Here is a 288,358-nt window from a genome sequence, read left to right on the forward strand (position 1 = left end):
AGACAGAGGATGCATTTCAGGAAAAAAATATATATATATATTGAAATGGCAGAGGCTGTGACTTCAACTTTATAATATATTTTAGAGTCTAACACATGGACTTTGCAAGAAGAAAATGAATAATTTTTTTTTTTCTGTTTCATTGTTTTAGTAACTCTAATGTTGATGTAAATCTTGCTGCTTGGTTTGTTTTAAAAGCAGGAAGAAATTGGCCCTTTAAAACCCATGTAGTAAAATAGGACTCATTCACCCAGAAGCAGTGATGAAGAATGAGTGCGATGGGAATAGCTATGAGGAAATGCAATGATAGTACATTTATCCATTTTAAAGGTAATTCAGATCTACTTGACACAATGAGGAGGGAACTGAAAATAAGTAGAGGCTTAGAAATTCCATCAGTAAGATAAATGATTTAAGCAAAGATCAATTAAGAAGCACATAGAGTGCTTACTGCTCAGAACAAGTGTCTAGGAATCGGCTAACAGAATGTTGTTGTTGTTGTCAGGTGCCGTCGAGTAGGTTCCGACTCACAGTGACCCTATGCACAACAGAACGAGACACTGCCCGGTCCTGAGCCATCCTTACAATTGTTGTTATGCTTGAGCTCATTGTTGCAGCCACTGTGTCAGTCCACCTCGTTGAGGGTCTTCCTCTTTTCCACTGACCCTGTACTCTGCCAAGCATGATGTCCTTCTCCAGGGACTGATCCCTCCTGACAACATGTCCAAAGTATGTAAGATGCAGTCTCGCCTTGCTTCTAAGGAGCATTCTGGTTGTCCTTCTTCTAAGACAGATTTGTTCGTCCTTTTGGCAGTCCATGGTATATTCAATATTCTTCACCAAGCTAATAGAATAAAGCTATGAAAATCACCAGGAAAAGCCAAAAAGTTAGCAAAGATTGCAAGCCAATGTTTAAGAAAGCTGAATAGTTATGCTGATGATGGAGTATCTAATTGAATTATGGAATTTTTTTTTAACATTTTTTCTCACTTTTTGTGTCTTTTAATATGGGTTAGAAGAGAGAGACATTCTCCTGGGAAAAGGATGAGTGGATCTTTGGACTGGCTGATGGAAAGGAGAGGCGTACATATGCAGTTTGAAGAAATAGTTTGAAATACTATTTAGAAATATAAAACACAGGGTGTAAAGTTCTACAAAACATTGTGGATAGTTGGGAAAGCGTAAACACATCCCTGCCATCAGTAAGGCAGGCATTGTTCGTTCATATGTCACCTGTGTGGGTACCTAATCACCTTGGAGGAATGTATACGGTGTGACAGCAAAGTGCTCTGGAAAAATTATAATGTCCTCAAACTCCAAACCACTTTTATTTTTTCCTTTATTAATTTCAGCAAGATTTGAATTACTTATACCCATTATTTCAGGGCACATTATAAGCATTGGTATGAGAAAGTCCGCTATCTTATTTTACGAAAGTATTTATTACCTTTTATCGCCATACCCCAATCCCATACCGACACAACACCCATTGTACAGTGCTTAACAAATGTTTTTATTTGTATGTGTTCTTCCAAAATGTGTATTCTTGTTCTGTGAATTTATACACTGTATCTTTATCAAGGAAACCCTGGTGGTGTAGTGGTTAAGTGCTACGGCTGCTAACCAAAGGGTTGGCAGTTCCAATCCACCAGGCACTCCTTGGAAACTCTATGAGGCAGTTCTACTCTGTCCTATAGGGTCGCCATGAGTCGGAATCAACTCATGGCACTGGGTTTGGTTTTTTTCTTTTTGGTTTACCATTATCAAGCCACAGAACATTTTATCACCCTAAAAAGTTAAATCATGCCGTTTGCAAGTTAACCTCTCCCCAAAATCAACTACTGTTGATTAAAATTAATTAAAATAGTTAGATAGTTGGTTTTGGTGACATTTTGTACTCCAATAGCAACACACGAGAGTTATACCACAGCCAACACTGGTATTATAGTTCTTTTAATTTTAGGTGTTCCAGGCAGTATGAAGTGGTATTTCATTGTCTCAACTTTAGAACATATGGAATGCATTTATAATAACTGTTTCAGTGTATTTGTTTGTTCGTTTTAGCATGTGCCCTGGTGGCACAGTGGTGAAGAGCTATGGCTGCTAACCGAAAGGCCCACCGTTCAAATCCGCAAGCCACTCCTTGGAAACCCTACGGGGCAGTTCTATTCTGTCCTACAGGGTCACTGTGAGTGAGAATCAACTGGACAGCAACAGGTTTGGTTTGGGGTTTGACACCAGTTCTAAGTCAACTGATTAATCTTATATGAATTTTGTTTTTCTGCTTTATTTATGTCTGATGATCTTCAAATGGATGCCAACGGTTGTTGGCTATTTTTGTATTCCTATAAATGTTCTTGAGCTATTTTCTGAAATGCAGTTTAAGTTACTTGAAACCCACTTAATCCTCTTGGGTATTGCTTTTATGATCTCTTACGTGGGTCTGGAGAAGTGTTGAGTCTAGGGTAAATTATTTCTCACCATTTTTTTTTTTTATTAGACAAGACTTTGCTGAGTACTCTGCTCAATGACCCATAAATTACGAGTTTCTCGGTCTAGCTGAGAGAACAGGCACTACTCCCCACCGTGTGTGAGCGGCAGGTGCTATTCCCTCCAGTTGTTTCAGAGGGCTCTTTTGCCCAGCCATAGGAGGTTCCATGCGTGCTGTCACACTTCCAGCAGACATCTGGGGTTCTCTCCTTGGGCAACTTTCCCTTTGAATAGTGTTTGAACTTGGTATTTTTTTTTCTTGCCTTAAAGTAACTAAAAAATAAATAATAATTAAAGAAAAAAAAAAAAAAAAAAAACCTGTTACCGTGGAGTAGATTCCAATTCATAGTGACCCTTAGAGTAGAACTGCCTCGTAGAGTTCCTAGGAATGACTGGTGAACTCGAACTGCTGATCTTTTGGTTAGCAGCCCAACATCTAACTGCTGCGTTACCCAGGCTCCAAGTACAAATTAAAGTGACTACAGGGTAGCAATGAACTATCTGTTTTATAATTTTAAAAGGCACTCTAGAAAACTCTCCCTACTCTGTCTGTTCATGATCCTTAGCCCTCTTCCTCTCTGTAACACTGCTTCTTCCCCAAAAGGGTGAGTCTCTATCTGCACTACTCTCTGTAGATCTAGGTTTGTCTTTTATGTTTTGTTGTTTTTTGCTTTTTTCACGTTAGTTTAAAAGAGCCAGTCACCTTCTTCCCTCTCACTTTCAGCACACAGAAAAGGTGGATTTCAAGGAAGGGAGGTGGTAAATAAGAACATGCTAATTCATCATTGCATCATGAATGAAAAGTCAGGAAAACTGATTTAAATGACAAGAAATATTCACACCTGCTACTCTAATATTACCATTGGATAAAATTCTTATTGCTCAAGGAGAATGAAGAACACAAAAGACATATGGTAAAAATGAGCCCAAGAGACAGAAAGGGCCACATAAAGCACAGACTCCATCAACCTGAGACCAGAAGAACTAGATGGTGCCCGGCTACTGCGATCACTGCCCTGACAGGGAACACAACAGAGCATCCATGATGGATAGGAGAACAGTGGGATACAGATCTCAGATTCTCACAAAAAGACCAGGCTTAATGGTCTGACTGAGACTAGAGCTTCCCTGGAGGTCATGGTCCCCAGACCCTTTGTTAGCCTAAGACTGGAATCATTCCCAAAGCCAACTGTCCAGACAGGGATTGGACTGACCTGTAAGATAGATAATGATACTGGTGAGGAGTGAGCTTCTTGGCTCACGTAGACACAAGACTAGTGGGCAACTCCTGTCTGGAGGCGAGATTAGAAGGAAGAGGGGAACAGGAGCTGGTGGACTGGACCTGGAGGATACAGGATGGAGAAGAGGAATGTGCTGTCTCCTTAGGAGGAGAACAGCTAGGAGTCCATGGCAAGGTGTGTGTAACTTTTTGTATCAGAGACTGACTTGATTCGTAAACTTTCACTTAAAGCACAATAAATAAGTAAATAATTTTTTTTTTTAATTCTTATTGCTTATGGAACAATATCCAAACCCAGCTACACATGTCAAATATTCCTTCCATTCTGATTTCTTTTAATTTGTTTTTCTAATTTTCTGTTTAACTAAAGTTCAATATCTAAAGACACCCTTATTTTTAAACAAATTATGCAGTATGCTCTAAGATGCTTTGATAATTTCAAGAATTACTGTTGTCATATTAAAAGGAAATGCTCTTTTAATGTGCTCAGAGGAAAAATTTTCTACAATGTAGGTTAACAAAGGTGCAGGAAATCTATCTTACATAGAAATGATGGCATTTGAAGTTCCTTTTATATTCATAGAAAGCTGAAATGTTATTTTCTTTATTTGAAGATCAATCCCTAATTGTAAGATTATTGCTGATTTGAATGTATATTAACTGGTGGAAAACACTATGAAATTTGGGAATCTTAAATAATATTTCTCCAAATATCTGTTTCAAATTCCTGTAAGAAGTGATTTTTATATACCTTCCTAGTTACAGTTGTTCCATGCAAAAATAGTGTCTACTTCAAAGTTCTTACAGCCACTTGGATTTATTTAGTGCCTTTTCTCTAAAGAACTCGAGTAGCTTTCCTCTTGCAGATTTACCTCAAAAAATGCCTTACTAATAATTGGGCACAATGCGATATATTCTACGGTGTTTTTCTTTTTATATACTATTTAGAGGTTTGAACTTTTCATCCTGCAAAAAAATCTGCCTGGCTGCCTCTTTGGTTATAAATCGGGTCCCTTCAGATGGTGTTGCTGCGACGAGGCCTTGAGGCTACTCATAGTCACATTACTTACCAAATTGCACTCCAGCGTCCTGACAGAACGAAACGCTGGAAAGTGCGCCATAATTTACCATCAAAAGATAACTCCAGCAATAAACCCTATTTAGTGGTAAGAGAGGAGAGAATACCAGGGCAAACTAAATAAACATCATCACAACACAGCACTTAAGAAGACATTTTTACCGCAAAGTATAAAAATGACTTTGCAGAAAGTTGATAGGAACTTATAGCCAAACTTTCTTCCAGGGGCATAAAACCATCTTGATGTCCTAAAAAGCTGTTGCAGCTCACATGAAAGTTGTTTTTTGAGGGAAAATGTAATTCTGTTCTAAGACGGATGTAAATATGTTGAATTCAAACACATTTTACAAAATAAGCAAGCCATAATCTATGTAATAAAATTGATTAATCTGCAGTGAATTAAATCATTCATTCATGTACTCACAGAACAATCGTATTAAAGTCCTTGTAGCACCATGATTTAGATGATTGAATGGGTAGGTTTAATAGAATAATATTCAAATGTAATTTAGGCATATGGGAGTAAAGATAAGAAAAATAAATATCCAACACAAATTCATCAGCTAAAACAAAGGATGAAGACAATTTTTTGTAGAATAATTCCCCTGATTAAAAGAAATATATATATATATATGCTGGGAAAAAAATTAAATACATTTCAATGTATCACTAAGCTTAAAAGATAGTGAAGAAATGGCAGAGGACTAAAATGAAATGAAAACAGGAACTGGAGACCAAAGCCAGTGTGTCAAATCCAGTTTTCACTCTGAAGATTCTTGCAAAATTTTGTGAGAATTTGAACCTCCCCTTGAGTTTGCATGGATGGAAAAAATAGAAGTCTAACATGTAATGGGGAGTCTAATATGATATATATGATAAATGTCACCCCAGAGGGCTGTGAAATGACATGGTGACACAAATGACTGAACCTTCAGCTGCTAACTGAGAGGCTGAAAGTTCGAATCCACCCAGAGGTGCAAAAAAGGTCTCGTGATCTACTTCTGAAAAACCAGTCATGGAGAACCCAGTGGAGAACAGTTCTACTCTGACACACACACGGGACACCGTTGAATCAGACTACCCCACAGCAACGGGTTTGGTGTTGCTTTTAAAGGGCTATACTTGCTGTGAAAGAAGGGGTGAGAAATAAGCCCATGCTGCAGAAGGAACAGCCAAAATACTTACCTATTATAACCTCGGAGCTGGGAAGAAACAAAGGAAAATCACCCATGAGAATTTATAACCACAAGGTGCACATCGCATGGAAGTTTTTCTAAATTTGTTCTAGCTGTGTGTTCAGGAATAAAACCTCAAGCAGCAAATGCAATTTAAGGTTTGCTTAGGTTCGTAGTACTCGCTGAGGATTGACAGAAGAAGTACAATCAACTCTGGAAAAGCGCAGCGTTAACGCAGGAGTCAAACTTTCCCATACACAGCGCTTCAAGAAAAATGAGCAGTTTATAGTGAAAATTCACGATAGAAATAAAACATCACACATGAGAACCAGAAAACAATACATGACAGAAGGCCACTGTCGTAGTCATCTAGTGCTGCTATAACAGAAATACCACAAGTACAGTAGGCTAAAAGTCCAAATTCAGGGTGTCAGCTCCAGGGAAAGGCTTTCACTCTCTGTTGGCTCTGGAGGAAGATTCCCTGTCCTCAAAATTACCCTGGTCAAACAGCTTCTCAGCCACAGGGACCCTGGGTCTAAAGGACGCGCTCTGCTCCCAGTGCTGCTTTCTTGGTGGTATGAGGTCCCCAACTCTTGGCTTGCTTCCCTTTCCTTTTATCTCCGTGCTGGCCCCATGCCAGGGAAACTCCCTTTACACTGGATCAGGGAGGTGGCCTGAGTGAGGGTGTTACAATCCCACCTTAATCCTCTCAACATAAAATTACAATCACAAAATGGAGCACAACCACACAATACTGGGAATCATGGCCTAACCAAGTTGACACATATTTTTGGAGGGACACAATTCAATCTGTGACATTCCAACCTTTGACCCCCCCAAAATCACATCCTTGTAACATGCAAAACATATTCACCCCATCATATCATAGCAAAAGTCTTAACTCCAAGTTTAAAATCCAAATATTCTTCTTTATCTGTGAAATCTAGAATATAAGTTATCTCCTTCCAAGGGCACAATGGCAGACCAGGCACAAGCTAGTCATTTCCATTACAAATGGGAGAAACTGGGAGGAAAAAAAGGCATAACAGGCACCAAGCAAGTCAGCAGAACACATTACATTAGCCCTCAAAGCTTTGAAAATAATCCCCTGTTCTCTGAGACAATTTACACAATAACCATGCCCTCCAGACTTTAGGTGTTGGCCACACTCTTCAGATTCTGAGTGGAGGCCCCTTAGCCCTGGGCTTCAACTCCGCCTTCCAGGACCACTGGGACAGCAACTCTGCTCCCTCAGCTTTAGATGCACAATTCTCCTCAACCATCTGAGTGGCAATTCCACCCTTAGAAACACCAGAGGCCACGACTCCACCCTTTGAAACCCCTGAGGTCATGGCCATACCTTTTGGAGACCGAGACAGTTCAGCTTCTTGTGTTCCTTGTCTCTTCAGCTTCTGTTTCCTGGTTTCTTAGCCTCTCGGCTCCTCTGGCCTCACACCTGCATCTGCTCTGCTGGGGCAAGTGTCCCAAAGCTCAGTAGCTCCACCAATAAGTGCCCAGAGGCACCCCCACTCTGCCAGGAAGACCTCCTGCACACAGGCACTCAGCTCTCTGGCTCCGTGGGTTGGCAAGCCTAGCTCCACCGATCAGTGCCTGGAGGCACCCAACTCCACCAGGAAGAGTGAAAATCCACAATAGAAATAAAATGCCACATGTGAGAACAAGAAAACAATACATGACAGAAGACCCCCTCAAAGAATGTATATATTAGAATTAGTGTACTATATTACATGTCTAAAGAAATGAAAGAAACTAGGAATAAGAGCTTATAAAAAACAACAAAACAGATTTGGGGAAGAACAATTGGATTTTTCTAAATAAAAAAGACTTGAAATTGAATACTTAAAACACTAATTAAACAATAAATTGTTGTTGTTAGGTGATGTCATGAGTCAGTTCAGACTCATAGCGACCCTATGTACAATAGAACGAAACACTGCCTGGATCTGTGCTACCCTCACAATCATTGCTGTGTTTGAGCGCATTCTTGGAGCCACTGTGTCAATACATCTCATTAAGGGTCTTCCTCTTTTTTGCTGACCCTCTACTTTACCAAGTATGATGTCCTTTTCCAGGTACTCGTCCGTCCTGATAACATGTCAAAAGTACTTGAGACGAAGTCTCGCTATCCTCACTTTGAAGGAGCATTCTACCTGTACTTCTTCCAAGACATATTTGTCCCTTCTTCTCCCAGTCCATGGTATATTCAGTATTCTTCACCAACACCATAATTCAAAGGCATCAATCCTTCAGTCTTCCTTATTCATTGCATGGTTTTTGCATGCATATAAGGCAATACAAAATACTGTGGCTTCGGTCAGGTGCACCTTAGTCCTCAAAGTGAAACCTTTGCTTTTGAACACTTAAAAGAAGTCTTTTACAGAAGATTTGCCCAATACAATATGTCCTTTGATTTCGTGGCCACTGCTTCTGTGGTCATTGATTGTGGATCCAAGTAAAATGAAATCCTTGACAACTTCAATGTTTTCTCCATTTATCATGATGTTGCTTATTGGTACAATTGTGGGGGTTTTTGTCTTAAAAAATTAGATGGAGTTTAATTATTGAACTGGAATATAGATTTAAAGAAACAATTTATGGTAATAGTTTAAAACTCCAATTAAAATTTAAGAAATGTAGAATTTATTGTCCAGTCATGATGGTGTTGGCTGGTTCTAGATACCCTCTCCTTCCACTATAGACGGCACAACTGTTACTTATGCTCTACCCCCTCCTCTGTATCTTGTAAGGGAAAGAACTCAACTGGGGTAGTGCTAGCTGTTAACGTGAGAGGGGGCATTTCTGCAGGCTCAGAAGTTTCAAAGAAATCTGAGAAACACAACTGAGGGAGGGAAAGAGATTAACATGATTCCTAGGACACAGTCCTAAGTTTTCCCAAGTACAGCCCTGACTCTGACATAAGGAGCCTGCCTCATTAGGGTATCCAAATATCTTGGAAGTTTAACTACTCTGACTGTTAAACCATGAGCCATGGGTTTGGTCTTCAGTTTTTCCTATTACTCTACTGAGTGAGAGGAGAGTTTCTTTGTAAGTTGCCAAGGTGTCCTTAAAATTCAATGCATAACCATCACCAAGGGATGCTAAAGATGTAAAAAGAAGACAGATGAGAATCAACCTTGATCCCTGAAATATAGACACATATAGATGTTGAAGGGAGAGGGCACTCTAAGGAAGGAGCTGCAAAGAGTCTGACAAAGAGTGAGGATTACAATAGAAGGCAATGGTCCAAAAGATGGTAGGATTCTGGAAGCCAAGTAGAAAATGGTTTTAAGGAAGAAGAAGTGATCAACTGCATGAAATACTATTGATGGCTCTGGTAATAGGTGAACTGAGGATTGATTTTTGAATTATCAATGTACAGGTCAGTGGCAAGCTTGACAACGGATCCATAGGCATGAAAACCTGCCTGGAGAGTGTTCAATGGAGAATGGCTGAAGAAAAAATCGAGACTGGATATTCAACACTTTCAATTCTGCTTGAAAAGAAGAAGAAAGACATGGAGCAGCAACTGCAAGAGAAGGTGGGTAAGAGGGTGAGTTGTTTGTCAGTTTTTAAGAGTGGAAAAATATCAGTACATTTGTGTGATCATAGGAATGACCCATTAGAGAGGGAAAGATGATTATTCAAGAGAAAGAGACAATTACAGAAAAGGCTTGTGTAGGAGAGAAGAGATGGAATCTAGTGTACAAGTGGAGTAGTTAGTCTTGGATAAAAAAGAACCTTCTCATCCATTTTAATAGAAGGGAAGGCAGAGTATGTGCACAGAGACGCGGGTATTTCGGTCAATTTTTTCTTGGAACGTGTGAACTTTTTTTTTCTTCTGGCTGTTTCCGTTTTCAAATTGAAATAAAACACATTCATCAGCTAAGGATGAGGACAATTGGGAGTTTGATGAGAAAATAGAAGAAGAGAAATAATGACCTCGAAGAGAAATCTGAGTTGGGAAATATAGTAGGATTGCTGAGCAGAAATTTGGACATATTTGAAAATTATGTTTATCAATTTAAGAGACTGATTGGTATGATTATGTTTTTCTCTAATCACTTGCAGCTGCTTAGGAGCTGGCATAGAGCATGTGCAGTTGGAGCTAAACCAGAAGGAGTTTTCAGCAAGTACAGTGAACTGAGAAACGGGCTAGGGAGTTGAGGATATATGGAAGGCAATAATTATGACAGGGCAAGAAAATAAACTGAATAATAAGTGAAATAAGAATTTGAGGTTTTTTTTTTTTTGTAGTGTGAAGTGAAGATTTGGTAGGGTTAATCTATGGGAGATATAGGTGGGGCCTTAAAAATGCTGGGGTTAAGATTGGTCAGATCGTGAGATCAAAACTAAGAGATGATTTCAGAGAATGGAAAGTCGACATTAATACAGAGTGAAGTCCCTGACTTACGACAAGGTTTCATTCCAACGACTCACTGTAAGTTGGTTCTGACATAGGGCAAATACTTCTTGATTTTATTGTTTTCGTTATTGTTGCCTTTTATTATCAATATCTTTATAAACCCGATCTTTGAACATCTGCAAGTTAACAACTGAGAATGATAACATCAACCAATTACACACTGCAACACTGTATGTAGTACATACTACTAACGATAAGATGTAAAAATAAATTAAAAAGACGGTGATAAGTGCAGTTCATTGTAACTCAAATACGTAAGTCAGGGGCTACTTGTATTTACTGCAGTCACTAGTAATGGAAATGGTCAGTAGTGTGCTGAAAAATGTTTAGCAATTGGGTCTCTGAAAAGAGATAAGTGTGTGCATATGTACATAAGTTTATTGTAAGTTTACTACTAATCACACAATGTATAATCTTTTTTATTATAAATTCCTAAGAGCTAATTAATTCACATAGCATGTTTTTGTTGACTTTCACCAAACTCTTGTATCTGCAGCCAAACTGTAGTGGCAATTGACAGACAAGAAAATATACTTCTGACATAAATGTTGGTTATTATTTTGTCTACATTGATGTGCAAAATGGAAACGAAATAACAAAGATGTGTGTTGGAACTTTGCTCATCAGTCAGTGATCTAAATAGCTTCTTTGCTGAATCAGACAAGTTTTCAAATACTGGAAGAATATTTTCCCTCTTTTTTTTTTTTTTGTGCTACTCACTCTATAACTGTTACAGACACAAAAAAACTTTTAATTTAAGCTGCATCCTTAACATTTGCTCTATCACTTAATTTATGTCTTTACAATCAGCAAAATAACAAACCAAACCTGGATTTGGGGCACTTGCCAGTTTCCATCATGTGAAATTTCAAGCTATCAGTGTGATGTCAGAGAGCTCAGGACTGGGGAGAAATGGGCAGTAGGACGTCTTTATCTAGTATTTCTACCGTGTAGGCGCAGTAGCTGTAAACCACCTCAAAAGCATAGATAATGGCAAAATGTAGAAAAATCATTAAGGCAATTCATTTTTTGTTACATTTGAATACCTACTACATTTGCATGGATATATTATTTGATTGTAAGTTTAATTAATTCAAATTTTTTAAATGGCTCTTCTAACAATCAGCTTGCAAAGTTTCTGAAAATTTAACAATTGACTTTTACAAGCTGGTCCTAGCAAACTCCAGCACACCAATGGCTTGACTAGGGTATGCCTTGGAGTGAGTGGATCCCTGAGGTATGGGTGAGGGTGCTAATTGGGAGGGACATGGCCAAGAAAATGATACTTGAGAAATTCTAACCAATAGTTTGGAAATACTTGAATCAAAGAAGAGCCAAGAGTTACACAGGCTCATAGCATGAGTTTCAAAAAAGCTGATGAGGGAGGCAATTAAGAAGCAAGGAGAAACACCAGTCCGGAAGTAGCAATGAGGGGCAAGGATAATACCCACCTCCTCATACTCAATTCATTCTCAATTGTGTTTAAGGTAAGAGAGAAAAAGACCCATCACCTTTAAGATTTCAGGGGAAATGGTCATCCCAGGGGACAACCAGTTTTCAATTAGAGCAAAAAAGTGTAAGGAACATTTGAAGAAAAGGCTTAAGATACAAGGAATTTGAGTAATTATTCACCATGAGTTCCCAAGAGCCCAAGGAAGGATTTGAGAGTTCAAGGTTATGTGGGAGATTTGATCATAACCACATAGGCATGAAGCTGTGGGTCCAGTGGGATACAGGGAGTGTCTGGAGCTTTTTATAGTATTTAATTTAAATAAGCATGGATGGCAGACTAAAATTAGTCCAAGTGGTCTCTCAGGTAGATGAAAATGATGAGTTCTAATTATAGTCTCTTTCTTCAGACTTGTGAGCCCATCAAACGGGCCAAGTAGTTTTATACCTCAGGGCCTTTGCACACGCTGCCCTGTCTGCTGAGAAGGATCTTACCGTATTCTTCACATTCACAGTCCCAGATAGATTGTTCTTCATCACTCATCTAGTGTAGCTTTCTTGCCATTATTCTCTGACTAAGCCTAATGTTTGATTTCTCCAAATTGATAGCCATAAGCTATAATTACTGCTTTTTATGTTTACCTGTTTTTTGTTTCTCCCAGCAGAAAATAAGCACCAGGATTTTAGAAAACTACACCTTTGATTTGTTACCTTACTGCCAGCATTTCACATATTCCATCCATGACACATAAGAGAGGTTCAAATATATTCGTGTGGTAAATTAATAAATGAAAAGTTGGCCAAGTTTTTGGCTTTTTGACTGGGTAAGTTAGCCATGACCAGTGTTACAGGGCAAGTATGCTATGAGAGGAACCCTGGTGGTGCAAGGGTTAACGCTGTGAGAAAAAGATAGCTATGCATGGGTCCATTAAGTTTTTTGTGCCGGTCTTCAACTCGACCTCAAAAGGGTAACATCTAGATTGGGAATAAGGATCTAGAATTCAAGAGACAAATCTAAAAGTAAATCCAGATATTGGGATCATCAGCCGGTTCAATAGATGAGGAAATAACAGAATATTCAGATAAAGAAAAAAAAAAAATACCTAAGAAAGAAGTGACTGATAATAGTCCAATGGAAGTACAAGAAGACTGAAAACTATCCATTGGATTTGATAACTTAGCAGTTGTTAGTGACTCTGAAAAGTGAGTAGTTTATTGACATTGTAGGAACAGGAGCCTGATTTTAGAGAGTTGTGCAATAAATGGAAGGTCAGAAAATAAAAAGGGTAAATAGAACTACTCTTTCAAGATGATTGATTTTGTGGTGAATAAGAAAATCAAGGTAGCAAGCAGAAAGGCACTCAAGGACGAAAAAGGTGTGTATTTTCTTTGTCGGTTTGTTTATAGGTGCAATAGATTTGTACGTGTTTGTCAGCTAAGGGAAAGAGTCACTGCAAAGGAAAACATTGAAAATATAAAGGAAATAGGAGACAATTGAAGGGTTATTTATGTACAACCTTCAGAATAGAGTCGAATGAATATTTATGAATATATGCATGTCTGTAAGACAGTGTATTCAATATTAGGTAGGAGGCAAAGACAGCTCATGTTTATTGGTTGTTCAGAGTAGAACTAACCCACAGGGTTTCCAAAGAGTGGCTGGTTGATTTGAACTGCCTACCTTTTGATTAGCAGCCATAACTCTTAACCACTGTGCCACCAGTGTTCCGACCTAATCATGCAACCCCTTTAAAAGAGATTCCAGGCCTTCTCTGCTAGGAAATATTCAGGAAGAGATTGAAAAGGTGAAAGAGTCTGCTGCTGGTTTTGAGGAATCAAACGGCCATGTTTTGAGAGGGTCTGTGAGAGGGACACAGAGCAAGGACCTGAGGACAAGCCTAGGAGCTGAGAGTTACCCCTACTTGACAGTCAGTGAAAGAATGAGGACCTCACTCATGTATCCATAAGGAAATGAATTCTGTCCACAATGTGAACGAGCTTGGAAGAAGATTCTTCTCCAGTCAAGCCCCCGGTTGAGAATGCAGCCCAGGCAACACCTCAATTTCAGCCTTTTAGACCCTGAGCCAGATTTCTCACCTACACAAACAGTGAGATAAAAATGGGTGCTATTTTAAGCTACTAAGTTTCTGGTAATTTGTTACACAGTAATTGAAAATTAATACAAGGAGTAACTGGTAAATAGTGGAAAACTATGAGCCGGAGCTGTTATAGAAGCCAAATGATTAAATTATACAAAAAAGAGAAGAATAATGGAGTGTGTCCAATGTTGCAGGTACATGCAGTACTATGAGACTTGAATATACTAAGGGGGAAAATTCTGGAATTTTAGTACAATCCAAGAAAAGGTTTGTGGAAGATGCATAAAGGTGACACTCTTGAGAGACAAAAGTCTCAATAGTTAACAAGGATAATGTTGTTGCTGTTAGCTGCCATCTGGCTGGCCCCCAACTCATGGTGACCCCATGCACAATGGCAAGAAGTGCTGCCCTGTCCTGCGCCATCCTCATGATCGGTTGAGGATCAGACCGTTATGATTCATAGGGTTTTCACTGGCTGATTTTTGGAAGTAGATTTCTAGGCCTTTCTTCCTAGTTCATCTTAGCTTGGAAGCTCCCCTGAAACCTGTTCAGCAACATAGCAACATGCAAGCCTCCATTAACGGATGTGGTGGTGGCCACACGTGACGTGCGTTGGCCAGGTATTGAACCCAGGTCTCCCCTATGGAAGGCAAGAACTCTACCACTGAACAATCAATGCCATTATCAAAGTCAGTGAATGAATAAAAGGAATGTCTTCCAAACTGAAGAGTATGGTATCTGTGTACGCATACATATTCTGTGAACATTTCTGACCAACTGTAAATTTGCTACTTTGGGCTGACTGCTTGTCTTCCAAAGGATTCTATGATCTTTGATTCCATCTACAATTATGAATAATTAAAAAGACACTCTTGCCCTAGCAGCATTTCCTAATGCAAAAAGAGAGGCATCTGATCCAGAAAGCTTCCACAAAAAAAAAAAAATTCAATATTGTTTTTAATGCTTTGTGTTTTATAAATTCTCCCTAGCACATGTGTCCCCTAACACTCCTTTAAATTCTTCTACCCTTATCGATTCTAATTATTCTATGTAGATTGGACAAATAACATGCCATATTCAATTAACAAAACATTTAGCAAGTTTCACCAAAAAAAAAAAAAAAAAAACTCCACAAGCATAAGGTGAAACAGACCCATCACAATGAGAAACAATAAACTGCATCTACGTAGCGGCGGAAATGTGTCATTCTGTAGGTACTTACTTGGCTGATGCTAATACAATGTTTCTGAAACAAGAATAATTGTCATGCTTGGAGAAAAATGCCGAGTAAAGATAATAATTGCTTTACGATTCCTTCGTCGCTTTCTTTTGTAGATTGGTAAAAGTGTAGAGATATTGACTTTACCCTCTAATAATCATCCCTTAGAGAGTATTACAGAATGTCATTGCAGCTACAGAAAAAAAGCCAGAACAGGTTTAATGCTCTCTACACCCATTTGTGTAGCGCTAGTGATGGGTGGGTTAGTGGTAACAATTTCTGATAATGTGCCTACATTTATAGAGCAGTCGTTTGAGTTTTTCAGCCTTGCTGCAATAGTTTTCTAGTTACGAGAAGGCCATGCCGATGAGTTTTGGAATGGATTTGCGTTAAAGTGAATCTACGCTGGAAGAGCACACGGCGTATCCACAGGAGTCTGGTGTTTAATCTAAAGGGGGAAGAAAATGGTCTCTCAGTGCTGAGAGCTGTTTCTCACATCAAATTGCGTTCCCGAGAAAATAATGAAAGTCATTTTGGGGAATCTATTCCTGTGAATCAGTAAGGCACATGGTTTATCTTCTAATCATAAAAGATGTAAACAATGCTCTGAGATGAGTTTCCAGGCCATGAAGAGAAGACACAGCAGTCAGGCGTTTATGCTAAAGACAATATGCCCATCCTCTCACGCTCTATCGTAAAGGAAGTCTGGGCTAATAGCACAATAAATAAGTTTCAGTAGAGGTTATATAACATAAACTCTTTTTCGTCTTTTTTTTTTTTTTTTTTGAGTGATTCTCATCTCGCCTTGGGAGAAGACAATACACTTTTTGTGTTGAGGGAAGGTGCTGGCATGTGTTAACTTGGAGTGAGTTGGGGGGAAATAGAAACCATTTATTTATTTTGCTTAAATCCTAAGACTAGTACATTTTAAGGTGATATAAGAATATTTTTTGGCTTTATATGCAGTAATGTAAATGACATTTAAAAGATTTAGAGAAAAAAAATTTTCGTTGCCATAAAAGAAACATTTATAGGCACTTGTATTAGTCAGAGTTCCACCAGAGAAATAGAAGAGCAGAATAGCTCTCTGTCTCTGTCTCTGTCTCTCTCATATATAGAGAGAGACCCAAACCTATTGCTGTCACGTTGATTCTGACTCATAGCAACCCTACAGGACAGAGTAGAACTGCCCCATAGGGTTTTCAAGGAGCTGCTGGTGGATTCAAACTGCCGATCTTTTGGTTAGCAGCCAAGCTCTTAACCACTGCACCACCAGGGCTCTGATGCGCTAATAAATACCTAAAATCAACAGTGCTAACCTTAATCAAAATAAATGTGTTTTTACTCTCACATCAAGCCCAAGAAAGTACCTAAAAGGGTGCAAACAATCTTTCTTTGTGGCGCTCTAGTCTACAAGAGATATTTTCCCCCAAAATTTTTTTTGAGTAGGTTTTAGTGATCAAAGATAGCTGCTCTATTTTCCACTGTCACATCCACATTCCAGAGAGCAAGAAAGAGAGAAAAAAGGAAGGAAAGGCTGTATTGCTTCCTTTTAAAGCACATTTCAAAAGTTCATAGTTCAATTCCATTCATATCTGATTGGTCATAATTTGGTCACATGACTATACCTAGCTCCAAAAAAAGCTAGGAAATACAGTCCTTAGCTGTGCCATCTCAAAAAACCTATAATTTTGAATTTTGCCCCTCCAAAAGAAATCTGGGAGCCCTAACTGCTGTATCTATAAATATGACCCTGTTTGTAAGTAGGGGTTTTCTCTTATTATGTTAATGAGGTGATACCACAGTAGGGTGGGTCCTAAACCTAGTCACTCAGAAGTGTCTTAAAAAGAACAGAACAGACACACACACAAGGGGAAGACAGATGGCAAGAAACTCGAAGAAATTCCTGGGGTTACCAACAAGGAAAGACCCTCCACTAGAGCCAGTACCCTGATTTGAACTTGTAGGCTCTAAAATGGTGAGACATTAAATCCTTGTTCTTTAAAGCCTACCACTTGTGGTATTTTTTGTTATAGCAGCACTAGCTAACTAAGACGAGAGGCAAATGGGTATTGAGAAAAAATAGCAGTTTGTATCACCTATACATGGTACATTCGTAATAAAAACTTTTAACGTCCCAAAACAAAAATGGGCAGATACAAGAAGAAAATTCTAAAACGAAGAAAGAACAGTCATCAAAAAAACATTTAAAAATTAAATCTACCTATTAATATAAGAAATGCAAATGGAAGCAGCATTCAAGAAATCAAACAATGTATTGCATTGGGCAAATCTTCTGCAAAAAAACTTCTTTCAAGTATTCAAAAGCAAAGATGTCACTTTGAGGACTAAGGTGCGACTGACCCAAGCCATGGTATTTTCAATCACCTCATATGCATGTGAAAGCTGGACAATGAATAAGGAAGACCAAAGAAGAATTGACGCCTTTGAATGATGGTGTTGGTGAAGAACATTGAATATACCATGGACTGCCAGAAGAATGAACAAGTCTGTCTTGGGGGAAGTACAACCAAAATGACTTTTTTGAAGCTAGGATGATGAGACTTCATCTCACATACTTTGGATATGTTATCAGGAGGGACCAGTCCCTAGAGAAGAGCATCATACTTGGTAAAGCAGAGGGTCAGTAAAAAAGAGAAAGACCCTCAACAAGATGGATTGACACAATGGCTGCAACAGCGGGCTCAAACATAACAATGATTGTGAGGATGGCACGGGACTGGGCAGTGTTTCATTCTGTTGTACACAAGATCACTATGGGTTGGAACCAACTCAATGACACCCAACAACAACAACAAGAAGAAACGCAAGTTGTGCAGTAACCATATACATCTATCAAATTATAAATATTCTAAAAAAAATTATAACTTCTACTATCATCGTGATTTCAGTAAACATCATGATTCACCATAAACAGTTGGTGTAAGTGTAAACTGGAATGAATCATAGAAAATCTCAAGGATTTTAAAATACACAGTCCTTTTTGTGAAGCAATTCCATTTCTGAAAACCTGTCTTAAGGCAACAATGACAAATGAGATCAAAGATTTTCATAAGCAAATGCTTAGTGCAATTGCATTTATAATCTTAAAAATATGAACATCTAAATGTCCAGCAAAGGAGAAATAATAATTATAAAAGAGCCACATACTGGAATAGTAATCAGCTGTTAAAAACCATGTTTATGCAAAGGAGAATGAAGAACACCAGGGACACAAGGTGATTACGAGCCCAAGAGACAGAACACCAGGGCCACATGAACCAGAGACTACATCGTCCCGAGACCAGAAGAACTAGATGGTGCCCAGTTACAACCGATGGCTGCCCTGACAGGGAACACTACAGAGAACCCCTGAGGGAGCAGGACAGCAGTGGGATGCAGACCCCAAATTCTCATAAAACCAGACTTGATGGTCTGACTGAGACTAGAAGGACCCCAGACCTTCTGCTGGACCAGGACAGGAACCATTCCCGAAGCCAACTCTTCAGACATGGATTGGATTGGACAATGTGTTGGAGAGGGATTCTGGTGAGGAGTGAGCTTCTTGGATCAGGTGGACACTTGAGACTATGTTGGCATCTCCTGCCTGGAGGGGAGATGAGAGGGTGGAGGGGGTTAGAAGCTGGTGAAATGGACACGAAAGAGAGAGTGGACGGAGAGAGCGGGCTGTCTCATTAGCGGGAGAGTAATTGGGGGTGTGTAGCAGGGCGTATGTGGGTTTTTGTGTGAGAGGCTGACTTGATTTGTAAACTTTCACTTAAAGCACAATAAAAACTATTAAAAAAAAACATGTTTATGTCTCTAGGCACACTGCTTAAAGAAAAATAAAACTCAGATATGTTTGGGTTTTTTTCACAGTAAAATTCAAACAGTGAGTGAATATTAAATTCTCTCTGAAAATACTCCAAAATGTTAACAGTATTTATTCCAGGGTAATATAATTATAGGTTCCTTCTAGGTGGCGAAAAACATCCTGGTGGTACAGTAGTTAAACCTTTGGCTGGTAACTGAAAGGTCTGCGGCTTGAACCCACCAGCCACTCCACGAGAGAAAGATGCAGCAATCTGCTCCCATAAAGATTACAACCTTGGAAATCCTATGGGGCAGTTCTACTCTGTCCCATAGAGTTGCTATGAGTCAGAATTGATTCGATGGCAATGGGTTTTTCTTTTTTTGGGGGGCGGGGGTAGTGTAAGCAGTTTACAATTAGCTGCTAGCCTAAAGATTAGTGGTTTGAACCCACCCAGTGGCACCATGGAACAAAGGCCTGGCAATCTGTTTCTGTAAAGATTAGAGCTAAGACAATCCTATGGAGCTCAGTTCTACCTTAATACTCATGGAGTCACCACAAGTCAGAACAAACTGAAAGATAATGGGTTTGGTTTAATTTAATTGATTTAATTATAAAGCAAACTGTACCTTTATAATTCATTTGCATATCCATGTTTTCTATAATATGCATGTTTTGCTTTAATAAATCAAAAAGTCAATGATTTCATATTCAAAATTACTTAGATTAAGATTACTATTTTCCTCAAAACGTTAAAATTTAGTATATGGTCAGGAAATAGTCTTCATTTTCTCAGTTCATAACAGAATTCCAGTAAATCATTTGTCTGTTCATCTTTTCTCTCTCTTCTCTTTTACTATCTTAGTTATCTAGTGCTACTATAACAGAAATACCACAAGGATGGCTTTCACAAACAGAAATTTATTCTCTCACAGTTCAAAACCAAAAAACCAAACCTGTTGCCATTGAGTGGACAGAGTAGAACTATAGGAGGCCCCTCCTTCTCTGTTTGCTGGTCTCCTTGGATTTTTTTCAGGTTTTTTTGGATCTCTTATAAGATAAAAAGTGATGCAGGCCACACCCTAGGGAAACTCCCCTTACATCAGATCAGGGTTGTGACCTGAATAAGGGTGTGGCATCCCACCCTAATGCTCTTTAACATAACTTAATCTTGCCTAATTAACGTAATGGACAGCTCACCCCCAAATGGGACCATAACCACAGGCATAGTGGCAAGGATTTGTAACATATCATAAAATGGAGAATGATCACATCACAAAATGGAGGGCAACCACACAATACTGGGAATCACGGTCTAGCCAAGTCGACACATATTTTGGGGGGGACACAATTTGATCCATGATACGGACCAACCTTTTTAATTCAATGTTGTTTTAAGTTATCTAGTGCTGCTATAACAGAAATACCACGAGAGGATGGTTTTAACAAACAGAAATTATTTTCTCTCAGTCTAGTAGGTTACAAGTCCAAATTCAGGCTGTGGGCTCCAGCGGAAGGCTTTCTTTTTCTGTCGGCTCTGGAGGAAAGTCCTTGTCCTCGATCTTCCCCTGGTTGAGGAGCTTCTCAGGCGCAGGGACCCAGTGTCCAAGGGACACACTCTGCTTCTGGTGCTGCTTTCCTGGTGGTATGAGGTCCCCAACTCTCTGCTTGCTTCCCTTTCCTTTCATCTCTTGAGAGATAAAAGGGGCTGCAGGCCACTCCCCAGGGAAACTCCCTTTACCTTGGGTCAGGGAGGTGACCTGAGTGAGAGTGGTATTACAATCCCACCCTAATCCTCGCAACATAAAATTACAATCACAAAATGGAGGACGACCAACCACACAATACTGGGAATCACGGCCTAGCCAAGTTGACACATATCTGGGGGGGACACATCTCAATCCGTGACAAACATCTTGATAAATATTTGAAAAAATGGGTTTCATGTTAAAGGAAATGCCCGTATTCCTCCTGAGCTCTCTTTGTTGGCTGCTATTTTTACTGATTCAGTCTAAAAGCCTGCCCACGTACATAGCGGCACACTCACCATCTTCTCTTTGAGCTCAGATCAGCAACGATTAACGTTGTACATTAATGTTGATTTTTCAGAATAAATGGAGTGATTAAATGTGTCAAGTCTAACTTCTAACAGGAAGACTTGACCAATGGAAATGGGGAACTCAAGGTCAGGAAGGGGAGAGTGTTGACATGTCATAGGGTTGGCAACCAATGTCACAAAACAATATGTGTATTAATTCTTTAATGAGAAACTAATTTGTTCTATAAAACTTCATTTAAAGCACAATAAAAAAATATGAAAAAATCTTTTACCATTTGAAATCACAGGGAAGGAAATTAAAGGAGAAAACATTAATGGATATGAAACATGTATTTTGTGTGACCACAGAATAGTAATGATTAATACTCTAAGCACTTAGCAGCTGTTAGCACGTCAACCCTCCGAGATACCAACCAAAAAAACCAAACCCAGTGCCGTCGAGTCGATTCCAATTCATAGCGACCCTGGTGGCGCAGGAAACCCTGGTGGCATAGTGGTTAAGTGCTACGGCTGCTGACCAAAGGGTGGGCAGTTTGAATCCGGCAGGCGCTCCTTGGAAACTCTATGCGGCAGTTCTACTCTGTCCTATAGGGTCGCTATGAGTCCCTCTGAGATAGGCACTATTATTAACTTCATTCAGTAGGTGAGTTATCTGAAGCACAGGGAATTCACACACTTACCCAAGGCTCCTCAGCAGTAGGGGTGGAGCTGGGACTCAGTCCTAGGCAACTCAGCTCCAGCGTCTGCAGCTTGACCGCTACACAAGACCACCCCACCACATCAAGAACAGTAATAGGGACACCCGTACGTTTTCAACCACTCAGCCTTCAGTAACAAAAGAAAGTTACATCCTCCTTTATGATAGCCAAAGAAAATAAATTGCCTACATGGTGATACCATCAGAGTCTAGTTTTTACTTCTAGCAGATCTGCTGTGGCACATTTGATAACTTCAAGAGAATCTAATAAAAAAATGATGGAGAGACTCTCAGACTCAGAATTGGTATAGTCGGTCAGTGGCAAGAACAACAATAAAACATCTTATCACCTTGAGTAGCAAGCACTACATAACATCAGGATGTGGTTTCGTGTGTGTGTGTGTGTGTGTGTGTGTTCAGAAGCTGTGTATCTGTCCTCTGAAGTTTCCTCTTCCATTCACCATCCAACTACACTTTCATACCCGTAAAGATGCCCTAGGCAAAGGGTGTCCTTTCCATTATCTGCTTGCTATTGTAGTAACGTTTTCCATGCATAGCCTAGTATTTTAGAACTTAAAGCAGAGTACAAAGCAGCCACTTTTATGATTCTCAAAAGTCAATATCAGATTCATTGGAGCAATAAAATAATTGTACTTCTAACTGATATTTGATAAGGAGAGATAAATGTTTCTTCAGACTAATAGGGAAACATATCAAAAATATCAGGTCATTGTAGAACAGTGGGTGTATGTGTGTATGTGTGCGTGCACACACCTGCTATTGGTTGTTCTAATGATTTGAGGAGTCCTGGTGGTACAACGGCTAAAGCACTGGGCTGCTAACTGGAAGGTCAGCAGTTCAAACCCACCAGCTGTTCCTTGGGAGAAAGATGTGGCAGTCTACTTCCATAAAGATTTACAGCCTTGAAAACTCTATGGGGCAGTTCTCTATCCTACAGGGTCACGATGAGTTGGAACGGACTCGATGGCGACGGGTTTTAGCGTGCTGTGTGGTGCTCTGACTGAATTCCGTTTTGAGTGACTCTGATCATTAATCCTATGAATATGCCTCTTGACTTACCTTTAATTGCAAGGAGCTAAAAATAAAGCTTCTCAAGTCTTTGGCATCTCAAGTCCATTTCTTCAAGTGCCGTGATATTAGGCTCTTAGAAGTCTTTTCATGCTCTTTATACTCTATCTAGGTTTTCACTGAGATCTATATATCTCACATCAGACAAAGTGAGAACTCTGAAGTGGTTAGAAAGATGACCAAAACCCAGTGCCCTCGAGTGGATTCCGACTCATAGCAACCCTAAAGGACAGATTAGAACTGCCCCATAGAGTTTCCAAGGAGCGCCTTGCAGATTTGAACTGCCAACCCTTTGGTTCACAGCCGTAGCATTTAACCACTAGACCACCAGGGTTTCCGTTAGAAAGATACCTTAGACCAAATCCCAGAGAGAGTTTTAATTCTCCCAGGATTATTTTACCACTAGGTCGCATTAGCCCAAAGTCTGTCAACTACTACTTTCACAGTGGCTAAAAAAAAAATTTGAGATTTCAAAAAAAAAAAAAAGACTCCAAATTATGGAAAAAAAAAACTAAAATGTTTAAATTATAAGGCGTCTTCAGACATAGCATTGTATCATGCCATGAGCTCCAGAAACTTGATTTAATTCTTAGTTATACATAAACTATATTTAATTTGTGATGTGGACATATCTTAACATATGAGATACAATGTACAGATGGCCTCCAAAAACTAAAAGAGCCTGGTTGCCTAAGTCCTACTTTCATTCATGGTAGCCTTGTCACGTTCTTCACTGTCATTCTCCAGATGTTAAAATTTATGAATTAATCAGTTAAAATTAATAGCATAAATCATCAAGGCCTTTTGATGAATTAACTAGCATTCGTTAAAAATTACCTTTTAAACCTGATTCCTCCCACCAGTTAAACAAAGGCCAAAAAAAACCTGATTCATAGGGACCCTATAGGACAGAGTAGAACTACCCCATGGGGTTGCCAAGGAGTGACTGGTAGATTCAAACTGCTGATATTTTGGTTAGCAGCTGAGCTCTTAACCACTGTGACACCAGGGCTTCAAACAAAAGCAATTAGAATTAAATGGTTATGAAAATTCTGCTATAAAACTAAAACATTTTTAATGGATGTTGTCTTAGTCATCTAGTGCTGCCATAACAGAAATACCACAAGTGGACGTCTTTAACAAAGAGAAATTTATTTCCTCACGGTAAAGTAGGCTTAAAGTCCAAATTCAGGGTGCCGGCTCCAGGGGAAGGCTCTCTCTCTGTCTCTCTGTCTGTCTCTCTCCCTTTCTTATCTCTTTCCTTTGAGAGCTAAAAGGTGGTACAGGCCACACTCCAGAGAAACTCCCTTTATGTTGGATTTGAGTAAGGGCGGTGTTACAATTCCACCCTAAACCTCTTAACACAAAATTACAATAACAAATTGGAGGACAACCACAAAATACTGGGAATCATGGCCTAACCAGGTTGATACACACGTTTTTTGGGGGAACATAGTTCAATCCATGACAGATGCTGAATCTTATGCTATGCTCACAGCCAAAAGAGAAACCTCTTTTTTATACCGACAATAGTCAATACTGTTGGATCCATGATTCTCAACCTGGTGTGCACGTCAAAATCATATATAGAACTTTTAAAACATACATAACAACCAGGCCTCACCCAAGACCTTTAAATCAGAATCTCTGGGGTAGGCCCAGGCATTTATTTATATTATTGAAAGAAAGAAAAAAAGCATTCGTAGGTGATTCTGCTGTGCTGCCTCTGTGGAAAAGAAATAGTCTAAAGTATTGAAATTGTCACGATTCACTGATGGCTTGTCATCAAAATGAACTTCAGTGTGGCTGTCTGTGTTGTTAAGTGTGCAATGTGTCAAAGTAGGTCATGTTTTAAAGTGCCATTTCTGGTTATGTTGTTGCCTTGTTTTAAATGGACTATTTTTCCTCTACCTTCAACTGAAAACAGTATTTTCTATGAGTACATGAAAAATATCAGTTTCCTGCAGAGGCTTCACCAGCACCTAACGGAGTGAAAAGTCACCGTTTTACTTCTCTAATGCTGACAAGGTATCTAAAGAGAGACCATCTATCTTTCCTGATAGTCCAGGACAGGAGACACAGATGCATTGCCTTCTCACTCTACTATCACAACCAAGCAAACAAAAAGCAAATTAACTTTGCTAATTTCTAAAGCAATACAGGGAACCCTGGTGGCGTAGTGGTTAAGGGCTATGGCTGCTAACCAAGAGGTCGGCAGTTCGAATCCGCCAGGCACTCCTTGGAAACTCTATTGGGCAGGGCAGTTCTACTCTGTCCTGTAGGGTCACTATGAGTCAGAATCGACTCAATGGCAGTGGGTTTGGTTTGCTTTTTTTTTTAAAAAAAGCAATGCAACTTCTATTGAGAAATCTTTGCTATCGTAGAATAAAAATGTTACCTGTTAAAATGTACACAGAGCACTTTGAACAGAATGGTTATACTCTTATATTGTAGAAAGGTTTATTTTTTTGTTAATCTCTACACAGTGTAAAAAAAGTGCTTATCAACATACAAACATAGACTTGCCCCAAATTCAAGAATCAGGAGTATCCTTCCTTCCCACTGATACCTCGGACCTTTCGAAGTTCATCTAATACAGTAAGTTTAAAAAATAAATAAATAAATAAATAAACCTATGTATTCCATGGACAATGAATAAGGAAGCTGGAAGAAGAGTTGACACCTCTGAGTTACGGTTTTGGCAAAGAATATTGACTATACCATGGACTGTCAAAAGAACGAACAAATCTGTCTTGGAAGAAATACAGCCAGAATGCTCCTTAGAAGCGAGAATGACAAGACTTTGTCTCCTGTACTTTGGACATGTTATCAGGAGGGGCCAGTCCCTGGCGAAGGACATCATGCTTGGTAAAGTAGAGGGTTAGCAAAAAAGAAGAAGACCCTCAACAAGATGGACTGACCCAGTGGCTGCAACAGTGGGCTCAAGCATAACGATGGTGCAGGACCCGGCAGTGTTTCGTTCTGTGTAAATAGGGTCGCGATGAGTCAGAACCAACTTGATGGCACCTAACAAAAACAACAATTAGATTCTTAAGGTTTCTATAACAATGTACTACAAACTGGGAGGTTCAAAAACAACAGAAATTTATTCCCTCATAGTGCAAGAGGCTACAAGTCCAAAATCAAGGTGTCAGCAGAGTCGGTTCATTCTGGAGATCAGCAGGGAGAATCTGTTCCATGCCTCTCTCCTAATTTCTGACGTAGACAGCAATCCTTGGCTTTCCTTGGCTTTTAGATATATCACCCCAATCTCTGGCCCCATCTTCATGTGGCATCCTCCCTGTTCGTGTCTGTGTCTTCACAAGGTCTTCTTCTAAGGATATTAGTCATTGGATTTAAGGTCTACCTTTTTTTTTTTTTTTTTTAATCCAGTATGTCTTCGTCTTAACTAATTACATCTTAGAAGACCCTATTTCCACATCTGGTCACATTCACAGGTACAGGATCTTTTGAGGGGACACAATTCAACCCACAACACTTTTCATGGATTGAATCGTGTCCCACAAAAATAAATGTATCAATTTGGTCAGGCCATGATTCCCAGTATTGTGTGATTGGTCACCATTTTGTCATCTCATGTGATTTTCCTATGTTTTGTAAATCCTACTTCTATGATGTTAATGAGGTGGGACAGGAGGAAGTCATGTTAATGAGGCAGAGCTCAATCTACAAGATTGGATTGTGTCTTGAGCCAATCTCTTGAGATATAAAAGAAAGAAGCAAACAGGGAGACAGGGTGACCTTATACCACCAAGAAAGCGGCACCAGGAGTAGAGAGCATCCTTTGGACCTGGGGTTCCTGCTAGGAGAAGCTCTTATCCAGGGGAAGATTGATGACAAGGAACTTCCCCCAGAGCCAACAGAGAAAGCCTTTATCTGGAGCTGACGCCTTGAATTTGAACTTCCAGCCTACTAGACTGTGAGATAATAAACTTCTGTTTTTTAAAGCCATTCACTTGTGATATTTCTGTTACAGCAGCACCAGACGACTAAGACAACACCTTTCATTAGTACAGTGTCCAAAAGACACTGGCTGACAGTTCACACTTGAGTGAAATAACTTCACGTTCTGCCTAATTTCCTGTCATGTAGACACTGTCCTTAGCATCACTCTACTATTTTTTAATTTATGTTTTATGTATTAATTAGAATAATTATGTCAAGCATATGTAGAATCACTGGATTGTATAGCCAGAAGTTCAGTTTCGCGTGGCATTAGAATGAAATGCACACTCCCTGTGGTATCCTTCAGGATCCAGCCGCTGCACACTTCCCTAGCCTCTCTCAGGTCACTCTTTCTCTTGCTCTCTGGGCTTCTTCTGCTCTTCACACAGAACCAGGCTCTTTCTCAGCCCACAATGTCGCCTAGTCAGCAGGCCTGGAGGGCTCTTCCCTGGTTTTTTTTTTTAATGGCTGCCTCTTCCTCAGGTCCCAGGTCTGAGCTCAATATCACCTCTCCTGAGAGAACCTGTCTAAAGTATCCCTCACTCTCAATCACATCACCATGTTAATTTATTATAGAACACCACAGTTTGAAAGTACCTTTTTTTTGGGGGGGGGGCTGTATTTTTTTCATGGTCTAGCCCCTGTTGCTATGAGTCAGAATCAACTCGACAGCACTGGGTTCTGGGTAGCCCCTTTCACCTACCCACACTTAGCGAAAACCACCAGAGTAGAGGTTTCCAAATTGGTCTGGTTCATAGCACCCTTAAACCAAAATAAATACTGAAGAGTATTTATAACTCCCTTGAACACAGATCTTTGTCTGTCTTGTTTGCTGCTGTTTCCTCAGGCCCCAAACAGTGCTTGGCACATAGTAGCCCATCATTATTTTAAGGAACATGACTTTGAAGGAAGACAGACCTCTTTTCTAGCCTGGGCTCAGCAACATCTGAACCAAGCGACCTTGAGCAAACTACTTTGCCTTGCTCAGCCTCAGCTTACTCTTCTGTAGGAGACTCTTCTTAGCATTCTTAAGAGGATTAAATATGACAATGAATATAATTTATCATTTTTTATGTGTAGCAGTCACACAATAATATTAACCATTTACTGAGGACTTATTGTCTAGTCCAAAAATAATCTTTAAATATATGAACACATCGATGCACTGAAGATGTGAATTATTTACTAATGGCACCAGAGCTAGGGATGAAAAATCTAAGATACCAGATTTCCTAAATTTAAAATATTTTCCATCACATCATTTTGTACTTTTGGAACTGTAAAAACACTGAAATTTTTCTTTCTAGTTCTCAACATTATGAACGTTAATGAATTTTGACCAGGGGAGTGACTTACCTTAAAATTGGAAAGCAAGGGGCAAATAGATATTGTCTATGCCTCCTTCGGAAACCCTGGTGGCATAGTGGTTAAATGCTACAGCTGCTAACCAAAAGGTCAGCAATTCAAATGTACCAGGCACTACCTGGAAACTCTATGGGGCAGTTCTACTCTGTCCTATAGGGTCGCTATGAGTCGGAACTGACTCGACGGCAATGGGTATGTATAATGGGTATGCCTCCTTATCTCCAGCTTCAGTCCTCCCTTCTACTGTAAATATTTATATGGAAACCTTGGTGGCATAGTGGTTAAGAGCTATGGCTGCTAACCAAAGGGTCGGCAGTTGGACTCTACCAGGCACTCCTTGGAAACCCTATGGAGTGGTTCTCCTCTGTCCTATAGTGTTGCTATGAGTCAGAATCGCCTTGACAGCAACAGGTTTGGTTTGATATGTGTACATATATCAAACCAAACCCACTGTCATCCAGTGAATCCCAGCTCATAGCAACCCCATAGGGTTTCCAAGTCTGTATATCTCTACAGAAGCTGACTGGCACATCTTTCTTCTGTAGGGCCCCTGGTGGTCCATATGTATATATATGGAGCCCTGGTGGCACAGCACAGTGGTTACGTGCTCAGCTGCTAATCCACAGGTTAGCAGTTTGAACCCACCAGCCGCTCCATGGGAGAGACACGTGGCAGTCTGCTTCCGTGAAGATTTCGAGCCTTGGAAACCCTGCAGGGCAGTTCTACTCTGTACTAGAGTCCTTATGAGTCTGAGTCAACTCGACAACAGTGAGTTTGGTTTTTGGTATATATATGTATGGTTTCCATCTATCCTTTCAACTTTATTTCTTTCTTTTAACGTAACATCCTCCTTTCTGAATGTTGTCTTCCAACACTGAATTTTCTTCAGCTGTTAAAGAAGCCTGAGGCATTACTGGCCACATGCTCAGTCAACTTTGATCGAGGCACCCAGAATTTGACAGGGGCTCATTTAACCAAAACTGTTTCACCTGAAAGGTTTTTAAATTTGGTAACTGCAAATAGGGTTTGCAAAGCTCTGCCAGCTTTACTTGTGCAAGTAAGCATGTATCTTTGCATAAGTGACCTAACTCCATTAGTGGAAATTAGAGTGTAATTTAACCAGGCAGCTCTACTGAATCAGGTTTAAATGTACTATACTTAACTCTGACAGTTTTAACTTGGCTATAGTCAATGCTGTCAGAAACAATATGACTTCATTACGTGTTATTAGTACAAGAAAGACCGTAGGTCAGTTTGTCAACTATGCTACTTACCAATCGACTCAGCATTTCTTAGATATTTTCAGTCTTCATTACTTAATTCTGAACAGTTATGTCTACCTACCAACTAATCTTGCCTGAAGAAATTTTATTTACAGTTTTTTTCAATAAGCATGAATTTTTTCTTAAAGTTTCCGTGTGTGTGTGTGTGTGTGTGTGTGTGTACTGTACCCATTGCCGTCGAGTCTGTTCCAACTCATAGGGACCCTATAGGACAGAGTAGACTTTCCCAGTTGGGTTTCTAAGGAGCAGCTGGTGGATTTGAACTGCCTACTTTCTGGTTAGCAGCCAAGCTCTTAACCACTGCACAATCAGTGCTCTGTGTGTGTGTGTATATATATACATATATATATATACCGCTGCCATCAAGTCAATTCTGACACATAGAGACCCTGCAGGACAGAGTAGAACCACCTCATAAGGTTTACAAGGCTGTAAATCTTTACGGAAACAGACTGGCACATCTTTCTGTGTTCCAACTACAGACCTTTCAGTTAGTAGCTGAGTGCTTAACCACTGTGCCACCAGGGCTCATATATATATATGTATATATATACATATATATATATATACCATCACATACTTCTACATGCAATGGGAATTGTTCTATAGGAATAATTAAAAAGATTTTTTTGCCACCAATTTTGTGTCATGAACTGAAACATACAATTGGAAATAACTGAACTTACTATGACAAAGTGATAAACTTTGTTATCTAATGCTATGAGTTATAAAGCTTTACTCAAAATACTCTGGCTCAACTCTAGAAACCTTTTAATCAGTTTTTTTGAGTAAACCTTCACTCATTTTTATTCTTCACATGAGTAGTTTGGGGCACTCAGAATTTTCCCATCGGATTCTAATTTCACCAAGGATGTGTTAACAGGGAGAAAAGTCTCCTCATACGTAATTAAAAACAAAAAAAACTCGTTGCTGTTGAGTTAATTCTGACTCAGCAACCCAATAGGACAGGGTAGAACTGCCCCATAGGGTTTCTAAGGAGCACCATGGTGGATTTGAACTGCCAACCTTTTGGTTAGGAGCCGGACTCTTAACCACTGCACCACCAGGGTTCCCAATTGCAATAGTGGGACACATGCATGCTCAATGAGACATTAGCTATGAATAAGCAAATCCTGCTGAGTCATTTGCAAAGAGAGATGTTGATATTCTTTATCCAAGCAGAGATTATTTCTTCTTCTTTCAAATAAACTAACAAAGAGCACGTGTGCAATTATATTAGTAAAAGACAGTTTAGTCAGATAAATATATATTTAAAAAATCAGAAATTCTCCAGGCAATATAGACTAATTGACTAATGTCATTATTAGTCTTATTAATATTAATCAGTCTGTTCTTGTTTTTAACCTATATCTAGTCATAAATGGGCTCTAAACAAATTATTAATTCTGTTTCTCCCCTTTCTGGCGTTTGGGGTAAACTCAAGTTTCCTCTTAAGAAGTTGCTAAAAGCAAAGACAACATGTCAACCACACGACATCTAAATTAGAGTAGGTATGTATCTCATTTAGAGCCCTGGTGGTGCAGTGGTTAAGAGCTCAGCTGCTAACCAAAAGGTCGGCAGTTCAAATCCACCAGCTGCTCCTTGGAAACCCTATGGGGCAGTTCTACTCTGACAGTGATCAATGTTCCAATGCACGGCCTACAAGCACAAGCTTTTTGAAGTAATGGCACGTGCTGGTCTTCTCCATAAATAATGCTGTAGGGGTGAGAAGAGGTGCGCAGTGGCGGGGCGGCAAGAGAAGGGGCAGAGGAACCTGTGTCCTGCACCTAACAATCAGACCGGCTCAGAGGTTAGTTCTTCTCAGAGCTCCAGTAGGCTGATGTGCCACCTAGTCTGAACTGACCAGTTGTTTTAATATACATGTTTGTCTTCTGGGATATATGAAATTGTACTAAGAAACCATGAATCTGGCTCCTCAAAAAGTTTACCATCTAGGGAAATTATAGGAAACAAGCAGTTACCAGGTACCCACAACAATAACAAAAGTTCAACAAAAGAAAATAAATTTGTTACATCAAGTATTTACATATTAGAAAATGACTTGTACAAATAGTAAACTCAGTCTAAATATACAAAAATTTAAAAATTTTAAGGGCATCCAACTGATGACATGTCAAAAAAAAATCAAATATGTTGCCATCGAGTCGATTCTGACTCATAGCGACCCTATAGGACAGCGTAGAACTGCCCCATAGGGTTTCCAAGGAGCAGCTGGTGGATTCTAACTGTTGACCTTTTGGTTAGCAGCTAAGCTCTTAACCACTGTGCCACCAGGGTTCCAATATACTATGCAGCTATTAAAAATAATATTCATGACATCTCTAGGCTGACTATGACTTGAGCAAAGAGGATCTAACCACTGTTTCCCTCAAACCCCTACTGAAATGATCAAAGACAAGAAAAATAGAGGAGAAATTCCAGCAAAACTGAACACAAAGAGAAGGTGGCATAAGGGAGTGTCCAAAAGACCTGGTAAATTCTTATAACACCTTGATTTTAGAGGATGAATGCTGGAAATACAGAAAGAACATGAAACAAACAAAAAATGTCTCAAAAACTTTTTTAACAACTGGGGTACTCAGAGGCATATGCAACCACAAGAAATAAAAAGAGGACCAATGGTGTAGTGGTACCAGGAAAGAAGCAGACAGCACTCACTGCACACACACGCCTAGATATATAAAACGCCTGATATGGAAAGCCGACCTCTGCCAAAGACACATCACAGTACACAGAAAACAAACTCAACTAAAGTCTGTCTGTTTGGAATGCACTTTCCCCCAGCCGCTGGATCACAGAGCTGATAACGCCATCTTTTATCAACAACTCCTGCAAAATACAAAAGAGAAGCTTTCTAATAACATCTTTGTGGACAGTGAGAGGATGTGAAGAGAAGCTTCTAAATATGCTTGTGATAAGTATCAGCCTGGACTAACATACACGCAAAATCCAACGTGGGGCTGGATATTTACTGTGCAAAGTAAAAGAAGGAAAAGAATACAGATCATTATTGATAAAAAAAAAAAAAAAAAGAGAGAGAGAGAGAAAACAGAAGTAAATGATGGCATACTCTTAAGTTTTCAATAAAATTCTGTGAAACAAAGTATTTAAAATGAGAGACAAAACACTAAATGATAAACTGGACTTAAATGGTGCTGAATAAAGCAAAGAAAAAAAAAGTAGAAAATTAGAAATGCCATAGATAGAAGAAGCACTATAGCAGTAGAAACACCTCAGATTTCATCTAAGATGTGGAATTAAAAAATTTACAAGAACCATTAGAATGCAGTGACAAGGGACAAAGATGCAAACTATAAGAGAAAATATAATTGGTATGGATGACAAAAAATGGTTATTCGGCATCACTAACAAAAAGACCTTGAGAAATGGAATAGAAAAAACAATCAAATAATGAAATATATGATAAAGTAATGTATTGCTGAGAAGAAGGCTACCACCTGCATAGCTAAAGGGAATTAAAACTTTTCAGAAACAAAATGAATGAATATAAAGACTTAACAGTCCTTGGTACAAAATAATTGTAGCATCAAATCCAAAAAAAGAATCATACAAACACATATATATAGAGAGAGAGAGAGCCCCATACTTCTTTACCTTATCATTTGTATGAACACCATAAAATAAAACCTATAGATTTGTGAGAGGTGAAAATGTTACAAGCTAGAAATTCATTAACAAAATGAGTGAACGTTCCAACTATGAAGGCAACAGGACATTCTTGGAGACTCTGATAAAGTACATGTGTGTTAAGACAGAAGGAAAGGAAGGAAGGAAGGAAGGGAGGAAGGGAGGGAGGGAGGAAAAATGAAACTACTTAGAGACGTAGGTAGCTAAATGAGGGACTGAAATAAATAACTTAGAAATTAAGAAATTGAGGTGGAGGAAAGTTGCATGGTAGTGAAATCTCCTCAATATACAGCTAAGCCTCAATTGTTGTTGTAAATGTCATTACCCATGAAAAGAATGCAATTTTAAAATTAGTTATTGAAAGGTTAAAAACACATGCTGTACCACCTGGATCAAAGGAGAATGAAGAACACCAAGGTCACACGACAACTAAGAGCCCAAGAGACAGAAAGGGCCACATGAACCAGAGACTTACATCATCCTGAGACCAGAAGAACTAGTTGGTGCCTGGCCACAACCGATGACTGCCCTGACAGGGAGCACAACAGAGAACCCCTGAGGGAGCAGGAGATCAGTGGGATGCAGACCCCAAATTCTCACAAAAAGACCAGACTTAATGGTCTGACTGAGACTAGAGGAATCCCGGCGGTCATGGTCCCCAAACCTTCTGTTGGCACAGGACGGGAACCATCCCTGAAGACAACTCATCAGACATGGAAGGGACTGGACAGTGGGTAGGAGAGAGATGCTGATGAAGAGTGAGCTACTTGTATCAGGTGGACACTTGAGACTGTGTTGGCATCTCCTATCTGGAGGGGGGATGGGAGGATAGAGAGAGTTGGAAGCTGGCAAAATTGTCACGAAAGGAGGGACTGGAAGGGCTGACTCATTAGGGGGAGAGCAAGTGGGAGTATGGAGTAAGGTGTATATAAACTTACATGTGACAGTCTGACTTGATTTGTAAACGTTCACTTGAAGCTCAATAAAAGTTAAAAAAAAAAAAACACATGCTGTAAATCTATTATTGAACAAACTGGGAGTATTTTTGTACTGTTTATAAATACCTCTCTCAAAGTTTAAGTATAAACACCAAACCAGATAACCAAATCCACTGCTGTTGAGTCAATTCTGACTCACAGCCACTGTACAGAACAGAGCAGAACTGCCCCATAGGGTTTCCAAGACTGGAATCTTTACGGAAGCAGGTCGCCACACCTTTCTCCCCCAAAAGCAGCTGGTGGGTTCCAACTCCCAACCTTTCGGTTGTTAGCAACCCAGCACTTTAACCACCTCACCACCTATAGGTATAAACACTTATAGGCTTCTAAGGGCCCCTTATAAGTATAAACACTCTAGTTAAAAATCCAAAACAACACATTAAGAGGCAAATCCTAAAAGGAAAAAAGCCACATAACCCATTTGTTTTAGAGATTTCTCAGATTCTACTGGTTAACTTGGAGTTAGAATTCCCAACTTGGGGTACAAGAGAAGGAGAACAGCGTATCAGCCTGTGTGTTGGGAATTTTCCACACAGCCTTTATATTATTTTCTCAGGGAAAGAGAGGCAACGGTCAAAATGACTATGTTCGGGTTACATATTGAGTATATCTTATTTTAAAATATGTAATGAGTTAGACATTATTGTCTACTGATCAGTAAGACCTGGCCAAAAGAATATTTGGTTTAAATAATGAAAAGCAGCCGAGCCGGTTAGATTCTCCACTCTCTATATGGCAAGTCTAAGGAAATGAACCAATGGAGACTCCGAACTCCTGATGAAACAGACTTGGTAAAAATAGGCCAGTCAAGAATTGGTCGGAGCTGCCAGGGGCCAAGGTAAAACAAACATGAGGAAGCAGGAGGTGGAGGGAGCTGTTAAAGTATCCATCTTCAGACACTGTCAAGAGAACCAACCTAACGATTTCCCTGTAAGAAATACCTGAGATCAAGAACCAGAATTACCAGGGCCCAAGAGAGATTCTCAGGATGGAATCCTTTGCCAGCCACACCCAGGATAAGGTCCAGACTGGAAGCAGTAGGGTCAGGGATGGGAAAGTGTGGGAATGGTAGCTAGTGGGACTAAAGGTGGCTTTCCCCCATTTTCTTCCAATGAGCATTTATGATGTTTATATTCCAGAAAAAAAAGTTACATTTTCTGAATGGTGTTTGTAGATAGTATGTAATATAGGCCGTGTTCATGATATAATATTAAGTGCCAGAGTAGGTTATAAAACTCTACAAATTCTTTTTTAGAGCTATGAAAAATAAAGTGAGTTTAGAAGGGTGAAAAAAATAACACAAAGATATGGATGGTAATATTACAATTGTTTGTTTTTCATCTACTGTCTAAATATTCCATAATATGGTTATATTTTTTAAATTTTTTAAAATTAATTGTGTCCAATCATTGTGCAATATATATACAAAACCCAAACCAAACCCACTGCCATCGAGTCGATTCCAACTCACAGCGACCATATAGGACAGAGAAGAACTGCCCCATAGAGTTTCCAGGGAGTGCCTGGTGGATTCAAACTGCCGACCTCTTGGTTAGCAGTGCTAGTACCTCACCACTACGCCACCAAGGTTTCCAAATATATATATATATACTATGAACTTTGTGATTTATGTATTATAATATTATCTTACTTTCTGGCCTTTAAACAGATCACAGAATACTCAATGAATCTTAATGCATATTTAAAAAAAAAAAGAATCCATTGCTGTCAAGTTGATTCTGACTTATAGCCGCCCTATAGGACAGAGTAGAACTGCCCCACAGAGTTTCCAAGGAGCACCTGGTGGATTTGAACTGCCGACCTTTTAGTTAGCAGCCGTAGCACTTAACCACTATGCCACCAGAGTTTCCTAATGCATATTAAAATGATTTTAAAATATTAAGATGCATTAAAAATAGTAAAATAAACTTGGAGACTTAAAATGGAAGCAATTTCCAAATGAGCTTTCTTTTGTACCTACCTGTTCTTAGAAAGTGTAGCAGCATCCCTTGATTAGGGACAGTAGTAGCTCTGGCCTTCCATGGAGGACAACTGGGTTTGATTCCTGGCCAATACGCCTCAGGCACAGCCACCATTACCCATCTGTCCATGGAGGTTTGTGTGTCTTTATGATGTTGAACAAGTTTCAGTGGGGCTTCTAGAATAAAATGGACTAGAATGAAAGGTCTGGTGATGTACTTCGGAAACATCAACCAATGAAAACTATGGGTCACAGTGGTCCAATCTGCAGCTGATATGGGGATGGCACAGGACTGGGCAGCAAGCATTTCCTTCAGCTGTGCTTGGGGTCACCATGAGTCAGCAAGTCAATTCCACAGCAGCTAATAGCAACAACAACCACTGACTACCTATGGACATCATCAGAATTTCAACATGTGACAAATATTCAAATGAACCAACTTTCACAGCTAATACAGTCACCCCCACTCTGACTGTATTGCACCTGAAGCCATCAAATAAACACAAGCCCTTGTGGATGTGGTTGGAGCCCTGGTAGCACCGTGGTTAAGAGCTCAGTCTGCTAGCCAAAAGGTCAGCAGTTCGAATCCACCTCTGCCGCTCCTTGGAAAATACTAAGGGGCAGTTCTACCCTGTCCTATAGGGTTGCTATAGGGTCACCGTGAGCTGGAATCAACACAACAGCGAGAGGTTTGGTGGTTTTCTTGGTGGATGTGGTAAAACCCACATAAGGGCTTTTGGGACAATTCAGCGTTCCTTGCAAGGAGGAAAATGCATAAGGCAACAAACCTTAACTCCAGTAATTATTGTTCTTCAGAGCATTTCAAGAGCCCATTGTCAGAGAAATTGAACTTGATCTGGCTTTTGATTTAGAATAAGTTCTTATCATAGAACTGTCACTTCCAGGCATTCCAACTGCAGGCACATGATGAGCGGTGGCCTGACAGAAGCTATAACCAGAGGTAAGGCAACTGGTGATAAAGTATAAGCTGCTGTAAGTTTGACATAAATCAATAGAGAATCCCAATTCTATCCAGTTAAGTCATTTATAACATGATTGTCCTACAGGAGATACAACCTGTATCAAAAGAAAGGCAAAGTCAGAATACGTTGCTGTAATTTCTATTTTCTTAACAGTGTTTCAGCAATCACTTTTGGTCCTTTTATTTGAAAATATATATATATATGATTCAAAACACCTTATCTTAACCTTACCCTGGGCACAAGGATAGAATCCCATGGCATTGTTGGTTAAGAGCTCACAGCTGCCAGAGATTTGCCCTTGTCTGCCAAGGGCTGCCTTTCCCTCCTTACCCTTTCTCCAGCCACAAAACCAAAACCAAACAAAACCCATTGCCGTCGAGTCGATTCCAGCTCACAGCGAGCCTATAGGACAGAGTAGAACTGCCCCATAAGGTTTCCCCAGCCACGACCCTAGTTAATTACTGGATAATTCAAGGGCACAAAGGGCTAACCTTCTTACCTGTGCATTGCAGTTAATACCTCAGACCTTCCCACTACCCAAGCTCCCACACCTCCTGCCCCCACGGATCACACCACAGCGAAGACATATGAAACCACATCCTTGCCAGATTTTCCCCTGACCCATCCTGCTTCACTCCTGTCCTCACACTTTTTCCTGAAGAGGACTGCCTTACCAAAGCATGGGCAATGGAATCTCTATTTTAGTCTCTGCCTCTAGGGAACCAGTCTATAAAGAGTAAGGATGAAGATAAACCTAATTTTAGACAAATTTAAATTTCAAAAGACTTAGGATGAACAAATCCTCTGATATTCCATCAGCATTGTGCTTGACCTTCTATAGACCACTTCTGATGAGAACTCTTCGCAGTGTATTTCATTTCCCCACTGCCTTTAAGACACGGCACAATGGACGTTGACTTCGCAGGCGTGTTTAATAATTCTTAAGTTCATCGGTAATTATGGCCTTGATGTTGGGGGTAATGCAATGTTACTAAGAGTCAACTTCGAACCTAATGAACCTCATTTCTGTATGCAACAACTCTTGTAGTGGAAGAAAGGATATGCTCTCTGCTCCCTAAGCCTTAATATCACCATCCTCCACAAAACAGAAATACAGAATGCTTTGTGGTATCCAAATGTTAGCACCAGTACACTGCCCTTCCTCACCTTCCTGTGGCCCCTGAACCATTTAACACGTGGGAGAAGTTGTTTCTAGTTGCTTTATTTAATTCCTGCTAAGGGGAATTTTAATTTCCATTTCAATCACTGAAAAAAAAAAAAGTTTTAGAGCAGGTACTCCATACAAGGCCCTGGGGATAGAACAGTGAACACAACAGACAAAATCCTTATGTTTATGATTCTTACATTGTAATTGTAAAACAGGGGAAACAAAAAGCAGAAAATAAATAAAAAGTATAAATTCCAGTAAAGGGGCAATTTCCAAAAATAATTTATTCTACTCCATCTCTAAACTTTAATATAACGTTTGAAAACAAACTATCTTTCCCTGCACTCATTGCATTCTAGGCCAAGGAGCTTCGTCAATCATTGAAGTGTTCTAATATACTATAGATTGACCAAATACTTTATTATGGCACCATTTCAATTCCATCTCAAAGAATGGAAAAGTGTATATATATAAAGTACTGTCTCCCTCCAGTAAAATAAGATGAATAATTTCATCATTTAACAATGGCATTATTTGAAATAGCAAATATTTGATAAAGGCCAGAAAATATTTCTCTATTAAGTACAGATTTAAATTGTGACAATTTAATCAATCTTTTTAGATAACTAGCTATGGTTCTGCATCAGTAACTAAAAGGTACAGATGAAGATGTCATTCCTCAGTCGCCATAAGGTCATGAAGTTTCTTTCAAAGTAGATGCTAGATTTACCCAAAAGTTTACATTTCCCAATTACTTGCATATTGACAGTGTATAGTGTACACTGCAGTATCCAACACAGCCTTTGATCAGTTTCCACAATATACATTAAGATTTTTCTTCCAATTAAGATCCCTGAAGCAATGGACATAGTCACTCTGAAGATGAGAACCAGATCAGAACAAGAAATCACATACAACTCTGGCTGCCAGAGACATTGTGAACCCTGCCAGATGGGGAAATGCTTGAGGAAGGTACTATATATCCCCAGCGTGTCGTTGTTATTAGTTATCATCGAGTCGTCTCCCACTCATGACAACCTTATGTAAAATGGAACATAAGGTCCTGCACCATCTTCATGGTCATCGGTATGCTAGAGTGCGTTGATGAGGCCATTGTGTCAATCCATCTCATTGAGGGTTTCCCTCGTTTTCACTGACATTGAACTTTATCAAACATGATGTCCTTTTCTAGTGATTGATCTTTCCTGATGACGTGTCCTAAGTAAGCAAGGTGAAGTCTTGCCATCCTCACTTCTAAGCAACATTCTTCTTGTATTTTGTCTAAGACTAATTTGTTCATTCTTCTGACAGTTCACAGTATATTCAGTATTCTCCACCAACACCACAATTCAAATGTACCAATTCTTCTTCAGACTTTCTTTTCCATTATCTAGATTTTGCATGCGTGTGAGGCGATTGAAAAGATCAAGGCTTGGATCAGGCACACAAGCATAAATCAAAAAAAAAAAGAAACTCTTTGCCATGGAGTTGACTCCAACTCATAGAGAACCTATGAGACAGAATGCAACTGTCCCATACGGTTTCCAAGGAGCAGCTGGTGGATTCAAACTGCTAACTCCTTAACCACAGTGCCGCCAGGGCTCCCAACACCAGCATTAAAAAAAAAAAAAAATCCCAAACCTGTTGCCTTCAAGTTGATTCCGACTCAGAGCGATCCTGTAGGACAGAGTAGAACTGCCCCATAGGGTTTCCAAGGAGCGGCTTGTGGATTCAAACTGCCAACATATTGGTTGGCAGCCAAGCTGTTCACCACTGTGCCACCAGGGTTCCCCCATAGAAGATACTAAAGAAAGGTCAGTGGAATTAATAAATACATAAACCCATATTGTGAAAGCTTGCATTTTTTTGCTCCTTATTTCTCCTGTTGACTCTGAAGACATATTTCACATGGCCTAGACTATCGTTTTCCCAGAGGTAAAGAAAATTACTTTAAAACAGAAGACATATTTGGAATCATTTTGTAACTCTGTTATATCATTAATGATTATTGAGGCAAACTCCAGATCAATAGGCTATATTCTTTGTAGCTATAAAAATAAATGCCGTGTGAAATAGCTGTCTAAATATAAAAGAATATCTCTAATATAACCATTTTCAGGGGTATTTTGATAATAATATTCTCTTTCACACATTTTTCCATAAAGACATAGACAAAGAAAATTTAGACTGTCTAAATCTAGCATCTTCTTTTAATAGGTGAACCCAAATTTGACTCTGAATCGAGTGGTCCCCAGGATTCTCTAGCTGGTTTCTTTTCTTAACTATTTAAGGAGCTCCTACAACAGTGGAGTAATGGTTAAGCATTCAGCTACTAACCAAAAGGTCAGCAGTTTCAAATCCACCAGCTGCTCCTTAGAAACCCTATGGAGCAGTTCTACCGCACCCTACAGGGTCACTGTGAGTCCGAATCAACTTGACAGCAACAAGTTTGGTTCGGTTTGGTTTGGTTTTTACAGTTTGCTTTTGAGTATTTTGCATGATATTACTCAAATTCTCTTTAACTAGTTTTCTCTGACCTTTCATACTTTCTAAATATTTCCAATATCTTTATGTGAACCAACTTTTAGTTTCAAATGTGTCTTTTTTCTTGCAGTACTTACTTTGACTTTACATATTAGCCATATTAAGTATTACTTTTGTTGGAAATTAAGTAATATATTAATATACACTTAACATACTTCTACTTAAAATTAACATAATTATTTTAACTATTATGAGAATATAAAATTTATTCTTATCAAATACAGGTGTCACAGAGCTAGAAAACAGAGTAATATAATAAAGCCAAGTTCAAGTGTCACAATGAGAGGTTGTACTTCAAAGTTAAAAAATGAATTCAAAGTCTTTCATTTATGCTCAGAAAAGCAATTGCAGAAGTGTAGAATGGAAATATTGAAACATAGTCACAATTTACTTGAAAGAAAAAATAATCTAGGGGATTTGACTACAAACTTAACGTAATCAATACTGCAATGAAACAGCTTGAAAAATAAACCCATTCTTAGGTGAGCTCAAAGAAGTCACATAAAATTACAGTGCTCCTGTAAGATAATGTTTCTAAAGGTCTGTTAGGACTGTTTCCCATCTATATACTACTTTAACCTTAAATGCTCGATCAACTTGACTCACTGAACTGTGTACTGGAAATATTGGAGCTACTTAAGAATGAAACAAAGCACCCCACTAAGGAAACCCAAAGAGTGAGAAATCAAGACTAAGAGAGCAAGAAGAAAATGTAGAATCAGTGAGGCAAAAACAAAGACCTCAACAAGAGGCAATCAAATGCTGTGCCATCAAAAACTGATGAAGCCTTCTCCATTATCCGATACACCATACGTCCACGGCAGCAACTGGATGACAACATCAAGTCAAGTAAGTCAAGTAAGGGTATGTAACCGTAATTCACAACTAACTAAACGTGTGTTTTCATTTTTCTTCTTTCATAGTAGCACAGCTCATTCTTAAAACGCCACTGACCATTAGAATGACATTCAATGGCTGAGTAACTAGAAAAATTAAATCTCCTTCCTTCAACGTAGCACAAGGCTCACTTCTGCTCTTAAAAAGGCCCAGCAGATGGTGGGAAGTCTAACTTGAGCAGTATGACAGACATGGACAAGTGTAGAAGAACCCCCCATCCAAAAAATAAACAAAACTCATTGCCATAGAGTGAATTGCAACTCATAGCAACAAAAAATAGGACAGAGTAAAACTGTCCCAATGGGTTTCCAAGGAGAGGCTGGTGGACAAACTGCGGACCTTTTGGCTCTTAACCACTGTGCTACCAGGGCCCACGTGACTTAATGCATTGCATGTCCATAAAGCCGCCATTTTCCTTCTTAGAAATTTCTTGTCCTGACATGGCCATCCTTCCTTTTCCCCCAAATCACGAAAGATAAACAAAAATCCACAGAGCTGTCTTAAGTACTCACATCATCCCCTATTAATATGAATACACTGTTAGATATATTTAATTTTTAGACACGTATATAAATTGAATCAGAGACACTGAGACTATAATTCATCCATCTAATGTTATCCTTGGATCAATCCAGACAATAATAAAAATGATTCGACTCCTCACAGAATTATTTAAAGAAATTTCCCTGTGACATTACGATCATAAAAGGAGAAAAATGCCGTAATGAGAAATAGTGCAAGGAAACTTACTGCTGGATATCATAAGGGTGTTATCGATGATATGCTCTGCTAAAACATAGTCTTTTTATGACTACCCATGAGAGACATTTCTTTACGATTTTAGTACCAGAAACAATTTTTAATTTTATTGGTGATTCTTTTGACTGCTCGTGTTTCTCCCTTTGTTCTAGATACAGGGAGGTCCAAGCCAGAGTTGTGATCAACTTCTTACAAACGGTGAAGACTTTCTGTTGTGCTTTTGTCCCCAATATTTTATTTGGCTTTATTTGTTACTTGTTCCCCTCTACCTCATGCATGTCTTAAAATCAACTCCTTCTCTGTTATTTTTTTTAGTTTACGAACAAAGTACAACATAAATAAATGAATATTTTGGGTTCCTAATTTTTTTTTTAACATACCCTTTATAATCCCGGTAGCACAGTGGTTGAGTGTTCAGCTGCTAGCCAAAAGGTCAGCAGTGTGAGTCTACCAGGTGCTCCCGGGAAACCCTATGGGGCAGTTCTACTCTGTCCTTTAGGGTCACTATAAGTCAGAATCGGTTCCGAGGCAACAGGTGTCTATCTACATTCGGTGAATATTAATGAGGTCATGGCTGTGTAGGATGTGTCCTGAACCATGGTGGGCACATACTGGGGGAGACAGATGCCGTATGGGGATCACCAAGAACCTGTGAACTCCCTGGGCTACCAGCAGGGAAGGAATCAGCAGGGCTGAGACTCTGATTTGGACTACCAGCCTCCGTAACTCTGAGAAAATAAATTTCTGTTCGTCAAAGTCATGCACTTGCAGTATGGGTGTTACAGCAGCATTAGGAAATTAAGACACGTTTACATAAACATAAGCATATTTAAATCAGCTACCAATAGATAAAAATGACTTTGATGCAAGCTAAGTTCGAAAGGAAAGCATACTCTATGCGTTCGAACTTTGTTTTGTTGTTGTTGTTTATTTGATCTATTTTTGTGTATTTGGCAGAGCGGAAAGGAGACTTAAGGAAGTGAAAATCTAATTAGACCTGAGAAGCAGAGGGTTCAAGAAAGCACACTCTTCACAGAAAATATTGTCATCTGTCACCTGTCTTACTCACCTAGCGCTGTTATAACAGAAACATCAAGTGGATGGCTTTAACAAAGAGAAATTTATTTCTTCACAGAAGTAGGCTACAAGTCCAAATTCAGGAAGTCAGAGCCAGGAGAAGGCTTTCTCTCTCTGTCGGCCTTCTCATCAATCCTCCCTTGGACTAGGAGCTTCTCCATGTAGGAACCCCAGGTCTAAAGGATGCGCTCTACTTCCAGCCCTGTTTTCTTGGTGGTATGAGGTTCCCGGTTCTCTGCTCATTTCTTTCTTTCATATCTCAAGAGATTGCCTCGAGACACCGTCCAATTTTATAGACTGAGTCCTGCCTCACTAACACAACTGCCACCCACCCTCCCTCATTAACATCATAGAGGCAGGATTTACAACATATGGGAAAATCACACAATACTGGGAAACGTAGCCCAGCCAAATCGATACATACATTTTTTGGGGGAAATAATTCAACCCATCACATCATCTTTGGTCTCGTCTCTTGTTTCATTAAACCTTCCCCCATTCCCGACTTCCCAATCCCAGGCCTTGTACATAGGCAACGGTTTTCATATATTTTATGTATATTGTTTGTTGTGTTCTTATCAAGTGTATGAGATTGGTTTCTTTGCATGCATTTTATTTTACATAAGTGGGGTTGTGTTCTTTATTTCTGGTTCTTCTTTCACTCAGCTTTTGATTTTCAAGAATCCACCCACATTTCCACATGCATCTCTACTCCACTCCTGCTAACTGCTGCATAATAGTTCAAGAGAGACACACTTTCCCATATCTTCCTCTTGTAACGGCACCCATTTTGCCTCTAGTTCTGTCATCAAACAACACTACAATGGACATCCTCACCCATGTCCCCTAATGGAGCTATATATAAAAACTCTATGGGGACATACACATAAACATTTTGAATTCTTTATGATTTCTAAATTAGATTATCTGCTTCCCCTTTTATTGCAACTATTTACCTTTCTTTGATGGAAATAGGAACGTTAAGATATTTTCCTAAGGGTTCCTATTCCCAAGACATAAGTTTTTAACATATAACTTATTCGTTCAAATCCACCAGGCGCTCCTTGGAAACTACACGGGGCAGTTCTACTCTATCCTATAGGGTCGCTATGAGTCGGAATCTACTCGACAGCAGTGGGTTTCGGTGGGTATTGTATCGTACTAACTTAACCATAACATCGCCTTACCGTGAATGGCAGTAAAGATGGGGGAACCTAACCTAGAGAAGACATTATTACATGCTTTAAACTGAGCCATAGTCTGCAGCCTTGAGGAGAACTTCATGGCCACCCAAATCCAGGCTGGTATCCTCATCCTTCTCATGTTTTTTTCCCCCCCCCAATATGCAGTGTACACCAAACAACAGCAGGATAGCATAGATCCGTTTGTGAGACTTTCTGAACACTCTTCTCGTATCAGAGTGTGATGATATATAATAAAAAAATAAAACCCTCTGAGATAAATGCTTATTCTCTGAAATGCCCCACGTTCTCACTTGAATCCACAGATACTTCACCTTCTGCATGAAATAAAAGCCGTAATATTATTTTTGAGTTGCTACCTGTTTTAAAGCCATGAATAAATGTAGTTGATGCAGTCAGAATCCCTATAGATTGAAATATGAATTGTGGATCCAAATCGAGAACATTTCATTTTCCATGTGCTGATGAAGGGGAACACCAGAATGTAAGACAGGGAATGATACAGGCGCATAAATCCATTCTGACGCACACTGTTCAGTATTAACACGTTCTTTTCCTATCTTTCGTATCTATTTTTTTCCATTCCATCTTTTGCCACTACTCCCTGCCATTCAGGTTTCCAACACTTTATGCCAGTTTTGCTACAGAGCCCCTTCTCTGTCCCTGTGGATTTCCAGGTTTCATCCTCTTGAATTCATTCTTTTCTTGACAATCTCCATGAACCACATTTTTCTCTGTAAACATCTATGCTTAAGTATTTTCTCCCTAGCTTTCAAAGTCCTCTAGGATCCAGCCCCAACAGACTTATTCACACTTACTTCCCATTAGCTCCTAACATGAAAAATCAACTTTAATCACAACATTTCCCTCAGTAACAACCACGTCCATGTCAACAACCATGAGAACAATGACAACCACCATACTATACCCTGGCTAGGGTTCCCCACTCCCATGAAATGTCCTCCACACCCTACCCCCACTGCATTTCTGCCATCCCAATCTGACCTTCAGGACCTAGCTTATCTCCATAGGAAATTCTTACACCCCTAAAGACCACAATCCTTTACTATGCACATAGGTCTATTAATGGTTTTTAGTTTTATTTCCTTTAGTGATATTCAATTTATGATAATTTTGTTGTTTGTTTTTGCTTTTATAAGACACAGAACCATGAAATACAAAGTGTAACATCTTTAAAGCCTTAAGTTTGTCTATTCTAGCAAAGGGCTAATGAATAGTTAGTGACAGTTTTGGGGTATAATAGAAATACATGTATGTTAAACTTGACCTCTACAGTCACTCATTCTGCCAGCTATACTGTTTTCATTTGTCTGCACATACTGATGCTGAGAACAAATTTTCCAGCTTAGACTTCTCAATGCACGAACATATAGATGACTCATGTCATCAGCATCACTGTTGTTGTTGTGTGCTGTCAAGGGGATTCTGACTCATAGCAACCCGGTGTGAAAAGAGTCTAGGAGCCCCGGTGACCCAGTGGTTAAGAGCTGTGGCTGCTAACCAAAAGGTCAGCTGTTCAAATCCACCAGCCCTTCCCTGAAAATCCTACTCGGGAAATTCTACTCTGTCTTCTAGTGTCGCTGTGAGTAGAAATCAACTCAGTGACATCAGGTTTGGTTTTTTTTGGTTTGGCCCCACAGGGTTTTCTTGGTTGTAATTGTTAGAGAAGCAGGTCACCAGGCCGTTCTCCCCTGGAGCCATTTGGTGGGTTCCAACTGCCAACCTTTTGATTCATAGCCAAGCACTTAACCAGTGTGCCATCAGGGCTCCTTCATCAGCGTCATAGAGTGGTACAGTGAGTTATCTGCCTGAATGTTAAGAAATTATTGCTCCTTTCAATAAGCTTACATCAAGAAAGAATGGTATGCTATAAGTATTCATTCATAATTTATTGAATAATTCCTTCTATGTAAGCATGCATGAGTAAAAAAAGAAAATAACAGAAAACATTACATGCCACAGGAATGCTGTATTTAGTGAATTTTTTAAAGATGTATGTTGATTCCCCTACAATATTGTATTTAACAAGAAAGCATACGCCCATAATTCAAGTCACATCTGTATTTTTCAACACTTAAGTATTGTATACTCTGTGCCTGGTGCTAAGAATGTAGAAATGATAACTTAACTTTCTTAGTAGACCCCTGATGTAGCTAAATGTCCTCATTTCATGAATGAAAACATTGAGGCACAAAGAGGCCAAGTAAATTCCTCAAAATCTCCTAACTAGTAAGTGGCTGAGCTAGGATTTGAACCCAGAGAGTATGGCTCCAAAGGCTATGCTTTTAGTCAATACACAAAGCTACAATTCTAGATGAGCTTTTATTTCCAAAATAAAATGTGCATTTGCTAAAATACAATTTCCAATGTTTAATACAACCTTTTCACAAAGTATAATAAATGCATGTTTTTGACTAGCCGTGCCATGGTTTTGTTTGTTTAAGTTTTGTGACTCAATAAGAAAGTTTTCTAGAAGTGAAAAGTGTTTCTGAGGGCTTATTTAACAGCATGGTCCTCAAGAAGAGTTCAAAAAATCTAATTTTCCTCAACTTGAAATGGTTAATACATCAAAGAGGTAAACCAATTTCAGCTTGCATGTTGCAACAAACACTACCAAAAACTCCTCTGAGTCTCGTTTGTGTTCCTCTCATTCCACTAGTATGTATATTGAGCATCTGAAAAAAAATTTTGCCCAAAAGACAGGTTTCATCTGATAGCACTAAAAAGAGATATCCTAAGATAAATGAGTGCTTACAAGGAAGGCTCAATACTTTTATCTCAAATACAGCAAAAAATAATTATTCAAACCCACCTCCATCAAAATGACACATTGATATGTTTGCTAATTAAACGTGTTTTTGGATTTGCACAGAATAGGTAAAATAGGCCAAGGTGGCCATTTTGCCTTGTCGTGCCATTGCCTTCCACACTCTTCACTGGCTTGTATAGCAAACACTGTTTGTTATACCCAACGGCCCTCCCTACCTCATCCCAAACTTCTGCATTAACAGGCTCCAATTTGGTTGAGGTGGCAACATGCTCAGGGAATGGAGCCAGTTCTGGGAAATGAATCATGACAGTCCCCAGCCACCACAACTCCATCCCCGACCTTTGTCAGAAAGTGGTGTATGAGTAGGCATGTAAGAGGGAGTCTGCTGGGACCTTCTGGGAAAGAATTTCTTCCCTGGGGAAAAAAAAAAAAAGAGAGAGATGCAGAGACCTAATACCACCAAGCTTTAAATCAGCCCTGGAACTACCTGACTCTGAACTTCTTTTTATGTGAAATTATAAAGCCCTAGTATTAAAGCCACATTTAGTATGATAGTCTATTATTTACAGCCAAAAGTATCCCAATTCCTATACCTTTGCTGACTTGCTCTCCAGTCTCCAAGGCTGTTGTCATAAGAACGTGCATGCGTGCTATTGTATGCTAACATCTACATTATCATAATGTTTCCTTATAAGTGTCTGATTGTCTTTGCTTTCTTTCACATGCAAATCACATTGATATAAATGAAATGCAATAGAAGATAAAATATATGTTGGAAGATTTTTTATGTCTAAATTGTGATGATGGCCACCATCATCAGTTATGATTGGTTAACATGTCCCTGATGGCAAGAAATCTAGCAAATGTTCTGCTTATGCTAATTCAAGTTACAGAAATATTCGGAAATAAGGCCATGTATTTTGTCAAGCACTTGCACAAATCCCTGAGAGCACACAAGTTTCTTTCTCTGAATTCTGAAGCATACTTACCACCTGCAGATACTGAGAAAACTGACAAACAGCTTCTGACAAATAGGCAACTATTCTACAGCAAAATGGCACTGGGAAATGTATACTGTGCCAGATAGCATTTTGTATTGAAGAAAATACACTAAATTTTCACATTGTAGGTCAAGTTTATATACTTCATGATATCCCATTTGGAGAAAAGCTTTCCTCTTCTCTTTCTGTTATAATACCCTTGTAACAACCTCAATCAGAAATCCAAGGGGAAACTCAACCATATACAGAGACAGTTTTAAATTAGAAAATTGTTCCCTGGCTAGACCTCTTACTCAGTTTGCTAGTACTATGTACTTCAATTTGAAGAGAAAACAATAGTCAAAGAAGACATGCAGGATCCTATAAAGGGTCCAAATTTTGGAAACAAGACATCAGGAGGGAAAATGCAAGGTCATTCAAACATGCAATAAATGTTGTTAAAATGCATATCAGCAAGGAAGCTACTCCTTATTAGAGTAGCAGGATAATAAAGTTTATAGAGATCAAATAAATGAAAGTACTGCCTAAAATCCACAAAGCATAATTTTATAAAGGAATATATAAAATAAGATTGGTACCTGAAGGAGAAAACCACTTTGCAACGGACACACTCACAGTGTTGGGGAGCAGTAACCAGGCAAGAGTCAGCCGGGAATCAGAACAGAACTTAACTGGATGGAACACGTCATTGGACTAAGTTTGTCTTGTGCATCTTTATTATACAACTTCAGAAACTAAAACCACATCAACAGAGACTTAATAAGAACCAAAACATTACAACTGAGCCCTTAGGCTTATATGACATTTATGTTACTGTCACAATAAAACCCTCAAGTAGATACAAAAGCTTTAAACGTTCATTAAAATCTGTCAACTGCCCTCTTCTTAAAGGGGGAGTCCATCCTTTTCTTGAACAGACGGCAAGCCTACCACAGTGTGTTCTTTATGACCAGACCATAAGCATGGGCTGATTAAATTGTTCTGAAACCAATTAAAGACTCAGAATTTACTTGAGTAAAATGTATCTACAATAGGAGAGTGAACATGAGCAAATACAGTCAATTTATTGCCCCATCTCCTAAGAAAAAATATGACATAGAACATAGGATAATAAAAGGAATAATTTACCTCAGTTTAGATGTTCCTTGAGGTCTTAATTAAAAAGTCAATGGAAACCATATGACATTCTGAAAAATGCAGAACTGTAGAGACAGTAATTGACAAGAGGTCAGGGGGAGGACAGAGAGATGACTAGGTAGAACACAGGGCATTTTTAGGTCAGTAGAACCTAAAAATCGTCTGATGCTGTAATGGTGGCTACATGGCATTATGTATTTGTTAAACCCTGTAGAACTGTAAAACACAAAGAGTGAACCCAAATGTAAACTATGGACTTTATCAATTTGCCAATATTGTATCAATAGTCTTATAGCTGATTTGTTACACTTGAATCAACATTGATACAATAATAATAATGTATCAATACTCACTGAACATTTGTAACAAATGTACCAGCAGAACGCAAGATGTTAATAGTGGGGAAACTGTCCTGGGGAGAAGGAGGTTTTGAAAGCTCTGTACCTTCTGGATAATTTTTCTGTAAATCTAAAAAACAAAATCTACAATAAAAAAGAGCAATTGGACAAAGAGGTTAGAATTTCTTTCTCTAATATATATTGGAATTCTTCCATGATAGAGTCAGCAATGTATAAAATAAAAAAAAAAATTAATTTAAAATCTTGATCCTATAATAGAAAAAAACAAGGATAAATCAGAATAGGTGATTGCTACAGCACAAATCTGAGTTCAAGTTATCTTGAATTACAGCCAAAATTGTGAAAATTTCCTATGTAGCCTACACTATACCACTAAAGTACATTATTTCATAACTCTTCATAATAACCTTTTAGAAAGGTACTATTATTATCCCATTTTACATATAAAGAAACTGTGCTTTCAAGAGGTTAAGCAACTTGCCAAAGATCACACAGCTGGTTTGGGAAAGAGACAGGCTTTGACTCCATGACTGTTCATCCTAGAAAACATGTTTGAAATTACCCACCCTATTTCCTTCCAAAAGACAGTAAATTTGTCTAAGCCCTCTTAGAGAAAATAAAATTAGAAGAAACTCTTGAAATCCAACTATTTCTAGAACAAATTATTTTCCTGTGTCGCATACAAACAGCTGAAATACGAACCACACATCATTCCTGTTTATTCATTAAGGCAAAATGACAAAATCTGTCTCATCCAAATTACTACCTATACTTAAAAGAAATAAAATTACCTTATAAATATTCTATAATTCACATTAGTTAAAAGGGTGGATTTAAAATATTCATATTTTTGATTTTTTATGAAGTACTATAAAATATAAATTTGAAATAATGCAAATGTTTTATTAAAATGTAAATGAGAATCTAATATAACTGAAATATATCACTCTAAGCATACGACTGCCATCATCAAAAGAGCATGTATTATTGATGGCTGTTATGGACTGAATTATGTCTCCCAAAAATGTGCATCAACTTGGCCCAGCCATGATTCCCAGTATTGTGTGGTTGTCCACCATTTCGTCATCTGATGTGATTTTCCTATGTGTTGTAAATCCTACCTCTATGATTAATGAGGCAGGATTAGAGGAAGTTATGTTAATGAGGCAGGAATCAATCTACAAGATTAGGTTTTATCTTGAGTCAATCTCTTTTGAGACATAAAAGAAAGAGGAGAGAGACCTCATACCACCAAGAAAGAAGCACCAGGAGTGGAGTGCATCCTTTGGACCCAAGGTTCCTGGACTGGGAAGCTCCTAGACCAGGCGAAGATTAATGGCAAGGACCTTCCCCAGAGCTGACAGAGAGAGAAAACCTTCTTCTAGAGCTGGCAACCTGAATTCAGACTTCTAGCCTCCTCGACTGTGGAGAATAAATTTCTCATTGTTAAAGCCATCCAATTGTGGTATTTCTGTTATAACAACACCAGATAACTAAGACAATGGCCTAAGTCTATACAAGTTGGACACCCCCAATTCTGGAAGACTACCAAATACAGCTACTAACCAGGAAAAATGCAAATACCTAGGAAAAGAGCCTCATGAAGTGACTTAGGGCTGGAAGAATGCCTGTGAAGCTGCATAATTCCATATGAAATTGAGCAGTTATAGGCATTTCAGAGGCATCAGACCTAAGATTCTTCTTACAATTGGAGACTAACTAAATCCATCTGGTCCAAGACACCCCTCCAAGGGTCATGTAAAATTCATTAAAATAAAAAAAAAGTTTGAGTGGTTGAATATTACAAAACTCCTCCACTCTGCTTTGCTTGACCTGTAAGATATGAAGGCATTGCCCAAAGTTACCATTTTTATATGCAGCCGTAAATGGCACATTCAATAGTTACTACTTCAACACTATTTTCTTCTAGTGAAGGGGGTGAGAACTACAAATTCACAAAATTTATGATATTTTGTTAAAATTTTCTCACTATAGTGCATCCAAGAAAATGTCCTACCATGAAAAAGCCAATTTCTGTGTTTATATTTTACTGCTGATTTCACTAATTGGTAGCTAAGATGCTTCAATTAAATTAAGGTTTTCACTACTTGATGGCCATGACAAAGGAATCTAAGCTTGGGCCCCACCTTGTCACAAATTTATCCCAGTGACGACAAACTAAACTTGGTAAATAAATCAATTCATTAAATTAAGTTAGGAATGCCATTATCAAATACAGTCATGTGGATGCCAAACGTCCACGATACATTCTGTGAAAAGGACATCAGCCGATTTGGACGCTGTGCAAGCGAGCCTCAATCACGAGCATATACAAATAGCATTCACTGGTTTTCCACCTTCCTGTTGTTTGATAACCTTTTGCTTCACTTCCAAATCGATACTCCTCCTTCGCCTTTTACTGTTGCTATCGCTAGCACTGGTTTTGCTGTGTTTGGGAGCTATGATGCAGTTCACAGTAATATTTTCCAGGGAAAATTGAACAGAAACGCTATAACACTCAAAACGCACAATACGTGAGATTGGATGCTGCTGCCTACCAGTCAAAGCATACTCTGTTATTCAGTAAACATTTTATTTGTAAGTAGGAAAAGTTCACATTAAAATAATGATGGAAAATACAGCATAATGCATACCTAAGCCAGTAACATAGGCATTTATTATGACTATCAAGACATACGTGTTGTAGATTATGTATGTACAGTATCATATTACACCCGGCAGTACAATCACTTTGCATACATGAGACACAAGATACACATGTTGCGCACATGAAAGTGTTGGGTCCTGTTACCCTCCATTCTCCGACTGGGATTTCTGAACTACGTTATAAACTTATGGGGCCACAGACGTATATACTATCAGACGTTGTCTGAATGGATGTTATGCAGCACATGACTGTACATCACAACTAGAAGAAAAATAATTTAAAACACAAAGAAGTTGCATTTTAAAAATAATGGTATCAATCTTAACAATATAATATTAAATGAGATACATAAGTCTCCAAATATTACATACAGCAGAATACCTCTTTAGAAATTTAAAAATAACATACACCTTTTAAGGAGTACATACAAATGCAATAAACTGTATAAAAAGGAAAGAAAGAAACTGTGCGCAGAGCAGTCAGTTGGGAAGAGGCAGGGGTGTGAAGTGGTTGTGAGGGATCATATATTTACTTTGAGTACTTTGTTCGTGGTGCTTATTACATTATTTTAAATAAAAATAAACACATAAAGAATAAAAGTTAGCCGTGCATAGACAATGAAGAAAGAGTTTTCTACAATAAGAATTACAGTTTTTCTAATTCTAAGCACCCGTGGCTCCATCCTCTCACTGCTTTCTTCAGTGGACTCTACATGCCTGCTCATTCTAGTATCTGGTCCTGGAATGTTTCCCTGTTGTATTCATTTCCTATTGCTGCTGTAAGAAACTACCACAAACCTACTGGTTTAGGATAACATAAATGTATTACTTACAGTTCTGGAGGTCAGAAGTCCAAAAGGGGTCTCACTGGGCTAAAATCAAGCTGTCAGCAGGGTTGCATTCCTTCTGAAGGCTCTAGGAAAGGGTCCTTTCCTTGCCTTCTGGAGCATCCAGAGGCTGCCCACGTTCCTTGGTGTCTGGCTCCACGTCACTCTGACCTCTCCATCCAGGCTCACAGCTCCTCTGACTTGCCTCCTTCCTCTTTCCTTGTAAGAATCTTTGTAACAATATTGGGCCACCAAGATAACCCAGGATAATCTCACATCTCAAGATCCTTCACTTAGTAATCTTCAAAGTCCCTTTTGGCGAGTAAGGTCACATTCACAGCTTCTGAGAATTAGGATGTGGATGTCTTTGAGGAGCTATTCTTCTACCTACTATACTTCTGGTTTAGTGTCTCTTCTTTACTGGTGAAGTCCAGCTTACCCTGTAAGGCTTACCATAAGGGTCACCATGTCTACAAAACTTCCACAAATGACTTGGCCTGAGAACTGTTTCCTCTTCTGTGGCACCAAAGCACTTTACATGTAACTCCCTTGTTGTATTTATCAACTACGTTCTATTTCCTATTGCTAACTTAGCAAAAATCATCTATTGACCATTTACTTAAGGAAATTAAGTTATCTAACGTAAGTAACTTCATGAGGCAATAAATGAGTTTGAGAGGGAAACTATAGCAAAACATGTGCCCTGCCCTCAAAGAATTTATAATCTAGAATTATTTGTCATCTTGTCTCACTTCCTCTCCTTGTTCATAAAGCAGTCAGCATCAATAGGTTTCACCTTTGTGCATTTCCTAGTACTTGCCACACAGACAATAAGTAGCAAATATTTATTGAATAAAATTAACACCCTGCTTTCAACTCTAACCAGGTGCTGTTGAGCCAGCTCTAACTGACGAAGAACCCGTTGTGTCAGAGTAGAACTGCACTACACAGGGTTTTCAGTGGGTGATTTTTCAGAAATAGTTCACCAGGCCTTTCTTCCAAGGTGCCTCTGGGTAGGTTAGAACCTCCAACCTTTCTGTCACCAACGTAGCATGTTAGCCATTTGCATATGAACCCAGGGACTCCCTTTCAACTCTACCCAAATTTAATTTATTTAATTTCAGGGCCCACTAATCTAATCATAGGCTACATTTTGTATCTTTCCTATGATCATATCTCAGATAATATTGCAATTCCTGCCCAGTCTCTCTTCTATCTTCTCAGTAAAATAGTTGTGAAGAAAAAACTCACACCAATGAAAAGCTAACCACCTATTTGCAAATACAGAAAAGTTTTATGCAGTGATAAGACTTGTTGTTGTCGTGTGCCGTTGAGTCGATTCTGACTCATAGTGACCCTATAGGACAGAGTAGAACCGTTTCATAGGGTTTCCTAGACTATAAACTTTACGGGAACAGATCACCCGGTTTTTCTCCCGTGGAATAGTTAGTCGGTTCAAATCATTGACCTTCCAGTTAGGAGCCGAACGCTTAACTGAAAGACTCCTGTCTCTAAGAAAAGGAACTGAAGTCATCCAGGAAACGTCACTGGGAACCATTTTTTCAGGTGGCCAGTGTCATGGCTGCATTTGTCAATCACTTTTACATGTATTGCCAGTAATTCAAAATGGCAAAGGCCTTTAGCACAGTGGATGTTGAGCCTCCTTCCTGGTAAAAAAGAGACCGCAACAAATAACACTGCAGTCATGCACTCTAAATTCATCGTTTTTCACTCATTATTATTTTTAAGACTATAACTTTGCAAAAAAAAAAAAAACCCAAACCCGTTGTGGTGGAGTCAATTGTGGCTCATAGCAACCCTACAGGACAAAGTCGAACTGCCCCATAGGGTTTCCAAGGAGCACCTGGTGGATTTGAATCGCCGACCTTTGAGTTGGCAGCAGAGCTCTTAACCACTGCTCTGCCAGGGCTCCATTGCATCAAATTATCCTGAAAGAAGTCACCTCTGATTATGTGAACATGAGATGTTCACCAAGGATAGATAAATGGCAAATCGACAAGCAAAACTTTCCTAGGGACTAACCTCATCCGTTAGTCCTGTAAGTCAAGGTGGAGAATTCTCACTACACAAGAGCGAAAAGAGCATCAGTGCCTGTATCATCACAATATCTATTTTCCATATGTTTCATATTAACTAACTCCAGTTTTGTGAGTACATGATGAGTTTGTACTAACTAACAATGTACGTTCTCAAACTCCCTTGCAGCTATGGGCAGCCACGTGACAGTTTTTTGCAATATAATGGAAGCAGAAATGTACTGAGTGGAGCTTTTACAACTATATTATCTTTGTAAATTTAAAAAAATGGATTCCTGCCTTTTCCCTCTTGTCCTCCTTCTCTTCAGGATACCCATGATTTAGACACCATTCCTGGAGGTGAGGCAGCCACTTAGCAGCCATAAAGGGTAAAAGTCACGCTAAGGTGGACTTTCGGAAGCTAGGAGAAGAATTTGGTCCTCAATGACTTCCTTGCCCAAGTGTGTCAGCTCTGGACTGCCTCGCCCTAGACTTCTGGTCGTATCAGAATTACAGCTTCTATTTGGGTAAGCCTCTGCTATGCTTTCTCTTGACTTAGGCAAAAGCAGTTCTAACTGACACAGCATCCCTGTTTATGGTTTGCTAGCCACAACCAGACTAGATTCACTTCCTGTTCAAAGAAAGAATAAAAAATTTTAAAGCTAGTAGGCAACATAAAAGAACATAGCTTTAAGAATGGATTTTTTTAAAGAACACTACAGGAAATAAGATTTTGGAAACATTACTCTGTGCAGAGCCACAAACCCCGGTGTCAATAGTTAATGTGCTCAGCTGCTAACCAAAAAGCTGGAGGTTTGAGTTCACCCAGAGGCACCTCAGAAGAAAGCCTGGTGATCTCCTTCAAAAAAATCAGCCATAAAAACCCTATGGAGCACAGTTTTACTCTGACACACACGGGATCACCAGGAGTTGGAATCGATGGCAACTGGTATGTGCCTCTGTTCGCAATAGAATTTAAGAAAGAATTGACCCGTGAAATAAGAGCTGAGGGATGAAGTGGTAAGACAACACACCAATATGGAAAGGAACTTGGTTAGGATACAAGTTGAAATAAAAAGAAAAATAAATTAAAAATAAAATGGTAAAACTAATGGCTTCATTAGATTGGAACCACTCAAGATTAGTTCCCCTGAAAAACAAAATCCACACTGCTGAAAATTGAATAGTAATACGTGGAACAAATTTGAACAGCTGCCTCTAATATATAAGAAATGAGCAGAGATGAAGATGACGGAAAAGAAAAAGTAGATGTGGATGAGAGAGAAATGATACGCAACGTTTTAACAAAAACTTCATAAGCCTGAGTTGTAACAGAACAATGTGTTCCTACATACACAAAAAAGGGGGGGGGGAGGGGGAGAGGCTTGAGTCCACAGGTGAGAAAAGTTCAGTGATTAACGGGCAACGTTAGTGAGAACCTAAACCTGAATCAATCCTGGTGAAATTCTTAGTTTTAAGGGTAAACAAAACAGCATAAGCTTAATTCTTAACTAGAGAGGAAAATTTGCCTACAAAGGATAATAAATAAATAAATAGACTGCGCCACAACAATAAGTACCAGGAAACTAGGGACCAATAGCCACGGAGTTTTAAGCGACAAAAATTGTGAACCAAGAAACCCACATTTAAAATGTTTCTTGTATGTAAAGATCAAAGGACAGCATTCTCAGATACACAATGGCTCAAATATCTATCAACTATGTCTTTGAATGTAAAAATTTTAAACATCCAGCTCTAACCATCCAAAGGATTAATCAAAAGTTAATAATTTAATTATGAAGTTACCAGAAAGTACATAACCCGAGAAAATAATCAAATATAGTCATAAAAATTTCAGTACACACAAGTTCATCATGGTATTGTTTATAACAGCTAAAAATTCGAAAACATCCAAATGACCAGATAGACATTACTAGTTAAATGGACTGTAGGACCATATGTGAGGGACTGTTGTTATCAAGTGCCACTGAGTCAGTTCCAACTCAAGGCAACCCTGTGTACAACAGAACAAAACACTGCATGAGGGACTAAGATGTAGCTTTTTAAAACTGTGTTTGAACAATAGTGAGAAACATAGGAGCCATCCCAGTACATGGATAAATGGAAAAAAACAAAACAAAACATAGTGACCATATATATATATATATGTTGATAGGTAAATGAAATATGTTAAAAATATACTTGCATAATTTTTTTATTTTAATAATGTCAGCATTGGGGTAAAAAAATACTGAATAAAATAACACAGAATATTTACTCCGGTTTAGGATGTAATGATTTTTATTTTCTTCTTTATGTTTTTTGTATTTTCTCTAATACATTAAAAAGGAATTGTATTTTTAAGCACTTCTACCTTTCTTCCTTTTGGGCGAATTTTTAGTAGTTTGGCTCTAGTGTCTTCTCTGTGGCTTTGAATCTTCTTTCTATATGTTTTCTGTAATGTCTGGAGTTAGATAAGAATTGAGAACATCAAATCACTAATTAGGTAAAATGACTATGTTTTGATCTGCTTAATTGAAATGGCCGATCTTCATAAATCAAATTAGCCATTTTGCTTATGCCAAGAAAATACTGGGAGATTTATGAGTTTGTAACTTTCTTTAAAACTATGAAATTCCAGAATCTGAACAGGTGTTTTCAACATGGAAACCTTGCCAGCGAAAGCCATAGATGTTTTGGAATTATTGTTTTGCCTCCAATCTTTCCTTTTATCAATTTTTCTTTTATCAATCTTTTGAATTCCAGTTTTTTTCAGTTGTGTTTTATATGAAAGTTTACAGCACAAATTAGTTTTTCATTCAAAGATTTTTTGCACAAATTGTTTTTCGTGACACTAGTTGCAATCCCTGCAATGTGTCAGCACTCTTCCCCCTTCCCTTTCCACCCTGGGTTCTCAGTGTCCATTCAGCCAGTTTTCCTGTCCCTTCCTGCCTTCTCATCTTTGCTTTTGGTCAGATGTTGCCCACTTGGCCTCATAGTATACTTGATTGAGCTAAGAAGCACATTTCTCACATGTGTTATTGTTTGTTTTGTGTTGTTGTTAGGTGTCATCTAGTCAGTTCCAACTCATAGCAACCCCATGCACAACAGGATGAAACACTGCCTGGTCCTGCCCCATTCCCACAATCCTTGTTATGCTTGAGCCCATTGTTGTAGCCACTGGGTCAATTCATCTCTTTGAGGGTCTTCCACTTTTTCACCGATCCTCTACTTTACCAAGCATGATGTCCCTCTCCAGGGACTGGCCCTTCCTGATAACATGTCCAAAGTATGTGAGACAAAGTCTCATCATTCTTGCTTCTAAGGAGCATTCTGGCTGTACTTCTTCCTAGACAGATTTGTTTGTTCTTTCAGCAGTCCACGGTGTGTATTCAATGTTCTTCGCCAACACCATAATTCAAAGGCAACCATTTTTTTTTTCTGTCTTTCTTATTCATTGTCCAGCTTTTGCATGTATATGAGGCTATTAAAAATACCATAGCTTGGGTCAGGTACACCTTAGTCCTTAGAGGGACATCTTTGCCTTATAACACTTGAAAGAGTTCTTTTGCAGCAGATTTGCCAAATGCAATTCATCATTTGATTTTTTGACTGCTGCTTCCACGGACTTTGATTGGGATCCAAGTAAAACGAAATTCTTTACAACTTCAATCTTCTCTCTGTATGTCATGGTTTTGATTATTTGTCCAGTTGTGAAGATTTTTGTTTTCTTTATGTTGAGACGTAATCCATACTGAAGGCTGTAGTCCTTGATCTTCATCAGTAAGTGCTTCAAGTCCTCTTCACTTTCAGCAAGCAAAGGTTATGTCATCTGCATATTGCAGGTTGTTAAGGTTTGCTTTATAGACCCGTCTAATCTTTGGCTGAAAGGTGGGCTGCAATAGTGGCTTCAGTTCTCAGTAGGTTGTCTGGGGACCACAGTCTTGGAGTTTCCTCCTGTCACCATCAGACCAGTAAGTCTGATCTTTTTTTGTGAATTCAAATTTTGTTCTACATTTTTTCTCTCACTCTGCCCAGGAACCTCTATTGCGATCCCTGCCAGAGCTGTCAGTGGTGGTAGCTGGGCACCATCTAGTTCTAGACTCAGGCTAGTGAAAGCTATGGGTCATGTGGTCCATTGGTCCTTTGGACTAATGTTTTCCTTGCTTTTTTTTGTTTTCTTCATTCTCCTTTGCTTCAAATGTGCTAGGACCAATAGATGTATCTTAGATGGCTGCTCACAAGCTTTTAGGACCCCAGACACTACTCACCAAAGCAGAATGAGAACATTTTCTTATAAACTATGTTATGCCAACTGACCTAGATGTCCATCAAGACCCTGGTCTACAGTCCTCAGCCCCAGTAACTCAGTCCCTCAACGCATTAGGATGGTCTAGGAAGCTTCTATAACTTTGCCTTGGTCAAATTGTGCTGACTTCCCCTGTATTGTGTATTGTCCTTCCCTTCATCAAAGTTAATACTTGTCTGCTATCTGGTTAGTGATTTCCTCTCCCTATCCCTCTGCTCCCTCGTAAACAACAAAGGCTGTTTTGTTTTGTTTTGTTTTGTTTCCTGTATGTAAGTCTTTCCTTGGATTTTTATAATAGTGGTCTCATACAATATTTCTCCTTTTGTGATTGACTTATTTCATTCAGTATAATGCCCTCCGGATCCAGCCATGTTGTGAGATAATGCTTTCCAGTTTTGCTGAATCTCACTTAGCTGATCTATGCCTTTTGTATGCCTAATATAGGTTGATTTTCAACAAATATGTAGTAAAAAGAATAGACATTTTTTCAGTAAGCATTGCACTTTTCTATAATAAGCAGTGCTTAGGTTTAACTGAGGGGAAATGTTATTTTATTTTCCTTTAGCTGTTTTCTAGAGTGATTAAGATTTTTATGGTAGAGCTCAGCACAGTAGTAGCCTTTGGCAATGAACTTGGGAGATGAGACTGTCAGTGCAAAGAAATATATGAACTTGTAAAAATGGATTTTTTATGTTATTACCAGGAGGTTCATATATGTGATCACAGTTCTTAACTTCCCCCAGAGACACAACTCACTGTGAGATCTCCAGCAGACCCAGATTTTACTGATTCTTGCTCATCTGCCATGAGAATCTTTTGACTAAACCCAAGACAAACCTTCCAGAGTTGACGATCTAATTCCCGCTCTGCCCCTGGCTTACCAACGATCTCTGATAAGGCATTTATTTATCTGATCTGTGCCTAAAGCCACCTACAAAGGGAGAATATTTTGATCCCAACTCTAGGGTTCTGTGATGGTTAACTAATAATTTATTTTGAAACAAAGAAGACATAGATATGCTTGGAGTTATCGGTATGTTTCAAATAAAGTCTTTAAAATCCTAGATATCCTCACTTTCTCATATCTAATTAGTCACTGTAAAATGAGGAGGAAATAATTTAAGGAGGAAGGGGATTTTCAATAAGCAAAATCAGCACAAGTTAATATTCTTGATCAACAAATCCCTAGCAAAAATTAACATAAAAATTTACTTCACCTCATCCGTGGGTGGGCTTTGTTCTCTTCTTTGAGCAGATGTAACAATCAATTTATTCTTATAAAATTAACCACTGCAGTATTTGGTTATTTTTCTGGTATCAACTTTTTTGCTGGAGTTGCTTGAACCCGAATGAAACAATGAATCCATTTCATGTGTGATTTCATTTCTACAACCTTACTCCAGTATTCTTCTATCCCAGTGTAGCCACTCCATCTTATAAAGAAGACATATACTACTGAGAATATATTTTCTCTCACATGGTTTTCCTTTAGCTTCTCATAAGCTGCCATGTGTTCTATTATTGAAATAAAATGTAGCAAATACCACAAACTGACCAAAAAAGTTGAACTACATAAACGCACAAATCCAAAAAGCTGTGTTTTTATTGACAGGCAACGTAATATGGGGAGCCACAGCCTCTTCCTCTGAAATTTGAGGGAATAAGGATACTTATCACATAGAATTGTTATGAAGATTAAAAGACCTAATCCTTTAAAATTATTACAATAGGGTCTGACACATAGTAAGTAATCAATAAATGTTATCAATTGATATTATCCTATTACAAGCCCACACATCATCCTAATTATATTAATATTCTGAATATCCAATAGGTGAAATCGCATACATTTGTATTTTAAAATAATTTAGAGAGCTGATGACATATTTCTAGAATGTTGTCTTGTCTTGGTCTTCTGTGCTTGACTCAATGAAATAGAAAGAGCTACTCAAAAATACTGAAAATCACTTACAAATCCAAATTCTAGACACCATTTCAACCCTGAACCTGTCTTGTCCCATTTCAACACTACCCAAGTGAAAACAAATTACACTCTTGTTTCAGACATTATCTAATATAATTTGTACCATCCCTGCCAAATATTTAATTGGATAATCTTGATTTAAATTGAAAACAGAAAACTTAAAAGTTATCTACAAAGCGGACCAATAATTTGATTATGTTCAGTGTTATTCTAATGCAGACACCATGATATAATGAAGATACAGTGACCTCAGATACATGGCTGTTTGGCCTGCTGGTAGTTTATAACTGAGTTTGCCTGCCAGAGAACCTGGCATATAATGAGCACTCAACGCATAGCTGCCGTTGTGTGCCATCGAGTCGATTCTGACTCACAGCAATCCTACAGGACATAATAGAACTACCACATAGGGCTTCCTAAGCTGAAATCTTTACTGGAGCAGATCACCAGGTCTTTTCTTCTGTGGTTTGAACTGCTGACCTTTCTGTTAGTTGCCGAGAATTTAACTGTTGCACCATTGGTGCCTATTATTATTTTTATACTCCTAATATTTAAACAAATACCATTAAGCTATCTCCTATTACTACCAAAGTCCTGAATATGCATTACAGATAAATGGGAGAGATGACTTCTAGACAGTTTCAAGGATGACTTTGTGGTAGAATTAAATTTGAGCACTAGATAAATTATTAAGTAGGAAGGATTCTACGTGTTATGTGATAACAATGTTGTTCTAGCAGATGACATAATACATGCCTGACATTCATACTAAGGTGAAGTATTCTATACATACCATGGTGAAGTAACCTATACAACAATTATTTCAGGACCAACCTTCCTTTACCACTCTTCATTTTTAAAATTAAGGAAAAAATATAAAAATAAGACATAAATTCATTTAAGACAAACTTTCAGACCCAAATTCTCAGCAGTGAGAAAAGAGACAAAAGAAAAAAAGAATAAGATAAAAAAATAGATCTTCTGTGAATCTCACTTGGGAAAGAAAGACAAAAATTTAGTCCACTAGAAAAATGTCAATGAAGAGAGAATGACTGAACAGGCAATAGACACTCGTATGTTCTGTCACACACCCTGTGTTTCCTTGTCTGTGCTTGACTCAAGGATACAGAAAGAGTTACTCAAAAATATAGAAAGATCACTTGCAAACCCAGCCCTCAATTCTGCCATCCCTAGATACCATATCCTTCAACCCTGTGTCTATCTTGTCCCACTCTAACAGTGTCCAAGTGAAAACAAATTACAATCCCACTACTTAATACAATTTGACCATTTCTACCAAGAATATCCCAGTTTAATTTCTACCAGTAATGTAACGGCTGGCAGTTCAAACTCACCCAGCCATTCTGTGGGAGAAAGGCCTGGCAATCTGCTCCTGTACCAAAAAAACCTACGGAGCAATTCTACTCTGTAGCACATGGCATTGACATGATTCAGAATTGACTTGACTCAGTGACGTCGGGATTTTTACCAGAATATTTACATGGATAATGTTTTTGAATAACTATTATTTAAAAAGTGTTGAAGAAGCATATAAATAAGAGAGCCATGAATGTGCTTTTATGAAAAATCTATAGAAGGAATACGCACTCTCAGAGTGAGCATCTTCAGGTCACTGATTGAATGGAGACCCAGGAGGAACCATGGGCCTATAATATAGTGCCAGGTGTGTTTCTGTGTCGGAAGATGCCATAGTTTCCTAGTGTTGTAACAGAAATACCACAAGTGGGTGGCTTTTAAGTAACAGAATTTTATTTTCTCACAGTTCTGGAGGCTAAAATTTCGATTCAAGGTTTCGGCCATGTCGACTCCTTCCTGGTAAGTAGTCCCAGGTGTGACTTGATTTCTTGGCTTGTAGACAGCCCTCCTATGGCATCTGTCTTCCCCACTTGTGTGCATGTCTTTGTGTCTAATCTGCTCTTGCTATAACTCAGAAGTAATTAGATTTAGAATCTATCCTGCTCAGGTTAGATCTAATTAACATAACAAAGAAAAGTCTAATTCCAAACAGGGCTACATTCACAGGTATGCTAAAAAAAAAAAAAACCAAACCCATTGCCTTGAAGTCAATTCTGACTCATAGTGATCCAATAGGACAGAGTAGAACCGCCCTGTAGGGTTTCCAACGAGCGGCTGTTGGATTCAAACTGCCACCATTTTGGTTAGCAACCATAGTGCACCATAGCTCTTAATCACTGTGCCACCAGGACTCCTTCACAGGTAGAGGAGTTGATTTCAACACACATTTTGGAGAGACACAGTGTAATCCAGAAGGGAAAGAGTTCCAAAGAAATATATAAAATCACTTTCACCCTTAAGTACCCTTCTATTTGGGAGAAACATAAGTTTAACAGAACAAGACAGTTGATGAGTTCTAAATCTCTGAATTTCTAAAATTCACGGCAGCCTCTTTCATCTCTGGATCTTCAGTGTATAGCAGTACTCAGTGCTTGGAAAGCAGCGAGTGGTGAGTATTTAATAAGCACTCGTTGAGCAAATGAGCAAAGAAAAGGAAGGGCACAGCTTAGAAAACCCAAGTATAGTTAGTAGAAGTGAGAGAGAAAAATGTTACCTTTCATCTTTTCATTTCATCAAGCCTTTATTGAATTCCTGTACTTTAGGACCAAAATCTCTGGGGATGCACAGATAGATACAAAATGAACACTACCTTCAACACTGCATGTTGTTGGTAGTGATTTTAAATGAAGTGAAAAAATGCAGGGCCAAGAAATATTTATTTTACAAAGAAAAAGGGAATAAAGGCAAAGTATAGCAGTCAAGATTGCCCACAGACCTGGGAGACACTCTCTGCCAGTTCTTCAAAAAATGTTATTCTGAGAGTAAGACTAACATGTCTCAGGTAAGATGTGCAAAGAGTCTAACAGAATTGAAATATATTTCAATATATATTCATAGATGTTCTATATACGGCAGCCCTTGTTAAATATGACTATAGTGAAATGAAACAAGGGGGTGCAACTATGCAAAAATGTACAGTTAAAATTAAAGATAAATATTACGTATAAAAAAGATGGAGAAACAAACTTTTTGTCTACATAAAAATTAGTATTTGTCATTTCAAGATGGCGGACTGTGTGTCTGTGCTTCTCTTCCTCCCTTTTGGGATCCTGTTTAAATAACAACAAAAGCTATCATCCAACAGCAACAAAGAGAAAAGCTGGGAGTCAGCAGTGACTGAAATATTTCAGCAAAGTTCTAGGAAAGGAGAGCCTGCAGTGTGGGGAGTGGAAGGAACGAGAGTGTGCTGTAAAGGCGGTGAATACGACCAGCCTGCTCGTCAGAAATCTCAGAAGCATCTGGACATGTAGACGGTTTTGAAGAGGATTGCAGTGAGAAATTGAGCACGAGGAGATGGGTTAAAGGTCTCTATGTGGAATTTTTAACTCACCCCCACTTACATCTATTGAACGAACACAGAGTGCCTAGCAGCCAGTCATTTATGCTCCAGAGAAAAAGAAAAGGTCTTCGCTAGTAATAACATAGTAATAGAGTAAATTATCTCCAGAGAACTAGGGCAGCTAATGTAAGTGTTGACACTCAGAGTAAAGTCCTCTACAGCTGGGCATTTGTGCTCTGGCGTGAAGACCAGCTCCTGGACTGTTCTTACTAGAACAAAGCCCGCCAACCCACTAGCCCTGCCCCTGTACCCAGAACTCGCAGCCAGCCTTTCTATTCACACATTCTTTGATATGGGCAGAATCGTGTCTCAGTGTTTCCAGTCCTACCAATATGTTAAAAGTCCCAAACCTATATCACAAGCCCAAATCCGTGTTTTGCATAATTTTGTGGATAATCAACAGTAATTTCAAACCTGAAAAGCAAAGAACTCCTGATCCACTCCTCCAATCTCTTCCCTGACCTATTCTATCTTAGTAAATGGCACTATCAGCCCTTCAGTTGCTCAAGCCAACTCTGTGAGTCTTTATTCATATCTTCTTGTCCTCAGTCCATAAACAACTTGTCATGTTTGACTACAAAAGCTGTTCCAAACCATTTCACTGAGATTGCTGGGCACAAACCAACTTCGACTTTCATCTGGATTTCCACGATAGTCCTTTAACTGCATCCTGCTCCCAACTTTTATTCTGATTTTCTATAAGGCATTCTCCATTGAGAAATCGGAGTGATCTTTTAAAAATGTAAATTGAAATTTGTATTTGTCATAATACCCCTCCTTAAATCCACCTAATAGACCCCTTTCTCATGCAATTAAATCCAAATCCTCATCAGTGCTGGAAGACCCAGGTAATATTTCCCTTGCAAGTTTAAGAACTACAGCTGCTAACCAAAAGGTCGACAGTTCAAATCCACCAGGCGTTCCTTTGAAACCCCATGGGGCAGTTGTACTCTGTGGTATAGGTTTGCTATGAGTTGGAATCAACTTGACGGCAACGGGTTTGGGTTTGGGTTTTAGTTTTCCTTACCTTTTCTCATGTCTCTCTCCTTCTTTCTTGTCTTTTGTCAACACATTGGCCTTGGGTTCGTTAGATATTTCCTAAGACTTCTCCAACCTCCGGACGTCTACAGGCATTTCCTCTCATAAAACACTCTTTCACCAGATCTTCACATACATAGCCAGCATTTTTCCTTTCAGTTCTTAGCTTCCTTAGGAAGGTCTTCCCTGATCACCCAGGCTGAACAGGCATGCTACGGCCACTCTCAAGTCTATTGCCAAGTTCTCATGGGTGTAATTTTTTCATATTAAAGCTACGTGAACTTATCATGTTTTTTTGTTTATGCATATAATTCTTCCAACTCAAGAATGAAAGCTCCATGGGGCATGTTTGTCTGTTTTGTTTACTGCTCTAACCTTAATGAGAAGAATGGTGCCTGGGACACAATGAGTGCTCAAAAAGCCCTTGCTGAATAATTGTTCAAAAAATGTCTAAAAATAAAAGGAAAAGCTCAATATAAGCCAAAGTAAAACTGACTCCAGAAAAAAATAATAATAGCTTTTAAAATGTAATTATTAATATCAGGGTAAATTGAGAATAAAATAGAACAATCAAAAAACAAAAGTCCATGGAAATTAGAAATGTGATTACCAAAATATTAACTTAATAGAAGAATCTGAAGATAAATTTAAGGAATCTCCCAAAAGTGGTATTACAAAAAAGTGATAGGTAATAAGAAAGATAAAGACACAGAAGATGACTCTAGAAAAAGGAGTTTCAGAAAGAGAAGCAGAGAAAATGTAGAGGAGGGGAAATAAATTTTTTTTTAACGTATGAGATTTTCCAAATGCTAAAGGGAGATGTATTAAAATTTAAAGAACTTAGTAAATGCCAGGAATATGATTTTTTTTCTAAGTCTTACACCACATACTGTAATTTAAGAACAGGGATAAAAACTATGTGTGCTAATCTTCCAGAAGGGGTTGGGTAGGAACAAGGAACTTATGTGCAAATAACAAATAAAAATGTACATGTAAATGACAAGTAACTCAATAGGAAATGGATAAAAGATATAATCAGGCAATTTATGGAAGATGAAATGTCAGTAAGCATTTGAAAAAGTTGCTGATTTTCAGGTATAGCCAGAGAAATGCAAATTAAGCCAACTATGAGATAGTGTTTATCACTCATATGATTGAAACATAAAATAAAATATTGATAGGGAAGGAGGAAATAGAAATTCACATGTAATTGATGCAAATATGGACATTTATGAGCTTTCTGAAATGTAATCCAGCAGTTTCTATCAATACCTGAATGTACATACATACCCTCTGTTCCAGTAATCCTCCTTATACCTGCCCCTCTCCCAGTGATACCCCTATTCCCATGAATTCAACAGAAAAAAAGCACAGTATATAAGAATATATGCACACTGATGGCTTCTGAAGCTTTGTTTACAGTGCCAAAAAAAAAAAAAAAAAGCCATTGCCCAAATGTCCTTGATAGTGAGATAATTAAATGAAAAGACAGCATATCCATAAAAGAGTATTAACCAACTATTTTTTAAATGAGTTAGATCTGTGATTTTAAAGAAGATTAATTACAGATTAAGGAGTAAAAAGAAAATGTTAAAAAAAAATGAATTTTAAAGCCACACATCTACTAAGATACTGGGTTTTTATTAGTTTTATTTATCTTGTTGTTGTTATTGAGAATATACATGGCAAAACATAAATCAGTTCAACAGTTTCTACATGTACAGTTTGGTGACATTGATTACATTCTTTGAGTTCTGCACCCATTCTTACCCTCTTTTTCTGAGTTATTCTTTCCCCATTAATATAAACTTACTGTCTCCTGAGGTTCCTGTCTAATCTTTTGAGCTGCTGTTATCAGTTTGATCCCATATAGATAGATCTTGAAAGAGCACAATGTTCAAGGTAGACATTTGTTGCTAGGTAAACTATTATTTGGTTTCAAGAAAACTTCAGGGGATATTTTTGGCTTAAGATTTAAAGATTATCTCAGGGCAATAGTTTCAGGGGTTCATCCAGCCTCCATGGCTCCAGAAGGACTGGAGCCATGATATTTGAAATTTTGTCTGCATTTGCCCCACTTTCGATCAGGATTCTTCTATAACTCTGATCAAAATGCTCAGTAATGGTAGCTGGGCACCATCCAGTTCTTCTGGTCTCATGGCAAAGGAGGCTGCTGTTGATGGAGGCAATTAACCACACATTCCATATACTCCTCTTATTTCTGACTCTCCTCCTTCCTCTGTAACTCCAGGTGAATAGAGATCAATTGTTGTGTGTTGGATGGTCGCTTGCAAGCTTTTAAGACCCCAGGCACTACACAAGAACGACGAGGTAGAATAGAAGCACTAAACACATTATTAGGCCAATTAACTGGGATGTTCCATGAAGCCATGACCCTAAACATCCGTACCAAGGAAACAGATCTCATGACATTTTTTGGTTGTATGTAAGCGGGCTCAGTAGCTATTCTTTTTTTTTTTTTTTTGGTCGTTATTGTAAGTATTCTATCACACAGCTTTTACCAATTATACTTTTTACAGATGTACAATGTACTGACAGCAATTGCAAAAGTCAGCTGTGCAACCCTACCCTTATATATATCAGACAGAAAAAAGTGAAAAATTACACATGGAACTGTCAGCATTGGTAACCTCAGGGGATTTGGGGGGAGATAAAAATATTCTCCTTTATACACTTCCGTAGTATTTTCTAATTGAAACATGTAATTCTTCTGTATTTTTTAATTCTGGTGAAAGAAAATAAGAAGGGAAAGGCTAGTGAAATTTAAAAGAGACACAAGAAAGGGAAAGGAAGAATTGGTTATAAAATCAAACACTAAGGAACAAAAAACGAATTCTCTACAATGACTCATTTGTACTTTAGAAGAACTCATGAAGAACATGAGATCAATTAAACAACATGTTTAAGATGAAAGGATAAGACAACAGAATAAAGTGAAAAACATGATTGCAAAATTAAAGAGACAAACGGTGAAAACAACACTATTACGGAAACAATAAATAAACTTTAAAAATCACAGAGCAGAATATATGTGGCCAGATATTGAATTAGAGACCACATAAATGCAGAGGATAAAGACAAAGAGATTATAAATGCATATGTATCAGATTGATAATGATGACCCAGCAAAAGAGAATTGTTCTTCATTCCAGGGAAATATTCTTGTATTCTATTCTATATATGGTAGAGAGGGAAACAGTTCATTTACATATTACAAGAAAATTTCCATGAGATGCAAGAAATAAAGTGGGTCTGCCAATTAAATGGGACAACTCTGTTTGGAAAAATAAAAAATAGTCATTAAACAGAATCATAAAAACAGAGACATATTTTGTAAAATTTTCTGAACTTCAAAAAATAAAGTTCATCAGGAAGATAGCCAGGAAAAGCAAAAGGGAGAAAAGAAGAGAGAGGGAAGGAAGAAGATAAGGGATAAAAGAGAAAGAAAAGGAGGGAAAGAGGAAAGGTGAAAAGAAGGGAGAAAATGGAGAGTACAGTTGAGGGGAGTTTTCTTGTGAGAAGGAGAGTGAGAAATTCCTAATGCAGTCACCCTTGCCATCAAGTCTCCTTCAAAACCTGCCCTGAGGGCAGGGAGCTGCCAAGCTCCTTACACTTGCCTGAGAGGATTAGGTAAAAGAAATGCAGGAATTTGTATATTGACTGTGGGGAAAAAATCACTTAAGTCACTGAAGAAAAAAGTTAATGGGGGAATATCATACACAAGGAGTTAGTGGAGAACGCCTTTTGGAGTTAAGAAGTCTGAAATCATACCATGTAGATAGGTAATACCAAGTCTTCTCAAAAGAAAAAACATATTCAATTTTTCCTTTAATATAGTCGGTTGCTTCCTACCCATCTGCCTTTTGAGGCCAGAGCCAGAAGTCTGGTCAAAACGTTGCAAAGGCATTTGCAACTGTGCTCAAGGAGAGAATTCAAAGTTTCCTACTACAAAGAAAGACATTCTACCCTCTGATCCTTAGGATTTGAGAACCAAAGACCAAAACCAAACCCATTGCTGTCAAAGTCGATTCCAACTCATAGCGATCCTGTAGGACAGAGCAGAACTGCTCCATAGGGTTTCCAAGGAGTACCTGGTGCGTTCCACCTGTCAACCTTCTGGTTAGCAGTCGTAGCACTTAACCACAACGTCACCAAGGTTTGGGATTTGAGAAGACTCTGAAAATTAAATATCCTCTCAAAACGAATAAAACCAAGGAAACATCCTTGCCAGATCCAAATTCCCTGTTGAGTTCCTGCTTCACTTGACTCACCTGGAGTTCTCATTCCAGTGCTTATCGTTATTCAGTTCCACATGTTACATGATGGCATAAGTAAATATAAATGCTATGTATGTCACTTCCACCTGTACAGCACTGTTGCCAAGCTTACCCTGGCTAAAGATAGAGTTAGAGGTGAAAAGGAAAGTTAAAGCATGGACCCAGAACTTCTCTGAAAGCCTGATGAAGCAAGGAATGATATTTGCAAGTACGAGTAAGTAGTGGAGAAGATCTGTCTAAACCTAAGTGATAAATAAGCACTGATAAGAGGATTCGGTGGGACAAGATGGAAAGGGAGTTTCCATAACAAGTACAGGCTTACATTTGCTGTCTTAATTCTCTTCTGTCATATGGTAGGAAAATGATAATAGACAGAAAGATAGATAGATAAATGATAGGTAGCAATCAGCAAAATGTTGGGAAATAGTGAATTCAATTTTTGGCTTAGACATAGTTCTCTGGTCTGAACAATAGGATTACTATAAACACCTTTCAGTAAATTGAAAGCCTTGCTGAAATAATAGTAAATGTCATCCCAAACCAAACCCACTGCTGTCAAGTAGATTACGACTCAAAGAGACCCCACAAGACAGAGTAAAGCTGCTGAGTTTCTCGAAGCTGACTGCCACATCTTTCTCTCGCTAAGCGGCTGGTAGGTTCTAACTGCCGGCCTTTGGGTTAGCAGCTGAGCACCTTAACCATTGCACCACCTGGGCTCCTATTAAATGTCATCAGCCACATACTAAAAATCAACGTCTAAGAAATGAGATATTTTAAAGTTGAGTATAAACCAGTAATATCAAGCAAGAAATAATGAAAACCCGTTGATCTAAACAAAGCATAACTTTCTAGATGAGTGTGTAATGAGAGTAATTCCAGGTCATGTCTGGATCCTATAAAAGCTTGTCATCTGTGATATTGGATTTTGCATTTGATTCTTGAAGGTCAGAAGGATAGCAGAAAAGCTACGATTCTAGTCTATCCGTAAATCATTTTGTATTCATGGAGGTGCTGCTTCATTGCTAGAACTGCCTAGAAACCAGATTGAAAATGTCTATGAATTGAGAAGGTTCCAGGTGGGCAGTGACCTGCATGGTAACCAAACATTTCAGAGCACCGAAAAAATAGATAGATGGATGGTAGCCTCAAAGTTAGTTGAAATTAAGATACTTTTCAAAGTTCTGTCTTTTTATAGATTCAGAACTGCTGTCATTAGCCATGGATCTCTTTATGATATGAGTTAAATTCTTAGAAAAGCATTAGTAGTCATCAGAATCATATGTTTTAATAGAGATGGGATTAAATCATGTACTATTTTTCTTGATGTCTACCATTTAGAAATTCTGTGTAGCTCAAATACTCCCTGATATGGTGATATAGTACCATTATTTCCTTCTACAGAATATATTAAAACACATACAGAAATTCTGTATTTACAACCGTCTCCATGGCCGTACCTAGACTTTGTCACTAGCAACAACAGCAGCCCCTTCATAATCTCAAGATTTTCCACTCTTTAACCTCCCTGTTCACTTCCTCTAGTACCCCAATTCTAATGATCCTTAGATTTCACCAGACCCTCCAATCCATATTTTGTTTTGAACACCTCTCCCCACAGTCTTACCCTCCTTAACCAGTTGAAATTCCACAATCAATTATTATAATCGCACTCGTGCATATACCCTCGACTATTTCACATCTCCCCTTTCCTTTGTCTTTCTTTGGCAAAACTACACACTGGTTAAATCTAACCCTCTGCCTACTCAGCACTTGTGTGGGTGAATCTAGAAGAAAAAAAACCCATAATCAGGTTGGCTGGTCTTCCCTGCTGTATATTCATGACCATGAACCAAGCCCTAATGGTTTCTGGAAGTCATGTTCTACTTTCTCTAGTCCACTTACACTGCACTCTTGTAGATGACTATTTCTCGTCTTCTTTTCTCCATCCTTAAAACTCCAACTTTCCCTTCCTGTCTTCATTCTGAGCAGACACTCTGGCCTCCCGCTTCACTCAAGTGACCCCAACTCTTAGAGACTTCCACCATCATATCTACCCTCCAACCAGCATCTTCACTCATTCTGACTTCCTAAATTTTCCCTTCAAAAGCTATTCCCTCTTCTTTCTAAAGATACTTAATTGACTTGTGAACTATAACCCCTTATCTTTTACCTATTCAAGGATATCACTCAGGCGATTCTTTGCTCTCTTTGTATATCATCAATTTCCCTTTACTACTTAGTCATTTCTATCAACTTTGCACCAAAGTTCTTCAGAAGAGTGGTTTTTATACCTTGTCCTCAATTTCTCTCATAAACCATCTTTATGAGAGATGGCATCTACTCTTCTCTATCTTCATTCCCTTCCTTGATGATGTCACCAGCTTCATGATTGTCATTTACATCTCCAGGCCAGACATCTCTCCCAAACTCCAGCTTTATTTTTCCACAGCCTACTCAACGTCCTGACTCATGTCCAAAGGGTATCTCAAGCTCAGCATGTTCAAAAACCAAACTCCTAATCTTTTCCCCAAAACCTGCTTCACTGCCTTGCCCATCTCAAATGATTTTAAAACAATCCTTACAGTCCCAAGTGAAAAACTGTATTCATTCTTAATGCCTCTCTTTCTGTCATACCCCATATATTTTCCATAAGAATAGCTGTTAGTTTTACCACCAAAGTAAATCCAGAATCCAACTACTTGTCCCTACCTCCATCGCTTTTTTGGTGGGACATCCACCATCATCTCATTTGAATTACTGTAACACGCTCATATCTGGTCTCCCTATCTCTACCTTTGCATCCGAAAGTCAATTCTCGATAAAGCAGCTCTAGTGATTATTTCTGAAAATAAAAATCATGATGTCCTGATAGTGATGGGCACTTATTTCTAAATACCATTCTCTAATAAAGGAAGTAGGGCTTTTTGAAGAAATGGCTCCTTCTAGACTGGGTCAAAAAAAGTGCAAGATGAGCCTGAAATGTTTTGTAGCACCAGAAAGTAATTAAGTGCTCAAAAAAAAAAGCGGAGGGGCATATCAAGAGAACATGATAAACGAAGTTGAAGCAGCTCTCATTGGCTGAATCTGGAATGGATGGGAAATAACACAGTCATAATAACCTATGGGTCCATACTTACATAAATAAATAACTGAACAACTAAATAAATGGGAGAGAAGAAGCAGCCCTTCCTCACCGTAGAATTCCTCTCAACAAACATAGAAGAAATCACGGTAATGGAAAACACCGTTTGCCAAACACCACATTATAAATGTTGCAGGCAAGAATAATAAGTAAATACTAAATTTAATAGGTGAAAATATGATGAGAAACAGGATATAATTAATTAAATATTATATTTAATATGTGTATATTAAATATATATGCATATAATATAAAAAACAAAATAATAATATAGTATATACTATATTTGTATAGTTGCAAATGATACTCCCACTAGATAATTATTAACTAAAAGGGAGGAAATAATAACCTTACAGTGGAGAAATCTGGCAGACATGACCTTAAACTAAGTGATCGAAGTCGGCATCACCATAATGAGACATCAACATCATGGACCCCCTGACTTGATCCACTGGGAAGGGAACATCTCTTTCATGATTCTTGCCAAAAATGAGCAACCTCAATTCAATCAGGAGAAAATACCAAACAAACCAAAATTGAGGAACATTCTACAAAATAGTGGGCCAATTTTAAAATCATGAAAGTCTGAGGAACTGTCCCGGATTGGAGGAGACTAAAGACACACAGGAGAAAAAATTAAATTGTCAAGGATTTCATTTTACTTGGATGCACAATCAACACCCATGGAAGCAACAGTCAAGAAATCAAACAATGTATTGCATCGGGCAAATTTGCTGCAAAAGACCACTTTCAAGTGTTAAAAAGCAAAGATGTCACTTTAAAGACTAAGATGTGCCTGACCCAACCATGTTGTTTTCAATTGCCTATATGTGTGCAAAAGCTGGACAATGAATAAGGAAGACCTAAGAATTGATGTATTTGAATTATGGTGTTGGTGAAGAATATAGAATACACCATGGACTGCTAGAATAATGATCAAGTCTGTCTTAGAAGAAGTACAACCAGAATGTTCCCTAAAAGCGAGGATGGTGAGAGTTCATCTCACTTTGGACATGTTGTCAGGAGAGACCAATCCCTGGTGAAGGACTTCATGTTTGGTATGTAGAGGCTCGGCAAAAAAGAGTAAGGTCCTCGACGAGATGGATTGACACAGTGGATGCAAGAAAGGGTTCCAACAACAGTTGTGAGAATGGCACAGAACCATTGTCATGGATTGAATTGTATCCCCCAAAAATACCTGTATCAATCTGGCTAGACCATGATTCCCAGTATTGTGTGATTGCCCATAATTTTGACATCTGATGTGATTTTCCTATGTGTTGTAAATCCTACCTCTATGATGTTAATGAGGTGGGGTAGAGGCAGTTATGTTAATGAGGCAGGACACAATCTATAAGGCTGGATTGTGTCTTGAGCCTATCTCTTTTGAGATATAAAAGAGAGAAGCGAGCAGAGAGACAGGGGGGACCTCACACCACCAAGAAAGCAGTGCCAGGAGCAGAACGCATCCTTTGGACCAGGTTCCCGTGCAGAGAGACTCCTAGTCCCGGGGAAGATTGATGAGAAGGACCTTCCTCTAGAGCCAGCAGAGACAGAAAGTTTTCCCCAGGAGCTGATGCCTTGAATCTAGTCCACTAAATTGTGAGAAAATAAAAATTTCTCTTTGTTAAAGCCATCCACCTGTGGTATTTCTATTATATCAGCACTAGATAATTATGACAACCATGCAGTGTTTTGTTCTGTTGTACACGGGGTCACCATCAAAGAATATTTTCTTCTCAGTTTAAACTATTTTTCGGCTTCTTATAATAGTGGCCTCATACAATATTTGTCCTTTTGCAACTGACTATAGAATTTTTTTTTCTTTTATACTGTTGCTTGGAGGCCTGGCAGTGCAGATGTTAAGCGTTTGGCTGCTAACCAAAAGGTTGGCAGTTCAAATCCAGCTGCTCCTTGGAAATCCTATGGGGCAGTTCTACTCTGTCTTCCAAGGTCGCTATGAGTCGGAATCGACTAGATGGCAACAGATTTTTTTTTTTTTTTTAAATACTGTTGCTTATATTCTACTTATCCTGGTATCTTCTTTTAAAATTTCTCAAATGTACAGTATGGATCTTCATTTTATGAGTGGATATATTTATCCTCATAATATTTTAAAAATCCAAATAAAATGATAAAACATCACAGCAGATATTATAGAATGAATGAATATATTAAATTATTAAATATATAAACAACTATGAAACCAATAAGCAAAAAACAAACATTACAAACAAATATAGAAAAATACACAAAAGATTTAAATAAGCAATGCATGAAAGAATTTTAATTACCTTATAAAATACAAATAAACTAATAAAGAAATTAAAAGAAAAACAGTTTATATCAAACTGGGAAGAAAAAGTTAACAGCTTGATAGGCAGTAACTCCTTTCCTTTTGGGGGCTCCCATGAGAGAAAAAATTGATATTGACCAGACCTGGTGCTTTGCAGTGTGCTTTTTGAGCCGTCTTCTCTCATCACCTACAAAGTGTCACCTGAGCTTTCCTGGTGATACACCGGCTACCTCGTCATGTTTGTACATTTCTTCAGCACATCAATAGTTGCTCTGTTTTGGAGGGTGATGCTGCTACCCAAGCACATGGACAAGAAGGTGAGTAGGATCCTGTTCCTCCATACACCTCAAAATTGTTCTTTTTACTCTTTTCTACCCTACAAACCAAGGGAATATTTTTGTGCCCTGGATATCCCTCCCTCTTTTGGTTATTTTCCTTCAGAGGACTCCTACACCTGACATTTCTCTCAGAGGTATTTCCTCACATTAGATATTTCCCTCAGAGGCACCAGCCTAACTCAGTGGTTTTAGCCTTTGGGAACTACATTCAGAAAGACTCATTTTTATCTGGTTTCCCTCACTGCTACATACCTAATACAAGTCGTTGAATACTCAGCAGACTAACTGCTTGAATGGGGGTGGGGGAAGAGAAGAAAAAAGTACTGAAGAAAGAGAAATCTTGGAAGTATTTCCCCACAAGTATCCTGAACGTCTCACTATTGCTAATGCCAGTATGATGTTTGGTATTCTTGGAAAGGAAGTGCCATGCTACCGAAAAAAAGAAGGGTATAAACTCTAAGAAGGAAAAGGAAAACTTTCTCTCAGCAAAATACTGTCCTCCATCTTGTGATTGCCATATCACGAAAAACAAAACAAAATGAACAAGCAAACTGCAGGCTTCAAGTATTCAAGTTAGGAAAACATTACTGAAATATTCAAGAGTAAGGAGTCAGAACAGGCTGTGTGAAGTAATAAAGGGTCTAATGTAATAAGCAGATCTTCTCGTCCAGACCAGATAGCATGGTAAACAAAGGATAGAATCCAGACTGCTCTCAGTTGTACAATTCTGGCCCTCCATGCAGGAAACCCAGGTTCAATCCCTGGCCAGTAATCCTTGTGCATAGCCACCACCCATCTGTCAGTGGAGGCTTGCATGTTGCTATGATGCTGAACAGGTTCCACTGGAGCTTCCAGACTAAAACGGACTAGGAAGGAAAGCCTGGTGATCTACTTCTGAAAATCAACAATGAACACCTTATGGATCACAACCATCTGATCCACAGTCGATCGTGGGGATGGCGTGGGACTGGGCAGCATTTTATTCTGTTGTGCATGGAGTCACCATAAGCTGGGGGTTGACTTGACTGCAGCTAACAAAAACAGCTGCATATATTGTATATGGTATCTTTACACGAACGACATGTGTCTTCTGCGTTTGTTTGCTGGCTGTGCCCTCCGCCGTCGAGACTCCTTCATGAGTGCTGCCATGCCAATCCTCTTCCACATGCTTCTTAAAAAAAAAAAATCAGCATAGCAGGCTTAGGAAAATACCTCATAGGGTGAGGGTGCAGCCAGCACGCAAACACAGAAGGCACTCACTATTTGTATAAAAATATGGTGTGTATATATATATATTTATATATGTGTATATAAAACCGTACAGTAAGTTGTATGCTGCTCTCTTTATAAAAAATGAAGGGTAGAAAAACAATACTGACCATATGCTACATGTTAGGCACTGTGTAAGTCTTGTACACATGCCATTATTTTCAAATGTTCATAGCAATCCTATGAGATAGGATCACTGGGACTTCTATCTACCCACTAGACTTAAGGCAAGGAGCCTGCCACTCCATGAACAAAATTCTGTGCAGATATGTTCATATTTACATTACTAACACTGGGGTTTTTTTAGTCTTCTTTGGATATGTTGTTAGTCCAAATCAGTGCAACAAATCTAATCCTGTATTCACCTTTTATTACTGTAAATTTTTCATTAAAGGTCAAATTTTATTTAAATGAGCAAAGGCCAACAAAAGGTAGTGGTGAGGATTAGATTAAGACTCAGTCCAGGAGTGTCCCCTCTGTTGCTCAGCCCCTGCACTTGTTCTGCTTCCAATTTAAAAGAAGTAAATCTGTAGATAATCTTGTCAATGGCTTCCAGTCACCGGAATATATTTTATAGCTTCCCTAGAAGTGTAACATGATTATAAGTACGATTTGTGAAACATTAGGCAGCATTAAATCCTTAAATTTAAAATGAAGAATCACATTCCACAAGGCTGTTTGAGATAGCTTTAGGCCAAATCAGCGGACTTGACTCAAGGCATGTCTGCCACAGGTAGAGAGCCAATGTGGGAGAAAATTCACAGTCTAGTCAGCAACTTGCCCAACTTTCTACAGCACCAAGAGAGCTGGCAGTTAGAGAATAAATTGTTCCAATATTAATAATTACAATATCGATAATAGGTCTGTTTTTACACTGCTAGATGCTCAGTACATACATGAACTAAACATTCATTTATTCAACAAATATTAACTAAGATTTGAAAATTATTGGAGTTGGATTCTGCAGATAGTTTCCATCGGTTCTTAGATCTACCATTTTTAACTAACTGATCTTGGCCATATTATTTAAATTCTAATTTGTAAAAGTGGGTAAAAATAATACCTACCCTACAGGTTTTGAGAAATGCATGCATTAATGCATGACAAGTCCTTGGAAGAATGTCTATCACAAAGTAATCCCTCAATAATGCAGCTGTCATTGTGTATAACAACTGTATGCCATGTGATTATTGTCCTAAGTCTTGGAGAACAAGACATCCAGGATTCCTTATCTCCATGGAGTTTATACTCATTTAGGAGGAAAAACAAACAAGGAAATAATAAATTTTAAAAAGGTAATATTATATTGTGATAAAGGAAAAAAATAAACCCAATAGCCAATATAATTTTCTTTTATAATTGAAATGGAGGAATCAAAAGAGGATCATTGGAGATGGACCTGAAGAATGAAAATGAGCCAGCCATACAAAGAACCAGGGAAAAAGCCATTCCAGGCAAAAGATACAACAAGTGTAAAAGCCCGGAGAAGAAAAGGTAGATGGGGGCCACATCACATAAGTCCCTGCAGGTCATTCAAAGGAGTTTAGATTTCATTCTAAGGGAAAAAAACTAAATAGTGAATGGTTTTGAGTGAGACAGTAACTTAGTCTGATCCAAGTTTCTGTGTCATAAAATGGCAAATGGAGAGAATCGAATGAGAAGCAGGAAGTCGAATTAGGAAATTATTGCAATGTTCCAGGAAAGACACAACAGCAGTTGGAATAGGATAATGGCAACAGAGACCAAGACCTTCAACAGAATCATAATATAACATGGAGGAAAAATAAAAATAGATAATAATAATAGTAACAACAATAAACCTGTGAAATACAGTAAAACCTGAAAAGGCCAGAACCTGTGTAAAGAGGAAACCTGTCAGAGAAGAAACATTCAAAAATTTTTCCACTAAAATGAGCAATAGAGAAGTGGTGAGAGTCAAAAAAAAAAAAAAAAAAAAAAAAAGACCAGACTCTTACTGGTCTAACAGAAAGAACAGAGGAAACTGGAAAAACCCCTAGAGTATGGCTCCTGGGTACCCTTGCAGCTCAGTAATGAAATCACTCTTGAGGTTCACCCTTCAGCCAAAGCCCATAAAACAAAATGAGACTAAGTGGGCACACCAGCCCTGGGACGAGGACAGGAAGGCGTGAGGGGACAGGGAGCTGGTAATGGGGAACCCAAAGTCGAGAGGAAGAGAGTGTTGACATGTCATGGGATTGGTAACCAATGTCCGAAAACAGTTACGTGTATTAATAGTTTATTGAGAAACTAGTTTACTCTGTAAACCTTCATCTAAAGTACAATTAAAAAAAAAGAAAAGTGGTAAGATTGCACTCTGTCAAAGGTGGAAAACTCGTGAGACCCAGAAAAACAAGCAGTTCCATCAAATTCCAGCTCTCACAGGTTTCACTGTATGTACCATAACTATCCTAATTTTATAGGTAAGGAAACTAAGCGTTACGGGATTTGAAAACATAGCCAAAGCAGAGCCAGGGTTCAAGCACAATATTGTCTGTTATGCCAGGTAGACATTAGGATCAGAGGTATTGTTGTGTGAAAAATTAGTGTTCACTTTAACGCTTCCTAAACCCGCCTTCCAGAATCAAATCGAAGACCATGAAATGTTCTGTAAGTCTGTATCTGTTGTGTATCCGCTATACGAAGCACCTGCAGTTTTGTTTAAGTCTTGTAAGTTGTCAGTTTTGAGTTGTCTTATTTTTTTTTCTTTCTTTCTGCCTTTTCTCTCAAGACGTGCTCTGAAACAAAGCACTGCAGGATGACTTGTTACTGTTCGGGTTTTTACTTGAAGTACGACTGTTTGTTTTTGTTGCCAGATTCTCCGAAAAGTGGGTTGCTTTCTGAAACGTGTGAACTTCCACTTGAGAAAATGAACTCTTATCTCTAACCCTGCGTGCCCACAGGAGGGACTCGGAATTACAAAATTGTTATTTTGCTGCGTGCTGATCTTCACCTGAAGCAGAATTTTTGTTGCAAGGATAAAACCTTCAAAAAAAGATGCATGTCAGTGCTGCCAACATTCCTAGTCTTGCTACCAAAGCGGTCAGCTTTCAGCATTTGGCACTGTACCACTAGCCTGAACATACTCTCCCCCCAAGAAATTCTTGACCTATGTGATTTTCCACTGTTGTAGAAGCTCATAACGGAAAAAAAAAGTATGTTAGGAAGATTCTCCGTGGTCAGTGCAGAGGAAATAACTTTCCTGAAATATGTTCAGGTAAGGCAGATAATGTCATCTAATGCTTTCTCACCAAATATTCTGGAAAACATGAGCTTTAAAGATTTATTAATTTAGGAGAAGAAGAGCTATAGTTCAACAATGTGGGAGAGTTTAGTAAAAATCACAAAGTTCAGTGTAAGGAAAGAAGGGAAAACGTGTTAAGTTCCCTTTAGTAAATGTGTTGCTATAATAACTCATTCTTGGATATCTTGAGGGCAATTTCACTTCTCTTCTACAAAAACATCTTTAGAACAAACATTATTAGAGGGCAACTCTTTAGGTCAACAACTTTTTACATATCTCATACATTGAAACTGTCTGACTTTTCTATCTTGGTAAAACATTTGTAGAAGGAAGCTGAACAAGGAGGAACTGGAACAGAGAGTGTGAGAATTTCTTAAATATTTACAAGCTATCTTCTCATCCATTAGCTTCACATGAGTTCCTCATTTTTCTCAACCTCATCCCCTTTTCATTTCCTGACTCAAAAGGAGATTGCAGTCTGTGTAAACAAGGGAAAGAACAATTGTAGAAGAACATAGTACCAGAATAGGTACTATGGCATTAGAAAATTATACCTAATTGCCAGAAAGTTCATATTATGTTATGAACTTCACCCAACTTCTAATATTGAAAAGGTGGTATGTTTGTTTCTATGTGTTGTCTGACTTCACTATAAATTCCTAACCTAACCTAACCTAGCCCATTGCCAACAAGTCGATTTCTACTCATAGCGGAACTACAGGACAGAGTACAACTGCCCCAAAGGATCTCCAAGGAGTAGCTGGTTGATTCCAACTGCCAACCTTTTGGTTAGCAGCTGAGTTCTTAAACACTGTGCCTCCAGGGCGCCTACAAACTCCTAAAAGGTTTGATTGAAATGGGCCTGGTACAAAGACATGTTTAAGTTACTCATCTCAATGGTCTCCACAGACATGAAAGGATTTGACAACCATTGTAATTACTGAAAAAAACAAAAACCAAACCCATTGCCTTGGAGTCCATTCCAACTCATAGTGAACTTATAGGAGAGGGTAGAACTGCCCTATAGGGTTTCCAAGGGATGGCTGGTGGATTCCAACTGCTGACCTTTTGGTTAGCAGCCATAGCTCTTAACCACTGGGCCGCCAGGGTTTCTGTTTTAATTACTGGAGGATGTTAAATAAGATGGTCACTGGCAGGGCTTGGCTCCAGCTTTGGGATACTCAAACTTCTCTAATACATTTTGTTCAACTCTTCACACTGGAGGCTCTATTTATAAGAAAAGCTCATATGTAATTATCCAAAGTTTACCCTAAAGGCTGTACAGATGTGTATGGTACTTTTTGACGTGTGTATTATTTTCCCGATTGATGTATAGAAAATCCTTAGTGAAAATAAGGAGACAGGATTGGAAAAGGAAAAAAGTCCCCTGATATCCTGTCTCCATGAGTTCTATCCCTGTCATTATAGTTAGTACTGAGTCGGTCAACTCTGTATCTAGTGGTATGCTAGTAAGTGTTTAACAGCCAGCTCTCCCCAAATAAAGAAGCCTTGGTTTGTAGCATCTGCTGATTTCCTGGTGTAAATATTCCCACATGGCCAATTCCAGGCTCCCACATGATGTCACTGAACATGGAATTGAGGAAAAATGTGCACAATGAGCTTTGTTCAGCCATTACGAGTGCCCTAGCAGACCACTAGTGGTGTCTCTTTGGATGGCAACTAGGAGAAGGAGGATGACAGTGAACATACAAAGGCCAGATTGTTAGCCACCACAATGCTTCCTATTAAACTTGATTCTTAAGTAAATGCCACTTTTATGCCTCATGGAATGGACACTTTAACCACTAGATAATACTGACATACTGTGAATAGCTATAAAAGATCTGATTGCTGAATAATGCAAGAAGTTCACAAGAATAGAAGCTGATTTCAATAGCTCCTGTTTATATTTGCATCTTAGTTTGCATTTTGCTTTGGCATGATATGTTATCTAGTTTAAAAAAAACTGGTATATTTATAAGAATAAGATAGGCAATGTTCTCTTTATTGGGGACAGTGGAGGTTCAATGGTAGAATTCTCACCTTTCATGCAGGAAACCAGGGTTTGATACCCAATACCCATAAGCAGCCACCAGCAGTCTGTGGAACAGTAGCTTGCATGTTGCCATGGTGATGAACCGCTTCCAACAGGGCTTCCAGGCTAGGACTAGGAAGAAAGGTGTGGTGACCTGCTTTCGAAAATCAGCCAGTGGAAACCCCATGCAACCTGATCATGGGGATGGAGCAACGGGTAGTATTTTGTTTCGTTGTGTATGGGGTCACCACGAGTAGGCAGCCAACTCAACAACAGCTAACAACAACAAAGTATTTTCTTTATCATTGTGAAAAAGTGAGGGCTCTGTTCTTGATTTGATGTGACTTTTTGGTTTTCCATAAAAGAGCACACACCCGAAAGTGAAAGATCACAGAGCAGAATTCATTGTAATAAAAAATAATCAGGGAGAAACATTAAAGATCTGTTGACTCTTTGTACAAATACAACCATAATGGGAAAAAATTCACACACCTGAAAGTTTCACCTAATATCCTTTACCTGACACCTTGACAGTTTTCCTGGCCTGTTGAACAAAGAAAGTCTAACCCTGAACAAAGTGGAGTTGTTGCAATTTTCATTCTGTTCATGTTCAGTTACTACTGAGTGTCAAGATGTGTCTTCCCCAGGAACAGTTACTTTTCTTTACATGATTCAGAGATTTATTTCCTATCAAAACAGGAGAAGTAAAATTCTTCATGAAAGCATAATCACTGAACTGCCTATCTTATGTGAAAATGTATATTTCTGTCTTGGTTTCAGAAGTAAAAGCAAAGTAAATTAATTCACTTTTGTGAAGTGACACACTGCACGTTGTTTTAGTAATTCTAATTCTAGCATCTAAGAATTCTAATCAGAGTAGATACACACATTTATGCTTTTAACCTATCAGATTTCTCTGTTCAATGTGGTAGCCATTGGCCACATGTGGCTATTTAAATTTAAATCAATTAAAATTAAATAAAATTTAAAATTCATTTCCCAGTCGTATTAGCCACATTTTCAGTGCTCAGTAGTCCATATGGTTTATGGCTACCATATTGGATAGTGCATATATAGAACAGTTCCATTATCACAGAAAGTTCTCTTGAGCAGCATTGACACAGAGACTCTGGCCCTATTACACTAGCAAATCAGAAAATGGAAGGAAAAGAAAAAAACTTACCCTTTGCCTTAATCTATTGCTGTGCCTTGTAGAAGTGATCTTGGCTTGGCAGCACCCTTCGGATAGTCAGATGTCAGGGGCATTTTCATCTGACTCCCAATGTCCTTGAATGAATATACGGTTCTTTCTTTCATATACATTTAAAAAAAAGTGAAGATAAATGGAGAAAACGTTTGTCAGGTCATGCTCAACAGAGCAACCCCCAAGCACTGTAGGTGCCAGCAGAAGAAATAAGATTCTGGCTGCCGGGAATTGATTCCTCTCCCCTAGTTTGCAATTCCCCTTGACCCTAGTATAATAGAAATCTTTACAAGGAGCAGTATTTTAGTTCTGAGGAAGTCCCCAAGTCTCCCCAATCTCCTGGCAGCCCAGATATTTCTTTACTGAATTCTGACTCAATCCAGCTGGATGTGAAAGCAAGCTCAGAGAGCCTTCTCTCCAGGGCCTACTAATGAAGCTGACTTTTCCTTCTTTGACAAAAAAAAAAAGTTGTTGTCAAGTCCATGCTGATTCATAGTGACCCTATAGGACAGAGTAGAACTGCCCCATAGGGTTTCCTAGGAGCACCTGGTGGATTTGAACTGCTGACCTCTTGGTTAGCAGCCATGGCTCTTAACCACTACACCACTAGGGTTTCCAAGGTACTTTCTTTGACAGGCAAGGGCAAATTACTGTCCTTGAATATGAAAAATTTGCTCAGAGCTCCATGGAAGAAAAATAATCAGATTTCATACCCAGCCAACAGTTTCTGGATTAAATTTAAATTTCTGTTAATTTCCAATTCATTCAGCAATAACTCTATCTTTGGGCACAATCTGTATCCTTTCAACTACACAGTGAATTCTGAGTGGTTCTCGCAGTAGGAAAAATATCAACAAAACCAATACTAAGATGACTAAAACATAAAAATTTGTAATCACATACGTGTCTGCTTGTCAGAGGTCCCTTATCTGGCCAAACAACCTGTTGATGGTAGAAAATAGATTAGACCACCAAAAAAAAGAAGACGAAGAAGAAGGAAAAAATATGTGCACACACCTGCCCGATTGCTCTAAATAAGCTCAGTAAGCAGAAAACAACACAGTAGCCTATCCTGACACATAAAATTAGAAAACAACATTTCCCCGAATACACACAGTACAAAGAACTTACTGTCTGAGTTATTTTTTGGGGTCATCCTTTCAAAAAAAAAAAATTTTTTTTTTTTTTTTTCCCCACATTGTATGTCACTATGACCCCGGTCCTAATTCAATGATTCTCTTTTTTGTCAGGCACCCGTTTGTCCTGATCCACATGCTATGCAGTTAAGGATCTTTTCTTGAGTTATCAAAGTGTTCTCAGATATTACCACGAATGGGTTGCCTATTATTAAGATGTTGACTAGGGAGAACTTTACAATATTTCGTAGTTTACTTTGTTTTCACTGGAGAAAAATGCAGAAGATTTGAGTCAATGCAAGATAGATTTATTTTCTCCTCATTTTTTTAATTCTTCTATTGTAGGTTTATATGTAACACATTGTTTGCCTTTTCAACATTCTTCACATGTACAAGTCAGTGACATTGGTTTTATCATGTTGTACAGCCATTATCATTACCTGCTTCCAAATTTCCCATCACGCTTTAAAAAAGCTCAGTGTTCCCTAAGCAGTGAGTCCCTCCCTTTTTTTATTCCTTTGTATTTTATTCCTTTTGTATCTGCCATTTTTTTTAAGTTCTTTTCCTCCATTTCCTTTTTCTAATCTGAAAACGTGAGCGAAACACTTTTCAAGAGAATCCTAAACTACAGTGTTAATGTCACATCCCAAAAGTTATTTCTAGGAGTCCCTGGGTGGTGTAAATGGCTGAAGGCTCAAGTGATAGCTGAAAGTTTAGCGGTTCAAATCCACCCACAGGTGTCTCAAAGGCAGGGCTGGTGATCTGGTTTCGAAAGATCACAGCCTTGAAGACTCTGTGGAGCAGTTCTACTCTGCACACATGGGGTCATCACAAGTCGTCTCAGTGGCAGCCACCCACACAAACAAAGTCATCCTACTGCAAAAATGGTGAGCACAAATCATGGAGTGAAAGAAAAAATGCGATTGCATTTCGTCCTGAATAGTATTTACCTGGGCAATCTCAGGTACTGTTCCCTTAACTGGGAGACTGGGGGCAGATTCCAGGCTGGTGGTGGGATCAGGTTCTTCCATCTTGTGGAAAGTGAATTTCTGTGGCCCATCAGTTTCCAATTATTCTAACCTCTACCAGGGTCGTGAAAAACCTGGACAGCTGTCATTGCTTCCCTCCTAGTTGTCCTGCCATCTGTAGAACTTAGCTGAGGTAAAGAGGCACCTTTTTCTCATTAATCATTGTATGTGAAGGAATCACTTTATTGCTGTGAATATTTGGGGCAGCATGCCCATCTCAAAGTGGAAGATGTTAAGCTAACACTTTTTCTCATAAGATATATGTTTCTGCATCTTCATCCTGTATCCCTGAGTGTGCTGAAACACGTTAAAAAGTAGGGAAAATAAATACACTCGCCTAGCTGTTTTGAGGTAGTAGATTGAACTATCAGGCATATGGAAGTTATAGCTTCATGCTCTCTTATAGAATAATAAATAACTTCAAAAATAGAAAAATTATTTTGTAAGATAAAATCTTGAAACAAACCAGAAAGCTAGGAACGCAGAATACTGAATTATCAAACTGAAATAGAGACCTCACTTAAAGACAAAATCTGATTAAGTACGAGCAAATATGAAAGGTGTAGGATTGTTGGGTGAAAATTCCTCTAAATAAACACATGCAAATATTGGGAATCTCAGCTTCAGTAGGGCACAAAGAAAACAGTCTGACTACTGAAATTCCTGCCTTAAATTTGTCTTTTTGTAATAAAAGGAATAATAAACCAAACCAAAACTCTTGTCAGTCTCAACTCACGGTGTCCTCACGTATTGATAATCATAATTTATCTTTGAATAGGTTTTAAATTCCGCGAAGGCAGCGTGTGTGTGTGTGTGTGTGTGTGTGTGTGGTCTTTTGTTCACTGATACATTCCAAGTAATGCCTGGCATATTAAAAGCATACAATAAAGATTTGTTAATACATTTATAAAAGAGTCTCCTGTGCCTTATCTCATACGACTTCACCCAACCCAGCAATCCTACAGAGTAGGCGTTAGCTACATCCTTCAACCTGCAGGGGGAGTTAGGAGTCTCTGCCCCGCTAGGGTGAAGGGCACCTCAGGTGGTGGTCCACAGAGCAAGGGGTCAGCATACTGGGCGGGGGAGCGCAGCCATCAAAGGATGCCGGGGTCCAGGACTCTGTAGACACCAAATCAATACTTACTGAAGGACTGAGCGTTCCCTAGAGGTCGAACCTGCTTTAACTCATCCCCCTTCTATTCCCAGTTTTAGCGCTATGTATTATTTTCTTTAAATTGTTTATCATGATAAGAAATTATATGAAGTAGCTATTACTTGCTTATTATTTGTCTCAACCTAACCTGTAAGCTTCATGAGTGAAAGGTCCTTGTCTTAGTCCCTAGAGAAGTGCCTGATATGTGGTTGTTGCCGTTGTTAGTTGCTATCGAGTTGGCCCCAACTCATGGCAAACTTGTGCATGACAGAACGCAACGTTGTCTGATCCCACGTCATCTTCACGAGTGCTGGTATGCTCCAGCCCACTGTTGTGGCCACTGTGTACTCTGAGTGTCTTCCAACCCAGGGGGCTCATATTCTGTTGTGATCCATGCAGTTTTCATTGGATAATTTTCAGAACTAGACCACCAGGCCTTTCCTCCTAGTCTGTCTTAGTTTAGTCTGGAAGTTCCACTGAAACCAGTCCACCATGGGTGACCCTGCTGGTATTTGAAATACCATTGACATGGCTTCCAGCATCACAGCAACATGCAAGCAACCACAGTACAACACCCTGACAGACAGGTGGTGGTATATATGTGGTAGATCCATGCTCTATAAAACTTGGATGAATCAATGAATCGATCAATCGTTTACTTGGAATGACCTGTCCAGATATCTTTTTCCAATTATTTTCTCTCTTTAGCATACTTTACACGAGTAGTGTAGCTGTTTGTCTGTGTTAATTAATTTCTGGTTGTTGCTTTTCTTTCCCTCTTTCCTCCCCTGTGACTTGGACTACCACCTTCCTGAGGGGATGAGAGCCTTAGGAGACCTAGCAGGACCATAGTAGAATCCAAGGAAAAAAAGAACTATGGCTTATGCTAGCTTTTCTTTAAGATCTTAAGAAAGAAATATTCTTTTTTACCTTGCACTTATCTTTATGTTTCCTGTCTTGATACCAGAGAGCTAAGACCATAGAAGCCAAGAGTAAGGAGATAAGAAGGCCACCAGGCCTGCTTCTAATCTAGGCTGTAAACTGGATGGGACAATGACCCATCACTACTTACATTCACTCGGTTCGCCAGAATGACATGTGACATGGGGTCTTAGGGTCACTGCACCAGCAAATAATAGCATGCACATTTGCCTTGATTGTGCTCAGTATCACAGCTCTTCCTGGGCTTCCAAGGTGGCAAGAAGCAGCTGGTCGATTATACAGATCCCTGCCCCAGTCAAAACTAACAAGGTAAATGTTACAGGGAGGAAAATGAGGCTCAGAGTGGAGATGAGACAGGACTTGGATGCAGCTTTCCCAACCACAAGGCTTTGCTCTCCCTTCCTGTGTCATAAAATTCACTTCCTTGAGAATTTGAAAATTAGAAGTTTTTAATAATCATATGATGCAAATGAACATTTTGATCATCTTCTATTCTTTAGCTGAGGGGCAAATTAAGTGATTTGTTCTTAAAACAACCAGGCAATATAAAATATGCCAACCAACCCTAACTTTAAAATAGTCAAAAAAAAAAATAGCAAACACATTGCCATCGAGTCAGTCCCAACTCTTAGTGACCCTGTAGGGTGGAGCAGAACTGCCCCATAGAGTTTCCAAGGAGCACCTGGAGGGTTCAAGCCGCCAAAGTTTTAGTTAGTAGCCAAGCACTTAACCACTACGCCACCAGGGTTTCCTTTAAAACAATAGGAAAATGTTATTACCCCCTTGACTCATTTATTTGTCATCTTTGCTTATTGCTTCTTTCTCTCCTTCCAAGCAATTTTCTGGAAATACTGAAAAAGCTTTTGTTCTTGTTGTATTCAATACGGCAGAAATCCTAAATCCTAAAGCCATAAAACTAGTTGTTATAAATTCAGGAAAAGACTTGGAATATTTTTTATAAAAATCTGGCTATGTTCTCTCATTCATGCCATATAAAGAGTCACTTGTACAGCCCCTGCAGCTTTTCAAAACGGTTAGGTATCGAACATGGGTAGTACCTTTTCTTCTTCAATTCCACCCACTCCCACCCTACCCCAGGGCCTCAGCACTTTATTAATAACTCCTTGTGACAGCATTTACTGGTCCTTCCCTAGCAACTATTGTTTTTCTTTTATTTCTGTGTTTCTTCTCGCCTCGTGTTACCAAAATATATTTATATACTTTTGAACTACCTTTTGACCCTTCTTGAGCATTAGTTTAAAAGCAAGAACACTGCCTTACACATCCTCTGACCTCCAATGGTGCGTTGTCCATATAAATGAGAGCCAGGGTTCACATGCAACAGTAGTGCACTGTCCATACAAATGAGAGCCAGGGTTCATATGCAACAGTAGTTCACTGTCCATATAAATGAGAGCCAGGGTTCACATGCAACAGTAGTGCACTGTCCATACAAATGAGAGCCAGGGTTCACATGCAACGGTAGTGCACTGTCCATACAAATGAGAGCCAGGGTTCACATGCAACAGTAGTGCACTGTCCGTACAAATGAGAGCCAGGGTTCACAAGCAACGGTAGTGCACTGTCCATACAAATGAGAGCCAGGGTTCACATGCAACGGTAGTGCACTGTTCATACAAATGAGAGCCAGGGTTCATATGCAACGGTAGTGCACTGTCCATATAAATGAGAGCCAGGTTTCATATGCAATAATTATACCCTCCTGCTTGCTCCACTCATCCCCAATAGTTTAATATGTCTGTGATCATTGGATTTGCATGGAAAATGGAAATTTAGAAAAAGCTTTAGGCTAATCACAGACATTGCCCCATTATTGGACATTAGCTGTAACAAGTCTAGGCTAGAACCTATGGAATGAACCAAACGCCTTGACCACTTTCAAGTTCACTTCCATTCCATTTAAATGGCTGCCTGTGACCTTTGAAATGTTAACTACCTCAAAGCTGCTGCTGATACCGCAGAGCCTACTGGGTGAAATTATTATCCCAGAGCATTTGTTCCTCAAATACTCGACGCTCTTGAAGCAACAGCATCACATACCTTCCTCTCCCTGTACACTTGAAAGTGGTAAAGTCTCTGAACAGATGACTCAGAGATTGGCCATGGAGCCGGGTCAGTAAATACGGTAGTATCATGAGTTTGTCAAGGTGAAAAACTGGCCCTTTATATGAAACCAATCTGCTTTTTATTCAATCCCATTATTCTAGGAGAAAAAGAAAGAATGATAGCTTTGTACAAGGTAGGTAGACAGGGCTGGTTCTGAGTTCTGACATACAGGCTTACAATTTAAGGGGAGGAATTTCGTTTTGTCAGGAAGAAGTTCTCAACTGTAAAAGTTATTTGACACTAGAATATGGTAGAAAGGCAAATCACAGTGTTGCATTCACAGGATTTGGGGTTTTTCAATGTTGTAGCAGGCCCTCTGACAGCTATCTGACCTGGAAGCAAAGAAATAACATCTCAAAGAGGAAATCTTGTGATTCTGTAATTCCATTTAAATATAATGAAGAGATTTTCAAATCATGGTACAAATCATGTGAATATATTTTAAAATACATTCAATCCAAAATGTATTTTAAAATGAACTTGGTGTTCAAAAATACAATCCCAAACAAAATCTCTATGTGGCCAACGACATCAATTAATACTTGGTAGTCACAGAATACCTAGCACTACGTGAAACTTTTCCGAATTAAAGCTCTTGCCCTTCCTGAGCACGTTCCACGCAGAGTGGTATAACCTATTACATTTTTTATAAGTCAGTGTCAATCTATTTCCATTTTAAAGTTTAAATTCTAAATCAGTGTTGAAGTTGGGATTATATGCACTTTAAGGGGAATGTTTAAGACTAAGTGGCCATCGTTTTATGATGCTATGTTATTATCCCCTTTTTTGGCTTTTAAATTGCTTTTCTTTTATGTAGAATATATACATTAACTGGAAACCCTGGCGGCATAGTGGTTAAGTGCTACAGCTGCTAACCAAGGGGTTGGCAGTTCAAATCTGCCAGGCGCTCCTTGGAAACTCTACGGGGCAGTTCTCCTCTGTCCTATAGGGTTGCTACGAGTCGGAATCGACTCAACAGCACTGGGTTTTTATACATTAACCTTCTCAAAGCTTGTCATGGTCACATTTTAAGAGACAGAGTAAAACAACCAGAATCACTTAGGGTACCGAAGTAAATTAATCCAGCTTTCCAGAGATGGTTGGAATATATTCATCCCAGCATTACCGATCAATTACACATACCTATGCTGCAGAAGAGGGACTCTCATTTAAATGCAACCAGCATGTGAAGCTCTTTTATTATTATTATTTCAAGTAAAAAATTGTTTCATTAAATTCTCACAAAGGAGGCCGGTTTCCTTTTTTTTGTACAGTGAGAAGTGCAGGAACAGACAAAACAGCAGAGCCAGAAGTAACTTACTTCATGATCTCCTCTGCTCACCTCCACAGAAGAAGCTGACTTCCCACTTGTCTCCATTCCTTCCTAATCCACCCCAGCCCCCACCACCACCATTGCTTCCCATCAAGGAGAAGGAGCCTGGAGAACAAGTTTCAGTTCGCTGTCTCTGGACACCTCCCCAGAGACCACTTTAACGTTGACCACTATGCTTTTCAAAAGCTGTTTTGAACAGCTGCTGGACACAGCTTTGGGGCAATATTTAAATGTTATACCTACCAGCTGTGTTTCTTAAAATCGTGTCCCTAAAATCAGAAGCTGTGTTTGTGACGGGCTCTACAAGGCACAGAACAGGCGCTGCAGAAACGCTTTCTCCTCTACGGGTTTAGTAGTTCCAAAAATGACTTGACTTCAGTCAGAAACGTTTGCCTTTCTTCCACACTTCCCCCACATATAACTGAGTTAATGAGTGTTTCTTGCTTGCAGCTATCTTTCCAAAGGCAGGCACCAAATAGGGAAACACATTCATCAGTGAAACTTTAAGTAAGAGAATAAGTCAGCCCATTCAAAACGTGGTGATGGTTCAGGATGACTGAAGCCGAACAAGAGAAGCTGTTGGAGCTTGGGGCCGTTGTGGTGACTATTCATAGAAGTAAGATTAACACTAAAAGCTCTTTGATCCTTCTCTGTCTCTAGCTCATAAACTCCTGCCATTAAAAATTCTCAGAATTACTATCCAATCAAGCATGCAATGATTTTTTTTTAGTACGCGGTTTTGTAGAGCACAGTTCCCGGCCACCCTTTCATAGTTAACTCTGGAAATTGCACTCAAAAAAGTTTAAAAAAAAAAATCTAAATTAGAAAACACCGTAAAATACTGGCTCATGTACGGCATCTTCTGACCCCAAAGCACACATAACAGTTAAATGAGGGCAAATTTATGTAGGCAGACAGACTGGCATCTCCCGGATATAAGAGGGAAGTGGCTCCTCCCCTCAGGGTGAGCTAGCGTCCAGCTGCGTTTGTCAGGTCCTGTAAAGGTTTTTTTTGTAAAGGTAACTTACCTCTAGTCCAAACTGTCTCCAAAGGCAGCAGTTAAGGTAGCAACAGTGCAGGTGAGCAAGGGTGGACAGGTAGTGGGCAGCGGGCAAGACCAGCTCAAGTCTAGTCACCGTTTACATAAAGCTGTTCTGGCTTTGATATACTTAATTCCCGCTATGCCACAGCTCTTATGGAGCCCTGGTGGTGCAGTGGTTAAGAGCTATGGCTGCTAACCAAAAGGTCAGCAGTTCGAATCCACCAGCCGCTTCTTGGAAACCCTACAGGTTTCTGTCCTATAGAGTCACTATGAGTCGGAATCAACTGAAGGACAGCAGGGTTTTGCTGTTATGCCACAGATTTTACCTCCTAGATCTGCTGTCCTCTCTACCTTCTTGGAACCTTTACAGACTCAGCCTACCTTCACTTTCTAGACTAATTATCTAGATTCCGTCATGCATCTTCCGTCACTTTGTTCACACTCCGTCAATGTCCCCAACTCCTTTGAGCCATTGTTCTTCCTTCTCACATGCTTGTCTTAGTTTCCAGTCATTCATAAATTAAGGACATATACTAAAATCAGGCTAGGTATTACTTAAAGCATAAATGTTTTATTTTTGTCAAATCCTTCCATAGCCCCGGTATAAAGGACATTTTAACCGACCCAGAAATTTGCAATTCCTCTCCACACTAAAAATACGCCTTTTGCATTTTTACTTTCCCTCCATTTTTCCTTTGGTTGGCAGCTGAGAAAAGCATATTTTCTTCTCTTCCTGATCTCTGATGATCTTGTTCATTTGTGTTGGTGGCTGTCTTAGTTATCTTGCACTGTTATAACAGAAATACCACAAGCAGATGGCTTTCACAAACAGAAATTTATTCTCTCACAGTCTAGAAAGCTAGAAGTCCAAATTCAGGGAGCTAGCTCCAGGGGAAGACTTTCTCTCTCTGTCAGCTCTAGGGGAAGGTCCTTGTCATCAATCTTTCCTTAGGTCTAGGAGCTTCTCTGTGCAGGGACCCTGGGTCCAAAGGATGCACTCTGCTCCTTGCTCTTCTTTCTTGGAGGTATGAGCTCCCACTCCTTTCTGCTTTCTTCTCTCTTTTATATCTCAAAAAAGATTGACTCAATATACACCTAATACTGTAGGCTGACTCCTGCCTCATTAACATAACTGTCTCTAATCCTGCCTCATTAACATCACAGAGGTTAGGATTTACAACACACAGGATAATCACATCAGATCACAAAATGGTGGACAACAACACAGCACTGGGAATCATGGCCTAACGAAGTTGACACATTTTTGAGGGACACAATTCAATCCATGACATCTTCAAGGTTCTGGTTAGATCCTATATCCGTGAAAATGTTTCTCCTGACCCACAACCTGGCTAGTGTTTCCCTCATTTGTGCTTCCAATACACCTAACACTTATCTCTACCCAAGTTGCACTATAATTGCCTCTTTTATTATCTTTATTGACCGAGACTTCATGTCAGTACCAGAACTATTCTACGGATAAGCTCCTTGGAGCCTTGGTGGCTCAGCTGCTAACCAACAAGTCGGCAGTTTGAATCCCCCAGCCACTCCTTGGAAACCCTGTGGGACAGCTCCGCTCTGTCCTGTAGGGTCTCTATAAGCCAGAAGCAGCTCCAGAGCAATGTTTTTTGTTGTTGTTTTGTTTTTAGGAGCAGAAACGTGATTTGGAGGCGGGGGGTAGGGAGCTTGTTAGGGAGGCGAGTTTACATAACAAGAGTGCTGCTTTTACTTACGTTCACTGTTTACGTGGTGTGTATTTGAAGAGGGTAATAAATATTTTGAGCATTATTGTAGCTAGTTGCCATTGAGTTGGTGCTGACTCATGGCAATCTTATGTATACCAGAACGAATCATTGCCCAGTCCTGCTCCCTTTTTGTGATCGTTTATATGTTTAAGTCCATTGGTGTGGCTCTGTGTGTCAATTCATCTCCACGAGGGTTTCCCTCATTTTTTTGGCTTTCTAGTTTTCCAAATATGATGTCTTTTCTGACGGATTGGTCTTTCGTGATGACGTGTCCAAAGAAAGTAAGATGAAGTCTTGCAATCCTCATGTCTAAGGAACATTCTGGTTGTATTTCATTTAATACGGATTTGTTCGTTCTTTTGGCAGTTCACATTATATTCAATATTCTTTGTCATGTAGCAATTCTTCTGTCTTCCTTTTTCACTATCTAACTTTCACATGCATATGAGGCAATTGAAAATACTAGGGCTGGGATCAGATGCACCTTAGTCATCAAAGTGGTATCTTTGCTTTACAAAAATGTTAGATTTGCCCAATGCACTCCATTGTTTGATTTCTTGACTACTGGATCCATTTGGACCTAAAACTTCCAACAAGCCACCTGTTAGTACCACTAATACACTAAACCTAATACACTAAACAAATACACCAAAAAATGTTTGCAAAAATATCTGCCAACTGTTGTTTTTTTTTTTTTTTTTTTGTGCTTTAAGTGAAAGTTTACAAATCAGGTGGGTCTCTCACACAAAAATCTATATATGCCTTGCTATATACTCCTAATTGCTCTCTCCTTAATGAGACAACATGCTCCTTCCCTCCACTGTCTCTTTTCGTGTCCATTCTGCCAGCTTCTCACCCCCTCTGCCCTCCAGACAGGAGATGGCAACATAGTCTCAAGTGCCTACTTGATCCAAGAAGCTCATTCTTTACCAGTGTCTTTTTCTATCCATTGTCCAGTCCAATCCCTGTCTGAAGAGTTGGCTTTGGGAATGGTTCCTGTCTTGGGCCAACAGAAGGTCTGGGGACCATGACCACCAGGGTGCTTCTAGTCTCAGTCAGACCATTAAATCTGGTCTTTTTACGGGAATTTGGGTTCTGCACCCCACTGCTTTTCTGCTCCCTCAAGGATTCTCTGTTGTGTTCCCTGTCAGGGCAGTCATCGGTTGTAGCCGGGCACCACCTAGTTCTTCTGGTCTCAGGCTGATGTAGTCTCTGGTTTATGTGGCCCTTTCTGTTTCTTGGGCTCATAATGACCTTGTGTTTTTGGTGTTCTTCATTCTCCTTTGGTCCAGGTGGGTTGAGACCAATTGATGCATCTTAGATGGCTGCTTGCTAGCATTTAAGACCCCAGATGTCACTCTCCAAGGTGGGATGTAGAGTGTTTTCTTAACAGATTTTATTATGCCAATTGACTTAGATGTCCCCTGAAACCATGGTCCCCAAACTCCTGCCCCTGCTATGCTGGCCTTCGAAGCATTCGGTTTATTCATCTGCCAACAGTTTTGATTGAAACCTGTATCAGTGAATGGTATGAACACACTCCCCAAATATATTCATTTTATAATTTACCAATTATACACCAAATGTCCTACTGAACTAATATAGGATGCACCTCCTAAACATTCTCAGAAGTAGAAATTAAAAGGAAAAAAAAAGATTAAAGAGCGATTCTAAATCTTTCTGTGCATCACTTGATCATCTTCTCATTTCATCTTGAAGACCATAAGCAAGAATGGATTTTGAAGGCAGGAACTGTAGTCAGTTGACTATTGTGACACCAGGGGCAAGCCTAGCACAGAGCTCGGCACATAGTAAACACTCAAAAGTTGCTAAGTGAATGATAGAAAGTTTGGACTAGGAAATGGAGTAGCTCACGGGGTGTTGTCTAACCTTCAGTAGGAACCTTTGTTATTCCGTGGACAGAAAGAGAGCTGTAGATGTCGAGTAGGGTGAAGGAGGAGAGTTTAGTTAGGAAAATGTTACAAAGAGCATAATGGAGAAGTGAAAGATCCTTAAAGAGAAAAATAATCTGCTCCACAAAGTAACCCTGGCTCCATATAACATATAATTACCAATTATACCAACAAAAATAAAATATAGGTTAGTTCATTTGAAAGCATTACGAAGCCAAGATGTAAGGAAAACAGAGTCCCTAGTATCTGTGTGACTTTTTCCATCATTTTAAGTTGAAAACCAGAAGGAGAAAGGACTTACCTTTTATGACTTCTGACTTTGTGTCAGTTGCTCTTTGGGTGTTTCACAGACATCTTATCAGTAAGCACTTAAATATACAAGACCCTTCGGAAGTTATGAATTTGAGTAAGCACTTTCCTTGCCCTCAGGGACTTTACAGTTCAGCTCTGGAGAGGAGGTAAGATAAGCACGTAAGTAGAAACAATTCAAATACAATGAAATATCTGCTATAAATATGAAAGCAATAAGTTGGTATTTTTTGCAGCAGTTCTAATGTTACGTAATTTTATTATTTTCATTGATGAAGCATTTAATAAATAACAAAAAGTTGCCTCATTTAAAATTGTTGTATTTTCTTCTCAAATAAAGTAACAAATCAAAACAAAATGCTCTTTTAATTTAACCATGTTGTCCAATTTTTTGTTGTTAAAAAAAGATCATATCTATAGGAGAATAATAAAGTGTCAGAGAGGTCTGCATAAGAGAGGGAATTTTGCATCAAGAGTGTTACACAAAGAGCCATGGAGAAAGCACTCAAATAAGCCAAAAAAAAAAAAAAAAAACAGGTAGAAAGAATTTCATCAAGCAACATGGGGAAACCATATGGTAGGTAGAGAAAACAGACAAGCAAAATGCACCTAGCCCATTAATTTAGTAACACCTTGGAGCCCTGGTGGTGCAGTGGTTAAAAGCTCAGCTGCTAACCAAAAGGTTGGCAGTTTGAATCCACCAGCCACTCCTTGGTAAACCCATGGACCAGTTCTACTCTGTCCTATAGGGTTGGTATGAGTTGGGATCGACTCAATGGCAACAGGTTTGGTTTTTGGTTTGGACCATAATAAAGGTTGGCAATTCAAACCTACTAGTAGCTCAGTGGTAGAAAGATGTGGCAGTCTGCTTCTGTAAAGATTACAGCCTTGGAAACCCTATAGGGCAGTTCTGCTCTGTCCTATAGGGTCACTATGATTTGGAATCAACTTGACGGCAACAGGTTTGGTTTGGTTTACCTTAGTAAAGAAGGAGCCCTGGTGGCTCAAGAGTTAAGCACTTAGCTGCTAACTGAAAGGTTGTAGGTTCAAATCCCTCAATGGCTCTGTGAGAGAAAGACCTGGCAATCCACTCCTGTAAAGACTGCTGGCAAGAAAAACCTATGGGGCAGTTCTACTCTGTTACATGGGGTCACTATGAGTCGCAATTGACTTAAGGGCACCCAACAACAGCAGCACCATAGTAACAAACCTTTCCATGGAAAGGAATGGTCATAACTGGACCAGCTTAGAAAACATGATTTCAGGAGCCTGTTGACAAGAGGGTGAGATGCTCTACACAGTAAATCAACCATGAAAATAATCGGAAGGACATAAAAGAGCATAATAATTTTTCTAAAACTCACCCATAATCCTCCATCCAGGTGGAGCTGAAGTAGATCGATATAGAAAAGATACCCACCACCTCTGCCCTTAATTCATTGTAATGGTGACTTTCATCTTCCTCCGGTGGGAGAGGGGAAAGAAACAACTTTTACACCATCATCGAAATGTTAGCTATCAATCATCCATCAGACTGCTGGATGGTTCTGGAAAGCTAATGAGAGACAGAAGCAGAGTTCTTCTGCTGGCCACCACTGTGAGCATTCACATTTCTTTTCCTAAAAAAAAAGCCAGTGAAATCCTGGCCAAGAGGAAAAGAGGCGAGATCCAATTCACTAGGTAACTCCATAAGGAAAATTTCACAAAGACTTTAAAAGAATGGGTATTTGTCCTCAAAAATGGAAAAGACAAATGCAGTTTGTGGGTGAACACACCATCCTTTCTTTTTAAATTGTAGTGGATTTTTTTTATTGATCGGTAAAACAAATTACAAACATTTTCAATTACACTCAAAATAGTAGTAATTATTCAAAGGACTTGGGGGAAAAGGATAGGAAGATATTCATTTCTATAAGTGAAACTAATCAATGTATTTGTGAACATTCTTCCACTTCCTATATTTTCCTTAAGATTTCTGTCATTACTTTTAGACTTCATCGAGTTGTCGAGTCAATTTCGATACATGCCAGCACCATGGGTGTCACAGTAGAACTATGCTCCATAGAATCTGTGTGTGTGTCTGCCTGTGTGTGTGTGACCTGTCCATATCAGTCTAGGGGCTCCCCGAAGGACTGAAGAGGTGAGATCTAGCCGTCCTCTATGCCTGGGGAGGGGGGTAGGAAACATTGAATAATGCCTGCAGGCTGTGGCTGCGTTGAATCACCTGGGATTAACTAATGTGATTTAAGCATATAGAAGGAGAAAAGCTAATGTTAAGAGTTTCTTTTTTTTTATATATATCTTCTAAATTTTATTTATTTTGTTGTTGAAAATATATAGCAAAATATACACCAATTCAACAGTTTCTACATGTACAATTTAGTGACATCAATTATAGTCTTCAAGTTGTGCAACCATTCTCACTCTCCTTTTCTGAGTTGTTCCTCCCTACTAACATAACTCACTGCCACCTAAGGTTCCTATCTAATCTTTCAAGTTACTGTTGTCAATTTGATCCCACGTAGGATAGTTCTTAAAAAAGCATAATGCTCGGGGCAGAACTTCTTTATTAGTTAAGCTAAATTATTGTTTGCTTTTAAGATGACAGCAGGGACGTATTTTTGATTTAAGGTTTAAAGAATACCTTAGGACAAACGGACAGGACCCCAAGCTTCTGCCCTAAAATCAACAAGGCAGTCCATTTGGAGTGTACCAGCACCTCCCCCACCCAGACACTAATCAGTTGCAAGCCTACTGTGAATTGCTACAGAAGGTCAGTGCAGTGGAATCTACTGTCATAGTCAACACTCTACTGGCCTCCCTGAGCATCCCATAGCTCAGGCCTCTGAAATCAACAGCACAGACCTCCTGGGGAGTCACTTCAGGTCTGTCTGCTCCCACTTTTGGATGGCGCTGAGAACCGCTGATGGAGGCTGCTGTGTGCTAAAATGCAGGCATTTTTAGTGAAGGCTACCCCCACAGCCAACATACTACAGGGAGGGCTCTGAGGGCAACAAGGCAGACCTCCCTGGGGTTCATTTGGAACATGACAGCCCCTCCCCCACCCAAACACTGTCACCTGAAAGCCTACTGTGAATTGCTACAGAAGGGCCCTGTCAAAAAGTCTGCTCCCATAGTCAGCACTCTGCTTGCCTCCCTGTGCACCCCATAGCTCTGGCCTATGAAACCAACAAGACAAACCTCCCTGAGGGTCAGTTAGGGTTAGTCTGCCACCAGTTCCAGTTGGCACTGAAAATGCTGACTGAGGCTGCTGTATGTTAGGAAGCAAGAATATTGAGTGGAGGCCGTGCTTATAACCAACTATCTACTCTGGGGGACTCAGACAGTAACAAAGCAGACCTTCATGAGGATTTGACAAGAGCATGAAACCCCCTCTCCCACCTGGTAATTGTTGGTTGCAGGCTGCTGCAAACTGCTATAGAGGCCCCTGCAGTGGAGTCTGCACCCAGAGTCAGCACTCTACCTGCCTCCTTGTGCACCCCATAGCTCATACCTCTGAAACCAATAGGACAGATCTCTCTGGGGATCAGTTTGTGTCCCCCTACAGTTGGCGCTGAGGACTGCTGACTGAGGCTGCTGTGTGGTAGGAAGCAGTCATCTTGGGTGGAGGCTACAACCACAGCCAACATGCTATGAGGTGGGCTCCGATAGAAACAAGGCAGACCTCCCTGGGGGCCCATTCAGAGTGTGAGTACTCCTTCCCCAGCTGATAACTGTTGGCTGTTTCTTGAGAACAAGAACCATAACTAATACAGTCTGCTCATGTTCAGGCAATGGTAGACTGTGTGACTTAAAGAGTTATTTCATAGGTTTTATCCTACAGTTTGATTTCTGACGAGTCTGTTAAGGAGCATTTGGTTGTTTGTTGTTGTTTGTTTGTTTGTTTGTTTGTTTTCAGGGTGGTAGAAATGAAAGTCACGTGTTTCTACTCTTTTCTGAAATTTAAGAAAAAAAAGTTGACATGACCTTCTAGACAAGGATGTCTAATGTGTTTATGTGTTTGATTTCCTTACTCCAGAAGAATGTCTAAAATTTTCATAACAATATTGGATCTTAGGTTTATTCTACCTAGTTTTTAACTGTTTTATATACCATAAAATTCACTTATTTAAAGTGTATAACCCAATGACTGATAGTAAATTGACAGAGTTGTGCAACCAATATACCACAATCTCATTTTAAAGCATTCTTAACACCCCAAAAAGAAACTTCGTGCCTGTTTGCATTCACTCTTCATTCTCATCCCAACTAGCAGGCAACCACTAATCTACTTTCTGCCACTACAGATTTATCTTTCCTGGACATTTCATATAAATGGAATCACACAATATACGGTCTTGTGTGGCTGGCTTCTTTCACTTGGCATAATGTTTTTGAGGTTCATTCATGCTGTATCATATATCAGTACTTTGTTGCATTTTGTTGCCAAATAGTATTCCATTTATGTATGCCACGTATTATATACCTATTCTCCAGTTGACAGACTTTTGGGTTATTTCCATTTTGGGGTTATTATGAATAATATTGCCGGGAACATTGGCATACTAGTCTTCATGTGGATATATGATTTCACTGGGGAGGGGCGGACATTTGGGAGTGAAATCGCTAGGTCATACGGTAAATTTATGTTTAACATTTTAGGAAACTGCCAAATTGTTTTCCAAAATGGCTGCAACATCATCTTACTTAATTTCAAATTTCCTGAGTATCAGATAAATAACTACCACGGTGCTTTGAACAAGCCTAGACTTTCTAACACAAGTGAATTTTAAACCTCTGCCAGCTCTTACCTGTGTTGATGTGTCATCATTTATAATTTTATTTTAGGCATGATAAAGCGATTTAATTTGATAAGCAAAGTTGATCTACAGAGACACTAAAATTAAACATTAGTCACTTGGAACCAAGAAATTCAAATACAAATGAACTGTTTAAAAGTTTCCTTCCTTTTTTTGCTAATCTACTTGAAAAACATCACAAACACTCATATCACTACAGTGTTTATTGTTAAGAGATCCATCACAGTGATGAAGAGATGAAGACTCGTAAGAAGTATGGCCGTGTGACTGGGAGAGATCCTTCAGTAAGTCATTCCTGAAAAGAGACAGAAAGGAGTCCCCTGATTTAGTTTTTAGAGCAGTGTGACATTTCGGTGAAGAACAACGTTAGATGAGACTGTTGCCTGAGTAGTCCGTGAAGGATAAAGAAAAAAGGCAACTAAACACTGTTCACACATCAGCAGATGTCTCCTCCTTTACTGAATTCTGCATTGTCAACCTCAAAAGAGTCAAGATATAACCATGACTTTAAACAGAGTTCTTAATACCAGGACTGAAGCATTCATCTTTTCACAGGAAGAAAAAAATCTAAACGCCCTTAAGAAAAAACAGGAAAAACCACATTTAACGGAAGCGCAAGACTTCCCCCTAGCGGATAGTGTAAAGATTTGGAGTTTGCAGTTTATTTGGGATTTATGCAGAGAAACTGCAGAACAGACATACAGAGAGACATATACAAAACAAAACTATCAATAATTAGTTCTCATTTACATTGGAAGCCCATTCAAAATTGAAGGAATACCCCAATCTTTCAGGGAGACAGGGAAAGGGACCAATCACCAGCAACACATTTAAAAGTAAATGTGGGCAATAGAAGAAAGTGAAGGAAGGCTGTTAGAAGAATGCAGAGCATCTTGCTAGATGGTTAAAAAACACTGTACCTCTCAAGCAACAGTGACTCTTCAGATTGCCACGACATCTTGTCCTCAGCTGCGGGCGATCAGTGTCTGGGGCATTTACAAGCCTATCTTATCTAATGGGTCAGGAGCCAAAAAGTGACTACGGATCTAAATCGTGCCATTTTCAAAAACAGCTACACGGTTCTTGTAGTGGTTCTTATGCTGGTGTAGGAGCCCTGGTGGTGCAGAAGTTGAGCTTGGCTTCTAACCAGAAGGTCAGCGGTTCGAACCTACCAGCTGCTCCATGGAAACCATATGGGGCAGTTCTAGTCTGCCCTGTAGGGTCACTATGAGTCGGAATCTACAGCAACAGGTTTTCTTATACAATAATTTGGACTAGGACTCAGTGTTTCTCCACGGGGACTAGGACTCAGTGTTTCTCCACGGGGACTAGGACTCAGTGTTTCTCCACGGGGACTAGGACTCAGTGTTTCTCCACGGGGACTAGGACTCAGTGTTTCTCCACGGGGACTAGGACTCAGTGTTTCTCCACGGGGACTAGGACTCAGTGTTTCTCCACGGGGACTAGGACTCAGTGTTTCTCCACGGGGACTAGGACTCAGTGTTTCTCCACGGGGACTAGGACTCAGTGTTTCTCCACGGGGACTAGGACTCAGTGTTTCTCCACGGGGACTAGGACTCAGTGTTTCTCCACGGGGACTAGGACTCAGTGTTTCTCCACGGGGACTAGGACTCAGTGTTTCTCCACGGGGACTAGGACTCAGTGTTTCTCCACGGGGACTAGGACTCAGTGTTTCTCCACGGGGACTAGGACTCAGTGTTTCTCCACGGGGACTAGGACTCAGTGTTTCTCCACGGGGACTAGGACTCAGTGTTTCTCCACGGGGACTAGGACTCAGTGTTTCTCCACGGGGACTAGGACTCAGTGTTTCTCCACGGGGACTAGGACTCAGTGTTTCTCCACGGGGACTAGGACTCAGTGTTTCTCCACGGGGACTAGGACTCAGTGTTTCTCCACGGGGACTAGGACTCAGTGTTTCTCCACGGGGACTAGGACTCAGTGTTTCTCCACGGGGGCTGTACTAGCACTTTGCCAAGGCAATTCTTGGGTGTGCGGGATTATCCCATGACTGCATAGTAAATAACATCCCTGGCCCCCATCTTCAAAATACCGTTAGAGCCTACAGTCATTGCGAACACAAAAATAAGCCCCCACACACATATTCCCAAACACCCCTGTGGGACATGGTACAATCAATCCCTTAACAAGAACCATGGCAAAGTTCATTCAGGCCTGGAATCTTTGTCTCTCACTGTCATGGATTGAATTGTGTCCCCCCAAAATATGTGTCAACTTGGTTAGGCCATGATTTCCAGTATTGCGTGGTTGTCCTCTGTTTTGTGATTTTCCTATATGTTATAAATCATAATCTCTGCTTGTGGTTAAAGAGGATTAGGGTGGGATGTAACACCCTTGCTCAGGTCACATCCCTGATCCAATGTAAAGGGAGTTTCCCTGGGGTGTGGCCTGTACCACCTTTTATCTTACAAGAGGTAAAAGGAAAGGGAAGCAAGCAGAGAGTTGGGGACCTCATACCACCAAGAAAGCAATGCCGGGAGCAGAGCGCGTGCTTTGGACCCTGGTGTCCCTGCGGGAGAAGCTCCTGGTCTGGGGCAAGATTGATGAGAAGGCCGACAGAGAGAGAAAGCCTCCCCCTGGAGCTGGCTCCCTGAACTTGGGCTTTCAGCCTACTTTACCGTGAAGAAATAAATTTCTCTTTGTTAAAGCCATCCACTTGTATTTCCGTTATAGCAGCACTACATGACTAAGACAGTCACTTCGCCAAAAGTTTGTCAAATATAAAGAAATATCACTAAAGGCAACAAATTCAGATGCCCCTTGGGTCAACCAGTCAATAAGCATTTGCTGATTGCTTGTGGGGTCCACTGTTCCCAGAGAGGAGGACAGGACTCAAAGTTGAAAAGAACACACGAAATGTGCAGAAGTGGTCCTGATCTTGCTTTTGGTCTCACTCTGTTTTTTTTTAAGATTTAGAAACTAGCAGTCATTATTTGTTTTTCTTGCCTATTGAACTGGCTCGAACCTCTGGTACAATATTGATTTGAAATGGTGAGAAAAGACATCCATGCTTTGTTTTCTGATCTTAGAGAGAAACCACTCAGCCTTTAACTATTAAGTTTGATGTTAACTGTTCAACTACTAAGTTTTATGTTAACTCTTTAAAGTGTTCAAAAGCAAAGATGTCATTTTGAGGACTAACGTGCACTTGACCCAAGCCATGGTATTTTCAGTTACCTCATATGGATGCAAAAGCTGGCCAATGAATAAGGAAGACCAAAGAAGAACTGCTGCCTTTAAATTATGGTGTTGGCGAAGAATATCAAATATACCATGGACTGCCAGAAGAATGAACAAATCTGTCTTGGAAGAAGTACAGCCAGAATGCTCCGTAGAAGCGAGATTGGTGAGTCTTAGTCTCGAGTACTTTGGACATGTTATCAGGAAAAGGATATCATGTTTGGTAAAGTAAAGGTCCTCAATGAGATGGATTGACACAGTGGCTGTAACAATGGGCTCAAACATAGCAACGATTGTAAGCATAGTGCAGTGTTTCATTCTGTTATTCATATGGTCATTACAAGTTGGAACCAACTCAACGGCACCTAACAACAATTGATTTTTTTATAACTGCCGTTTAATCAGGTTGAGGACCACCCCCCTCCCCTACTGAGTTTTTATATCACAAATGGATTTGGGGTTTTGTCAAAGCTTTTTCTGCATCTATTGAGATGAGCGTATGGTTTCTCTTTTGTAATATGTTAATCGAATATTTGAATATTAAATCAACCTTGCACTCCTGGACAATCTCACTTGATCATGATGTATTATCCTTTTTAAATATTGTTGTACTTGCTAAAATTTTTACGGAATTTTTGCATGTATGTTCTTGAAGGATATTTGTAGCATTTTTCTAATGATTTTATCTGGTTTTGGTATCAGGGTAATCCTGACTTCACAGAATAAGCTGGGAAGAATTTTCTAGAAAAGTTGGTGTAAAATTGGCATTAGTTCTTCAATGTGATTAACATATTTTAACTTTTAATCCTCACGACAACAATGTCATTAACCATTATTAACCCATTTCTCAGAGAATTTAAGTTACTTGCCCGAAGGTTATAGTTCACACATTATGGAGCCATAATTAGAATACTGACAGTCTGATATCAGATGCCACATTATAACTACTCCGCTGTATTGGTTTCTGTCTGGTCAAATAAATCAACACTTTTAATACATACATAGTAAATACTGTAAAATCCCTTTTAAGCCTCATTTCCCATAGACTCGGGAGATGGCAGAAGGAGTAGACAGCCTTTGCTAAGGAAGTGTCTAGTCTTTGGAGGAGTAGCACTATAAACGCATGTTAAAAGGTGATTCTTTCTATCTCAATTTTTGCTGAGGTCTCAAAAGGCTCAGGATAAAATAAAAGGTTCAAAAATTGATGGCCAAGGGTAAAAAAAGAGTTTGCTACTGAATAAGCTGAAAGGCCTGAAACTTTGAGAGATGTGGTCTTTTTCCCACCCATAAGTCTAGAAAGAAAAGATTTGAGAAAACCAATCGTAGGGCTAGAATTTTTTTTCCCTACTACAAGAGGGGCAGAGGGGCTGATGTTTGACCCATGTATGAGAATAACAAAGCAAAAATCTATATTGTGAGCTGCCTGCAATGGATGGAAAAGGAAAAAGGCAGCAGAAGGAACTGCTTATATTCCATTTGAGAATGGTGATGATGTATGAGTTTTCTGAGACTAAAGCAAATATTCCAGAAGTCTACCACGCTGAAGACTTCTTGAAAGGCCCATTCTCAAAAGAAGAGCCAGCCGGGGTAGGGAGACTCCAGCAACAGGAGGTTACAGATTGTGTCAACACAAGGTAGAACCAAGAATGAGGCACAAGAGATTAGCTGGAAAGGGCATCACCATGTTGGCCCCAAAGAAGCCACAACTGTGCACGGATAAAATGAATCAAGCATGAGCATCTATCAATCACAAAATATATCAATGCCATATCTACTGGACATTTTATTTAAGATTTTGAATTATTATCTGTAAGTATGATTGGTCATAAAGTGTGTGTTTGTGTATGCATTAGGGTATGTGTGTACTCTTTGTTAGGTTTTAATAACCATATTATACTGGCCTTGTAAAATGAATTTCCCCTCACAGTTTAAGTAAGACTAAGCCTCTTCTGGTCTCATCACCATTGATGAGATTTAAAAGGAACCCCAAAAACAACTTGTGCTCCTGGTAAAATCACCTCTCCTAATCACTCTTACCTAAAATCCTTGTAGGTTTCCCACCTACCACCACAAAGTGACTGAAAGGTCAGTCCCAAGAAGGAGTCTGTTATAACATGATACCTACTTTTCCCTCCTTGCCCCCAAGAAACCAACATTATGCCCTCATTCCTGCTTATCTTCAGAAGTCCAATCTTCTCAGGTATCCCTCTGTACCCAAAACTTTAACCTCGTAAGGCTTTATACAGCCACAATCTAAACCCAGTACCCCACCCATCTCCAACCCTGTAAATTTCCTCTCTGAAAATTGTATTCATTTATCAGAAAAAAAAAATCTGTTATACCTTCAATCTCTTATCAGAACACGTATTTCCCTTTCTTGCTTATGAAAGGGGACTATCTCCTGAAGATACTGATCTCCTGTTACTCTCAAGAGAAGGGATTTTGCTCCCAAACCACTGATACCACCTAGTTTAGAAAAAGATTGAGTGTTAGACTTGTTCCTCATTGCTACTTCTAATTCTTATCCCTACTCCCTAAAACTCCCTTGATAATGCAAAGCACATGCCATCAAAACATGATACTCTTCATTCATTAAGAATTTTAGCACCTAGATTGTTTTTCTTTCAACCTCTAACCCTATTATCAATTTGAGTGACTCATTATGCCTGTAGATAATCCATTCAATACCTTGGCCACCCAGTTGCTTGCTCTCTTTGCTTCCAATGATTTTGTCCTTCATCGTACACTTCTACTAATAACCACGCCATCTCCAATATCTTGGTTTCGTTCATTCCGTTCTCTGCGTTCCCTGCTATCTTTAAAGTTTGTCTCTCTAGGATCGTCACACCAATAATCCACTGTAACTTCCGGTCCACTGGCCTGACCAACTTTTTATACTCCATCACACATCTCATGCCCTCACTGCCCTCCTTACCCAGCTTAGATTCCACAAGTTATCACGATCACTACCTCGTATACCCTCAGAGCCTTGATTCTCTTTCTCTCCATAACATTCACCTAACATCAACCCTGGTTAAATTCAGTTCTAAATCCAACCTTGAGTTCTATGTGTTGATTAACGATAAATCTCTTGGCTGATTGGATTTCTTCATTATGTACTTTGTACAAGAAGAACTCGTGGGTGCTATATTCATTCCCGGAGAAGTCCCTGGGTGCTGCAGATGGTTAACATGCTTGGCTGCTAACCAAAAGATTGGCAATTCGAGTCCTCCAGGGGCACCTTGGAAGAAAGGCCTGGCAATCTACTTCTGAAAAATCAGTCATTGAAAACCCCGTGGAGCACAGTTCTACTCTGACACACGTGGGGTCGTCATGAGTCAGAATCAACTCCACGGCGATTGTTTTATATTCCCTGAACCCTTATATTTTTAATGCCATCCATCTATAACTCTCACACCTTAATGGACAATATGTCTGATATAAATGTTTTTGTTCATACTCTTACCACCTAACACTCTAGATATTCCTATACTGTCTTCTGGTATTGAAGCTAGTATGCAAAATTTTGAACCCAGTCTGATTTTTAGATGATGTTTTTCCTTGATCATAAATAATTATTGGATTTTTCTGGACGTTTGGTGACTTCACCCTGATCTATATGGGTGTTGATCGTTCTGGAACATGGTGTGCCTTTCAAATTTCAGATGTTCTAATTTATTAATTTCTTCATTTTAGAAAAATTATTTTATTACATCTTGGATATTATTCTGTTTTTGTTTTCCTTAACCCCAGGGAGAGGTTAATTGTCCTTCACATATATTTTCCCTACCTTCTTTCATGTTGTTCTTCTTTGCATTATCTGAGTTATTTTCCTAGCCTTTTTCTCACTGGTTCAATTTTCAACACTGCCTACCTCACTATTTCTAACTACCAAACCCAAACTCAGTGCAGTCGAGTAGATTCCGACTCATAGTGACCCTATAGGACAGAGTAGAACTGCCCCATAGAGTTTCCATGGAGCACCTGGCGGATTTGAACTGCCAACCCTTTGGTTAGCAGCCATAGCACTTAACTGCTACGTCACCAGGGTTTCCATTTCTAACTAGTTCTAAAATTATATATCTTTTATATTCAATCTGTTTCCCTAGCTCTCCTGTCTTATTTTCTTCTTTATTCTATTCTTCTCTAATTTATGGTTTCATATTCTATATTCCCTTTAATTTTATTGAAAATGCAAAGCATTCATTGCTAATATTTTTCTTATGTTTTCTGGAAATATAGATTCACTCCGGATGCAGTACATGATATGTTCCTTTATTTATAGTTTGAGGTGTAGTAGTTAAAAGCTTGTTTGCTAACCAAAAGGTCAGCAGTTTGAATCCACCAGTTGCTCCTTGGAAACCCTATGGGGCAGTTCTACTCTGTCCTATAGGGTCACTGTGAGTCAGAATCGACTCTATGGCAATGGGTTTGGTTTTTTTTTTTTTTTTTTTGGTATAGCTGTTATCCTATTTCTTTTCATTTCATATTAGACATGGGCAGCTCTTCTACTTGCCCATATATGAATTCTCCTAGAATCCCTTCCCATCTTATCTGAGATCTAAGGGTATCTTATCACCTTCAGAGCTCCAGCTTGGGGCCTGAGTAACGATATACTGGGTTCACTCTGCTTTCCTTTCACCTGGGAAGTGGAAGGTGTGAAGAGGGAAGGAAATGCAGCCATGGGCCAGGGAGATCGATAAAGTTGGCGCCTTCTCTATTTTTTTTTATTATTATTATTGATTTTGTAAAATCTTTGTTCTGCATTTTATTTTGTCTAGTCAAATGTTGTTACCATGAGTAGGAATCGACTCGACGGCACTGGGTTCTGGGTAGTCAAATGTTGACTTATTCCCCTAATTCGGAGCGAGCTGCTGGGCCTTCACTCCACAAAATATTAGTCATTGTTGTTAATCTTTATTCTTCCTTTTTTTAGCTGAACATTCAGTTCCTAAATTCAAATTAGAAGCTTTCATAGCAGCCATTAATCTTTTCCTGCTTTGTAAATGCAATAATAAAGCACGGAGATTAAATTAGTAAATCTGGTTAGAAATGATCTCAGGATCAAAATGCAAGCTGGAAAATTGGCGATTACTGTTTAACCCTTCTAAACTCCAACATGCTCACAAGCTCAACTTTCTGAAATGATTTTCATGTTGTCATTCCTTAGTAATAACTTTTTCCTTCCTTCCTTCCTGCCTTCCTTCCTGTCTGCCTTCCTGCCTTCCGTCCTCCCTCCCTCCCTCCTTCCCTTCCTCCCTTCCTTTTCTGCCTTCCTTTCTGCCCTCCTTCCTGTCTTCCTTCCTTCCTGTCTTCCTTCCTTCCTGTCTTCCTTCCTTCCTTCCTTCCTTCCTTCCTTCCTTCCTTCCTTCCTTCCTTCCTTCCTTCCTTCCTTCCTTCCTTCCTTCCTTCCTTCCTTCCTTCCTTCCTTCCTTCCTTTTCTACTCTTCTTTCTTTCTCTCTCCTCTTTCTTTCCTGAAGGGCCAATTCATCCTACTGACAGATAGGTAACATCACCAGGATATTGTGATTTTAAGTATCCCTTCCAAACTAATAGCTCATTCTTCTCCCTAATATATTCAGGAAAAAAAAAAAGTGCTGAGTCTGAAGCCCTAACACGCTAAATGAATCTCTTTAAATTTAAGCACTGAAAAGATTTCTTTCAAATACACTGTGCGTATGAATTTATGATAGGACAGGTTTCCATGGAACGTCTGTCTTCAATTTGTCTTGAAATTAAAAATTCAGTTCTATTAAAGTAAAAACATTAATTCCTTAAGGTAGAAACATCACACCTCATTGCTTCAATTACCATTTCATGCAGATGGCCTCTAAATTTAAATCTCTCTTAAGAATCAGAAACATATTGGCAAATTGTTGCAATTGATCCTTACGTGGATATTCTTCGCTTGCTTGGAGCTCAACAAGGCCAACAGGAAACTCATATTCTCCCACCTCCCAAACTGACACTTTTTTCTGTGTTTCCTCAACTATTAATTTCATTACCAACTGTCATAGATTGAATCATGTTCCCAAAAAATGTGGGTATCATTTTGGCTAGGCCATGAATCCCAGTATTGTGTGATTGTCCACCATTTTGTCATCTGATGTGATTTTTCTATGTGTTGTAAATCCTACCTCCAAAATGTAAATGAGGTGGGATTAGTGGCAGTCATGTTATTGAGGCAGGAACCAATTTACGAGATTAGATTGTGTCTTAAGCCAATCTTTTTTCAGATATAAAAGACAGAAGCAAGCAGAGACATAGGGGCTTCATATCACCAAGAAGGCAGCACCAGCAGCGAGTGCATCCTTTGGACCCAAGGTTCCTGTGCTGAGAAGCTCTAAGACCAAGGGAAGATTGATGACAAAAACCTCCCTCCAGAGCCCACAGAGAAAATCTTCCCCTGGAGCAGAAGCCCTGAATTAGAACGTCTAGCCTACTAGACTATGAGACAATAAACTTCTGTTTGTTGAAGTCACAAATCCTAAAAGTCGTCTTAATTTCTCTCCTTAGCAACAAGTTTCTCGGTTAACCAGTTATCCAGCTCTGTAGATTTTTCCTCTTTGTGAATCAGATTGTGCTTTTTTTCCTCCCCACTCACACACCTTTGGGAAGTTCAGACCCTTGTTACTTTTATCCTAAATTATCCCAATAGCCAGTCTCCTCATGAGTAACTTCTCTTGTTAACCCACTGCCCTCGAGTTCTCTGGTTACCATCCTAAAATCCTAAAAAAGGCAGTTCTGGTCACATGGCTGCCCGACTGAAAAACTTTAATTAAAGTGGCTCTCCAACACCTACTCAGCCCCCTTTCACTGTTTTCAATGCCCCTCATCATATGCGCCCAAATAACCTTCCTGTCATAATCCTCCTCCCACAAAACCATACAGTGAAACCACCATAGCTTATTCACTGTTCCTCAAACACATCCTACCGCGCGCCATTTTGTCCTTAAAGATGCGTTTCTTTTGTGAAGAAGGTCAGCCTGTCTTCTGCTTCATCTCTCCGTGTTACATCCTACCCAACCTTCAATGCCTGGGTCAAATGCTCGCTCCACTACAAATCACCCTCGGGTGCCCTGAAGAAATAACCTTCTCCCTACAGGACTTTTTAGGATCAACACTTATAGTACTCATGTGTGTGTATATATCCATATTCTTGCCATGAAATTCTGAGAGAAAATTTGTGTCATGTTCATTTTTGTGTTCTCAAAGTTAGAGTTCGAAGCCTCATCAAAAATAATTTCTCATACGCTGAAAGCTCCATGAGGATAAGGACCAAGTAGACTTTTTGGATCATAACTCTATCACCACTAGTTAATAGAGTGCCTATCACAATTTTCAAATGAGTGTAGAATAAATAAATGATTGTTGAATCATTTTGTGTCTTCTTGGTTTTCTTTAATTTGAAAGACATTACTAAAATTCACTATTTGGTCAAAATACGCAGCAATGAATGAGGCTCAAGATAAAGTTTATTTGCATGCGGTGACACAAAGATTCTGTCTTCACAGGATTAAATTCCTAGCTAAAAACAATTCATTATTGAAAATACAACTATCTTTGTTTATCATGCATCAATACAGATAATTTATGATTTTGCTAAACTGCCAAGAGAAGTTCTCATCACCTGTACACTGAACTGCCAATAAAATATCTAAAATCTATGAAATCACAATATTTACATAAAATGATTGCATGAGTTAATATCTCTAAAACTTGATGGTGGTTCCAGTTGAGGGAGTTATAGTTTCATCCTTTTGTAAACTTGACCTTCGAAGGGAGAGAAAAATGGAAACGTCTTTCATTTTCTTCTCCCTAACATATTAATAACAGTACTGTTTAATCCTTTCTAGTTTCACTGTGTTATTCTGTGCATTATCTGACCAAAATAACCGAAGTCGTCTAGAGCTGAGTCAGTGAATACTGTGGGTGACCAGAGTGGGATTCAGGAGACACTCTGCCCTTCAGGCCCCTCATCTGCAAATGATGGAATAATACTAAACGATCTCTGAAGGCCCTGCTAGTTCTCACCTTTCATTATTTTTAGGAAGGTTTGTTCTTGAGTCTGGAAACTAATCCAAAAGAAAATTTCCCAAAATGTTTGCAAGTGATGGCAGCCTTTAAGCAAAAATTACTGTTGCCTCCCCAGAGTGGTTAACAGCTCGGCTACTGACCAAAAGGTCAGGCAGTTCAAATCTACCAGCTGCTCCTTGGAAACCCTATTGGGCACTTCTACTCTGTCCTATGAGTCAGAACCAACTCCATGGCAACGGGTTTGGAATTTTTGGTTTCCCCCAGAGTAGGAGTCACTGGGTGGTACAAACGGTTAAGTGCTCAACAACCAGCTGAAAGGTTGGCAGTTTGAACCCACCGGAGGCACTGCAGAAGACAGGCCTGGCAATCTGCTTCCAAAAGGTCACAGCCTTGAAAACCCTATGGAGCAGTCCTGCTCTGCACACATGAGGTCGCCATGAGTTGGGATTGACTCTACAATGAGTAATAACAAAAGCTTCCAGAGTCATTCTTTTTTTAGAACACAAAACTTTGGAGGTATTTATATTCTTTAATGATTCCACATTCGCTGCTTGATAAACCAAATCCAGCTTTCAGTATGTTTTTGCAAATAAAGCTTTATTGAGACACAGCCAGACCCATTTGTTTATATATTGCCCACGGCTGCTTTTGCATGAAAAAGGCTGAGTTGGGTAGTTTTAACAGAGACCTTAGGGCCAGGAAAACCTAAAATATATACTACAAGACAATTACAGAGAAAGTGAAGCTTTATAATAATAAGCCCCTGATTTTTAATAATTTATCTCAATGTATTATTAAAATATAAATTTCTTCACAAAATAACTTGAGAAAAGAGAGATTATTTCAATTTTTTTTTCTGTCAAACCTTTGGCTATTTGTAAACTCTTACTATCACTACAAGTTAACTCATAAAAATTCAATTTAAATTTAATTCTGTTTATATGAAGTCTAATACATAATTTTTTACAATTTTCTTGTATAATAGTAGTTCGAAAAACACACTTGCAAATAAAACTGCCCAAAATAGCTTCCCTTTCTGACTTAAGCAACCTGGTAAAGCCTGTCCCAGTTTAGTAGTATTTTTGTTGACCACTAGAGGGCGATCTTGATTAAATATAATTGTTCACTTAGCCTGGAAAAAGGTCAAGGACTGCCTGGAGGAAAGTTAAGAGACAAATTATTTGTGAATTAGCTTTTTATTGTGTAGTTGTCAAAAGGGATTAGAAAAGCACAGGAAGACTGGTTCTTTGCCATTTAACTGACTGTAATGTTTTCCTCCTGAGAAGAAAATAGTTCATCCAGGCTTATCTTTTCTCCTCTCAGCGTTGGTTTGCAGGGGCTGAGAGTATTTTCAACAAGAGACAGCAAGGGGATTTGTTTTTTCCACCAAGATGATACAGCACGTCTTGTGATGGTGGCTACTTTCTCCACCCTCCAGCTCTTTGCATTGTGGCCTGTTTCTGTGTACTGATGCCATTAGTATGGAGAGAACCATTGTCCATTGTAAGAAAATATAAAAGAAGATCATTAGAAGTTCAGATTTCTGTACTGGCTCTCTGGGCTTTTTGATCAACACAGAAGCCTGTCTGAAAAGTGAAACATTTCCAAGGAGAATGCGCTGCTGAACTAAAGAATGTTAGGCTCCTAAAAAGAGCCTGAAAAAAACCCACCTACCAGCAGGCTAGACAAAGGGTACAGGTTGGGGCCCCGTCTTTGAAAGACCTGATCAATGCGAGGTCCTGTTACCTGCTTTATCACTGTTTTGTTATGAGTGAAAGGTTTCAGCATTCTTAATTTGTCCTGGGGATGGGAAACGGGAAAGCAAACTTGCCTGACGAGGGTCTAATGATGAGGCAGGTCCATTTGCCCTCCGTGAAAAATAATGAGCACGGAAGACGCAGGTTGTTCTACAAATTCATACTGATTTTTCTTTTTTTAAAAAAGCAGCCCAGAGGCAACCATTGCTAAACCACTTACCTTGAAGAATAAGGTGTAGGCTCTGGGAGTTGCTCAAAATAAAAGTTATCCATTATGTTAAAGCAAGGACAGATTCAAAGAACTGAATAGAAAAAAAAAATCTTTTCTGGAAAGCAGGAAAAGTAAAGAACACAGGTAGAAAGATAAACTGAGGTAATCATTTTGTGATTCTTATTTCCTCATAGTGAGCCTATAGGACAGAGGAGAACTGCCCCAGAGAGTTACTAAGGAGCACCTGGTGGATTCGAACTTTTGTTTAGCAGCCGTGGCACTTAATCACTATGCCACCAGGGTTTCCTGTTATTTACTAGGCTGTTCTAAAACACATGTAGGTTAAAGTTCACTATGAATAATCTCACAATATTTACAATTTTAAAATGAATCCCAAAACACTTTTCATACCAATTATAAAATTAGAACATCTATACCATTCTCTGAAGATTTGGGGTTTCTTAGACAAGAAGCAGATTATGGCCTTTTGCAAAAGATGGTTTTACCTTTGGGTCCCTGAAATTTAAACCTGAAGAAAACATTAGGAGAACATGTTGTGGTCTGTGGCAAATGTCCAATATGTATTGTCAGGGGAGGAAGACAGAAGAGACAGGATAAGATGCTTCTGCCAGCTAATTGTTCCATGAATATTGTCTAGTAAGGACGAATATTTAATAAACTCTGGTATTTTTGTTATTATATTATTAGGTAGTTCAGCTAGCATGTGAAAGAGACTACTGAATTGTTAATTATGTGAAAAATACCACACAATAAGTAAACAAATGAGACACTGTATGAGAAGGACCAACTCTGACCCCGATATTTACTCCACAAGTGATAGCTATTAATAATTTTCATAGGATAGGTACAATTTTAATTTGTTAGATTTACTTTGTCAGTCTTTTATTATCATTTTGATCTCACACCTGATATACATTTTACTAGTCTTTCCTCCTCATCATGGCCAGACCTTGACATAATGCAAGAGAGAAGGTGACTGATATTATATATGCAGTTACACACATCTATATATTCATATTTATATACATGTATATCAGTTTTTGCTATGAACTATATTAGTTATTGGCTATATGTTTTAAAATATTAATTGTTGGCTGAACACATGACCTTGTTGTTGTTAAGTGCTGTCAAGTCAGTTCCAACTCATAGCGACTCTATAGGACAAAGTAGAGCTGCCCCATAGGGTATCCAAGGAGTGGCTGGTGGATTTGAGCCGAGCCCTTAACCACTGTGCCACCAGGGCTCTGTAAGCTTAGGGGTTGTGTAATCGGCGGTTCCTGTCAGCTTTCACATTTAGTACCTCAATGAAGTAAAAGAGTTACACAGATTGTGTGAACACTAGGTCGTGAGCTAATTGCAAGATAAGTGTCTTCCTAATTATTATATTCCCCAAGCACGATAGAGTCCCTCTCATAAAATTAGTATGCTTCAAATAATGCTTACTGAATGAGTAAGCCTAGATCGGATACAAGCAAACTTAAATTATTTCAATGTTTATATTAGTTATTTTTTTAACTATGCATATAGTTAATACATATATAATATATATAATAATAATATATAGCAATATATATTATATAATATATATTATAATATATATATATATATATATATATATAAACTCAAATCCGTTGCCATCGAGTTGATTCTGACTCACACTGACCCTACAGAACAGAGCAGAACTGCCCCATAGGGTTTCCAAGGAGTTGCCGGTAGATTTGACCTACTGACGTTTTGGTTAGCAGCGTAGCTATTAGCCAGTACATCACCAGGGCTCCACATATGTATAAATTTATATATATACACACATACACACACACATATATATATATATAAATTCCCATCTTTCCCAAGTGAATAACAACTCCTAGTTCTCACAGCACCTAAGAAGCATTTTGCAATCTCTCTACCAGGGGAAGCATTAGGTTCCAACAAAGGAAACCCTGTCAATGTAACTCTTACAGCAAGAATTATTGTTTCTAAGACCAAAAAATAGAAAATTAAAAGATTGATCTTAATGATAACATATGTTGGTCATGCTTGTTTGCTTCAACTAGCACAATGGAAGCATCCATGTGGAAGTAAGAGAGCCAAGGGCTTGATTCCTCACTCCACATGACCTTGAGCAAGAAACTCAATGTCTTTGAGACTCAACTTCCTTGTCTGAAAAATGAAAACAGTGTTGTCTGTCTATACTTCCTAAGGGAGCCCTGGTAGCACAATAGTTAAGCACTCAGCTGCAAACCAAAATGTTGCCAGTTGAAACCAAGCCAGCGATTCCTTGGGAGAAAGACCTGGCTATCTGCTGCCATAAAGGTTACAGCCAAGGCAACCCTATGAAGCAGTTCTACTCCATCACATGGGGTCGCCACGAGTAGGAGTTGACTCCACGACACTCAATACAACACATTTCCTCCGGCTCTTTGGAAATGCCATGGCTCTTCTTCCATCTACATGGAAGCCAGCCATTGTTCAGGAGCATTTGTCTCTGTGCCAAACTTCCAAGGATTAAAAGGTTGGAAATCATTGCTTAGAACAGATTGAGATCAGCTCACCTACAAATACTCGCTTGTTCTTAGCGCAACAGCTGACGTCCTTCAGTTTTGCCGAAGACTGCTTCCACAGAAGGCAAGCTGTCTCTGAGTTTTATTTTTATTTACTGAGTGAGTTAAGAAGCAATGACAGGTGTCAGGCACTGGTCTACCAGTGACCGATTCAAGTCGAAGAGCTTGATGCCGACCCCTGAAATACGGTTTTGTGGTCTCATTGCACCCAATAATCTCTTCTCCGTTGTTAAATAATTCAGCTTTCATTCCTAAAATAAATGTTGAGCAATGGCAGTAGTTTTTAACCATGGGAGAAGGCTTTACGTGTGCCACAGACAATTTGATGGAGAACATTCAAGAAAACCTTCTGGGATTTTATTTTAGGGGGAAAAAAATGTATCTTCCGCCTCAGCACAGCCACATGCTTGTCAGAAGAAGTTTCCATCAGCAAGGCCAGATCCAGAAGAATCCAGACATCCCTCTGTGAAGCCAAATACCATTTTGTATCCCTTTCATTTTTACTGAAGCTTTGAAGTAAATAGGAGTAGAACCAGACCTGGTAAATCACCTGAGGACTGAAACTTTTTTGACAAAAGTCTTAAGAACAGACCTACACATTTCTTTTCCTCCTTCAAAAACACTAGCTTTGTTTCATCTTGGAGCCGTGAGTGACGCAAATGATGACAGACTGATTGGACAGCAAGCTTCACTCCCTGATGCCAAAGACAGACCATCATGGCCAAGCAGCTGCTTTCCAGAGTCTTCAGCCTGGTTGGCTTATATATTAACCACTTGGTGCACTGGAACCAGAGGCGTATTTGTGGAAAATAACACCTATGGCTATTAGTTTTAAATTGCTGGAGGATCTCTCACAGCTGCCGTTGAAAACTGCCATGGCCAGTGGAAACTGTTCATTAGCACCCCTCCTCCAGCAGCCCCAGGGCACGTGCCATACCTTCCATATCCCAGGTAACCTCTGACTGGAACTGCTCTGTTAGAGTATTTTAATATTAGAACAGCATAGTGGTCATGACATTAGGCTGTGGAGGTGGGCTGCCTGAATTAGAAACCAGGCTCTACCACTTAACTACCTGCGGAAACCTGGCAAGCTTCTTCACTTCTCTTTGCCTCAGTTTCTTATAATCGAGTCTACCTTACCTCTTGTGTGTGCCATAATGGGTCAGTGAGTTAATGCATCTAAAGCACTGAGCATGGTACCAAATTCACAGTAAATACTCAATAAATGATAGCTGTTCCTATCACTAGCCTTCCAGATTATTCCAGGCGATTGAATTAAATGTCTCTTGGCCAACTGTCACACTTCGTACCAACTGTGTTCTGAGACCTGTTAGCCTCTATGGAAGTTCAGCAAAAAGAATTCCTTTCCTCGAATATTGGGAAACACTGAATTTTCCTTGGAAATTCAAATTGCATCAAAACATACTAAAGGCTCTGAGAGAACTGCAAATAAAAAATCAGCTTAATTTTGTTTCAATTTGTAAATCCCATACATATACGCCCACTTGATCCATCAGTTCCATATTTATTTTTTTTTTTTTATCAGTTTGTCTTTGTACTTTCCGTTTTAGGGTCTTAATCTTCCTAAAATGCAGCCATTTCATTTCTCTTCAGCATCTTTACAACACCAAGCATTTGTAAGCGCATAGTAGGTGTAGCAGGTTGTAGGAAATGTTTTTCAGCATCATAGTATATTATTTAGGAATGGTCATGTTTGGAACACATTGGGGTGTTGTAACATTTACTTCCTTTTATTGATTTAAGGTTTCCAAGACCTAGATTCAAGAAAGTTACTTTTCATCTCAGCTTTTTGCCTTATTTGAGGATACAGAGCAAACCAGCAAATGATGGTAGCTGGCCATTCATTCATTCATTCAAGAAATATTTCTTTATTGTGAGCCTGCTGTATGCCAATATGGTGGAAACAAAAATTAATAAGACAAAGCTCCTTGTAGCTGTCTTAGCTAAGGAGAAGCATGTTTTCAAATTTATTAAAATGGCCAATTAAACCACTGGTGAATTTAGTACCCTAAAACGGAAAAGTAACACATTTTTAAATGAATCCTTAACTATTACAAATTTCTGTTTAATCTAAAGTAGAATTTATTCCCAGGCTTTACTCATACCAATTTCCACCTAAACCATATTCATTTAAGGCCTTTTTTGGAGTAAAATATCTTATCCACGAGCCTTCATCAATTTCTTCATTGTCTCCAAACTATGTCTTCTACAGTTAAAGGCTTTAACTATCCCAATGAGAGAGGAAATTCCATCCAAGAACACAGGAAGCAATATAAATTTGGGGATCAGAGTAACTATTCCTATGGTTCTAAACCTCATTTGAAAAAGGACAGTAACGAGGATGGCGGCTTCACTAAGTCATTAAGGATGTGTGAGGGTGTGGAAAACTGTGCAATGCTGCTCAGATGTCGGTTCCTGTGGACCTTTCCCTTTTGCCTCCTTAACCCTGGGAACATGACAGAGAAACTCTGAGGTGAGACTGATACCCCAGCATGGTGGGTTGAATGGTAGCCCCCCAATAGATACACTCACGCCATATTCACCAGAACCTGTGATGTGAACTTATTTGGAAAAGGGGTCTTTGCAGAGTGTCTTAGTCATCTAGTGCTTCTACAACAGAAATACCACAAGTGGATGGCTTTCACAAAGAGAAATTTATTTTCTCACAGTCTGATAGGTTACAAGTCCAAATTCCGGGCATCGGCTCCAGGGGAAGGCTTTCTCTCTCTCTGTCGGCCTTCTCATCAACCTTCCCCCAGACAAGGAGCTTCTCAGGCGCAGGGACCCTGGGTCTAAAGGACATGCTGTGCTCCTGGTGCTTCCTTCTTGGTGGTATGAGGTCCCCAACTCTCTGCTTGCTTCCCTTTTAACTCTTGAGAGATAAAAGGTGGTGCAGGCCACACCCAAGGAAACTCCATTTACACTGGATCAGGGAGGTGACCTGAGTAAGGGTGGTGTTACAATCCCACCCTAATTCTCTCAACATGAAATTACAATCACAAAATGGAGGACAACCACACCATACTAGGAATCATGGCCTAGCCAAGTTGATAACACATTTTCGGGGGAACATAATTCAATCCACGACACAGGTGTAACTAAGGATCTTGAGATAAGGAGATCATTCTCAATTATCCAGGTGGGCTCTAAACCAATGACAAGTGTCCTTATAAGAGGGAGAGAGAGGGAGGTTTGAGACAGAAAAGAGAAGACTCAGATGAGGAGGAGACCAGGTGACCATGGACCCAGAGATGGACATTATGTGGCCACAAACCCAGGAATGTGCATAGCCACCAGAAGCTGGGAAAGACGAAGAAAGCATTCTCCCCAGAGCCTCCTCAGGAAGCATGCCTTGATTTCAGACTTCTAGACTCCAGTACTGTGAGACAATACATATCTTTTGTTTTAAGCCACCAAGTTTTTGATAATGTATAACAGCAGCCTTAGGAAACGAAGACACCCAGTTTTATCATTTACCAAATCGTTTTAGTAAAAACTCGCCCTGTCCTGCAGTTGCCACCACAGTGCTTCGAGGATCAAGTACAATAACATGTGTGAAACCTTTCTGACGACTGAAAGTACTCGCAGAGACATACGGTTATTTTCATCACTGTTATGCAGAAACTGTGAACTCTCTCTTTCTCTAGTTGAAACAATAATTCCAATTTTTGGTTGCTTGGCAACCTCTCTGCCTTACCTTATTCCTCTATTGTTTTGTTCTGTTTCATAAGAACCATATTTAGGATTCTCATCTCTTCCATTCAATACCCTGTATGACAAATACTGACTTTGGTAGGAAACCGCCACAGAACTGACCTGAAAAAGAAGAGCTTTTCTTCCAAAACAAGCCACAGCTTAGACTGATATAAACCCAATCCAACCCAACCCATTGCCTTCAAGCCGAGTCCGACTCACAGCAACCCTACAGGATGGAGTAGAACTGCCGCATGTGGTTTCCAAGGAGCAGAGGTGGATTCCAAGTGCCAACCTTTTGGTTAGCAGCCAAGCTCTCAACCACTGTGTCACCAGGGTTCCTAAATCAATATATACATATTTAAATAGAAATGAGCTCACTGAGATAACTGGGAGAAGACAGAAGCAAATTTTAAAAATTAACCTACATTACAACTTAATATCCCAAGTTAAGTTACTTGCTCCAGTGGTAGTCAGCATTATATTTCAATTGTAACAAAAAATGTACTGGTCACATTTTAATGAAATCAGCCTCTGTGGATTCAGGAAATAAGTTTTTTGGCTTTCCTCAAACTTTCTTTCTTGAAAAACCACAAGAGCTCAAACCACAACCTCTATGGCTTGGAGATTCACCAGATGTAATCACAGAGGCTGTGTCCTTCACGGGAGGGGCACATAGAGGCTACCTTTGTCAGAGCCTCGCTTCCTCAACTAGCTCAAGAAAGGCCCGCAGATGGCGCGTCTGTCAAGATGCACACTGAAAGAACCAACTTTGATACTCTCACTTTCTTTTTGAAACTGTGTCCCTTTTCTATTCATTTCAACAATTGACTTGACCTGTTCCCTGCGGTGATCAAGTTACTCTTCCCTTTTAAAATCACAATCTTCAGTCGATGGAATCTAGACTTGCCTGCCTTATTTAAGCTCAGGGTAGCAAGCAAAGAGAGTTTCCAAGGGGTCATCTACTTCTGGCTTTCAAGTTTAAATTTATCTCTAAAGGCTGATTCTCCAGCTCTCAAAAACTTTGAAAATTCAATAAATTTATAGGGAATTTTGCAAAAATAGAGGGGGATTTCCATTCCTACTCTTTATTTATTTATTTTTTTACCCTCTCTATGCAGTTCCCACTACCAACCATCTGGAAGTTCTGCCAGGGTTTTTCCCCAAATCTTTTAAATTCTTCAAGTGGGTGTATTGGGGGAAAAGGTTTTTTTTTCTAATTTTGCTTGTAGTTGCTCTACACTTATCTCAACTGAATCCACATTTCCTTGTAAAACTGCCTCATTCACATATGCAACGTTGCTCCACATCTGAGTTTACAAAGGTAACCGTGACGACCGTGCGTCCTCTTCAGACTGTCTACACACCTGTAAATCGTAACAGGTAAAGGATGTGGGCAAGATTTTCAATGGGATATGTCATCAACTATGGGTCTAACAAAAATTCTACAACTCTCCCTACTGAAATCAACATTTTGCACCTTGTACTATCTGTTCTCAAGGAGCCCTGGTAACACAGTGGTTAAATGCTCAGCTGATAACCAAAATGTTGGCGGTTCAAACCCACCAGCTGCTCTGTGAGAGAAAAATGTGGCAGTCTTGTTTCCATAAAGACTTACAGCCTTGGAAAACTCTACCGGGCAATTCTACTTTGTTCTATAATGTTGCTGTGAGTCAAAATCAAGTCGATGGCAGTGGTTTTATGGTTTTGACCATCCATTCTATACATTTTTGAACACCAAATATAGATCAAGCACATGTCCAGGAGATTAGAATATTCAGTGAACTAAAGCAACAAAAATTCCTACCTTCAAAGTGATTACATTCAGGTGAGTAACATGTAGTTCTTTCCATGAGTCAATGACTGTTTTTCACATTTTATATATGTTAATTCATTTTACTTAGATCCACAATCAACACCCATGGAAGCAGCAGTCAAGAAGTCAAATGACTCATTGCACTGAGCAAATCTGCTACAAGAGGCCTCTTTAAAGTGCTAAACAAAGATGTCACTTTGAGGACTAAGGTGCACCTGACTCAAGCCATGGTATTTTCAGTCACCTCATATGCATGGGAAAGCTGGACAATAATAAGGAAGACCAAAGAAGGATTGACTGACATCTTTGAATAATGGTGTTGGCAAAGACTATTGAATATACCACGGACTGCCAGAAGAACAAACAAATCTGTCTTGGAAGAAGTACAGACAGAATGCTCCTTGGAAGCAAAGATGGTGAAATTTTGTCTCATGTACTTTGGACATGTTATCAGAAGGAACTAGTCCCTGGAGAAGGACATCATGCTTGGTAAAGTAGAGGGTCAGTGAGAAAGAGGAAGACCCTCTAGGAGATGGATTGACCCGGTGGCTGCAACAACGGGCTCAAGCATAATAACAATTGTGAGGATGGCGCAGGACAGGGCAGTATTTTGTTCTGTTGTACATAGTGTCGCTAGGAGTCGGAACTGACTTAACTAACAACAACAACAACAATATGTTAATTCATTTTATGAGGTAGATATAATTCATACATTCACTTTAGAGAAAAAAGAAGCTAAGGCACAAAGGGTTAAATGACTTGCTCAGAGTCACAAGATTGAAGTCCATCTTTATTTTAATCTTCAAAGGAAAATTAAAAGGCAAACATCTGCATAGGAATGCGATAGATACCCAATGCTTAGCTTAGTGTTCAATAAAATCTGTTGAATAAATTCATTTTCGCTGAACTATTAGAGGTCTTTGTTATGCAGCTTCTTTTTGTAAACAACAAAACTAAAATTGTTAATATGACTATGACGATATATTCGATATTTAGAGTTATAAAGTAAATTTTTAAGTAATATTTTAATACTGTAAGAAAAGTTTATCATTGAATGGCTGCTTTTAGTAATAAAAATCATTTCAGCACTTACCGTAGTTCATAACCATAAAAAAAAATCCTAAACCCTTGCCATCAAGGAGATTCCAACTCACAGCAACCCTATAGGATAGAGTAGAACTGCCCATAGTGTTTCCAAGGCTGTAATCTTTACAGAAGCAAACTGCCACATCTTTCACTCCTGGAGTAGCTGGTGGGTTTGAATTGCCAACTTTTTGGTTAGCAGCCAAGCAGTTAACCACTGTGCCACCAGGGCTCCACTTTGTGCATTGGGCCATTGTGAACCATAGGATTGTCATTGACTGATTTTCAGAAGTACCTCATTTTTACACAAATAATACGTGCCTTCTTTTTTTTTTCTATGTTTGTTTGCCAAGCGCTCTCTCCTCCTGCCAGGTATTATAAAAAATGTCTCTGTGCCAATTTTGTTTACATATTTCTGTAAAAACAAATTAGCATAGTGCACTTACAAAAATACCTCTCGGTGAGGGGGAGCGGTTAGCAAACAAACATAGGAGGTTCACGTTATTTGTGTAAAACACAGATGATTGCTAGGACTTTCTTCCTAGTGTGTCTTAGTCTGGAAGCACTGCTGAAACCTGTTTAGCATCATAATAACATGTAAGCCTTCCCTGACGGACAGGTGGTGGCTGCAAATGAGGTGCAATGGGTAGGAATCGAACTCGGGTCTCTTGCGCAGAGGGTGAGAATTCTACAACTGAACCACCACAGCCCTCCAATAACCAGTTACACATCACAGTTTATCCAAAACTATTTCTTATTTCTTTGACCTTTCCTAACCTTGCTCAAAAATTCCAGATATGCAAACAATTTGTGTATAAATATTTGAATGAGAAACTAATTTGTAATGTAAGCTTTCACCTAAAACACAATTTAAAAAAAAAAAAAAATTCCAGGTATGGAACCTGTTTGAAACTTTGTAACACATTAAATAATATCTACAAAAATAAAAGACATTCCTTCTTTTCAAGTAACAGGACTTTTTTTTTTTTTCCTTTTGCTTACAAAAGCAAAACTCTCTGTACAACATTGCCGTAAGTGGTTTGAGCTTTAAGGTAAAGAATGTGTCTTTAACTTTTGTTCGTAGGATACGATGACGTTATTGGTGATTGATGATATATTATATGATGCCATTGTTAAATTACGAACCCATATTCCTTTTTTGAGACACCGTCTTGAAAATAATGTTTCCACTTGTCATCCAGAAAGAGATATTTCTAAGGGGAAACAGACAGGATTTTTACTTGGTTAGGAGGATAAAGAAAGTGAGAAATCCAAGGTCATGCCAAGATACCAAGACTGTGGGCCTAGGGATATCTGACGCCTATGGAAATTGAAACAATCCTAGGATCTAAGGATAGTTTTTGTGGGGTGTTCCCAGAATCCAGAGCCTTGAAAAGTTTAAGAGAAAGTTACAGTGTTACCCTTCCAGAGAAGGAAGCTCTTACCACCGAAACTCGAGCATTTATAAATTGGTAAAGAAAGGGTTTTGAGACAAAAATGCCGTAGGTGTACCCTAAAATTAGACCACAGATGTTATCGTATGATCACCTTGCCCATAAACCTTATCCTAGACAAAAGTCATATATGTTGTACGAACTTATTTTATTTCTTAGTCAAATACAATATTAGAAACCACAAGGAAGTTTGTTATTTAAAAACCATATTAGAAAAAAAGTAATAATATCCATGTATTAACTCGACAATAAATTGGGTTAATTTATATTATTATATAAGACATGTACAGTGTGTATAATAATCTAGTTTTAGGACTACACAAGAAAAGTAGAGTCTATAACAAAAAAAAAAAAAAGAAAAAACCGTTGCCGTGAAGTCAATTCTGACTCATAGTGACCCTACAGGACAGAGTAGAACTGCCCCATAGAGTTTCCAAGGAGGGGTGGATTTGAACTGCTGACCTTTTGGTTAGCAGCTGTAGTTCTTAACCACTACACCACCAGGGTTTCCCCCACAAAGATTACAGCCTAGGAAGCCCTATGGGGCAATTCTACTCCACTCAGTAGGGTGCCTATGAGTTGGAATAGACTCAACAGCACAAAACAACAACCACCTTTGGCAAGCTACTTCATACCAGTGCTATCATCTGGGAAAGAGAATTCAGAGCTGTAATATTGGTCCCCTCAATAACTCTAGTTCATGACCTCTTGTGTTGAAGTTATAATTATCACTGAATCTCATACAAATATCTCACAGGAACATAGTTCCTTCATTCCGCCCTCAGCTTAAATAGAATCCACAGTCTTGACTTCACCTGCTAGGTTCTTTGTTCTCAAGTGCTTACAGTTTTACACTACACTCTCTACGGCTAAGTACAAAGTCGTGTAAGGGAGGCCAGATTTCCTGGAACGATTTTAAACGCTGTTGTAGTCAACAATATTGTAAGTCAAATTGACCAGTGCAATATAATACGTCATCAGAGTAATAGAAATTGTGATAAACGTCTTCATTAGGGGTCAGATGACTATAATCTTATCCATTTGGGGTGTTCTTTTAAGACACACTTAATACCCTTGTATCTGTTGATAACCGCAACCCTAGATTATAAAAAATAGTGGTAGTCCCTATTCAAATGATACCTCTGGCACCTGTTGCCCACAGAAAGCATGAACACCAGGTAACAAATGAATCTGAGATCTGGCTCCTTGTGCCCAAATCCCATCTTTTCAGGGCACTCTGTTCCGTGAGTTTCCACCTTTGTAAAATATTCGCTCTGTGTGATTTGTTTTCGCGCTTTGCTTCCCTCTGGGTGGTTAATATCAGTAAGACAAAATATGCAATTAGGTTCCTCTATCTCAGCTTCCTTCTTTTGACAAGAAGCAACACTGTGAACCTCTGTGTTAACATGAACAGGTGATAAAGGGGGTCAAATAGCTAATCACGCTGCCAATATGAGAGTTACACGAAACGCAGAAACCTAAACGCCAGCCATTTAGCTGAGGCCCCAGGGAGTGGAGTTTGCTTTTCTAACTCCCAGTGTGCTCTCCTCTTTCTGCTCATGCCATGGGCACTTTCTCCACGCAGCTTGGCAGCCCATTAAAGCGAAGAATGCTTTAGTCGGTGAAGCAATAAAGTTGAATAATTGCTGCCTTGAGTCTTTCTCGAAGTCTCTTGAAAGGTGACCATTGTAAGACAGATTTACTTCTGGTGAACGATATACGTTGAAGAGCGGGCTTTGGAGCAGCCAGGACAAGCTTGGCAGTTACCTGTCGTAGCAGCGAAGCGGTGTCAGTAGCTTAAAGAGCAGAAACTGCTCAGTAACCCAGGGCCCTGCTGAACCTTGATGAACAATACGATTTGGTTTGTGCGGCTGGTAGCATTTGCTAGCAAATTCAGATCGGCTATTGCTTTCATGGCCTCATGAAACAACTGCTTTTACAGGCAAAGATAATCATCTGGTGGCTGGAAAATAAGTCCGAGTAACACCGGGGGCGCAGGAGTAAGGTGTGTAAGAGATTGCCAGGTGAGAAAAGGTACAGCCCTAACCTAAACTCGCTTCAAATCTGTAAAAAAAAAAAAAAAAGATGAAAATGAATAATTCTCACAATAACAACATGCATGGAGATGTATAGATTGCAAAAGGCTTTCTACGTGCGTTTTCTTATTTGGTAAACTCCAGCTCCACCATTTGCTAATTGTGCGACCATTGGTCAATTTTTTAATCTCCCCTTGCCTCCATTTTCCCAACCGTAAACTTAAAATACTGACTTCCAAGGTCCTCTGGAGGATGAAGCAAGAGATTAACACAAAAGCAAGTGGCTTGGCACAGAGTAAGCACTTGATAAATCTTAGCTTTTAAAATATACTAAAAAAAAAACCCAAACCCACTGCCGTCCAGTCGATTCCGACTCCTAGTGACCCTACAGGACAGAGTAGAACTGCCCCGTAAAGTTTCCAAGCAGCGCCTGGCGGATTTGAACTGCTGACCCTTGGGTTAGCAGTTGTAGCACTTAACCACTACACCACCAGGGTTTCCGACACTTACAGCTGCCTGGAATTAGAAATGAAAATCATGGAAACGGATGGACAATTAGAGTGAGCAGAGCCATGTTCAGTTGTCTGGGAAGCCTTCAACCCATAGACATGGTTTGAGGAGAAAGATAAACACGATATCTGAGGAAGCTATTGCCATTAAGTCTGCTCCAGCTCTTGCTGACCCTGCGTATTACCGAAGGAAATGCTTCTCGGTCCTGCAACATCTCACAATCATTGGTGTGCTTGAGACTGTTGTTGCAGCCCTGTGTATTTGGAGTGTCGTCCAACTTAGAAGGCTCACCTTCAGCACTATGTAAGACAATAGTTTTAATCTATAGGGTTTTGATTGGCTAATTTTCAGAAGTAGACCACCAGACATTTCTTGCTAGTCCAAGGGGAGCAGAGAAGGGGAAAGCATTTTAATGAAGACAAGAATCAAGAGCTGTTAAATTGTCAAATCTTGCTAGAGTGAAGTCAAGAAGGAAAGTTTAATCTGATCAAAATGACAGTTATGTGAAAATATAATCAATCCTAGAAATCAGAAAACCTTATTGTGATTCTAAGTAGAATTAAATTGATTAAATAAGGGAGTTGAACTAGAAATTATTCAAAGTCTCTTCCAGGCCTACTTTATGATTTTATAATGTTCCTAACACACAGTTCTTATCACAGTACTTCTTGGTTCAAGAACTTAGAAAGGCTCATTAAATAGATATAAACTATACATTAATTTTAAGCCGCACTTCAATTTGCTCTCCTGTGATATCTTGGCTAATTGCATCACTATTCTTATGATTCTCTAAGTCAAATAGTTCGGAGTTATTTTTAACTTCCCTGTTTTTTCACTCTCATGTTTCATCCGTTGACTGTACATCCATAAATTCTAATGCATAACTCAATTTCTTTCTACTCAAATAGTGTCCTTCTCTTCTTCTAACTTCTCCTAAGTCAATAAACACACTCAGAGGAACTCAGCTAAAGACGGGGTCCGAACTGAGACCAGAGATGCTGTCCAGTAAGCAGAGTTTACAGTTGTTATACTCAAATAATTCCCGGGGGGTGGGGGGAAACCCTCATTTAAGAAAAACAAAAGAATCCAGAATCTTCCCCACTTAATATTCATAAATTTCCAGGATACTATCCAAAATTACCTAATACGTAAGAAGAACAAAGAAAATGAGGCATATCTACAGGCAAAAGGAAATCAAGCAAGCCTGACTTTAGCATGAAGCAAATGTTGTAACTAACAGAGAAGGATTTTGAAGCAATTATTACAAATTATCCTAAATGAAGAAAACAAAGTATACTCACAGTGAATGAAATGAAAGCAAATTCAGCTGATAAACAAAAAACAATAATAAAGAAAAAAATGGAAATTATAGAAATGAAAAATTTCTGAAATAAAAAAAATTACTGGATGAACTTAATAAACCATGGCAATTTGGGTTAGAGGAAAGAGTAAATTTGATTATAGATTAATAGAAATTATCCAAATAAAATGGCTTTTTTTGTGTTAACTTTGAATAAATCCAATCATCTTATAGATTATAATACTTCACATCAACAACTACGGCCCAATAGAACATTCTGCAATCATAGACATGTTCTATAATTAGTATTGTCCAGTGTGGTATCTCTCAGAAGAAAGATGTGGCAATCTGCTTCCATAAAGATTTACAGCCTTGGAAACCCTATAGGGCAGTTGTACTCTGTCCCATAGGGTCACTATCAGTTGGCATCGACTTGACAGCAGTAGGTTTTTCAATATGGTATCCATTAGGCAGACATGGCTGCTGAGTACTTGAAATGAGCCTGGTGTTACTAAAGAACTGTATTTTATATTAAGGTTGATTTTAATTAATTTTTAATTTAAATAATTAATTTAATTAGTAGTTAAGATTTAAATAGCCATATGTTACTAGAGGCTACCATATTGGACAGTGCAGTTTTAAATCCTTGCTGGTCTATATTGTCCACAGACAAGTAGCATTAAAGTCTCCTGGAAGGATTTTGTTAGAAATGCAAAGACTAGCAGGCTGTACTCCAGACTTGCTGAATCAGAACTTGCATTATAACATGATTTTCCATGAATGTTTGCAATGCACATGAACGTATGAAAAGCACTAGTTTAGAAGAATGCAGGTATCCCATCCTCATAATTATTGTTAAGTTTGAACCATTGTTGCAGGCACTGTATCAATCTAACCTCGTTGAAGGTCTTCCTCTTTTTCTCTGACCCTCTACTTTACCAAGCATGATGTCCTTCTCCAGGGACTGATAATGTGTCCAAAATATGTGAAACGAAGCCTTGCCATCCTCACTTCTAAGGAGCATTATGGATGTACTTCTTCCAGACGTGTTCCTACTTTTTGCAGTCCATGGTATGTTCAATATTCTTTGCAAACACAATTCAAAGGTGTCAATTCTTCTTCAGTCTTCCTTATTCATTGCCCAGCTTTTCAATGCATATGAGGTGATCATGGCTTGGGTCAGGTGCACCTTAGTCCTTAAGTGACATCTTTGCTTTTTAACACTTTAAAGAGGTCTTTTGCAGCAGTTTTGCCCAATGAAATACATCATTCATTTCTTGACTGCTGCTTCCATGAGTGTTGATTGTGGATCCAAGTAAAATGAAGTCCTTGACAACTTCAGTATTTTCTCCATTTATCATGACGTTGCTTATTGGTCCAGTTGTGAGGATTTGTGTTTTCTTTACGCTGAGGTGTAATCCATACTGAAGGCCGTGGTCTTTGATCTTCATCAGTAAGTGCTTCAAATTCTTTTCACATTCAGCACACAAGGTTGTGTCATCTGCATATTGAAGGTTGTTAATGAGTCTTCCTCCAATCCTGATGCCACATTCTTTTTCATATAGTCTAGCTTCTTGGATTATTTGCTCAGTATACAAACTGAATAAATATGGTGAAAGGATACAACCCTGATACACACCTTTCCTGACTTTAAACCAAGCAGTATCCCATTGTTCTGTTTGAATGACTGCCTCTTGATCTATGCACAGTCTCCTCATGAGCACAATTAAGTGTTATAGAATTTCCACTCTTCCACATGTTATCCATAATTTCTTATGATCCACACAGTCGAATGCCTTTGCATAATCAATAAAATGCAGGTGAACATCTTTCTGGTATTCTCAGCTTTCATTCAGGATCCATCTGACAACAGCAATGGTATCCCTGGTTCCATGTCCTCTTTTGAATCCGGCTTGAATTTCTGCAAGTTCCCTGTCGATGTACAGCTGCAACCACTTTTGAATGATCTTCAACACAATTTTATTTGTGTGCGATGTTAATGATATTATTTGATAATTTCCACATTTGGTTGGATTGCCTTTCTTTGGAACGGGCAAAAATATGGATCTCTTCCTGTCAGTTGACGAGGTAGTAGTCTTCCAAATTTCTTGTCATAGATGAGTGAGTGCTTCCAGAGCTGCATCCATTTGTTGAAACATCTCAGTTAGTATTCCAACAATTCCTGGAAGCTTTTTTTTCACCAGTGTCTTCAGTGCAGCTTGGACTTCTTCCTTCAGTACCATCAGTTCTTGATCATATGCTACCTCCTAAAATGGTTGAACATGGGCCAGTTCTTTTTGGTACAGTGACTCTGTGTATTCCTTCCATCTTCTTTTGATGGTTTCTGTATCTTTCAGTATTTTGCCCATAGAATTCTTCACTATTGCAACTCGAGGTTTGAATTTTTTCTTCAGTTCTTTCAGCTTAAGAAATGCTGAGCTTGTTCTTCCTTTTTGGTTTTCTAACTCGAGGTCTTTGCTGCACATGTCATTATAATACTTTACTTTGCCTTCTCAAGCCGCCCTTTAAAATCTTCTGTTCAGCTCTTTTACTTCATCATTTCTTCCATTAGCTTTTGTTCAAGAGCAAATTTCAGAATCTCTGCTGACATCCATTTTGGTCTTTTCTTTCTCTCCTGCTTATTTAACGACCTCTTGCTTTCTTCATGTATGATGTCCTTGATGCATTCCACAACTTGTCTGGTCTTCAGTCATTAGTGTTCAATGCTTCAAATCTATTCTTGAGACTGTCTCTATAAATTCAGGTGGGATATACTCAAGTTCATACTTTGGCTCTCGTGAACTGGTTCTAATTTTCTTAAGCTTGAACTTAAACTTGCATAGGAGCAATTGATGGTCTGTTCTGCAGTCGGCCCCTGGCCTTGTTCTGACTGATGATATTGAACTTTTCCATTGTCTCTTTCCACAGATGTAATCGCTTTGATTCCTATGTATTACACCCGGTGAGGCCCACAGATACAGTCACCGTCTATGTTGCTGAAAAAGAGTATTTGCAATGAAGAAGTAATTGGTCTTGCAAATTTCTATCATGCGATCTCTGGCATCATTTCTATCACCAAGGTCATATTTTTCAGCTACCCAACCTTCCTGTTTCCAACTTTCACATTCCAATCACCAGTAATTATCAGTGTATCCTAATTGCATGTTCAGTCGATTTCAGACTGAAGTTGGTAAAGATCTTCAGTTTCTTCATCTTTGGCTTTAGTGTTTGATGCATAAACTTGAATTATAGTCGTATTACCTGGTCTTCCTTGTAGGCGTATGGATATTACCCTATTGCTGACAGCATTGTACTTCAGGATACATCTTGAAATGTTTTTTTTGACGATGAAGGCAACACCATTCCTCTTCAAGCTGCCATTCGTGGCATAGTAGACCGTATGACTGGCATTTTCAAAATGGTCAATAACAGTTCCTTTTGGCTCACTAATGCCTAGCATGCCTAGCATATTGATGCTTATGCATTCCATTTCATTTTTTGACAATTTCCAATTTTCCTAAATTCATACTTCATACATTCCATACTCCAGTTATTAATGGATGTTTTCAGCTGTTTCTTCTCATTTTGAGTCATGCCACTCAAATGAAGGTCCCAGAATCTTGACTCCATCCATGTCATTAAGGTTGACTCTACTTTGAGGAGACAGCTCTTCCTCAGTCATCTTCTGGGTGCCTTTGAACCTGAGGGACTCATTTTCTAGCCCTACATCAGGCAATGTTCCATCACTATTCATAAGGCTTTCACTGGCTAATTTTTTTCAGAAGTAGACCGCCAGGTCCTTCTTCCTAGCCTGTGTTGGTCTGGAACCTCAGCTGAAACCTGCCCACCATGGGTGACCCTGCAGGTATCTGAATACCGGTGGCACAGCTTCCCATATCACAGCAACATGCAGCCCCCACAGTACGACAAACTGACAGACACGTGGGGGAATGGGTCTGGAGGTTAAGTAAATTGAAAGAACTTTCAAACAATATCAAATTTGTCATTTAAAGTTAGCAAAGTTAGTTTCTACTTTATTATACTTATTCTCTATTTTCTTAAAACTAAACACTAAGGAAAGAGAAAGTGAACGATTTGGAAATTATAGGGTCTGCTATATCTTCTGGTGACTTCTATTTTTGTTAATAATATCAACCTATATTTTTGTTAGTAATATCAACACCTTAGGCAGAAATACTAGAGAAAAATAAGGAAGAAAATGGCATCCCAATACACATTTCAGATACGCCAAAATAATGTGAAAACTTTATTTCCATAGTTCATTATATCAAAAAAAAAAAAAAAACCACATTTGACAGCAGTAACAATATTTTCTCTTGAGCATTTGCATGAAGTGACATTTGATCCCATATTTCATAGTTTTCTATGTTTAGATAGGTGATGGGGTCACAAAGTATGGCAGTTCTTATTTAAATAATCAATTCATAATGAATAAATTTAGAGCTTTTTTGTACATTTGGTATACCTTTTGTTTCTACTAAATATGAATTTAATTGTAAAAAACCTTTTGGATATGAAAATCTGTCCTTTAAAAAGCTATAGTTGTTTGACCAATTATGGTTTCTAAATAAAATTTCCCACTGAAAGAACCCTTGGAGAATGCTGAATTCAAGTCTAGTGTAAGAAACATAGCAAGATAATCAGGGAATGTCTTGTCATAGAAGAAAGTGAGCCAAGGGCTATTTGGTGCCCATTTGAGGTTTCCAGCTGGCAAAATGAGACTATTTGAGAATGAAATAGAGTTATATAAGAGTAATCAGTGTAATGAATTTATATACATATTTTATACACATAAAAAATGTATAAAATATGTGTAAATCCATGAGTTCATAATGATAATAAAAAATAAAAATATTCATTGACCAATAACAGAGGATGCTAGGGACATAACTCATTAGTTTAAATTTTGATAAATGAAATGAAAGAATCAAGCATTTATTCTGCTTTTCTGTACAAATTATACTGCAGGGTAACCAAATAGTAAATAAGAGAAAATTTATCTTTACCTGAGCATTCCAACTAATAAATAATATATGGATATTATTGTTTCAGCTACCTTAATGAGATCACATACCTAGGCAATGATCATCAATGACTACTACAACATTAAAGATAACCAAACATTGAATGTCTCCTGATGGAAGTACTAACCATCATTTACGAACTATTTTTGCAAAAAAGTTGAGCCTGCTGTAATTATAATTTTTGAGAAAATAGAGAAACATGTTTAAAGATACCATCGTGTTGCACTACAAACTTTAATTTCTTAAGAAAGTAAATTGAAAGAAGAGAAAAAAGAAGCCTACAGATTTTGAGAGACATTCTGACCAATCACAATATAGGGACTTCCTTTGACTCCTGTTTTCAACATCAAAAATGCAAAAAAAAAAGAGAATATTAGAATAATGAGAACACTGTCTAGATATTGAATGATGTTATTGTTAATGCTTTAACATGTTTGAAGGCATCACAGTTATCTTTTTTAAAAAATAGAAACTTTATCTTTAAGAAATATATGCTGGATGTTTCTATAAAAACTCATTGATATGAGAAGACAAAATAAAGTGGATATATATTTGTTGTTGATGCGTGGCATCAAGTCGATTCTGACTCATAGCGACCCTGTAGGAGAGAGTAAAACTTCCTCATAGAGTTTCCGAGGAGCAGCTGGTGGATTCAAACTGCCAACCTTTCGGTTAGCAGTTTTTATGGCACCAAGGCTCTGGATGTTTATAAAGATGAAATTTTACTATGTATGGAATATACTTCAAAATTGCCCATCTGAGGAGAGACCAGCAAGTGGATGGGGAATAGAGAAAACAAGACCGGCAAAGAGCTGGTAATTGTTGGAGCCAGATTGTGAGTATCTGGTGTTCGTTATACTATTTCTTTACTTTTGATAATAAAAAAAAAATTAAGCTTGAGCTAGTTCATATTAATTAACCAAGTTTCATAGTTTGAACTATCAGTTTTAAGGACAAAACAAAAAATAAAGGCTCATTATAAATCAATACAGGGAAAAATTTAATAAAGTGACCCCCCCAAAATAATATCGTCTCCAGAAGATAAAATGTGTACTTGTTGTTGTTAGTTGCCATCGAGTCAACTTCCAACTCATGGCGGCCTTATGTATAAGAGGACAACACATGGTCCAGTTCTGCACCTTCCTCACACTTGCTGGTATGTTTGAGCCCATTGTTCCAGCTATTGTGTCAATCCATCTCATGCAGGGTTTCTCTCATTTTCCCTGACCCTCTACTTTACCAAGTATGATGTCCTTTTCTAGCTATTGTTCTTTCCTGATGACTTTTCCACATTGAACACAATATTTTCTTGTCCAAAAGGGATTATAATGCCCATTTCCCCAGTTCTTTTTGCAGCATGCCTTAACCAACAAGAATGTTTCAAGGGCTAATACCGCCACAATTTTAGGAAGCTTGAAAATGTACCATGATAGTCCAGACTGAAAAGAGGTTCTTGCATCCCACTTACTAAAAGCCCTAACTTCTAAGCAGACTTAATCCTATTATGGAGCTCATTTCCTTACTTCTTTTGGTGAAAATAAACACCTTTTTGTAGCTCTATTATTCAGGCTTAAAATTTTGAAGTCATCTTTGAATTTTGTTTCTTCGCAGCTGCTCAAACCGTTTCCAAGCCCTTTAGAGTCTACCCCCAAAAAGTCTTTCACAAAAATCTGTTTCTTTATATAACCAACATCAGAAATTCTATTCAGGCCTTCTTGATGTTTATAGGAACTTTTTTCTCTTTGTTATCATTAACATATTCCCAGGTAATTTATCTTGGAGTATTGATTAAATTGTATTACTCCCTTGATCCTAATTCAGCTCTGGCATCCCATTGCCTTTCTCAGGGAAGTGCAGTAAACAGGAGAAGAGGAATAGGTATGGCATCAGAAAACCTGAATTCAAATCCTGGCTATGCCACCTCCCAGCTGCATTTCCGGCAAGTCACCTAATTTTTAAGCCAAGAGAAAATAATATAAATGGAAATGTTTAGTGAAATATTTAAATATGTGACAGAGCATCATTATTTTGAATATAAATAAAAATATGTAATATATAAAGTATAAGAAACATATATTTTTAAAAGCTAAGTCAAGAAAAAAATCAGTAGAACAGGTTAGTCTAAACAAAGATTAGATATTTTAGGACCCATATAAATCCAGTAATTTACATTCGTATACTGTTGTGTTATTTTAGTACCTAAATACATAATAATTATGCATCAGCTTACTATATATGATAGACATTGTTCTAGTTACTGCATATATACCCATGAAGAGACAAAAATTTCTATCGTTGTAGGGCTTATATTTTAGTGAAGAGAAACACAAAAAAATAATAAACAGTAAATAACAAACAAGGTAGATAATACATTATCAGACATGCTAGAAGATGGGAAGTACTATGGGAAAGAACAGCAACGTTAGAGGGTCCAAGAGTACACCGGTCAAGGTAGGCCTCCCTGAGAAGGTGCCACTCTCAGCAGAGGTTAAAAGAAAGGAAGAAAGAGCCAGCAGAGAAAGCCTGAGGGCAGAGTAGTCAGAGATAAAGCCACAGAGATGCCAGTGCAGAGGGGCAGCCTGGGATAAACACATAGACTTGTGTGAGCTATTTAAGGACTTGGGCGTTTACTGTCAGGGAAATGCAGAACCACCGAAGGTTTCTGAGCAGGTACGAGATGATTTGACCTGTATTTTAGAAGATCACTCTGGTAGTGCTATTGAAAATAAACGGTAGTGAGCCAAGAGTAGAAGCAGGAAGAACAGTGCAGGGCTATTGCAGTCACCCAGGTGAAAGACAATGATGGTTTTAGATCAAAGTGGTAGTAATGGAAACGGGAAGAAATGCTATATTCTTGAAATATTTTCACAGTGGATCCAAACACTTTCCTCAAGGGTATGTGTAAAGGCATGAAAAAAAGTGAGGCCTGAGCAACTGGACAAATGCAGTTGCCGTCAATTCCAACGGGGAAAGTTGCAGGGGAAGCAGGTTGGGAATGTGGGAGTGTCATACGTGCTAAGTTTGGGGTGTCTAGTGGACATGGAAGTGAGGAGGGTTTTATTTTCCTAAATGACACAGCGGAGACCAGAACCACTCTAGGCAACGTGCATACATCATCTCAATTGAGATGACTCTTAGAATCATCTTCATTCATAATTTTCGCCTCAATGTTAATTAAAAAATCATTGAGCTAATAAAAAAGCAGCTGGAATGTGAACCCATTCTTCTTTATGTTCGTAATCTGTGTTTTTCATCTCCACTCTACATTGCCTCATTAATTAATTAATGGGAAAATGATACTAAAGTGTCATACTTCTCAGAACTTATTACCAAACCCCAAACTGGCCAACTTTTAATATCTGACAATGGTTACTTGGAGTAAATTGTACAAAAGTATCTGAAAAACCAACCAAGAGAAGAATTTTCCAAAATTCATCCCACTCTGCCCCAGAGACACAGCAGGAAATCAAAATTTGGGATCAGTCCAGCTTTAAAGCTTTCATCGTTTTAATCTCCAAAGATTATTATTCCAACTCTAAGTAGCTTATGTGATTTACCTTCATAGGTCAGATCTAAAAGTCAGCAGTCATTTGGAGAAAGGCTCTGCCTTGTGCTTAGTGACATTTTATATTGGCAGGAAATGACCATTTATGCAATTATTTTGTATAATCCTTACATTCCCGTTGTTCTAAACCAGAGAAAAGGAAGAAAGAAAAAAAATGGTGATCATGTTCCCTACTGTGAAATCAGACAAAACACTGTCCCTCTGCTGACCCATTCTTTCCACTAAAATGCAACTATGCTTCTGTAATGCCTACAACCTAAGGCAAAACAAGAAAATAGTTTTCTTGCAATGAACAGAAAGTTTGGGAGGGAGATACCTTTTCATTACTTTTCCATTTTATTTCCCTCCAACTCAATTTTCTCCTTGAAATACTATTCTTCTATAAAAGCCACACAAAAACACAACTTCGGCTGAGATTTTCATTTAAAGGTACTTGGAACTAAAGTGATAACCCTAAATTCATAATGCTGTCCTTATTTTCCTAAAAGTTATAATTAATTCTTTCTCCCTTTTTAATTTACCTTGACCTGCCAGCCAAAAAAAAAAAAAAATTAGGTCTTAATGGTTAAAAAAAAGAAAGAAATGGCTTCTTCTATTTTACTGTATTTCATTTATTCAGTTAGTGTTAAAAGAGAAAGCTAAATCAAGAAAAAAACTCAATAGAACAGGTTAGTCTAAACAAAGATTAGACGTTCCAGGAGACATATAAATGCTATAATTTATATTTGCACAGTGTTTTTCTATGTTAGTACCCATATCGTGCCCCAACTGAAATACTAAAAAAAATGTATGCCATTCTTAAAATATCAAGTCAATTTTTACAGGCATACCTGCCACACAGGAAAGGCCTGGCAAAAGACCTCAGGTAAATTCCAGGTGGTTCTCAATCCTGTGTCTGCTTGCAGTGATTAAGGGCACAGAGGACGTGGCAGACTTCAAGAGACAAGCAGAACTTATGCAGATGGCACAGAGGCACCATAAGCAAGAGTGGGCTCTTGAATTACATGTAGAGAAAAACAAAAGAAAAGCTGACTTTTATTTCAGTTAACAATTTAAGTAGCCTTTACTTTTTTTTAACTAGACCAATAGATCTCAAAATGCGGTCTCCAGACAAGAAGCATCACCATCACAGGAACACGTCTCCGGCCCCATCCCAGACCTACTGAATCAGAAACTTGGGGGCGTGGCCCAGCAATCTGGGTTTGGACAAGCCCATTGGATAATTCTGATGCATGCAAAAATCAGAGACACACTGAATTAAACTATTTATTGCATGGCTGCAGAATTCATACTTTCTAAATTAAAAAAAAAAAATTTTTTTAATTTATCTGGGGAAAAAAGTTTATTTTTATATTGCCACTTGGTCAAAATACTTAAGCAGTGCTTTTCCATCCACCAACAAACATTTATGGAGCATCTACTAAACTTTAACTGGTCTATCAGTTTGTTATGCTGGATGGCCTGCATATTGCTATGATGCTGGGAGCTACGCCACCGGTATTTCAAATACAAGCAGGATCCCCCATGGTGGATAGGTTTTAATGCAGCTTCCAGACTAAGACAGACTAGGAAGAAAGGTCTGGTGCCTGGTGATCTACTGCCAAAAATTAGCCAATGAAAACCTTATGGATAAAAACAATATTGTCCGATACAGTGCTAGTAGATGAGCCTATCCGGTTGGAAGGTGCTCAACATACCACTAAGGAAGAGCTGTCTCCTCAATGTAGAATCAACCTTCACTCTGCAGACGGAGTAAAGCTTTAGGGACCTTCATTTGCTGGTATGGCACGACTCAAAATGAGAAGTAACAGCTGCAAACATCCATTAGTAATTGAAACATGGAATGTACAAAGTATGAATCAAGAAAAATTGGAAGTCGTCCAAATGAAATGGAATGCTGAAAGATCAATATCCTAGGCATTAGTGAGCTAAAATGGACTAGTATTGGACATTTTGAATCTGGCAATCATACAGTCTACCATGCTGGGAGCAACAAATTGAAGAGGAATGGTATTGCATTCATCATCAAAAAAATGATTTCAAGATCTATTCTGCAGTACAAGGTAGGTGATCAGTGATAGGTTAATTTCCATATGCCTAAAAGGAAGACCAGTTAATATGACTGCTATTCAAATTTACACACCAACCAATAATGCCAAAGAGGAAGAAATTGGAGATTTTTATGAGCTGCTGCAGTCTGAAATTGATCAACCATGCAATCCAGATGCATTGGTAATTACTGGTGATTAGAACGTGAAAGTTGCAAATGTAAAAAGAAGGATGTTAACAACCTTAGTGGTAGAAATGACACCAGAGACTACATGACAGAATCCAACAACACAAGCAACTGTTTCATAGGAAATACCTTTTATCAACAACACAATCGATAACTACACATCTCACCAAATGGATTTAAAAAAAAAAGCAAGCCCGTTGCCGTGTAGTTGATTCCAACCTACGGCAGCCCCAGGTGTTTGTTACACAGTAGACTGCTCCATAGGATTTTTTTGACTGTAACCTTCTGGAAAGCAGATCAATAAGCCTTTCTTCAGTGACACCACTGGGTGGGTTCAAACCCCTAACCTTTAGGTTAGTTGTTGTTTTCAGTTGCTGTATCCTCAACTCCGATTCATAGCAACCCCACGTAGAACAGAACAAAACATTGCCCAGTCCTGCACCATCCTCACAACTGATTCTATGCTTGAACCCATTATTGCAGCCAGTGTGTCAATTCTTCTCATTGAGGGTCTCCCTCTTTTTCTGCTGACCTTCCACTTTACCAGTATGATGTCCTTCTCCAGCAATTTGTCCCTCCTGATGATGTGTCCAAAGTAAGCAAGACAAAGTCTCACTATACTCTCTTCTAAGGAGCATTCTGGCTGTATTTACTCCAAGGCTGATTTGTTTGTTCCTTTGGCAGTCTATGGTATATTTAATATTCAATATTAGGTTATTAGTCTACATTAGGTTAGTCATCAAGTGCAAATCATTTGCTCCGCCCAGGGATCTTATGGATGGATTACATAGAAATTAAGTCAACTACATCTGTGGAAAGAGGCTATGGAGAAGCTCAATACCATCAGTCAGGACACAGAGAAGGGTCAATTGTGGAACTGACCATCAACTGCTCATATGCAAGTTCAAGTTGAAGCTGAAGAAAATCAAAACAAGGCCATGACAGCCATAGTATGACTTTGAATACATCCCATCTGAATGTATAGACCATCCCAAGAATAAATTGACACCATGAACACAAATGACAAAAGACCAGAAAAGTTATGGGATGACACCAAGGATATCATACATGAAGAAAGCAAAAGGTCATTAAAAATACAGGAAAAAAGGAAAAGACCAAAATGGATGTCAGAGAGACCCTGAAACTTGTTCTTAAGTGCAGAGTAGCTAAAGCAAATTGAAGAAATGATGAAGACCACAGACAGGCAGATCTGTGGAGGAGAATATAGCATAATAATGACAAAATTTACTGAAAAGTGGCAGTAAATAAAAATAAGTCCTCAACTGAAAACAAAAACAACATTACAGAATTTAATTTTCAATTCAAACACTTTTAACTGCTTCTATATTTTTTTATTTTGATTTTATCTTTAAGAATCTTATAAAATTAATGGAAAGGGGAATGTTTAAAAGAGAATGTATATTATGCTTCCTGGAGTTCTATAAGATCATTTTCATTAGACCCGTGATATGTGGACCTGAGTGTGTCTGAATATATACATCTATAGGCATGCAAAAGCTGGACAATGAATAAGGAAGACCAGAGAAGAATTGATGCCTCTGAATTGTGGTATTGGCATAGAATATTGAATAAACTACAGGCTGCCAAAAGAATGAACAAATCTGTCTGGGAAGAAGTAAAGCCAGAATACTCATTAGAACCAAGGAATATACTCGGCGGCAGTGGGTTTAGGTTTTTGGTATATAAGTATATATACATCTATAAGCATATATATATATATATACTTATGTGAACATAATTAACTGCTGAAATATACCAAAACCAATAAACCAATTATAAATTTGAGTACTACATATTTAACTTTGGACCAACTTTCTGACCTGACACAGATGGGAAAAGTCTAAATGGAATGTTATAACCCATAAATTTGTAATTACATCATGATAAAACTAATTCCAATCATTCAATGATTTATATATCTCACAGCACTTGTGATCAAGCTACTTAAAATAAATCATTTTTGTTTTATTTACAGCTATTCTCAGTATCTAGACCAGGGCCAGAAATATTGTAGGTGATCGGTAGATAATTGTGGAAGGAAGGAAATTTTCAAACATAGAAACATTTTCTGGCTAAAGCTAATATGCTAATTATAACCAGTTCTTAACTATTTATTGAAACAAGAACCTCTATATGGCATGTCTTTACTAAGTCATTAGGAGTCAGGACTTAAATTTATGTGGTTTGTAAAAATGTTCCCTTTTTCTAAGATTTTTTGATACAAACTTTCTTTCCTTTCCCATGAGCATTCCAAACTACTGTAGTTCTACAATAAATCATATTGCACACACACTGTTTCTGCTCTTGACACATAGTATACAGTGGCATGAATATTGCTATATCTCATGATTTTAATTTGCAATTGCTCACACATTTTCATCAAGGACACGTGACACAGAGTGAAAGGACAAATGCGATCAGTGCTGACTTATGTGTGACATATCCTGTATTTAATTATTCTAGCATGGGGTGGCCTACATAAGACTGAAAACTAAACTTATTGCCAACATGTCAATTCCGACTCATAGTGACCCTATAGGACAGAGTTGAACTGCTCCATTGGATTTCCGAGGCTGTAATTTTTATGGGAGCTCCCGCAGGGCAGCTAGTGGGTTCAAAATGCCTACGTTTTGGTTAGCAGCCAAGCACTTTAACCACTGCACCACCAGGGCCCCTTGTGGCCTAAATAGCAGCTAAGAAATCTTTGAATTATTAAGGAAGCAGTTATTTTTTTCATAATTGCTCAAGAATTTGGGCTTCTACATTTTGGTGACATTCTAAATGGACTTTTTTTTTTAATTAGATGGGAATGAGTATAATCTTAAAATTTTAGAAGAATAAATATATTTACATGAAAGGGAAATGAATATACTCAATGACAAGATTCACATTTGGAGTTAAACTGCAATTAAAATTTTGTCTGTGCAGGATAGTGAATTTTTTCATACTATCAATAGCGCAAAACTTTTCTGATCCTTTGCATTCAGAAAAAAATTATTGTTTTTATATTGGTAGTATTGCCATTCTTAATAAAAATATGTACTTCTAAAAATTAAGGTGTTTAAGATATACATTACTCCTGAGCTAAATAAAAATAGTCATTGTTTCAACTGAAAAATCCGCATAATTTATTTTCCACATTTTCTGAACCAAGTCTCTGATAGGAAACAAACATCTAAGATTACCATTAAACGTGGATATGTTTTGAAAGAGGCTAATCTTACTTGAGCTGAATTAAAGAGGGTTAGACGTGAAAGTCCACATGAATGGTCTATTTCCTGTTCCGTCTCGAGCACAGTATCTCCCAGAGAGGCTCTGAGTCTGCAGCTGTCATCTTCCCCGGCCTCTGACTGATGAAGGAGCCTTTTGTTCTACTGATAGGTGATACATTGTATACCGCTCAGGTACCCAGAACACAAAGTATAGGGCAACACAATCAACTTCTCTCCTGTCGGGTTAAGAAGATGAAGAATAAAAGAAAAACTACCTTTACCTGAGATGTGTTTCTTTCAATGAAATGTTCCTTGCCCATTCTAAAGGAAAATATCCTTTGGTCTGTGTTTAAGAGCTTATTCTATAGTTTGCTCCCCCGCCCTCCATTTGGGGACAAAAGCGGCAGGAACAGAGGGTCTTTTTATTAAAATGGTTAAATTCAGTGAATTACTGGCTGTTCGAAGGGATTTGTCGGAATGACTTTATCTGAGATAGTTGCCTCACTTAATAATGCGGCTAAACAATCCAGATAGAATCATTTAAATAAACATTGATTCTATTTAGGTATCAATGTAGAAAATGGATTTTTTTATTAAAATCTTTCCTATTTAGGTTCTCAAAGCTCACCTAAAATTATTTACCTTCATTCAACATGTTTCTAAATGTAAAATAATTTTTAAAATAATTTAGTATTACAATATTAAACCCAAACCCAGTGCCTTTGAATAAAATATATTAAAATATAAATATATGTTATTTGATAGTATATAAATCATTTATAATAAAACCTATAAGAACGTTTCTAAAATCAGTGTATTTTTTAGTGAAATCATGTATTATATTTAAAGAAAATATTTTTTAAAAATATAAGTGCCTGATTGGCAGGATTCGTACCTGTTTTATTATCTTGCGTTTCTCAAGAGCCTAGAACAGGGCCTCAGAAAGAGTGGAACAATATTTGTTTAATGAATTAATTAATTAGTTAATAGACATGAGAATAAATACAAATCTTGGAATTACACACGAGAAAATTCTATACCTTCAGCTTACTCAAAACTTTGGTATGAACATTGATTATGTTTATTTTTTTATGCTAAACATTACCCCAAATAATTTAAATACTCCTCACTTCCTTTTTTTATTTCTTTTGCATTTGACTCTAAATTCTACAATAAATTAGGCATCTCTAAGCGTTTGGTCATTATCTTTTAGAATTCATCCTTTTAGTGACCCTCAGAATGAAAGAAATCAGAATTCTAAAACATTAAATACTTCGATGATAGCTCAGGAACATAAATTTAAATAATGGATGTATTAGTGTGTCAACACATGAAATGAATGCCTCCTTTATTTATTTTTGATAACAATTACAATATCACAATTAAACTCAATGTTGCTTTAAGTTTGGGCAATAGAAAGAGAAAGAAGAGAAACAATTACAGAAAAGCAATGGTTCTTCATATGTTTACCATCACATTTTATTGGGACCATTGAGGTCAACGGCTTGTCAATGTCTTAAATTTAGATAACAGCAAGTTCAGAATTTGCTAGACAAGTTCATTTCTTTAGGTAATTCAAATGTCACAGCTGCCCTCTAGGGTCATTTTGAAGCTCTTAAGTGACCCTGGATGAACCATACCTTTCAATTTTTTTTTCCTCAAGTCATACGCTTGGTAAAAGAAAGCACATTGCATGATAAAATCCTGCTGTAACCAAAGTAAAATTCAAATTCTTATCCTAGAAGATCTCGTTTGAAGTTCATTTTATGAAGTGAAACCTTTCCTTTCTGAGCATCCTAGCAAGCTCTGAATAAACAAGGGAATCAAGATTAAAATTTTAGGAATGGGTAGATAAAAAAGCAAATGATGAATTTTATAGTTATCCTGAATATCTTATGCAAGACACACATATAGTCTGATTGAGGAACAGAAAAGAAAAACAATATTTTGGTCTGATTCACAAAAGCATTGTTTACTTCTCACACTTGCAATTATGTGCACCATGAAAATGCCATAATTCAGTGGCTAAAAAGCTAATGCTTCTAAAACAGGCTGAAGGAAGTGTTTAAAGTCTGGCATTACCTTGGAATCATAGACACAGCTTAACGACGCTTAGCTTTTATATCCGTGTCTGCAGGAAACTGAAGCACCCTGACTTACGTGTTGTTCATGTCAGGAAGACCCACCCATGTCAGGAAGACCCACCCCTGCAAACACAAAGAGCTGCGACCTAGTTTTCCTCATGAAACCAGGCTGTAAAATCGGTAGACTGACAGACCCGGGACATAAGTAACCACTCTTGCCTCTGTATTGCAGTCTCTTACCATGTAAAAAAATATAACCAAAAAAAACACAACTCCTTGCTGTCGAGTCAACTCCGACTCACAGTGACCGTATAGGACAGAGTAGAACTGCCCCATAGAGTTTCCAAGGAGCATCTGGTGAATTCGAACTGCTGATCTTTTGGTTAGCAGCTGTAGCCCTTAACCACTATACCACCAGGGTTTCCCTGTAAAATATAGAAGATACCAAATAACCCACACGGTTGTTGTGAGGCCTGCACGAGATACAATGTGAAACTGTCATTTTTAAATTCTGAGGTGATTGTGCAAATATTTTATATTCAGGCTCTATTTCAAGCATTCAACCAGAAATGTTATGTACTTATTTCGATAAACTATTATCACTAAAAATGTTTTCTGGAAGTGTTCTTTTATAAGTCCCTCCAGAGTCTAATTATAATCATTAATCTTGTAAAATTGAAACAACAAAATGATTTCACCCAGGCTAATCACCAACATTAATGGTCAAAATCTGAGGCATTTCCAACAGGTACACTTAGACCTGTTTTAAGAATAGCTTCCTTTTAAAGAGAGTACTAAATAGTGATAGCAATTATCTAAATATTAAATTTGGCCTAGTTTTATTTCTAAATAAGTCACATTTTAATAATAAGTGCTTCCTTCTCTCCTCACCACAAAGAATGGAGGAAATATATTTTAATCAAAATGTAGCCTTGCTTATTAATTCTCTGCAGAAACCCACTCAGTGGGAACATTCCCATTAACTCTGGTCTAATATATGGTGACCTTTCATGCTTTCAGTCAATCCACCAATCAACAAATACTCCATGAGTCCTTATCGATATTCTGGGAATGCCACACCCTTGCCCTAAAGATGCTTACAGTCACAGGTGGAAGTGACAACGTAATAGCAGTGAAGGCCTGGGACAGACAAAGGTAATGGAGAACAGCATGCTGGGGAGGGAGGTAGTTTACAATGAGTGATCGATATTACAACAAGTGCTAAATATCAGCACAAAAGAATCCTCTTGCAAACGCTATTGAAAGAGCAACCTTTGCACCAGCGTCTACATGAGTCTACTCACATCAGGGTGCTTATATGCAGCTTTAAAGTCTAAGCTTTCCATCAGGTGCCTAACTCACAACTGCCAAAAAGATTTCAACACACTTTTTATCAGCTCAACATTTTTTAGCCAATGAATAAACACTGAGTGCTGGACCTCGTTCTAGGAAGTGGAAACGGCTTTAGACAAAACACACACAGTTTCGTTTTGTTTTCCTGTGTAGATAATGGTATAGCTAGGAAGACAAATATTAAACAAACTATTTCAAATAATTAAATCATTGCAGCTGTGCAGAGTGCTGGAAGACCATGCAAGATACTATAGTGACCCTATAGGACAGAGTAGAACTGCCCCGTAGAGTTTCCAAAGCGCGCCTGGTGGATTCAAACTGCCGACCTTTTGGTTAGCAGCGGTAGCTCTTAACCACTACGCCCCCAGGGTTTCTGCAAGATATTACAGGAGTATATAATACAAACAATTAATCAAATTTCAAATATTCACCCATTTTTATTTAATAAAATGTAGATGGTTTTTTATTTTTAAAAAATAAAGTCACCAAAATATATGTTGCAAAACCAGCATGAATGGTTTTGAGTAAAATATCTAAAAATTTTGGGTAAAACCCTTCATGTAAGATATCTATAAATGAACGCATTTTCATTGTCCATAGAGTATTTAGGAAAGTGATTTTTCTTTAGTCCCTTAAACTTGTCACTTTTCTCTGCTTCAACGTCTGAGGGGTAACTTCGGAACTTCTGAACAGCTCAGGATGATGTGAACTTTAAGTTGTTGCATTTTTCTAAGTAGCTGACAAGCTATCCTTTCACCATCTCTGAAGGAGTTCAACAAGTAGGAGGCAGGGATTAATGCCTGAATTTCTACCTGGGTCCCACACTAGCATTAGAAAAACAACATAGATTACTTAAACCCCAAATTGTAAATTGTATCAATTTGAAATGGAACCTTTTCTTTAAAGTCAAGAAACGAATTCAAAACCTTGCCTCAAAATCATACCATATGCTCTAGAAAACCATAGCCTTCACTATGAAAGAAAAAGTATCCATCATAAAAAAAAAAAGGTTAAAAAAAAACTTTGTACTAATGATTAAAATAAGAAAAAAATATATATTATAGAAACGTGGGTTTTATACTAAGGAGTTTTTTTAAGCAGAACAACTCAGAACTGTCCCCAAGCTAACAAGAACACTTGGGAGTAGTTAGGTAAACACCACTGTCTGGCAACAAGAGTCGGTGTTGAGGACAGTCTGCATTCAGATCAGACCAACACCGAATTTATATTCCTGTCAGTTTCTAATAAAAAGGCTCTTATAAAGACTCATTTAGGTGCCAGTTCACAGCATGTGTATAACTGTGCTTAGTACTTTTCAAAACAAAAGCTTAAGACATAGCACAGTTTATCTTTTCTCCTTTCATTGTTTTAGTTGTATAAGCAATATGTTGTCAGGTGCCTTCAAACCGATTCCGACTCACAGCAACCCTATGTACAACAGAACGAAACACTGCCCGGTCCTGCGCCATCCTCACAACCATTGTTGTGCTCGAGCCCACTGTTGCAGACACTAAGTCAATCCATCTCGTTGAGCGTCTTCCTCTTTTTATCTGACCTTCTCCTTTACCAAGCATGATGTCCTTCTCCAGGGGCTGGTCTCTCCTGAAAACATCTCCAAAGTATGTGAGACGAAGTCTGACCATCCTTGCTTCTAATGAGCATTCCGGCTGCACTCCGTCCAAGACAAATTTGTTGGTTTTCTGGCAGTCCATGGTATATTCAATATTCTTCACCGATACCATAATTCAAAGGCATAGATTTGTCTTCCGTCTTCCTTAATCACTACCTAGCTTTTATATGCATATGACGCGATTAAAAATACCAGGGCTTGGGTCAGGTATACCTTAGTCCTTAAAGTGACATCTTTGCTTTTTAACAGTTTAAAGAGGTCTTTTGTAGCAGATTTGCCCACGCAATACGTCCTTGGATTTCTTGGCTGCTGCTTCCACAGGCATTGATTGGGAACCCAAGTAAAATGAAATCCTTGATGACAATCTTTTCCCCGTCTATCATGATGTTGCTTATGGGTCCAGTTTCAAGGATTTTCGTTTTCTTTATGTTGAGTTGTAATCCATACTGAACGCTGTGGTCTTTGATCTTCATCAGTAAGTAAGTGCCTCAAGTCCTCTTCACTTTCAGCAAGCAAGTTTGTGTCATCTGCATATTGCAGATTATTAATTAATCTTCCTTCAATTCTGATTCTGTGTTCTTCTTCATATAGTCCAGCTTTTCAGGTTACTTGCTCAGTGTATAGATTGAATAAGTATGGTGAAGGGATACAACCCCGGCACATTCCTTTCCTGACTTTAAACCAGGAAGTATCTCCTTGTTCTGTTTGAATGCCTGCCTCTTGATCTGTGTACAGCTTCTTCGTAACACAATTAAGTGTTCTGGAATTCTCATTCTTTGCAATGCTACCCATAATTTTTTATACCATACAAAAACTAATTCCAAATGGATTTGAGATTGAGAAGTGAATGATAAATCAGTAAAACTTCTAGAACAGCACTGTCAAATAGAATTTTCTATGACAATGGCAATAGTCTACATCCGCACTGTCTGACAGTGGCCACTAAGCTACACGTGGCTATCAAGCAGCTAAAATATGGCTAGTGCAAGCGAGCAGCCAAATTTTTAATTTGATTTCATTAAATTTTAATTACTTTAAGTTTAAATTTAAATAGTTACATGCAGTTAGTGGCTACAATATCAGAAAGCAGAGTTCTAAAAATAAACAGATTAATTCCTATCTTCAGGAACTTTGGATAAAAAAAAAAAATACATAAACGGGGGAAAAAATCAATGCCAGAAAGAAAAGCATTGTTAAATAAGTCCACGTAAAACTTTAGAACTTTTGTTTATCAAAAGACATCACTAGGAATTATGAAGAGAAGTATAATGTGAGAAAAGATCATTGTAACACATATTTCTGACAAAGGATTCATATCCAGAATTTATAAGAAACTCCTAAAAATAAATTAGAAACAGGTAACTTAATAGAAAAATGAGCTAGAAACTTAGTCACTTCATAAAAGAGGATATCCAAGTGCCTGACAAACACATGAGAAGATGCCCACCATCATTAATTAGAAGGAAAATTAAAATAAAACCACATTGGGAAGCCCGTTGCCATGGAGTCAATTCTGATTCATAGCAACAGCATAGAATTGCCTTATAGGGTTTCCAAGAGCGGCTGGTGGATTCGAACTGCCAGCCTTTTGGCTAGCAGCTGAGCTCTTAACCACTGCACCACCAGGGCTCCATGTAGACAACTAAGTATAGGAATTAGTATCTGATAATGTCAACATTTTATGTGGCAAAGGACGTTAATGCACAATTGCATTACACAGGGTGAAAAATTGAGAAAATTTTCACCATGCAGGCATATATACATAACAAAATCATTTTGATTTGTTTGAATTATTTTAATAGCATTTTACTAGATTTATTCCTTTGAAACTTTTTTCAAAACAATGTATCTTATAAAGTTGCCAATAGAAATACATACCATTCTAGTTCAATATTTTAACTGCCGCAAAATTTCCAAATATGGCTATAATTTACCTATCCGTTCCTCCGTTAATGGTCATTTAGTCTGGTTCCAGTTCTTCACTGTTGCAAACACTGATGCAATGAATATCTCTGTATCTAAGTCTTTGTGTACATGTGAGATTTATCACACATTTACCTGTAAAGGGTGCACAGCAGGAATAAGGATTAATTGGATATCCTCTTTTGGACAGAAGCTACGACCACTCACAGAGATCACAAGCAGGGCCAGGAACAGAATTAATGAAATCATTAAAGGAACGATTTCATGTTCATGTTCATAAATAGGGTAAAATCATAGAAAAGAACTTAAAAATTCTTTGTTTCTGTTTTGCATTATTTGTAACATTTTGCCTTATACAACGGCACCATTTCTACTAGTAGATTTTGAGCTGTTGTTGCTATACTGTTGTTAGGAGCTGTCGAGTCGGTTCTGACTCAAAGCGACCCTATGTACAACAGAACAAAACGTTACCTGGTCCTGCGCCAACCTCACAATTGTTGTTATGCTTGAGCCCACTGTTGCAGCCACTATGTCAACCCATCTTGTCAACAAGGGTCTTCTTCTTTTCCGCTGACCCTCTGCTTCTCCAGGGACTGGTCCCTCCCAGTAACATGTCCAAAGTATGTGTGATGAAGTCTCGCCATCCTTGCTTCTCAGGAGCATTCTGGCTGTACTTCTTCTGAGACAGATTTGTTTGTTCTTCTGACAGTCCATAGTATATCCAACATTCTTCGCCAACACCATAATTCAAAGTCAGCATTTCTTCTTTGGTCTTCCTTATTCATTGTCCAGCTTTTGCATGCATATGAGGCAATTGAAAATACCATGACTTGGGTCAGGCACACCTTAGCACTTAAAGGGAAATCTTTGCTTTTTAACACTAAAGATGTTGAGCTACTATATCTTATTTTATCAAGTAACTAAAAAAGCTAAGAAAGTTAAAAAAAAAAAAAAATGTTCTCCTGGAATACCCTACCCTGCTTCCTGTCCTGCTTTCCTTTTTTTCACAGTACATAGTACCTTCCTCTCTTTGCCACAAAATTTACATCTGTTATTTTGTTTATTGTGCATTTTCCCCCAAATAGATGTAAACTCTATAAGAGCGGTTTTTCAGTATCTCTTTTCTTCATTATGTATATCCCAAGGTCTCAGTAATTAAATTGATGAAATCAGTGAAAATCAGATTTCCAGGTATATTTATAAAATACATAAATTCTAAATGTAGTCCTCAAAATATTATACGGAATGTACAAATCAGATCAAATACCAAATTAAAATTTAGCTTTCTTTTTTGCTTGGCTCAGTAATAAAATTAGTTTCTTAAAGTCACTTTTAAGTAAGCTAAGTTACTACCATCTATAGAAAATATTCTAGAATGGAATTGTAGAATATATACTCAACTGTTCATGAGAACTAAGGGAAAAAAATGTTCACATGGAATTATGCAGAATATCTGCCTGCTAAGATATTTAAGATATTTTTTTTAAGAAGGCTCATTCAGCACATTTTATCTATAGCACTAACAAAACATAAACAATTTAATCTTTTTTTTCTCCCCCTGAACTTATATCTATGTGGAAGATATTTTTCCTTCTAAAAAGAAATATATATTTGGCATGATAATTCATCTCTCAGAAATGGCTCAGATCGATTTAAAATTAATATTATTTTTAAAGAGAGTTTGGCATGTCTTACAGAGAATATGTAATTATTTATTTACCAAAGTTCACTAAGATTTCCATGTTTGAACTAGGAGAAACTAAACAATAAAAAGAATAAAAATTTTATTCATAGCTTTTATGTATTTATTTATTTTGGAGAAAATGGCAAACATTTTACCAACAACTTCATCTATAAACCACAATCCATATTATGACATTATTTAAAAAACAGAGGATCATTTGGTAACCAATAAAAATGTCTTCACTGGCACAGGACCCAAAGTCTAGTATGACAGGTTCTTTGTTTCTCATTATAAATAAATTTAAAAGACATTGTGTAGCTCTCCTACTGACTTGGTGAAAAATGGGATACTTTGAATGTCAACATAAAAAAAAAAGACTAAGTCTTGGTGGAAATTCTTACCAACAGTTTGCTCTAAGATGTGAATCTTGATTTTATGACTTCATCATGCTCGATTTTATTTAAAAAGAAAAATGCACATTAAATGTAATTACTTTTAGAAGAGCACAGATACTTCCTAATTTACAAATTGCGTATGTGAAGAATTCTCTATTAAGCCTTCTAGTTGTTATCTGAACGTCAACACGTGAATTGGTGTAAGTACATGGTACTTAAATAATCTGTCACTTCATGACAACAGGGACCATTAGTATAATTATGACTAAAGAGGAATTCGTAACAGAACATTTCTAGAATAAATTATGTTTAATGTAATTATTTTTAATTTCTATCATGTCAAAAACAATTCTTTATAAGAGGTGTTTAGCTTATTTTTTTTTCCATTGCTGTTGCTGTTGTTGTTGTTAGGTGCCATTGAGTCGGTTCCGACTCATAGCGACCCTATGCACAATAGAACGAAACACTGCCCAGTCCTGCGCCATCCTTACAATCGTTGCTATGCTTGAGCTCATTGTTGCAGCCACTGTGTCAGTCCACCTTGTTGAGGGTCTTCCTCTTTTCCGCTGACCCTGTACTCTGCCAAGCATGATGTCCTTCTCCGGGGACTGATCCCTCCTGACAACATGTCCAAAGTATGCAAGACGCAGTCTGACCATCCTTGCCTCTAAGGAGCATTCTGGTTGCACTTCTTCTAAGACAGATTTGTTCATTCTTTTGGCAGTCCATGGTATATTCAATATTCTTCCCCAACACCACAATTCAAAGGCGTCAACTCTTCTTCTGTCTTCCTTATTCATTGTCCAGATTTCACATGCATATGATGTGATTGAAAATACCATGGCTTGGGTCAGGCGCACCTTAGTCTTCAGGGTGACATCTTTGTTCTTCAACACTTTGAAGAGGTCCTTTGCAGCACATTTGCCCAATGCAATGCGTCTTTTGATTTCTTAACTGCTGCTTCCATGTGTGTTGATTGTGGATCCAAGTAAAAAGAAATCCTTGACAACTTCAATCTTTTCTCCATTTATCATGATGTTGCTCACTGGTCCAGTTGTGAGGATTTTTGTTTTCTTTATGTTGAGATGTAATCCATACTGAAGGCTGTGGTCTTTGATCTTCATTAGTAAGTGCTTCAAGTTCTTTTCACTTTCAGCAAGCAAGGTTGTGTCATCTGCATAACACAGGTTGTTAATGAGTCTTCCTCCAATCCTCATGCCCTGTTCTTCTTCATATAGTCCAGCTTCTCGGATTATTTTTTCAGCATACAGATTAAATGGGTACGGTGAAAGAATACAGTCCTGACGCATACCTTTCCTGACTTTAAACCAATCAGTACCCCCTTGTTCTGTCCGAACAACTGCCTCTTGATCTATGTACAGGTTCCTCATGAGCACAATTAAGTGTTCTGGAATTCCCATTCTTCGCAGTGTTATCCATAGTTTGTTATGATCCACACAGTCGAATGCCTTTTCACAGTCAATAAAACACAGGTTTTTTTAAACATCCTTCTGGTATTCTCTGCTTTCAGCCAGGATCCATCTGACATCAGCAATGATATCCCAGGTTCCACGTCCTGTCCTGAAACCGGCCTGAATTTCTGGCAGTTCCCTGTCGATATACTGCTGCAGCCGTTTTTGAATGATCTTCAGAAAAATTTTGCTTGTGTGTGATATTAATGATATTGTTCTATAATTTCCACATTCGGTTGGACTACCTTTCCTGGGAATAGGCATAAATATGGATCTCTTCCAGTCAGTTGGCCAGGAAGCTGTCTTCCATATTTCTTGGCATAGACGAGTGAACACTTCCAGTGCTGCATCTGTTTGTTGAAACATCTCAATTGATATTCCATCAATTCCTGGAGCCTTGTTTTTCTGCCAATGCCTTCAGAGCAGCTTGGACTTCTTCCTTCAGTACCATCGGTTCCTGATCATATGCCACCTCTTGAAATGGTTGAATATTGACTAATTCTTTTTGGTATAATGACTCTGTGTATTCTTTCCATCTTGTTTTGATGCTTCCTGCGTTGTTTAATATTTTTTCCATGAATCCTTCACTATTGCAACTCAAGGCTTGTATTTTTTCTTCAGTTCTTTCAGCTTGAGAAACACTGAGCGTGTTCTTCCCTTTTGGTTTTCCATCTCCAGCTGTTTGCACATGTCATTATAATACTTTGTAAGAAGTAAAAGAACTGAACAGAAGATTTCAAAGGGCCTCTTGAGAAGAAAGTAAAGTATTTTCCATTGATAGAGAATAATAAATTAAGAGTGTCTTTTAAATAAAGGTAATTGAATAGAATGCTAGAAACATAGATATTACCCAATATCATTCAAAATAAACTTTATCAAGATGAAATAAATACATTTTCTTCAACTGAAAAATCTAAGGCCAGGGGCAAATTCCTACAGAATCATTTTCTGTAAAGTCAGGCTATGTTGCCAGAAAAAAATAAATTACTGGGAAGCATTGCCTCCACATCCAAAGGTTCTGACCTAGTTTCTGGGCTCCATGCCGTATCTCCAGTCATTCAAACAGATGAGTCAGTGCTCTTCCGGCCTGATCTGCTCAGAGGCTGAAGCTTCATCTCCTGGCAGACATCCACAGTGAAGTCCTCATTTAATATAAAAGGCAAGGTTCTTCCAATCTGCTGATGAGGACTTGGGGAGGAAAACATCGTCACTCCACTTCATCATTTTACTCCACCATGTGCTGGTGCAGTGGTTAAGAGCTCAGCTGCTAAGGAAAATGTCGGCGGTTTGAATCCACCAGCTAGCTGCTCCTTGGAAACTCTATGGGGCAATTCTACCCTGTCCTAAGGGTCACCATAAGTAGGAACCGACTCCACATCAGTGGGTTTGGTTTTGGTTTGGTTTGGTTTGGTTTTTAGATAACTACTGTGCCCCATTCCCTCAGTCATAAAAATACTTAGCACTCACATAAAAGAGTAGTCATTCAACAAATGGAAGTTTGCCTTCTCTTTTCATTATATAGGAATTGGCCAAAAAATTGGTAGAAGTATTGTGCTTGCTGTTAACCTTTCTGTCCTACTCACCTTGGGATTTCATTTTTCTCTTGTATTCTTTAATTTCCAGAAGAATCTAGGACTCCTTTTAAGATATACAATTAATTTAGCAAAAGGAAGATTGGCAAACTACATGTTGTCAGGTGCCGTTGAGTCAGTTCTGACTCATAGTGACCCTATGTACTACAGAACAGAACACTACCTGATATGAGCCATCCTCACAATTGTTACTATGCTTGAACGCATTGTTCCATCCACTGTGTCAATCCATCTCATCGAGGGTCTTCCTCTTTTTTCCTGACCCTCTACTTTATCAAGCATGATGTCCTTCTCCAGGACTCATCCGTCCTGATAACATGTCCAAAGTATGTGAGATATAGTCTAGCCATACTTGCTTCTAAGGAGCATTCTGGCTGTACTTCTTCCAAGACAGATTTTTTTGTTCTTTTGGCAGTCCATGGTATATTCAATATTCTTCGCCAGCACCACAATTCAAAGGCGTCAATTCTTTGGTCTTCCTTATTCATTGGCCAGCTTTCACACGCATATGAGGCAATTGACACCATGGCTTGGGTCAGGCACACCTTAGTCCTCAAGGTAACATCCTTACTTTTCAACACTTTAAAGAGGTCTTTTGCAGCCGATTTGCCCAAGGCAATGCGTCTTTTGATTTCTTGACTTTTTTTTTTTTTTTTTTTTGCTTCCATGAGTGTTGACTGTGAAATCAAGTAAAATAAAATCTTTGACAACCTCAATCTCTTCTCCATTTATTATGATGTCACTTATTGATCCAGTTGTGAAAATTTCTGTTTTCTTTATGTTGAAGGGTAATCCATACTGAAGGCTGTGGCCTTTGATCTTCATCAGTAAGTGCTTCAAGTCCTTTTCACTTTCAGCAAGCAATGCTGTGTCATCTGCATAATTCAGGTTGTTAATGAATAGTCCTAATATATTTTTTTTAATAATATTCAGAAAAAAATCCAAATTATTAAGTAGTTACAACATGGGCAGCAGGGCAACAACTAACCTACGTTTTTAAAAATCAAGGCTTATTACTCTAAAACATCAGAAAATGTATCATGAATGAATACAACTAGGCATCTATGGGTTTTGATAGAGACTTGGGAAAGAGTCCCCCAAAACATCTCCAGAGCTCGTATTTTAACAATGTGGAAACACTGAGATATTTCCTGTTGCAGTAGTGTGAGTCTTTGAAATAAAAAACAAAATTTCCTGTAATTGAACTACACTTATTAAACAATATACATGTCAGTGTCGTAAAAGATAATCCAAATAAAACAAGAATACACAGAGCACAACACATTTCACAATTTTATTTTTAATCCCTTCTTCCAGTTATTATAAATAAGCCAAAACCATCATTCCAGATAGTGGAAATGGTTAAAAGGTTTGTACTTGTCACTCTCTACTAGGGCCTCAGCACCTCACAGGCCCCTCAAAGAGATGCAGCCTGGCGCCTGGGCAAGGACTTGGCACGCAGAGAGCAGCTGGATCTCAGCCCTCACTCACCTGGCCAACCCGCACAAGTTTCCACTCCGGAGACCGTATGGCTGTCACGGAAATGGTCAGATGGTACCTGGGAGTCAGACAGTGCCAGGCCAAAGCACCGAAGGGGCCAGAATGCCATGTTTACCAATTCTTTGGGCCACATGACACAGGCTGTGTTGAGGAATCCTGTGGAGCCTTCAATGTGGTGATGTTAAAATTTCCACGGAGACTCTACAAAGGTAATGAATAGTGCTACCTTCTCAGTAGACATCTGGACTGACTGGTATACCCTCCTGCATATAATTATCTTTTTCATTGCTTTGAAGGAGCCCTGGTGGTGCAGTGGTTAAGTGCTCAGCTGCTATCCGAAATGTTGGCAGTTTGAATCCACCAGCTGCCACAGGATAAAGCTGTAGCCGTCTGCTTCCACAGAGATTACAGCCTTGGAACAATTAAAAAAAAAAAAGATTACAGCCTTGGAAACCACAGGCAGTTCTACTCCATCCTACAGGGTCACTGTGAGTCTAAATCAACTTGACGGCAGTGGGTTTTGGTTTTTATTGTTTTGGCACTTGAAGATTTTCTTTCCTTTAAAGATAATTAAACCCTTCCAAAAAATGTCTGGAAGGAGTTGTCTTAACTCACTATCTGCCTGTATCTTAATTATCAGTTCAGAACTGAGCAGAGGTTAGTCAAAAGCCATCTCGAAAATACAAATGGCAGACAGAACCGAGTATTTCCTGAATAGAAATGAGAAGGTAGAGTGAGCTATCTGGGTAAACTGAGAATCACAGCAAGACTAAGGGAGTATTGATAAGTACTAGAGAGAGCCACTGACAACTTCCTTCTCCACATTTTGCATATGGTATGAAACAAAGGCGTTGAGGTAGAAGAGATGGGATGCTGTTGACTTGCACTTGAAAAAAGAGAGTTTACTGCACTTGAGAAAAGAGAAGATCCTGAAGAATTATGCGATGCACATTAATGAGAAATAGTAAACTTTTTTACAAAACCATTCTTATTGTATAAATCTGAAGACACTAAAATTTTTGGTTAAATATTGTCTCTATGATAAAATTTCCTTTCCAAGTATGATTGTAAAAATCATCCCCTATGTTTATTCTTTCATATTAAGGAACAGTCAAAAATCCTTGCTATGTGTGCCAAGAGGAGTTACCTCATTGTATGAAGTATTTAGAGGTCTCTAAAACCAGCCATTTGAAATGTGTTTTTATCTTTTATTGTATGTAACAAAACATTCACCATTTCAATATTCTTTATATGTATAAGTAAAAGCAATCTATTTCCGTGGAAGAAGCTATGAATATATCTCCAAATGTTTAAGCCATTCGTAAACATCTCTGATAGTGAGGAAGGGTTAGTAATATGTAAAGTACTTATTAAACCAAATCTCACTTTTTTTTTAAGTAATTCACCTTTCAAGGATGTAAGCTGACCCAAAGATGGAGGAGGGGCAGGGAGAAGGGCACCTAACATCTTATTTTAAAATGTATTGTCAACTCCTGTAAATTTCTATTTCTGAAGTTAAGATCAGGAAAGTGAATGTTAGTGGGCTCAGTTAACTATCAACGATGTTGATTTGGTTCCAGCCTATAGACTCTGGTTTTCAAATAGGTAGTATCACGTAAGAATGTCAGCTGTGAAGGTGAAAAGAGATCCCTATTCTCAGCTTGCTTCTTTTATTCGTCCTCTATTTTCCTATTCTTTGTTGGGCTCCGTTATTCTTCTTCTTTCGTTACCCCCAGGGTGACCCCTGTCTGTCCCTGATCTCTCTAGTGTTTTTCTCCTCTCCTTTTTCTTTTCAACTCTTTCGGTGTCTTTTCTAAGACTCTCCTCTTTAAAGTCATCCTCTGCCTCTCAGATCCCGCTGTTGTCACCACCACTTCCCAGCTCAATTTCCATCCTGTCACTGCCTTGTCTCTTTACCCCTCACTCTGGCACTCAAGCCCTGCCAAAGCTGATCTCTTGGGAAAATGTATACTACCTGAAGCTGGAGTCCTGCCTTAACCTGATCTTGATCACCAAAAGGAGAATTCAAGTGTGGGTACAGGTAACTGATCTTGAGTTACTTTATGAAACAACTTTCCGAGAATGCAAACCTAATCACAGCCTTAGGTGTATTATGTGAGCAAATGTTTTAGCATGTGTCAGGAATTTATCACTAATGAATTCCCCTTCACAGGAATGTGCCCTCATTTACCACATTAGATCATTTAAATTTGGATAAAAATTCATCTCTGGAGGTTATGCTTAAACAGAAAGCAAAAACATCTAGATGGTGCATTATAATTAAAAGATGAAAAGTTGAAATAATTACAGGCTAGATGCAGAGCTGGGCTGTATTAAATTTTCTGGGAATTTAGCTAGATGGTGCTATGGCACGTGTACCCTACGCTTGCTGAGTGGAATTGCTTGTCAAGCAGTTTCATATTTTTAGGGTGCAGAAGGACTCTGCTAGGAAAAAAAAAAGAACACCATAATCAGAATTTTTTTTAAAGCTGACTCTTCTAGTGTGATATTTTGCATCTTTGAAAAGGAGACACTTATTAGTGTTTGTTACGTACATTCTTTGACCCTGAAGTATGACATCAGTATTCATATTCAGAAGTTTCATCATTTTGAAATCATTTTTTTTAACTCTTGCTTATTAATTAATTAATGGTATCAACATGTTCCGTGTATTTGTGAAATCTTCTGCAGAGATAACTACTTTAAAAAGCCCAAGGACCTTTGGGGTTTATAGCATTCTGCCAGAACCTTCCCTTTGAACAACCCTGGATCACCCAGCTGATTTCTCAAGAAATGTTTCCCTCTCTCCAATTATACAGTTTCAAGCACAGTCAATGTGCACACGTAGCTCAGTCCTTTACATTGCACACATTTAGCCAAGTACCGACTACTCTGCGGCTAACTTTTCTGTAGCATGTCGTTATTCAGTTTTAATTATTGACCTAATTGTTTATATCTTTTCAGGTACCTTTAAAGTTTGAAGATAAGCCACTTTTATCAGCAAGCCCACTAAAGAAGAGATTTCTCTAGGCTTCTCTCAGCTCATCTCAACTATATTAATTTAAAGCGAGTCGCAGGTAAACTACTAACAAAAAAGAAATGAGTTTTAACTTTAATTTTTTTTTTTTTTTAGTATTTAGAATTTGTATTTAGCATTTTGGAGCCCTGGTGGCACAGTGGCTAAAAGCACGGCTGTTAACCAAAAGGTTGGCAGTTCTAATCCACTAGCTGCTCCTCAGGAACCCTATGGGGCAGTTCTACTCTGTCCTATAAAATCGCTATGAGTTGGAATCGACTCGACAGCAATGGGGTTTTGTTTTTTTTTTTTTAACATTTTAGCATTTTTTCCAGAAATAAAGGATATTTTAATTTTCTCCTTTAGAACATGATGTAGACAGATTGCTGCCTCCAGTTTCTATTTGCAGGAACTGAGCAAGAATGACAGAATTACAATTTGTGTTCAGTATTTAGACAGCACTACCCGCCCTGGTGATGCAGTTCTTAAGCGCTCTACTGCTAACCAAATGGTCGGTGGTTGGAACCCCCCAGGCACTCTGCAGGGGAGATACGGCAGTCTGCTTTTGTATGGATTATAGCCTTGGAATCTCTATTGTTATATCATATGTGTATACATGTATCCGTGTTCAAGCAGAATAGATGACTACTTCACATTTATCTAAGAAAATTGGTAAAATTAAAATACATGTCATTCGTATCACAGATTTTCCAACTCTGTCTTTACAGCCCTACAGAATCCTCAAAAGTGCCTTGCAGAGAGTGGCAAGTAGGTAGGCTTCTCCCCTGTTTTTACTGCTAAGCCCTTTCCTGCTTTCAGAAATTTAAATTCTAAACCCAAACACACACATGTGCATGACTATTTCTCTGTTCTCCTTTATATATCAAAAATAATTGAATAGCTGTGCCATATTTAAGTCGCTTTTGTTGTTTTAGCTTCATCTTCCTGGTCTTATTTTTAAAAGCCTCAAATAGATACCTCCACAGTGGATGGGGAGGAAAGACTGAAACAGTTTTCTTATGGCCCTTTCTTATGGAATGCCCTTACAAACAGGTACTGAGAATATGTAATATACTCCTAAAACGCACCTCATATGGAACTCTTGATTCAAAGTGTGATTCCCTTGCTCCATACAACTGGTGGTGTGTCTGCTGCACCCCCTTCCACTCCTAAGCATCCCCTCTCCGTCCTTTTACTCACTCATTTAACATTTACTGAGTACCCACTATGAACTAGGCACCATGCTAGGCATTAAGAATTTAAACATGAATCATAAGCAGTCTTCCAAGGCCTCTAGGAATTCACAGTCCAAAGTAGTTAGGCATGAAGGAAAATGTATGGGATGTGAAGAAAACCTGAGTTTCTGTCCAACCCTACCAGCTACTAAAGTCTGTAACCTTGGGTCAGTTAAGCAGCTTTCTGCGCTGCATTTAAAACATCGATCAAATGTGGGTAATAAAACCTGCTGTAGTGGTTAAGTGCTATGGCTCTCAACCAAGAGGTTGGCAGTTCAAATCCTCCAGGCACTCCTTGGAAACTCTACGGGGCAGTTCTACTCTGTCCTATAGGGTTGCTGTGAGTTGGAATTGACTCGATGGCAGTGGGTTTGGTTTGGTTTTGGTACCTACCTAGGAAACCCTGGTGGTGTAGTGGTTAAGTGCTATAGCCACTAACCAAAGGGTCAGCAGTCCAAATCCACCAGCCACTCCTTGGAAACTCTACGGGGGCAGTTCTACTCTGTCCTATAGGGTTGCTATGAGTTGGAATCGACCTGACGGCAATGGATTTGGTTTGCTTTTTTGGTACCTACCTAGACATAGTTGTTGTAAATTATAAACTGGATAATATATATTACAGCACTTAAATAAAGTTAAGAGCACCATACATAGGACACAAACTTAATAAAGACCATTTAATATTAATATTTTTATCACTTGGAATGTCAACAATGAATATATGTGAGTATAAACTTCAAACTCCTTGTGTGTGTATGACAGAGAGAAAAACTGCTAGAAAAGAGAATATATTTGATTCCTCTTGCTCTAGAAACAAGTTAAAATGAATGCAATTTTTAAAACATGATGATTTAAAAGTACAATATATTATTGGGAAATAGCTATTCCCATGTTATCTAATAAACTGATAAGACATTAAAATGGAATGACTCTTAAAATCAATAAAGGAAAAGATAAGTAACACAGTATAAAATGAGCCAGCACTTCACTAAAAACAGAAAATCCAAAGGTATAATCAGACTTTTAAGAAATAAAAAATGCAAAATACAATAAAATTCTTCACTAAAAATTGTTGGTTAGGAAAAAGAATGATAACCCCAGAATTTGGCCAATATGTGGCAAAGGGATGGACGCCCTCTCGCAAATCCCTGGTCGGATTGAGGAATTGAGGTAACATTCCCAGAATAGAATTTGGCGATATGATTCACGAGCCATTAATAAATTTTCATCCAATTAACTCACTTTTAGATTAACAGGATAAAATTTTAAAAATCCTTCATAAGCAAAATATTTGTGTAGAAGAATTTTTTTCACAGAATTACTTACCATAAGGAGAATTGATAATAAGCTACAAGTCCAGTCACAAGGTATTTTATTAATTATGATGCATTTATTCAGGAGTTTCATATATCATTACTTCAATTTTACTAAAAAAAAAATTTTTTTTTTTTATGTTTGCTCTCCCATTTTATGGCAATTTTCCCACAACTTGGTATAAGATGAACGGAATTACACAAATCTAAGGCACTTTGCTCTTAGGCTGAAATGTGTCCTTACGCTGTAAAAAATCTCTGAGGGAGGGAAAACAGAGCTGTCTGTGAGAAGAAAAGGCCTGTGTTTCAGGCCAGACAGTTTATCTGATTAAGGAAAAAGATTTACAATCAAAAACTAATTCTCCAACACCACACAGTAAGCTCTCTAAACAAGATTCGTGTCACTCCGAACTTCATTCACCACAGTGGAGAAGACGTTTTCTAAGTCCTGGTGGTATTATTGATTCCTGGTTGTAGTTGTTTGGCCCAATCTCTTGCAGAATGCCATGAACAAAAAACAAGTCCAACATACCTAACTCCAGACAGAATCAGCAGTGACAGCGTGAGTTGCTCAGCCCTTAATACATGTATATTTGAAGCCCAATTTTACTAAGTGAAATAAAACTATAGATTTAAAAACAAAGGTATATGCCACTCTTAGTAAAATGTCTCTTCAAAATATATGTACAATTAAATTAATACAAGTAAAATTGTAATGCTGATAAAATAATCTGACGGGAGGTGCAGTCTGCTAAAAAAAAGAATCACCCCATGATGTAACAGTGGAATAAAAAATACTTAGTTTTCAATTGGGTACCAAGTCCGTCATCCTCACCATAGCTGAAGAGGTACCAGAGGGTCCTGCTAAAATAAAGCTTCAGTTTTTTCTCAAGGGCTCAGAAAACCAATAACAGGAGTCAGAAATAGAATGCTCCTATCTGTCTCCTGCCTATGAACATTATCTCTTACCTACACATTAAAGATATTTAAGAAGTTAGAGTTCAAAGACCAAAAAGAAAACGACTCCTGTATTAGAACAATACCGAAGAGTCATTTTATCTTTATCTCAGCAACAACATGCAAAGACTTTTTTCTAATGTATAATGTTTCTCCTAACTTGCCTTTGTTCTGCTGGGTTTGTTTTGGGGTGGGAATTTCTTTTTCTTTTTAATGTGAGCAAACTGAGCTTGAATCAGTACTAAACAGCAACGGTAGTGCTTCAGCTTAGTCACCAAACTAACCACAGAAATTCCAAATGGTTGAACTGAGAAGGAAAATGAAGCTTCATACTGAAGCCAGGACATCAATTGTGTTTAAAATTTCAAGTGTTTCCTTCACGTGCACGTATGAGTGACAGGATGTATTTTAGAGCAAAACAAGATTTATGACCACTGTGTTCAAACTTCATCAACAAGAATCTCATCAATACATAGTTACAAGGAAGAGGGAAACATAAATAAATTTTATATTGACATCTAACTAATTCCAACAATTCCTTATTCTAAGGGACCTAGCTCTGAACAGTTCCATCTATCCACCTACTTGACTCAGTGGTGTCCCTATTTCCCCCAGTAATTCAGCATTTGGACTCTGAATTCAAATGGACCTACTATTTGAATCCTAGATTCTTCCTCTTACTACTTGTATGGCCAGTGGTCAAGCACTTCACTTAACCTTACCTATGAAATGTGAGCCATGGCTTCTGCACAGAGAATTGGGGACGAAGGCAGGTAAATCACTGGACACAAAGCCCTACATAGATTAAAACGTTTAAGAGTGTTTTATAATGTTAATTATTCTTGATTCTACTACCTACAAACAATAAATTAGTTCCTATTGGCACCATTTTTGAGATAATTTACTCTTATATCCGGTTGATCTTCAACTGGCTCAGTTTCCAATACCTAACAACAACAACAACAACAAAAAAAACCAAACCTGTTGCCGTTGAGTTGATTCCAACCAACAGCAACCCTATAGGACAGAGTAGAACTGCCCCATAGGGTTTCCAAGGAACTGCTGGTAGATTCAAACTGCCAACCTTTGGGTTAGCATCCCAACGCTTAACCACTGTGCCACCAGGACTGGCTCTGCTATTAAGAATTATTCATTTATCTAACTATTTAGAGCCAGGCACAAAGGAATTAAGGCCAAGAGAAATAATAAGTACAATAAAATAAAATACTAACTTTTTAAAACATCAGGCTCAGGGAGAAGTGGCCGCCATACTTGTGCTGTCCTCTGTCATAGCTCTCTGTAGCTTGCATTTTGATTGTTCTTGCAAGTTCATCTCTTTTTACCTCTCCACTCTGATCCTAGGTCAGTAGCTGCACTTGGCTTTGATTTATACATCTTGCTCATAGAAGCAGGGGTATAGTGGTTAAGAGCTCAGGGTGTTAACCAAAGGTCGGCAGCCTGAATCCACCAGCTGCTCTTTGGAAGCCCTATGGGGCAGTTCTGCTCCATCCTATAGGGTCGCTATGGGTCAGAATCAACTCAACGGCAGTAAGTTTGGTTTTGGTTTTTGCCCTTCATCGGGACAGGAGGAGAGGTGCAGCATCACGGCACACATATGTGTATATATATATATATAAAATATGTATAATTCCCTGGGTGGGGCAAATGGTTAACGAGTTTGGCTGCTAACCAAAAGGTTGGAGGTTTGAGGTGCCTCAGAACAAAGACTTGGCAATTTACTTGCAAAAAATCAGCCACTGAAAACCCTATAGAGCACAGTTCTACTCTGACACACATGGGGTTGCCCTGAGTCAGAATCAACTTGCTGGCAACTGGTTATATATATATTTTGTCTCTTTTATTAAATCGTAGGTCTTCAAACTCATTCATCATTCTTGCAATGCTTAATAGAATGTACATAGCCAATAGATAGGTGGGGTTATTTTTTCCTATTTGATATTGAATAAGAAACATTGACAGGGAGGCAGCAAGAAGACTTGTGTTATGTCCTGGCTCTGCATTTTTATTGATCTGGAGACCCTGGGAAAGTCTCCTAACCTTTCTGATGGTCAGTTTCCTCATTTGTTACATGCTTACCTCACAAGCTGTTATGAGTATTAAAACAATACACATACATAATACATACTGGGATCCACAATCAACAGCCATGGAAGCAGCAGTCAAGAAATAAAATGACGTATCACTTTGGGCAAATCTGCTGCAAAAGTCCTCTTTAAAGTGTTGAGAAACAAAGCTGTCACTTTGAGGACTAAGGTGCTCCTGACCAAATCTCGGTATTTTTAATTGCCTCATATATGCATACAAAAGCTGGACAATGAATAAGGAAAACAAAAGAAGAATTGATGCCTTTGAATTATGGTGTTGGTGAAGAATATTGAATATACCACGGACTGCCAGAAGAACAAACAAATCTGTCTTAGGGGAAGTGCAGCCTGAATGCTCATTAGAAGCTAGGATGGCTAGACTTAGTCTAGCATGCTTTGGAAATGTTATCAGGAGGGACCAGCCCCTGGAGAATGACATCATGCTTGGTAAAGTACAGGGTCAGTGGAAAAGAGGAAGACTCTCAAGGAGATGGATTGACACAGTGGCTGCAACAGTGGGCTCAAACGTAGTAATGATTGTGAAGATGGTGCAGAACCAGGCAGCATTTTGCTCTGTTGCACATATGATAGCTATGAGTCGGAACCAACCCGATGGCACCAAACAACAGACACAATCCTTGATATCTCTTCAATAGCTATATTTCTACTAAAAGAATTTATTCTAAGGGGTATTTTAAAAGTGTTAATAAACTTCTTGACTGTTACATGCCATGGGAAAGATACTGTAGATATACAGTGGTTTTCGTCTCTGTTTTTTATTACTTTCTCTTCTCACTGGCCATTTTTCCTAATTAACCCCCCCCCCCAAAAAAAAAAAAGCTAACCCATTGCCATCCAGTTGATTCCAACTCATAGCGACACTATAGGACAAAGTAGAACTGCCCCATAGGGCTTCCAAGGAGCGCCTAGTAGATTTGAGCCTCAGACCTTTTGGTTAGCAGCCAAGCTCTTAAACACTGTGCCACCAGGGCTCCTTACTTCTTATATTTCCCTTAATTTTAGCCACCACGGCTTTCGAAAAAAATGAGAGGATGACAATAATGAAAACTTGGAAAAAGCAGAATTAAACGACTCCTTTCACAATCATTATGTGGAGAGAAGAGACAACACACAAGTCTATGGTTTAAAATTTTGTGCTTGAAAAGCACTGTGTTCATCGACAGAGTCAAGATACCTTTCCTAGGCACCCACCATACACCCACCACCCTGGAAGAGAAGTGGTGGGGGTGGGAGGAAAGGCAAGCTTGGGAGACAGTGTGGAGAACCCAGAGGAATGAAGAAGCAGTAAAACAGTCCTAGTCGTGGCAAGACCAAAGGACTTTTTTTAGAAAAAAAATCTGTGGTGTCGAATTTGAATTTGTTTCCTTCACTCACATATGTTGTACACCTCTGTTCTCACCCAAATGTGCGAACAAGTTTGCTGCTTTTATCAGTTCTTTGTGTAATTTTGTTTGTTTGTGTTTGTTTGCTTGTTTAGATGGTTAGTTCTTAGTTAGGGTTGACCTTTGCCGAAACTGAGTAATAGCTGAATTTCCCTTCAACATTATCAGTAAGCAGAACAGAAACAAGATATTGCAGGATGGTGAGATGACCCACAAACTGAACTAATTCCCCAAATCTGGAGTGACCGCAGAGCTAGCTATAAAAACATAAGCATCGTGAAAATTTACAGAAAACTTATAGTAGGGAAGTTGCTTGGACTCCCACAGAGCATAAATTTGGTAGTTCTAGATAATCGTATTGAGATTTCAAAAAACAAAAGAGCCACTGGGGACAAGTGGATTACTTAGAAATGACCAAGACAGATCCTAACCCCAATGGGCTATAATCTAGAGTGGTTCAGGTTTAGCCTTATATATTAGCATGTCTTTCCCAAAAAGCAGAGTCTGAGACAGAGGCTTTGGTGTTGGTCGTTTATTTGAGGATGTTGACGCGATAGCACCTAACAACGGTGATAACAACAAGGCCAGGGGACTGGTGTGAGGGGACTGGGAAAAATTAAACCAAGAAATGGGTAAATCTAACCCAAGGTGTAGTATTGCACTGATTACTGTTGTGGACAACTGGGTCTCAATACCACAGGGAATAGGGGTGTCAGATTTAGCAAATAAAAACACACTGCACCTGGTTAAATTCAAGTATCAGATAAACAACAATAAATGTTTTTAATATAAGTGTGTCCCATGAGATATTCAAATTTAACTGGGCATCTTCAATTTTGTCTGGCAAACCTCACTGGGAGCCCTCTGAGGAACTATATATAATGTGCCTCAGGTTATCTCCCAATAGTGTGAAAGAGGGGGCATCCCCTGCTTCCCATCGCCACTGGTCAAAATTTGCAGTGGTGGAATGGGGTAGCAAACAGCAGCAGAAAGCCAAAGGTAAAAGCAGACTGCCCCCACATCTTTCTCCCATGGAGCCACTAATAGTTTTGAACCTCCGACCTTTTGGTTAGCAGTCCATCACTTTAACCACTGTGCCACCAGGGCTCCTTAAAAGATGTCTAACACACCTTATATTGACACTGCAATGGGAAACTTTCACATTTCTGGGGGAAATATGTCCTGAAAGTTGGTGCCACCACTGATACATTTCTCTATTCTTGTGACAGAAAACTTTCTTTTTTTTTTTTTTAACATCAGGATGTAGAAAATAGATCTGAGAAACAAAAGCAAAAAACATGTCACTTTATCATACTTATAATCTCAGAAAAGATGAGTCAGGCTTGTTCGACAAGGGCATACCAAGAAGCCACACTGATTCTGCCAGCATTTCTGAACAGCTAAAAAGATCCCTATAAATCACTATCGGGAAATCCCGGAGGATGTTACTTTACGTTGAATATTCACCGTGAAGCCATGTGACAGGCAAATGAGATTCTCTCTGGATCCCAGTAAAGCTAAATAAAAGCAACCTGTGCAGCCAGCCTCTGCCAGGATAGATGGTGCCATGAGAGGGAAGAACACTCTAACTGCTGAACAAGGAACCCAAAGGAAGACCCCCTAAACAAACCCTGAAGACTAAATCACATGTCCCTGAGCAGAGGGGAGCCCTGGTGATTGTGGAAGGAGTAAAAGGTTTGCATAAACGAATCTTCTCCAAGCCAGTTGAGAGTTTCTCAGCTCTAATACTAAGTTCCAGTGCACTGTTTCTGGATGGATGAGAATTGAGTTTGAGGCCCTCATCTTTTGACATTTGCCAAGAGCTTGTGATTATCTTTATGTCCATTTGATTTCAAGCTGTTAATAATTCTTAGAGGAAAATAGCACAAATTTTCATATTACAAGGATTTATCATTTCATGAACCGTTAGAATCTATTGGCCTTTAAAATCCTCCAGTTTAAATCTCAGTTGAGTTACATCCAGCATTTTAAAGCAGTGGCATTTGCTTATTATAAATGCTGCTGATAAACTTGCCTGGGGTGAGGGAAGAAGGAGGATATCCAGTATTCTCAGAGTGTGGATTCTTTGGCAGCATTTACCAGCGAATGGTCTGTTTACACTTACATCACAATAGGGAGTGATTTCGTAAATGACAATAGCAGAATGAGTTTCAAAAAGCTCTTCTAACCCCTATACACTAGTAATCAAAATGCATGGGTGAAAAAAATCCTCCCCACAGAGTGAAATTCCCTCTATCATGAAGTTTTATATATCATTATCATCCTAAGTGCTCCCATTCTTTTATTCTCAAGACTTTGTTCACATATGAGTTCATTTGTCCTCTGTTTCCTAGTCAAGAGGTCACTTAGCCATCTTTGCCACCCCTGTTTGATATACTATTCACCTGAGTAGGGTGTGTTTACACAGACAGATGCCGGCAAAGAACCAAAGAGGCTCTCCTTTTTCTGACTCTGTTATCGAAGTCAATAGGTCCCTGGGTTTACCCCGTGTATAGGTTACCAACTACATTGTCAGAAAAATCCCATGTGAAACGAGGCCCATTAGCACAACACTTAAGCAAGGAAGTTAGAAAGGTACAGAGAATAGCAAGGATCCAGATAAGAAGGGAAAGAAAGGCTTTCCAGCCTAAGGAAGGAATTACATGTTTAATGGACACTGTGTGCTTCATTCCTTTCTGCCAGATTGTCTAAACCTAGAGAACTCACAATCTCCACTGTGCTACAACTGTTTTCTCATCTAAAAGAGGTCGCATTGAAATTAATTAAGGATTATTTCAAATGTGAGGGTGTTCCTAATTGTTTTCTAATTCTAATCTGAATTTTGGATAGTCGTAGAACCAAAGAGTTCAAGGAAATAGGCATGCCGGGTGTCAGAGTTGTATTTTTTTTTCCTTTAATTATAGCCTCAAGGGGGTGAATGGAAAATAAGAGCAGTCCCACTCCTGATTTGATTTATAGAAAAGTAAACTTAAAGTTTTATGTCTGCTCACCCACACATTGCCTCCTACCTGTCACTTACAAGCACCTGAAATCAAAGAAGAATCATGAATCAACCCCTTTATCTCACAAGTGGGGAACCTGAGGCAGACTTGCCTCTGGCTTTTAGGTAATGTGAAGTTAAGACTGGTATCTAAATCCTGAATCTGAAGTTGACCCCAAACCCCTTCGCTTTCCTCCTACCTCTAGCCAGGACTTTCTTCTATTCCGTCATATCCATTCCACATTCCACCCCCACTCTCCTGGTCTATCCCTGGGAGAAAGGTTGGGATTCAAAAGTAGGACCCTCTGCTTGAACAAGGACTAATGGTTCGTTCAGCTATTCCACCAATTTTTGATACCTGCCCAAGTTTTTAAGGTAAGGACATGCTTTGATCTCCTTCTGAATAACTCTGTGAATTTTATGAACAAACCATGGGCATGGATATATTGAATTTAATGGATGTTATCCTTCTGAGCCTGAAGGTTAGTGGTTTTTACATTGGTCTTCACCTGTTTCTTGCAATATATGTTGAGTTCACATTTTAAAATCACATATTTATTTATACAAAAGTAATTATTACATTTTTACTCTAATAATTTCTCTTTTAAGCTCCCATTTTACCTAAGAATAGAAAATATAGTCTTAGCTAATTTCAGCTAAATTCCTATATCTTACCCTAAAACAGGATCAGTTCAGGATATGCCCTGTTCAGTCTATCTCCCCTGTATGGTGTATAATCTACTCATTGTTTAAGGGCTTGGCCCCAAATTGGGGCCATCATTTGTTCATCAATCCGGGATCATGCTGACAGTGTTCACTCTCCATTGAGATGCCTCATGCTCACATGGTGCTCAGCCATTCAGCACACTCCCCTTCTGGCTTCAGTCTTCTCTTACCATGACAGCAAGCCTCTTTCAGTTCCACAACCGTCTAACATCTAACCCCCACACCTTTCTCAAAACCATAGTAAAAGTCAGATACTACTCTAGGACCACAGGAATTTTGCTCCGTGTTCATCACCATTCATGCTTTGCCTAGAGAAACCTCTCACCGTTTCTACTCTGCTGTTGCTGCACCTCAACAGGGTAGTGGATAACTCTGGGACCTTGACATTCCACAAGTTCTACCTGGGAAATAAGGCCCACATCTCCTCTCCAGAGGAGGCTTTAGAACCCCAAGCCTGTCTGGGTAGTATCATTTTCCGCACCAATGTTTCAGTCTTGCAGAAGCAGAGCATAAAGCCTTCTCGCAGAGACCCACAGCCACAATCAATATTTTTCTCCCCTTTTTCTCATCTTCATTTGGTTTGCCTTCATTCAGCTAAGCCCAGAGTTTTCACCTCCAGGCTAGTGTAATATTTTTTAATATTTCTTAAACCTTGGTCTTCAGAAACTCAAATGTCAACAAATTGTTTGTTTCTCTCTGCATTTCTTCTATGGCTTCCCCTCCCTAAGGTATTAGAGGATACAATCTAGTATGGGAAGGAGAAACACATTAAGATAAAGAAAATCATTGCAGAGGCAATGCAGCAAATTGGCTGTTTCTTCTCAATATCACCCCACACAATCTTCCTCCAATATCTCACCGAGGTTGAGGCTTCTGGTTGTAATGGGAATGCAATTCACCTCCACAGCAGCCTGCAAATCTGACACATACCAACAGGCAAAACTTTTCAATTATGACTGAAAGTGACCCTTAAGTTCCCACTGGAAAGTTAGAAACTCTACCTGGTTACTTTTAGGTACTTAGTCAGCTGAGATAAGGGATTTCTCAGCCAGCTAATGGTCACAACTTAGATTCAGACATATAACTGATTCTCTTCTTACCCCCTCCTTGCTAGGATTTACTCTAATCTCCCATGGATTTGTACAGATGCTGTAGGGAAGAGCTACCCTGCTTCTCGTGGCTCCTCAGTCAGGGTCTCATGTCACCTCCCTCTGAAGAAGAACTGATGCCTTTGAATTACAGTGCTGGTGAAGAATATTGAATATACCATGGGCTGCTATAAGAACAAAGAAACCTGTCTTGGAAGAAGTACAGTCAGAATGCTCCTTCGAAGCAAGGATGGTGAGACTTTGCCTCACGTATTTTGGACATGTTATCAGGAGAGACCAGTCCCTGGGGAAGGACATCATGCTTGGTAAAGTAGAGGGTCAGCAAAAAAGGGGAAGACCTTCCAAAACATGTATTGACACAGTGGCTGCAACAATGAGCTCAAGCATAGCAATGATTGTGAGGATGGTGCAGGACCAGGCAGTGTTTCGTTCTTTTGTAGCTGGGGTCGCTATGAGTTGGAACTGACTCAACAGCACCTAATGACAGCAACAACAATCTTTATGGAAGCAGACTGCCACATCTTTCTCCCATGGATTGGCTGGTGGGTTATAACCACTGACCTTTCGATTAGCAGCCAAAAGCTTATCCACTGCTCCACCAGGGTCCTTGAGTAGATTGGATGGGGTCAAATTATGGAGGGCTTTGAAGACCATCTTTTGTTGTTGAGACATGATATAGCAGGCAATGGGACCCATGGTAGGTTTATAGAAGGGAAGTCATATCATCCAAATGATGTTTTAAGACTATCAGTTGAAAGATAAATTGAAAGGGAAAATGCCCAAAGGCACTGGACTTCAACTTTGCAGCTGAGTTTATCTGCTATTGCTGTTTCTAATCTGTTGAAATAGTGCTTCATGACTTGAAGTTTCACTGTAGCAAATTTTTATGCTAAAAACTTGAAAAAAATTTCCCAATTCACCCATTATGAGTAACAATTTATAACAGACAAGTAGAAAAGGATGTTTTTTCTTCATAGGAAAGACTAAGCTACCGTATGAAACTGTCCATGATTTGGTTAATGTTTATCCCTTATTTATGAAATGGTTATCCTGCTAGAAAATAAGAAGCTATTTTACTTCATCTTCCTTCTTCCAACTTAAAAACCTGTTTATGACCACATTAATACTAACAATGTGCTGCCTACTACAATGGAGAAGCTCTTTCTCCCCTTACCTAAGGTCAATTCTTTCATCAGTATAGTGGGAGTGAGAGTTGGAATCTGAGGAACACGGGCTGCAGTATAGAAAGCCCATGTGAGACCACTTATCAAGTGTGGATTGTGGAACCAAGTAGCCTTTATTATGGCGTTCTCCAAGAGTGCTCTGCTGTTCAGATAAAAGTTCAGTAACTATGGACACAAGGTTCATCTTGTGTTGGATTTTGCCAGACGAGTAAAGCAAAATGCCAGATAGCAATTTAGTATATTGGGTAGGGCAGAAGGAGAAGAAAGCAAAGGACAGATTGATTAGAATAAAGTAGACAGTCTATGGCCTGAAGGTTCAGATGAGGTCAAAGAGTGATGGGAGTAGGGAGAGCTGAATAAGTTTACTGGGGAAAGAAGAGGCTGTGGTAATAGAGTAGGATATTTCAATTAGCGAACTTTTAGGCAGAGCTGCTTCTCCTATTTAAAATCAGTGGTATGTTCATGGGAGCCAGTGGCTTAGGTGTAAAGGAAGAATGGATGACTAGAGATGAGGGCCCCAAGTGATAGATCATGCTATTAGATGTTCCTTCCATGCATATATCAAAGTCACTCAAGATTATGGCAGAACTTGAGGTGGAAAAGAAGACTATACACAGGTTCTATCTTAGGCTGGGTTCTCTAGAGAAGCAAAACCAATGAAGTGTGTATATATAGAGAGAGAGATTTATCTCAAGGAAATGGCCCAGGCAGTTGTAGAGGCTGGCAATTCCCAAGTCCGTGAGTCGGGCATCAGGCTGGAGGCTTCTTCTGACTCATGTAGCTGCAGAGGCTGAACCCAAGATCAGCAGGTCAGACAGCAGGCTGCTGGCTCACAGGCCACCGAGGTGGATGAATCCCAAGATTCAGGTAAACTGCTAACTCAGGTCCCAAGAGCCAGAGGTCAGATGATGATGAGCCAGATGCAAGATACAGAGCAAAAGCCTTGCTGGAACAGCCATTTATATACTAGAGGCAGGCCACACCCCCAAGGAAACTCCCTTTCAACTGATTGCCTGCTCATAGTAGATCTCATCATGGTGTTGATTACATCATTACATAACTGCCAAACTACATCATAACTGCCAAACCACTGAGAATCACAGCCCAGCAAAGTTGACGCACAACCTTAACCATCACAGGTGCCAAGGTTTTAAATGAACAAGAGAAAAGTGACTGTGAGCACTATGTCAACGGCATGGTTAGCAGCTGAGCACTTTAACCACTGTGCCATCAGGGCTCCTGTATTATTCATTAAGGAAATATAAATTAAATCCTCAATGAGTTATCAGTAAACATCTGTTAGAATAGTTTAAATCAGAAAGACCGACAAAGTAGGTAAAGATTTTGCAAAAATTAGTCTTACTAAGAAAGGATGCTTATTTGTTATGTAAAACAAGATTATTTAAATGTAAAGAAGTCAATAAAAATAACATTTGTATTATAGAAACTTTACTTGGCTATCATACTCCAAGAGTTCTGCTTTTAATACCCTGATTTAAATAAGCATGAGTTAATCACACTGGAAGATTTTTTTTTTTTTTTTACTTGATGTCTAACACTTCTCGGCATTAATGGTCTGAATAATCAAAGGTGTAAATAATTAAGAGACTTCATTTAAAGGTGTTTCTTTTTATCCAACACTGCATTTTAAATTGTTTCAGATCCTATAAAAAGTGGTAAATGAAAAAGAATTAAGCGTGATTATATCAAATTTAAGCCTGAACCTCCTCCAATCTTATTAACCAATTTCATATCATCCCGTCACCACCTACGAGTTCCCTCCCATACTTGACCATGCCCATTTCATACATTTTTCATTTCTGTTCTTTTACCCATGCACCTTCATCTTCTTCTGTATTGTATCTTTTTTTATCATTTCCCTTTGTCTCAGTATTTTATGAATTGTTGCTCCCTTTGTTTATTCTTTCTACTGAAAAAAAAATAATTGAATTAATGTGAGTCTTTTTTTTTTTTTTTCAGGAAGAGAAATAGTAAAAGCCCCATTCACCTTTCACATTAAAAAAAATAATAATAAATTATGAAACTCTAAACCCAGCAACTATAAAGTATATATTTCAACAGAAAAAAAAGAAACTTTCAGACAGAAACTAAGAGACCTATACCAAAACCAAACCAAACTCGCTGCCGTTGAGTCAATTTTGACACATAGCGATCCTGTGCAACAGAGTAGAACTGCTCCATAGGGTTTCCAAGGAGCACCTGGCGGATTCGAACTGCTGACCCTTCGGTTAGCAGCCATAGCACTTAACCACTATGCCACCAGGGTATGCCACCAGGATTTCCCCAGTACCATTAACCCAAAACCCAGTGCAGTCAAGTTGATTCCGACTCATAGCAACCCTATAGGACAGAGTAGAACTGCCCCATAGAGTGTCCAAGGAGCGCCTGGCGGATTCGAACTGTCAACCCTTTGGTTAACAGCCATAGCACTTAACCACTATGCCACCAGGGTTTTCCCAGTACCACTAAAAAAAAAAAAAGTTTTTTTTTTTTTTTTTAATAATTCCAGATAGTTCACAGGCGAGACATTAAGCCAGTGGATTAGAAAATTGTCAGATTTTACTGGTATTAAGTTACCTCTGCAGATTTGAAATGATAGCTATTAGGAGGACAGCTGAAAGAAAAGGCAGTGTACTGTGTTTGGAAGGGCAGAGAATAGCAGAAGGATAAGGCATCTAAGGATGAACTTAAAACAATAGTCTTGAAAAACACCTGATCACCAGTCTATCATTGTTTAGAAACAAAATCTACACTTGATCGTAGAGACGGAATAGATTATTGCCTTTTTCTTTCAATCACTGTAACATGAACTTGGTATCTATTTTAAGGTTTCTCACAACTTTAAAAGTCAAAGGTAATTGGTATTTATTAATTACCATGAAACCATGTGTATAACATTACAAGTTATTGAGAATCATTTATAAGGAAAATAATAGGAACCTTCTAGAAAATAATGAGTTTTGCTAGTTCTGACCTTTATGTTGTTAGGTGCCATCGAGGTGGTTCTGACTCATAGCGACCGTATGTACAATAGAATGAAATACTCCCTGGTCTTGCAACACCCTCACAATCTTTGCTATGTTTGTGCTGATTGTTACAGCCACTGTGTCAATCAATTTCGTTGAGGGTCTTCCTCTTTTTCAATGACCCTTTCCATTACCAAGCATGATGTCCTTCTCCAGGGACTGGTCCCCCTTATAGCATGTCCAGAGTATGTGGACATGTATCTTTGTTTCTAAGGAGCATTCTGGCTGTACTTCTTCCAAGATAGATTTGTTCATTCTTCTCGCAGTCCATGGCATATTCAGTATTCTTCACCAGTACCATAATTCAAAGACATTAGTTTTTCTTCAGTAGTCTTTATTGATTGTCCAGCTTTCACATGCATGTGAGGTGACTAAAAATACCATGGCTTGGGTCAGGTGCACCTTAGTCCTCAAAGTGATATCTTTGCCTTTTAACACTTTAAAAGAAGTCTTTTGCAGCAGACTTGTCCAATGCAATGAGTTGTTTGATTTTAGGACTGCTGTTCTCATGGGTTGGGGCTCTCATGGGTGTTGACTGTGGATCCAAGTAAAATGAAATCCTTGATAACTTCAATCTTTTCTCTGTTTATCATGACATTGCTTATTGGTCCAGTTGTGAGGATTTTTGTTTTCTTTAGGTTGAGGTGAAATCCATACTTAAGGCTGTGGTTTTGATCTTCATCAGTAAGTGCTTCAAGTTCTCTTGGCTTTCAGAAAGCAACGTTGTGTCATCTGCATATTGCAGGTTGTTAATGAGTCTTCCTCCAATCCTGATGCTGCATTTTTCTTCATATAGTCCAGCTTCTCAGATTATTTGCTCAGCATACAGATTGAATAAGTGTGGTAAAAGGATACAACGCTGACACACACCTTTCCTGATTTTAAACCAAGCAGTATCCCACTTTGTTCTGTTTGAACGACTGCCTCTTGGTCTATGTACAGGTTCCTCAACGAGCCCAATTAAGTGTTCTGGAATTCCCATTCTTTGTAACGTTATCCATAATTTGTTATAATCCACACAGTCGAATGCCCTTGCAAAGTCAATAAAATGCAGGTAAACATCTTCTTGATATTCTATCCTTTCAGCCAAGATCCATTTGGCATCAGCAATGATATCCCTTGTTCCACACCCTCTTCTGAGTCCAGCTTGAATTTCTGGCAGCTTGCTGTTGATGCACTGTACTGCTTCAACCATTTTTGAGTGATCTTCTGCAAAATTTTACTCCTGTATGATATTAATGATATTGTTCCATAATTTCCACATTCTCCTGGATTGCTTTTCTTTGGAAAGGGCACAAATATAGATCTCGTCCAGTAGGGTGGCCATGTAGCTGTCTTCCAAATTCCTTGGCACAGAGAGTGAGCACTTCCAGAGCTGAATTCATTTGTTGAAAGATCTCAGTTGGTACTCCATCATTCCTGGAGCCTTGTTTTTTGACAATACCTTCAGCACAGCTTGGACTTTTAGAACCTTCAGTTCTTGATTATATGCTACCTCCTGAAATAGTTGAATGTCAACCAATTCTGGTACAGTGACTACGTGTATTCCTCCCATCTGCTTTTGATGCTTCCTGGGTTGTTTAATATTTTCCCCATAGAATCCTTCAATATTGCAACTAAACAAAAAAAACCAAACCTGTTGTCGTCAAGTCAATTCTGACTCATAGCGACCCTATAGGTCAAAGTAGAACTGCCCCATGATGTTTCCAGGGAGCGCCTGGTGGATTTGAACTGCCAACCTTTTGGTTAGCAGCGTAGCCCTTAACCAATATGCCACCAGAGTTTCCATTGCAACTAAAGGCTTGAATTTTTTTAGTTATTTCAGCTTGAGAAATGCCAAGCATGTTCTTCCCTTTCAGTTTTCCAACTAATCCTTGTACATTTCATTATAATAATTTACTTTTTCTTCTCAAGCTGCCCTTCAAAATCTTCTGTCCAGCTCTTTTATGTCTTCACTTCTTCCTTTCACTTTATCTATTCTACATTCCAGAGCAACCTTCAGAGTATCTTCTGACATCCATTTTTGTCATTTCTTTCTTTCCTGTCTCTTCACTGACCTCTTGCTTTCTTCATGTATGATGCCCTTGATGTCATTCCACAACTCATCTGGTCTTCTGTCATTAGTGTTTGATGTATCAAATCTATTCTTGAAATGGTTGCTAAATTCAGGTGAGATATACTCAAGATCCTACTTTGGCTTGTTGTAATAAGTAAACATGGTTATTGGTGTTGTTAGGTGCTGATTTTGACTCATAGTTACCCAGTGGGGTTTCATAGGCTGCAATCTTTATGGAAGGAGATTGCCCTATCTTTCTCCAATGGAGTTGCTGAGTGGATTCGAACTGCCAACCTTTCAGTTAGCAGCCAAGCTTCCACCAGGGCTTCTGGTGAACATAGTTGATTAGATAATAAAACTAGATTGAACAAAGAGTTTTTCCAACCAGTTCTCAGCCCTCTGTTCTCCTTATGTCACACCCTTAGTCTCTCCCTTGGGCTCATTCATTTGCACCGTTTTAACCATTGCCTTTAATCTTATGTCTCTTATAGTTTTCCTGACTGGTCACTTAAATCTAAGTTCTCTAAAAGCTCAGCTGCTAACTAAAATGTTGGCAGTTGGAATCCCCCAGCCGTTGCTTGGAAACCCCCTGGGGCAGTTCTACTCTGTCCTGTAGGGTCACTATGAGTCAGAATCGACTTGATGGGAAGGGAGTATTCTATAATCACACCTCTCAATGTTTGAATCTAAACTGAGTTGAGATGTGTGATCATAGAATACCCTAAGCCAACTGTAATGCTGCCTTCTATGTTTTCAAGTCAGTAGCCCTACAGTAGAAGCCCTGGTGGCGCAATGGTTAAGCACTTGGCAGCTAAGCAAAAGATTGGCAAGTTAAGCCCACCAGCGGATCCATGGAAGAAAGGTGTGGCAGTTGCTTCTGTAAAGATTACAGCCTTGGAGACCCTATGGGGTAGTTCTACCCTGTCCTGTAGTGTCACTCGATGACAATGGGTTTGGTTGTTTTTGTTTTTCTTTTTTTTTTAATACTATAATTTTCAGAAACCCGAAATTTCATCCTGTATATTCAATCTGTAATAAATTTTATCAGTTTTTTTCAAACTACTTCTCATACCTAGCCTAGCTCCTTAGTTTGCATACCCATCAACGTCACCAAGGATTTTATTGCATTACTTCCAGACAACTACACTGCTTCCTATTGAAGTCCCTAGCTTTGTTTTCTCTCCCCTATTAAATCCCATATAAACACCTGACTAATCCTTGAAAACATTATTTTATTATCTTATTCACTTGCCCAGCTGCCCAGTTACCTTAGAGTCCTCATTTGCAATCAGTACATCCACAATTTGAACTCTGTTATTACCTCCATTAGTCTGTAACCCAGATTCTCTCTGTTCTGGGAAAGCCTCATTGTCACCACTTTCGCAGTGATTATTTCTGCCTCCCTAATTAGAATTTGAGAATTTTGTTTTAGGAGACCCTGAGTAGTACAACTGGTGAAGTGCTTGGCTGTTAACCAAAAAATCAAAAGTTTAAGTCTACCCAGGAGCATCTTTGATAAAAGGCCTAGCGACCTCCTTCCAAAAATTCAGCTATTGACAACCCTATGGAGCAGTTCTGCTCACACACACACGGTTGCCATGAGTCAAATTCAGCTCGACAGCAACTAGTTTTTTGTTTTAATGTGTTATGCTGATGCTTTAACCCAGTTTTACTCGTTCTCAATGTGTAATCCCTTCTTCATGTTTCAGGTCAAGACACATCTATTCTAGAAAGCCTTCATCTCAATTGACTTGAGGGCAAGGGGTTTGGTTTTGGCTTTTGGGTTTAGACTAGATTGGGAAAAAGAACTAATATGTAGGCAGGGAACTCACTTACGAGATTGTCACCATAATGCAAATAAGCAGTGACTGAATGTGTGTGAACAAAGGCTGAAGTAGTGTAAATAAAAAGGGAGATAAGATCTTAATCACCGTCACATAGAAAAACAAAAGAACATAGATCTGATCAGCAGCTACCTATCAGGTGATTAAAAGATAAGTAGGAACAAAGGATGATGGCAAGACTAAAAGCAGAGATACAGGGAAATGGTAGTTGAAGCAACTGGGAAGTTCAAAAAAGAAACTGGATTGCGGAGGACAGTGATGACTACAATATTTTAGCAGTACTGTGCCTGAAGTTAAAATAATATATACAGACTGTGCTATAGACAGAATTGGAAGCATGGGACTCAAAACAAAGATCATATCAGAGAGCTTTGAGAGATATCTGTAAATAGCGATAGCTAAAGCTATGCCCTGCATATGTTACCTTTTTTTTTAAGTACTTACATATTGTCAGAAACAAGTAATATGTTGAAATGGGTAAAAATATGTCTTTATCTTCTGTTGATGATTATATGCTCACCGTGGGAAAGCTGAAATGATGATGGGTACCCAAACAGGAGTTGGGAGTCATGGATTTCTCTCCCTGTTCCATCACTGGTCTGCTAATGCAAACTCAACTTTTGGCCTCTAAGGACAGAAATCATAAAAGAGTCTAAGCTCTTACAGCCTCCTTCCTGAAATTATCTATATTTTCACATCTTCATCTCCTGTTCCAGGGAGACATTTACTTTGCACTTTAAATCCACAAGCCCCTACCCCCTTCCCCGTTATTGTTTCCTGGGCCCCCTTACCAGATAATGGCTGGTTATCTTTCCTAAAAGCCTCTTATCTTGTCTTCATTTGTTTTTTTTAATTAACTGAAATTCCCTTATCTGCTTTTTTATTTCTTTCTTTGTTGAAACTCCTATAATTTCCTTTGGACAAGGTGAGGACTAAGAAAACTTAGGTTTGATCAAAGAGCTGATTTAGCTATGCTTAGAAATTTGTATAACTAAGAGCCTTGGTTAAAACAGAGGGTATTTGTGTCCTCTGTTTCTATGATGTCAAGAGCATTGCTATGTTGTCTCATCCACTCCTTATGTTTCATCATCTATAAAACTCTATCACAGTACTTCTGACTTTCTCTTCCGTAAGGCCTCAGATAAAAGTGATGAGAATTAATAGACACAAAAGAGTAACTCCTTAAAGTTCAGTAATATATAAACTTACAGTTTATACACATATATACATATATTTTTAAAATTTAAGAACTTATTATTCATAATCCTTAAAAATATGAAGCACCCACTAAGCATGTGCGTGAAAATCACAAATGTTTACAAAAATACACAGTCCAGTTAATAAAAGCATTTTTATATGTAAATAAAAATTGTGACTATAGCCCAGCTTCCAGGTTCTGGTCACAATCTCCCCCTGAGGCCTCTGCATTCAGTGACATACCCTTGTACCCCCCTAATTAGGGGGACCTTGTAAATTTGCCACTCAAGCTGGTACATTATTGGAAAAGTGGCAATACTTATAAGTACTTCAGGGAAACAAGTATAAACTCAGACTATCCCAAGAAAACCAACTTATGGTCACCCTACTAATAAATCTTTCTTTTTGCTTAAGTTAGATCTCTGTGGATTTTGATTACTTGCAATCAAAAGGTCCTTGCCTTCAAGACTGCAGAAAGCCATAGGAAGCATTGTACAGATCATTTAGGACGGCAAAGTCTAGGCAACAGGAGCGCTTTCAGCTCAGCCAAGGAAGAAGGTTTACAGCTGGTAATGGTACGATGTTCCAACTCTGAACATAAGTCTTCCTTGAGAACCTACCTGGGTTGGAGAGAGTCTTAGCAACAACAGAAATGTCTTCAAGACAGGGATGGATTACCCAGTCAAAGATGGGTAAAACTCATGTGAAACTGTGCACTACAGATTAGTGAGTAAACACAATCAAGCCTGTGCTTACCTTGCTTACTGTAAACTGGTGCTTATTGGTTAATCTGCCCCTGCTTCAAAATATAGGATCAGGGTCATGGTAGATTATATTCAGCATGTATCCCCTCCTTTCCCTCACCTATGGGATTTGCTTTAGCCTCATGGTGGATCAAAAGCACTTCCCACTGCATTTTGGCCTCAGGCATATGTCTTGCTTTGGCCAATGGGATCTTAGTAGAAATGATACAGAATTAGGTTGGGAAAATGTATGAGCAATTGAATTTGCCCCCTTGAACTTCTGCCCATCACAATGCATGAGCTTCTCTTGGGAAGCTCCTATTCCTTCATTTTAGAATTAAAACACTTGGACTGCACCTGAGCCCAACCCACAGGAAGACACCGATCCTACTGGACACAGGCTCACAGCAAAGCCAGCCAAGCCCAATCTAAATGAGCCAATCTACCACCCACCTATAGAGATAAAAAAAAAAAAAAAAGATAATAAATGACTGCTGCTTTAAGCCACAAATTTTGAAGAAATTTGTTACACAGCATTATTGTGGCAATTGCTGACTAATATACAGGATTGTTCTTCACTGCAGAGAATATTAATTGTGCTATGTGGAAACCATTGTGCTAATCTTTGTGCAGACACAGATGGAGACAGTGCTCCTACATTTAAGAAGTTTGCGATCTAGTTTGGGAAAGAAGATACAAGCACATTTTAAAATTGGAAAATGATGCAAAGCAGTACATAACTAAGTCCTGAGGAATACAGCATCAAAAGTTGTGAAAAGAAAAAGAACAGAGACTCAGGTCAACTAGATCTTAGTTCTAGCTGGGCCATGGATTATGCGGTCTTCTGGAGCTTCTGTTCTCTCAACTATAAAATGAGAGTTTGGGATTAGGTTAGATCTGTGGTGACTTCCAGCCCTAAAAGTGCAAGTCTTGTGGTGACTCAGATGACTGACCTAAACGGGAGCGACGTTGTCAAAGAAGTAGGACATAATCAGGGTAATGTAATACATAGTGCTGGGCCTCAAGAAAATGGGTTGAATTTAGATAGGTTGGTATAAAAAAATACAAAAGAAATTATGTGGGTAAAAGGCCAAAACATAAATCAAGTAGTACCTATGCCAATACAGAAAAGGGAATTATGCCCAGGAATGTACCATGTTGTAGCTACTCAGTGCTCATTACTGCCAAATGAAGTCTCTTGACAGCACGTTCTTTCAAGGCATGCTCTTATTTTATAAGATTTAAAAAACATTCAATAATAAGGACAGCCGTCTCTCCTGACTCCTTCTAGATTCTGAGGTTGTAAAGTGTGAAACCTCTTCAATCATACTTGAAGCATCACAGCCTTCATAAACCCAAACCAAACCAAATGCTATCGAGCTGATTCCAACTCATAGTGACCCTACAGAAGAGGGAAGAACTACCTCAGAGAGTTTCCAAGAAGCGCCTGGTGGATTCAAACTGCCGACCCGTTGGTTAGCAACCACAGCTCTTAACCACTACATCAAGAGGGCTTCCACAGCCCTTATGCTGATCCTCAAAAAGGCTTAAACATTGTTTTGACTCCAAGAGAAATCCACACAGCACAATCAGAAACCACATTTCTACACCTCAATGAATAGCCTATTTGTTTGGGGAAAAAAAAAAAAAAGATCAATATGGATTGCCTCCCAAACAACTTCACTGTAAGAATCACTAGAGATGGCGAAGAAAACCATAATGAAGCTGTGAACTCCGCTCAGACTGTTTGTTCACCATGTGGCGGCACGGCCTAAGAGCCTGATGCCCTTGGTAGCTGCTGCTGAGTTGGTGCCTGTGATGGTTAAGGTCGTGTGTCAGCTTGGCTGAGCCATGATCCTCAGTGGTTTTGACAGTTGTGTAATGATGTGATCACCTCCATGATAAGATTTGATGCAATGTGATCATCTCCGTGATGAGAACTGCTGTGAGTAGCCAATCAGTTAAAAGGGGGTTTCCTTGGGGTGTGGCCTCTATCCAATATAGGTGGACTTCCTGGCAAAGCTCGAGGATTGTGCTCACTCTAGATCTTGCAGCTGGTTCCTGTTCGTCTGACCTCCAGTTCCTGGGACCTGGGCTAGCAGCCCGCTTGTCTGCTGATCTTGGAATTCATCAGTCTTCACAGCCTGTGTGCCAGAGCCCTGCTGTCTGACCTGTCAATTTTGGGTTCGCCAGTCCCTGCTGCTACGTGAATCAGGAGAAGCCGCTAGCCTAACCCATGAACTTGGGACATTCCAGGCCCCACAACACAGCCATGTGAGCCATTCCCTTGATATAAATCTCTCTACGTACATATTTATATGCTTTACTGGTTTTGCTTCTCTAGAGAACCCAGCCTAAGACTGTACCCAACTCCTAGTGACCTAATGCACAACAGAAGGAAATGCCTGGTCTTGCACCATCCCCTTGATCAGTTGTGGACCAGACCATTGTGATCAATAGGGTTTCGTTGTCTGATTTTTGGAATTAGATCACTAGACTTTTCCTCCCACCCTGTCTTAATCTGGAAGCACCTCTAAAACCTGTTTCAATATCATGGCAACATGCAAGCCTCTGTTGACAGATGGGAGGAGGCTTTGCATGAGTTGCCTTGGCCTGGAATCAAACCCAGGAAGGTAACAATTCTACCACTGAACCACTAATGTCCCCTAGAGCATCATATGGAAGATTGAATTTGATCTCCCAGAGAAAAAAACAAGTATGTCTCTCTTGTTATTACTTGTCTTTAGAGATCAATGTAGGATAAAGGCTGCTTTCAAAATATTACAAAGTATCCCAGGGATTTCCCTGGAAGTTTAATTCTGTGTACTACTGGTCCCCAGATATAGAGAGAGTCTCCTTGAAAGGGAACCTTTCCAAATGCCTACTCTTTGCAGAGTCAGTAGGAACAATGTGACATCGAGAAGTCATTTGATGGAGATTTTGTGTTTGCTATTCAATGTATGCCTATGGAAATGGAAAAAACTAATTTAGCAAATATACTTACATAAGTGTCATCATTAGAACAGAAATGAATAACTTTTTATTTCTTAAGATTCTATCACTTAATTTACAAATGGCTAAATCACAATTTTAAAAGCACTGTGAATTTTGACTCATCACTATTCCAAACAGTGTACCGTTTTCTATACGTAGTAGATAAAACTGTTTTTATAACTACCATGAAAAAAATTTCTTTTTTTAGACACTACCGACATTAGATCTTCAAAGGGGGCTGACAGTAGCCTTGCAAAGCATACCTCTGCAGGGCAAGGGGTATGGGTGGATATGTGTAAACATACCTCTGTGCTTTTCTTTGAAATTACACTTGCAAAAATTATTACCCAGGAAACTCCCTGTGGATGACTAATACTTAAATTGAAACATATCCCACACATCATAGGAATCCTAGAAGCCACAATGCGGAAAATAGCCAGTTGGTCTATTTTCCACATCGCGTGGAATAAGGCAACCAAAGATGTTCATTCATCATTGCCCACTGAACAATGATGGCTACTCTTTGTCTTTCTGATTAACATAATGACAAAGTAAGAATTACCAACAAGTCCTCTTTTCATGTATAATGCCACATACTGCAGATTTGGCATGAGGGGAGAAGAGGTCTATTGATTACTGTATCACCATAACCGCGAACAGCTAAAATATTTAAAAAAAAATATTAGGTCTCAATAATTAATATGGATTGCTACACAGGTTAATTGCTTCTTTGTTTACTTATTTTCATTTTGCTATTTTTTTATAAGAAACTAACAAAATAATATAATTATATCGTTACCATTCCTTTAGCTCTGAGAGTATGAGTTGTTGATAGTTGCTATCAAGTCAATTCCAGCTCATGGTGACCCCAGGTGTGCAGAGTAGCAGCACTGCTTCATAGGATTTTCAAGGCTGTGACCCTTTGGAAGCAGATCACCAGGCCCATCTTACAAGGTGCTGTAGGTTCCAACCACCAATCTTTTGGATAGTAGTCAAGCACTTGGCCACTTGCGCCACCAGGGCACCTGAGGGTATGAGAAGCAGCAGATTAACGTAGGAGACAGAGCAAAAAATAGGAATGAAACAATGAGAATTATGCATATCTTAGAAGTCAAAACAGGATGTTTTTGAGAAATTGGTTAGATACCTGTGAGCCAATAGTTGCCAGCTGCCAGCAATAAAGGTTAGGCAATAGATCAGAAACTACATTCGAAATCACATACCATGCCAGGGCAAGTAAGTGCGATAGATTGGAGAAGGGTTTGTAGGGGCAAACATAAGGGCAATATAAATATGAAACAAAACAGTTGTATTTCACTGACTCTCAAATTCTAATCTTAGTGGGGCCCCAGAATTGCAATGTGTCTTTGATACATGCTGTACAAAAAACATGGAGTAACCTTCTTTCACGTATTTAACCTTGTATAATTAAGGACATCTCTACATATAGCATAAGACAGATGGCTTGCAAAGTGTTTAAGAGTCTCTTGCTGTTAGGTGCAGTCGAATTGGTTCCAACTCGTAGTGACCCTATGCACAACACAACGAAACACAGCCCAGCCCTGCGTCATTCTCACAATCGTTGTTATGCTTGAGCCCATGTTGCAGCCACTGTGTCAATGCATCTAGTCGAGGGTCTTCCGTTTTTTCACTGACTCTCTGTTATACCAAGCATAACGTTCTTCTCCAGAGACTGGTCCCTCCTGAAAACATATCCAAAGTACTTGAGATGAAGTCTTGCTTCCTTGCTTCTAAAGAGCATTCTGGTTAATAGCCTAGAGACCCTGACACCAGACCAGCAGGGTTTTAATTCTGACATTTACTAGCTATATAACACAAATCAAGTTACTTCTCTGAGCCTCAGATTCCTCAACTGCAAAATGTGGATAATAAGACTAGCTACCTCATGGAATTATTGTAATAACCGAAGGAAAGCCTACGAAGTTCTTGGAAGAGTGACTGGAGCAGAGGAAACACTCAGTAAGTGTGTGCTATTGTGGTTGTGTCTTGCATGGCATTTCTCCTACCACCTCTCTGCTAATGCAGGGTTAGCAAGCTTTAGGTCTGCCTATAGCAACTTTAAGCCTGGTAAGTACCCAGAAGCCTTGGTGGCACAGTGGTTAAAGCATTTGACTGCTAACCAAAAGTTCAGTGGTTCAAACCCACCAGCTGCTTAGCAGGAGAAAGATGTGGCAGTCTGCTTCTGTAAATAAGGGTACATAGCTTTGGAAAACTTATGGGCTGTTCCACTTCGTCCTACAGGGTTACTATGAGTTGGAATTGACTTGATGGCAGTGGGTTTTTTAAGTACCTAAGCAGAGAACCAGCACCAGCTGGCCCCTCACACTTGACACCTTCTTTCTTTACGTATTTCAGGGCCATTTTGGGAAAGAAATCTATTCCTTCTCTCCAGTCATTATAACGCCTTTTGCTATTTCCAATCCCAATATTACCTTTTTTACCCCCAATTATTAACATATTTTCTGTAATTTTCTAGATGTTAGTGCTATGTATCTGGAAACATAGGAGTTAGGCTTTTTTGCTATTTTATCAAGATATAATTTCAGAAGAAAGATTTAGGGAATATGCATTCCAATATACCTAATTTGTGAACTACTTCTGCTATCTCTTCATTTAGCCAATTATTTGCCAAATCCAAATCCTAATGGTTCAACAAATAACATTCCTTTTGAATTTGCCCTCTCTCTTACTCCGTGCCACCTTCCTTCTGAATTATATGGCTTTTATCTCATGATTGGGTTGTGTCTTAAGTCAGTCTCTTTTGAGATATAAGAGAGGCAATCAGAGAGACAGGGGAACCTCATACCACCAAGAAAGTAGAGCTGGGAGCACGCGTCCATTGGACCTGGGGTTCCTGTGCTGAGAAGCTCCTCGACTGCAGAAGAGTGACGACAAGGACCTTCCCCCAGAGCCGACAGAGAGAGAAAGCCGTCCCCTGGAACTGGCACCCTGAATTCAGATTTCTAGACTCCTACACTGTGAGAGAATAAATTTTTCTTTGTTAAAGCCATCCATTTATGGTATTTCTGTTACAGCAGCCCTGGATAACTAAGACATTAACTTTCAAGGCAAAAAATCGTGTTTCATCCAATTCAGCTGCCATGTTTTTCTTAGTATCTATTACCCTTTGCTTTGCTTGTCACCTTTGTTATTTGACTTTAATGACCATAAAGCACTCCCAAGATATGCATGAAGTGAATTTCATGAATTTGACTGGCAGCTGACTGGGGTACACGTATTTAGAGAAGAAAAACAGAAAGGATTCAAAAATACATTTACCCATATCCATTCCTCCAAATTATGATTTGAGCTGAAGATGTACACAAAACTGACATATACCAAAGTATGTCTTAGCATAGAACAAAGTTCTCACTTTGGAAATGAGTCCCATGATTGACATATTGCCCATTGTTTGACCACAGGTCAACGTATCTGAGCTGAACATGATCTCTACAACCTGCCTGAGATCACATTACCATCCTACACGTGGGTACATAAAGCTGTGGGACTGTTATTTTAGAAGACGGGCAAGGAAGAACATGATGACATGGGTCAGCTGCTGCCAGGAATATAGCTTTATGGCTTGATATGGCTGTTTAATGGTCCATTGATAGTTCCTGAAGACACCTGAGGTGTTTAAAGCTTTAGCCACCCAAGGTGTACAAAAGAGCAGTAGTCAAACGAGATAGCTTTAACTACCTACTTTCAAAGTATTTTTTCAAATACCAAAGCTGAATTTAATATAATAATAATAATAGGTTTAAAGTTCAAGTACAGATGAAAATGATAAAGATGGAGAAAGGGTAGCAAAAATATTTCTCTACTATATCACTCTTATATTAATAATTAAGAATTATGTTATAATTTATATTCCTTTCGTCTTTAGAAATGAGTGACATCATTTCCAATATTTGCTTTCTATTGAGTTGCCATGATAGAAAGTATAAGGCTGTTTCAAAGAGACTCACTCCTATTATTACTTTTATAAAAATTTGTAATCAAAGACTTATTTCTCAGAAGATTTTTGTATGTATCTTAACAAATTAGGCATTATTTACCTAAGACACTCAACATTTAAGTGCAGTTGACATCATGGTCATCACCCATCAATGAAGACACAGTTACTGTATGCTGCCAGGTTCTATGTCTATGCCTTCAATCTCAATCTAACTTCAAGTAGAAAGAAGGGATAAAGAAATGAAGGGAAGGGGGGCAGTGGAAGAAGGTAAAAAGAGAAATAAAATAACATGTATTGATTACTCCTATACATCAGGCACAGTGTGTTACATGGTTTTTCACATTTCTTGACATAATCCATTTCCAACTCTTAAGCTTAAAGGAGTATATGTAAACAAACCACAAATTTTAACTCCTATTTGAAGCAAATTCAAATTCATCCAGCTCTGGTCAATTTATTACTCTATTCCCCCCCTGGCATTTATTACTAAATTCCTCATTAGAATTCCACATTGTTTATGATATATTAATCCACATTTGTTTTAAGCCAACTTGGTATTAATTTTATAGGATTTTTTGTTCATGTACTTTTTTAAATCCACGCTTCATAGACTACACTAATAGATTGTTTGACATAAATACAATATTGAATTTTTTTTAAAAAAACAAGTGCCATTGGGTCAATTCTGACTCATAGCAGCCCTGTAGGACAGAGCAGAACTGCCCCATAGGGTTTCCAATGCTGTAAATCTTCACAGAAGCAGAATGCCACATCTTTCCCCTGCAAAGCAGCTGGTAGATTAGAACCACTGACCTTTCAGTTAGCAGCCAAGCAATTAACCACTGCACTTCCAGGGCTCCTTATGTTAAATACAAAGTAATTTAAATAAGGTTTTCTGATTATAAGATCAGAAATAATAAACGCTTCTAGTTTAAAACAGCATTGGATTGAACTCTATGATACAGCTTCTCCTACTTCTTAATAAGGAATATGGGTAGCGCAAACAGTTAAGCACTCAACTACTAGCTGAAAAGTTGGTGATTCAAACCCACTCAGAGGCACCTTGGAAGACAGACCTGGTGATCTGCACCCGAAAGGTAGCAGCCTTAGAAACCCTATGCAGCAGTTCTACTCTGCACGCATGGGGTCGCCATGAGTCAGAATCGCCTTTACCACAACTAAAAACAAGTTCTTAATAAAGTACCTCTGAATAAAGCAGAAAAAAAAAAAAGATTCAGAACATCACTGAAAATAAAAAATGATAGCCAAGTCATTACCAGAACCTTCAATAATTTCCAATAACTTCAGACTGACAAAACTGATCAAAATTATGATCAACAGCTGTGCGTATTATACCATCAGAAAGAAGGAAGCCTATGAACTGACAAAGGGTGAATGGATAGCTTCACACCACAACTCTATACCCTGTGGATCGAAAAATAAAAAGGCTATATATCAACTAGGACGCTAGGCAGCTGGGTGAGGCGGAGTGGGGTCATGGGTTGTGGTGGCACCCTGCATCCTAGCAGGTATAGTTTCACATTTCAATCTCTAAGTGAAGGAAGAGGTAGGAAGAGGCCAGGTCACAGCACATGTATGATGTTTTTAGTTGTCATGGAGTCAGCTCTGACTCATGGCGACCCCATGTACAACAGAATAAAATGTTGCCCAGTCTTGTGCCATCTTCACAATCATTGTTAAAACCACTGTGTATTTTGATTTCCTTCCAACCTAGAGGACAGTTCTAATCTGTCCTATAGGGTCACTATGAGTGGGAATCCACTCGATGGCAATGGGTTTGGTTTTGTGGGCTAACATTATCTACATGTATGAAAGAAAGAGAAAGCCATGCTCAGATAATATAGTAGCTCCTTCCTTTTTTAAAATTATTCCAGCATGTGTTCCAATTAACTGCATGTAAATCCAAGAATTTAAAGAAATGGCATGAAGACTGTTAAGTTTGTTCTTAATCAGTTTAATCTTCCAACTCAGGGGTATGGATGGATTATGTCTTGTCAGAATAATTTTACAACATGATGATTAAGTTTGACTTCCAGTGTTTCACTCAGCTGGTATTATTTTGCGGCTGACACTCCTGTTCCAGGAAATGTGTTCATTACTGCATCTTTAAAACTCATCTTCATCGTTACCCATGACTGTTTATTAGTAGGATAGAGCTTTGTGCAACATAGATGCTCAACTTACACTGTTCGAAGAGGTAGAGATCTCTTCTGCAAAGAATTTTGAACAATTTTCCCTAGACTTTTTATTAAAGAGCTTGAAAGACATTTCCTTGTTCCTTAAAAATGGCCCAGTGATATCCTCAGGTAAGATACGTCTTTATAATGTCTTCTACTATTCATAGGTTTTCTATGACAACCTCTCAGGTCCTAAAACCAAAAAACCAAACCCATTGCTGTCAAGCCGTTTCTGACTCACGGCTACCCCACGTGTTTCAGAGTAGAAGTGCTGCAAAGGGTTTCCAATGACTGAAATCTTATGGAAGGAGATTGCCAGGCCTTTCTTTCATGACGCCTCTAGGTGAATTCAAACCACCAACCTTTCGATTAACAGTAGAGCACAAATCATTTGCACCACTCAAGGACTGTCTCATAAAGTAGCCTAGAATTTCAGATTTCCTTATAAAGTCTTCTAATATGATTCAGATCTACCTACCCAGCTGTTTCTGGAGTCGTTACTAATCTCACTTTCTCCCATTCTGAACTACTTTCTGTTCTCTAGTGTGGGAAACCTTCCCTCACCTCTAACGGTCTCCACCAATCTAATACACTCTTTCCTGCAATAGTTATAGGGCCAGATACTTATCGTTCTTTAGGATTTAGCTTAAAATATCATCTTCTTAAAGAGGCATTTTCTAATTACATTTTCTTAAAGAGGAAAGTCCTACGCCACCTCACGTATCCTCTGTCGTTAGTTAACTTCATAGAAATTATCACAATGCATTTATTTTATCCATTTTCCTTGTTGTTGTTGTTTTCTATCTCCTTCATTCAATGTAAGTTCCACGTGGGTAGGAACTATGCCTGTGTTGTTTATTAGAGCACTGCTGGACGCATAAGGTGCCTAAAAATGCTGTTTAAATGAATTCTAAGTAAATGAATGAATACCACTCTCTGTGTCCAGCATAGGCTTCCTCTTTTACTTTGACTTAGTTACTATCAAGGACGTCTTGGGTTATATGGCACTTCCTCTGGAAAAAATTTCTTGCATTTCCTAGTTTATATCTCTCTACTATATGCTCCTATGGTATTCTCTAGACCACCTACTACAGTGGTATCACCTCTTACTCTGATGTTTTGTTATTTCTTCTGTGCTAGCACCAAGCCCAGTGCCTGATATATAAACCCCAGCCCAGTGCCATGCCGATATATAGTAGCTTGAAAAAAAAAGTTTATTCCAGAAATTAATAAATACTTCTAATTTTGAATGTATCTGAAGAGTTACATTTTTTTTGCCATCATTTAATAAGGTACTTAAGAATACAGATCGATCTAAAACTTCCTTACAGTAGCTTAAAACTAAAAAAAGGACTTCAGCCAAAATGGAATAACAGGAGCTCAATTTTCCTTGCCATCTTAAACAACTGAAAACCAGACAAAATATATAAATAATGGTTTTCAAGACAGTGGACATGAGACAACAAATGGCAGTGACCGCTGAAAGGTAGGAAGCTAGGTGAGCCCTACAATGACCCTAGCTGACTGCCTGAGAGAGTATCCAGAATACATAAAGAACTCTCAAACCTCAATAATAAGAGCAAATAAATAAAATTTAATAAATGGGCAAGATTTTTGAAAAGATGTTTCCTGAAGAAAGATATAAAGATGGTAAATAAATGAAAAGATGCTCAACATCATTAGTTATTAGGGAAATGCAAATTAAGATCACAATGAGATACCACTTCAGCTAACATTAAAAAGACTGAGTATACCAAGCCTTGGCAAGGATGTGGACAACTAGATTTCCCTTACAGTGCTGATGAGAATATAAAATGAGACAACCCAGTGAAAAACAGTTTGGCAATATCTTAAAAATGTCAGCTTCTACCTATCATGTGCTCCAGCCGTTTCACTCCTAGGTATAAACCAAAGAGAAATGAAAGCTTATGTATACACACAAAGACTTGCGCGTAAGCGTCCATAGTAGCTTTACGTGTAACAGCCAAACCTGAAAACAACCCAAATGTCTATTAACAGATCGATGCATAAACAAAGCATACTCTACCTTACAATGAAATAGTATTCTATTATAAGAAGGAATGAACCATCAATACACACTTTTACATGAACAAAGGCGCCCTGGCAGCACAATGGTTAAAGCACTGGTCTGCTAACCGGAAGATTGGTAGTCCAAACCCACCATCAGCTCTGAGGGAGAAATGACCTGACAATCTGCTCCCGTAAAGATTACAGCCTAGGAAATCCTACGGAGTAGCTCTACGCTGTCCTACATGGTCACTGTGGTGGTTAAGGTTATATGTCAACTTTGCTAAGCTGTGATTCTCAGTGGCTTGGCAGATATTATGCAATCATCCTCCATTTTGTGATCTGATGTGAGCAGTCAATCAGTTGAAAGAGGAGTTTCCTTGGGAATGTGGCCTGCATCCAATACATAAAAATGTTCTCGCAAAGTTTGCCCTCTCGGATCCTACATCTGACTCATCATCCTCTGATCTCCAGTTCTTAGGACGTGAACCAGCAGCCTGCCATCTGACCTGCAGATTTTGGGTTCGTCACCCTCTACAACCATGTGAGTCAGAAGCCTCCAGCCTGACACCTGATTCAAGAATTTGGGACTTGCCAGCCTCCACAACTGTGTAAGCCATTTCTTTGAAATAAATCTGTCCATATATGTGTGACCCGGGGGGTACAGCTCATCAGTAGAGCATGAGCTTGGTATGCACGACGTCCTGGGTTCAATCCCCAGTATCTCTGTCTTTGAAAACCCTGGTGGTGTAGTGGGTAAGTGCTATGGCTGCTAACCAAAAGGTTGGCAGTTCAAATCCACCAGCTTTCCTTGGAAACTCTATGGGGCAGTTCTATTCTGTCCTACAGGGTCACTGTGAGTTGGAGTTGACTCGATGGTAACGGGTTATATATGCATATGAATATATACATTATGTGTCTTAGTTACCTAGTGCTGCTATAACAGAAATATCACAAGTGGATGGCCTTAACAAACAGAAATTTATTCTCTCACAGTCTAGGAGGCTAGAAGTCTGGATTTGGGGTGCCGGCTCCAAGGGAAGACTTTCTCTCTCTGTCAGCTCTGGGGGAAGGACCTTGTCATCAATCTTCCCCTGGTCTAGCAGCTTCTCAGTGAAGGGACTCCGGGTCCAAAGGACACGCTCCCCTCCTGGTTCTTCATTCTTAGTGGCAAGAGGTCCCCTTGTGTCTCTGCTTGCTTCTCTCTTTTATATTCCAAAATAGATTGACTGAAGATACAAACTAATCTTGTCAATTGAGTCCTGTCTCATTAATATAACTGCCTCTAATCCTGCCTTATTAACATCACTGAGGTAAGATTTAGAACACATAGGAAAATCATCAGAAAACCAAATGGTGGAAAGTCACACAATACTGGGAATCATGGCCTAGCAAAGTTGGCACACATTTTGGGGGACACAATTCAATCCATAACAATATGCTTGACTGGTTTTGCTCCTCTGGAGAACACAGCCTAAGATAGACACTAAGAGTCAGAATCAACTGGACGGCACACAACAAAAACGACGATGTAACATGAATGAATCTCAAAATAATGATGCTGAGTGAAAGAATCCAGACAAAAATGTAGTACATACTTAATAATTCTATTCACTTAAAGTCCCAGAAAATGCAAACTAATCTGTAGTAACAGAAAGTAGAACGGTGGTTGCCTGGGAATGAGAACACGAAGGGTAAAGAAAAGGAAGATTACAAAGGGACACGAAGACGCTTTTGACTATGATGGCTGTTTATTATCTTGGTTGTGGTGATGGTTTCACAAGTGTATACATATGTCAAAACTTAATAAACTGTACATTTTAAATATTAGTAGTTTATTTTATTCAATTATACCTCACTAAAACTGTTTCAAAAAACTAAAACAGCATCCCCAGATAAATTGCCTGCTTAGAGGTCTGATAATCTGCAAGTGGTCCAGGCTAAGGGTATATCCATGAAAGCTGAAATGGAAGTAGTGTCAACTCATCCTAGATGTCATTCCAAAGGTCACTTATTTGTTGTGTGCTGTCGAGTCAGTTCTAACTAGCAACCGTATGTAACAGAGCAAAGCTGCCTCATAGGATTTACTAGGCTGCAATTTTTACGGGAGCAGGTCACCAGGTCTTTCTCCTGCAAAATGGCTGCTGGGTTCAAACTGCCAACCTTTCAGTTAGCAGCAGAGCACTTAACCATTGTGCCACCAGGGTTCCTTAAGGATCACCTAGGACACCCCAAAATGGCTGGATGATGGATGATGCACACTGAATTAGGTCAAAGGACTATGCTAGATGCTATGAAACTTCTCTACAACCAATGGTAAAGTGAAAATGCATGAGGGTAAAGGCTTGGCACTATATAAACATTGTTGAATACGTGTTGGTACAATAGAAAGAGAAATTGAGTGGGAGCAGGGAGATTTGGTTACGTTTTCTAGAAATATTTCTGCAAGTAGCTAGGTGTGGCTTGGGGCATTTCCTTTAATGTCTCAGTCTACTACTTTCTTCATCAATAAATTTAAGGTACTCGATTCATTTTATAGAGTCCTTTCCAGAGCTATAATTCAAGATCTAACTCTATATCCTGTCCTTTCTTACCATTCTGTTTTTCTATTGCAAGTGAAATGTGTGTCTAAAATTAAGGGAAATATAAGTAAGGAGCCCTGGTGGCACAGTGGTTAAGAGCTATGGCTGCTAACCAAAAGATGGGCTGTTTGAATTCACCAGCTGTTCCTTGGAAACCCTATGAGGCGGTTCTACTTTGTCCTATAGAGTCCCTATGAGTCGAAATTGACTTGAAGGCAATAGGTTTTGGGTTTATAAGAAGTAAACAGGAGGAATATGATGGTATTTGTACACACGTCAGACAAGGGACGACTGTCACTACCATTAGAGGAAACCAGAAAACCAAATCCACTGCCATCAAGTCGATTCCGGCTCATAGGGACCCTATAGGACAGAGAAGAACTACCCCATAGGGTTCCCAAGGAGTGGCTGATGGATTCAAACTGCTGACCTTTTGGTTGGCAGCTGAGCACTTTAAGCACTGTGCCAGCAAGGCTCCTCCATTTAGAGATGGTATCTCAATTATCATGTTTTTATTGAGCTCCTAGAGTGCATAGCTATATATATTATGCATATGAAATAAATGGGCTGTCAATAATTGCTCAGCACTTTTTTCTACTTACAGACGGAAAGATGAAATGGAAGGCATTTAAGATGACACCAGTTTTTTCAAAAGTCAAATTTTTCAAAATTTAAAATTATTTTTATTATAAGCCATTCATAAACAACATATTTTGGAATGCCTTGAATTCAGGATCCTGACTTCTAAGAGTTTGCCTTTTAAAAGATAAGCAAGTACTTGATATCTTCTACTCTGTTTGGGTCCTATATGGTCATTGCACTGAAAAGAAAAACCCCTAAGTATTTGTGGCTTAAGTCCCTGCCAAAATGCTGCGAAGGCCACCAGCCACAAATCTAAGGTTCAGGATTAACCTCCAAAGTCAAATAATAATAATGCAAACTGTCCCTTCAAGTGGTAAAGATTAGCATTCCAGACAAGAGATTACAGTGGAATTTAAAACTTAGAAAAAATTAGACTAAAATCTAAGATTAAGGGGGAATTTTCTTTGAGTTTTAAGGGCTGGGAAAAGGTTCAGAATTGGAGCTCTCTTAGAGAGGCGCTATTTCCTTTTGAAGTCAACGTGCAGCAACAGCTCTTAGTGGGCAGATCTTTTGCTGGGCTAGGATTAGTCTTTTCCTGAGAGATACTTAGGACTAGAAAAGTTCTTGCTTTCTAAAACAGGAAATTTATAATTGTTACTCACCATTGTATAAAAATTAAAACAATATAAAATATCATTTGAAAGGGTCTAATATTGTCAGAAAGAATAGGATAACATGAGCTCAAGCTTATTTCTCTACAACTCCATATTTTCGCTATTTTGGGGAAGTTAGAGATTTTTTTTTTTTAGAGATCTGGATCAAATTCATTTTATCCAAGCAAATCTATTTATCTGTTTTTTTTTTTTCTTTTCTATGATGTGAGAATATTTGATTTATTTATTCACTTACTCAGCAAATACTCAATGAGCTACATCTACTACATGTCAGACATCATAGTGTTTGTAGGTAATAGAAAAGAAGGGAAAAAAAAAAAAAGAAAAGAAGGGAAGATAGATGCAAAGATATGATCTTGGTCCTTCAGGATTTCGTAGACCATTAGGAAAGAAAATACTTGACCAGGTAGAGTAGGAAGGGTCTTCATTGTTACAGCACCAGAGAAAGCTTTACAGAGTTGAGGTCTGATCCGAACCTTGAAGACAGGATGACTCGGAATTAGCTGTAGGGAAGAGACAGAGAGGATTCCAAGCAAAGACAGCAGCATGTGCAAATGCTCTGAAAGAGTAACGTCAAGGATACTGTGATGATTAATTTCTGTGCCAGCCTGGCTAGGTTAAGATTTCAGGTTGTTTGGCCAAATATTAGTCTAGTTGCTGTCCTGGTGTAGTTGCATGTGATTACATCAATTGGCCTTGGGTATAGCAGATTACCTTCCATAATGTAACCTAATGTAATGTAAGTACTTTCTATAATGCAATTTAATGTAATGTGATTAATTATTCAGTTGAGGTCTTCCCAGTGTAGGGTGTATCTTAAACCTAATTACTTCTGAGTTATAAAAACAAACAGAATAAACACAGATACACGCACACACACACACAAACACACATGCTCACACACACGCAGGGGAAGACAGATGATTTATTCGAATCGTCAGTAGCGCCAAGGACTACTGGCAGACACCAGAAACTAGGAGAGAGGCTCACAGAGGAAACTGAACAGCTAAGACCCTGATTTGGATTTTTAACCTCCAAAACTGTGAGAAAATACGTTTTCATTCCTTAAAGCCATTTCTTTGTGGTATTTTTGTTATGGACCTCAGTGGAAGGTAAGAAAGGAAGGAAGAGCAAGAGAGACAGAGCAGGCTAACCTTGGCTCCCAGCAACCCACATACAACATAGGGCTCCCCTTTATTCTATTTGATATATTCAGTTTGGTTTGGGGTCCACATCGGAGATTGATTACAAAAAATTAGATGGCAAAGACAGATGCCTTCCAAAATGGTGGAGAAAGAAGCTCTACCATCACATCCTCACACAGAAAAATTAAAGAAAAAAAAAAAAGGCAGAAAATGACAGCAATAGTCTTGTTGGCACTCTGGTGAGCAGCCAAGGGATCATGGAAGCTGGGCAAGGCCTTGGCACAAGGCAGGAAGACTCTAAGCCTTTTTGATGCTGACTTGAGCACAACCCTCAGTCCCATTCAGCAGCTGGCTGCAAGTGGCACCTGCGTTGCCAGCTGAGAATTCTTGCCTCTGTTTCTGGAGTAAGCAGAGAGCACTTTAATAACTAAGTATGACATTTGCCAGTTTGCATCATCAAGTCACTACCTAAAGAACTAAAGCAAAGAGCTACTCTCTGTTTCCTCCATCTTTGAGGTCCCTCAGGGCAGAAGAGGGGCAGACACGACCTGAGGCACTGTAAGGTAAACTGAGGGGCCATGACCTCTTGGGGTAAAGGAGGGTGATGCAGAAGCCAAGGTAAAAACCTAGGGAGAAAATTTCCTAGAGAAATTGGGGCATTTAAAGGCATCTAAGTGTGCAGAGGAACCCTGGTGGCACAGTGGTTAAGAGCTCTGCTGCCAACCAAAACATCAGCAGTTCGAACCCACTGGCCACTTTGCAGAAGAAAGATGTGGCGGTCACTTCCGTAAAGATTACAGCCTTTGAAACCCTATAGTGCAGTTCTACCCTGTCCTGTAGGGTTGCTGCGAGTCAGAATTGACTCACGGCAATGGGTTTCTTGGGGGGTTTGTTGTCATTGTTAGGTGCCGTTGAGGTGGCTCCGACTCTAGCGACACTGTGTACAACAGGATGAAACACAGCTGAGTCCTGCACCATCCACACAATCGTTGTTGTGCTTGAGCCCATTGTTGCAGCCACTGTGTCAGTCCATCTCATTGAGGGCCCTTCGCTTTTCACTGACCCTCTACTTTATCAAGCATGGTGCCCTTTTTCAGGACTGGTGCTTCCTGATAACTGGTCCAAAACATGTGAGACGAAGTCTCTCCATTCTTGCTTCTAAGGAGAATCCTGCTGTACTTCTTCCGAGACAAATTTGCTCGTTCTTTTGGCCATCCAAAAGAATATCAATCAATATTCTTCACCAACACCACAATTCAAGGGCATCAATACTTGTTTGGTCTTCCTTATTCATTGCCCAGCTTCCCCACTCATATGAGCAATGGAAAACACCATGATTAGGTCAGGTGCACCTTAGTCCTTGAAGTGACACCTTTGGTTTTTAACACTTCAAAGAGGTCTTTTGCAACAGATTTGCCCAATGCAATCCGTTGTTTGGTTTCTTGACTGCTGCTTCCATGGGTGTTGATTGCGGATACAAGTAAAAAAAATCCTTGACAACTTCAATCTTTTCTCTGTTTACTATGATGTTGCTTATTGGTCCAGTGGTGAGGATTTTTGTTTTCTTTATGTTGAGGTGCAATCCATACTGAAGGCTGTAGTTGTTGATCTTTATCAGTAAGTGCTTCAAGTCCCCTTCATTTTCAGCAAGCAAGGTTGGGTCATCTGAATTATGCAGGTTATTGATGAGTCTTCCTCCAATGCTAATGTCTCAATCTTCATATAGTCCAGCTTCTTGGATTATTTGCTCAGCATATAGACTGAATAATTATGGCGAAAGGCTATAACCCTGATGCACACCTTTCCTGACTTTAAACCACACATTAGCCTCTTGTTCTGTTTGAACAACTGCCTCTTGACCTATTTACAGGTTCCTCATGAGCACAATTAAGTGTTCTGTAATTCCCATTCTTTGCAACATTATGCATAATTTGTTATGACCCATCCAGTCAAATGCCTTTGCATAGCTAATAAAACGCAGGTAAACATCTTACTGGTATTTCCTGCTTTCAGCCAGGATCCATCTGACAGTAGCAATGATACCTCTGGTTCCACGTCTTCTTCTGAATCAGGCTTGAATTTCTAGCAGCTCTCTGTCAATGTACTGCTGAAACTGCTTTTGATGATCTTCAGCAAAATTTTATTTGTGTGTAATATTAATGATATTGTTAAATAATTTCCACAGTTAGTTGGATCACCTTTCTTTGGAACTGGCATAAATATGGATCTCTTCATCAGTTGGCGAGGTGGCTGTCTTCCAAGTTTCTTGGCATAGACAGGTGAGCACCCCCAGCCCTGCATCTGTTTGTTGAAGCATCTCAACTGGTATTCCATCAATTTCTAGAACCTTGTTTTTCAGCAGTGTCTTCAATGCAGCTTGGACTTCTTCCTTCGGTACCATTGGTTCTTGATCATATGCTACCTGCCGAAATGACTGAACATCCACCAGTTCTTTCCGGTACAGTGACTCTGTGTATTCCTTCCGTCCTCTTTTGATGCTTCTTGTGTTGTTCAATATTTTGCCCACAGAATCCTTCAATATTGCAACTCAAGCTTGAATTTTTTTCAGCTCTTTCAGCTTGAGAAATGTCAAGCACATTCTTCGCTTTTGGTTTTCCATCTCCAGGTCTTTGCACAGTCTGTTATAATACTTTACTTTGTCTTCTCGAGCCTCCCTTTGAAATCTTCCGTTTAGCTCTTTTATTTCATCATTTCTTTCATTCACTTTAGATACTCTATGTTCAAGAGCAAGTTTCAGAGTCTCTTCTGACATCCATTTTGGTCTTTTCTTCTTTCTTGCCTTTTTAATAGCCTTTTTCTTTTTTCATGTACGATATCTTTGATGTCATTCCACAACTTCTCTGGTCTTCAGTCATCAGTGTTCAATGTGTCAAATCTATTCCTGAGATAGTCTCTAAATTCAGGTGAAATACACTCAGGGTTGTACTTTGGTTCTAACGGACTTGTTTTAATTTTCTTCAGCTTCAGCTTGAACTTGGTCTTTTCCAAAGACAGTGCCAAATCCATTAAATGGTGAAAGAATAATCCCTGTTGGGACATCTAGATTTTCACATGCAAAATACCAAATCTTGGCCCATACTTCAAGCCATATACAAAAATTAACTCAAAATGGATCAAAGACGTACATATAAACATTAAAAGTATAAAACTCCTAGAAGAAAATATAGGAGTAAGCCTTCATACCTTCTTTTAAGCAACAGATTTTTAGATATGACACCAAAAGCATGAGCAATGAGAGAAAAAATAGATAAACTAGACTTTGTCAAAACTAAAAACTTTTTTGAATCATGGACACTATCAAGAAAGTGAAAAGACAACCTACAGAGTGGGAGAAAATATTTAGTAGAGATAAATCATGTAAAGGTTTAATATCAAGAGTATATAGAGAACTATTAAAACTAAACAACAAAAAGCCTAACAAACCAATTAAAATATGAGCAAAGAACTTGAATATATATTTCTCCAAAGGTGTACAAATGGCCAACAAGCACATGAAAAGGTGTTCAACATGATTAGTTAAACCAAAACCACAATAAGCCACCACTTCACTCTCGCTGGGATAGCTATTATCAAAGCCGCAGAAAATAACAAGGGTTGGTGAAGAAATTGGAACACTTCATTGCTCGTGGGAATTTAAAATGGTACAACTGCAGTGGAAAACAGTTTGGTAGCTTCTAAAAGAGTTAAACATAGAATTACCACATGACCCATCAATTCCACTCCCAGGTATATACCCAAAAGAATTGAAATCAGCGATTCAAACAGACACATATATCCCAGTGTTCACTGAAGCATTATTCACAGTAGCCAAAAGGTGGAAACAATCCAAATGCCCATCGACAGATGGATGAGTAAACAAAATGTGGTATATACATGCAATAGACTATTATTCAGCTATTAAAAGAAATGAAGTTCTTATACATGCCACCACATGGATGAACCTTGGAAACATTATGTTAAGTGAAATAAACCAGACACAAAAGGACAAATATTGTATGATCCAACTTATATAAAACACACAGAATAGGTAAATCCATTGAGAAAAATTAGCGGTTACCAGGAAATGGGGGAAGAAGTGAAAGGAGGAGCTATAAAAATGTCACACGACTTTTGAATGCTATCTAGTTATAAACACCATTTCATTTTAAAAAAAAAAATGGTGGCATTAAAAAAAATTGAAAACCACTGGCGTAGAGCACAAACTAGAAGGAAACCACACTGTCATCAGGGAAAATAGATGGTCACTGCAATAGCCTAGCTACCAGAAAATAAGACTCCAATTTAGGCAGTGGAAGTGGGCTTGATAATTGCATTCGTATATTAGAATGTTGTGGAGCAAATAAAATCCATGATACATAGTACTTACGCACTCATCCAGAAAGATTAGGAATGAGTCTTTGGCCCTTCCTTATTCACCAAGTCATCATGAAATCGAAAGAAAAATACACTAGATCCCACTATACAGATAAAGCAAGTGATAATCTTCTATGGTTCTCCAAAGGGCGGGGAGAAGTCCTTCCTTGTGGTTATTTTAAGCTGATGGTCTTAATCAAAACTGTGAGCCCTTGGTGTCACTGGGGACTATGTGCTAAATGCCCTAGAGAAAAACAGCTGATATTTCATGCACACATTTAAATATGTTTGGAAAGGCATTTGTTCCACATAAAATGACTTTACTTTGATCTGCACAAATACTTCCTTTTTTTAAGGAAAAAAATCACATAATTCATGATTTGATGTTGTTAAAACATACACAATGTTCCATTTTGGATTTCATCTGAACCCAGCAACTCCATGTGATCAGTTTTTCAAAACAGATGAAATAATTCCTACCACCGCTGCATTACTTCTTCTGGGCTCGTCTTCTGCTTACTTACCACCGCATTGGTTCGTAGGTGCAGCTACTGAGAGTTGTGGCAACACAACAGGAAAGTGTAGTGCTCATCTGTCATCACAGCTCTGCTGTTTTTTCTTCAGTAACTTCTCTATGAAGTAATTATAATCGATCATAATTACAATGAATTTTTACATAAGTGTACACATTCATGTAACTACTCCACAGGTTCAATTCGGATAGTTTCTGTTGCTACATCTTAAAGTTTTCTGATTTTTCTTCATGAATGTCTAATTTGTTGTAAATATCTCACCTAGTGAATGTTTATGCCAGATTTTGTATAAGTCATCTCTAGAAGTTTGCCTTTGTAAATTCCATTTATTTCCTCATTATGCCCTGTTTACCTTTAAACTCTTGAGCATATTGAGTACGTTTATATTAGTGCTAATGTTTTATCTGCTAATTTCATCGTCACTCTCATTGCATGGTCTGTTTATACTGAGTAATTTTTCTTCTGGTTATGGGTCATATTTTTCTGCTTCTTGGCACGCCTAATAATTTTTTATTGGATGCTAGACATGTGATATATTTTTTGTTGTTGTTTTTGTTTTTTGAACTTTGGATTCTATCATCTTTCTTTAAAGAGTATCGAGTTTTGTTCTCAGAGGCGGTTAAATTACTTGTAATTAAACTTGGCTTGTTTTTAAGCTCTGTTACAGCCATTTAGATTAGCCTTTATAGTTAGTTTACACCTGTTTCTAAAGCATGGATTTTCTGGTTTCCCTGCTGGATGTCTCAGATAATAAACGAAGATGATATACCCTGACTGATGAGAACGCACATATCTCAAAGCCCAGCATGAACTCTGGGAATTGTTCATCTTACAGCAATTCAGTCATTCTTTCGCTGGTCAAATGGGTTATTGCCCTATGCATATATATCTTATTACTTAGCAAAGCCTAATGGGAACCCCTACAGATATTTGGAGCTCTTGCTTTTTGCTTTGTGGAGCTGTTTTTCTGTGGAGCTCTTTTTCTGCTCTCTGGAACTATTCCCTGAAACTTCCAACCACCTCAGCCTTGCCAAGCTCTAACCTCTCTCTCTTGAGCTGAGCTATACTACTTTGCTCTCCTTAAGATCTCTCTCTATGATTCACCATCCAGAATGTGTTTCTAGGGTAATCATAGGGCTCATCTTGAATGTTTCTCTTTTCTCTGTAATCACTGTGCTACCTATTATCTAATTTCCAATAAAAGTTTTTTCCTATATTTGCCCGTTTTTTAATTGTTTATGGTGCAAAGTTAAATCAGGCCTCATTACACTGTCTTAGCCAAGTGCAGAAGCTCCCAAATTTATTTATCTTTTTTGTTAAGCCAATCTTGCAATTCTGGAATAAACCCAAGCTAGTCATTATGTATTAGCCTTTTTATATAGCATTAGATTCTATTTGTACTATTTTATTTAGGATTGCTGAATATAGTTGCATAAGAGAATTGGCTTATAATTTTCCACTCTAAGAAAATTCTCAATGTGTATCTCGTGTTTCTGCATGGTCCCATCCTGAGAAAAAGGTATGTCTGAACAGTAAAAAGGCTTGGAAGCTAGAGATAGTATATCCTTCCAGAAAGATTTAGAGATATACCTCCTTGGAGATAGCAAATACAGTACTCTTTCCAGGATAGTAAAGATATACTTTTCTTTCTCCTTTTTACAAAAGAGATTTGCAGATATTCCAGGGAGCTTATATTCTAGAAGAAAGGATGGGCAGATGTGCTACATAAAAGCTCAGTCTTCTAATTTTAGCACAAATAACATCCAGCCTGTATTACATTGTCTCGTGGGGATTGAGACATGGGGAATCAATGCAAGATGCTATTCTGACAGCTGCTTTTGCTTTGAGTAATTGTTGTCTGTTTCTCTGACCCAGGGGTTTTGTGTTCTTCTGTCAGCATTTGTATATAAACCTGTGTGTCAAAGCAGGGAAAATCTCAGATCCTTCACGTTTTCTAACCCAACATATTCCTGTAATATCCTCGTCAGTTATTAGCATCAAGATTATGCTGGCCTCATAAAACATGTTGGAAAGTATTCCCTCTTTTTTATTCTCTGGAAAAGTTTATTAAAGATTGGGAGTTTATTTTCTTAAAAGGTTGGAAGAATTATCAAGGAAAGGCATCTGAGAGTGGAGTTTTCATTGTGGGAAGATTTTTCATTACAAATTCAATTTCTTGCAATAAATATGCTTAAGTCTGGATATATTCCAATGATCTATCTTCCATTTATTTTATCTTCCATTCAGCTATGTGTAAATTTGTCTTAAACTCACCTATTAATATTTTATTGACCCTTTCCATAAAAAAAAAAAAAATTTTTTTTTTTTTTTTATTTCCATATCAGTTATTGTGCAAATTCCAGCCCTGGCTAAAATCCTCCTTTACAAATTTGGAAGTTACCTGAGACCTCTCGCATGTATTCATTAAAAAAAAGATGCCTCTACGTCCATGTGTTACTTGCCATCCCTCTTCCCTTATACTGGCTGCTTCTGTGGTTTCTACTGCCTGAATTATGGAGGCCAGGCCAAGGAGAACATGCCCAGTGACAAAGGATTGGTGCTATTGTGAGCGGGTTGTGAAGCCTCCATCTTATTGTTGCCAGAACTGCTGATGTCAAAGCTCTTGAATTTGCCAGTGCTAAGTTGTGCTTTCAAGGCACTGCAAATATTTTAGTCGCCTAGCTCTTTACTGGTAATCACTATAGAGCCTCAGTCCCTAGGAGTAGGCCAGAGGACAAACCAAGTGACAGCATTTTCTATCTTCTGCTAAAATAAGTAATAATTATTGGTTTGTATGTGAGTGTGTATCCATGTATCTGATTCAGTAATTTAGGTGAGGAAGTTAACGAAATTAACTTAGGTTCTAAACGGAAGCTCATGACCTATTTAACTTCCCATGTAGCTGACCAAAGGACGACATGAGCTACTTGGGGGTAAAGTGCCATCGATATTCATATATTCACATTAGCCAGGTTAGCTAGAAATCAGGTTCTGAATCACCTCAGTAAGAATTAAACTATTATAACTCATGCCACTTTAAGATGGCATAGTCATTTTCCACAGATCTCTAGCACACACCCATACACATACACCCACGCCCACACATACACACAAGTTAAAGTGAAGAAGTCCATCCCAGCTCCTCTCAGAAAAAGATCCCCTTGGATTAATGGACTTGTCCAGAGATTAAACTGAAAACCAAACCCATTTCCATCAAATTGATTCCGACTTACCGTGACCCTACAGGACAGGGTAGAATTGCCCCTTAGGGCTTCCAAGGCTGTAATCTTTATGGAGGCAGACTGCCACATCTTTCTCCCTAGGAGCAGCTGGTAGGTTCGAACCCCCAACCTTTCAGTTAGCAGCTGAGCTCTTAACCACTGTGCCACCTTTCACCCAACTACTGAGTGTTTGAAAGACAGATGAAACTGAAAGTAGTTGAAGATTCAAGAGGACAGATATTTGAACAATGTGTCATTTGGTTATTTCAGTTGTGTTGAAATTTATATCTAAAATCATTAAAAAAGGCCCCCTATAATTTGTAGATTTGTATAAAAAATGTATTTTTTAATAAATGTTGGAGAGGCTGCGGTGAGATTGGAACTCTTATACACTGCTGGTGGGAATGTAAAATGGTACAACCACTTTGGAAATCTATCTGGCGTTTTCTTACAAAGTTAGAAATAGAACTACCATACAACCCAGAAATCCCACTCCTCGGAATATACCCTAGAGATACAAGAGCCTTTACACTAACAGATATATGCACACCCATGTTTATTGCAGCACTGTTTACAATAGCAAAAAGCTGGAAGCAACCAAGGTGTCCATCAACGGATAAATGGTTGAATTATGGTATATTCACACAATGGACTACTATGCATCGACAAAGAACAGTGACGAATCTGTCAAACATTTCATAACACGGAGAAACCTGGCAGGCATTATGCTGAGTGAAATTAGTCAGAGGCAAAAGGACAAATATTGTATAAGACCACTATTATAAGAGCTTGAGAAATAGTATAAACTGAGAAGAACACATTCTTTTGTGGTTACGAGGCGGGGAGGGAGGGAGGGTGGGAGAGGGTTATTTACTGATTAGTTAGTAGATAAGAACTACTTTAGGTGAAGTGAAGGACAATACTCAATACAGGGAAGGTCAGCTCAACTGGACTGGACCAAAAGCAAAGAAGTTTCCGGGATAAACTGAATGCTCCGACGGTCAGCAGAGCAAGGGCAGGGGTTTGGGGATTATGGCTTAAGGGGACTTCTAAGTCAATTGGCAAAATAAATTCTATTAAGAAAACATTCTGCATCCTGCTTTGAAGTATGGCGTCTGGGGTCTTAAATGCTAACAAGCAGCCATCTAAGATGCATCAATTGGTCTCAACCCACCCGGATCAAAGGAGAATGAAGAACACCAAGGTCACACGATAACTATGAGCCCAAGAGACAGAAAGGGCCACATGAACTAGAGACTTACATCATCCTGAGACCAGAAGAACTAGATGGTGCCCGGCCACAACCAATGACTGCTCTGACAGGGAGCATAACAGAGAACCCCTGAGGGAGCAGGAGATCAGTGGGATGCAGACCCCAAATTCTCATAAAAAGACCAGACTTAATGGTCTGACTGAGACTAGAGGAATCCTGGCGGTCATGGTCCCCAAACCTTCTGTTGGCCCAGGACAGGAACCATTCCCGAAGACTACTCATCAGACATGGAAGGGACTTGACAATGGGTTGGAGAGAGATGCTGATGAAGAGTGAGCTACTTGTATCAGGTGGACACTTGAGACTGTGTTGGTATCTCCTGTCTGGAGGGGGGATGGGAGGGTAGAGAGGGTTAGAAAGTGGCAAAATGGGCAAGGAAGGAGAGACTGGAAGGAGGGAGCGGGTTGACTCGTCAGGGGGAAAGTAAATGGGAGTATGTAGTAAGGTGTATATAAGCTTATATGTGACAGACTGACTTGATTTGTAAACTTTCACTTAAAGCACAATAAACATTATTTTAAAAAAAAGAAAAAGAAAACGTATTTTTGTGCATGTGCATGTTTGCTATGAAGCTTCCTTTGTCCCCGAGAATCCCAAAGAATAAATCATTATAATAAATTATAACAAAAATACCAAACATTTATTGAGTGCCTAACATGTGCGAAGCACTGGACTATAAGCTTTGCCGGTATTATTTCATTTAACCTACACAGCATCTTTATCTGGCAAACGTTATTATCATGTATGGAGTCTCTGGGAGGTACAAATGGTTAACACACTTGGCTGCTAACCAAAAGGTGGGGAAGTTTGCGTCCACCCACAGGGACCTCAGAAGAAAGCCCTGAAAATTATTCTGAAAATTCAGCCGTTGGAAATCCCACGGAGCACAGTTCTACTCTGACACATATGGGGTCACCATGAGCTGAAGTCAACTCGGTAACAACTGGTTTTAATTATCATGTTTATTTTACATGTTGTTAATCTGCAGCTTAAATCCAAACCCAAAAAACCAAACCCATTGCCGTGGATTCGATTTCAACTCATAGTGACCCTATAGGACCAAGTAGAAGTGCCCCATAGGGTTTCCAAGGAGCACCTGGTGGATTCGAACTGCCGACCTTTGGTTAGCAGCCGAGCTCTTAACCACTACTCCACCAGGGTTTCCCCGGCTTTAGTATGTTAGGTAAATCGGGAAACCTAGCACAGAGTTGGCTGAAGAGCTAGGATTTCAAGTTGTCTGGCCACAAAGCTCTTATTCCACAATACGCAATATTACCTCCAAAATACAAATGTAAAGTTCTTTAAGGTGTACAAAAAACTTTCACAGATTAGTGTATTTATTCCCCACAACCTTTCAAAGGGATACGCGTATTTTTCATCATGTGGTGAAATGCAGACCCAAACCCAAGCCTGCAACTATCTTAATTAAGTAGGTTTCCTCACCCCGGCCTAATTTAAAAGACAAATTGTCAGATCTAAACTGTTTCTTTAAGAGAGAAAATCATTTATATTAAAAAAAAAAAAAGACATGGAGAAAAAAAAGGTTACCATAGTAGCACGTAACACACATTCAGTATATCTAAAACATGACCCCCAAAATTATTAATTTTTTAAAAATATATTTTTTAATGTAGCCTAACAGTCTTTCTACTATGAGGTTCTCTAAAGGTAAAATGGTGAAAACATTATTTTTTGCTATTTAGCTGATAAAAATCATGACTCTTCTGGCAGTGGAGATGATGGAAGATGTTTGTAGACACGTCAATGACGGAAAACTTAAAAATAAGAAGAGCAGAGCAATTTTCCAAGCTTTGCTTTTCACAGACATTGTTAATAGGTCACTTTGGGCAGATTTCACTTGGCCAGTTTTCACAATTTTTGAAAGAAAAGAAATAATAGGATGGAGGATGTAGCATGACTCTAACTGCTGGAATTGTCTTTTCAAAGCCCTTTGGGGTGGTTTTTGAGTGCGCTCAGGTCTTCTCTGTGCATCCGCCCTCTTGACAATAATAGTGGCGATTTAATTAATCAGCAGAATCTTAATGTACATTAAATATGCCAAGGCAACATCTATCTTCTGGGCATTACTGTTACACTGACATTTAAAAACCAGAGAGATTCTTCTTTCACTTTATCATAAACTTAAACGTTTTTTCTTCATAGTGCAGTTTCATTATATCCATATTTATCTTGCACAAATACGTGGTCGGGGGAAAAATGATGTAATTGAAAGAATCTTATGTACTGTAAAAGTATACTTTGCATACTCACTTCTTACTATATATTGCATTTTAATATAATATTATATATGTAATATACAATATATTTCAATATCTATAAAATATATAAGTATATTTTAATATATAGATATATTTTAATATATAGATAAAACAAGAGTTTTAAATAAAACCAGACATGCTGTGCTTTTCAGGAGATTTAAGGAATTTTCAAGCATAATTTTGATATGGCTACAATTTTTGTTTATACTCTAGCTTGAGAAATTAGCCCCTCTCTGAGATTTTTCTAAGATGCAGAATCCCTGCATTCAAAATGAAAGCAAGCAGTTTTTATTTACCTTGTTGATAAAATTTTACCTTTTTAAGGAGATAAAAATCCCTGTTTAATAACATCTATATTTATTATAAACTGAGTGTCTCCAGAAATGCTCAAATTAAATGAAATGTAAATATGTATCTAATTTATACTGGTATGGAAGAATCAAATATTTATTATAAACTGAGTGTCTCCAGAAATGCTCAAATTAAATGAAATGTAAATATGTATCTAATTTATACTGGTATGGAAGAATCAAATATTTATTATAAACTGAGTGTCTCCAGAAATGCTCAAATTAAATGAAATGTAAATATGTATCTAATTTATACTGGTATGGAAGAATCAAATACCATGTATCCAAACAATTACATGTACACTGTTACTTTCAATTCAGAAACCTGAATAGCTGACTATGCCATCGGATTCTCCTCTTCCTTTTGTTTTTCATTTCTGTCCCTGTGATGTGGGTGAAGCAATAGACAGTGTTCAGCGTCTTTAACCTTTAAGGGGCTCTAAAAGCATTCCACACCACCTGAACATCACCTGGCTCTGAAATAAGGTGAGACACCTTACACATCCTGAGCACATTTGATTTCCAGCCTGCCACCTCTTGCTTTTAAGCTTTAACTGTCTCAGAAATTGCAAAGAAAACAATATAAAGGCACCTCATAGATTAACAGACCACTGCTAGTCCTTAACACTCCAGCAGATGAAACCTCCTTGATCCCAGACTATAAAAACGCCTTCTGAAGGCGATTCAGCTCCTCTTTGATTCTTGGCCCAAGTCTTAATTTTCTCACAGTGCTGAAGCTCTGTATTTCATTAGGGATATCATCTTAAATTCCTCTTGTCCTTACTTGTTTTAATGGGGTTTCTCTTCTATACTATAGATTCTTTTTTACCTATTTTGATGGGCAACAAATAAATATCAAAATATATTTTAAAAACCTATTGATAATAAATACTTTCTTTTTTTTACATAAACCCAAAAGCTATGAGCCTGATTTTATCTCATTCCAATCTGGTACAATCCCTTCTTCGTATTCAGTCCTTAGGGTAAAAACACACCTATTCGATTTCGATTCAGATTTTGTTCGATAGCCTTCTAGGTCATTCTTAAGTTTCCTCTCTCAACTCAATTTACGGAATTTCAAATGGTGATTATCAAAAACCACAAGGATCTTTTGACTTCACACAGCATAAATAATGGTGACAACAAAATTGGGATCTGTAGTTCCTATATAAAGGCAAAATCTGAAAACCCGAATCTTGTTACAAGTTCAGCCCCGAGCGCATCACATGTTGTTTGTTCTGTATTCACGCTGCTCTTTTGTGCTTGAGCTCCAAATGATGAACACCAAAAAAACTTTCTGCCAGTAATCATCTCATCTTCAACCTGATCCTCTAAAAGGTGGCCTATAGACTCACTTGTTCATTTTTAGTTCTTAAAGCGTTAATAGATTCATTTTTTTCCCCTTTGATTATATAAATAACACACAGCTCTTTTAGAAAATTTTCACAATACAAAAAAAAAAGGGAGAAAATAAATGTCAGCTGAAATTACTTTTATTATTATTTTATTATAATAATATCCAGTAATACTATTTGTTAAACTATTTATTCAAAACTGAAATTATTTGCAGTGGCATTAAGGGAGGTACTGAGAAAACTGAGTAGCCAGCAAAACTTCTCTCTTTCAGTGCAAAGCTGTATCTGCTAAGCCCTTTGGTCAGCCATTTGTCATGGAATAATCTATTTATAAAAATCAGTATAATTGTCCTAAAATTATATCAGCATGATTTAAACTGTTAAGGTAATTAGATAAGAGTAGTTGTTTAGCAATAAGCCGTGGGTTCATAAATAATAGTTATTTCAATAGAATCATCCTTCATAAATGTGTAAAGAGATATAAATGTGTGAAGACTCACAGATCCAAAATTAGAGTAGGTATTAATTACTTAATAGTATTAATTAGTCACAAGTCCTAGAGGAAAGGATAGGAGCATAGATGGGGCTATAAGAGCGAGGAAGACTCCTCTGACCTTTATATTTAATTAAAAAGGAATGTTTCCAAATCAAAATTATTAACCTAGTCAGAGGCACATGGAGTTCGATGAAGCACCTTTACAAGGATGATAGCAATATTCTGAATTACTCTAATTTATTCCAAATGAAAAAATTTTGTTATATGAATTCAATCAAGACAAATGTATCTAAGTGCCTCAAGCCACACTCTCATCGGACCTAAATCTATATTGACTCCTACAAATCTACAAAATATTTTCTTTATATGAACATGAAAAAACCGTCTTATGGAGGTGGACTAGTGTGAGATGAGCATAAAATTGATGTGGCTAAACCTCACGAATTCATCTTCCTGAAAAGCGTGCCTTACAAAGAGGGGCAGGTGAATAGGCGGAGTTTGCTCCAGGGGTTACTGATTGCAGGACCTCAGGCAAGTCAGAGCATCAGTTTTCTAAATCGATCAGAATGAGGATAATGACGTTTTGTGAGAACGTTGATACGATTAGTGAGAAGAGGCACAGACAGATTACCTGGAATGTACAGGTTCTCAACAATGTTCGTGTTTGTTCCCATCCCTAGGGAAAGTAGGAGAAACACCACTCTCTCAAATAAAACAAAAATAACCTGACTACTCCCACCACTGGACACTTTTATTAAGTATCTATGTGAGAAAGTGTTACACGGGGTATAAAGCATATTAAAGCAGTATGGCCTCTGCCTTAGAAAGTCTATAACCCAACGGAGGCAAGGCAGGTGGACTTTACAGAACCTGAATACAAAGCAGATATCCATTCCATGGGCGCTTTTATGCACTGCCCAAAATAATAGTGTCCTGGCCTTAAATAGGAACCCTGGTGGCGCAGTGTTTAAGAACTCAGCTGCTAACCAAAAGGTCAGCAGTTTGAATCTACTAGCCACTTCTTGGAAACCCTGTGGGGCAGTTCTACTCTGTCCTATAGGGTCGCCGTGAGTTGGAATCGACTCCATGGCAATGGGTTTGGTTTTGGCTTAGGTTCTTAAATAGTAAGAACTTGCCTGGTCAAAACCATCTGTCACAGATTGAATTGTGTCCCCCAAAAATACGTGTATCAATTTAGCTGGGCCATGATTTGCAGTATTGTATGATTGTCCAACATTTTGTCATCTGATGTGATTTCCCTATGTGTTATAAATCCTATCACTATGATGTTAAGGAGATGGATTAGTGGCAGTTATATTGACGGGATTTACAAGATTAGATTGTTTCTTAGGCCAATCTCTTTTGAGATATAAAATAGAGAAGCGAGCAGAGAGACATGGGGACCTCAAACCACCGAGAAAGAAGGACCAGGAGTAGGGCACATCCTTTGGACCTGGGGTCCCTGTGATGAGAAGCTCTTAGGCCAGGGGAAGATTGATGACAAGGACCTTCCTCCAGATCCGACAGAGAGAAAAAGGCTTCCCCTAGAGCTGGTGCCCTGAATTTGGACTTATAGCCTACTAAACCATGAGAGAACAAACTCTGTTTGTTGAAGCCAGCCACTTGTAGTATTTCTGTTATAGCAGCACTAGATGACTAAGACACCATCTAGCTATGGTACCAGGAATACATTAGAGAAACAGGTTCATTAAGAACTGGGTTGAGTATTTATTGTGGGTTAGTTTTAAAAAAATGAAAATTATTGAAATGAACAGATAATTGTGAAAAACATGATGTTATACAACCTATTTTGAAAAGTTGTTTTCATATAAATGTCTGTGTCTATGTGTATTGCTATATACACACATAGACACACATTTATATGAAAACAACTATGTATAGCAATATATACACACATACACGTATTTATTTGTACTCTATTGAAAATATTTTAAGTGACTCATAGAAATCTATATAATATAAAAGTAGATATTTATAATCAGAGGAAGGCTGTAAGAAATGTTAAGCTAAAGAAAGGGCAGGCCTTAAGGTCGTTAAGGTTCAGGGGTGGTACAAATGGTTGGCCCTTGACTACTAACCTAAAAGTTGGTAGTTTGAACCCACCAGCAGCACCATGGAAGAAAGGCCTGGCGATCTGCTTGCATTAAAATTACAGTCAAGAAAACCCTGTGGAGTCGAGTTCTACTCTGTACCACACGGAGTTGACGCGATTCAGAGTTGACCTCACAGTAATAAGTTTGGTTTCAGTTTTAAGGTCTTTAAAGTCAGTTACTAAAAGTCAGTTGCTAACTTGACCCTGACCTTCCTAGTGGCCAGTAGAAGGCAAAGCTCAGAGAAAACCCTTTCAGACACAGGATCCAAACTCATCGTAAGACTAAGACATTCTGGCTGCACCACAGATGGTTTTCCGCGCACTGAGATCAGGGACGTTTCCCCGGTGAGGTTTCTCATCAATAAGATATCAGAGGATAAAGTGAACAATATCAACAACATCAGCCCTCAGTAACTAAAATAGATCATTTCTTTTCAGAAACTATATTCTTAGAATGCCACAACGCAAGCCTTGGAAACTCACTTAAAAAAAAAAAAAAAATTCTCTGGAAAGAATGCTCCTGCTCAAATCACAAAAACAAAGGAGCTTAAAGGGCAGGTCCTCCTAGGTCTCATTTTTCCTCATTTATAAAATGAGGAACATGGACTGAGTTGGTTCTAAAATTTTTGACCCAACAGCCTCCAAATAGCTAATATGGTTATTTGGACACTAATATTCCTATGAAAGGAAGAATAACAAAAATACCGTTAATATTCCTAAGAAAGGGAAACTTTGGAGAATAGGGAAATATTACATCTTGGCTTGACTGGGAATCTATCATTTCTCTGGGTGAACCATGAGAAAAGAAAAATAGGCCCAATGGTACAAACTGGAGACTTGCAGACTGTGTATTTTATTTGGTTCATTTTTGCAAGCATAGTGTTATCTTTTTTAATTTGTTGGGAATATTAAAAATTGGAATATTTCATTTAAAAATGTGAATTTCCAGCATCGCCTAAAAAAAAAACCGAAACATTCTTAGACGACCCTCTTTAGCCAAGTCAAATGTTCTCTAGCTTCACACAGTCCACAGCTCTCACTACTCTAAAATTGTGTCAGCTGCCTTTCATCACTATGACTGTTTTTTTTTTCATTTGTAGATTTAGGAAAACAAAATTTATCATATCTGTAGTATCCAAATCTCCCAATTCAAAAGTGGGAAGATGACAGATTAATTCAGTTTAGTCCAAGAAAAAAATTAAAGAAATCTTATTTCTTGGTGGAAATAAAGATCCTTACATTTAATAAGAAGTAAGGAAGTAAAGAAGATCCCCACATATTCAAATATGCTCAGTCAATGTACCCTGTTTAGTACACCCAGCCTCCTGTTTAATATCAGTTACACAGCACCGAAGGCATTTCTGTATACAGCCTATACCTCATACAGTAGGAGCCCTGGTGGGGCAGTGGTTAAGCACTCGGCTGCTAACCAGAAGGTTGGCAGTTCAAATCTGCCAACTGCTGCACAGGAGAAAGATGTGGCAGTCTGCTTCAGTAAAGATTACAGCCTTAAGAAACCCTATAGGGCAGTTCTACTCTGTCCTATAGAGTGGTTATAAGTCAGAATCGACTCAACAGCAAAATTAAAGGGGCTACTTGACATAGTGTCCTGGCCCTCAATAAATAGTAGCTCTCATCATTATTGTTATTCAATTTTCAGGTGAAAATTGTTATTAGATCACTATTTTATTTGTATCATAAGCAAAGATCAATAATGTACATTAAAAACAATGTAAAATTTGAGGAACAAATTTTTTTTTTTTTAATTTGCTAAATTATTAACATTTGGTGAGCCATGTGGCCTTTTCTCTTGGGTGATATAAACCAAAATGTTAGATGACTAGAAACAAGAAATTGTGATACCAATAACTTTTAGGAAATCAGTGTTGCCACGTGTTGACACCATGAAGCCCTATAACCTTCCTAATACTTTCCCAGGAGATGCAAATGAAAGACATGTTTTTCCATTCTAGTCATTCTCAGACATGAAGGTAATTCAAAGCATAATAGATGTGTTTTTCTACCGGAATTTCAAAGTAACAATGACATATCGAATTGTAACAAATAAAAAATCATTATTATATTGTTTTGTTTACTTCAGAAAGAACGAAAAAAGTGTAGAACGAGCTCCAGAACAATAGATTTTTTTTAACTCGACAGCTGGTTAACATTATTGGAGTGTTGAGGCAGTGACAGCTGGATGGGAGCCAGGGCGGCCAAGAGATAGGAGAGATCATTTCTGTTTTAAAGGGAGATATTTTTCAGTACCTCTGACCTGATGCTACATACGTCTTAATTTAGGGCGACAGGTAGCGTTATAAAAAAACAAAGTGCAATTATACTTTAAACCCAAGGGATCTAAACAAATAGACATGCCACAAGGTGGTATATTTTCTAACGAGGGTAAGCCACCTACTCTGTCCACAAACTGTTGGATAAATGCTGGAAATATCTAGTGTTCTATGTAGAACTGCTTTTTTTTTTTTTTAGTAAGGAATAAACTGTATCTGTTTTTATGGTCAAGTTAAAACAAGACTTCTCCCTATAAGTTTGACAGGTAAAGCCACACCAATCTTTCAGCTTTAAAACCAGTCAAAAAAAAAAAAATCTGTTTCATGCTTCTCAGCCTAGACAACAAAGTTATGAGAGATTTTTTTTTTTCCCTTCAGATTTAGTGTAAATGTCCCCACCTGACACACACAAAGGCCTAGGTATCAAACAGAATGATGCAAATACTCAACACCTGTGCTTTCAGACCCGCCAACAAAGGAAGGCAGAGACTTCTCCTACCTACACACCTGCTGGATGGGTGGATGTCTTTAACCTCTTCTTCTCTTGATGGGTCCCCACAAGACAGAAATGGAAAAGAGCACTCTTCAAAGGGTGGTGCTTAGAGGAGGCAAACAAACAGGTCTATGTTATAAGGTTTAAATGCTTAATTATAGAATATATCTGGCAACCTGCTAAGAAGGAAACTTTATATTAATAGAAGAAAAAAAAGGGATTCACATTTGCTCCCAACCAAAAGAGAGAGAAAAAAAAAGTAGGGTTCTAAAACTACCAGTAGAAGATAGATGATTATGTAAAGCAGGCTAAACTCAATACCTTTTCATAGCATACATGGTGGCCAGTTTTTATTTTGTTACTAGGAAATGTATCCAGTATCAATGCAGCATGTATGTATTACTGCAAAAAATATTTTTGAAAGACAATAGTAAATTATGTCACAAGTACCAGACGTGTAATTCATGGAGCTTAAATATTTGCGTACTTAATCAAGTTAGTGCCTTATGTATTCATATTATTTAAAACATAATACAGAATTGTTTCATTCCAGTTCTTTTTTAAACTTTGACTTGATAAATAGATGAACCATTAAGAAATCTATTTGGGAAAATGTTAACTTAACCCAACTACTTATTTTAAAGTTAAGAAAAAAATAAAAATTCTAATAATTGTGTAACTTGAAGTATCACTTATAGAAAAATGATAAGAGCTCACTTGAATGCCCCCTTAAAATAGCAATATGTATTAAAAGTAATAAAACATTATGACTTTGTATATATTAAAGTAACTGAGGCTTAATTACATTTAAAATGTATTCACACATGGGATTAAATACCTACGTCATCAAGGAACAAGATGTCACTTAACCATTTTAATTTATAAAATAATTAAATTACCATCTATATCTAAATCATTTTTTACAAATAAGGCTTTTGTCCAGTTTCTATAGGTTATGTATGGATGCACAGAAATCATTCTGTTCACTGAGAAAAAACAGGGTTGCTCAAATACACCACCCTCACTTATAACACTGCAATTTATTTGAAGGCTTGAGAGGGAAACTCAAAGTTGCATGTATTTCGAGTGTTAGATGTGGGCAGGAACAGAATCCCTTTGGAGTTTCTGGAAGATGAAAGAGCCAACAACTCTTTCATGCTCTTGTCTCATCAGAAACAGAACATTTCTGTACATATTTTTTATGCTACCACCTAGCCAAATACTATTCTAAGCTCTGGAATTCTTCGCAAAAGTTGTGAGTGGGTGATCCTTTTTATCCAAATAAAGTGATTTAGTCATTTGTGTGATATCTCCATTCCAGAGAGCCATCCACATACCAAACCAGAGCATCGTTGTAACAACCCATATTTCAGTGGCCACCCTTCTAACCCATGATTGAACTTTGGCACTAGTTAAAATTCAAAGTTAGATTGTCCACTACCTATAAATGAGCCTAAAAAGTGCTGACAGTGTGAGGATAAGGTTTGAGCAAGCTAATAGGTTTTAGTGTCTGAAACTTTTGATAATCTCCCTTTAAGTGTGATGGCTCTTTCAAGGTGGATTCCATCTGTCCTATAAAGTTATGTATTGAAACATAATGCATCCCTTTGATCTTCTTTGTAAAAACCCTATGAAGTCAACAAAATGCCCCCATTTACTCAACAGCCAGATCCCCAACCTGTTGACATGAAAGATTTTAACACTTGTAAGTGTTAGTAAACAGTAAGTGAGCTATGTGTTGAAAGCCTCTTAGGAAAAAGCCTCAGAGATGGGCTGAGATTCTGACCACAAGTACAGGCTGTCCTACTGCCATTTACACCAAAATAAAACAAAAGAGCAAAGCTCAAGCCAGGTGTAGGCTCCATAACGTCTGCATACATGCTTTTTATACACACTTCACATAAATTTCCAAAGGTACTCCCTAACAAAGCATTTATCATGAAACGCAGAACATACTTGATTTTCAAATTGGTTATGTTAGTGGGTAAAAATATTCTTACAACATAGATGCATACCATGTGAGCAATACAAGTAGGATATACACATACACTGCCTTGGCTAGACATCATTTGTGTACACACAAATACATGGTGTTATAGATATTAGAGACAAGAGTAGACACTGGAAATTGTACTGGCTTTTGCAGTCGGAAAGATCCAAGTCCAAATATTGGCTGTTTCTGTTGAGCAATCCTGAGCAGTGTTCTCATCTTAAAAGTGAGTGGTGTAGGTACTGACAATTTCGCTGAGCTTTTTTGATTGACTGAGAATACTTGGCACATAGTAGCACTCAACAATACTATTGTTTTTTTTTCTTCCCCACTCTGTCTTATAGGGTCGCTATGAGTTGGAATCGACTCGATGGCACTGGGTTTGGTTTTTCTGGTTTTATATCAGCATCAGAAACCCTGGTGACCTGGTGGTTAAGAGCTTGGCTGCTAACCAAAAGGTCAGCAGGTTGAATCCACCAGGTGCTCCTTGGAAACTCTATGGGGCAGCTCTACTCTGTCCTATAGAGTCCCTGTGACTCGGAATTGACTTGGTGGCAAGGGGTTTGGTTTGGGTTTGGATTTGTATCAGCAGCATATCCAGCCTTAGTTAGGTCTATGCTGTTACCCAATTCTGGACTTTATTTAGCATCTTGCTTCAGCATGAACTTACGCTCTCGTGGTCTTGAGTCACTGAACACAGCCTCAATATGCTCTCTTTGGATGGCAAGGAAATTGTGATTTGCCTGCAATTCCCTGTTAGCTTACCTCCTAACAGGACAAAATCTTGTCTGTCCTTCAACACTCAGGTCAGGTGTCACCTCCTCTGTGAAGACTCCCACAATCCTACTGTGCAGCAATAATTAATTGTTCTTTTCTCTGTTTCCCAAAATACTTGGTTCATGCCATTATCACAGTACTTATTAAATTGAATTATAATTAGTTCTTGTCTCGTCTGCTTCCTCTTAGAGAAATTGAGTTCCATGAGCTCAGGATCTGCATCTTAATTTTCCTGATACTCTTGCACATAGCCCAGAGCCCGGCAGAGAGCAAACACTCAACAAAAAGGGAAGAGGAAAGGAAGAAAGGAAACAATAAGTAATATTTGCCTACTTTTCTTACATTGTGTCTTTGATCAGGTACTCAGGAATGAGTAAGGTATAAAAAGAAATAAACAATGATCTTCAACTGCTAATTTCCTAACACCATCTAGCCAAGGATACAAACAGATGGCTCTGAGATCCACACTGTATTTTTGTGTGTGAACCAACAAACGTTCTACCCAGTGGCAAATGTGCGACTATATAAGCAATGCGAGATACTTCAAGCTTGCGAACAAAGCCCTAACTGAGGAGATCTACATGTGTCTTGCAAATTTACATAGACACAAAGACATTTTTTTTTAATTCAAAACTAGTAGAATTAGTGAAAGAGCTACCCAAGTATAATTTATTCTTTTTTTTTTTTTTTTTCACTTAGCCAGCCTTAAGCAGCTTCCCTTCAGGTTATAGCTCTTTGCTAGGCATTTCTGTTTACACATACACACACACATCTTTACATATATATATCCGATTGCCATTTCTCCCAGTCATCTTCCACAGTGATTGCTAACAAAGTGATCCCCCTAAAGCTCAAATCTGATCTTATCACTAGCATATTTAATTCTATATCACCAATGATAAAGTCTAAACTCAATATACACTAAGCATAACCAAGTTACCTGCCACTCACCAAATACACCATGCCCATTATGGCTCCATTTATCTGCAAATAGTTTCCTAAGATACTTGTTTCATGTGTTTTCTAATAAAAAATTTTTTCTATTAAAAATTATTTTCTTTCCTCTAGATTTCAGACCAATTTTTAGCTTCTCTGAAAATCTTCCCAGGACAACACTTTCTCTTCTTGCCCAGTGAAGAGCTGGGTACCAATGCACTCTGCACCGAAGGCTCTATGCAGATGCATATACTGTACCACATAATACTGTACTGTAATTTTTACACATAGATTTGTCTCACTAGGTTGTATGTTACTTAAAAATAGCAAGTGAGTCTTGTTCATCAGTTGTATTCTCAGCACCTAGAATGCTGCGTGTGCTTAATTATTTGCTGAATGAGTAAATTATTATATACTGTCCATAAAGAATTCATGGCATCTTTATATAGACATACATGAAAATACAAAGCTTAAGTAAAACATAAGAAGTTATAATTGAAAATTTGGGGACCAGGAGCAAGATGGTTAGCAGATTATGGGCAAACTGAGCCTTCTGTTCAGTCAAGGGAATAAATAACTTGATTCAGCATGTGAACCAAGTACTCTGTATTGTAATTATAAATGTGTTTAAAGTAATCTGTATTTCAGGTTATAAATATGTTAGAAGCTGATACACTTTAAATTTGCATTGGGCAAATCTGCTACAAAGGACCTCTTTAAAGTGTGGTAAAGCAAAGATGTCACTTTGAAGACTAAGGTGCACCTGACTGCAAGCCATGGTATTTTCAATCGCATCATACGCGTGTGAAAGCTGGACAATGAGTAAGGAAGACCGAAGAAGAATTGATGCCTTTGAATTGCAGTGTTGGCGAAGAATATTGAATATACCATTGACTGCCAAAAGAACGTCTTGGAGGAAGTACAACCAGAATGCTCCATAGAAGCAAGGATCACGAGACTGTGTCCTACATACTTTGGACATGTTATCAGGAGGGATCGGTCCCTGGAGAAGGACATCATGCTTGGCAAAGTACAGGGTCAATGGAAAAGAGGAAGACCTTCAAAGAGGTGGATTGACTTAGTGGCTGCAACAATGACCTCAAGCATGACAATGATTGTGAGGATGGCGCAGGTCCAGGCAGTGTTTCGTTCTGTTGTGCATAGGGTTGCTATGAGTAGGAATCGACTCAAGGGCACCTAACAACAACAGAAGTTGATAAGACATGAGAAGAACAGCTACCTCACACAACAATATGGATGAATCTCAATGATGTTGAGCAAAAGGCAGACACAAAAAAAAAGTCCAAAATTGGGCAGTGTTAATCTGGCTGAATTCTAAAGTCAGGCTTAGTGGTTACCCTTGAGGAATGAGTAGAACTCGACAGAATTTCAAATGGGGCCTCTGGCAAGCTGGCCAGGTTGTCTCTTGTTCTAGCTGCTGGTCAGATGGGTGCATTCGGTTTGTGGAAATTCATTGAACTTAAAATATATGCACTTCTCTATAGGTTTATTATTCCTCAAAAAAAAATATTTTTAAAAGTCAAAAAATACAAATTGATACATCTCAGTTAAAAAAAAAAGTCAAATTGACGTTAATTCCATCAAAAAAGAAGCAAATTAGCAGATTAGAGTGGCATTAGTCACATACAAAAAAAAAAAAAAAGATTCTTGAAATTTTGTTCAGTCATTTCTTCAAGTAAAACTATATTAAGTCAGATTTCTGTAACCAAGTAACACAAACTGGCTGTCTTAACAGAAGTTTATTCTCTCACACCTATGGAGTCTAGAGGTCTGAAATCAAGGTGTCACCGGGGCCATGCTTCCTCCGAAGGCTCTCTGGGAGGAATCGTTCCATAACTCCTCTAGTGTCAGGTGGTCCCAGGTATTCTTTGGCTTGTGGCAGCATAATTCCAACCTCTGCCTCTGTCTGCACACGGCCTTCCTCCCCCTGCAATCTGTCTCTGTGTCTCTTCTTAGTCATACTGAAGCAGGACTCACCCTACCCAACTAAGACCTCATGTTAATTTAAAGAATTACATTGCACGTATGCAATTTCCAAACGAGGTCACATTCACAGGCAAAAGGGTTAGGACTTGAACATACTGTGAACATACTGTGAATGGAGATACCGTTAAATCGATAGCAAAGACCAAGCCCATTTGAAATCTTTACTTGTGCCCCTTACTAGGCAAGAATTCTTTGATTTTACAGGATAATACAATAGCAGCCCCTGGCACGTATTTCAAGGGGTGCATTTTTATCATCCCAGTAATTGCCAAGTGTCATAGTTCCATGGCATATGCTCAGAAAAATATGTGTGAAATAGTCCTCCTCTGCAAGCATTGCCTTTGGGCTGCTGGCGGCTGGATCAGAAAATCACAGCCCTTCTCAGGCCCTTTGGAAAACATGCAGCAGTAGCTTTTGAAGCAGGGGAACCAAGACTAGCACATAAGCCGTTCACTTCCTAGTTCTGCCTTCGACTCTTTCCATGACAGGCTTCCAGCCATGAAACTACATCAACCAGCTCCAGAATTATAAGATTAAACCATCTACTAGACTGTTGTTTTGCCACGAATACACTAGAGGCTTGTCGTTTTTGCCTCCCCAGGAACTGATCAACTAGACTAGAAGGAAGCAAGGCCTTGTCTCCTTCCATGGAAGAGAAAGAGGCAGAGATGCCAGCTAGCTGGGGCATAAGCAAGGGATCTGAGCCTCGCTGGCTGGTTACTCCGGAGACTTTGCATCTTTAGGGAGTGATGGAAAAAAATAAACAAAGGAAGAAACAGAGCTAGTGAACGATTATTCACGGTATGGAAAGCAGAGCACAGGGCCCAGCAGCGCAGGGGCAGTATTGCTAGCTGAAGTGTTCCTTTCATTTGGCCCTGGCAGTGGAATTCTCAGCTGTTCATTCTATCCATGCTTTTTTCAAAAAAGCCCTAAATTCTCACATTTTCTACCTTTAAAATTTTTATTTGGTGTCAAGGTCTCTAGTAGTCTTCTATGCTTGCTAAAGAGATCTCTAATCTCTGTGTCCATGATGATCGAAGGGTATATGGTACAACAAGGCCCTATAAAGCAAGAGGAAACTAGACATTACCTAGTCCAGGCTCCCCATCTTTCAGATGAAGAAAATGAAGACGTGGAAGCTGAATTACCAATTCTGACACCAGCCCTCCTCCCCTCAGCATGCTCTACTTACCTGCTGGGCTTGATAATCCACTACAGTGTCCCCACAAAACTCACAAGCCACACTTACAGTTAAGTGGTTTACTAAGGAAGAAACAGGGCACAACTCAGGATCAGGGTCAGGGAGCATGTAGGCAAAGTCTTCCTTCCTCAGTGCAGGACAGCTCTCTCAGCCTCTCTGGACCACCAGGGCAACTCTCACCAATCCCCTGCAAGGGCGGGCTCCCCTCGGCCCCTCAGAACGGGCTCCCCTCCATCCCCCCAGGACGGGCTCCCCTCGGGGCCTCAGGACAGGCTCCTCTTGGCCCCTCAGGACAGACTCCCCTCGATCCCCTCAGGACAGACTCCTTTCGGCCCCCTGAGGACGGGCTCCCCTCGTCCCCTCAGGAAGGGCTGCTCTTGGTCCTGCTTTCTGTCACCACCGACTCTGCTGCGGGGCCCCTTCTGGACCTGTTGCCAAGGGCTCTGGCTAGGACCTTCTGGGGCCTGCCTCTCTCTTCAGTGTTACAGCCCTTGACACAGAGGATCCCTCTTTTAGGAGGTTTTTTGCCTCCTCTGTCTCTCCCTCTCTCTCTCTGCTTCTTCTCTCTTTGTTCTGCTTCCTGCTGCTTCTCTTTCCTGCTTCTTTCTGTCTGAAAAACCTTTGCTGGAATAAAGAAGGCAGCCACCCCATGGATCTGGAGTTGAAGAAGGCCTTTTCAGAGCTTCAAGCCAAATCTATCGACACCCAGCAGCAGGTGAAGCTTGCAGACATACAGGCTGAAGAGCTAAGCAGAACAAAAAAGCATGCATATCTTACAGATACAGAGATTATGACTTTGGTTGATGATACTAATATGTATGAAGGTATAGAAAGAAAGTTTATTCCTCAGTCCAAGGAGGTAATTCACAACCACCTATTAGAGAAACAGAAAGTAGCAGAAGAAAAAACTAAAGAACTGGAAATAAGTTTTGAGTGAATATTGGCAATAGCAGTTAACTTTTAGGGAAAAAAAAAAAGTAATAATACCACTGTGTTTAAGCCATAAAACCAAAAAAACCAAGCCCGGTGCCGTCAAGTCGATTCCAACTCATAGCGACCCTAAAGGACAGAGTAGAACTGCCCCACAGAGGTTCCAAGAAGCACCTGATGGATTTGAACTGCTGACCCTTTGGTTAGCAGCCATAGCACTTAACCACTACGCCATGTTAAATGAAAATGTATGCCTACAAAAAAAAAAAAAAAAAAACACCTCTGCAGGTTGGCTGCATATATTCACAACTCATTGTCAATTTTAAGGCATGGGCCCTCCCAGTGAGGGGTCACAAACTGACCAATCCCCTCTCTGTAGGCCACAGACACTTCGTTTGCATAGTCTATTGACCAATCCCTGCAAGTTGCACACCAATCACAGGAGAGGCTGCAGCCCAGGGCTAGACAAAAATATCAAACCACAAGTTGTTTGCAGCTTACCCAGGAAATGCCAATCAGCCCAAAGGAAAGTAACAAACCCTCTGGGGGTAGAAAACGAGGACAAAGGTAACTCCTCTTGGCTTAGGGGAAAAATCTCTCAAGCTGCTTTTCCAAAGAACCAAGGCAAAAAGCCACATAAAGGAACTCCTTTCACTACAGCTTCTCTCCCACCACTCGGCAGTCAGTGTGTGGTACTGTGTAGGCTTGGCATGCCGCTATGATGCTGGAAGCTATGCCGTTGGTATTTCTAATACCAGCAGGGCCACCTATGGTGGAAAGGTTTCAGTGGAGGTTCCAGACTAAGTAAGACTAGAAAGAAAGGCCTGGTGATCTACTTCCTGAAAATTAGCCAATGAAAACCTTATGGTTCACAATGGAACATTGTCCAACTCTCTTGCCTTGGACATATCATCAAGAAAGATCAATTGCTGGAGGAGGGCAACGTGTTTGGGGAAGCAGAGGGTTAGCGAAGGCATGGGAGACGCTCAGTGAGATGGCTTGCCATGATAGCTATAACAATGCTGGCATGCTGGCAGATGATACGGGACCGGAAAACGTTTTGTTTGGTTGTACATAGGATCACCATAAGTTGGAGTCAGTTTCATGGCAGCTAAGAACAAGGTTTCTATCTGTTGTTCTAAATCGTTATCAGAAAAGAAGCTTCCTGTTACTTCACCTTCAGTGTGTTCAGGCCCTTGGTAATACACATCTGTATTATTTGGTATTATTTTCTGACACGGGGTATATAATGTGAGACACCATGTTTGAACATAATCTGTGCTCACCACTGGAATTCAGACATGTCCAGTTATACTAAAGCATTTTCTAGCATTGCTGTACAATATGAATTGTCCATTTCATTTGTTCAGTAACTATTTACTGAATATCTACTATGTGGCAGGCATTGTGATAGACAATGAAGATGCAATGATAAGCAAAAAAGACCTCATTTCAGCCTTCAGAGAGCTTACAGTTCAGTGGAAGACACACACACACACAAATAATCGCACACGCACATACAAAAAAAAAAAAAACTCCATATTCTGCTGAGTGATATGTAAGAAATTCCCAGAGTGCAATGGATTAGGTTGGGTATTAGATTTGGTGAGAAGTTACATTTAGGTCAAGCACCAAAGAGGAAGGGCATTTTTCTACAAAACAAGAGCATTTATAAAACTGTGCTAAGGAGGAGGTTAGCATAAAGCTTTCCCTACCCCAGTGCTATTATTCTACATTGGTGAGTATGCTCTGCCCAAAACTAATTCTAGTTACTGGCGGCCAATTAAATAGTGCTCAATTTCCTTATTAAACATCTGGATTATCCATTCAGTTTAGATGGGCTGTATAAAATCAACAATGTCTCATAGATGAGCATTGTACCAATCCTGATAGACACAAAGATGAGCAAACTCCTCATTGTCACAGCTTTTCTTCCATGGTCTGGTTCAGAAATGTTTCATATACTCAGCTCTCTTTGTGGAAATGAAGGAAGAGTTCAGTTATCTTTCTACCCAGCCCTTGCTTTGGAATTTCTTGCAGGTGATGATGTTTACTCCTACCCTTGACGAGAGATGATTCTCATCTTCCTGAGAAGGTGGAACACAGACCAAATAAACAATTGTTGGGTGAATGCATGGAAGAGGTGAACAAGGCAGGTTATACCTGACAACTGCATGGAAGAGGTGAACAAGGGAGGTTATACCTGACGACTGCATGGAAGAGGTGAACAAGGCAGGTTGTACCTGACAACTGCATGGAAGAGGTGAACAAGGGAGGTTGTACCTGACAACTGCATGGAAGAGGTGAACAAGGGAAGCTATACCTGACAACTGCATGGAAGAGGTGAACAAGGGAAGCTATACCTGACAACTGCATGGAAGAGGTGGACAAGGGAAGCTCTACCTGACAACTACATGGAAGAGGTGAACAAGGGAAGTTATACCTGACAACTGCATGGAAGAGGTGAACAAGGGAAGTTATACCTGACAACTGCATGGAAGAGGTGAACAAGGGAGGTTACACCTGACAACCGCATGGAAGAGGAGAACAAGGGAAGTTATACCTGACAACTTTTATAGTTGGCATCTACTTCTTTAGAGCTATCAAGAAATACGCACTAGTTTTGAAACAGAAAAAAAATAGACTATCTGAATATCAATTTCACATGATTTGAAAAGTTTCTGTAACTTAAGATCATGAAAGATAATAATCATTTATAACTACGATTTTCACTTTAACTTGTATATTAATTATATCAGGGAACAAGGGACAATATAGTATACAATGCATATTCTTTTTCAACCACTGAGAGCAACCCATGAGCCCCTATTTTTTTTCTGAGAAGACAAAAATAAAGTGGAGATGTATATCTCCACTTTATTTAAACCATTATGTGTGTGTGTGTGTATAAACTATTTAAATAAATATTTAAACCACTAAAAAAAAACTGAACTCATTGCTGTCGAGTTGATTCCAATTCATAGCAACCCTATAGGACACAGTAGAACTGTCCCATAGCGTTTCCAAGGTGTGGCTGGTAGATTCAAACCATTGTAGCTTTTAACCACTGCGCCACCAGGCCTTCATTTAAACCATTATATATATATGGAGCCCTGATGGTGCAGTGGTGAGAGCTATGGCTGCTAACCAAAGGGTCAGGAGTTCAAATCCACCAGCCACTCCTTGGAAACTCTATGGAGTAGTTCTACTATGTCCTATAGGGTTGCTATGAGTTGCAATGGACTCGATAACAACAGGTTTGGTTTTTATATATATGTATGTATGTATGTTGAAACCTTGGTGGTGTAGTGGTTAAGTGTTACGGCTGCTAACCAAAAGGTTGGCAGTTCGAATCCACCAGGTGATCCTTGGAAACTCTACGGGGCAGTTCTACTCTGTCCTATAGGGTCACTATGAGTCAGAATCGACTCGATGGCAGTGGGTTTTATGTATGTATGTGGAAACCCTGGTAGAGTAGTGGTTAAGTGCTGTGGATGCTAAACATCAGTTCGGCAGTTCAAATCCGCCAGGTGCTCCTTGGAAGCTCTTTGGGGCAGTTCTACTCTGTCCTATAGGGTGCTATGAGTTGGAATCGACTCAACGGCAGTGGTTTTGGTTATGTATATATGTGTGTATATATATGTGTGTGTGTGTGTATGTATGTATATGTATATACAAAACGGTTTAAATAAATTAGAACTTCATTCCAGAGACAAAGTTAGGACTAACAACATTATAAGACACAACAATTTCTACCAGACTAGTCAAGTCTTCTGAATCATCTAGTGTGATGTTTCTGCCCTCATAAGATACTACAACTCATTATAATTCTCTAGTTCAGACTCCAGGCATGAGCCGGAAGAGTGAAGAGGAGGAGAAAAGAACTGAGCTTCAATCACTCTAGTAGGCAAAAAGAATTACAAAGAAAGGAGGAACAAGAGAGTACGATTTAGCCTCATGGCTCTGTAGTTGAAATATTGGCCCAGGGGCTTCTTAAGCGTTTGTCATACTAGTAGAGCTGCCAATCAAAATCCCAAGTGATTTGGGATCATATACAGGTTTTTTTTCTTAGCAAGTGTATTTGGTAGATTTTTGATTTTTTAAAAAGTTTGGAAGAGAATGGATTTATTAAAATGCAATTAAGTAGTCATTTCAGTTTAAATTTTACATTGAATTTTAGCCAGGATGTTGATTTTCCACTTTGTATTAGATTCCATTCAGATTGTCAGTCACTAAAGGTTAGAGATATCTGTGTTAAGCTAATTTTGAAGAATAACCTGGCCAAAATACTTTACATTAATATGCTGGATTATCATAATGAAAATAATAACATGACTCTGTGGTTTATGAAATAAGTGTGACTTTTTAAGGTCTCAATTCAGGGGGGGAAATTAAGATTATATGTGTTTTATAAATACGTAGTTTAAGTTAAAACAAAGAAACCAGAGCAAAAGAGGAAACTCTTGTCTTGGCAATTATAAAGACCAAGGTACAGAAACAAGTGCCTGAAAGAAGAAAAAATAGATGAACTGGAGATGAACTGTGACTCAGGGTGGCCAACACACTGTGGGTAAGCGTCTAGCTCTCAGGAAACTCTCACATACACACAGCACACATAAAATGACAAAAGCTGAATCTACAGTAAGAAATTTTTACACGGTATTTTAAGTTGTTAATGAGTCTTCCTTTAGTTTTGTTTTTTCTTTCCTTTTTTTTTTAATTTTTATTGGGCTTTAAGTGAAAGTATACAAATCAAGTCAGACTCTCACACAAAAATTTATAAATACCTTGCTATATACTCCTAATTGCTCTCCACTTAATAAAACAGCACGCTCCTTCCCTCCACTCTCTCTTTTCATGTCCGTTTGGCCAGCTTTGGACCCCTTCTGCCCTCTCATCTCCCTTTCAGCCAGGAGATGCCAACATAGTCTCATGTGTCTACTTGATCCAAGAAGCTCACTCTTTACCAGTATCATTGTCTATCCCATGGTCCAGTCCAATCCCTGTCTGAAGAGTTTGCTGTGAGAATGGTTCCTGCCTTGGACCAACAGAAGGTCTTGGGACCATGACCACTGGGATGCTTCTAGTCTCAGTCAGACCATTAAGTCTGGTCTTTTAACGAGAATTTGGGGTCTGCATCCCTTTGCTCTCCTGATCCCTCAGGGATTCTCTGTTGTGTTCCTTATAATGACAGTCATCGGCTGTAGCTGGACAACGTCTAGTTCTTCTGGTCTCGGGCTGATGTAGTCTCTGGTTTATGTGGCCTTTTCTGCCTCTTGGGCTCGTACTTACTTGCATCTTTGGTGTTCTTCATTCTCCTTTGCTCCAGGTGGGTTGAGGCCAATTGATGCATCTTAGATGGCCACTTACTAGCGTTTAAGACCTCTGATGCCAGTCTCCAAAGTGGGACACAGAATGTTTTCTTAAAAGATTTTATTATGCCAATTGACTTAGATGTCCCCTGAAACTACGGTCCCCAAACCCCCACACCTGCTACACTGGCCTTCAAAGCATTCAGTTTATTCAGGAAACTTCTTTGCTTTTGGTTTAGTCCCGTTGTGCTGACCTCCCCTGTATTGTGTGTTATCTTTCCCTTCACCTAAAATAGTCCTTCTCTTCCTTCAAATTAGTGAAAACCCCTCTCCCTCCCTCCCTTCCTTCCTCCTCTCATAACCATCAAAGAATATTTTCTTCTCTGTTTAAACTATTTCTCGAGTTCTTATAATAGTGGTCTTATACAATATTTTTCATTTTGCAGCTGCCTAATTTCACCCAGTATAATGCCTTCCAGATTCCTCCATGTTATGAAATGTTTCACGGGTTCATCGTTGTTCTTTATCGATGCATAATATTCCATTGTGTGAATATACCATAATTTATTTATCCATTCATCTGTTGATGGGCACCGTGGTTGCTTCCATCTTTTTGCTATTGTAAACAGTGTTGCAGTGAACATGGGTGTGCATATATCTGTTCGTATAAAGGCTCTTATTTCTCCAGGATATATTCTGAGGAGTGGGATCACTAGATCGTATGGTAGTTCTATTTCCAGCTTTTTAAGGAAGCGCCAAATCAATTTCCAAAATGGTTGTACCATTTTATATTCCCACCAGCAGTGTATAAGTGTTCAGTCTCTCCAGAACCTCTCCAACACTTCTTATTTTGTGTTTTTTGGGTTAATGCCAGCCTTGTTGGAATGAGATGGAATCTCATTGTAGTTTTGAGTTGCATTTCTCTAATGGCTAATTATCGTGAGCATTTCCTCAAGTATCTGTTAGCTACCTGAATGTCTTCTTTAGTGAAGTGTCTGTCCATATAGTTTGCCCATTCTTTAATTGGGTTGTCTTTTCGTAGTTGAGTTTTTGCAGTACCATGTAGATTTTAGAGATCAGACGCTGACTGGAAATGTCACAGCTAAAAACTTTTTCCCAGTCTGTAGGTAATCTTTTTACTCTTTTAGTGAAGGTAATTTTTTTTTTTTTTTTTTGGATGAGCATAGGTGTTTGATTTTTAGGAGCTCCAGTTACCTAGTTTCTCTTCTGCACTGTTAGTAATGTTTTGTATACTGTTTATGCCATGTATTAGGGCTCCTAGCATTGTCCCTATTTTTTCTTCCATGATCTTTAGCATTTTAGATATTAGATTTAGGCCTTTGATCCATTTTGAGTTAGTTTTTGTGGATGGTGTGAGGTATGGGTCTTGTTTCACTTTTTCGCAGATGGATATCCAGTTATGCCAGCACCATTTGTTAAAGGGACTGTTTTTTACCCATTTAACAGACTTTGGGCCTTTGTCAAATATCAGCTGCTCATAGGCGGTTGAATTTATGTCTGGATTCTCAATTCTGTTCCATTGGTCTATGTATCTGTTGAACCAGTACCAGGCTGTTTTGACTACTGTGGCGGTATAATAGGTTCTAAAGTCAGGTAGTGTGAGGTCTCCCACTTTGTTCTTCTTTTTCAGCAATGCTTTACTTACCCAGGGCTTCCTTTAGTTCTGCACAGTGTTGCTGCATGATCAGTCTGGACCATGCCCTGGGCTTCAGTGCCTCAACATATCCATTTCTTATGGAGTTCTTAAAGCTTAACCACGTCTATGATGTCAGGTGAGATATTTCATGCAAAACTTGCCTCTGAATAAAATCTATTGTGATCTGTTGGCTCTAAATTTCCAGTTCCAGGTAAGCTACTTTTGAGCCCCAGGGCTTGGAGAACAAAATACGGTCTCTTCCTTTCACACTCCCAAGTCTCTTGCAAATTTTCCCTTTAGGCTCCATTTTATGGTAAAGAAACTCTCTACTTTTCAGGTCAGTGCAAGGTCAAATCAGAAGTTTGTTTTGTAAATAAAAGTGTGACCCATATGATGATTTGTTTCATTTTCTTGTGCAAGTGTTTTTTGAAGTAAAGATACACTTGTAACAGATATAATCTGAATCAGCTTTGGACATTGGGTGCTTTCGGACTTCAAGAGAGCCGTCTGCATGCTTCTACTTGCATGCAAGCAAGGAGCTGGATCACAAATTACTTATTAACATTCCCCTCCAGTCTTTGGAACTCTATGAAGGTTACAAGATGTTCTTGAAGAAAAAGCTATAGTAATGGCAGAAAAAAAAAAAAAAAAACCAGGAAATTTATGTAATTTATATTTGCCTCATTAGATGGCAGCATAGCATTCAAAACTAGTCGAACATGTTAGTGGGAAATAGCTCGTGGAAGTTACAAAAGCGATTTAAATGTGTTGGAAAGTATATGTGTGAAATTTCCCTATTCTGTCTTTAATAGGTCCATCTAAACTCAGATAATTTTTGAAAATAGACTTAACATCACACAAAATTACACTCATGGTTATTCATTCAAATATATATATGTATAGTGCCAGGGATTGTTCTAGATGCTTCGGTTACACGTGTGAACAAAACAGGTAATGGCGCTTACCTTCCAAAAGAGGACAACACACAAAAAGCAATCAAAATCATACAGTAGTAAATTATCTAATGTATTGTATTAAGAAAGTGATAAATGCCTATGGAAGAAATAATGTGGAGTAGGGTAGGAAGGAATGAGGAGCGTTGGGTTGGAGCTCCAAATGTGATATTAAATAGGGAGAGCAGTGTAAGTCTCATGGGCAAAAGGATATTGAGCAAAGACAGGAAGGAGATGAGGGACTTTGTCATGTAGATAACTGGAAGAAGGCTGTTTCAGGCAGAGGAAATAGCTGTTTTATAAGGCTAGGATGATGCTGAAAGTGAGTGAAAACAGAGAGATGACTAGGAAATTAGATTAAAAAGAGGAGGGTGTTGAAAGGGAGCAGATAATATACAGTCTTCTGAGTTGTGGAAACCCTGGTTGTGTAGTGGTTAAGAGCTATAGCTGCTAACCAAAAGGTCAGCAGTTTGAATCCACCAGGCTATCCTTGGAAACGCTATAGGGCAGTTCTACTCTGTCCTATAGTATGACTGTGAGTTGGAATTGACTCAATGTCAATTGGTTTTGTGTGTGTGTGTGTGTGTGTGTGTGTGTGTGTGTGTGTGTGTGTGTGTGTGTGTGTGTGCTATTGTAAGAACTTTGGCTTTCACTCTGACTAAAATGGGGACACACTGCAAGGTTTTGAACAGAGAAGTGACTCAATCTTCGTTAGGTTTTTAAAAGTGTCACTCTGGTTTCTGTATTGAGAATAGGCCAGCCAGGATGTGGTGGCACGGATAAAAGCAGGGAGACCTGTTAGGAGAACATTGTGCAATCCATGCAAAAAATGATGGTAGCACAGACTAGGACTAACAATCATACTAAATATGATTTGAAGATAGACCCACAAGGTTCTGGAAAGATTGGACCTGAAGGGTGAGAAATGAGTTGAGTCAAGAATTAATCCAAGGTTTCTGGCTGAGCAACTGGGAGAACGGAGTTGTCCTTAGTTGAGATTGCAAAGACAGTGGGTAAAATAAGTTGGGGGGAGAAGAATAGTTCTAAACAAGTTGAGTTCAAGATTAGACATCAAAGAGGGATATCAATCTGGCATTTGGATATATGAGTCTGGAGTTCAGAGGGAAGATCCAGGCTGGAGATATGTAATTAGGAGTCGATGGGTTTATATATATATATATATATATATGTGTGTGTGTATATATATATATATATACACTAAACCTATTGCCATAGAGTAGATTTCAACTCATAGCGACCCTATAGGACAGAGTAGAACTGCCCCTATCTAGAACTTTCCAAGGCTGTAATCTTTATGGAAGCAGACTGCCACATCTTTCTCCCACGGAGTGTCTGGTAGGTTCAAACTCCTGACTTTTCTGTTAGCAGCCAAGCACTTAACCACTGTGCCACCAGGGGTCATAGATAGATAGATGATAGCTAGGTAGGTAGGTAGGTAGGTAGATGATAGATCTGTAACATTCACATTCATTAACTTTATATATATATATATATATGTATGTAGTGATATTTAAAGTCATAAGACTGAACGAGATCATGACCGGCAGGAGCGTAGAAAGGGAAAAGAAGAGAATCAAAGTTAAACAGTTACAGAAGAACTCCCAGCAAGGAGACTGAAAAAGAAGGATAGTAAAAAAGAAAATAGGCTGTTATCATGGATTGAATTATGTCCCCCATATGTGTGTATCAGTTGGGCTTGGCCATGATTCTGTATTGTATGATTTTCCTATATGTTGTAAATTCTGCCTCTGTGATGTTAATGAGGGAGGATGGGCGGCAGTTGTGTTAGCAACGAAGAACTCAACCTACAAGATTGGATCGTGTCTTGAGACAATCTCTTGAGATATAAAAGAGAGAAGCCAGCAGAGAAACATGGGGACCTCATACCACCAAGAAAGCAGTGCTGGGAGCAAAGCACGTCCTTTGGACCTGGGGCCCCTGCGTGAAGGAGCTCCTAGGGTGGGGGAATATTGATGAGAAGGCCAACAGAGAGAGAAAGCCTTCCCCTGGAGTTGACGCCCTGAATTTGGACTTTTAGCCTACTTTACTGTGAGAAAATAAACTTTCCTATGTTAAAACCATCCACTTGTGGTATTTCTGTTATAGCAGCACTAGATGACTAAGACAGCTGGTAACTGGTAGGAGAAGTGGGGTCAAGAGAAAGTTGTTTTTTTCTTTTTGAAGTTGGCAATATAACAGCACATTTGTATGTTGGTTGGAATGGACCAGTAGAGAGAAAAAAAAAAAAGTCACAGGCCAGCGAAAAGAAGGAAAACCCTGAATGAGGTGAACTGGCGCAATAACCACAGCAAAGGACTCAAATGAATCAAAGATCCTGGAGACAGTGGAGAACTAGGCAAAGTTTTGGTCTGTTACTTAGGAGGTTGTCATGGGTTAGAGCCAACACAACAGCACCTAACAGCAACGACCATTCATGTCATTCCAAAACAGATGTGTGCTGAAGTCCAGGCATCGATGAAACGTGGGGAGATTAAGGATCCAGGGAACAGTTCACAGACAACAATGGCCTTTAACCTGCAGACTGAAAATTGAGTTCGTTTGGCAAAGAAAAAAAAAAGAAATTTTTCAGGCAGAGGGGGAAAAATATTTACAAAGGCACTAAGAATGTTTTAAGATAATGATTTTTCTTTGTATAAAATACTTTTAATTTTTATAATTAAATATACTATATATGCCTGGGGAAACCCTGGTAGCCTAGTGGTTAAGAGCTCCGGCTGCTAACCAAAAGCTCGGCAGGCCGAATCTACCAGCCGCTCCTTAGAAACCCTGTGGAGCACTTCTACTCTGTCCTATAGTGTCACTAAGAGTTGGAATTGACTTGACGGCAGCTGGTTTGGTTTTTTGGTTTATATATGTCTAGAGTTTCAGACAGGGAGGAAACGGTGAGAGAGAAAACCAGAAGGATAGGGCTAAAAAAAAAAACCCTTGCTCAAACATACATCCAACACACATTCACCTGGCCCCAACCATAGCCATGTACTGACAGGTGTTCGATAGAAAAATGATGGTGTTAACAATAGCTATTGACTGCTTAATATCATAGGGAAGATGAGTGAGTAAACACCCAGAGTTTGGAGTTAGACTTTCTGTGTTTGAACCCCCACTTACATCATTTACTAATTGTGTGACCTCAGTTAAGTTGGTTTTCCCCCGAGCCTCAGTTCTCCAGTCTGTAAAATGGGATAACGCTGTACCCACCTCGTAGGGTTTTTTGTACAGATTAAGCGAAAAAATCTAGGCAAAGTGCTTATCTCTGTGCCTGATAAATTATAAATGCTTAATAAAGTTAACTACCATCAGTATGGAAACCCTGGTGGTGTAGTGGTTAAGTGCTACAGCTGCTAACCAAGAGGTCGGCTGTTCGGATCTGCCAGTTGCTCCCTGGAAACTCTATGGGGGCAGTTCTACTCTGTCCTATAGAGTAGCTATGAGTTGGAATCTACTCGACAGCAGCGGGTACCATCAGTATGGAGCCCTGGTGGAGCAGTGGTTAAGAGCTGGGCTGCTAACCAAAACATCGGCAGTTCGAATTCACCAGCCACTGCTTGGAAACCCTATGGCGCTGTTCTACTCTGTCCTGTGGGTCACTATGAGTCCGACTGGACTCAAGGGCAATGGGTTTTGTTGTTGTTGTTGTTGTTACTGTCATTATGTGCCAGCACTGTGCTAAGTGTTTCACAAGGATCGTCTCATTTCATCTGAGCAACCCCTGTGGAGCTGGTGTTGCATCTTTCCCATTTCACAGGCTCTGAGAGGAAAAGTTGCATGGCCTTATAGTCATATAGTCTATAAGTGATAGAACCAGGTAAAAGGACTTTCACTGTAGTGGAAGAAACAAAGAGATGTGTACAGTGCAGTAGAATAAGGAATACACTGTAGGTAAGCACAGGCTCCTGGAGAAACAGATGGAGTCTCTGTCTGAAGGATGGTCTGTTGAGGAATGGGGGGAAGGCATTCCTGGCTAAGGAGTTATTTGGACATCAATGAACTCGCATCCTCTGACTAATACCATAAGTAAATTTATTCTTAGAAACTAGCCTCTGGTAACAATGTGGAGAATAAATGGATTGCAAAGATATAAGACTGATGAATTGCTACCTGTATGAGACAACTGCCTTTCTCTACACAGAACACCAAAGCCTCATTCTGTCTACAGTGGCCCTTCCCACTGTTCCATTTTCTGAGCCTGCAAAGCAAAGACAAAAGAGCTGAGGATGTGAAACAGGGGTAGGGGTGGGGTAGGGGGCTTGTTTACAGCACACAAACTTCACCTACTGAAACTATTCCCACTTTGAGGACAAGGCACTGGCACTCACCCTCTTGCAGGGTTGGCTACAAAACCTGGCTCAAGGTTTCAGAAGGAATACTGTCTCTTCTGAGTTGTGCCTGGAATAATCCGCAGCCGTGACCGGTAGGATATGGTAAGGTTTACAGTCAGACAAATCTTCATAATTAATTAGACAGCTAAGTACCTTGATACTGTGTCAGAAGAATCTATACGTAAAAACAGAAAATAAGCAGCAATTTGCTTAAATTTGCACCCTTTATCATTACTGGTAATTTTGAATAGCAGCTTCATAAACCAAAAAAAAAAAAAAAAACCTGCTTCCAATGAGTCGATTCCATCTCATAGCAAACCTATAGATAAATAATAATGTTTCCAAACATTTCATGATCAGTGTGGCATCTCCCGTAGACCAATAAAGACCTATTAATTTTAATAATTAATCATTCTAGTAATTAATAATTTTGTTCTGTTGTACACAGGGTTGCCATGAGTCAGAACTGACTCGATGGCACCTACCAACAACAATTTGAATAAAGCTTTTCCCGCTTTGAGTAATATCTGATCTACATTTAGCCCTGTTATTTTATGTGTCTTCTCTCTGGTAATGTAGAGCCTCTCTGTTGAAACACCAGATCTAGAACAGAAGGGTTTTCCCCTTTATTCCTTTTTTTTTTTTTTTACATTACCCTAGTCCCTCCTTAGAGGTCTCAGAGGTTTTTACTTAATCATTTTCCCTGATTATTGATAGCCGGTTACTAATAGTTAATATGTAACTTCATAGGATTAATATGTGAGAAACTTCAAAGATTTAAAAAAGAAAGAAAGAAATACTCCCACGGATGTGAATTATTTGCTAAAACAGTTTTCCTCCTCATTTTAGTATAAGATTGATCAGACCACAAATTACGTGAAACATACATGAGAGTGAGAATCTACCTTTGATGGGAATGAGGTTGTTTGCACCCAACTGGTGGCCTCCTCCTCCTCCTCACATCTTCTTGTTACTCCCAGGAAGGAACCATCCTTTTGAATTGCATTGTTGCAACAAGAGATGTTAAGTAACCTATTAATGTTGAAGGATGGTTGATCCAATATTTCAGTTACTTATGTGGTGCTCGGCCATTTTAGGTTGCCCCAGGGGATTTGGTATCCTAATGAAGACTTGGATTTCCTTGACCCTATGGGTCTGTGACAGGTTGAGTCTGAATTTATGACCTTCTGGGGTTAGAACAATAGAGTTTCTGTAGAAGGTTAACACTCCTCTCCTTTTTATGACCTTCTCCTGCCCTATTTTCTATTTCTCATCTTTCAATTTTGTTTTCCCTCTGTGCTCTCTGGCCTCTCTAACAAGAGGTTTTTTCTGTGAGAAAGATGTGTTTGAACAAAGTGAAGGTGGTCTACCCAGCAATTTGTTATAGTCTTGCTTAGAGCTCTGTTAGATGGGATGGAAGGTGCTATTCAGCACGGCCCTGTGCTTTGATGGTTTCCCAATTCACCGGGCAATAATTCAACCTGTAATCACCTGATTTCATCACTGCCCAAAAACATGCCTTGAAAGCAGTACTCAGGTGAATTTCCTCTGCAAATGGGCGTGTAAAAGAGTAAAACAGCTTGTGGGGTCCAGTCACATAAAATATCCTTATCTGCAGTTGCCAGGTGACTCAACATGAACTCCCTTGTTTGAGGATTTTCTGATTAAAAATATATGAAGAATATGCAAGGTGACATTTTAACATTTGTTGTGATTCTAAGAACACAGAAATTTTTATGTCAGTCCAAATAAATTTAGATTTGAGGACCTGAATGTATGAAGAGCATCATCGATGTATATCCTTGAGGATGGAATTGTGTGTATAATGGTAACATCGACTCAAATGTATGCCTAAAAATACAAGTACTCAGTGGTATACCAGCTCTTCTAGGGCTTATTTTATTTCAGAAGCTTTAACTTTTCTATTATTTTGTCACTTAATATTTAAACAATTATAGTAATAATGTTCCCTCAGAGAAATACGGAGAATAAAATAAAATGAAGGTTAAGGGGGGACAATATCTTTGATTTGTTCTAACTCACAAATTCTATTTTCATATTTTAGTGCCCTTCTAAGCTCTTTTCCTATGCATTGATTATTTTTACATTATATATAAAATACTATAAACCCACCGCTGTCAAGTCAATTCTGACTCATAATGACCCTGTAGGGTTTCTAAGGCTGTAAATCTTCATGGAAGCAGACTGCCGCATCTTTCTCCCGCAGGGCCGCTGGTGGTTTCAAACCGCAGAGCTTTCGGTTAGTGGTTGAGTGCTTTAAACGCCAGGGATCCTTATAAAATACTATAGCATTTTATAATATTTTATATTACATATAAATGATATACAATATATAATTGAGATATATAATTATATATTATATCCCAATTATTTATATATTATATATAAAATACTACATTGTTTTATAATATAAAAATAACCAATACACAGGAAAAGAGTTAAGAAAGAAGAGTACTGATATACACAGATACAGTTTCTGTCTTTATACATTTTATAATGCATGTTACTACATTCTTATATAATTTCAAATATCATTTTAATGAACGTTTAATAATCCATTCAGTGATTGTCTAATGGTTCACGTATCCATTATTAGTGCCCAGTTTATTTTTTTTTCTATTATAAACAATTTCATGATGGTCCGCTTTGTGTATATAGATCCCTCCCCCCCGGGACATATCCAATCATTTCCTTAAGGCATAGCACAGAGGAAGAAATACTCTGAAGGGAATTTAAGAACTTCCTTACTCTCTCAATATATATCATCGTATTGTTTTTGAAAGGGTTGTCTCAGTTTGTATTGCCACCAGCCAAGTTTCAAAGTGCCTCCTGCTTCATCTTGCTCTAAAGAGTTAACTTAGATGTCTCATAATATAGATCAATTCTCTCTGTTCTTTCATTTAACGTAGCCCCAATATATACTTTCTCATTCCTATCTCAAAAAAAAAACAAAAACAAAAAACCTGTTGCCAAAGAGTCAATGCCAACTCATAGCAACCCTACAAGCCAGAGTAGAACTGTCCTGTAGGGTTTCCAAGGAGTGTCTGGTAGATTTGAACTGCCAATCTTTTTGTTAGCAGCTGAACGCTTAACCACTGCGCCACCAGGGCTGTTGTCCCTGTTTAGTGCTGGTGTCTTCTTCACCTTCCCATGTGCTAATGCCATGCCAAGAGTTATACAAAGTTCCAAAGGACAAGCAGGGCTATACCATCAAAAAGTTCACGGTCTAGGATGGGAGATGTTCATTTGGATTAAGGTTTAGCTGCAACTAGCATTACAGCTCTCTCTCGCGCTCGCTCTCACTCGCACTCGCACTCAGCTGGTCCTGCTTCTCTAGAGAACTCTAAGACATTCACTTATTTAGCATAATACGTAAGCAAGAGAGGTGTTTTCCAAGAAGATTAAAATTGTTAAAGTGCCTACAATGGTACAAACGTGCCATTATTTTAAACATTTTCACTATACAAATAAAAAATCAATCAATTTTTGCTATCCACACCTTTTTGAAGAATTTGTCGTGGTCACTAAATTGTGTTTCTATCCACAGACGGCTCTGTAGCTTCAATCACCTCTTTTTCTTCAGTCCCTACCTTCCAGCATTTGTTCTGCTTTTATTTCCCTCTTTCTGTAGAACTTCCTTTGGCAAAGTTCTGAGAACAGACGGACTCAGTTTTCCTTCATCTGAAAATGTCTTTATTTTACCTGGATTCCTAAAGCACGGTTTCTCTGGATGCTTTCAAGATTTTGTTCTTTTTCTTTAGTTTGCAGAAGTTTGATTATGATGTGTTTGGTCCTGGATTTCTTTGGGTTCATCATGTTTGGTATTTGCTTTATTCATTATATAAGTCATATTTTAAGGTTGTACTAGATTATGGTTTTTAATCACTACTTCTTTTTTGACAGGCAAGTAAAGCAAATAATCCTCAGTGAGTAGACATGAAATTCTCAAAATTTACTATTACTTTTCTCAATGTTATCAATAGTTCCTACATCTCCTACATTTAAATGTATTTCTGGCCACTTTTTAAAATGGTTGTTGATCACCTTTTATTTTTAATCTCTACTTCTAGCATAAAAACAAAAAAACCAAACCCATTGCCATCGAGTCAATTCCGTCTCACAGCAATCCTATACGACAGAGTAGAACTGCCACATAGGGTTTCCAAGGAGTGGCTGGTGATTCCAACTGCCAGCCTTTTAGTTTGCAGCCAACACTTAACCACTGCGCCACCAGGGCTCTAGTTCTAGCATAGGGGTTAATGGTGTGATAGACTGAAGAAGACAACTCTACCATTTTATAGCTATGTGAACTTAGGTAATTTATTTCAATATCTTGGACCAGTTCTAGGCTTAGTTTTCTCATCATTAAAATAATAATTGCTACTTCGTTGGATTATAGTGAGGATTAAATATGACAGTGTGCGTAACTCACCATGTACCTGCTGCAAAACAAGCATTCAGTAAGAGTTAGCTGCTGTTATCATCATGGTCATTATCATCATTACCATCACAGTGCTTGTCATCAAGGTAATGAAGGGCACAAAGCATCATCTAAGGGGAATTCCTGAGTTTATGGTGTTACATGGAAACCCTGGTGGCGCAGTGGTTCAGTGCTATGGCTGCTAACCAAAGGGTCAGCAGTTCAAATCCACCAGGCGCTCCTTGAAAACTCTATGGGGCAGTTCTACTCTGTCCTATAGGGTCGCTATGAGTCGGAATCGACTCAACGACAGCGGGTTTGGGTTTTTTCGGGTTATGTATATTATCACATTTGATCCTCAGATCAATGCTATAAAATAGGTAGGAACAGTATTACTATATCCCTTTCTATAATAAGAGAATTGAAGCTCGGATTGTTTGTTCAAAATAATACAGCTAATGATACAGGTATAATCAGAACTCATACTCAGGTTTTCTCACTCACAGCCCTTCACTTCTCACATATTCTCCCTCTTATAATCTATACATGCACACAGACGACAGAAACACCATCCAATGCCTGACCTTTTCTGATACACAAAGTGGACTATACACGCATTACTAACTTCAAGGGAAATATACCTCTAAAACCTGTGGCAGTTTTAATCACATAGATAACTTGTTTTTGAGACTTTGTGAAGGCAATGTTGTTGTTGTTAGGTACCTTCGAGTCTATTCCAACTCATAGAGACCCTACATACAACAGAACGAGATGTTGTCCAGTGCTGTACCATCCTGACAATCATTGCTGTGTTTGAGCCCGTTGCTGCAGCCGCTGTGTCTTCCTCAGCGGAGGGTCTTCCTCTTTTCAGCTGATTCTTTACTTTACCAAGCATGATGTTCTTCTCCAGGGACTGATCACTCCTTATGACATGTCCAAAGTATGTGAGACGATGTCTTGCCATCCTTGCTTCTAAGGAACATTCTGGCTGTACTTCTTCCAAGACAGATTTGTTCCTTCTTTTGGCAGTCCATGGTATATTCAATATTCTTTGCCAACACCGTAATCTGAAGGCAATAAGTCTAGATTCCTAGAAGTTGTTTTAAGTAGAATTTCAACTTAAAGCGAGTGGAAATCATGTGCAAAGACTTCAAAGGCTATTTTTATCATTCAAAAGCTATTTAGCATCAGCATGGAGCCCTGGTGACCAAAAGGTCAGCAGTTCAAATTCAGTAGCTACTCCTTGGAAACCCTATGAGGCAGTTCTACTCTGTTCTATAGGGTCACTAGGAGTCGGAATTGACTTGACAGTGACAGGTTTTTTTGGTTTACTACCTGGTAAGAGTAGAAATAACCTGCAAAGAGTTTAGTACCTGAGAATATAGGCTCTGATGCTAGTCTACCTAGGTTTGAATCTCAGTCTTACCACTTTTCAGCTGGGACCTTGGTCATATGACTTAACATGTCTGGGTCTCAATTTTCTTATCTATAAAATAGGCTACCTCATTGGTGTATTATTTTAGATATCATAGACGTGCATGAACTGAACATAATGGCTGGCATGTGGTAAGTACTGACATACGTTACCACTTATTACAGTAGGCACTCAAATATTTGCTGACTGAATTAGCTGTATAAAAAAAGATAAAACCTTGCGAAAAATCACTTCTAAGCAACATTAACAAGAAGTGTGAGCAAAACTGAAAATGTCTTAAATCTTACAGAATGCAAGCAATTTTTTACAGTTAGGCTTTCTCTGGTTTTTCTCATATAGATTAGTGCCAGACTCACAGCGGCACATCTAAGCCTTTTTCCATAAAACAATCGTCAGAATCTCTTACCCAGAAGAGAAAATAAAGCACGTGTATTCTCTTTCCTTCAATAGCCTTCCAGATGGTTTTTCTGTGTGGGGTTTTTTGTCTGTTTCGAAGTTAGTCCTGCATTACCCGGGATTCCCTTTTTCTCTTTGTTAACTGGAAAACCCTAAATTTAAATTTTGAATCTGCTACTTATTATCTGTATGTCCTTGGACAAGTTAATGACAGATGAGGATAATAATACTGATACCACAGAGTTGTTATGAGGTTTAAATGATAATATATTTTAAATTCATGGTACATTGAAATTTTAATTAGCCATAGTTTCCTCTCCCACTTCCAATATTTCAGACCAGAAAAAGAAAGACTTCTCCCTATATGGTATTTATTGTTAAACTGAAGTGCCTAAGAATCACCTGAAATTTATCAAATAGACAAATTTCTGGGCCAAATCAAACCCATTCCGGTCGAGTCGATTCAGACTCAAAGCAACCCTATAAGACAGAGTAGAACTGCCCCATACGGTTTCCAGCAGTGGCTGATGGATTTGAACTGCCGACCTTTTGGCTAGCAGCTGAGCTCTTAACCACTGTGCCACCGGGGCTCCATATTAGTCATTAGAGAAACGCAAATTAAAACCATAATAAGATCATGCCTCACATTATGGTATCTGAAGGGAGTTCTGGAACCAGTCCCCCACAGATATCAAGGGGTGATTGTACTGGAAAAATATAAGAAACCTCTTTTTTCTTACAATCTTGATAAAGGTAGATCTGTAACCCATAAAGAAAAAGATCAATAAATTTAACTATATGAAAAGTAAGTATTTTATAGGATCACAAAAATCATTTTTAAATGAATAAAAAATGCTAATGACCTCAAAAAGGAAAATGAATAAGGACTTAAACAAGCAATTCACAAGAAAAATACATAAAATGGATATATAAAGTATTTTTAATTGACCTCACATAATTAAGAAATAAAAATGACATCATACAATACTTCTAAATACCTGGTAGGACTAAATCCACTCTTCAAGCCTTTGTTTTCAGAGTTTTCCTGAATATCCTTCCATTTTTTAAAAATACAACTATAGTCAGCTTAAATGGTCGGGCTTAGCACATACACACACAGGCATTAAGACAGTATACATCAATAATATTCTACATTTCACTTCTCAGCTTACATAGATTCCAAACCTTGATAATACACAAATCTCAATAATATACATATCAAATATTAATAAATGTGGGTAAGTGTTCAAAAACAAGTGCGTAAACACTATTTAACAATACCTCTCAAAATACAAAATGTACTTGCTCTTACCCAGCAATTCCAGTACCAGGAGTTCACCCTTAAACATGCTTTCACACATGGGCAAAGTGTACATGGATGCCTGTTCTTTGAAGCATTGTCTATAATAATAAATCACCTAACCATCAACAGGAAACAGGATTAAATAAATCATGGTATATCCATATAATAAACCAAACCCCCACTGCCATCCAGTTGATTCCAACTCATTGTGACCCTATAGGCCAGAGTAGAACTGCAGGGTTTCCAAGGAATGGCTGGTGGATTCAAACGGCGGAACTTTTGGTTAGCTGCCTAGCTCTTAACTACTGCGCCACCGGGGCTCCAACCACATAATAGAATACTAAAAACCCAGTTGACTGACTCGCGGTGACCCCGTGTGTGTCAGAGTGGAACTGCACGGCACAGGTTTTCAACAGCTGTGCTCTTTTGGAGGTAGGTCACCAAGCCTTTCTTTCAAGGCATGTTAACTGCACCAACCAGGGGCTTCAATACAATCTAGGCAGTATTAAGAAGAATAAAGTAACTGCATAGGTGCTAGTATGAGAAGTTCTGCAAAACACACAGTTAAAAGAAATATAAAATCTGCAGAATATGTATAATGTGTTCACTTTGGGAATTAAAATACAGTTTCCTAAGAACATACAAGAAATTGTTTTGGCAAAATTCTAACTCAAAAAGAAAGACCAGACTTGCTGGTCTGACAGAGGCTGAGAAACCCCGAAGAGTATGGCCCCTGGACTCCCTTTTAGCTCAGTAATGAAGTCACTCCCGAGGTTCACCCTTCAACAAAGATTAGACAGGCCCATAAAACAAAATGAGACTAAAGGGGCACACCAGCCCAGGCGCAAGGACTAGAAGGCAGGAGGGGACAGGAAAGCTGGTAACAGGGAACCCAAAGTCGATAAGGGAGAGTGTTGACATGTCATGGGGTTGTTAACCAATGTCACAAAACAATATGTGCACTAAATGTTTAATGAGAAACTAGTTTGTTCTGTAAACCTTCATCTGTACAATTTAAAAAAATACACTTAAAAAAAAAAAGAAATGTTTTGGTTGCCTCTCTGGAGGGTGCCTGTGGGTCTCGGGGAGGAGATAGAGAAGATATTTTTATATCGTGTAGGATTTTTGTGACATTTACGTTTTCACTTTAGGAGAAAAAAAGGTAATGTTTTTTCTATTTGTTTGTTTAATTGGAAGCAGTCTAAGGTACTACTATATTTTGTGTACATGTTTCACTATATACTAATAATTGGAGCCCTGGTGGGGCAGTGGTTAAGAACTTGGCTGCCAACCTAAAGGTCACCAGCTGCTTTTTGGAAACCCTATGGGGGCAGTTTTTTCCACTCTATCCTCCAGGGTCACTATGAGTCGGAATCCACTTGACAGCAAGGGATTTGGTTGGTTTTATCCTAATAATTATGCACATACATCAAATGTGTACTGTATGTTAGGCACTACTCTATGAATTTTACTTTTATTAACTCATTAAATTATCTTAATATAAAGTAGACGAGATTATTATCCTCAGGGAAATTCAATGAATTTTTCCAAAGTCCAAGGTCTTAGCAAGCACCAGGGCCAGGGTTTGAACCCAGATAATCTGTCTTCAAAACCTCTTGAGATAAATCTAAAAATGTATCACTTTACATTTTTTTCTTTGAGTTAAAAAGACTGTTCAAGCTAATACAAACCCTTTATGCAAAAGAAAATTTGGGGACAAATTTAGTTGCAACACTAAATCTCTGGAAAGATAATGTTAAGGCTTGAATTGTATCCCACCAAAAATACATGTTAAAGTCCTAACCCCTGTAGCAGTGAATGTGATACGTTTAGAAATAGGGTTTTTTCTTGTTTTGTTAATGTGGTCATAAAGTAGCAGAGTGGATCCTAAACCTAACCCCTTCTGAGTCGTATTTTCTAAAGGGTAGTAAAGACACAGACAGGCAAACAGACAGACACCCAGGGAGACATGTCACGTGATGATGAAGGCAGACGCATTTATGATCAACAAAGGAAGGAGAAGGATTGGCTATAGTCACCAGAAACTATGAGCGAGGCCCACAGAAGGAACTGACACAGCTGAAATCCTAATTTGGACATTCAGCGTCCAGAATGGTGAGAAAATAGATTTCTGTTCTTTAAAGCCACCCACTTTTAGTATTGTGCTCCAGCGGCTCTAGGACACCAAGACAGGCAAATATCATGCATTGCGCAGCAAGGGTTTTTCTAAATTTAATTGACCTTATATGTATACAGGTTTTCCTTTGTTTCGATTCTCTCTCATTAATTCTTATTCTCCAACCTCAGTTCCTCAGTTTCCTTTGTTAGTTGTTTCTGCCACCTACCTCCTAAATATTAGTACTTCCTGAATTCCATCCTCTGCCAAATTTTTGTTGTTGTTGTTGTTGTTGTTTCACTCTTCACCCCTAGGAAACCCAACCCTCACCACTCCATACCTTCACAGATGAGGAGACGGTCAAAAAATTTATTGCCCTGCTAAGCTCTCAGAGTGCCAGAGTCTTAAACAAAAGTGTGGCTATCTGATTCTTGGAGGCCTGACGACACAGTTGCTAAGAGCTCGGCTGCTAACAAAAAGGTCAGCAGTCCAAATCCACCAGCCGCTCCTTGGAAACCCTATGGGGCAGTTCTACTCTGTCTAATAGGGTTGCTATCAGTCAGAATTGACTCGATAAAAAAAATTTTTTTTTATCTGATTCTTGACAGAGTACACTTTGCCCTAGTTACCTGTTCTACATCTTCAAAATACTATGTATTTCTATACTTTAAAAAAAAAATTAAGTTTAAATACAAATTTTTTTTTTTTTTTTTTTTTTACTAAAAGCAGACTTTCTGTCAGGGCTGTATAATTCTATTTAATATTTCTTTGATTATGTTGTAAATACACAGTGGATTTCCTTCCTTTAGTCTAAATGTAAAGTTGTGTGGTAAAAAAATCTTTATTGACTGCTTCTTAATATGGTCAGTCGTTCGATAGTTCAACCTTCTCCCCCAGTATCTTTAGGGAAAGCTTATCATTCCAGTAGGGTTGGCCTAGTAAAATCAACATTTGATCTTCACGTGTAACCATTGGCCGAAAGCCAGTCGAATCCAAAGAGCAGGTCTGAGCCAGGGGGAAAACGGGCAAGTGTAGACCAGCATGGGGGTAAAGCCCCCTTCAATAAATGCAAGAGAAGGCGTGTGCTATTCTGCAGGAAATGAACAACTCTGATGAGCTGAGTAAATCCCTGGTCGTGTCTCCCACTTACCTGATTGCAACCTTGGGCATTTTAATTAATTTCTCTAAGCTTTGATTAACTTGACTGAAACATAAGAGTAATCACCCCTCCCAAAGTTGCTGGGGTTTAGTTGATATATAAGGCATAGAACGCATTGCACAATGTCTGGCACATAGCAAGCCAGCAATGCATCGTAGTAATTATAATTGTTGGTGTTGTTACGTTAGGTAGTAAAAGGCTCTTCAGGCTAAATAGAGCAATTGCTCATTATTGGTACCAGAGTGTCGAAATAATTCCCCCAAACTGGAGCTATTTTGTTAGCTGTGATAATATTTTATTTAGAATGTTATTGTTATCCTGAGTTAAGACTGGGAGGAAGATAGTGGCCAAATTTGTGTAAAATGGTGAAGGCTAAAGCAATCACATGGCAGGAAGAATGAAACCACAACGATTGGTTTGAATAACATCAATTCACTCACTAGGATTGGGGAGAAAGAGTGAAGCACCCCCTAAGGAAGCTGACCACTCAGACACTATAAAAACAAACCAACAAGGTTCTATCAGCAGTGGGAAAATAGCGGGTGGATTGTGAACCAACGGTGTATACCACCATCTGTGCAGCTTTTCTTCATTTTCTCATCTCCCTTTCACTCTTCAGTCTACTCCAATATGATATCTTCCCCTCCCATTCTGATACGCTGTTCTTACTGATGTGCCCATTGAATCCTGTATTCCTAACTTCAATTGACATTGTTTAGCCCGCATCTTATTTGACCTCTCAGTAGCAGTCAACGCAGTTGGCCACACCCTCCTTCTAGAAATGCTGTCTTCTTGGTCTATGTGATGCAAAGCTTTACTGGCTTTCTTTTAATCTAGCATCTTCTCCCTCTCTTTGGATGACTATTCCTCTTCTACTGGACCTGATGTAACTCAGGACTTTCACTTTTTTGTATCTATATGCCCATAACTCCAAAATTCTATCTCTAGCCTATATGTTCAATTGCTTACTTAACCTATTTGCTTGTTCATCTCACTTCCATTTCAAAATTAACACTTCTAAAACTTAACTCTTACATTTTTCCCAAAATTGTTTCTACTCCAATCTTCCATTACTTCAATAAATGGTACTATCATCCTGTGCTCATTTGCCTTAGCCAAAAATCTAGGCACATCTTATCGTATCTTTCATCTCCATTTTTAATATGTCACTATGACCCACTGATTATCTCCTCAAAATACCCCACGTCCATCTATTATTCTCTATTTCCTGCCACCATCTCAGTCCCAGTCACCATCCTCTCTTACCTGGACTGATGCAATTGTCTCCTAAAATGTCCTATCTTCCTCCACTTTTACTCCAGTCTAAGCCAAAGTCCACACTGTACCCAATGTGGTCTTCTAAAGATATAGATAAAACAGTGTCACTTTCCTGATTAAAATCTATGACCTCCCAAACAATTCAGTGTAGCCTACAAGGCCTTGCATGATGTGGTCCGTCCATGGCAGCCACCTCAATCTCATCTCATGCTACTTTTCCCTTTCCAACAGTATTCTAACCAGCCTGACCTTCTTTTAGTTTCTTGAACATATCATTCTCTTTCCCAGCTGAAAGGCCTTTTTCATGACGCTCCCTTTGCCTGGATTACTGTCCATACACACCCTGTCTCCCACACACAAACTGCACAAATTCTTTGTCTAACAACTATTCATCTTTCATACAGCGCTTTTCTGGTGACTCAACTAAATGCCCCTGTAGTCTTCTTTATAGCAATTACCACAATCTGTAATTTCAAGACTTATTTTCACTTTAAAAATAAATTACTAAGTTGTAACTGGTAAGTTTGTTTCACCTGTTTGCTGTCTGGTTAAAATTGGGTATAATTTTGAGCATTTGTGAATTTAACTACCTACTTGAATAGGTTCTTTAACTAGATGCTTGAACTCCACCTTCCTTTGGAGCTACTACTATAAGAAAACACACACACAAGAGGATGCAGGAGTTGCTCTATTGCTTTAAGAAACTGGTACTGAATTCTAAAATTACTTCACGTAACTATCGGATTCCCACTGCTATCTTCATCCAACAAAATTCAGTCCTTGAAAAAAGTTATTTCATTCTTATAAAACATTGTTGTCGTTGTTAGGTGCCGTCGAGTCAGTTCCAACTCATAGAGACCCCATGCACAACAGAACGAAACACTGCCCAGCCCTGTGCCATCCTTACAATCGTTGTTATGCTTTATGTTATGCAAAAAAAAAAGGAAACATAAGTTCAATTTTATCCAACTTTAAGCCTCCGTATCAATATTGAATGAGAAATCTCTCATTCAACTAAACCTATTTTATTTCAGTAAGGATATATCAATAGAATACCTGTATGCATTTATGGACTTCTGTGTTATCGTTGATTTTAATTTATTAAAATGTATCAGTTGATCAATGTCAATTACTTTATAGGAAATAATATTAGTAACATTTTGCCTTTAACATCTCACATAGGAAATCCCCGTTAGTATAATAAATAATATATCTGTGGCAGGGAATTGGCAAGCCATCTTAATCAGAAAACTTCCTGGCTGACAATCACACAAAATCGAGACCACAAAGCATATCTTAAGTGTTTCAGCACTTGGATTTTCCTAAATACTTGTCTTTTAAGTTCTTTCTGAACAACTTGCACAAAGATCAAAACATGCTAATTTCATCATTGCTGGCCAACATCATAAAAGAATCCTATGAAAGTATATGAATCCATTGACTAACTTATAAACAACAGAAAGTTTCATGGCTTTATTGAAAAGAATCAATTAGATAAAAGATTTTCCTCATTTTTGTAAAATGAAGAGATTGAACTAGATGATAGCTAAGATATAGTCAATTTCTAAAAATCATAATTTTTTTCTCTTAAAATAAATAGTACATATTTTCCTCTCCTCACAATAAAAGGTCATAGTACATGTCACTTACATGTTTCATCGTTTCTATGTTTTTACTTTGTATTTATTAATGGAGTGATATATCGAACTGGTATACTAGGAGATGTGGGCCTAGTCTTGCTTCTCTGAGAATCAGAAAGCTATGCATTCTTAGGTTGAACAAGCAGCCAATTTGGTAAACTGAACAACCTCTCCATTCTCTCCTTCTAAATTGTCCTCTTCTCCTGCTCCACCCCCCGCCCCCCCCCCCCCGCCATTCTACTAAACACACGCATACCATCAGCACGTTCATTGTGGATATAACCATTTCTAATTTATGGGGGTGGTCCTTGGGTTGTGCAAATGGTTTGCACTCAACTACTAATCTAAAGGTTGGTAGCTTCAACCCACCCAGTTGTGCCATGGAAGAAAAGTCTGGCGATCTGCTTCCATTAAGATTACAGCCAAGAAAATCCTATGAGGCGTTCTATTCTGTAACACATAGGATCATCATGAGTTGGAATCAACTTGGCAGCAGTGGGATTGGTTTGGGGTTTTCTTCTTTGTTTTGTTTTGTTTTTTAATCTACACAGGACAATAGAGAACACCCTCCAGGAACCACAGAGTAGAAACAACCCCTCAAGTGTCTCCATTTCAGGTGTCTCCCCTGACAGCTCAACTAGAACGGCTGCCCTGTGAAGCCACTTTGCTCAGATCCTTGTTCACAGCCCTTGGAAACAGTGCTGAAACTAGAGAGTTACAATTAAATTAAAACTTCCCCTAAGCAAGCAAGCAATTGCCCTGGGCTGTCTAGTCAGACCCAGTCTATACCTCTGTCACTTGAGCCAGAGGTATCAGTAGTGGGAAAATATGCCATATGGAATGTGGGGCAAGCCCCAGCTTAAAATCACAGCACAGGCCCCTGGGGTACTGGAGCAAGGTCGTGCCATTTGCAAGGTCTAGAATACACATCTTTTGAAATGAAACTGTTGCCGTGTTACTGAGCTTGACTCAATTTCCCATCATGAGCTACATCCTGTCAGACCCATCAACTCATGAGAAAAGGTAGGTCCAGCCACAGTCTGTCGTATGACAGAAGCAGTACATCTAACATTGAAACCAGCAGGGCAAAAGGGCCCAAGCAAGCTACATGAGCAAAGAGCTCAGACCCCATGCCATCTACCATCGTGGCCCCAGCACCTCTCCCTCAGCTCACTCCCATGACCCATGGGTGGCATTCCCAAGGCTCAGCTGACAGAGAATAAAAATGCCCCCAGATTGGTTTACAGGTAGGTCAGCCCAGTGGGGACACGAGCTACTACATCCTGTCTCAGAAAATCCTCCCAGTGGGCAGAGTTTTGAGCAGTATATCAGGTCATCCACTTTGTGTGAAGTGGCCTGAGATTAGTATATATAAGGACCTATGAGTAGTGGTGGCACTGCGGTTAAGAGCTCAGCTGTTAACCCAAAGGTTGGCAGTTCCAATCTACCAGCCGCTCCTTGGAAACCCTATAGGGCAGTTCTACTCTGTCCTACAGGTTCGCTATGCATCGGAATCAACTCGACAGCAATGGGTTAGGTTAGGTTATAAGTAGTCACAAATATCCTGACTGGCTGGTCAAAGTCCTAGGAGAATAAAGATTGGAAGATCAGAGACAAAGAGACTGGCAGAAAGGAATATATGCAGATAAATGGGAATTGACATAAAGTGTAAAGATCTTTGTATTAAAAGTTAACACCAGCAGAGAGCATCCGTCATGTAAGAGACACTAAACAGCCAAGTAGACAGAATAAAGCAGCTAGTTTATATCAGCCAGTCTCTGCCACTGGCCATTCCAGAGTCAGAACAATGGACAGTAAAAAAAAAAAAAAGGGACCATTGTAGTAGAGGTAGGGATTAGGCATCGGCCCAGCAACATGGGCTTCTGCTTTCCATGATCATTCTATCTACTGCTGCCTCTGAATGTCCAGTCTGCCAAAAACAGAGACCAGCGTTGAGCTCCTATATGGCACCCCTCCTCAAGGAGACTACCTGGCCCCTTGGAGACAAGTATCTACACTGGACCCTTTCTACCCTGAAAAGGTCTGTGATTGATTCTGGGTACTGATTTGCCTTTCCTTCCCAGAGACTATTAGCCAGTGCAACTATCCAAGGCCTTGTTCCACCTGGACAGGGTCCTGTCCCATACACAGCAGAGTAGGTATGGGAGTAAGCCAGATGGGATGTACCAGTCATATATTCAGCACCATCCAGAAGTTGCCATCCTGACAGTGTTGGAACAGCCTGGTGAAGGCAATTATGAAGCACAAGCTCAGAGGTGATACTTTACAAGGATGGGACACCACCCCCCAGAATGCAGTATATACCATGATTCAAAGATTTCTATATTGTGTTTGGTCCTCAATAAGAAGGAACCAAGAAATTCCCCAGGTGATATTGAGGGTGATGATAAGCAGGGTTACTTATCACTCTCAGTATCACCTGAGGAATTTGTACTTCCCATCCCCAAAACTCTTGGCTCTACAATGTTAAAGGTCCTGGCTCCCAAAGGGAAATACTTCTTCCAGGGGACTCAGCAAAAGTCCCATTGAGTTATAAGCTAAAGCTGCCCCTGGCACTTCATTTTCCTTGTGGCAAGAGTCAGCAAAGAATAGAAATCACTGTCTTAGTAGGGACAAATGGCCCTGACCATCAGGAGGAGACAGGGCTACTGTTGTTCAGTTAGAACATGGAGATAAAAGTGTAGATCCCAGATAACCCATGCTGCCATCCCTAAAAAGTACTCCCTTCATATTAGGAACGCAAACAGACAAATTCAACAACCTCGGCCTGAGAAGGTGACCAAGGGCTTAGACTCCTCAGTGTTCGGTTCTGATTCTCACCACCCGAAGCCACCAAGAGCAGCAGAGGTGCTAGTTGAGGGTGAGGGGTAGTTAGATTGGACAATGGTGTGGGGAAGTAATGAATATCAGTTGTGGCCCCAGAGACTACAGTTTGCCCACCAACCTTCCTCTTCTAAATTTCACCCAGGAGGAGAAGCCTGATGGAATCTTGGAGGAGTACTCCCCCAAATGTTGATGAAAATGTGGACCTGAGTACCAAGGGGTAGACTGTCAGGGACACGCTTATATTTCTCTGCAAGGAAGGATTCATCGCCCCAACCGTCCAAGCGCTGATAACTCCCTCAGGGACTGTTTCAGCTGCAGAGAGCCTCACTCCCTGAAGTGGCCCACATGCAACAACTGCTCCAGATATGGGTAACAACGTTCAGCCATTTCAGCCCAATGAGTAGGGCCGTTTAGCTCTGGAGTTCACTGTCCTGATGACCAAAGCTGGCATCACGTCTGCATCACAGCTCAATTCCTCCTGCCCAATCTTGCTTACTTGCTTTTCCTGAATGATTACTGTTGTTCCCAAGAGCACTGCCTAATAAACGGCCCACTCTCTAAACTCCATCTCTGAGGCTGAAAGATCCCAACCTGTGACGTACACTATTTGGTACCTGGATTTTCTTTTCTGAGTGAGATATAGAGCAGAATGAGCCATGAGAGATCTCAGAGTATCTTAAGATCAGAACATATTCATGAATCTGCACAATGCATCTGTGAGTATGTGTGTTAGAATTATTGTATTTTATGCAAATAACGTTTGTTTGCCAGCCACACTCTCCCCTTCAAGGTATCTTTGTAAGCACACTATGCTAATTTTTTACAGCAATATGTAAAAAATTGGCATAGTGGCATTTATGAAAATAACTCTCGGGGAGCATGGTTGTGTTATTTGCATAAAAACACAGTACTCTTGGATCTGTACATGTAGCACTATAATAATTCAAGTGGCATGTATATAAATTCTCAAATATCTATTACTGATACATATAGATAATGTATATTATATATAGTTTAAAATTCTAAAAATTTCACAAGTAAAAATAATCTCCAAATGGATCATAAGTCTAAACGTAAAGGTTAAAACTATAAAATTTCTAGAAGAAAGCATAAGAGAAATTGTTAATGACCTTGGGCTTGGCAAAGATTTCTTAAGCATAAAACAAAGAGCATTAACAACAGAAAATAAGTTTGATTTCATCAAAATTAAAACATTTGCTCATCAAAAGACACTGTTAACAAAAGGTGGGGGGAAGCCATAGACTGGGAGAAGATATTTTCAAAGTATTTATTTTACAAAAGATTTATACCCAAAATATATAAACAACTCTTAGAAATCAATGATTAAACAAATACCCCAATAAATATAGACAAAACCTCTGAAAGGATGCTTCATCGTAGAATAACATACAGATGTAAATAAGCACATAAAAATATGCTCAATATTATTAGTCATTGAGGAATTTAATTAATTGAATAAAACTGCACTTTTAAGGCAAATTAAAACCACTATATCACGAGAATTTCTAAAACTGAAAAAACTGTTGTTCATTTTAAGTGTTAGAAATAATATAGAGAAACTGGAGCTCATATACAATGTTCTTCTAAATGTAAAATGGTATAACCCCTTTGGAAAGCTGTTGGCACTTTCTTATAAATGCAACTCAAAAAACCAAAAATTCATTGTCACTGAATTGATTCCAACTCATAGTGACCCTATAGGACAGGGTAGAATTAGCCCATAGAATGTCCAAGGAGCCCCTGGTGGATTGGAACTGCCGACATTTTGGTTAGCAGCCATAGCTCTTAACCACTATGCCGCCACAGTTTCAGCAATTGTATCTATCCAAGAGAATTGAAAGCATACATCCACAAAAAGGCTTGTACACAGATGTTCATAGCAACTTGACTCATACTATCCCTAAACTAGAAACAACCCAAATTTCCATCAACTGTTGAATAAGAAAATTGTGGCACATCCTTACAATGGAATACTACTCAGTAATAAAGAGAAAGGATCTCCTGGTACATGAAACAATACGGATAAATCTCAAAAATATTAAGAGTTCAGAATGAATGATTCCATTTATACTAAACTATAGAAAATAAAAAAATGACAATAAGCACATCAGTGGTTGCCTGGAGCTTGGAGTGGAGGAAGGAATGACTTCAAATGAGCAAGGGCAAACATTATGAGCTGATAGAAATATTCTATATGATGGTTGTGGCGGTGATTACACAGGAGTATCCGTCTGTCGAAAGTCTTCATACTGTACACTTGAAATCTATGAGTTATTCTACGTAAATTATACTTCAGAGTTTTTTTTTTTTTAAAGAAGAGTAATGAATACAATATGGGGAGGAGTAGACACACCATGGAAATGTAATGCTGTGTTTCCATGGGTGGTGAGGGCATGGAGATCATTATGGACTGATTTGTGAGGCATAGTGGAGCAGTCCTGGCCACGAGCTATGGAGTGAATTGTGTCCTCCAAAAGAATATTTAAAATCCTAACCCCTGTTACCTCTGAATATGGCCTTGTTTAGAAATAGGTTCTTTAAAGATATTCTCAGTTAAGTTAATATGAGGTCATACTGGAGTAGGGTGGGTCCCAACTCTAAGTGGTTCCTTATTAAAGAGAAGAAGAGACATGGAGAGACAGACAGAGGGAACATGGCCATGTGGTGACAGATGTATGCTGCCACAAACCAAGGAACGCTTGAGGTTGTTACCAATGCTGGGAGAGATAAGGAAGGGTCCTCTCCTAGAGCCGTCAAAGAGAACATGGCCCTGCCAATACCATACATTTGGACTACTAGCCTGCAGAACAGGAAGACAACGAATTTCTGATGTTTAAACCACCCACGTTGTATTACTTTGTTACAGCAGCTCTAGGAATCTAATATACCTTGGAAAACTGATAAGGAGCTTAGAAAGGAGGAACTTCAAATAACTATCATGAGCCCAAATACCCAGATGATTATCTTCATGCTGAAATGCTAAGAAATTGGCATCTTAAGTACACCGCCGATGGTTTATGTTTCTACCTTCCCAAAAGCTTTTAATGGAAGCATGAATCTCATGGAAATTGCTGGAGAAGTAGCTAATAGAAAAGTTTGGATTTAGATAGCTCCCATTGTGTTTACTACAATCTCCCTGTGGCTTAAGAAACAAAGGGTCATTAGATATGGCATAACAACACCCCAAATTCATTGGAGGAACGCTGGGGAGTTGCTAAAATTCAGAGATCGATAGGACACAAGAATCAGTCAAACTCAAAGGCACTGTAGCCATGGCAACAACCTTGGCAAATCCTCCAAGCACACAGAAAAAAGCCACTTCAAAATCGCTGGGAGCTGAGCCAAAAGAGGGAAAACCGAGACAAGGAGTTCATAAATCTTGAGGATAAAACTTCTCCCTGCGTGTAAAAAACAAAAGGCAACTTCTAAAGCACTTCCTTTGATTTCTCCTGATCTCTCTAAATTTAAGAAGCCTGGTCCTAATTCTGGGGATCAAGCCCAGTCTTTTCAAGGGGAAGGACAAATTGTCCCAAAGTCCCTAACATCCAGTTCCATTAAAACATCAGATCTGCCTGGAGAGACCGTAACCACTGAGACCTGTTTTGAACAAAAGATAATATTCAAGAATCTCAAAGACTTTTAGATACAGGATCAAAGATAATATTAATTCTGAGAAACTTGAATATGATGTGTCTTAGGCTGAGTTCTCCAGAGGAACAAAACCAGATGGAGAGACTTTATCTCATGTACTTTGGACATGTTATCAGAAAGGACCAGTCCCTGGAGAAGGACGTCAGGCTTGATAAGGTAGAGTGTCAGCATAAAAGTGGAAGACTCTCAACAAGATGGATTGACACAGTGGCTGGAACAATAGGCTCAAACATAGCAACAATAGTGAGGATGGTGCAGGACCAAATAGTGATTCATTCTGCTGTACACAGCGTCACTATGAGTCAGAACCAACTTGACAGCACCTAACACCAATCATATGTATATATAGAGAGAGATTTCAAGGAAATGGCTCATACAGGTGTGGGGGCTAGCAAGCCCCAAATCCATGGGTCAGAGGTCAGTCTGAGGCTTCTCCTGACTCATGTGGTTGCCAGGGCTGATGAATCCGAAATCAGCAGGTCAGGGCAGGCTGCTGGCTCACATCCCAAGAACTAGGGGCCAGAGAATGACAAGGTGGATGCAGGACCCAGAGAGAGCAGGCTTTCCCAGAACATAGACATATATTGGATGTAGCCACACCATTGATGACACTCCCCTTTCAGCTGACTGGCTGCTCATATCAGATCACAAACTGGAGGATGATTACATAATGTCTGCCAAACCACGGAGAATCATGGCCTAGCCAAGTTGACACATAACCTTAACCATTACGTAAAGAGAAAAATTATCTTGGCTATTGAAGGAAAAAAAAAAATTTTTTTTTTTATTGAAGGATATGGAGGAGTAAGTAGCTTAGGTTGCTGGGTTTTAGTAACTGCTGGTCATAGAGGACCATAGAAGTTTTCTTGGGTGAAGTCTCCTTTCCCTCAGAGAGTAGATGCAAGGAATTTATTGCTGTAACAGAGAAGAAAAGAACCTCTTCCCAAAAGGTTATCTCTAACCTTCAGAAGAAAATCTCTAGAGCAACACTTTCCCATCAATCCTGCAAATATGAAATAGTACCAAGTTGCAGTAGGAGTACACCCGAATTGCATAATAAGGGTGTTGAAGAAGTGGGATAATTTCAAACACAACTTACTCCTTTAACTGGTTGGACTAGTCCAAATAGAAAAGGGCACTGTTAACTCGGTTGTAGAACACTCAATGAGTTTGTTCCCATTATACCTAGCCCTATGCATAACTTTTTTTTTTTTTTTAATTGTAAGTAATTTCTAAATCAACCTTTGGAAAATCTATGGTCACTGGTGTGGCAAACGCATTCTTTTAGATTGCTGTGAATTTTGGTAACCAATGTAGTTTGCCTTCAGTTGGCTGTAGTTACACCTTATGGTCTGACTACAGGGTCCAACCTTCTGGCACTGAGTCACACTTTAATAAAGTGAAATTTAAAGTGGTGTCCTTGACCTAATTCAAATGAAACAATTACTCATTTCAGAGATGGTGTATTGAGTAGCAGTGATTCAGAAATGATGGTACCTGAGACTCTGTCTTCCCTTATTAGTTAGATGACTAACAGTGATAAAAAAAAAAAAAAGTGATAGAACATTTAAAAGAAACAAAATTCAAGAGCCCTTCACCAAAAACATTTTTTCTGGAAGTACTGTTATTTGCAGCAAATAATAAATTGTGCACTGAACAGACAAAAAATGTGTGTCCTTGAAGCCAAAGTACGACCTTGAGTCTATCCCACCTGAATTTAGAGACCATCTCAAGAATAGATTTGACACATTGAACACTAATAACTGAAGAGGGGATGAGTTGTGGGGATGATGTCAAGGACATCACATATGAAGAAAGCCAAAATGTCTTTAAAAAGACAGGAAAGAAAAAAAAGATCATAAGGGATGTCAAAAGCAACTCTGAAACTTGCTCTTGAACTTAGAGTACTTAAAGTGAAAGGAGAAAATGATAAAGTAAAAGAGCTGAACAGAAGATTTCAAAGGGTGGCTTGAGAAGACAAAGTACTGTAATGAAATACACAAAGACCTAGAGTTAGAAAACCAAAAGAGAAGAACATGGTCAGCATTTCTTAAGCTGAAAGAACTGAAGAAAAAAATTCAAGACTTGAGTTGCAATATTGAGCAATTCTATGGGAAAAATTGAACAAAGTAAGAAGCATCAAAAGAAGACGGAAGGGATATGCAGGGTCACTGTACCAAAAAGAAACGGTCCATGTTCAGCCATTTCAAGAGGTAGCATATGATTGAGAACCAATGGTACTGTAGGACGAAGTCTAAGCTACGCTGAAGGCATTGGTGCAAAACAAGGCTCCGGAAATTGACAGAATACCAATTGAGATGTTTCGACAAGCAGATGCAATGCTGGAAGCGCTTACTCATCCATGCTAAGAAATGTGGAAGGCTACTACCTGGCCAGCCAACTGGAAGAGATCCGCATCTGTACTGTTTCCAAAGAAAAGTGATCCAACAGAACGTGGAAATTATCAAACAATATCGTTAATATCATTAAAAAAAACTTTTTTTTTTTATTTACGTTAGTAAAATCAAGCTGAAGAAAATTCAAAAACGGTTGCAGCAGTACCTCATCAGGGAACTGACAGAAATTCAAGCCAGATTCAGAAGAGGACATGGAACCAGGGACATCATTGCTGATGTCAGATGGATCCTGGCTGAAAGCAGAGAACACCAGAAAGATGTTTACCTGTGTTTTATCGACTGTGCAAATGCATTTGACTGTGTGGATCATAACAAATTATGGATAAGATTGCGAGGAATGGGAATTCTAGAACACTTAATTGTGCTCACGAGGAACCTTTACGTAGACCAAGAGGCAGTTGTTCGAACAGAACAAGAGATTACTGCATGATTTAAAGTCTAGAAATGTGTGCATCAGAGTTGTATCTTTTCATCATACTTATTCAGTCTGTATACTGTGAGGTCACCTTTCAGCCAAATAACAGAGTGGCTCATAAAATAAACAATATTGCCCATGTGTACTGTGCTCTTTTAAATAATCATCTGTATGAAACGAAATAGTCAATATTTACCCTAAAGCAAAGACGAGCAGTTAAGCGGGGAGGGGGGGTGAGGGTGGGGGGGTGGACAGGGGAGCTAGATTAATGGAAATAGGAAAGAAAGAATGGAAATAATAAGAATGTTAACACAGTGTGAAAAATGTAACCAATGTCACTGAACAGTATGTATAAGTATGTATAGAAATTGTTAAATGGGAACCAAATTTGCCATGTAAACTTTCACCAATAGCCCAATAAAATTTACAAGAAAGAAAGAGCTCTGGACTAGTTGTTCTCTGTGGATTGAAGAATTGCTTTACTCAAAGAATTTTGTCTTTGTCCTTGGTTCTTGGTACCCTTGGAATGTCCTCAGTGATTGGAATGTCTTCAGTATTCACGGAGGACTTTAGACCACACCTGACAGGTTATGCTAATGTGGTGATCATGCTGGGTGGGTGCTGGCCATTCCAGAAAGACTCACCATATCATATCAGTCTAACCTCCAGGGAGGAAGGAGAAGACAGGAGATTGAGTTCAACCGTGTGGACAAGGATTCAATCAGTCATGCCTACGTAAATAAACCCTAGTGAAAACTTCAGACACTGAAGCTGAAGTGAGCTTCCTGGTTGGTGATAGATATCAATGCATAGGAGGTTAGTGCATCTCTTGGGACATGAAGGAAACTCTGGTAGCGTAGTGGTTAAGTGCTACGGCTGCTAACCAAAAGGGCTGGCAGTTAAAATCTGCCAGGTGCTCCTTGGAAACTATGGGGGCAATTCTGCTCTGTCCTATAGGGTCGCTATGAGTCGAAATCGACTCGACCACACTGGGTTTGGTTTGGTTTTGGTGGGACATGAAAGCTCCATCTCTTGGGGACCCTTCCAAATAGTAGCAGGTGCTGCCATTAACATGACCACATCCACAACAATGATTTCTACTTTTATGGGCAGTGACATTGACAACTGCTGGGCAGCAGCAAATAAAACTTCAGAAGTGCATTTAATAACCTATAGGATTTGTACCTGCGTAGCTTTCTAAACTCATTGGCGTCGTCCTCTCAATTGCTTACTAAGCTCCAGCCACAAAGCTTTTTCTTGCCTTGCCTGCTGCCATTGAGTCAATTCTGACTCATAGCGATCCTTCAAAAACAAAAAAACCAAACCCCTTGCCGATGAGTCGATTCCAATCAATAGCAACTCTTATGGTCACCAAATTCTGTTTCCTCTTCATGGAAGGCTCATATCCTCCCCTTGCCCTAGCTAGCTTCTGCTTATCCTTCAGGGCCAGTTAGAAATGTCACCTCCTTATGGAGGTCTTTCCAACCCATCCTATCTCAATTGGTTCTCTCTTTTTGTTCTGTATCAGAACTTTGCTTTCCTCATAGAACAATCACAGGTCATAATTACAGTATGTGTTAGTTTCCATGTTTACCGTCTGTCTCCCCACTAGACTTTAAGCTCCACGATGCAGGGACCACCTAAGTCTTGATCATATTTTCCTTAGTGTCTAACAGAGTGACTTGTGTATAGTAGCATTTAATAAATATTTGTTGAATAAATTGCTAAAGGGAAGCTCTATAATAAAAAGGACTCCAGGCTCAGATAGGTAGATGAGGTATTACCACTGTTAATGGTGGAGCCACAAAGACTCATTTGCTCTATGATTGTAGCAGGTGAAATAAATGATCTTTGTCACGCTGAATCAAGAAAAAAAAAAAAAGCAAACATAATGTTTGAGAATTTCCAACATGAAAAGGTCCCTAAATACGAAAGTAAGTTTTCCCTTACGGCTTTTAGAATTTTGTAATTTTAAAACATGCTATATAAGTAGAATAACTGGCACCTTGAAAAGCAATAAAACCAAAACATAAAATAAAAATCTTTAATTCCCTTTTGAATGAGTGTTGAATTCCATACAAATTGATAAAGCGTTTTTCTAGATCAAAAGGGACCAACGTTACATTCAGAAGACAGCTGATGTGCATAAAAATATAATCTACACTATACTTTCAGAAAGAAATTTAAGAACTTATTCTATGTTTAATGTGTTAATAATGATGTCTTCTTTACAGCCCAAGACACCAGAACAAAGTAATGGCACAATAAAGGAAGTTTTGTTTTTTGTTTTTCCTCTTTGTATTATCTTTATATACCAGTAAAAAATAAACTCTTTAATAAATAAATATATATAATAAATATTTGCAAATTGAAAATGTATAAATAAGTCCTTCCTTTAAAAAAAAATGTTCCGTGTTGGGGTGGCTTGTTTCATAGTCCAAGTTTCACTCAGATTTTTAACATGTAATGCTGTAACCTTCAAAAGTCCTACAGGGTCTTCAAAATTTCTGTGGCAGTAATCTCCGTTACATCAATCCATCTCTTCAACATGAAGTATCTATTTTTAATGCAACTCTCCAAGTAAACATAATCCAGAGAGGAGAGGCACCAGCAGCCAGCTAGGTGATATTCCCATCAGCCACAGTTAAAGAGGTTTTCAGCTTCAGTCAACTGGGAATACCTAAGGGAACCTCATCGCTTATAAGGAGTGATCTCGTCTACTTCGAGTAGAAAAAAAACTGTTGCAGTTTTTAGTCAGTATTCTTTCCAAATTCCATCTCCCAGTAGAAAATAGACTCCATAACATTCTGAATGTCTTCCTGGGTTGTTATGATTTCCACGGAAATTGTGATAAGAAAGAGTGGTTGTGCTTTGGTGTTCCGGTAAAGACATGATCACATCTCAACTGTATATCAGTAGGTCCTTGTACAATTCAGGGACTCTTTCTGGATCCACTGGTCTAGGAAGGAAATGTGTAAATTTCTGATGTCTTTTGGACCTGGAACCATCTCTTGGAGTTCCATCTTTGTTAAGTGCCACAAAGTACTTGCGGCCAGTGTCTCCATGTTTATATATGTTGGATGAATAGGTATTATACCAGTTCTCTTCAAATTGTTCCCTAAAGATGCATTCAGAAGTCAGTTTCTCCTAAAAGAGAGAAGATAATGACCATTAAAATGTGCTTTTAAGAGAATTTCTTTAGAATAGTCTAAACTCCATTATGTCTTTGCCTATAATAACGTCCTTGTTAAATTGTGGGGGTTAAAGAAATGAAAGTGAGTTATTATACTATTGCCCAGACACATGGAAGTTGAGCAGGATATAGATTTATAATTTCTACATAAGTATATTTTATATATGTCTTCTAACATCTATTATTGGTAGGTATTTAAAAAATAAATTAATGGACAGTATTTCAAAAATTACAATAATTTAAAAAATCACTTACTGATCCATAGAGTTCTCCTTTATCGTTCATTCCAAGGTAAAGACCGCTGTCCACACCTCTAATACTGACCAGACCCACTGCCACACTGATGAATTCCAGGATACCTGAATTCAGGAAACAAAATAACGGTTCATATTTATCAATGAGCATATGACTAATAAAAATCTTCCAAATAGTAGAAGTAGCAGTCCCATAGTCTAAATCTAATGATGCATGTTGCAGTCCTTTGTAAACTGAAAAGCGTTATACAATTGTTTTATCATTATGATCCTCCCATTTTACAGATGAGAAAAAAGGAAAACATTGTTCATCATGGTATAATGTTAAAGGTATGAAACCTTATACCAGATTGACCTGGATTTGTATGCCAGTCAAGTATCTTACTAGCTAGGATGACTAGGCAAGTCACTGTCTTCTTTAAGCTTCAATTTCCTGGTATTCAAAAATGGGTGAAATGCCTCCCTACAAGAGACTGGTGAGGACTGTCACACATTAGACATTCGACAAACGGAAGCTATTATTATAAATTAGTAATGTCAGAGGTGCTCTTACCCCTCCCCCCAAAAGAAAAATCAAACCATTGCCGTCAAGTCGATTCCGGCTCATAAACCCTGTACAGCAGGGTTGAACTGCCCCATAGGGTTTCCAAGGCTGTAATCTTTACAGAAGGAGATTCCAACTGCTGACCTTTTGGTTAGCAGCTGTAGCTCTTAACCACTGCACCACCAGGGCTTCCAAGACTTTATAGATTTTATGTTATGCTATGTTTCCTGTCATATATAACTTCACAATAAATTGTATAGTTCAGAAAAGTAAAATGGATTTATAATTTATTGAAAACGATAGCCAAATATCAAGAATTAAGCAGGCAAGCAAATTTTTCTATCAATACCTTTTTAAAATACTTTGTTATTAATCAGTAACTTAATATCAAAAACTTTCCACTTAATACACAGGGATACTATAAAAAAATAAAAATAAAAAAAGCCCTTAATACTTCCCTCTGTGTGATCCCTTTTCTCTGCATACACTAACCTTTGTAATAATGTTTTCGTCTAGTTTTTCCCCTTAGACTCTTTGCTGCAAGAGTATAGACACACTTCTATGCTTGGAACTTTCTCAATAGCTTTCTACCTTCACCCCTGAACCTCCTGTTAAGCTCAACAAACAGTAACAACATATTTTCATGGGCTAAATTTTCACAGCATTTAGCCTGACTCTGGCGTTTAAGTCATTTCATGATTTATTATACAAGTTCCTCTTTGGTCACATGATGTTGCCAAGGACAAGGAAAGTACCGAGCCTGGCTCTTTGCTTATACGGAGGACTCTGTTTTGTCCAGAGCCTAATTCACTCTTTGGCAGAAAGAGATTGTAGGGAGACAAATGAGCTCTTTCAAGCTATCATCGTGTAGAAGGCTAGAGCCATCTATCAGGGACATAGAGCAAAGAGTGCTGGTATCACTGGCTTTTAGAAAGTTCACTTTATGCCACTTCACATTTACGAAGACCTACATTAGTACCTGTTTTTACGAAATGAAAGAAATCTGACGAGAACTTTTGCCTTTATGAAAAAAAAAAAAAGATCAAAAGCAGAAATAGCATTCAGCATTTGTTTTGCAGTAAGCCGTTAAAGGGGTAGCATATACCCGAGCAGCAAGACTGGCATTGCTGTACATATATTATTTCTACTTAATACATTGTTGTCAGGTGCCAGCGAGTTGGTTCTGACTCATAGTGACCCTATGTACAACACGGCAAAGCACTGCCTGGTCCTGCACCATCCTCACAATCCTTACTATACTTGAGCCCATCGTTGCAGGTGCTGTGTCAGTCCGCCTCGTTGAGGGTCTTCCTCTCTTTCACTGACCCTCTACTTTACCAAGCATGATATCTTTCTCCAGGGGCTGGTCCCTCCTGCCAACGTGTCCAAAGTACATGAGACGAAGTCTCACCATCCTCGCTTCTAAGGAGCGTTCTGGCTATACTTCTTCCAAGACAGGTTTGTTCATTCTTCTAGTAGTCCATGGTATATCCAATATTCTTCACCAATACCAAATTCAAATGTATCAGTTCTTCTTCGGTCTTCCTTATTGATTGTCCAGCTTTTACATCCATATAAGGCAACTGAAAATCCCATGGCTTGGATCAAGTGCACATTAGTTCTTTAGGTGATATCTTGGCTTTTTAACACTTCAAAGTGGTGTTTTGCAGAAGATTTCCCCAATGCAATATGCCGTTTGATTTCTTGACTGCTGCTTTCACGGGCATTGATCGTGGATCCAAGTAAAATGAAATCCTTGACAACTTCAATCTTTTCTCCGTTTATCATGATGTTGCTTATTGGTCCAGTTGTGAGGATTTTTGTTTTCTTTATGTTGAGGTGGAATCCATACTGAATGCTGTGGTCTTTGATCTTCATCAGTAAGTGCTTCAAGTCCTCTTCACTTCCACCAAGCAAAGTGTGTCATCTGCACATCACAGGTTGTTAATGAGTCTTCCTCCAATCCTGATGCTGTGTTCTTCTTCATATAGTCCAGTTTCTCAGATTAATCGCTTAGTATTGAATAAGTATGGTGAAAGGATACAACCCTGACAAATTTGTTTGTTAATTTTAAACCACGCAATACCGCCTCATTCTGTTTGAAAGACTGTCTTGGTCCATGTACAGGTTTCTCTTGAGCACAATTAAGTGTTCTGGAATTCCCATTCTTTGCAATAACATAATTTTTTATAATCCACACAGTCGAATGACTTTGCATGGTCAACAAAACACAGGTGAACATCTTCCTGGTATTCTCTGCTTTCAGCCAAGATCCATCTGACATCAGCAAGGGTATCAGATGAATCCGGCTTGAATTTCTGGCAGCTCCCTGTCAACGCACTACTACAACTGCTTTTGAATTATCTTCAGCAAAGTTTAACTTATGTGTGATATTAATGCTATCGTTTGATAATTTTCACATTCTGTTGGATCACCTTTGAAATGGGCACAAATATGGATCTCTTCCAGTCACTTGGCCAGGTAGCCCTCTTCCAAATTTCTTGGCATAGCTGTGTGAGCACCTCCAGTGCTGCATTCATTTGTTGAAACATCTCAGCGGGTATTCCGTCAATTCCTGGGGCCTTGTTTTTCTCCAACGCTTTCAGTGCAGCTTTGACATCTTCCCTTAGCACCATCAGTTCCTGACCATATTCTACCTCCTGACATGGTTGAACATCAACCAATTCTTTTTGGTGCAGTGACTCTGTGTATTCCTTCCACCTTCTTTTGATGCTTCCTACATAGTTCAATATTTTTCCCATGAAATTCTTTAATATTACAACTCAAGGCTTGAAATTTTTGTTCAGTTCTTTCAGTTTGAGAAATGTCGAGTGCGTTCTTCCCTTTTGATTTTCTAATTCCAAGTCTTTATACATTTCATTATTAAGCCTTACTTCGTCTTCTAGAGCCACCCTTTGAAATCTTCTGTTCAGCTCTTTTACTTCATCATTTCTTCTACTCAATTTATCTGCTCTACATTTAAGAGCAAGTTTCAGAGTCACTTCTGATGTGCAGTTTAGTCTTTTCTTTCTTTCTTGTCTTTTTAATGATATTTTTCTTTCTTTATATATGATGTCCTTGAAGTCATCCCACAACTCATCTGTTTTTTGATCATCAGTGTTCAATGCGTCAAATCTATTCTTGAGACTGTCTCTAAATTCAGTTATACTCAAAGTCGTACTTTGGCTCTCATGTATTTGTTTTAATTTTCTTCAGCTTCATCTTGAACTTGCATATGAGCAATTGGTAGTCCGTTCCGCAGTTGGCCTCTGGCCTTGTTCTGACTAATGGTACTGAGCTGCTCCATCATCTCTTTCCATGCTACTTTATATAGGCTATGTATTTACCATGTCATCCCTGCTTTTACTACATATTAGTGTTATCTTAGGTTTTATTTGTTATCTGGGATGATTTGGTAGGTTATTTTTTGGGTCTGGGAACACTCAAATTTTTTTCCCGTATAAATTAACAGCAACTGCTTCTTCACTTTACACCGTTTTTGGCTTATGAAAAGTTTCATAGGAAGGTTCTACTTTCAGATAGCAGGGGAAACCTGTAAATAGTTTATAAGTGGCATCCTTAATTGAGACTAAGGCAGAGAGAAGATAAGATATAGCAGAGAAGACCCAAACTCCATAGCACAGCCATCACGATGGGAAGTATAGAGCTGGTAAGTAAACTAAAATTAAACTCACTTCCAAGCTCATTAATGAGTGATATCCGATAGAAACAAAAACATAGGCCCCAAATGTGATTGGTAGAAAAAACGCATTAATGGAATTTCATCCAGGATATAAATGTATAATTAGTGTAGGTTGTACTGAATGTTACATTCAAATTGAAGAGTATACTATGGCTGACGTGTAACCTAATCCCCTGTATCTTATTTACATTAAGAAGCTCCTGACTTTCAAAGAACAGGAACTGATTAACTGATTAGAATGTACAATAGAACCAGTTTTCAAGAACAATAAAATAAAAGCTTAATTTCCATACAAGCTAATTATACAACACATCTCATGAAGTACTCATTTTTCTTGAAAAAACTAAATGATAAACTACCTATACTTCAGTTCTCATCTTCAAATAATGCCGTCTTTTTGTCAAAAGTTATGTAGTTCTAGAAACTAAAAAAAGATAAATAGTCTTAGAATAATTATATTCAGTAACTTCATCTTTATGAAACATCTAAAACCTGATACATAACCAGGCATAAGTAATTTTGCAAAGAGTCATAGGGGCTGATGGGAAAAAGCTATGTGCTTTTTAAGTTCTTAAAGATTTTAGCCACACTTTTTAATTCTGATCCTTTTTCTCTTCGTGGAAATAGTATACCACATAGTAATTTGTAATCATTTGATTCTTCAATGAGATTTGACAAGTCTTTCTTATTTATAAGATGAGGTGGCAACTGAGCTAATTCCTTTACAAAGAGTAGACATAAAAAACTTTCCTTAAGAGGTAATCACAGATTTTAGATAGATTTTCTAATGCCCAGTGTCCCATAAAAAGACCTGGAGGTACTTTGTCTTCCTGGTATCATTTTCAAAGCCAGCCTTTTTAAAAATCATAATAAACAGGTGAGTCAACCCACAATGCAACCACATCAGACAAATCTATAGAGAATGGAGGAGAATAAAGGAAAAAGCCTTTAAAGGAATATGTTTGATCTCAAGCTACACTTTTTTTTTAAGTAATGATTCCATGTTTAAGTATTAGGTAAACTCTTACTATTATACTACTATGCAGAAAAACTAATTATAAATATAAAGCTAACTCACATAGCAAATTATATTTTAACCTCACTGAAACCTTTCTGTTTATAATCTGCTGGTGTGGTTTTAAAAAAATACGGCATTCTGAATGCTTTTAGTCAATCGTGGCCAAATTAATACAAAATTATCAAAAATATTATTTATTTTAACATCTCAAATAGCCATTTTTGAGTTTTCTCAAACTTCTTTCGTTAATGGCACAGACACCCACTTAAAAGAAAAATAGCAATATAATTGCATAATTAATGACTGAAGTACTAGCAAAAGAAGGCAAGCATAGAGAGCCCATGGATTATACAGGCTGACTATGAACTTGGTTCTCACACTGTAGTAAATGACAATGTCTAAGTTTGCAAAGACCACTAGGATGCGCTGTAGTGCATTGCAGATAGACTCTTCACTCCTCTAGACTACCAGACTAATAAGGAGCTATCTTGCCCTTGTTTAACAGTGAATATTTTGATCATGTATGTAGCCTCCCACCATACAGAGAATTAAAGCAGCATAACATCAGTCTAGGTCACATGTTCCCAATTATCAAACGCTGATACAAATTTTTAACAAGAAATTGTGCTGGCAAGGTGGTAATTCTGAGGAGCAATGTTTGAACACTAAGTAAAAGACTGTTATTAAATCTACAAATATTCACTAATGTCTTCCCATAGGATCAGTCTTATAGGGAGACTCAAAGCTGAAGAAATAATTCGTGTCATTGGGGAGATTACAGTTGAATTACAAAGGTCTTAAAAGCAGAATTTCCAATGCTATACTGTGTGTTGCAGAGGGGTTAGTATCTGAATATTACCTAAGCTTAACTTCTACCTGCTCTATCTGTAGGCATCATCACATGTATGTCCATTCCTAAATCTTTTTGGTAGCTGGAGGATTTTTTTTCTGTAATATGTGAAGTACAGTCATTCTTAAAGGCAAGAGAACTCAGCCACCTGGTGTCAGCAGAATTCTTTAGAATCAGAATCTCAGCCTCTTCAATTTAAAAGCCGCTTTCCAAAAATGACCCCAGGCTGGCCGCTAGGTCATGACACTCCCAGCTCATAGGCAGTGGGCATTTGGAAAAGGCCAGTGGAAGCCACAAACATATGGGTTTAAAAACGTTAATTTTCTAAGCCTTTAAGTGCTGCCAAATGACCACCACATGGTCATTTCTACACCTGGAGTTTAAAACGTCCTTCAAACTGAGATTTACACTTTGCCAAAGTTTTAATGAGTCTCTCAAGTGGAAAAAAAGGAATGAAAGTACAAGAGCGAGGGCCGAGGACAAGATAAGAGAGGACCATTCGGAGATGAGAATTCTCAAGGAATTCCAGAGTCCCAAGGAAGGGAAATGAAAGCTAGCACTGGGTTGGCCCCTTCACAGTGCTAGAAAAGGTTCTCTTTCGTTAAGTACAATGTATGTCTCCAATGACATCACAAGTTTCATGATCAAAACCACTTGAGAGGGTTAGCAGGTTAATACTTTAGCTATCCGAGGAAGAGCCTAGGATGTTAGAAAGAAAAGTAACCTCAAGTGATCACCTAAGTTAATTGTACAGACAAGAAAACTAAGACCCACATTGACGAAGGACTTGTTACACCAGCTAGTTAGGAAATAATTAACAACAGAGGCCGTAGAATTTCCAATCCAGTGTCTGAAGTTGATACTGCCTTGAGAGCCCTTCCTTTCTTTCTTTCTTTTAACCCCTACTGCTCTCAGGCACTGCCTGAGGTATTCTGAAGCGCGTTCCTCTGAGTTCCCACCCATATCTTCTTTCACTTCCCCGTTTACTCCAACCTATGGTCAATACCAAGACCGCGGCTTTCAGGTTTCACGGTTTCTAAGATCTTGGGCAGAAGGACTGAGCATGCTCAATTTTTTTTTTTTTTTTTTTTAATCACCCAAATACAAGGGTAGGACCGCAGAGACTGTCGCCAGGTGAAGCTGACGGTATCCACCTTACCCAGGGAGAGTTAATCCGTCACCACCTCGGGTGAATAGTCACAGTTCTCTAAGTGGACCCTGGTGGCGCAGTGCTTAAGAGCTCAGGCTGGTAACCAGAAGGTTGGCAGTTCGAATCCACTAGCTGCTCCCTGGAAACCCTCTGGGGCAGTTCTTGTCTGTCCTTTAGGGTCGCTATGAGTCTGAATGCACTCGAGGGCGAGCTTGGTTTTTTGTAAGTGGACACGTAAACGCTCGCACCCTGTGCAAGAGCGACCCCCGACCATAAGCCACGGGGGCACAATCAATTCCATAACCGTGGGGGATGCTTCAAGGAGCGGGATGCTTCCTGTGATTAATTTTTGTAGAGTGGAAACTGGGCGAGATGTGAGAGAAAGTAGGAGAAACTCACACAAGGATTTAAAAAACAAAACCCTGCCTGCGAGGTGAGGCGCGAGGGACGGCTGTGGCTCCTGGAGCGGGACTCGCTGTCCCAGGCGCAGGAGGGGTAGGGCCCACGGGCAGCAAGGACCGTCCCAGCAGCCGCCCTTTCTCCTCCCGCCCCAGACCCGCTGGAGACGGCGGCGACAAGCTGGCAGGAAAGTCCTGCGCGCCCCCGGGGGCCCCGTGCGGCCCCAGCCGGCTCTCGCCCCGTGGGTCCCCGGCGCCCCGAGCTGGGCGCAGCCCGACGCCCGCGCCAGGAGAGGAGGCGGCGGGCCGGGGCCGAGCCGGCTGCGGGGCGGCACCTACCGAAGAGGCTGTGGTCCTGCCGGGTGCCCTGCACGCTGCCGTCGGGCAGGATCTGCAGGTGGAAGCCGGTGCGGCAGTAGAGCTGGCGGCGGCGCAGGAAGCCGTGCAGGTGCGCCAGCTCGGCCGCCCCGGGCCCCCCGCGCTCCGCCGCGCCCCGCCGCTCGCCCAGCAGGGGCGGCCGCTCCCCGGCGGGGGGCAGCAGGAAGTGCGAGCCCACCTGCTGGCCCAGGCCCTCCAGGCCGCCCAGGAAGCCCCCGACCTCGGCTAGGGGAGCCATGAGGGCGCCAGCGGGGGAGGCCGAGGGTCCGGGAAACAAAAGACCCCCAACGAAGTGCAGCCGGGAGAGGGGCGAGGCGAGCGCAAAGGTGGAAGGCCGGTCCCTCCTGGGAGGCCGCCGAATGGACTTTGCACGCAGGTGGCAGGGACGCGCTCAGGGTCCTGGAGCGGTCTTCCGTCCGTGGGTAGGTGGGAGCCGGCTGTGGCTTTGCAGAAACATCTATAGCTGCCGCCGCCGAGGCCGGGGCTGGGGCTGGGGCTGGGGCTGGGGCTCCCGCTCCGCCAACTGATCGGATCAGAGGCCTGTGTACATACACGCCCGAGTATATATGCTGCGCCTCCTGACATATGCTAATCAAGCCCTTTCGTGCGCGCCGGGCAGGTTCTGTTTGAAATCTTAAACCGGCCTCTTTTCAACACGTTTTTGCGCTTCGGAAGTGACCAAGAGAGGTCCTTGACAGTTCTCTGTCTATGCGGTCGCCAAAAGCATTCCCACACTTGGGCCAAGCTAGCCAGCAACTTTGGGGAGGCGCAGTCAAGGCCCCTCTTTGGGGTTGTCTTTGGGGCCACGGCGATGCTGTTTCGGCTGCTGCTGTCGACTGCCTTTGATGTGGGCCCCTTTGCAGTGATAGATGGCCACTAAAAGGAGCCCCGCTTGGCAAGTATAGAGAAGGGGGGAGGGCGAGTGGGGGAAGCAAAAGGAGGGGATGGCTCTGCGGAGGAAAAGGAGAGAAGAGGAGGAGAATGGAACTCCTTGGGAGCTGCTGGGAGCCTGCAGTAGACAGGTGCAAAGAAAGGTAAGAGAGGCAGAAGGAAAAAGGGCGTTACCTGAGGCTTAGACCTGCCCAGACACACATAAAAGGAAAATCAAAGCTTTGACAGTTTAACTCACTAATTTTAAAACACTTATAAAATGTACAGGCATTACTCTTTTCTTTTATCATTTAGATGGGGGATTTTCTTTACATAATCAAGGTGGGGTCAGGAACACTCCCCCCCTGCCGTTCTCTTTAATGTTTATCTTTACTGAGCTAGCACATGATATAATCACGGTTGCTTTATATCTACATAGAAGTTTTACATTGTATGCTAAGGTCGTGGTCTTTTAGTTAGCATAATATAATAACATAAAGAAACACGAATTTTGGAATTAAGAGTAAATTCAGATAGGCTGAAGAGAGATGGCTTATATTCTTACATTTCACTAAGAATAGAAAATGACTAACTGGAATAGTGTCACAAATGATGAGTAGACTTATCCAATCTAAAAAGCATTTTCTTTAAGGCTAGATTTTTTTGTTCTTGTTGCTCAGACTTCGACTAGAAAGTCTAAAAACAACTAAATGGTGTTGGTTCTTAATGTGTTTTGAGATTTGAAAAATACCACTGAAACTTTAAGCGTACCTGTGCAAATGTGTAAAATAAAAGGCCACTGGAGTGAAGGAGTTAGATACGTGTCTATTTAAACCTGAAAGCTTTGATGTTCTACCATTAATTCTAGATCTTCCCCCTTAAAATTTTTCAGTGGCGGAAGTGTTCCAAATCGTTTGGCAAGTTCATGCTTCCACTGAGCAGAAAGTTTTAGGAAATCGCTAAAGATTAGTTTTCCAGTCTGGCTTCACGGTCTGTTCAGTAAAAGCCTAAACCTGGGAGCTCAAATGGATTTCACTGGTTTATTTTATTTGTTCTGGAGGGCTTTTGCTAATTAATTGGCAGGTGCTTTAAAGTAGGTAAAGTTACACCTTTTCATCACTGCAGTCCTCAGTACTGACCCCTAAGTGCAACCAAGTTATAAAAGAGCCCTTAAAGCAAGTGATTTACTGGTGATAGATATGAAATGAAACAAAAACACTGGCTAGAAACAATAAACAGATAAATCACTTTAGAAACATGTATCGCTAAGCCTGTTTTAAAGGTTATATCAGGCAAATGTCATATTATTTTACCTTTCAAATAACAGGAGTCTGTCTTGTGGTAGGACCCCCAAATCCACCATAATCAAGATTTCAAAGCATATCTGTGTAAACATTATCACATCGGTGTAAAACATCCACCAATGAGCTTTTACTTTGAACAAAATCTCCTTAATTGCAGTGTTAAATCAAAGAAAGTTAGATCAAAGTTGTGTGATTCTCAGAGCAGGATAACTAAAGTAGCCTGCCCATAACATTGATCACTTGAAGAAGAGATACTTAAAGGTTTAAAACTTAGATCACGTACCTTTTAATGAGGCTTGCTTCAAGGTCTCAGTTCTGTTAATTATTCCACAATGGATATATATCACTGTCACCTGCTCCTAGAGGTACTAGTTGAGTCTATAAAATATTTCCTCACATAAACACTTCTGACCCTGCTCTGTGATCTACAGCTAGTAGACTGTTTTAATCTCTTGTACTACTTACACACATACTAAATAAAGTATGGGAAATCTTTTGTACACCAAAGCTCCAATACTTTAATGGTAGAACAGCCTTCTGTTTGTATAACTGTAGCATTTTTGTATGCATTACCTTATTTGCTCATCACCATAGCCTAGTAGGACACATTCCACTTTGCAGAGAAGAAAATTACCCTGGATTCTAGTCCAGGGTTTAATCCTGAACCCTACCTCCCAGGACAATTTCCTTAAACTCTTATTTCCTGTTTTGTGAAGTAAGAAGAACATCATTCCTGCCTACTTCCCTATGCCTAGGGCGGCTATGAGGCTTAAATATCCAAATACAGAGAAAAGTGTTTTTAAAATTATAAAGTTCTCTGCACATATAAGGTGCTGGACACCTTCAGTTGCTGGGAAAATCAACTTTTGCTTTGTAATTTAGCCAACTTAATTTGTTTGAAATACAACATACACTTTTTTATTCTTTTTTTTTTTTACAAACTGAACCTTTAATGTGTACGTTTTGAATGGTGCTTAATGCTATTTTATAAAGGACCAGAATAGAAACAAAAAGATAAGGATTTCTTTTGTTTGCACTAGTCATGTGACAGGAAAAGATAACGCTAAAGATTTTTTTTGCCCATGCTATGATGATATCATGGGAAGTTAAATAATTTTGAAGAGTGTTTTACAAGAGTGTATTATTCAACTTTTAAGTATACATTGCAATCTAATCAACGTTACCTATACTTCCTAGAGACCACACTTGCTATGCTGTTATACAAATAGATGGTACAATTTCTACTTCCACTAAAAGTAGTTACAGTTTTCCAGACCTTATAATTCCTGTATAGCTTTTCAGCCAGCATATTGCCATGAACCCTACCCAGGAGAAAGGAATTAATACCTTTTGGTGCTTCTGCAGATGTTTAACTTGAGAAAAAGGGAAAGAACTGACTTAAAATTGATGATTGACACCCCCAATAAAATAAAAATACTTTTGCACAACATTATTTATTGCAGCATTGTTTTTAATTGCAAAATATTGGCAGCAATGTGACTCTCCATACATAGAGATTGAGTAAATTATGGTACATTCCCACAGTGGGTGCTCTACAGCTGGAAAAAACAAACAAACAAGTAATGAGAAAGATCCCTCTAAACTAATATGGAGTGTTTCCAGGATATATTACTAAGTGAAAAGAGCAATGTGCAAAAAAGTATATATAGTAGGCTACCTTTTTTGTTGGAAGAAGGAAAATAAGAAAATTCTACATGCGTATGCCTATTAAAAAAAATAAATAAATACACAACAAGAATAAGCCAGAAACTGATGAAATCGGTTCCCTTCGGGGGATGCATTGGAACAGGGCCAGCAATGCTGGATGCGTGGGAATGACAGTTTTCGGAGAAGAAATTTTTATAGAGTCCTGACTTTTGGAGTAGTGTTAATATTTTACTTTTTTTTTTAAGTAAAATAATGTCAGCAAGAATGAGGATGAAAATGGAATTAAACTAGGAATGAATGAACATAACTGCATTCAGATGAATAACAAAACCACACAAAAGGGAATTTAAAAAAGTAAACTACATAACTATTAGATAAAATTCTTTGACTTTATAATCAAGGTCTACAGACAAAAAAATACATGAACAAATACTGGATTTTAGTTAAAAGGATTGCTTTTCTTAGTGACAGAGGTTGGCTAGTTGCTGTCAAGTCCATTCTGACTCATAGCAACCCCGTGTGTGTCAGGGTAGAACTGTGCCCCATAGGGCTTTCAATAGCTGATTTTTCAGCCCTTTCCTTCAAGGCACCTCTGGGTAGAATTGAACCTCCAAACTTTCAGTTACACACCATGAGTTAATACTTATAACTGTAATTTCAATTCAACACCGCAGGGTTCATTCCAATCTTCCCTCTTTCCATATTTGTAACTCCTTTCTCTAAGAGCGAAACACCTTGTTCTCTTTATCCACAATATATTTACACATCTGTTTAATCCTTCAATACACTAGTCTTAACCTGGGGTGGTGCTAATCATCATTATAAGTGTTAACTTATGGTGTGTGTGTATGTGTGTGCACCTGTGCACACATGTGTGTATCTCAGCTTTGTCCACTAAAAGGGCCTAGGGGCACAAACACCCCCAGGGCAATGAGCACACCTAGTCCCTAGATTTTGGTTTCTAAATTCAATCCCCCACTAGCATTTTAGTGCTAACGTTTTAGGGTTAATGTTTAACATTCTCCAGGGATTTTTGGAGAAATGGCTGGTTCCAGGGGATCTTTTTGTACTAGAAGGCAAGGAAGTACTCAAAAGATGATGAAGACATGTCAAAGGGACACAGGGCCAATGTGGGACCACCTGAACATCAAAATAAATAATGATTGGAATGAGATATTTTTGGAATAAAATAAGAATCAATGAGTGTGGCGTAGTGTTTAAATAAACAACCAAATCAATTAATAGGGGAGAAAGGAAATCTCTTCCTTCTGGAGAATACCAACTAATAAGTATTGAAGAAATAGTGGAATTAGCATATTATCATTTGCATCCATCACAATGTTAACTGGTCCAGACAAAATCATCAATGGATGCTAAAACCAAATGTGTCCACTTTGATGAAGAAGAGGTTATTTACATAGTCTCCAAGTCTCCCCTCACAAATCCTTCCTTAATCACAAAGACAACATAGCAACTTTATGGTGGATTAACCTAGTCAATACCGTCTTAACTAAGTAATCAAAGTAAATATTGGGGCAAATCAAATCACATACTTCTTGATGCCCTGGGAAGGACACAATATCAGTAATGTGTTATCCCTGTCAATGCATAATCTGAATTTAATAATGAGGAAATATCAGATAAGTCCCAACGCAGGGCCGTTCTACAAATAACTGGCTTATACGCTCACAAACTGTCAAAGGCAAGAAAGACAAAGTGAAGGAACTGTTCCAGATTAAAAGAAATTAAAGCTGCGTGAAAATTAAATGTGAGATATGATCTCGGCATGGAACCTGGACCAGAAAAAGAAATCAAACCATAAAGAACATTATTGGAACAACAGGCAAAATTTGGACATGGACCGTAAAGGAGATAATAGACTTATATCCGTGTTAAATTTCCTGATTTGGACACTTGTATCATGATTATGTCAGAAAAGGCCTTTACACTTAGGAAATACAAAATGAAGCTTGGTGAATAAAGAGGCATAATGTCTGCAGATTTATTCTCAGATGTTTCAGAAAAATGCATACACACCTGTACACAGAAAAAGAAAGAACAGATAACAAAGCAAATGGGAGAAAATATTAACAGTTGAAGCATGTGTCTAAGGGGTACTTGGAGTTCTTCATATTATTTTTGCTGTTTTTCTTGTAAGTATAATATATCAAAATAAAACCATTCTTTGATGTAAAATTTAAAGGGTCACAACTTAGCTATTAGAGGCATTTTTATTATAACCCGTCGCCATGGAGTCGATTCCGACTCATAGAGTAGAACTGCCCCATAGGGTTTCCAAGGAGCAACTGGCGGATTCAAACTGCTAAGCTTTGGGTTAACAGCCAAGTTCTTAACCACTGCACTACCAGAGCTCCAGAATTCAAACTGTTTGTACAGAGGATTCCCAATTGGTACAAAACCCCATAACACCACCAGAGCAACAGACTGGGTATTTATAGGAACAGTATTGAACAAATGGAAAAAGAAATATTAGTTGGCCATTAAGTCATATAAGTCATATAATTAAGGGGACCAAATTCAGGCAGGATGGGAATTTGGCACTAATTGAACATCTTGGTTATTGCCTGATTAGTTCAGGGCACAAAAGTCATATATTCAGGAATGCCAACTACTCTAACGCAGCCCTGCCCCCACCTCACCCCCAACAAACAGCAACAAGAGTAATAAACGACACGTAGTTTTTTACCTTTTTTTTTCCTCTCTTAACTCACTAGATACAATAAGCAGTGTGTTGACATTGAATAGTTATAAGACCCTGGGAAATGACATGACCTCCATGGAACTCAATTTTTCCTCTATAAAATTGGGATAATAATCTTCTATCCAATTCACAGAGGTGCCATAATCATATGAATAAATGTGCAGCAAAATCGGACAGAGCTGCAACATTTAAATGAGGGTTTTAGTGAAGATTATCACGATAAATTTTCCTTGGGTTTTAGGACACTTAAAGTTCCATGTTCTGCTCCAGGTTGCAAAAAGATAAAGATAGTTTATGGGGTTTATAAACCAAAAACCAAACCCGTTGCCATCAAGTTCATTTCGACTCATAGCGACCCTATAGGGCAGAGTAGAACTACCTCATTCCAAGGAGCAGCAGGTGGATTCGAACTGCCAACCTTTTGTTTAACAGCCGAGCTCTTAACCACTATGGCACCAGGTCTCCATGGGGTGTAGCAACATTAAAACGAATAATTCTCCTTATTTGAAGACCAGAAGAAATAATTTTTATGCTTCCTGTGATGAAAACTTTAATTAATAATATTTTTAAATGGTCTGAAAGAACTATATTTCTAAAATAAACAAGTTCTTTTGGAAGTAGCCTATTTTTCAACATTTGGCTAAATACACATCATTCATTAGCATTTTATATGATCTGTCATTATCAGTTAAATATGTCAGAAATTATAGTGTGGAAGTATTTTATATTTTCATCCCATGGTATTTTTCATACCAGACCACTCTCAAACACTTCCATTTTACAGATGAGAAAGATGAGAAATGCCACCTAGTGAATAGAAAAACAATAATCTAAATTAAATTATTTCATATCCAAATCTAATGCTGTTCCCACCAAATCATGGTACAAACACCCAAGTAGTGAATAGTGTTAAAAGTTGATTCTCTATAGCAACTGGGGTTTCCATTTACAAGTACTTCATTCTTCTGAAGGACAAAGTGCCACTTAAACAACAGAGGAGTATTTTTATAAAAATTTTCTGAAAAAAATCATCAACATTCAAAGAAATTACATTTTCTGAGGGCATAGAATTGCTATTACAATTCTAATTTTTCAAAACGGCACTCTTCCAGTGAAGAATCTATGCACAAAATTTAGGAGGTTGTTTGGTTTTTAAAATTAGTGAATTTGTTCATTGCCTTTCCCCAGGATTGGTTAGAATTTTTTTTTTTTTTTTTTTAATGACACTATTATAGAAATGGAAACCCTGGTGGTGTAGTGGTTAAGAGCTACGGCTGCTGACCAAAGGGTCAGCAGTTTGAATCCACCAGGCACTCCTTGGAAACCTTATGGGGCAGTTCTACTGTCTTATAGAGTTGCCACAAGTCGGAGTCAACTCGACGGCAACAGGCTTGGTTTTGGTATTACAGAAATGGAGATGAAAATGTTTAATCTCTCAATGTCAATAATATACATGAATTACATCCCCTTTAAGAGTCAGAAAATGAAGTAGTAATTTCTTAAACTACCATATAATTTCATACCTTTCAAGCTAAGTTAAGTGATAAGAGTAACTTAAGCTCTATTTACTCATTTCTCTTCCCCTACCTAATTAGAGGCCTACGACACCCTGTTTATACAGAGCAGAAGCCTAGCCCCAGGCCAAAACTTCAAGGCGTTCAGTTAAGTTGGTGCTTGAGCAGTGCTGATGAGTCTTTGTCCCTATCAGGGTGAGAGGAGGAGAAGAGGAACGAAGAGGAGACTAGAATGGTGGCCAGCCACCACTTAAGAAGGCGTAAGTAGCTCTCTATAATGGCCACCCTGGACTGAGGAACATTAGCACAGGAGAGCTGAGGACTACATCTTTATGGCGAGGTATGAGTGGGGCTATCACCAGCTACAGAACTGACACGTTACCGTCACCTCCTACTTGCCCAGAATGCAGGTTAAAGAAAATAACCAAAAAAAAAAAAACCTGTTGCCGTCAAGTTGATTCCAACAGAGTAGAACTGCCCCATAGAGTTTCCAAGAAGTGGCTGGTGGATTTGAACTGCTGACCTTTAGGTTAACAGCCAAGCTCTTAACCACTGAGGTACCAGAGCTCCAAAGAAGATAACACACACCAATTACACTACTGGATGTGAGGAATACAGCTGATGATAGCACAGTTACTGAAATATGTCACATTTACAGGTAGTCTGGTTTGAATGTTACTGTAAGAAGAAACACGTACTCTTAAGGACAGTCCTTACACTAGAAGGTAAGCTCCATGTGGGCAGGGATCTTTGTCTATTGTGTTCACTAATGAATACCAAGCAAATAGAACAGTGCCTGGCGTATTTTAAGCACTCGCTAAATATCTGTTGGTTGACCGATACATACTTTAAAACTGGAATACTTGCTATGATGTCTGAATTTACATTTTTTGTTTTCTCTAACAAAGCCTGGCTCTGAGTTATAGAGTATACACTCAAAGAGGCAACACTTTGACTATTAGAAAATATGTGCATGGTAAGAAAAATATCCTTCATGTTAAAAAATAATAACCCCCACACATAGTCCACGCACTGAGAAGGACAGCCTTTACCACCACGGCAGAGTGGTTGCCAGCCTCCTGTGGGGTCAGCCACTAGAGGACGATGTGGTCACATGCCTTGCCAGGCCCTTGCTGTGACCAAGAGGGACCTTGATAGGCAGGAATGAACACTGCCAAGTTTCATTTGTTCAGCATCTCGTCATACTGTTGGCAAATTCTTCGTCTAAGCCCCTCTTTCGAAAATGAAAAAAGAACAGACAAACAATTATAACGAGCAGACCATTGGCAAAAACAAAAGTCACAGAAAAATGGACAAAAAGTAATCTTGATGACGGATAAAGTGCAGCTCAGCAGATACTGTTACGACTCCGGCAAAGTGTTGACGTTGAAAATATTTGTCTCGAGCCATTCCTGCGAACAAAGCCTTAAGTTCCTAGCTGGCAATGAAGTTGTGAAATGTGTTCAAGGACAAGGAGCTGAGTTGAGTAAATGAAATGGCAAAGAACTGGATCCGGAGCAGTTCACTGCTGTACAATACAAACAGGGCAGGTCTTCTTTGGGAATTGTAACACCCATAAATCCACCCACATAACCAAAATCTACAATGACAACAGCGAACCAACTCTTTGTGGGTTTTTTTTTAATAAAATAAGAGATGAAAGGTCCAGACAGCCACCTTTTAGGATTGACTTCAGTATACTCAGATCCACTATTATTTCCTCAAAGTTATCAGTATAATAAATGATAAATATTTCTAATGAGTTATTACAATTAAAATTTATTTTGTGGGGGATCATTTTAATCTAGTAGATGGTGCACCTGGCTTTCTGAAGTTTGAACAATAATTCAATTCATATCTTTTTATTATCCTGAAGAAAGAACTTATATTCATGATAAGTTGCAGGAGTGCTAGATAATTTCATCAAATGAAATTTGACAGTCGTTCAAAACAATACGAAGCCAGCACTGTCTGGGTTTGTTAAAGACGAAACAAGTTCTCTACCCTCCTGAAGCTTACAGTCTGGCTGTGGGGGTACAAGCAAGTCGATGAGAACCTTACCTTACAGTGCCGCTGCTCCGATGGAAGAAGCTCAAAGTACTTCATTGAAAGAAGCTAACAGGGTGAACAGAACTAGCCTTGGGAAGAGGAGGCGTTCGACGAAATTACATCTTATCAGAGTCCCTTTGGGGAGTGCCAGAGAAAGGAGGGGAAAGCAGACAGAAGCCAAATCTGGAAATTTCTCCTCATAAGACTTGATCCATTCATTTTCTTCCTTTCTGAAACTCAAGCCTTAGACTAGCTTGTGTGTGTGGCCCCATTTGGCCCTAACATTTTATGATTCTCTATCCAAATTTCAAGGTAAAATTTAATAGGAAAATAGAATAGAATCCAGACACTTTGCTTTATAAACTGATTTTCATAAACCTGCCTCTTCAAATCACTTAAATTCGATCTCCCTTAAAATCAGAGCTTTAAAGAAGATAAGTTCTAATTATGAGACTTAAATATTGATAATTTATTAAAGTAAACATATAGATAAATATATTTATATATATACATGAGCTTCCAACTTCTGTAGTTATCTTAAGTATGGTACTTCATATTTTTGCAGATGTCGCTGCAAGTTTCTGTTATTGTATAACCCAAACCAAACCTGCTGCCATCAAGTTGATTCTGACTCATAGTGACCCTGCAGGACAGGGCAGAACTTCCCCCATAGGGTTTTCAAGGCCGTAAATCTTTATGGAAGCAGGCTGCCCCATCTTTCTCCCACAGAGCAGCTGGTGGGTTTGAACCACCAACTTTTCAGTTAGCAACCAAGCACTCAACCACGGTGCCACCAAGGCTACTTCATTATTATATAAATTCTGTATAATTTATAATTTGGTCTCTAACATAATCCAATTACAGCATTTATAAACAGTCTTCCAAATTATACTATTTTTTACTAATGTCACATTTAGAACTCAGCTAAATTTCCATACAAAGCTGCATTACCACATTTAAGATTCCCTCCCAAAGCTGTAGTTTCCCATCTTTAACTGCCCAGTGGCCCCTGCTACTTGGATGTTGACTCAGGCTGGGCTCTCCAGAGGAGCAAAACCAGCAAAGCACGTATATATATACACACAGACATAGATACAGATCTATTTCAAGAAAACAGTTCACACAGTTGTGGAGACTTCCAAGTCCCAAACCCGTGAGTCAGGTGTCAGGCTAGAGGCTCCTCCTGACTCAAGTGTTTGCAGGTATTGACAAACCCAAAATCCCACAGGACACGTGGCAGGCTACTGGCTCATGTCCCAGGAACCAGAGGTCAGAGAATGATGGGTGGGATGCAGGATCTAGAGAGGGCGAGCTTCGCCAGAACATCCGTATATATTGGACACAGGCCACACTCCCAAGAAAACTCCCTTTTCAACTGATTGGCTGCTCACATCAGATCACAAAATGGAGGATGGTTACATACAAAAAAACCAAACCACTGAGAATCACGACCTAGCCAAGCTGACACATAACCTTAACCATCGCAGATGTCATACCAGTCCTTCATCCTTATCAGAGAAAGATTAGAAGAAAATTTAATTTTCATATATACCTTGGAAATAAGAGTAAAGGAGCATTCACACCGTGTTCTGAAATCCATTTCTCATTTGATTCCACATTTAAAAGACTCAAAGTGAAAAATTGCCCTATTAGTTCTACTTTTAGTTCTTCCTTCTTCATTTGATTCATTTTCAGTGTGAGAAAGCATCTGGTTTAAATAATGACCTTGAGTTTCGTATATTGGTTTCTAATTATTGTTTGGTGTTACTCTTTGTTTAAAATTCGCTTTAGAGATGAACACTTCACAGGCACATAGGTGTTTAATCGACGTAAGTAACTCAGTATAACTTTTATATTTAGCTATAGCCAAGAGTTCAGTGATTAATTCTAGATATCATAAAACATAGATACCCACTATGTAGAGTTTGATCAAAGCATAGTCCCTGAAACAAATCCTATATATAAGAAAATCCTAATCTAACGTGGTTTCCTTGTATAACGCTACCAAGGATAGAAGAACAGACCCTTTCTAAAAAAAAATTTTTTATTGTGCTTTAAGTGAAAGTTTACAAATAAAGTCAGTCTCTCATACAAAAATTTATATGCATCTTGCTGTATACCCCTAGTTGCTTTCCCCCTAATAAGACAGCACACTCCTTCCCTCCACTCTATATTTTTGTGTCCATTCGGCCAGCTTCTGACCCCCTCTGCCCTCTCATCTCCGCTCCAGACAGGAGATGCCCACGTAGTCTCATGTGCCTACTTGAAGACCCCTTTTTTTTCTGGGATAATTTGTTCAAGGAGACCCAGGCACCTGCATGATGTTGTTAGAGTACCTTCTTTAGTGGTTTTCTATGAAGTCTTATCACCAAGTGAAAGGTTGACTTCATTTCCTTGATGTGGTGGTCTGAGGTTTTCAGCACCTGAATGTAAGGTCTGGAACAGTCCTGGAAAACTTGCAGTCGTTTTTAAAGTTCAAGAGTTTTGATATACTTCAGTTGCCCAAGAATTTTTGAACACCTCTAGTTTCAGACTTTCTCTTTCTAAATTAATCTCTAGCGTCTGAGACAAACTAATACATCTCAAAGGAGCCCTAATGGCTCAATGGTTACAGCGATTGATTGTTAATTGAAAGGTCGGTAGTTCAAAACCACCAGCCACCCCATGGGAAAAAGACGTGGCAGTCTGCTCCTGTAGAGACTTATAGCCGTGGAAACCTATGCGGTTGCTATGAGTCAGAATTGACTCTATGGCGGTCAGTAATCTGTCTTAGCAGAAAAAGTTATGGCATGAGGATGTGAGTGAATCATTTTGTTATTACTTTGATTTAAGAATGAACACCTTCATGTGGACAAATTATAAATTGTAAATGCAATCAATTTAAGTATTAGATGTAGTATATAATTTTATTGGAACTTTGAAATAGCATATTTTAATCAACCTAGAAATTAAGATCAGCGTAACACAAGACCTAGTTCCCTGAACATGAAATCAGAACTAGTCCCTGTTGGGTTGTTGTTAGCTGCCACCAGCCGGTCCTTGACTAACAGCAGTCCCATGCTCAAGGGAGCAAAACACTGTCCCGTCTTACACCGTGCCATGACCTATCGCAGAACCAACCCCCTGATCGGCTGTGGATCAGACCATTGTGATCCATAGGATTCATTGACTTTGTTTGGAAGTAGATCACCGAGCCTTTCTCCCTGTTCTATTTGGATCAAAACAAAACAAAACAAGAACACGAAACCCACCACCATAGATGCAGTTCCAACTTGCAGGGACTGTATAGGGTTTCTAAGGCTGTAAATCTTTATGGAAGCAGACTGCACATCTTTCTCTGGGGGAGCAGCTGAGGGGTTCCAACCGCCAACCTTTTTGTTGCTTTAACCTCTGTGCTACCAGGGCTCCATCCTATTTGGGTAAAACTGGCTGTTAAATGCACAGCTTTTTAACAGGGTCCCTGACAGACTCAGCTGAAGCGTAGTCTCCACCTTGTCTGAGTAGTCAGCGGTACTGATCCAGTGTCAACAGACCTGAGATTGTTAGTGCCAAGCCTTTGGAAAAACATGTATAATTAACTGGAAGGAGCAAAACTGATCCTATAGCAACATGTGTATATTGGTTGATATACACCAATTAACAACATGGGGGGTGGTTTTTGCTAACCCTCTTCTTGCCTAAAACCCATTGCTATGGAGTCAATTCGGACTCATAGTGACCCCATAGGACAGAGTAGAACTGCCCCGTAGGGCTTCCAAGGCTATAAATATTCATGGAAGCAGACTACCACATTTCTCGCTGAGCAGCTGGTAGGCTCCAACTACCCATTCTCCCAGTTTAGCGGCCGAGCCAGGGTGGGTAAAATAATTTTGCCATTTATGTCTAAAGGCAAATTCTTAATCCTGGTCTTTTTTGACTTAGTCTTAGGTCCTACCCCCAGTGTTAACTCCTTGGCTCAAACACTGGCCTACGAGATGTCCCAGTCTAGTAGAGATGGTGATTTTTATAAACCTGATAGTGGTAGGCTGGAGGAGCCCTGATGGTACAGCAGCTAAGTGCTCAGCTGCTAACTGAAAGGATAGCACTTCAAACCCACCAGTTGCTCTGTGGGATCAAGATATGGCAGCCTGCTTCTGTAAAGATTACAGCCTTGGAAACCCTCTGGCGCAGTTCTGCTCTGTTCTTTAGGGCCTCTATGAGTCGGAATCAACTCATCACAGTGGGTTTGGGGGGCCGGAGCCAGCTTACACTAGCTCACTAGGGCTGATTGTTAAATCTTGAGAAACTTTGTGAGCCAGTAGTTAAACAGAGTATGATGGATTGAGTTGTGTCCCCAAAAAGATATGTTGAAGTCCTAACACCCAGTAACTATGAAGGTGACCTTATTTGAAAAGAGGGTCTTTGCAGGTGAAATTACAGTGGTTAACATGAAGTGACAGTGAAGTAAAGTGGACCCTAATCCAATATGACTGGTGTACTTATAAAAAGCAGAAAAGAAATGAAGATACGTGAGGTATACAAGAAAGACGACTATATGAAAACAGCCAGAGACTGGAGTTTCCTGCCACAAGTGGAAGAAAGCTTGGGGCTACCAAAAGCTGGAAGAAGCGAGGAAGGATCGTCCCCTAAAAGCTTCAAAGGGAGTGAGGACCAGCCAGCATCTGGAATTCAGAATTTGGACTCCTAGCCTAGAGGAGTGTGAGAAGATAAATTGCTGTTATTTTAAGCCATTCACTTTGTGGTCATTTGTTTTGGCAGACCTAGGAGACTAATACACAGAAACGTTATTAAAAATTAAATTATATAAACTTAAAATTTGCTTATGTTATATAAAACACAGATTTAATACAAAGGTAAAAGGCACTAAAAATTCATCACTTCCCAATAATTTTTCTCTCCCTCAGAATGGCGGGTGGGTTGGAACCACTGACATTTTGGTTAGCGGCTCAGCACCTGAGCTCTTTTAATCACCGCACCACCAGGGCTTTGGAATATCATCACTTCCCAATTATTTTGCTATTGTCTCTCTACTGTGTCTTGGGTACGTGTGTGGTGGCAATGCTGTGTAGTGAGGCGCTGCTGCCCTCTCCTCTGAACTCCGTGGTCAGTACGGTGGGAGAATTTACAGCACGGGAATCTGTAGACACTACCGATGGAATTGGGGCTCACGTCTCTTCTCCCCAGCACACCACTGGTGCACCCCACAGGGCCTTCTAAGGGAAACTGCTCCCCTTATTCCCCAGAAGCCTCTCCCCACAAGATTTCACCCCTTTCCTCCCAGGCACAACTGATGGGCCAGAGAGTGAAAAACGAACAAAGGGAGAAAACAGCCACAGGGCGGATCAAAGTTGTACTTTCTCTTTAAAATTTGAAGATTCACAGAGGCTGATGGAATTAGCAGCCAAGTTATGTTCACAGCGGAATGTTAGAATAAATGTCCTTGAAGTCTTACTCCATAGGTCCCTGGAGCTGACCTGTGAATGCTCCTAAGACCTCATAGCACTCTTTTCCCTGGACTCCATACGATTGCATCCTTGAAATCTATCTTTCATTGGAGCAAACAGGGTTACAATTCTACTCCTTGCAATTTAATGTGCCTTGAGAAAGACTGTTTTAAATTTTCTCAGTTTCTGATGAGTCCACCATGGGAAGTTCTACATACAGGGCAGCATATTTAGGTTCAAGTTCTAGTTGTGTGATCCAGAGACAATCATTTAACCTGTAAGCATCTCAGTTACCTCATCAGCAAAAATTAAAGGAGCGTACACTACACTTTAGTAGTTTTTAAGCCCTAAGAGTCTAGGCAGCTGCTTCATGCCACCCTGTGGGAGTTAAAAAGGCAGCTCTAAGTGGACAGGCCCAGGGTCCCTCCTCTTTTCAACTAGAGATGCTCTGCTGATATCTGCTTTCTATTTTGGGGCTTCATGTAACATTTTTTTTTGACAGAAAGCTTTTACTAAATATCTCTCCTTCAAAAAATAAAACTTAAAAATGTTTTAAAAATCTTCCAGACTACTGGAGCAAGGGAGAATGAAGAAAACCAAAGACACGAGGGAAGGATTAGTCCAAAGGACTAATGGATCACAACTACCACAATCTCCACTAGATTAAACCCAGGATAACCAGATGGTGCCGGTCACCACCACCAACTCCTTTGGCAGGGATCACAATATAGGATTCAGGACAGAGCAGGAAATAAATGTAGAACAAAATTCAAATTCACACATACACACACAAGAGACCAGGCTTGCTGGTCTGACAGAGACTGGAGAAACCCCGAGAGTATGGCCCCTGAACCCCCTTTTAACTGAGTACTGAAGTCACTCCTGAGGTTCACCCTTTAGCCAAAGATTAGACTCGATGGCAATGGGTTTTTTTTATGGTTATAGGGCCAACAATAACACATGTGAGGGACATGCTTCATAGTTCAGTCATGTATGTAAGACTAAT

The 288,358-nt window shown here is 39.0% G+C and overlaps 1 protein-coding gene across 1 annotated transcript; it reads right to left on the minus strand.

The window, feature by feature from the left end:
* Nucleotides 1-263,194: 263,194 nt before the first annotated feature.
* On the minus strand, nucleotides 263,195-272,019 carry FGF20 (fibroblast growth factor 20). Its single transcript, XM_049866496.1, has 3 exons — nucleotides 271,743-272,019; nucleotides 263,742-263,845; nucleotides 263,195-263,440 (listed from the first exon to the last, which is right to left on the minus strand). The coding sequence occupies exons 1-3, from the start codon at nucleotides 272,017-272,019 to the stop codon at nucleotides 263,195-263,197; spliced, it is 627 nt and encodes a 208-aa protein (XP_049722453.1).
* Nucleotides 272,020-288,358: the final 16,339 nt, after the last annotated feature.

This window comes from Elephas maximus, chromosome 22 (genome assembly GCF_024166365.1).
Source record: "Elephas maximus indicus isolate mEleMax1 chromosome 22, mEleMax1 primary haplotype, whole genome shotgun sequence".
Classification (NCBI taxonomy): domain Eukaryota; kingdom Metazoa; phylum Chordata; class Mammalia; order Proboscidea; family Elephantidae; genus Elephas; species Elephas maximus.

Coding starts and splice junctions, on each gene's coding strand:
- FGF20 (XM_049866496.1), bottom strand. CDS start 272,019: ATGGCTCCCCTAGCCGAGGTCGGGGGCTTCCTGGGCGGCCTGGAGGGC. Junction 263,846..271,742: donor GCAGGACCACAGCCTCTTCG/GTAGGTGCCGCC, acceptor TCCTGAATTCAG/GTATCCTGGAATTCATCAGT. Junction 263,441..263,741: donor AAGGAGAACTCTATGGATCA/GTAAGTGATTTT, acceptor TCTCTCTTTTAG/GAGAAACTGACTTCTGAATG.